The sequence below is a fragment of the Dicentrarchus labrax genome, unplaced genomic scaffold (genome assembly GCF_905237075.1).
Source record: "Dicentrarchus labrax unplaced genomic scaffold, dlabrax2021, whole genome shotgun sequence".
NCBI classification, from domain to species: domain Eukaryota; kingdom Metazoa; phylum Chordata; class Actinopteri; family Moronidae; genus Dicentrarchus; species Dicentrarchus labrax.
In genome coordinates this window covers 22,743,642-22,948,855 of record NW_026136718.1, presented here as the reverse complement: position 1 = coordinate 22,948,855, position 205,214 = coordinate 22,743,642, and the positions used below count along the sequence as shown (strand labels likewise).

General features: G+C 41.3%; 16 protein-coding genes across 39 annotated transcripts in view; 9 read left to right on the top strand and 7 right to left on the bottom strand.

Moving 5' to 3' along the window:
- Nucleotides 1–5,650: 5,650 nt before the first annotated feature.
- On the top strand, nucleotides 5,651–14,420 carry exoc1 (exocyst complex component 1). 4 transcript variants are annotated; one of them, XM_051377352.1, is made up of 20 exons: nucleotides 5,651–5,718; nucleotides 6,300–6,431; nucleotides 6,509–6,639; nucleotides 6,746–6,905; nucleotides 7,223–7,240; nucleotides 7,850–8,037; nucleotides 8,180–8,407; nucleotides 8,571–8,703; nucleotides 8,878–8,987; nucleotides 10,299–10,448; nucleotides 10,594–10,702; nucleotides 11,370–11,414; nucleotides 11,742–11,905; nucleotides 12,024–12,137; nucleotides 12,380–12,459; nucleotides 12,639–12,867; nucleotides 13,004–13,187; nucleotides 13,292–13,491; nucleotides 13,603–13,797; nucleotides 13,903–14,420. In XM_051377352.1, exons 2-20 carry the CDS (start codon nucleotides 6,308–6,310, stop codon nucleotides 14,053–14,055), a joined length of 2,715 nt encoding a protein of 904 aa, XP_051233312.1. In that variant the 5' UTR covers nucleotides 5,651–5,718; nucleotides 6,300–6,307; the 3' UTR covers nucleotides 14,056–14,420. The 4 variants fall into 4 exon arrangements, with proteins under 4 accessions (XP_051233312.1, XP_051233313.1, XP_051233314.1 ...); XM_051377353.1 differs by lacking the exon at nucleotides 7,223–7,240; XM_051377354.1 differs by lacking the exon at nucleotides 11,370–11,414.
- A 143-nt stretch (nucleotides 14,421–14,563) lies between these two features.
- On the top strand, nucleotides 14,564–23,642 carry cep135 (centrosomal protein 135). Of its 3 annotated transcripts, none has more exons than XM_051377346.1 (26): nucleotides 14,564–14,797; nucleotides 15,108–15,241; nucleotides 15,339–15,529; nucleotides 15,611–15,778; nucleotides 15,917–16,058; nucleotides 16,149–16,233; nucleotides 16,339–16,467; nucleotides 16,634–16,849; nucleotides 16,985–17,041; nucleotides 17,141–17,291; nucleotides 17,372–17,592; nucleotides 17,682–17,837; nucleotides 17,919–18,056; nucleotides 18,698–18,775; nucleotides 18,896–19,047; nucleotides 19,264–19,379; nucleotides 19,482–19,636; nucleotides 20,150–20,205; nucleotides 20,291–20,459; nucleotides 20,571–20,681; nucleotides 20,787–20,972; nucleotides 21,130–21,339; nucleotides 21,439–21,641; nucleotides 21,743–21,847; nucleotides 22,900–23,034; nucleotides 23,142–23,642. In XM_051377346.1, exons 2-26 carry the CDS (start codon nucleotides 15,129–15,131, stop codon nucleotides 23,161–23,163), a joined length of 3,465 nt encoding a protein of 1,154 aa, XP_051233306.1. In that variant the 5' UTR covers nucleotides 14,564–14,797; nucleotides 15,108–15,128; the 3' UTR covers nucleotides 23,164–23,642. The 3 variants fall into 3 exon arrangements, with proteins under 3 accessions (XP_051233306.1, XP_051233305.1, XP_051233304.1); XM_051377345.1 differs by having other exon boundaries at nucleotides 16,985–17,050; nucleotides 21,139–21,339; XM_051377344.1 differs by having other exon boundaries at nucleotides 14,565–14,797; nucleotides 16,985–17,050.
- Nucleotides 23,643–23,658: 16 nt separating this feature from the next.
- Nucleotides 23,659–26,367, bottom strand: chst14 (carbohydrate (N-acetylgalactosamine 4-0) sulfotransferase 14). The gene is made up of 2 exons (XM_051377367.1): nucleotides 25,941–26,367; nucleotides 23,659–24,995 (listed from the first exon to the last, which is right to left on the bottom strand). The coding sequence occupies exons 1-2, from the start codon at nucleotides 26,232–26,234 to the stop codon at nucleotides 24,168–24,170; spliced, it is 1,122 nt and encodes a 373-aa protein (XP_051233327.1). The 5' UTR covers nucleotides 26,235–26,367; the 3' UTR covers nucleotides 23,659–24,167.
- Nucleotides 26,368–28,762: 2,395 nt separating this feature from the next.
- cracd (capping protein inhibiting regulator of actin dynamics) lies at nucleotides 28,763–47,946 on the top strand. Of its 7 annotated transcripts, none has more exons than XM_051377340.1 (10): nucleotides 28,763–29,207; nucleotides 36,787–36,871; nucleotides 40,515–40,683; nucleotides 41,142–41,274; nucleotides 41,364–41,519; nucleotides 41,880–42,092; nucleotides 42,225–44,460; nucleotides 45,039–45,229; nucleotides 45,328–45,490; nucleotides 46,356–47,946. In XM_051377340.1, the coding sequence occupies exons 2-10, from the start codon at nucleotides 36,805–36,807 to the stop codon at nucleotides 46,514–46,516; spliced, it is 3,489 nt and encodes a 1,162-aa protein (XP_051233300.1). In that variant the 5' UTR covers nucleotides 28,763–29,207; nucleotides 36,787–36,804; the 3' UTR covers nucleotides 46,517–47,946. The 7 variants fall into 7 exon arrangements, with proteins under 7 accessions (XP_051233300.1, XP_051233297.1, XP_051233299.1 ...); XM_051377337.1 differs by having other exon boundaries at nucleotides 45,018–45,229; XM_051377339.1 differs by having other exon boundaries at nucleotides 28,764–29,207; nucleotides 41,877–42,092.
- aasdh (aminoadipate-semialdehyde dehydrogenase) lies at nucleotides 47,353–55,136 on the bottom strand. Of its 4 annotated transcripts, none has more exons than XM_051377347.1 (14): nucleotides 54,751–55,134; nucleotides 54,498–54,618; nucleotides 53,547–53,842; nucleotides 53,259–53,451; nucleotides 52,943–53,184; nucleotides 52,755–52,861; nucleotides 52,499–52,671; nucleotides 51,506–51,830; nucleotides 51,313–51,422; nucleotides 50,515–51,208; nucleotides 50,268–50,431; nucleotides 49,799–49,924; nucleotides 49,555–49,686; nucleotides 47,353–48,451 (listed from the first exon to the last, which is right to left on the bottom strand). In XM_051377347.1, the coding sequence occupies exons 1-14, from the start codon at nucleotides 54,987–54,989 to the stop codon at nucleotides 48,056–48,058; spliced, it is 3,318 nt and encodes a 1,105-aa protein (XP_051233307.1). In that variant the 5' UTR covers nucleotides 54,990–55,134; the 3' UTR covers nucleotides 47,353–48,055. The 4 variants fall into 4 exon arrangements, 2 of the variants coding, with proteins under 2 accessions (XP_051233307.1, XP_051233308.1); XM_051377348.1 differs by having other exon boundaries at nucleotides 48,224–48,396; nucleotides 54,751–55,136; XR_007880604.1 differs by having other exon boundaries at nucleotides 48,365–48,451; nucleotides 49,555–49,681; nucleotides 54,751–55,136.
- Nucleotides 55,137–55,360: 224 nt separating this feature from the next.
- Nucleotides 55,361–59,270, top strand: si:dkeyp-117h8.4 (uncharacterized protein LOC572032 homolog). 3 transcript variants are annotated; one of them, XM_051377364.1, is made up of 9 exons: nucleotides 55,361–55,778; nucleotides 55,911–55,974; nucleotides 56,447–56,502; nucleotides 56,625–56,658; nucleotides 56,751–56,776; nucleotides 56,861–56,948; nucleotides 57,077–58,606; nucleotides 58,701–58,743; nucleotides 58,832–59,270. In XM_051377364.1, the coding sequence occupies exons 1-9, from the start codon at nucleotides 55,692–55,694 to the stop codon at nucleotides 58,842–58,844; spliced, it is 1,941 nt and encodes a 646-aa protein (XP_051233324.1). In that variant the 5' UTR covers nucleotides 55,361–55,691; the 3' UTR covers nucleotides 58,845–59,270. The 3 variants fall into 3 exon arrangements, with proteins under 3 accessions (XP_051233324.1, XP_051233323.1, XP_051233325.1); XM_051377363.1 differs by having other exon boundaries at nucleotides 56,861–56,951; XM_051377365.1 differs by having other exon boundaries at nucleotides 56,379–56,502; nucleotides 56,861–56,951.
- Nucleotides 59,271–59,289: 19 nt separating this feature from the next.
- Nucleotides 59,290–68,205, bottom strand: ppat (phosphoribosyl pyrophosphate amidotransferase). Its single transcript, XM_051377366.1, has 11 exons — nucleotides 67,576–68,205; nucleotides 63,523–63,589; nucleotides 63,023–63,229; nucleotides 62,600–62,712; nucleotides 62,381–62,526; nucleotides 62,141–62,213; nucleotides 61,901–62,052; nucleotides 61,668–61,795; nucleotides 61,341–61,562; nucleotides 60,260–60,380; nucleotides 59,290–60,123 (listed from the first exon to the last, which is right to left on the bottom strand). The coding sequence occupies exons 1-11, from the start codon at nucleotides 67,701–67,703 to the stop codon at nucleotides 59,954–59,956; spliced, it is 1,527 nt and encodes a 508-aa protein (XP_051233326.1). The 5' UTR covers nucleotides 67,704–68,205; the 3' UTR covers nucleotides 59,290–59,953.
- On the top strand, nucleotides 64,027–72,238 carry paics (phosphoribosylaminoimidazole carboxylase, phosphoribosylaminoimidazole succinocarboxamide synthetase). 2 transcript variants are annotated; one of them, XM_051377350.1, is made up of 15 exons: nucleotides 64,027–64,445; nucleotides 64,683–65,168; nucleotides 65,256–65,315; nucleotides 65,394–66,008; nucleotides 66,400–66,471; nucleotides 66,744–66,889; nucleotides 68,405–68,453; nucleotides 68,560–68,757; nucleotides 69,790–69,968; nucleotides 70,073–70,252; nucleotides 70,353–70,466; nucleotides 70,556–70,639; nucleotides 71,387–71,567; nucleotides 71,667–71,825; nucleotides 71,930–72,238. In XM_051377350.1, exons 1-15 carry the CDS (start codon nucleotides 64,058–64,060, stop codon nucleotides 72,094–72,096), a joined length of 3,078 nt encoding a protein of 1,025 aa, XP_051233310.1. In that variant the 5' UTR covers nucleotides 64,027–64,057; the 3' UTR covers nucleotides 72,097–72,238. The 2 variants fall into 2 exon arrangements, with proteins under 2 accessions (XP_051233310.1, XP_051233311.1); XM_051377351.1 differs by lacking the exons at nucleotides 64,027–64,445; nucleotides 64,683–65,168; nucleotides 65,256–65,315; ... (1 more) ...; nucleotides 66,400–66,471; nucleotides 66,744–66,889 and adding an exon at nucleotides 68,278–68,296.
- Nucleotides 72,239–74,151: 1,913 nt separating this feature from the next.
- On the bottom strand, nucleotides 74,152–80,655 carry LOC127350662 (GTP-binding protein REM 2-like). Its single transcript, XM_051377481.1, has 6 exons — nucleotides 80,237–80,655; nucleotides 80,059–80,119; nucleotides 78,470–78,782; nucleotides 78,240–78,313; nucleotides 76,605–76,782; nucleotides 74,152–74,823 (listed from the first exon to the last, which is right to left on the bottom strand). Exons 2-6 carry the CDS (start codon nucleotides 80,110–80,112, stop codon nucleotides 74,531–74,533), a joined length of 912 nt encoding a protein of 303 aa, XP_051233441.1. The 5' UTR covers nucleotides 80,113–80,119; nucleotides 80,237–80,655; the 3' UTR covers nucleotides 74,152–74,530.
- Nucleotides 80,656–80,794: 139 nt separating this feature from the next.
- nrl (neural retina leucine zipper) lies at nucleotides 80,795–88,456 on the bottom strand. Its single transcript, XM_051377479.1, has 5 exons — nucleotides 88,222–88,456; nucleotides 85,156–85,977; nucleotides 84,767–85,054; nucleotides 83,437–83,652; nucleotides 80,795–83,198 (listed from the first exon to the last, which is right to left on the bottom strand). Exons 2-5 carry the CDS (start codon nucleotides 85,771–85,773, stop codon nucleotides 83,034–83,036), a joined length of 1,287 nt encoding a protein of 428 aa, XP_051233439.1. The 5' UTR covers nucleotides 85,774–85,977; nucleotides 88,222–88,456; the 3' UTR covers nucleotides 80,795–83,033.
- A 12,983-nt stretch (nucleotides 88,457–101,439) lies between these two features.
- LOC127350625 (capping protein, Arp2/3 and myosin-I linker protein 3-like) lies at nucleotides 101,440–127,933 on the bottom strand. 3 transcript variants are annotated; one of them, XM_051377437.1, is made up of 40 exons: nucleotides 127,661–127,933; nucleotides 124,690–124,784; nucleotides 121,869–121,919; nucleotides 121,704–121,763; nucleotides 120,617–120,738; nucleotides 120,363–120,457; nucleotides 119,970–120,040; nucleotides 119,772–119,845; nucleotides 119,619–119,694; nucleotides 119,450–119,538; nucleotides 118,947–119,041; nucleotides 118,613–118,699; nucleotides 117,881–117,990; nucleotides 117,704–117,781; nucleotides 117,508–117,584; nucleotides 116,911–117,015; nucleotides 116,690–116,759; nucleotides 115,535–115,616; nucleotides 115,268–115,364; nucleotides 114,937–114,991; nucleotides 114,221–114,393; nucleotides 114,039–114,107; nucleotides 113,495–113,588; nucleotides 112,390–112,488; nucleotides 112,189–112,308; nucleotides 111,989–112,102; nucleotides 111,741–111,916; nucleotides 111,502–111,589; nucleotides 111,281–111,400; nucleotides 109,053–109,119; nucleotides 108,564–108,751; nucleotides 108,028–108,107; nucleotides 105,821–105,994; nucleotides 105,081–105,279; nucleotides 104,227–104,983; nucleotides 103,992–104,098; nucleotides 103,730–103,856; nucleotides 102,695–102,766; nucleotides 102,424–102,531; nucleotides 101,440–102,105 (listed from the first exon to the last, which is right to left on the bottom strand). In XM_051377437.1, the coding sequence occupies exons 1-40, from the start codon at nucleotides 127,716–127,718 to the stop codon at nucleotides 102,065–102,067; spliced, it is 4,620 nt and encodes a 1,539-aa protein (XP_051233397.1). In that variant the 5' UTR covers nucleotides 127,719–127,933; the 3' UTR covers nucleotides 101,440–102,064. The 3 variants fall into 3 exon arrangements, with proteins under 3 accessions (XP_051233397.1, XP_051233398.1, XP_051233399.1); XM_051377438.1 differs by lacking the exon at nucleotides 102,424–102,531; XM_051377439.1 differs by lacking the exon at nucleotides 105,821–105,994.
- Nucleotides 127,934–129,294: 1,361 nt separating this feature from the next.
- LOC127350852 (uncharacterized) lies at nucleotides 129,295–134,093 on the top strand. Of its 2 annotated transcripts, XM_051377874.1 has the most exons (9): nucleotides 129,295–129,510; nucleotides 130,621–130,659; nucleotides 130,769–131,071; nucleotides 131,870–132,172; nucleotides 132,399–132,488; nucleotides 132,585–132,671; nucleotides 132,778–132,819; nucleotides 133,163–133,250; nucleotides 133,365–134,093. In XM_051377874.1, the coding sequence occupies exons 1-9, from the start codon at nucleotides 129,480–129,482 to the stop codon at nucleotides 133,525–133,527; spliced, it is 1,146 nt and encodes a 381-aa protein (XP_051233834.1). In that variant the 5' UTR covers nucleotides 129,295–129,479; the 3' UTR covers nucleotides 133,528–134,093. The 2 variants fall into 2 exon arrangements, with proteins under 2 accessions (XP_051233834.1, XP_051233833.1); XM_051377873.1 differs by having other exon boundaries at nucleotides 132,399–132,671.
- A 1,424-nt stretch (nucleotides 134,094–135,517) lies between these two features.
- On the top strand, nucleotides 135,518–154,070 carry LOC127350202 (GTPase IMAP family member 8). 4 transcript variants are annotated; one of them, XM_051376571.1, is made up of 7 exons: nucleotides 135,518–135,716; nucleotides 137,075–137,776; nucleotides 138,777–139,472; nucleotides 140,256–141,035; nucleotides 141,139–141,312; nucleotides 141,393–141,548; nucleotides 153,352–154,070. In XM_051376571.1, the coding sequence occupies exons 1-7, from the start codon at nucleotides 135,701–135,703 to the stop codon at nucleotides 153,414–153,416; spliced, it is 2,589 nt and encodes an 862-aa protein (XP_051232531.1). In that variant the 5' UTR covers nucleotides 135,518–135,700; the 3' UTR covers nucleotides 153,417–154,070. The 4 variants fall into 4 exon arrangements, with proteins under 4 accessions (XP_051232531.1, XP_051232532.1, XP_051232529.1 ...); XM_051376572.1 differs by lacking the exon at nucleotides 153,352–154,070 and having other exon boundaries at nucleotides 141,393–143,160; XM_051376569.1 differs by lacking the exons at nucleotides 137,075–137,776; nucleotides 138,777–139,472; nucleotides 140,256–141,035; nucleotides 141,139–141,312; nucleotides 141,393–141,548 and adding exons at nucleotides 148,802–149,503; nucleotides 150,312–151,010; nucleotides 152,060–152,839; nucleotides 152,942–153,115 and having other exon boundaries at nucleotides 135,520–135,716; nucleotides 153,196–154,070.
- A 5,843-nt stretch (nucleotides 154,071–159,913) lies between these two features.
- Nucleotides 159,914–166,828, top strand: rabggta (Rab geranylgeranyltransferase subunit alpha). The gene is made up of 17 exons (XM_051376840.1): nucleotides 159,914–160,019; nucleotides 160,292–160,374; nucleotides 160,527–160,637; nucleotides 161,047–161,171; nucleotides 161,291–161,478; nucleotides 161,617–161,874; nucleotides 162,058–162,141; nucleotides 162,291–162,373; nucleotides 163,115–163,210; nucleotides 164,063–164,168; nucleotides 164,256–164,307; nucleotides 164,386–164,474; nucleotides 164,593–164,681; nucleotides 164,765–164,881; nucleotides 164,998–165,111; nucleotides 165,260–165,347; nucleotides 166,101–166,828. Exons 2-17 carry the CDS (start codon nucleotides 160,372–160,374, stop codon nucleotides 166,247–166,249), a joined length of 1,752 nt encoding a protein of 583 aa, XP_051232800.1. The 5' UTR covers nucleotides 159,914–160,019; nucleotides 160,292–160,371; the 3' UTR covers nucleotides 166,250–166,828.
- A 1,764-nt stretch (nucleotides 166,829–168,592) lies between these two features.
- Nucleotides 168,593–182,107, top strand: LOC127350332 (protein-glutamine gamma-glutamyltransferase K). Its single transcript, XM_051376839.1, has 14 exons — nucleotides 168,593–168,690; nucleotides 173,310–173,602; nucleotides 173,694–173,885; nucleotides 176,842–177,093; nucleotides 177,815–177,933; nucleotides 178,032–178,139; nucleotides 178,857–179,034; nucleotides 179,146–179,284; nucleotides 179,374–179,566; nucleotides 179,837–179,990; nucleotides 180,104–180,388; nucleotides 180,930–181,090; nucleotides 181,183–181,319; nucleotides 181,410–182,107. The coding sequence occupies exons 2-14, from the start codon at nucleotides 173,311–173,313 to the stop codon at nucleotides 181,567–181,569; spliced, it is 2,370 nt and encodes a 789-aa protein (XP_051232799.1). The 5' UTR covers nucleotides 168,593–168,690; nucleotide 173,310; the 3' UTR covers nucleotides 181,570–182,107.
- A 16,003-nt stretch (nucleotides 182,108–198,110) lies between these two features.
- The window catches only part of LOC127350042 (histamine H3 receptor), an 8,069-nt gene continuing 965 nt past the window's right edge, over nucleotides 198,111–205,214 (bottom strand). Inside the window, exons 2-4 of the mRNA XM_051376215.1 lie at nucleotides 202,903–204,100; nucleotides 202,198–202,364; nucleotides 198,111–200,187 (exon numbers count right to left, since the gene is read on the bottom strand). Coding sequence (XP_051232175.1) covers nucleotides 199,330–200,187; nucleotides 202,198–202,364; nucleotides 202,903–203,179 — 1,302 coding nt within the window. The 5' untranslated portion in view covers nucleotides 203,180–204,100 and the 3' untranslated portion in view covers nucleotides 198,111–199,329. The remainder of the gene's footprint in view (nucleotides 200,188–202,197; nucleotides 202,365–202,902; nucleotides 204,101–205,214) is intronic.

The following is a 205,214-nucleotide window of genomic DNA, read 5'->3' as shown; positions in this document are numbered from 1 at the left end:
TCAGTAGTAGTAGTAAGATAAGATAAGATAGTAGTAGTAGTAGTATAGCAGTGGATTATTCATATAGCACTATGAATTTTAAATGATCACTGTGCTATAAAATATTTACCAATTCTATAGAATATATATTGTGACAATGTAGTCTACTAATTTGAACAAACCTGTACATTTAAAGTGTCCTGTACTGCATAGGACTGCAAGTTGTCCTCTTTGTAACGCACTGCAAGATATATGCAAACATATTCCCTTCATATCATATGGGGCTCATCACTCATTTACCTTCATTTTTATTAATTAACTAGTATAAAGTGGAGATAAACACAGAAAAAACTGGTAGATGCTTAAACGGGGACACTGTATATTGTAATGTTTAATATAAAAACAAATTGAGAATTGTTTGCATAGTGCAACACAGCTGCAGTTATATGATATGAGTGTTTGCTTCTGATTGCTTGGTAACCTAAGGAGCTTTGTCTTTGCAGGAGCAATTTCCTACTTCAGAGGTCCAGTTCAAGGAGAGCCAGGGGGACCTTCATCAGCTTCTGACCAGGAAGCAGAAGTTTTGAGGAGGAGAACGTAAGACTGTGATGATACAGATCCTGATCACAAAGTAGTGATGTTGTACAGTTATATATGGTTCATTTTAAACTACAACTACAATATATAACTACATAACTAGTTTTTTTATTTATTTTTTATTGATTGTGCAATAACATGGATGCTGGTCCATTATATACTTATTTATTTAAGTAAGTTTAGTTATTTATTTTTTACTGTTTTGGAATGGTGGGTTAAAGCTTTTTTATGTTATGCCATCTCAAAGTTTACATTAAACATTTTTCAAGAACATACTGTATCTGTTGCAATTTATTAATGTACTCTAGCCTGCTTTCCTCTTAAAATGTAACAGACTGCTGCATCATCACAGAATATATGAAAAAGTTAGGAATCTCTACTTCAGAGTTTGAAAAAATAGGGGCCCCCAAATAGTATCTCGCATAGGGCCCCCAAACAGCTAGAAACGGTCCTGTTTAGAAATCAGTTTACCATCAGAAAAAAAGGAGTTGTTGCTGTGTTATCAAGTTCCCCTTCCCCTCAAATCATGTTTTCTTCTTGTTCCTACAGTGTGATATTTGAATGCAGAGTTTGACACTAGAAGGATGTTTTCACATTCATCTGCTGAAAGTGGAAAGTTTCTCTGTGCTCATTGATAATCTGATTTTTAAGGCGCAGGGCCTACAAGCACGATTTGTGACATCACAAATAGTTTGAAAGCCAATTTATACAAGTGTGGTAAAGAAACTTGCAGCCTCCAGTGCACATACGTGGACTTTAGGAGAAACTTGTGTCGTACAAGAAAACTTTACAAATGAACATAATTTGCAAATTCACAATTTATTTTGTCTTCTGGTGTTAGAGCTGGGTGGAGTAGTCCTAGGAGTAAAAGTCATAAAGATTTGAACTGTACAGAAAATCTGTGCAAATGAGAAAATGCCTCAGCTATTATTCCCACTAGCACAACATATGTTGACTAACATTTCAAAAACATATGCATAAAAGCCACTGTTACGCTTTAGTCTGTTTGCACTCACAACCAAAACCTTCCAGTCCACTAATCTATCCACTGAACCTAACAAAATATGTATATTAGGACAGACTGAGAAACAGATGCAAAAGTCCCAGACAAGATAAAAACATTCTTTGATAAATATCAATTCAAAAAGAAACATTGAAAAATATTTTTAAAGTGATTAGGCTGATAAAGTAGCCATTTCCCTCATTCTGTATAATAAACCAACATTAACTCTAATTACTAACTGAATCCAGGAGCAGCAACACAAATTATACTTTCAGAAATGATTCTTCAGATCTCAGATAATTTCTTCTCACCTTCTTCTTCTTCTTCTTTGCCATCAGCATTTTGAATTCTTCATATTCCTGCACTTACACATGCTCTCTCTCTGTCTGTCTCTCCCCCTCTCTCTCTCTCTCTCTCTCTGTCTCTGTCTCCCTCTCTCTCTGTCTGTCTCTCTCTCTGCAAGCCTCACCTACCCTAAATCCACACAAACAGACAGGAGAGCACTCTTGCAAGAGCGCACACACACTTTAAATTACATGATTACTTTAAAACAAAATCGCACACATGACCGGCCCGCCTAACAAGCAAAGAGCTTTATACTGAGCATTGCTCATGTAATAGCGGCTCTTATGCTTACTTCAGTTTGGAAGACCGTTGTGTTCTTCTATATGTGTAATTTGGCAGCGAGGAGTGAAGACCTCCTCTTGGGATGGGGTTAATAAAGTGAGACGACGCTGTGCTGCCCCTACGGGGTGTTTGTATTGATGTCAGGTGTCATTATGTACTTTCATCCAGGATTTAATTCTGAAAGCCACCGAGAAAATACCTTAACAGTGGCAGAAGGACACTTGAGCCTATATATATATATGAAGAGTTTTTTTTTGTGTATTTCTGTTTAAAGTCACAAAGGCTCCAAACTGTAAAAGATATGACCTCAACAAGTAAAGTCATTCAAAGAAGTTACAGTAGTGTCTCATACGTCATCCTGTGCATATGCAGATATTCTGCATTTATTGGTGCCATGCCAACAATACAACAAATATGGATCTAAAACAACACTGATGATGCCTTCTTCAAGCGCATTAAAGGGCTGCACTAAATGCCATCCAGATACCAACTCAAATGTTTCTGATTCCAAACAGAAACAGAAAATGCTATCAGCCTTTAATCAGCAGTGTGAATGTCAAATGTAGATTACACAGATGCAATCACCTTCCCCTGACGCTGTGTGAAAAGCCCTTTTGTTTGTAAGTCACATCTGCATGTCATCCGCTGTGCATGTCACTGGTGCTCCCTTGTTGGCGTAGTGCCCTCCTGACACAACAAGTTAATTTAGTGGCAACACCTCTCACCTGCAGAGTCCGCAGAGTTTGTGTTCCTCCTCCAAACCGACTACGGGTGATTATCGTAATGTTTCCTTCACATTTCGTCAAAAGCAAAGAGGTTTTCTGCAGTTATTCCAATCTAGCATGCTTGGAGTTATTGTTTTTGTGCCAACGTCACACTGTTGTAGGAACATGAGCACTACAGACCTTTGACATTCACAAAATATATAAACAGTAAGTCCCAGAATAGCAGAAACGGTTGATGAATCATGACTACAGGAGAGCATAACATGTGGCAAAACAGAAATGTTGAAGAAAGATAATGATAGTGTGTGTGTATGTTTGTTACAATATGTGCATGCAAGGGCTTTAGATGTAGATGACACGTGTTGGGCTGAAGAACTATATGATTTTTACAGGCATAATGGCCCAAATGCAAGAAATATTAATAGTTTTTGAATGAAATAATATGAAGAAAAGATTTTTTTGGTAAAGGTGCCTTTGTGAGGCGTAGGCTCATTTAGGGGTAACGGCTTCACACAGGTGCATTTAACGGAATAAATGTCAGTCTGATTTTGTACCTGATAAAATCTGATTATTCAATGTGTTGCATGCAGCATGTGATGGGAGTTCTGAACGTTTTCAAACTGATTTTCTTGTCAAAATCTCGAAAATATGCAACGTCTTTATGTTGTAGATGGAAAATATATATTTTAAAGGTCTATAAAAAAAACAATTTTAATCTATCAGAATGCCCATTCAGAAAGACCTGTTCTGGCTGGAGTCACTGTAAACTCCTCCACCATTTTCTATGAAGGCAAAACATAATAATATAAAGCCATAACTTTCAACATCAAATAATATTGTAGGACACAGCTCAATATATATGAGCTATAATCTCAAAATGTGCATCTTTTCCCGCTGCTGGAGGAAAGACAGTAATGTCCAGGGACGTTCATGTAGACACAAACATGACAGCAGCATAAAAGACACAACAGAGACCTACAATATTACATACCATCGCACAGCCCACAGTGATGCTCTTAGCCTGAATAACACCTATTGTTAATTCTCTAAAGAGAATATAACTGTATTGTTGCTGCTGTAACCTCAATGGACAAGCCATTGTTTATGTTGCATGACAACTGATGAAAATGGAGCGATGAGCATCATATATTTTGGGCGTGTTTAACATATTTCCGCTGTAGTGCCATGTCTGGAAGCTTACGTCACAGGCAGCAATAAACCATGAATTTAACTGTTGATGACAGCGCATGCCACATTCACCAGCTGGGAAATCCAGTGTTGTCTCTGCACAATAACTTCAACACAGTGTACCTCAAGGCATTGTCTGCAGATCACTTGTTAATCTGTGACTTTCTTCTCCATCACATATCTGACTCACTGTGTTGATTCTGTTGACAGTCTCTATCGTCTCTATGTCTCTATGGGCTTATGCTACAGATGGTATGTCACTTTTATTATTACAAAAATATATATGAATACACTACAGCACTGACAATAACACAGACAAACAGATTAAATGTAAGAACACAACACACGAGCAAAGAAACAGGGTATTTACAGAAACTGTAATCATTTTGTGGATTAATAATGCCACCTGGTGTCCTAAGAAGAACATGTGACATGGCACACAACCTCAAACATGTTAGAGGCTAAACATGTAAAACGTGTTATAACACATATACAGTATAACATTGTGATCTCTGCTTACAATAATGAGACATTGCACATTTGTATCCATATTTAATGCCTCCAAAAGTCCATGTCCAAAATTATTCCTTGATCAGGTAAATAAATGCTCATATAAAAATGACTTATTGTTATTAAAACTGTTGTAGAATAACAGTCTTGTTTAAAAGGCATGTTTATCTGTAACATATTCACTAATAAATATGGTTGTCCTACTTTAAAGGTGTTCAGTATCATATGTACCCACCTGCACTTGTATAATACACTTACAACTTATGACATTACTAATAACATTGTAAAACTCTGCTGATAATTAGTTTTTATAGAGACTACATATCACTGTCACAACAAGGACAACAAAGGCAACTTACTCTCCTCCCTCTACTGTATGTATATTACATAACCCTTCTTTGTACAGCCAGTTTATACTGTATTATAGCCCTTCAATTGATGAATGAATTAGCGCTTAATAAATTGCTCATTCTGATAAATGTGTGAAAAATGTCATAATCTAAAGGCTTTAATCTGACCTGTCTTTTCTTTTCTTCCTCTGTGCTTCTTCTCACAGTCAAGCAGGACAATCAACAGTACATACAGCATCCTATATTTTGTATATTGACCCTAAAAGATTGGGCTCTTTTGAAATACTTATAGTATGAGTTTTGTAGAAAACCACAGACAGCAAGGTCTTATATTATGTAGTTTTTTCTATGCTAGAATACTACCTGACCAAACATTAGTGTGGTAATTTGATTAAACAAAAATTAATTTAGGAAAAAATAATGTAATGCTGTAATAATTAATGAAGGAACCTAAACGTTTCACACATGGACCCTTGACACAAGGTTGCTGCTCCTTGTGGTTAGGTTAAACAAAAAAATATGAATTATATATAATAATACATTTATTTTATCTGTATATATATATATATGAACGTGCTGCGTAATACAATCTAGGACTGAAGAAAGTGGATGCAGGGACACCGTCCTACCCCTGTGGGTGTGGGTGTGGATGTTGACACTGTCACATGACAGCTCCGTCTGTGAACCAGGAAGTTAGAGGGCGGTGCTTTGCAAAGGGCTGGTGGGCTGATAAAACAAGGTAGAGGCTATTTATGGTATATACCTCTGTCAGAGTACAGATAGTGTGCATGTTGATCAAATCATTCACAGCGGTTTGGCTGAGTATTTCGCCGATTGTAGTCACAATATTTGCTGTTTCTTTACGAGCAGCGTAATTGATGCTAACAGTAGCTAGCTCCCTCAAGCTAGCAGGAACGTCAGTAGCCAGCAAGCTAACAAACACAGAGGACATCAGTACATTTATTTTAGGAAGGGCCTCTGGGTGCTTTAATACTGTTAGTCCAGTGCTGCAATAACCAACACCGGTAGTTGACTTTAATAACGTGTTTTAACTCCTTCTTGTGTTGTTTTCTGGTGACTCTTGTGGAGTTCATGTCAACATCCTGTTAGCTCGTTACCGTTACAAGACACAAAAACGCGTCTTCGCGTTTAATGTACAAACCCAGAGAAACTTTTGAAAGGGCGTTGGTTTCCTGAAACTAGGGAAGAAAATGCCATTTGGGTTAAATGGCGTGTAAATCAAACTTGGCGTACGTTTATGCATGTTTAGTGTGTGTGTGTCCCTTAATGTTATGTCACCTGCTGTGTTCTGTCTGACAGCATCCACAATGACAGCCATCAAACATGCTCTCCAGAGGGACATCTTCACTCCCAACGATGAGCGTCTCCTCGGCATTGTCAATGTCTGCAAGGCAGGAAAGAAAAAGAAGAACTGCTTCTTGTGTGCCACAGGTGAGTGTGTTATAACACCAGATACAGCTGTAAATAGCAGTTAATTATAAAACAAAATAAACGTGTCTTTCTTCCAGTTACCACGGAGAGGCCTGTCCAGGTTAAAGTAGTTAAGGTGAAGAAATCTGACAAGGGGGACTTTTACAAACGACAGCAGACGTGGGAACTCCGAGATCTGACAGAAGTAGATGCCAAAGATGCAAGCAAGGTATGAGAACTACTATGTCGTTTACTCATAACCCTGTTCAGTTGTTATAAATGTCCCCTTTCCCCTCATCCAGTGCTCATTTTCTCTTTTTACTCTCATGGTTTAGGAAAATCCCGAATTTGACCTTCACTTTGAGAAGGTGTACCGATGGCTGGCCAGCAGCACAGCTGAAAAAAACTCCTTCATCTCCTGCATTTGGAAGCTGAACCAGCGATACCTGAGGAAGAAGGTGGAGTTTGTGAATGTCAGTTCTCAGCTGCTGGAAGGTGTGGAAACGCTCTATTCTTGTTGTAGCCACCCCTGTGAGCGCATGGCTCTTTTCATGATTTGATTATATTTGTTTGAAGGCTTGTGTCTCTCTCTTAAACCAATAAGTGTGTACTGGTCATGTTTGAGGTGTTCTGATTTAGCTCAGAAGTGAGAATCTCTGCTGGATTTTATTTTATTTTATTTTATTTATTAATAGCATGTTTGGAAAAAAATAAGTATTCAACCTCTTCTTTGTGTCTTGGTTTGTGGTATGGCTTTCTGTGTTAAATTCTTCTTTATTCTCACTTTTCTCTCTTAAACTTTCTCTGGCCAGAACTTCCTAAAGCGGAAGGTTGGTAGGACTTAACTTCCCCCTCCTCACTCCTCTCCATTGTTACTTCATGACCTCAAACTACCATTCTCATTAGAGCCTCACCTCGTTCAAGCTCCTTCTGTATGAATTATGTGACACTAAATACGGATGGGCATGATTCATTTTTTTTTTCATTATAACACACATTTAGCTTCTTTTTACTTCACTTTTAGCTTTTTTACTTGTCCATTCCACTTTAATTCATAGGATTATGTACTGACCTGTGTTCATTAATGTCTTTGTATCAAATTTGACCAAAACATGTTTTAATTGTTCCAGAGCAAAGTGTTGGACTTTACAGAGCTTTATCAGTCTTTTTATCAGCCAGAACAAATATAGGGAAGTACATTTAGCTGATAATAGCTATTTCAGATTGTAGGTATACTTCACTGATAGAGAATGACTAACTGGTGGTAAAAGAGTAAAATTTTACAATCTATTTAACTCTTAGGAAAATGCCATTCCTTATTACGAAATGTCTTAAACGGGTGTATAAAACCTGATGTGAAGATACCAGAGTGTGTCTTGAACTCTGTGTTTGTTGTCATGTCTTTAACACATATTTCCATCTCTTGTTTGTGGGATTAGAGTCAGTACCGAGTGGCGAGAGTCAGAGTGTTGCCGGGGGCGATGAGGATGCACTGGACGACTACCAGGAGCTGAGCACCCGTGAAGAGCAGGACATCGAGAGCATGATGGAGATGTGCGAGTATGCCGTCTCCAATGCTGAGGCTTTCGCCGAGCAGCTCTCCAGGGAGCTGCAGGTTCTAGATGGGGTGAGTGGAGCAGCTGCTAAACTAAAAACAGAATGAAAAGTATTGTTCCTAATTATGATATTATTTTGCGTTTGGAAAGAAATATTGCCTTAAAAAAACATAGAAACATATTAATGCCCTCTTCATTGTTTTCTGCTTTAAGGCCAATATCCAGTCCATTATGGCATCAGAGAAACAGGTCAACATCCTGATGCAGCTGCTGGATGAGGCGCTGGGTGAGGTGGACACCATCGAGGGGAAGCTGAGCAGCTATGAGGAGATGCTCCAGAGCGTCAAGGAGCAGATGGACCAGATCTCCCAGAGCAACCGCCTCATCCAGATCAGTAACACCAACAATGGCAAACTGCTGGATGAGATCCAGTTCTTAGTGGTTAGGAACACATTTAAATTGTTGATTACTTAATGAAGTACTATTTGCAGTTGGGCTTTTTAATTTTTTTTTTTACCCAAGATAGCAAACTTAAACTACAGCACACAAAAAGCTGGATTGTTATACTTGGATTGATGACTTTGGTGTGTCCTTCCTCATGTAGAACTACATGGACCTGTCAAAGGGACACATCAGAGCCTTGCAGGAGGGAGACCTGACCTCCCCTAAAGGTATCGAGGCCTGCATCAATGCCTCTGAGGCTCTTCTGCAGTGCATGAACGTGGCCCTCCGACCAGGTTAGTCTACACACGTACTCGTTGATCAGCTGAATCACTTTGGTTCTCACTGGCGGTGGTGAGCGACTCTCAGATGCTGTAAATGTGGAAAACTCAAACACATTTAGGAAAAAAAGAAGTAGAATATTATTTTTGGTGTGGTTACAAGCAGATCTTTTTTTTTTCCTTCACTAGGCCATGAGAAGCTGATGGCTGTGACGCAGCAACAGCTCCTGTTTGCTGAGCTGAGAGACACCTTTGCTCGCCGCCTCACCAATCACCTCAACAACGTGTTTGTTCACCAGGTAACAGGCATGCTATTATGGCAAGCAGTATTACATGTTTGAAAACATGTAGTGTAGCATTACTCTACTTTCTAAGTTTCAGGAGTTCAGTTACACTGGAATATCCTTTAAGGCTGTATTTTACTCGTTTACTGTCAGATGGTCACGTCACGTCCCTTATGTATTAGATATCTACAAAAGCGTCTATAAACAGTGGAGGAAAGTTGGGAAGAAAAATAGTATCCAACCACCAGACTAAATTACAGACTACATCTAAAGTAGTTAAAACTAGCTCCACCCAGCTACAACAGTAAACACGCTGCTGACACATTGATGCATTAGTAGTAAAATTCTATACATAACATTTTACTGCAGTATGAGTCATTTAACATTTTCCTAATAATAGTGTCGTCCCTCACACCTTGCCATTGTGAGTCTGCTGCGCCAGGGAGGGCTGCACTCTCTCTCCTCTCCTCTTTTCCAGGCTCTCTCTGTCCTCCCTCCTCACGGACTTCCTGTTTGGCCGTGCCTCTCTTCCTGGGCTTCTTTTTGTCGTTTCCTTCTAGTTGTGTCCCTCCTACTCTTGACTCTCTATGTTGCTCACTTTGAATCATCCCACTCTGCTCTCTGTCTCTGTGTCAGTTCAACCACTTCAGTCACTTCAAAATGACCATCCCTCAGTTCTATAGGTCCTCCTGTCTGTCGCTTCCAGTGAGTACCCTCACAGCAACCCCCACTTGCCCCCTGTCTGCTAATGTTTGACACCTCACTCCAACTTACATGTCATCACATCAGAGACCTCAGACCCACCATAGCCTATTATTTATTGCATGGGATATGTTTCTAACTACTTAACATCTCTCATTTGATCTCAAAGCTGAAAAGGGAACCGCTCATCTATCTCCTCCTTCACCTGTCTGCACTCAGCTAAGGGTTTTTTTTGGGGGGGGGGTTTGGGTGCTAACTTGGCTTTGTTGCAAAAAGGTCTCATGTCATAAACTCCTGTGCCTGTCTGCTCTGCGTGCATGTCTTGTATCTACAAGCAGTAGGTACTGAACAAGATAACAATGAGGGGAAGTGAGGAGAACATCTGTATGGCAGTAAGAGATGTGCTTGTCAATAAGCTGAGCTGAAGAAGTGGTGGGATTTTAAATGGAACAATGTGGTTTCCTGGTAATTTGAGGTAACATATTCTATCCACAGATATTAGAAGATAGATATTCTTAATGTGCTGTGTGTGTTTGTGTGCATACAAGGAGATGGAATGGTTTGTCTGTACTAACTCTCTTATTGAATGTGTAGCTAACTGTCTCCTCTCACTCTGTCATTAAGGGCCATGACCAGAGCTCCACCCTGTCGCAGCACACAGCTGAGCTGACCCTGCCCAAACACAACCCCCTCCACAGGGACCTGCTGCGCTACGCCAAGCTCATGGAGTGGCTGAAGAACACCCACAGGGAGAAATATGAGGGCCTATCCAGGGTCAGTGCTATTATCTGAAAAAAAAAAAAAGATTGATCTTGGCAAGAAAGCAAATAAGTATAATGTCAAAATATTGAATTATTCCTATACTAGTGATGATGTGGTGTTTTGCGTCTAAACAAATGTCATCTGCTTATTTTTTTAGACTTATGTTGACTATATGAGCAGATTATATGAACGAGAAATCAAAGACTTCTTTGAGGTGGCCAAGATAAAGATGGCGGGTACAACCAAGGAGGCCAAGGGCAAGTTTGGTAAGAGCTGTGATTTACTGGCCTGCTAGAGCATAGACACAGAGCATGTTTGTCTTCTGCAGTTCATGTTATTATGTGTGATTAGGATTTTTAGTAACATCTGTTTTTGTCTTTTTCTCCCTGTATTTATTGAATTTCACAGCATCACTAGATTATTTTGTCTAGTATTTGTTTTGTACGATCGCACAGAAATTAATGGAATATTCAAGGGAACAAGACCTTGTTCTTTTACAACCTTTTCTGCATCACATCTATAACCTAAAGCATATTTTCCCAACTAATGTGTGCTTCCAAAGTGCTGCCTCTTGTTTTACCTTTCCATTATGTCTCTTTCACTTTGTACAAGGACCTTAAGTGTTCAATTCTCTACTCTTATGAATTTTAAAATCCAAACAGGACTCTTGGTTGAGCTTTGGTTTTGGCAGAATTATAGAACTCTGCTTTCTGCATTCTGTATCAGCTTTTCGTGCTGAAAACAAAACCAAAAAACAAAAGAATTTGTTTTCCAAAGGTTTGTCCAAGCTACAAGCATACCTAAGCCACTGCAGTGCACGTCAGCATATATGTAACCTCGTACATCTAACATCTAGCCTCACCCCTCCCATGCTGCATGTTTTAAGCCTAACCTGTCTCTGTCTTTGATGCCTGCCTTTTTAACTGGCTGCAGCCACGCTTCCGCGGAAAGAGAGTGCTCTCAAACAGGAAACAGAAAGTAAGTAAGACATTTGGACAGAGCTGTTCCACTATCAATGATCCACTCTGCTTCTTACCACTGTGCCTTACATACCTGCACTAAAAGGAATCCTTTGCTCAAATTCCTTCGCTACCCTGATACATATCACTGTAAGCTCTGCCAACCATGTTCCTCGATATGGACCTGGTTGATTTGACTTCACAATACAGCTGAAAGCATCATCACATAGTCTGATTCTATGATAAATGCCTAAAAAAAGCTAACCATTGATATATGTGCTATTTTAGCTGATTTGACTAAGCAATTTTTGTGTGAAATTGAATCCTGCTGTATTTGCTGTGTTAGGCCTTCATGGCAGCTCTGGGAAGCTGACAGGCTCTACCTCGAGCCTGAACAAACTGACAGTGCAGGGCTCCAACAGCCGGCGTTCCCAGTCTTCCTCATTGCTGGACATGGGCAACATGTCCGCCTCCGATCTGGACGTGGCCGATAGGACCAAGTTTGACAAGGTGACACCGCTGTAGAGACAAACAGTCAATCACACCATTAAATGTGGAACGGAAATAAAACACGTTCACATGTTGAGAGACACATTCGAGATTAAATGAAGAGTGTTTCTTTTTGCAGATATTCGAGCAGGTCCTCAGTGAGCTGGAGCCTCTGTGTCTCGCAGAACAAGACTTTATCAGCAAGTTCTTTAAGCTGCAGCAGCACCCGACGGTTACACCCCCTCTTGCTCAGGTAAGTCTGTGGTCAGATATTTGAAATAGTTGTGATTTAAAAAAAGAATGATGTTACTTCACTTTACGTTAATAGCTGTGCTCATGTGTGGTGGCATCTGACATTGAGATGTCTTGCCTGAAAGCAAAATATAATACAGCAATAAGAGACACTGACATGTTTTCAGTTACAGCATCATTCATATATGTGTCAGCAGATGTTGTGTTGGGAGTTGTCATGTTTTATGTCTCTTTTCTCGTCAGCCCGAAACAGAGGAATTAGACGGAGGCACGCCGTCAAGAATGCCTCCCCAGGCTGAACACAGACACTCCTTGTCATCAGAGTGAGTAGCTGCACATCGTTGCTGCAAATATAACCCATCTTCACTGCCAGAAACATCATTCCTTTTTCCTATGAATCCCTCCCCTCTCCTTGTTTTGCTGTCACTGCCTTTTTTTTTCTTTTTTTTTTTTTTTAAACTCCTCAACTTTCTCTTTCGTGCACTTGTTTTTGTGACTCAAGGAAAGACATGGTGCGGCTGATGATGAATAAAATCTTCCAGAGCATCGAGACAGAGCTCAACAGTCTCATCGCTCTGGGCGACAAGATTGACAGCTTCAACTCTCTCTACATGCTGGTGAAGATGAGTCACCATGTGTGGACAGCTGAGAACGTTGACCCGGCCTCTTATCTCAGCACTACTTTGGGAAATGTGCTGGTCACTGTCAAGAGGAACTTTGACAAATGCATTGTGAGTGGAGTCCAACTGATTCTAGTCTTTGGAAAATTTAAATTTCATGCTTGCCTTTCACAGTTTTTTCTGCTGACGTTCCTAAATTATTACAGATTATGCTGTGAATTTAATACGATCTGTCTTTTTCTCACAGTCTGGTCAGATCAGACAGATGGAGGAAGTGAAGATTTCAAAGAAAAGCAAAGTTGGTATCCTGCTTTTCGTTACTGGCTTTGAGGAGTTTGCTGAGCTGGCTGAAACAATATTCCGTAATGCAGAGCGCAGAGGGGACTTGGATAAAGCTTATGTCAAACTCATCAGGGCTGTCTTCATGAATGGTGAGACCACTGGTCAACCAAAAGCACCTGCATATGGGTTATAGATGATGTGGTACTTATGTGATGCCCAGAAACAAACTTCTGATTATTGCTTGTCTTTTCAGTGGAGAAAGTAGCCAATGAAAGCCAGAAGACGCCGCGGGACGTTGTGATGATGGAGAATTTCCACCACATCTTTTCCACACTGTCACGTCTAAAGATCTCCTGTCTGGACGCAGAGAGGAGAGAGGCCAAGCACAAATACACAGACCATCTGCAGTCCTATGTGATCAACTCTCTGGGCCAGCCTCTAGAAAAACTCAATGTAAGTCGCAATATGTCTTAGAGTTATCACGAAATGTCGCCAAGTTCCTGGACATGAGCGGTGATATGCAGGATATGCATCATAGGTACAACTGTTATTTCTCTCCTGCAGCATTTCTTTGAAGGAGTTGAAGCACGTGTAGCGCAGGGTGTTCGTGAGGAGGAGGTGAGCTACCAGCTGGCCTTCAGCAAACAAGAGCTGCGTAAAGTCATCAAGGAATATCCTGGCAAAGAGGTGAAAAAGGGACTGGACAACCTTTACAAGAAGGTGGACAAACATCTGTGTGAAGAAGAAAGTCTGCTACAGGTGAGAGATTTAAAGTTTAAAGTGGTGAAACTGCTCAGCTGGTCAGTGGTATCACATTCTTCATCTCCTCTCTGAACCATTACACTTTCTGTTTTACTCCACCAGGTGGTGTGGCACTCCATGCAAGACGAGTTCATCCGCCAGTACAAGCACTTTGAAGATCTGATCGGCAGATGCTACCCCGGATCTGGAATCACCATGGAGTTTACCATCCAGGACATGTTGGAGTACTTCTCCAGCATTGCTCAGTCTCATTAGTCTAGCTGCTACGCACCGTTTCAATAGTAATTCACTACTGGCTCACACTGATACACTAGCTACTCACAAACTACTCTGTTTTGTTTCATGGACGATGAACATTTCCTGTGTGTGTCTGTGTTTTAATGAAAGGGATATGTATATTGAACAGTGGTGCCGATAGCTCTGCATTGTGTGTGTGTGTGTGTGTGTGTGTGTGTGTGTGTGTGTGTGTGTGTGTGTGCGTGCGTGCGTGTGTGTGTGTGTGCCTGTTCCTTTGATATTCAACAGCTCTGCTCTAATACTTTATTGTTTGTTATTTTTTTGTCATTTCTTTATGCCATATGTACATATTAAATTCGCGATTGCCGACCCATTCAATGCCATATCGCGTCTCTTTGTATTTATTTTATTGTTAGACACATGACATTGAATATTTCTTTCTATGCGTGGGTTAAATATCTGGGCCGAATCCGCCCTCCGACTTCTGTACGGACAACGCCGGCTCACAAAACACGCCCCCCTGATGTTCCACTGTCTCACTTCCATGGTGACGAATCCAAAGCGGAGGCCATCGGCGCTCTTTTCAAACCTCTTTACCGCGGAGACATGTTAACTCAACAGTTGTTGACTATTAAACTTTAACGGAGAACAAAAAGTAAAGCCATGAGGACTGTAATAAGGCCATAAAGAATCTGGGGCAAGCGAGACGTGTATGTCGGTGATGTAGAAGCAGTTTAGTCAGGCTCGCTGTCAGAGCAAGGTAAGTTGAGGCCAATTTGAGATTTAACGCTAGCTAGCTAAATGGTTAACAGTAGCTAAACAGCGCTAACTAGCCAGCTAATCCTACTTGTTATATTAAAAGCAGGCAACGCTAGCTCAGTAGTTAACCACACATAAGGCCCGTAAGCTAGCTTATTTTAACATTAGCCAAATCAAACATTGGACTAACTGTAGGCTAGCAAGTTAGCCATTGTACGTCACCTTCTTTAACCCAACACAGGTCTAGACGATGTACGTTTATTTCACATTACTGTGTGTAAAGTAACCGCTGCCGTGTTGTACCACGGTAGCTTCAGTGCCACATCGCAGCCATGAACAACATCGCAGAGAGGAAATTCGTCAATTTGAGGAAGCGTCTGGATCAGCTGGGCTACCGACAGCCGCTGGGCATAGAGTCACTGCCGCTGGTGGAGAAACTGTTCAGGTGAAACCTTTAACGTTAGCCCCCTCCATCCCTTACCATGAGCCAGGCAATTACAGTGGATGAGATGTATGTCTGACGTGCTTCCTCTGTGTTACAGTGACCTGGTTCACACAACAGAAAGCCTGCGTAATGCCAAACTGTCAGCAGGGAAAACTGAGAAAGAAAGTCGAAACTTTGACGCTCTTCTGGAGCCATACAGGGCCGAGAATGCTCGGGTCATCAGGGAGAACAACGAGCTGCACCAGGAGCTTCTCAAACTGAAGGAGGACAAGGACCGTGTCACCAGAGGTAAGCTGGATGCATCATCCCACACCGTTGATCTGAACGCACCAAAGACTGGACTGATATCTTAACATAATCTTGTTTCAGAGCTCAAGACCCACATCAGAAAACTGGACCATGAGACATCGGACCTGAAGTTTTTAAATAATCAGTATGTGCACAAGGTTCGCTGCTTGGAGAAGGATAGCAAGGCGAAAGCTGAGCGCATCCAACAGCTGCAGGAGAAGAACATGCAAGCTGTGGTGCAAACACCAGGTAATGCCTCGGGTCTGACGTTGAAATATTCACCTGACTTTGGTAGATTTTGGTTCATTGTTTTCACCTGAATCATAGAGAAAATAAATATAAACAAATATGAACGGGATCCTTCTTTCCTCTCTCGCACTTTGACAGGTGGAAAGAAGCGCAGCATCCCTTTCAGACGTCAAAGAATGCAGATTGATGAGCTCATACCTCCCTCCTCTACGTCAGCGTATCCTGTGTCACAGCCTAATGACCCATACATAGCTGACCTCCTGCAGCTGGCAGACGGAAGGTTTGTTTTCTTTTCTGTTGGGTGAACTGTATTATTGAGAAAGGTGGTAACTACTACGACTGGTTGATTTACTCTGATTTATATTTATAGAATCCATGAGCTACAGGAAGACATCATAAAGGTCAAATTAGACCTGGAAAATGCTGAAGAATGTATAAAACACTTAAATATACAGGTAAGAAATCTATTATGTAGAACCATATAGTACTGTGACATGTTAAATGTTATTATAGACAGATATTATATAGTGACGAGATTTTTTTTTTTTTTTTTTGTTTAGGTGGAGGAGAGGGACAAAGAGGTCGAGCGCCTGAATCGGGCTCTTCAGGGAGGACGACCTCACGATGTCATTTCCCTCGAGGCTCAGAACATAAGCAACGAGAAACTGATTGCCCATCTTAACCTTCAGGTAAACATTGCAGTCATAGGATATTTACCCTGATGTATGAATACATTCAGAGATCCTTCAACATAAAGAAGTTGAGCCCAGTTCCTCTGGAAGGAAGTCGTCTGTATGGTTGCTAGAGCCCACCCTGCTGTGTGCTGACCATTAGCCGTTGCTTTGTGTTCTACAGATTGAGTACCTGCAGGAGACCAACAGGACCCTGGAGGAGAGGGTCGAAGGACTGCAGCAAAAGAAGAAGGATGCCTCCACTGAGGTGGCCAATCTGTCTTTAAAGAACCTGGAACTGTGTGAAGAGCTGACGCACATAGACGACCTCGCCAAGCGGCTGGAGATGGACAAGGAGCGTGTGTTAGAAACTGCTGACATGGAACTGCAAGAAACTAAAGTAAGAACACAATAAAGCTAGAACAAAGACATACAATTAAAATGTTGTACATTCACAGACAGTGTATTTGGGTAATAAAGTGGGAACTAGTTCAGGGAAAACAAACTTCAAACTAGGAATCTCTTCCCTCAACAGATAGAAATTGAAAGGCAACAGAAAGTCATCGAAGAATTGGAGAATATTATCACCAAAGTAAGAAGGGTATGTACAGTAAATACTCACATAAAACCACTCTACCTTGCCAAAAATGTTGTATTAAATCCTAATCTGTTATAAACGATTTGATTTCAGGAGCAGTCTGAAGGTGACTATGAAAAAGACCGTCTCAGAGACCAACTGGTGGAGCTCAAAGAGCAGAATGAGAAAATGGAGGGACTAGTGAATTTCCTGGAGGAGGAGAAAATCAGGCTGCAGAACAAAATGGAGAAAATGATGGCAGCTGGTAGGCAGCAGTTTGGTTGAAATCCGTTCTTATAGCGGCTTTGCATTGTTGATATTCATTGCTTACCTGTTGTTTCCTAGACAAAGACCTGGTTCTGGAGTTGGAGACCATGCGGGCTAAACATGGTGTTTGTGGAAGGGAACGCTCCCCATCGAGACTGGATGCATTTGTCAAGAGTCTAGAGGAGGAGAGGGATTATTATCGCCATGAAGCCGAGCGATACAAAAGAGCCAGAGGGTCCGGTGGCCTGGATTTAAGCCCCAGTCGTAGTCCAAGCAGGGGCAGGAGTCCTTGGTCCAGAGTAATGAGACTATTACTATTTTGGTTAATAGATTTTTGGTGATCCTTTTTTGAAAACATGCAAAAAGTCTAACAGGCTCAAATTTTCAGGGAAGTGTTGCAGAGACAGAACTGCTCCGTCTAACGAAGGAAAGAGATGATCTGAGGGCTGCTCTGTTGGACTTTGAGAGACACATGGAGGACATCCAGGACAATGTGAAGGCCCTCAGCACTGAGAGAGACCATTTCAAAATGCTGTTTAAACAAGTGAGTTTGAGAAACACTATTCCTCCAGGTGGAAACTACTTATTTTACATTTCTGAGGATCAAATGTTTTTGTCCACTTAGGCTCAGGAGGACCTAAAGCTGGCCCGCAGCGCAGATACGTCAGTCGACCTCTTGAGACTGGAGGAGGAGATCAAACAGGCACAAGTCAAAATCCAGCAGATGAGCGCTGAAAGAGACACACTGATGGAGAGATTTAAGGTTAGTGCCTTTCATGGTGTACAGGATTTCTGTGCACCGTTATGGTCTTTCACAGAGACAACAGTACAATAGCATCTCTCCAGTACACATCCAAATCTGTAATATATCCTCTGTTGTTATTGATTCTATCACACACTTTTTGTCAACATGCTGACTGTAATGACGTCATGATGAGTCCCTTGCTGAGTGAATCTAGAGCTGTAACAATTACTCAAATCAAATAAATATCGATCAGTCATTTCACTCATTAGGAAACGCCCCAAATTCAGTGTTCTGCTTATTTTATTTCCTAAATATTTTGTAGACAAAACTTTGCTTTGTCCATCAAAGCACTTTGCAAACTCAGTTTTTAAAAGGTGCTATAAAAGTAACGCTATTATTATGATTATTATTATTATTATTATGATTATTATTGTTAAATGTGCATATCTGTGGGTTTTCTACTAGTAGTAAATTATTTTTTTATTTGAAATGACTAATCAATTAATTGAAAACATAATCTGCCGATTAGTTAATAATGAATCATTAGTTGCAGCTCTACTTAAATCTGTTCAGCTCAGCTCAGAAGCCACACTGACTTGATGTGAACTAGTTTTATAACTTATTATAGCCTGAAAGAGTAATATTCAAACTTTTTGCAGCTTTCCCAGACTTCAGCTCTCACAGACAGACGGGAAGAGGAGAGGAGGACTCTCGACCTGGAGAATGCCGTTAAACGTGTAAGCCTGATGGATAGTCTAATAAAAAAGGACACAGTTATTATGTAATGGTCACTACTGTCCTAAATGGGTTTGTGTTGCTGTATCTTTACCTGGCGCATTGTGTGTTTCTGTGTGTAGTTGGAGCAGGAGAGACTGGACTTGCGCTCACAGGTGTGTCTGCTGAAGGAGAACAGGGAGGCTGTGGAGGATGAGCTGAAGGTTCGGTCTGCTGCTGTGGTCCAGAATGCAGAGGAGTTCGCTCAGCAGAGGGCTGAGTGTAATGCTCTGAGGTTTGTGTTGACAAAATGTAAAATGAATCATGACTATGAAACAGTGATGTGTAATGTACATCTGCAGTATCCACGTACACTGCTGAGCCTTTCTTTAAGAATGGCCTCATTATTCCACTTCCGAAAGGTGTTAAGTTGTACATTCAGAACTGGTAAGGATCAGCTGCGTTGTCACTGTGTTAGAGGGCTGAGGAATGTTTCCCTGTCTGTCTGTAGACTGCTGCAGGAGCAGATGGAGCAGTCGCTGTCTGATACCCAACACAGGCTGTCTGTGAAGATGAATGAGCTGCATGCTGCTCATGTGCAGATTGAGAAACTGGAGGAGAGAATAGGTGGATATTTATGGACTGCTACAATTCGCGTTGTATTGTTGTGGCTTTTTTCTCTGGGGCTGCAGCTTGGCTGTTAACTTGATTTTCGTTTTTGTGTGACAGGGGAGCTGAGTCAGCAGGGCTCCAAGCACAACGAGGAAGTTGCTGTTCTTCAGAAGTCCATCTCTGCAATGGATAGAGAGAAAGATGCTCTGCAAGATGAGGTGGATCAAAAGACTGAAAAACTAGTTGTTCTCCAGGAGGAGAACTCTAAAAAGGTAGTCATGGCCAACGCCATCAAAGTTATAAGCTTTTATTAAAGGATAGGTACACATTTTAATGTCTTTCTTAAAACAATATTCAGATGCACATATATACATGGAAAAATGTATTTGCCCTTCTTTTCATACTGGCTATGAAAAGGCCCCCACCTAAAGCAACTCCAATTTAGTGATGGGGGACAAATCCGCAGTACTTTTTCTGTGCAAAAATGGATTCTTGACAAAAGTCTATAAGATTCAGCAGTTGTCAGTATTTTCCAAAGTCACAATAGTTTCAGTACCCTTTTTGTTACTGTCTATTTTGCACTAAAATGACCCTAACTGTAAAGAAACCATTAATTGATTTAAGCATCATTTTAACTTTAGATTTAGGAATATATTTTTTGCATGGAACAAAAGGATGAATTATTATGAAGACAAATAACTCCCTGAATGTACATATGGTAAATTAAGTATTGAGATAGACTTGAAAAACCTTTGAAATCCTATGATTCTTTGGTATTTACACAGGAAAAGACCCTTGAGGATGTGAGACTCACAGTCACAAACATGGACAAGTCGCTAGCGTGAGTATTGTCAAAATTAATATTAAGAAATCCTATCAATATGCGGGTGTTTTCTTGTGGTGATGTCAATATGTGACCCTTGCAGTCAGCTGCAGGGGGCGTTAAACAGCCGTGAGAGGGAGATAACCAGCCTGAGGAGACAGCTGGATGCCTGTCAGGATGAGCTGGCTGCACTCAGGAGAGACAAAGAAATCACAATCAGAGAGAACCGGAGGCTGCAAGATGACCTGGCTACAATGACCCGAGAGAACCAAGTACGGAATGAATCTTACTGTCATTAGTCAGCCGTTGTTTCTTTTGTGTCATACACCAAAGAAATGAAGAAATAACACCAACTCCTGTGTTTCAACTGTCTGTGTGTGCAGGCTGTACATGTGGAGATGGAGGAGGCTCTGCATGAGAAGGATGAGCTGAAGTTGAGGGTCCACTCTTACATTTCCGAAGTGTCCAGAATAGAGAAACTTATGGCCACAAAGGCAAAAGAGAACTTTATCCTCCTATAGATGTTTAAGTCTTCTGAGTCTTCTTATCAGCTGCCTGGTCATCCTGTAAACCCTCTCCTGTCTTGTGCCGGCCCACAGGAGCAGGAGAACAGGGACTTGCTGGATCGTTTCAGGATGGCCCACTCTGAGGTAGAGGAGCGGGAGCAGAAGTTGCAGCAGGCTGAAGGCCTCAACAACTCCATCCGCCTGGAGCTGCTCTCTTCAGACACAGAACGCAGACACCTCCGTGATACTATCAGCCATCAGGAGAGAGAAATCCAACAGGTGAGACACTGGGCTACATCCACAGTATGGGGAAACATGCATGTCCAAGTAGTATGCTGCTCTAATGTGAGATTATTCAGGACACTAAGACATTCAGAGGTCTTATTCCTTACATGAGCGTGTGATTTATGTACCTTTCACCCTGCCTTTTCCTAAGCATATGCAGGCCCTGCAGGCTTATGAGGCCCAAGTGTCCTCGCTGGTTCGTGGGATGTCCCGACTAGAGGAGGAGCTAAACAAAGCACAGGAGGACAAGGCCACTCTCCTCTCGGATCTGGCCTCTGTCAGGGAGCTCTGTGTCAAACTGGACTCTAGCAAGGAGCTCACTGCACGTCAGCTCACCTCCAGGAGCATGGATCTAGAGAGGGTGAGGCTTAAACACGCTTTCGGTTATACATGTATGTGAACAGCAGCACTTCTTCTATCTTGGGATATTTCTGCTTTCTTTCATCACATTTGCACTTAGGTCACAGGAGAACTGGAGGATGTTCGTTCAGAAGCAGAGCTTCTTAAGAAACAACTGGCCAGTGAGAGGCTGACTGTCCGCAACCTTGAGACATTACTCTCCAGCAATCGACACAAGGAGTTTCAAACCCACCTGACAGCCAGTGAGAGAGAGTCGGAGTTAAAGGTCCTTCGTGATAGGCTGACTCTGGCTGACAGCAAAACGTAAACAAATCCAATTCAATATGTTCAACTAAAGTAATAAAATGCCTTTTTCCCTCAGATAGTTGCTCATGATTTGTGTGTGTTTGTGTGAATGCACCCAGTGCAGAGCATGCCAGGGAGGTGTCCCAGCTCCGTGGCAAAGTCTCTCAACTGCAGACAGAGATGGACATCTTGAAAAGACAGTTGACCTCTGAACGATTTGAACGGTGAGCCAAAATGTTTTCTTTACTTCGAATAATACTTACTTAATACGTGATGTGACGTAACTACTATCAATATGTATTAATGTTAATAATAATAATACATTTTGTTTAAAAGCGCTTTTCTAGATACTCAAAGACACTTTACATAAAAAAAAAAACATAAAAGCAGCAAAACGCTAAACATAAAAAGCAGTTTTAAAAAGGTGAGTATTCTGTCGCTTTGTGATCACAGTAGTTGATGCAACGACTACGTTCACAAGAAACAAATAAGATAGATTACTTCCCTGTATCAGTCCCTCCAGGATTTTGCAGAATTTTTATTTTTGGGACTGTTGGGCTAAAATTTCTGATTTCACAGCAGCTTATTTAAAAAACAAAACAAAAAAACAATGCATGTTGCAATGTTTTTAGACATTTTTTGCAATTAAATTACTAGATAAAGTGCAAATTGCCAAAATAGATGATTGAACTGTGATTGTTATTTATTTATTTATTTATAATTAATTAAAAAGGCAACTTGTTCCAGTGAGAAGGAAATCACAGTTTGGATGGGATGGGATGAGGCAACGCAAGTCTGCATCTTCAAACTAGAAACAAAGAAAATAAGTTTGGTTACAAATACCTCAATGTTTTGTGCAGGAAACAATAATAATTGGTCAAATGTGTGGCACTGTTTGGACAAAACTTTGAGGTTGTGCATAATTGGTTGAATTTGCATAATTGTTGTAATCCCAATTTCCTAGAGGGCCGGATTAAGATAGTTTTTCACTTCTTAACATTTGATCTTTTAGCAGCATATTATCAGGATGTAGAGAAAATGTCCCAGTGTAACACGGACTGGAAGGTGAAGTGAAATTAGGTTTAGATGGTTACTACTCATATGTTGGAAGCTGGAAGCAGTGATTACATATCTGCATCATAAAATAACTTAAAATTGTTAAACTAATGATCTAAATACTTGCAGCTTCAACACTTACATACTTACAAGGATGTAACAACACACAGTAGAGGCACAAAAATGCAATTTGACCTTGTTTAATTGTTTCTGTCCTCAGTGAGAGGGCAGTGCAGGAGATGCGCAGGCAGGGGGTGTCGTTCTCGTCCATGCAGAGTTCGTTGCCCCTCAGCGTCTCCCCAGAACGCTCCATCCTCCGATCACTTAACCGCTCCTCTGACAAGTCAGCAGACAGGTACAATTTTTTACATCAAAATGATAATGCTGTTTTTAGGGCTAATTATTTTCTGTGCTAATTCCTCTTCCTTATTTCACCAAAAACTCTCTTATTTCTTTTTTCAGAAGTGTGAGCTTCAAGGATTAACGGCTTAATGAAGGCATTGATGAGTGAGTCAGAAACCACTAGAAGCGTGTGCTTCATGTCTTGAGTCTGGACATGAATTGTGAAAACCTGCAGAAGTCTTGGCATTAATTAGCCTGCAGCATTCATCCAGCCTGAGGCACTCAGGATGAAATCATGCCTGCGTCTTCACTAAAGCTAATGACTAACATTCGAACAACTTGTCCTTTTTATTCCTATCCAAATAGCCAACTTCTCACTGACTCCACTTACACAACTGGTTTCCTCTCTGTCAGTACGTTACACAGTCATAGATAAAATTAGGATTCAGCTTTGACAATGAGTTTCTGAAAGTAATTTGGTTCTCAACAACTATAACCTCATATATGTAGCAAGAGAAGTGTTCATTCAGCCTGTGGTTATGTGTATTATGCTTAGTATTCATGTTTTTTAATGATGTTTAAATTATTAAATTATTCATAAAATAAAGTCATACAAAATTACAGACCTTGCAGTGACTTACATCACAAAACTTGAACTTGTTTTATTACAAGGTAAATAGGCCAACGGTATTGGAACAATGGGAAGGAGAGGCTGTGACATACAGCAAAAAAACAAGCTTGATTTAAAACCAACAACTCTCAGTATATGTGTTTTAGCCTGCTAAACCACTGAAGCCTTTAACCCTTTAGCTTCTGCATTGATGAAGAAGAAGATGAAGAAGCAAGCAAAATACAAAGTTTGGTCTTGCAACCTTATTTCCATTTCAGTATACTGTAACAGTGCATGACAGGAACATGTTGAAACTGGACAACGTGATTTACATGATTTTTTTTCTAAAGCTGATTTCGAGCTTTAGTGGTTTTGAAGTCAAGTCGCCATCTCTTCCAATAATCAGCATTTTGCAATGATATTCTCAAGTAAAAATGTGTAACAGCTTTCAAAATACTGTTTGTTCCCTAGGAATAAAAAATAGTACAAATCATTCTCTATAAAAAATAATCTCAGAACTATAAAACATTACACATTTAATGCCGGCAGTGCTCAGTGGTTGTGTTGGGGAGAGGATACGTGAAGAGGGAAAAGTCTAAAATGTATTTGGGCAGGAGTTCCCTCAATAGCTTCTGTGGTAAGCGGCACAGATAATAGTGCAACGTCTCCGTGGTGACCGGCTTGTACCACGTTTGCCTCTCTGGGAAGTGAACAGAGGGAGGCGCTCCAATGCGCTGCAGCACAAACTCTGCATCACTTTCAAGGTGCTCATAGGAGCCGATGAAGTCATAGTTCATAGCACAGGGCTGGCATAGGTTGTACACTGGCATCCAGTGCTCATTCATGCGCTCCACGTCCTCATCCAGCAAGTAATGGACGAACTCTGCAAAGGTCACATCGTCTCCTGTTACAGACGCGTCCTTAGCGCGACCCTTTCTGTACCGCTTTATGATCTCCACGCCGTACTTTTTCTGGTAGGACTGAATCTCGCCAAACTTGTTCCTGTATGCAGACAGCAGGCGCTCCATGGGCTCCCGCACAAACATGAACTTGAAGTAGTGCTTGAGGCGGTAACGGATCTCCTCAGGTTTAAGAGAAGACAAAAACAGCAGGTCGCTGTGGTGGTTCATCTTGATGTTGGCATCCACGCTCTCCAGAGCTCCGCTCAGAACCTTCAGAACCCTCTTCCAGTTGGAGCAGGCCACTTTGGGGACGTAGCAGTAGAGGAAGTGGTACTGATCATTCACCAGGACGTGCTGCAGCAGCGTCTTCCTCTGCAGGGGGCTCAGGGACCAGATGCTGTGGGGCATGTTCTTCTGGCTGCACATGGTCCTGATGGTCCGGTTGCGGATCTCCTGGAGGATCTAGATGTGAACGCAAATCAGTGGCTTACTTAGAGGTGCATTCCACCAATTACACATAAACATCAGTTGTTACTAGTCAAACCCAACCCTGGCTCAAGATAGGGGTGTTTGTGTTTTTCATGTGTAACTCATTCTCCTTGAATGAATTGCAGGACCTTTTGAAAAGATGTGGGTTTTTACCAGGCAGCGAAGGTCTAATTAAAAGACTATCAAGTTGCATTATGGGAAAATGGACTTGTACTTGGGACTAAAAATATGTTTATCTCAGTTGCTTCAGTTTTGACCATTCATTTTTGGGGGGTGGGGTATATTCAGCGTGACTACAGGAAAGCTTGAGAGATGCATAGGAAAAGAGGGAGGGAGAGGATGATGCGCAGCAAAGGGTCAAAGGTCAGATTTGAACCCATGGCCACAGCAGCAAAGATTAAGCCTTGGTACATGGGGCACCAGCTCTACCGGGGCACCCCAGTTTAGACCCTTGTATCTTTAAACTGTCTTTTCAGAGTCTCGCTGCAGAGCCCCTTTAAATGAGCAGTGAGTACACAGTATACACACTTATTTTGCATTGAGAATTAGGGATTGCATGGGACCACCTAGTACAAACTTTCTAATGTTTAAGATCCCCTCATTAAAATGCACACATATGGCTTTTCCATGACAACAATAACAAAGCAGAAGTTTTGAGGAAATACGTTTTGATTGTTGGTGGTGTTTATTTCCCATTTATCACCAACTTAAAGCCAGTCTTTACCCACTACATGTATCACTAACGAAATGGCTGTGGATCCTTTATTCCTACAGTTTATGACACATCTTATATTATTGTGAAATATACATAGTCACGAGACACAAACTGTACCTATTCTCGGTAAAAAAAAAAAAAAATTAGAGAAAAAAAAAGGCACCCATAAAACTCCAGCAGAACTTCATGGTCCATTACTTTACCTGGGAATCCACGTCCACAGCAGCCGGGCTGTGCTTCCCAACCTGCCTGATGAAGTCCAGCCGCCTGCCGCTCCCCCGGGGTGGAGGCGTCTCCATGCTGTTCAGCATTCCTTTCTCTATCATGAGCAGCAGGCCTCCGGATGCGACGATCACCAGGAACGTTAGCAGCGACGGCAGCACCGCGGAGCTGCGGCGGCCAGAGCCCGAGTTCACCGTTGTCCTAAAGTTTATAAGTGACCCGCTACGCGCTCCCCCGGTCCGTTTCATCCCGTAGTCCTGCCTGCGAGGAAGCATACTTTATGTTCCGCTTTGTCTGTTCAATACCTGTTAGCTTTTTTAAAGTTCACAGCTAACTAACGTTACTACGTAAGAAGAGACCGTTGGTTACCTACCACGTACCCATAGTTAACTGCTGAAGTGCGTCAAGGCTGCTGCCGTCAATACAGCCATTTCCGTATGAACTGTCAAAATAAAACTTTTGACAAACAAATGGAAAGTTAGGACCAAATAAAATTCTTCTCATAAAATGACTTAATAAATTATTAAATATATCTGCTCCCTATAAACGTTACCTCTCACAGGATTATCGTCAACGGAGGAAACTAATGTAATCTAAAATAATAAAAACACATCCGGTTTTCAAAATAAAATCACCCCCAATGCATGCCAAGAGCTCAACACAGCATACACAACTCTTATGTATGAGTGGTATATAGTGAACGTTTTATCTCGTACTTTAAAGTGTGTGTGTGAGCTGTGTGCTTTAACAACAGGAGCGTGCAGGAGGAGGTGCTGAAGACAACAGCACCTCCTCCATGGGGAACCTGAAGTGCCCCCATGGCTGCTGGGTGATGTAGTGCAGCTTGTGTATTGTAGGTTTGGGTCTCATCGTTTGGCCATAGCTCAGGGGACCCTCAAAGATTCCTTGGTCCTTACTTTCAAAGTTTCCTTCACTGAATAGGTTTATTTTGGATGTTTTGGATCGTTCTATCTTTATCGTTATCTTTATTTATTTATATTTTAAAAAGTACTTTATTTTTGTGTGATTTTTATGCACCAATGCACCAAGACAAATTTATTGTACGTGTAAAAACTTACTTGGCAATAAACCCGATTCTGATTATACGGGTTTAGTTTACAATGATGTTCTCCAATACTCACTGAAGGGCAAACAAAGTCTTCACAGTTAAAGACAGACAGCACTTACACTGCATGAATGTTTATTAGAGTCATTTGTTAAAGGTATACAGTGAAGTAAGATCATTTTAAGATATAATCCATCCAGTTGTGTACAAGTCTTGTAATATCATTCAAAGCCACATCACCAGACTCTGTATGGAGGAGCAGAAGCTTAACTCAGTCCCATCCACCCATCAATCCAGTCAGTGATGAGCTCACATCACCTTTTCCCACAATAGGCTGATTCAAAACCTAATTAGTGTAATCGCCGTTGGTAATCACAGCTAGATCTTGCATCTTCCCACTCTGTTAAGATGCTAAGATATCCAAACCTCTGCATTTTTTTCTGTTAAGGCCTACACAATCTTATCTCTTGTCTATTACAGTACACACGACACAGGAAATACATTTTGTTTATCAGAAGTACTTGAATTACTGTGAATGGAAACAGGCCTGTAACTGTTAAAAGCCAAGTATCAATATAGATCTAGGTTGTATAAACTTCACAGCATAGCTGGTGCTAGCTAATTACACAAGCTACATTGGGGTTGTATTTAGCCTCGAGTTTGGAAAGCCTATTACTGTAAACCTGAAAGAAATGTCAGATTCTGATATTAATCCTTGGCACACTTCCTGGAATACTTTGTTCATCTACATTAGCAAGTAATCTGTTAGAACACATGCTCTAAACATTGGCATGTGTTAAAATGGTCTCTTCTGAGTTGAAAGGGCTCTTTTATGCGTTCATGTTTTGCCTGTAATGGGTTAAAACATAAATCTTACTTCATGCTTTGAAACTTAGCAGCTTTCAGGTTTGGAGACGATCCTCAATATATTGATATATTATTATGTCTTTACCTTTATTCAGGGATCTTTTAACAATGACTCTGTTTTATTTTGGATAACATTTTATTAAAAAACTGCATAAGGCTGCATCTAACGATTACATTAATTATCGAATAATCTGCTGGTTATTTTCCCAATTCAATGATTAATTGTTAAAGTGAAAATAATCAATCAAAAAATGAAATGTCTTGTGCGACCAACAGTCCAAAAACCCAAGATATATTCAGTTTATAGGGATATAAAGCAGAGTGGGGGTGGCAGAAATGTTGATTTAATCACAATCACATATATCAATATTTGGGAAATAACCCCTCCAATAAAGATACTGTAACTAAAAAATATATATATTATTGTAAAGCAATCAATATAAATATCTAAAGGTGGCATTAGAAATAAACTGACATTTTTCTAAATACAAGTTTTTTCATTGAACTTGAGTCTAAAATGTGGCCATGTCACATTAATGTGTTAATTTCCGTGTTTGAACAAGTTATTTTAATCTAAATTAATGTGTTAAATGTGACATATGACACCAAACTGGGGGTGGCCAGGCATGAAAAGCAGCACATTCTCACAAATGATAAACAGGAAATATCTTATTTACTCATACTTTATCATTTGAACAGATCTTTGGCATCAAAAATGAACTTTTAATGTGCTCTGCAAAGAAACTGGACCCAGCCCTGAGGTGGTGAGCCATGGCCTGTGTGTGAGAACATATATCCTCCTGTGCATCCATCCTGTTATTGTTCTATTATGACCCAGTGTAGCTCCTGCACATCATAAATACAGCATGGTGATGGTTATAAATAGGCTGTACATTCGGTCACTACAGTAAACCACAGACATCCCTGAAGGATTAACACCTTAACGACTGCACGGTGTTTTTCTTCCTCGGGGCGGTCACAGCGTTTCCATTCAGCTCCTCGCTTCTTTAATTACTTCCGAAAAGCACGCGCTTACGTCCCCCGGTAACGTGGTCGGCACCGTGCTCTCCCAGTGTTGGCGCTGCACCGTGCGCCACCGCCACCGCCGCCGCCGCCGCTCGGTGCTCGGTCCTCGCAGCCACACCCTCCCATCTCCAGCTCGCACGCGTGCAGCTGTGCGGGACGGACGGTGCGTGCGTCTCCCTGTCGGGCACCCGCAGCATCAGCAACACAAAAGGGGTCGGAGCAGCCGGAGCTGGGTTTACCTCAGCAGCCGATCACAAGGAGGAACCGCGTCCGGGGGGAGAAATATAAGGTGCTGGGATTTTTTTTCTCCTCTTTTCTTCCATTTGGGTTGTGTGTCTGTTGATTGTTTTCCATTTTCACGACGTTGATGACCTTGTCACTGTATCACATCTCTCATTTCTCATTGACCTGCTCAGATCTTCTGCTCCATCCTTCGCAGATGTGTGTGTGTGTGTGTGTGTGTGTGTGTGTGTGTGTGTGTGTGTGTGTGAGTGTGTGTGCGCGCGCGCGCTGTAAATGGGCTGGGACTTGCAATTTGATCGGGCTTGAAATGCGCAAACGCCGATGTCAACAGGCCAAATTGTAATCAATCGTTATTTTTTTCAAATCCAAATTGATGCTGATCAGTCTGACGCTGTTTGGATTTCATGTCTGACAATATGTGAGAGAAGCAGAGGCCACATTCTTTGTTCTCCGTGCGCCTTTTTAGTCTGCAATTAATAGACTGTAATCCCTGTGCGGCAGCATCCGCTAATCTGCCATTAACGGTTACGTATTGATCCGTGTCTTTAGGTCTATGTTGATGTAGTCTTTCACCACAGCGATCTCTCTCCAAACCGTACACAATACAGCCATCGAAATGTCAGGATGCTTGAGTCAGCTGGAAAACCACGCACAGGCCATATGCTGCGGGCCTACATGTGCGAAAATAAAACCAAATGAAACGATGTATTTCTCCACGCGCCGTTTAAAGGCTTTTAAATCAATGCTGCATTACTGTCACCGACAGTAGCCTGTGTGTGTGTGTGTGTGTGTGTGTGCTGAGACATCGAGGCACGGAGAATAGATGGCAGCGTGCCAGACATGAATTCATAGGCTTCATTGTGCTGGATTTATGGTGCTGCTTTGAAGTAACTGGTCTTGTTTTTTGGTTGGCTGCTCCAGCACCTGATTGACAGGCAAGTGTGTGTTGTCTTATGTGTGAACTGTAAATAGCAGGTATATGGACCGAATGATGACATATTAAGACACAGAGCTGTGCTGGGTGCCACTGGGGTCTGTGTTTTGCAGAAGAGCTCTCAGAGTAAAGACTTCATCTCTTATCACTGATTGAAGAGCAGTTTTCAGTTTCACATCCAACCTGAAGGATTGGATTCTCACATGCACCGAGCTGCACAGTAAACAATGATCTGACTAAGCTATCATGTCATCACCACCCAAATGGTGACCAGTGAACATCTTTTTCAGAGACATCTGTGGAGTGTCCAAGCTCTGCCAGACAGCATCCATTTTATTTGAGTCACTTATCACCCTTTGACCTCAGATAAAACTGCAACTATGGATTTGACTCACTGTAAGGCAGACAAAGATAGTCTGACTCATTGTTTTTTTTCTGCATGATTAAATGTCAGTTGATTTGCAGGCACACATTTAACAAACAGAACTGGAAACACCCATCTTGTTAGAAATAAAGGACCGGCAGTCAAAATTAGAAGCATTAGCCTATCACTGTTATGTGCTTTTGTGTAAAAAGTATAAGTGCTCATTGTGTGATGTATTAGCCTCATCAGACTGTTTATTTTGGGGCTCCTGGGTGGAGTTTGTAGGGCATCACATCTCATGACAAAACTGCATGTTTTGCATGTAAATCTATATTTTTAGAAACTAATATATATATATGTATATATATAGCTGGAGTGAAGTTAATTTAATTTGATTTAATGTGTTACATTCTTCTCATAAAAAAAGTATTTGTTAGGCATCACCCATGTACAGTGTGTATATATGCTATTCTACAGATATCAGAGTTGACCTTATCTAAAGTACAAAACTGTAATTACAGCCTGCACACATTTCTTATGAGGTCTGTCCCAGTTTTTAAGTGTGAAGCAAGTTATCATCAACTCTTCTAAAATGTGGTCCCTAGATAAGGTTATACATGCTTATGTAACACATCTCTGCTTGTAATAATAAACTACGCAATATGTATTCTATTAAGACTGCTGCTGATATCAAGGTTTATTTTAATGACATGTTTGAGGCAGTTAGGTCAGCACAGGAATTTCAGTGTAAAATCAATCAAACAGAACAACAAGGAAATGCAGCAGGCTGTAGATCAAGTGATGAAGCCACTAAGACTAGGTGGGTTTATCTATTTCATGTCACTGCAGACCATGAAATTAGTTTACTTTGTGTTTTTTGTTCCTTTCCCCCACCAGGCCATCCTAATCATCCATTAACCTTTGAAACATCATTAACATTGTTTCATCTCATCATGAAATTTAGATTTTTTAGGTATAAAGAGAGCATAAAGGTATTTATTCTACGCTTTCATTCCCTTGAAATCTCTGAATGACTGCTTTACCACATGTCAAGTGCAGCGTCTGACACAGTATCACCAAGAGTAGCTGCGGGTGGTTGATCCTGGCCTCCTTACACATAAAGTGGATCCCTGCGTGAATATCTGTGTGAGAGCGCGTTGTTATTTCTGCACAGAGTCAGTCAGAGAGCAGTCTGTCTTTGAAGTGCTATGCTGCTGTAATATAGGCGGCATCCAGGTTGGTAAAGCCCTCATCATTACCATATCCCTGTGAGACTGCAGTGTGATGCTGCCAAAGCTGGAGAGAGGGGGAGCCGGCCTTATTACACACTAACACTACATGCTGATGCACACAGCCATTATGATTCCAGATCAGACTAATATGACCGTAAAATTGGGATCTTATTGAGTCATTTGGACTACCAGAGTCTATAAACTATGCTGCTGTCCTTTAAAGATGAATGTAAACGGTGTTAGCTGTCAAAAGTAACAATGGCATAGCATCATCACTCCACCTGTGTGTGTTGCGGTCAGCTCTGAAGGCTACAAGTTACGACTTTAATATTATTAAGCAATTATGGTGCACCACATCACAAACCATTATAATCACACATGTGCATTCACGGTTACTGTTAACCCACAATGAAAGCCTTTGTGTGCATCAGCCAGTTGAAATGATGAATGCCACTCTGTTCTCCTGCACTGGCTATCTGGCGGAGGAAACAAAGTGTCACTTTGTGCCTCCTCAGCACAGCAGCACTAACAGACACAGGAGAACGCCCATCTCTCCTCACTCAGCGCTCACACTGCCCAGATCCCCGCCGACACGCCTCCTCCCCTCAGACTGTACATGTGCAGCTCTCCAACATGAATCTGCTCCCAAGAGCCCACACCAACGTGAGTTTTCAATACAGAGTATGGGACTGCGCCATAGGACAGCAATCAAATTTTCATCAATATGAGAATATCAAGGGATGTTTACTCCATCACTCTCTTGTACGCCCCCCCCCACACACACACAACTAAGCCTTCACTGCATCTGACACCTGACTCCAGGTAATGCCCTAGATCCACAGTGACAGCAGGCAGGTGGAACGGCCACACACTCACAGATACCCTCGCACACAGAGCGACTGCAGGACGGTAAGAAGGCATTCTTACACAGAAAGTTTATAAAATGTTTTGGCGAAGGTCTCACATAGTTTGTAGGATGACTTTAACTACAGTTTCAATTTATTCTTTCTGTGTATTTTCTGGCTCTTGGTATGCAAAACCGGTGTGAGCTTCTCACGTGACAGGATTTAGTGAAGTGTAAAAATATTACTGCACTTCAATTTTTGGTAAATGTCAACTGTGAATATCACAAGTCACAGTGTTTGTGTTTAAGATGCTCAGGGAGGAGAAGAAGGCCTTTCTGTTGTTGCACACTTGAGCATTGTCAGTTAACCATTGGCTAATGTGGAAAATATAACCATGGTCATGTGATACATGTTGCGTGTCACTCTGAAATCCATTGTTTCTCCACATGCACCGTGTCGATATCTGGAGAGTGGACAAATGCCAAGAACACCTTAAAGCAGGATATCGGAACAAAAACAGAACATTATGTAATTTATAAAACAGTGTTTGCTGCAGGCTGGACTGGACTGGATTGTATTTGGTCTAATGCACTGACAGCTACTACTGGTGTTTATTTAGTACCTCTAACCAGGTTTTTAGCCAGGATAGCGGCGTGGTTCTACGGGTGGTAGAGTTGGTTAGTTGGGTGTCCCACCCCGTTGTGGTGCCTAGTGGATGGATTGCCATAAAACTGTGCACAGACAGTCGTGGTCCCCAGAGGGTGAATCCTGCTGACCTTTCATGTAGCGCCACCAGCAGGTGGTCTTTGTCACTGGCATTTTGTGTTTGGTGCTAATTAGAAAGTGGTAGCATGCTAACAAGTTAAACTAAGATAATGAACCTGATAAGTATTACACCTGCTGAGCATCAGTTAGCATGCTTACATTAGCATTTAGCTCGAAGCACAGCCTCTCAGGCACAGACAGCAGTGAGAAGCTGGGGGTCATAGACAGGGAGCGGTGCAATATTTTTTATAAATGTGGATAATGGTGCACATTCAGTCTCTCCTGGGCATTCATTATGTTGCACTCGGTTGTTCACCTGAATAGTGATGGAAATAGCTGCTGAAAACAAGCAGTTCTGAAGAAGCATGCTGGCAGCTTTAATCTTCTTCCTAGGTTGGGGTCTGACATGCTGAGCTGAACTTCACTGACACATATAGGGGTCTGTTTTCATGGCGACATAAACATTAGCACAAACAGTGTCACTACATGTTGGTGCTTTGCCCATTTGTTTGCTCTCTTTGTTACCTGCACAATCTGTGGCACAAATGTGCGCGGAGCCGTGAACATGAAGATATGTTTGTTGTCAGGTTAACATCACATGGTTGATCATTTGGTGTTTCGGGAAATGTGCAGAAATTACATAATAATGCTAAATAATGTGAATAAATACTTTGTTTAGATAATTGCTAATGCAACCGTCTGATGCATGTAGGTTAATATCAAATCTCCACGATTGTCGTGACTATAGAAAGAATGCCGGTAAAGCAGTCTGTAATGAACTGTTGATTAACGGAGACTCTTAATGTCATCCACAACATCTCATAGAGTGTATGAAAACCATCGGCACCAGGCCTCTGTAAGATTTCCACACAAATGTATGTTCTTCTGCTCACATCAGACTGTTTAGTTATTAGATTTTCTCTCAATTTACAAACCATCAGAGGTGGAGACACCCTGGGGAGGCTGGTATCAAGGCCTTCTTTCCAACCTGTCTGGGAAAGCAGCATTTGTAAGTGCAGTAAGATATGTGAAATAGCAGATGTGTTTGACTGAATATGTTGTTTATATATTCAGGGAAAAAAACAATTCTGTATTATGTAAACATGATTACTGTGAGGAATTATCATTTTATGCCACCATGTCATGACTTGCTTTATTCACAGCTTTGGCAGCAGTTGTGTGGCTGGCTGAGAAGGGAGCGATTAATCACCACACACCTCTGATATATATTTTCCATATTTGTAATTACCCATCACCCTTTGCACGTAAAAAAAAAAAAACTGTGCTAAACAACAAGCACACTAGGACACTCCCTTATTGTCCTTGTGCACATAACCTGGCAACAGCTAACATCAGGAGATGGTGTTTGTGCACATGCAGGCGTGTGCAGAGTGAACTATTATCAGTCTGTTTGTAGTGATAAGGATTTGTTGTGTGACTTGATTCTGTCTTACGTCTGTCTCCTCTGGCCCCGGCTGCTGTTAACACGTTGCCATGGAAACCAGAGCCTGCTCTAACTTCGAGAATGGTTGAAAACGAGACTGTGACAAAGAGTTGGCGTTGATGAGACGCTACATTAAGTCTAGACTAAGATGACAGCAGTGGTAGTGAAGACTTACCTTTTTGCTTTATAGATTCATCCGATTTGTTGTTGTCAGCTCATACTTACTGACTGATCCTGTCCATCTGTTTAAAAGTGCTTCCTCATCGACCCCTTCCCATGCCACCCCCCATGCCATGCTCATGTTTCCCCACTGTGAGTGCACCTGATGCTAACACACCTAACAATCCCAAACCTGCTGTTTTGTCACTGTTCTGTATTTATTCCACCGTTTTCTCCCAAAGCCACAGCGGAGGGAGGCAGCAGCGACGTTCACCTGGGTAAAACAAGCTTTGTGCAAAAGGGCAGATCGATGTTCCCTAAGGTTTTACTGCAGTGGTGCGCAGCCATCTCGAGCTGTGCAGCTGAAATAGGTAAACTGTTACACGGCTCCACCGCGTTCGTCTGTCTGCTTTGTCAGCAAGCTACTTGTGCTGTAAGGTTATGGCACTTAGCCGCTACAACACTAAGCCATGGCATTGGACTTTGGTAGTTGTCTGGCCCGCTCTGGTGCAGAGCTGCTGTCACCATCAAATGATGTTGAGCTGCTGGGTCGTTCGAGAGCGCTGAGACGCAGCATCGTGTTATGCCACCGCCATACTATGATGCATCTGTATCCTCGTCAAAGGCATTTCTTTGCTTCTGTAGAGCACATGGCTGCTCCTCGTGCTTCTCTCATCCCATCTCTAGTTGCTCCCCAAGTCTGTCCTCTGCAGCAATAGGACTTCACACACCAATAAACAACAACAACAACAACACGTCACACACTTGCTTCTGAGCACACAGACAACATTAGGAATGGCAGCCAAGCCTAGTCAACACGTGTAAATAAACAGACAAAGAGAAAAAGAAAATAATCCACAATATCTCTCTTTACACCAGCAGACACAATCACATACAGTCTCTCTCCTCACCACACACACTCCCTGTCTTGTTCACACACCCCTACTACCAAACATGCTTGTTCGCTCCTTGTTCTGCGCTGGCTGGAATCAGACAGGACAAAGGGCCTTTTTGGGGCGAGACATTTCTGAGAGAGTCTGTCCGGCTCTGTCACCCTCAGGAAGGAAGCCCACGGCATGCTGATCCCACTGGAGACAGCGGGCTCCTCTCCGGCTCTCTCAGTACTGTCTCACACTCACTGTTTTTTTAAATCGCCGGCCCGGGTGCTTGTGGTTGTGCAATACACACATTTTCCGCAGTACATCCGAAAACCTCTGGCTCAGCCAACGTGCTGCAGACAGGTGCCCGAGGACGCAGTGTTCAGGAGGAAGTTTGTGTTTGTTGGTTTCTGTCAGTTTATAAGATGCTATATCATCATCAAATAAGAGGCAGTTCATGCAGTTTGTGAGATTATTTCTGCTGTGGATTTCTAATCATTAGATGAAGAAAAGGGCCAACCTGCTGAAAGTGTACATGTTTAACTCAGCTGCTATAAAAGTCTTTTTTTATTTACAATTTTGCACTATGTGCATCCCCACAACCACTTAGCTGTGTGTTGTGATTTCAGATGTACAGCTGCCTTTTTATTATCACCATTTCTACACCAACAGGCCACAACAGAGTGGCCTCAGAGGGCTCATTTTGCTTTTAAACAGCAAAGGCTTTATCGTGTGTGCCCCAGACAAGCCAATCACCGAGAGCCATTCTGCGAGAGCTAACAAAGCCGAGCTATTTGATGATAATGCTAGAGGCGATGGAGAGCAAAATAAAAAGCAAGACGTGGAAGTCTGACTGCAAATGTGCAGTACCCCTTTCCTGATCTTTCATGTGTCTCTCCTCTCTTACCCCTCGATTAAAAGCTCACACTTAACTCCTTTTACCCTCAGTAAAGCAGTACAGATAACAGCAGCCTCATGCTCACTTCCTTCTTCTCTCACCACAGCCAAGGTGTGCAGTGACCATGGCAACAGACGCCACGGAAACTAAGCATGACATGCTTTTAGAGGTAACCGAATCCAAAGGCCCAGGTAAATAGGAAAAAATGAGTGCTTTTAGAGATATCTTAAAGAGACAGTGTATTAAAGCAGCTTCAATGATCACGCCATGCAGATCAAATGACCTCTGTTAGGCTCAGTTTAAATGTTTTTTTCACTGTCTCTTTAACAACTGCATGGTGTGGTGATGGGTTTGATTTGATCTTTTACATAGTAGTGTGCTGTGTCCATGTTTCTGACTTCTCTGACTTCTTTGATCTCCCTTTTTACAGCTTTTGTTTGATCCCTTTCAAGCTGTTTCAATAAATAATCTGATCAGGAGCCATTGTGAAGCCATGTAGCAAAGATCAGATCAGTAAAGAAATGTGTCCAGGAATTGCAATAGACATATATTTATAGTAGATAAAAACCACAAAGATTCAGATTCAAACCTGGGCCGCTGCAGCAACTCCATACATGGGTCGCCAGCTCTATCGAATGAGCTAACTGTGCGCCTGAATATGATGTTTAATATCACCAACAACCTCTGTAGTCTCAGTTAGCCCAGTGTTAGCAACCACCTTGTAAAGGCTTAAAAAATTCAGGGGTAGGGGTATTTACTGACGTATTAAATGTCGAAGAGCAAAATGTGAAAACCTCTAGAGCTTGTGTTAGACCTTATTTCAGACATCTAACTAAAAAAAAAAAAACACTGACTTCAAGGCGAGGGAACCGGATGTGATAAAATGCTAAGTCAGTTCGGGGTTTAAGTACTCATGCTGCTGGCCATATCTTTATATGGAACATTCAGATATGAAAGTGGTGTTCTCCATCAGAAAGTGAATAAGCATATTTCCCAAAATGTCAAACTATTCCTTTAACAATGTTACTTTGTTGGCTCTACTGTTATCAGTATATATAATAGTGAGTGGCTGCATTGTGCTCATTTTATCTTGGGTTTTTGGAGATAGTAGAATTCTTCAGCCTCCTGCTGTGTTTTTTTCCTGCTGCCAGCAAACTAATTTGCCTCCACCAGATGGGAAGTATTTCCTGATCAGATGGCTAGAATGAAAACCCAGCAGGGGTCTGAGTCCAGGGGACTCGGGTCAAACAACACTGCACTGCAAGCACACAGGAAGCAGGAGTTAACCCCAGTGTTAGGTTGGGTGCAGCAGCTGAGTCGTCTACGCTGCAGAAAAAGTGTCCTTTCTCGTTTCACGCATGGGTGTGTGAGCATGCCCATGGCAGTGCATTATGGGTTTTTGTACCAGAGTAGGACGGCTCTGATGCTGGAAGAGGATGCTGCAGGGAAACAGAACATCAGTGTCACCACCATAATATCACTCACTGCACATAGACAGAGAAAGAGACATAGAGTATTAACATCATTTATATGCATGTACATACGTATATATACATATAAACATATAAACACTGGACTTGTTAATAATAACCAAAAACATTGGCAAAGTAAGTTAAATACATAAAAAGCAATTCCATAAAGAACTGACACAGTTATACAGTAGCTAACCCATCTTTATAAGATCTCCATCCTAAACAACAAGGGCCTAAATATTAAAAAGAAGGAGGAAAAGAGACCTAAAGACCTAGAGACCTGACGCCCCCAGTAAAACAGCAACTTATCGTGTTTACACTTTAGTTTTTGAAGGAATTAAACATATGAGATATAACGTGTTAATCAGTGAGCTTTAGAGGTGCCGGTGAGGCAGATTTTGTTACCTTTGGCCAGACTCTAGCTAGCTGCTGACACTCTAGCTTCATATCTACTGTACAAACATGAGAGTGGTATCAATATTCTCATCCAACTCTCGGCAAAGAAGAAAGAAACAGAGGGTCTGAGTAAAGAAGATTTAGGTACATTATAGCTGGAAGGTGGGCTTCATAGGTGATGAAATGGTGCCATTTAGAAAAAAAACTAATCTTAATTTGATTTCATGCAGTTGTTCTCCAAGTGTGAACTAGCTGGAAACACAACTGTGGTTACCAAATGAGTTGTGGCATCTGTCACAACTGTATTTGTCTCTTGACCCTTGTGGAGACACAGGGTTTCTGTGTGACAATATCACAGATATGCTAGTGGATACTGTAGAGTGAGGCAATTGATTTCCATTGATTGTTTGATGTGATTTACATGAGTCATGAGTGAGACATTCACTCTTAGTGGATAAAAGTATTCCCCTGTAGTTAAACCTGGGCAGTGTGTGTTTTATATACAGCAGTACAAATTCTGTCAGTCAAGGACAGAATTATAATTCCCACATTCAATACTGTTTATATACAGTATATACATATACATATACATATATACTGTATATATATATATATATATATATATATATATATATATATGTAAATACTGTACCTGTATATATAGTATATAAATACATAAACAACACCAAAAGTCTCCCATGCAAAAATGAAGACAAACACTGCAGAGTCTAAGATCTAAGTGGGGAAATTAGTTTACTGTATCATTTCCCATGATGCCTCTGGCATAGCGAGCAGCATGCAAAGTGAAATCCCACACCAGTTGCTACTTATAGCTCTGAAAGGGATACCCACAGAGCCCTGAGAACGCCTGTCTGCACAGTGGTGTAGAGTGGCTGTGTAGCTCAGTAACCCCAACCACTTAGTTCATCCAATCGACCTCCACATGGACACAGTCACACAAATAGATACATAGACAAAAACAAAGCAAAGGCACACAAAGCAGTTCTGAGGAAACACAGAGAGGTTTATTACATTTTGAAATTAAGCGACAAGATATCTGTTTACATTTCAAATGACACCATGTCAACAAGTCTCATCTGTGGGATCCTGAAGAGAGAACAGAGTGATGTTTTTCCCTTTACACATGGGAAAGTTTAGGTCATGTGAAAGAGTTTATAACTTTCTGTCATTGTAAATGATGAGGAAATAAAGCTTTCAAGCTAAAGTCCAAAGTTTTAACTTTAAACTTTGTTTCATGACTTCCTCATAAGCCAGCACTGATCTTACCAGAACCAACAGTGTTTATTACAACTGCTCTGTTTTATCACGTAGTTCAGTTGTCAATGTGTTTTTATTTTTGGCTGCACATGGCTCCTTTATTGTTCTGTCCTAATTTGATCTGGTTAAAGGTATTGCCCCAATGGCAAGTGATACGCTGTGAAATGTGTCATTAACTAACGATTACTCCCCTTAGTACACGTGTAAACCTTGGAGAGTTGATAAAGTGCAGGTCAATCTGACATGTCACCCATTTGACACTCTTGAAGTGTGGATCATGTGGATACCCATGATGTGGTTGTGGGGTTTCACTGCTTTCCTTTCTCTCAGGACCAGTCATGGATATGCGTTTGCCTGCTTTCAGTCAGTAATTCAGGGATTTGGTCACCACTTTCCTAAAGCTGCTATGGCTGTGGGTGCTTCCTTTTTATGCGTGTTGTTTATTTTTCTCACTTCCTGTAAATACTGTAAGTATGAGCCCAAGAGCCAAGGTTTTCTCCTCATTCCATCTGCTACTTTGATTTATTTTCCTTTAATTCGATCAATTGCATTTCATTATCTACACACACATAAAAAAACACGCCCATACGCACTGTCCTGCTCAATATCTAGCCCGAGGGCGAGATATAAAGATTGATGATCTGATTGCATGTGGCTGTGGTTATTATCTATTTTCTTTTGCCAACAGAGAGAAGGCGACAGGGCAAATTCCAGCCCTTCAGACGACTCTTTGGGAGGAAGAAGAAGAGGGAGGCGAAAGGGGGCTTGGATGGAGCAGAGCTACAGGCGAGTTTTTCTACTGGGGAAGTGTGCAATGGAGTTGTATCTGACGATGAGGAGTCCAACCAAAATCTGAGGTAACTACACAGATAAAGTTTCATTTTTACTCATATTTGTTTTGAGTTACACATTATGAAACCGAGCGTGTGATGTTGTCATTTTATTATTGCTGATAACAACAGCAAACACAAGTAAAGGGTATTTACAGGAATGGACCACCTTTATCCAGACAGCGAAGATAGACAGAGTTTATTCAAGAAACAACTTTACTTGCTTTTTTTTCCCATCATAAATACTGCCACTTGTGGTTACACAATCTGTAGAGCAAAGGGTGAGGCTCTGCTCAAATTCAGCTTATAAGAGTCTCAACACAATTTGAGTCTTTAATTGATGTGCTGGAATTGCTGGAGTGTAAAGAGGTCATTCATTTGTTTGTGTAAAATGATTTACGGAGTAACGCTGCAGCCCGCCCATGGTGAATGAATGACTGAAAGTAATGGCACCCTGCAATACTGAAGACACTCTCATTCTGCAGGGAGTTGAATCCCATCGGATCTCGAGCTCTCTCACACGACAGCATCTTTATACCAGAGGAGCCGGTGACTGAGCCTGGTCTAGATCACAGCATGTCCCAGGAAAACGTCTCGGATAAAGTGAGGAATCTGCAGGTGGGCCATGTAACAATGTGCATTCAGTTGCTGAACAGCTATCTTCTGTCTACATATGTAATGTGTTATCTTTTTTGTTGATCAAACAGAAGCAGATAGCACAAGGTATAAAGTTTGGCCAGAGGCCTCCTTCTCTGAGGAAAAGTGAAGGAGCTGAGGGAAGTTCAGATGAAGAAGAGGTTCCCCAGAGTCCTCTGAGGGTTTTGGCCCAGGTAGAAGCCGAGCCAGCAAACACAGAGCCAAAGGTAACAACTCATTAACTTATTCCGATGTCAACTTTGGTTACAAAGCTTTTTCTAAAGCCTTCTGTGTCTGACTTCAAGTGATATTACTTACCTTTGTAACCTGTAAAGAAGTGCAGTGCTGAATTGGTGGAGTACTCTTTTAAGGTATCAGTTTCTTAAGAGAAGTTTTTGAAGATTTATATTATTAGATAGGAGCTGAAATTTGACAGGAAAGGGGGAGGGGATGACACGCAGCAAAGGGCCACAGGTCAGATTCAAACCCGTGGCTGCTGCAGTAAGGACTCAACCTTGGTACATGGAGCACCAGCTGTACTAGGTGAGGGCGCCCCTCAGTTTCAGTTTATTATGTGACAAAAGCAGGTCCAGAGGGCCCAACAAGCTGAACCACCCAGCACCCCAGTGAAGTCCCCGAGGTCCAAACGAGTTCTTCCACCCACCGGTACCATCGAGTCCATCAATCTGGATGCTGTTCCACAGTCTGTTCCTCGCTTGGACAACACAGCAGCCAAGCATAAACTGTCCGTTAAACCCAAAAACCAGAGGATTTCCCGCAAGCACCGGCGGTTTACACAGGTGAGCAGGAGCTAAAGTCAAGCAATGAGTTGCCTTGAATTAGTCTTGGCCTGTTGTTGATTTATTTTGTGACATTTTCCACTCTTGTGTTGGTTAAGAAAATAGGAACTCATTATATTTTCACATTCTCAGGACCTTCAAGAGGTATCTATTCCTGGTGTGCTGCAAGAAGACCTCGAGGCAGCAGGCATCTCCACAGACAACCAGCGCAGGACATCTGTTGAAGAGTCCCTAGAAAGCTTCAAGAAACAGAGACTCCATGAGGAGGACAGACAGGAGACGAGGAGGAAGAGGGAGCTGGAAGAACAGAGGTTCAGACAGGAGGAAGAGGAGAAGAGGAAGAGAGCAGCAGAGGAGCTGAGGCTGCGTGAACTAGAGGAGGAAAGGTGTCGTAAACAGCAGGAGGAGGAAGAACAAAGGCTTAGAGAGGAGGCAGAGAGAAGGAAGAGGGAGGAAGAGGAGAGAAGGATCAAAGAGGAAGAAGAAAGGAGGCAGCGAGAGGAGGAAGAGCGGATGCGTAGGGAGGAGGAGCGCCGACAGCGGGAGGAGGAGGAGGAGAGGAGACGACTGGAGGAGCAGAGGAGGAAAGAGGAGGAGGAAAGAAGGAAGCAAGAGGAGGAGGAGAAAGAAGCAAGGAGGCAGCAGGAGCTGGAGGCTGAGAAGAAGAGGAAGCTAGAAGAGGAAGCGGAGAAGCTGAGGTTGCACGAGATTGAAGAAAAGAAAAAAATGGAAGCAGAGGAGAGGACTAGAAAGGAGGAGGAGGAGCAGAGGAGGGCGGAGGAGCTTCGCTGGAGGGAGATGGAGGAGAGACAGAGGCCTTTCTCTTTCAAAGTTTCCTCTGGAGAAAAACAGATTTTGTTCCAGAAGGTTAACCTGACGCCTGTTACACTGGCCTCCAGCCACCAGAGCGGTGCTGTAGCTGAACAAAGGGAGAGTGCTAAGGCTTCTTCTTCTGAAGGACCAGACTCTCCCAACCTGCCAACATCTCCATATGTCCCCCACACAGCCATCTTAGTGACAGGAGCCCAGCTCTGTGGGACAGCTGTCAACTTAGACCAGATCAAAGACACCGCCTGCAAATCTCTGCTCGGTTTGGGAGAGGATAGGAAGGCCCAGGGAACACCTCCAACCAAGAGCAAGACTTCGCCGGACCGTAAGTCTGGCAAAACCAAATCACTCAATGAGTCCGCACTCTCTCCAGATCAGTCCGGTGCAGCAGTCCTGGCAGAATGGGCTAGCATCAGATCAAAGATATTCAAGGGGGTAGAGGAGGGGAAATATGACGAGTACCCAGAGCCGAGCAGGAACCAGCCTCAGCCCAGCAGTGAAGAGCAGCCTGCGTTCCCGCACTCGAACCTCAGGAAGACCATGTCTGCCAGCGCCAAGTTCTCCATCACCCCTGCGAAGAAGAAGTTTGGCGATTCAAACAGGAACTCTGAGGTGTTCGGTGCAGATGATAAGGAAGCAGGAGAGGAAGCAACTCCGTCTGATAGCCCCACTGCAGCCTCCCCAGCTCCAACCAGTAAACCTCAGAACAGGACCAGCAAAACGGTCCGCATTGTAGAAAGAGGGTCAGAGGAATGTATGTTTGCCAAAGACCTCCCCTCTTTCCTGGTTCCCAGCCCTGGAGCCAAATCTGAGGGGCTGGAGTTGAAGAGTAGGGCTCAGAGTGAGACAGAGGTGTGTGAAAGTAGAGAAGAGGGAGAGGACCGAGCCCAGGACGGAGAGGACAAGCCCTCACCTTTTGGCATTAAGCTGAGGAGGACCAACTACTCCCTCCGCTTTCACAGTGAACAGTCCACTGAGAAAAGGAAGAAACGATACAGTGCTGGGGACAGCTTTGACGGCGTCCCTTCACCTCTCACCCCAATCGAGCCAGACTCTGACACTTCCTCTGTCTTTTCCGACAAGTCAAGTCCCACATCGCCTCAGAGAGAAGGCGCGGTCGGCAAGTACTTACATGCATCTGCCTCCCCCGCTGGCCCTCGGGCTAAACCTGGCAAGTCAGCCAGCCCCACTGCACACAGCGAAGGTGAGAAAGTGCTTTCAAAGCCACCACTCTACCGCAGACCAACCACGTCACCCAAACCTGCTGGAGCCACCCCCACACCTCCCCCTTCACCGCTACCTAAAGTGGCTCATGGACCTTCCAGTGATGCCGTGATTCAGAGAACGGGGGCTGCAGAGTCATCCGCTCAGGAGCACACGAACAGGAACGAGGAACCTTCAGCGGTGGCCCAGTTGCACCGGAGCAGCCATGGCCAGGTCCAAGTGGAAGAGGAGCCGAAGGAGAAAAGATCCTTCTTCCCCTCCATTAACATCCCCTGGAGAGAGAAGGTGGACAGAAAGACGGAGCTCATCAGGAGAGGTTAGTCTTACTTTGATGCAGCCCTGTGCTGTTCAGTGCAAATCAGGAATTTCAAGTCCTCTAACATATTGTGCCTCTGCATAGCTTAAAGGATTAGTTCAACATTTTGGGCAATAAGATTCAAGAGTTTGATGAGACGATCACTCTTCTAATAGGTGTAATCTGTTGGGGTGGGTATCGAACCTCAATACTTTACTTGGTACCAACAAAAATGTGAAGTATTGAAAATGTGTTGAAATATTGTCAAGTGACAAAAACTGGCATCAATGTCTGATCAGATTTGTAATCTTATTAAAGTTATCCTTTGATCTTCAAATCATAATGGTGCCAATTTTAGACCGTATTTTACTTAAAGTACTTGTACAACTGCTGTCACCTAGACATTGTTTCATATTTGAGAACTTTGCCTTATGTTTGATGAAAAATTTAGGTTTTTAGAAAAACATGCTTATAGTTAAAAAAATGTATAATTTTAGCATTGGTACCAAAAGAAAGGTATCGTATTGGTACTAGAATCAAAACATTTAAAACTATATCTTGCCCTAATAATATGCCAGTGTTCACATGTTACCCAGCAGAAAAACCATCACTACAGAGCCGGCACTCACTGGACAGTTCGAGGGTCCAGGAGAAGGAGGCTGGGCCCTTATGGATCACACTGGCTCTACAGAAGCAGAAGGGCTTCAGGGAGCAGCAGCAGAATCGAGATGAGCGTCGTAGCCAAAGAGAGGCCAAACTGGCTGAAAAACAAGCCAGAGATAGAGACAGTGTATGCACCACCTCTTTAAACAATTTCTAATATTTCTTTTGACATTCGTATCATTTTTAAGTGTTCTTCCTCTTCCTCATCACAAATCTCTTTTGCAGGTTACACTGGTGAGCCCCACAGAGAGCAGAGGAAGCGGAAGCACCAGTCCCTGTTCTAAACCTCAAACACCAGAGGAGCCCAAGAGACCCGACAGCCTCCTGGGACGATTTGACCGCAGAGAACATCTGAAAAAAGCCAACACTTTACCCAGCTCTGTCACCGGTAAGAACCTGCACGCTGAGGATTTCGGTCTAAGAATCATAAAGCCATTTTTTGCTGAGAGTGACTAATGCTTAAAATTGCTGCTTCCAGCTTCTGAAATGTGAGGATGAGCTTCTTTTTGTTTTGTCAGGACAAAATAAACAATTTGAATTTCCCAAATGAGTTCTGTGAAAATGTGACAGACATTTTTCACTACTTGATGATATTAAATAGACGGAATATGTACAGTATGTTCAAACTCTTAAAGGACCACTGTGGTAGGATTTAGTGGCGTTTTGCAGTGTAGTTGCAGATCACAACACCCTCACTTCAGCTTCCTGTTACAAGTGTGTAGGAGAAACTGGTGGCCAGTGTGTGGTTTGTACATTCTGGGCTACTGTAGCAATAGTGTAGCAATCATTCTAAGGTAACTAATGATGACTAATGAAAACATACCTATGAATATTTTATTCCATTTCTTCCAATAGATCCTCCTAAATGTTACACACTGGACCTTTAAATGTTTCAATAATTTGTCATTGGTTCATGTTAGGATAGAGCTGCAACAATTAGCTGATTAATCATTTGGTTGATTGACAATTAATTGTTAAGTCATATTCAACCAGTTATTACAAATATTTGGTGCCATATAATGGCCTCTCTAATGTGAGAAATTACTGCTTGAACTTGTTTTACATTATAGTAAATTGATTATTTAGGGGTGTCAAAGTCATATGATGACTTCACTTTGGGCTTGTTGTGAAGGGCATTTTTCATGTATTCTAATAATAATAATAATAAAAATAATCTAACTAACTGATAATGAAAATTATCTGCAGCTAAATTAGTTTCGTTAAACATAATTTTTGTCCTTGATTTATTTCAGTTGAGATTGCTGACTCTACACCATCGCCACCTGCTGTCAAGGAGGTGTCAAAGCGCTTCCCCTCCACTGACTCTCCGCAGGTGTCCACAGAGCCGGCCTGGCTGGCCCTGGCCAAGCGAAAGGCCAAAGCCTGGAGCGACTGTCCTCAGATCATCAAATAACACCCCACCCCAGCTTCACACTGGGCTCTGGCCTGCATTGAGACTGCACACTGCCCATGGACTCCGAAGCACCTCGAGAGTCACCATCACCTGCCCTTCCCTCCGAAAACTCACCATGAAAAACCCTCCTGACTGTGAAACAAGTAAAGCCCTCCTTCACCTTGTAACCCCACACACTGGCTGGTACTATTATGATGTTAAAGTGCGCTTCACATTCAAATATTCCAATACAGTCACACAAATATATGTAAACAATTGTTGCGCGCATGCACATACTGTATACAAACACACAATTATATGTCCCAAAAAGACACACAGAGAAGGAACATGTCGCAGTCCGGAGAGTCCTTAGCAGCCAATCACAACCATGGCTGGCCATTGCAATAGCCAACCCCAGTTTTTTATTTTTATTTTCTAGCCAACTGTGTCACCATGGTTGTAAATAAATCATTCGCTCAACAAAATGAAAGGTGAAACACTTCTGTATTAGACAGTTGAAGCTCTGACATATGACAGTGTTTATTCAACAGAGGGTAACTGTCTGAATCGTGTTTTAAGGGCTACCAGTAACAATAACTCGACCTGTTGAATCTGCTTCCGGACGTCTGATCGAAGTGTTACAGGCCTCTTATCTGCCCTCGTTGGTATTATTTATGTAAAGCAGCGGATTTATCTATGTTGAACGATACTGTATCTCCTCTCTGAGCCTTGTTTGTCATGTACAAAAGAAGCCTTTTTTCTGTTTTTTTTACTCATACTCTTAGCATAACAATTCTCACTGTGTCCGTGATGACTGTGATAGCTGTCAAGGAGGCTATTGTACAATTTCGCCATTATAAAGTAACCAGAATCTGTCATAATCACATGGTGGGTGCACCTAAACACAGCACTGAAGACCACAAGTGTTACTGGGCATTTACAGTGAACTGCACACTATCCTTATCCACAGCTGTGTGATGACGTAATTTGGACTTTTTGCTTTGCTAATGGAGACAGACACAACACCTGCTTGCTGTAACATACAATTTTTGTAGCTGTCCTCCTGTAACACACTTGTGTTTGTAGGCTTACGCCATCACTTCCTCGTAAATGTGATATGATCTTACATAATGTAAGCATTTCCTCTATGAAAAAAAAATCTCTCCAGCATTCTCATTTCCTGCCACTGACTTAATGATCTGTATGTATGTAAGTATGTACTGTATGGGAGTCAAAGGCGTTACCAGAGCTTCGATCAGAAAGGGTCACTTTGTCATTTTGTTTCTAACGTCAGTCGTGCACAATAGTGTAGTGTACGCAGTGTTGTATGTAACAAGAAAAATGTTTGGTATTATTTGCACTTTTTTGTCCCACTTAGAGATATTCATGAGAAAATTCTTAAAGAGATACAAAATGTTATGAATAATGTAAATTAAATACTCATGTCTGAACTGAAAGACTGTAGCCTCATTATTTCCATTAACTCTAATTAAAGTTTTATTTCCCATAGCTCCACTCTGACACAGATATAAAATCAGTGCAGGAATACATTTTATCCTTCTATGTTTCTTCTTTGACAGTCAGTTTTAAACAGTACACATAGTCATTGCGGCACCCGACTACAAGAGACTGTTCCCACACCACTGGAGATGAAAACAGCTCCCCAGGTAGAGTGAATGAGGCCAGCATTTCTCCAACCTTTCCATCCAGAATCCACACTGTGCCGTCTGTAGAGGCCAGCGCCACCAGAATCCCCCTCCTGCCCACAAGAGAGCCGTCAAACACACACGGACTGGAGAACACCTTCCCTGTAGTCTGGAAAGTCCACACTAAAGAGCCGTCGGCACAATTCAAACAGTATAAGCAGCCGTCATGTGATCCACATAGAACCCTCTGCTGGTCTGGTGTGACACATGGAGAGGAGAAGACGGGTCCTTTAGTTAAAAACTGCCAAATCTGCAGAAAAACATAAGAGTCACAGTATTTTGAAATAACTTTGGCTAGAGATTCATTTTGAAAAAGTTGTAATCATTCAGATTTCAATGGCAACACCCATGGTTACCGTGGTAACAGCAGGTGCAATTTGATGCTTCAAGTCCCATAATTGTGGGAGCAACTATGTTGTCAGAAATACGACAGAAGAGTGGTAGGAAATCTTCAGTTAGCATTAGCAGTAACTAAATAAGCTCTGATACACACAGAGCAGTAAAGTGAAGCTGATGTCAGTGACATTAAGTCAGAATTACAATAACGCTGGACAACACGCTGCATCGTTTTCCTGTGAATCCCTCTTGTGTGTGAATCCAGCCTGGAAATGGCGGACTCCGCTACTAACAATGAAAACTAGTATACATAGATGTAATTACAGAATGTAAATACATTGAAAGGATGTTACTGAACAAAATGCTGACCCTAAATAGTATCAGAAACCATTTCATGAAAATCTTAAGGATTATAACACAAAATTCTACACTGCTATACTTTGCCTTAAAGTCTCACATAGCACACAAACTATCAGTATCAAATTATGAGGGCATGGTAACAATTTGTTTTTCACAGAAATTTTTATTGTTGCATTTTCAAATAAAGTGATCATCTAATAATGCTTTATACTTCTCATCATATCAGAGAATATCAACATTATTTCCTCAAGATTATACTGATTATACTAAAAAAAAAATGTTATGCAGAAGTCAATATTTTAAATCATGTATAGTTAGAATGACCTTTGAAAACTTTCTCCAATATTCTGTATTACTCCAAATATGCAGTAGATAATGATTTTAACTGCACTTCACTGCATCAGTTTATTGTTTCTGTTATGATCTGCAACAAAATAATAAACCTTAGATGTTTTCATAAGTTTAATTATCTGAAATATATAAATATAATACAATATAATATAATATAATATAATATTAAACCACACTTTGTATGTAAGGATAGCATCCGTTTGGCTCTTGGCTGGTTACGGAACTATTGGGTGAACTGAGCCAAAGCATTAGTAAAACACAAGGTACATAGTGGAGGTATACAGCAGCTTAAGTTGTGCATCTCACCAGTTTCCCTGTGTTGCTGAAGCAGCAGATGTTTCCATCCACCGAGCCGATCACCACATAACCAGAGGAGCCGTTTGGTGATGAGAAGAATGGGATGTCTCTATGGTACGACCACAGGACCTCTCCACTGTCCTGAGACAAGAGAAACACTTATCAGACAGCAAAGGGCACCATATGACAAAATGTCCCTCTGTGAACAAAATGGCAAAACTGTTCACTGAAGTTTGGTATTTTCTTTACTCACAGGGTTGAGACAGAGTAGGTAACCTCCCAGTGAAGCCACGTACAGCTGTCTGAGTGCAGTGTGGAGGTAGGGGGAGGAAAACACAGCTCCACCCCCACAGTGACGCCTCCAAACACACTGTTGAACCTAAAAACATAGAAAACATACATATTACACCTGGATTTATCTTTACCACATTTACTAGTTTAGATACATCACCCAACACATACTGACACATGTTGCAGGTTATTTCATATATTCAATCATTTGATAAATAAAAGGCTGATTGATGGACCTGAAAACAGGACCAATAAAACAGATAATAAATATGAAATAAAACCTTACACAGGATGTCAAAAACACAACACACAACAAACAAATGCCAAATTCAAGTTTCATAGAGGTGACAGTAATCACACAGTCATTTAGAAATCTGTGAGTTTTCTGAGTCATTAGAGCCTCAGCATCTCTTCCTGTTAAACACACTCACCTTTGGGTTCAGGGCGTACACATGTCCATCGTGTGAGCCCACTATCACCAGACCAGTGATGGGATCCACAGCAGGACAGCTCTTCACAGCGTCGCCCGTCTTAAACATCCACTGCGTCTTTCCAGATGCAGCGCACAAGAAATACACATGGCCGTCGTAGCAACCTGCGAAAATCCAAAATTAAATCAGAAGGCCAGTAACACACAGTAAAATATTTTCACACCGTATCCTGAGAGCTGATACTGACCTATAACCACGAGGCTCCCACAGTGAGACACTGCAGCCGAGGCCTCGATTCTGTCCCCGAGGACTCGCTCCCACAGAAGGCTCCCGGTGATCAGGTCTAAAGCCTGGATCCTGTGAGAGTGGGAGCCGATGAACACTGATTTATTACCCTCTTCTGACCTCTGATCTCTTCTGTCTTGCACTAGAAGCACCGGCGAGGCATCCACACATCTGCCTGTGTCTGAGGACCAGCTCAGACCGAGGACCAGACCATCATCTTTATGTTTCTTACTAGAGTCCTTTTCTCCGAGTGCATTAGCCTGGAAGTTATCTATCTGTGGATTTCTGGTTTTCAGTTTTATCACCTCACCTGCTCGTCTAATAACTTTAACAGCCCATTTCTCCTCTGCTGCTGTGGACTCTTTACGTTCTCTCTTTGCTGGCACTGCAGAGGGAGCATCAGCGTGACGTGTCCTGGCCTCAGGCAGTGATGACAGGCTGTTTTGAAGCGGTGGCGTCAGTGTTACTCTTGCAACATGGCGCAGTATGTCAGAGAAGGTCCCGTCAAGTATGACCTCCAAAAGCTCCGGTGAGGACACTGCCATGGCAGTGAGGATGTCTTCACAGAGGTGTAGCGCCTTCAGAGAATCTCCTCCGCTCAACAAGAAGTTGGATTCCTCGTCAATGATCGCTTCTTCGGGAAGACCTAGAGTTTCCTGTCAAAAGGTAGTCGAGTAAAAACATAATCAGCCAACAAATGAAACGAGAAGTATTTAAATATGAGTCAAGTTGTGAAAAGTCGTGGAACACTGCCCCATACCTGCCACAAGGACTGAAGAGTTTGCTTTAGAGCGGTGACGTCTCCCTGTGACTCTAAACACTGTCTCTGTCTCCGGTATATTTTCATAAGTGCCGGCATGTCTACTTTGCCTGCCATAAAACAAACATAAGAATAACTGAACCAGTGAATGAATAAGTCGCCCATCAGGGGTGACTGTGTGTCTGATGCTCACCATGAGGAGTCAAGCATAAGGCCGGGACCAGCACCAGCGCGTCAGGAACGCTGTAAGACGGCAGCAGCAGAGACAACTGGTTCCGGATGAGTCTGCTCAGGTCTCCATCTGCACCGCCCGCCTCCCCCTGGTGCTGCTTTCCAGAAGAGAGGAGGTCTTCCCGGTGCTCAGCCGAGGCCGTTCGCTCCACATGCTTCTGAACAGATGTGAGAGGAGAGGCTGCCTTCTGGTCTCCAGATGTGGATGCCACGACAAAGGCGAGCAGTCGAATGCCTTCATGCAAACCCACGGCACAGGCCTCCACCTGAGGCAGACTCAATATGAGCTGGGGGAGCAGAGATACAATATTAATGCTTCGCCTTCTCTTCGCCCGGAAAACTGTCAGCTCTCATTAGTGTTGTTTCCAGAAGCAGGCAGCTGTTTTCAGTGAGAGTCTCTGATAAGCCGACTGTAGACTCTAGACTCTTCTCAACCCAAACGACAGATTATCAGAAAGTTAAACAGAAAGCTAAAAGTAGAGTAAATGTTAGACTTACACTTGTCCAAACTCCAAATGAATGCTTATCTTGTTTTATGTCTGCTAGCTGTGTATATTGGCAAATTTTGGCTAACGTGTTTGCCACAAGAACTTTGTAAGGTGATAATATATCAGTGTTGCGTTTACAGTGTGTTTTGCTGCCCCCAAGTGGTGATAAAATAAATGATTACTGCTTCGACTTCACTCAAGGATTGCACAACTTCTCTAGACTGAGAAACATCTACTAGCATCAAAACCTTAGAGATAAAGTTTTCACCAAACAACAGCGATACCTACAGTTGATGCCACATTAGCCCCACCAATACCTTTTTACAGCCTTTGTCAAGTGACAATTATGTTGAATTTATTCAATTTCTTCTCTCAAACGTGAACTAAACATGAATTACAGTTCTATCTAACATTTATATGTGGCATATTTTTATATTTTGGTATAATATACATGAAAAACATCTTACTTGCTGCAAGCTGTCCAAGTTAACCCGTTTGCCGTGGCGTTTAATCAGCCGGTCTCTCCGTCCAAGGTAGCAAAGCTGTGTGTCTTTAACATTCACCCAGTCTCCAGTAGCTCTCATCGTCCCGGAGATCACAGTCTCCTCATCATCCAGGAGACACACTCTGTCCTCTCCACCTGCAGAAGGGATCATATGGAGTTATGTGGAAGAATATGCATGTGATTTGCAAGTATGTGTGTGTCAATGAGATCTTTCTCACCTATGAACACCTGTCCTTCACCCTCTGTAACAATGCGGTCATGTTCGTCTCTTACTTCCACCACAGTGTCCATCAGAGGAGTCCCAAGGGGCACAAAGGACACCGCGCTGAAAAGCATTAATGGTAAATAAAGCTGTATGGACTGCAGCTTGTTTAACATGTAGATTTAATAAACAGGGTACACTCACAGGTCGCTGGACTGCAGCAGAGACTCTGGTATTTTGTACAAGCAGGCCCAGCAGGACACCTCAGTAATACCGTAGATATTGTAGATGTGGGTTTTATTGTCCTCGTGCTTCCAGCTCCTCAGCAGAGCCGGCGAGGGGCAGGCCTCTCCGCCCAGAGCCAACACCCGCAGTGACGAGTCTGACGACAGCACTTCCTGTTTGAGGATGCGGTGCCCGAAGCGGACGAGCAGTGTAGGTGTGACCTGCAGAAAACAAGAAAATAGTACCTAATAGTGTACGAGAAGTCTTCCAAGAGAAACACTTTCTTGACACGTGCCTGCAGGACAGTTGTCTTGTGATCCTTGAACAGCAGTTGAGCCAGTCGACTGGGCATTTTCTTGATCACAGTGGGGATAATGAGGAGCTGAGCCCCGCACGACAAGGCCAGGAAAATATCCACCACAGAGGGGTCAAAGGTTAAGGGCGAGGCGAGGAAAACCACATCATCTGAACTCATCTGAAACAAAGATCTGAGCCAATAGAGGTGCAGCTGTTATGAATATGTACCAAAATAACAATTTTGAGACCAATTAAGACAAAAAAAAAAAAAGGTACAAACGCTCACCTCAGATGCAGTATATTGGGGAGTATACACTTGTGTGGCACCCTCACAATCTTTGGAAGGCCAGTTGTGCCAGATGTGTGTAGAACATATGCCAAGTCGGTGTGTCCAGCCTCCTTTAACCCTGCAGCTGTATCACAGAGACCAGCACCATCTGCTGTCTGAGCTCCGGTTTGTTCTGGTGCTCGTTTGTGCTCAGCGACCGGCAGCAGCTTGATTTCTGTCAGGGTTAGTTTGAACTTGGGAAGCTCCACACAGACTGCCACAGACGTGTGTTTGACGAGAGCTGCCTGGAATCGCTTGATGAGGAAAGAAAATTAATGTAAATATTCATACAAAGACAGAAGAATTGCTTTAGTGGATACATAAATACAAAAAAGGATAAATAAAGTACACACTGCAGAAAAAATATTCTCTCTGCCAAAAACTCTGGGTTTAAGTAAATTGATTCATTTCATTTTTGTGAGGGAACCTGCACCATTAAAGTACACTAACTAGTACTTCTATAGTGAGCCTTGTATTGTGAACTTATTTTGTGGCCCTGTCTTCTTATTTTTAGTTTATATTGCACTCACATTGTTCATATTCCTAAATGAAGTTGTGTTTAGTCATATAACCCCAAACATATACTCCGGCAGAGAAGTGGTTGGGTTCTGGGTCTGTGCCCTGTAATAAAGCCGTTCAGTCTGCTGAGTGCTCTGCACATAATGGGAACTTGGAAGCAACAGGGTCTACACAATGCACACAGAGCATGAGGTGGTTCATGTTCGATGCCCATATGGGCTTAAAAGATGTGTTTTGTCCACTACTCTAACAGGTAAACCCGGCCTTCATTTTGTCTGATGTTTTGCTGGGTTTCACACTCAGATCCTAAGAGAATCATTTCATTTAGCTGTGTTTTTAAATTTGAACTTGAACCTGAGCATTAAATGTATATAATAGTAAATATTCAACCTGCAGCATGTCAGTCTTCACAGCACAGTACTGGAGGCCGCACTGGTTCATGACCCTGGCAGAGAGGAGTCCTGGAGCTTCTGGGTCCAGGGGGACATAAGCAGCAGGTGACTGCAGGATCCTGGCACACAACACATTCATATTACACAGCTCCCACTCACCAAAGACATTACTCATTTGATATGGCACGGGAATCCACGCTTGTTTGGACCTCACTCGCGTGTACAAAGTTCAGTGACAACAGTAAACTCACCCCAGAATCCAGACAGGGAGGAACAAATCATCAGAACAATACAGTCCAATCACGCCGTTGTTAGCAGAGCAGCTCTGTCGCAGAGTACGAGCCAGTTCATCTGCCAGTTCAACCAGTTCTCTGTACAGCAGGGACCCCGGGCTCCCTGACACCGCCCCGCCGTCGTAAGTCACAGCGGGTCTGTGGGGGTGCAGAGAGGCTGCGGAGGCCACCAGCTGCTGCAGTGTCCGCGCAGACATACCGATGAGCCGTTCACGGACCAGCCGCTCATCCACTGCGGGTGCTGATGCCGGACAAAAAATAACAATTCATATTTTTAAATTTTATACTGCTCAAATCAGACGGAGGAGGTTTTGTTTACATCCGAAAGCAACACGGAGACTCACGTTGGACATACTATTTGTCGCATGGAAATGACGTTGCAGAAACACAATTACGCCCCACTAATGGCCATTTCAACTGCTTCTGTAATGCTCGGTCACTCTCGTTGATAGTCATAACAACAATATACAAACCGAAAACATTGGCTTTTGGGGGCTATTTTGTTTAGTAACTTATCGAAACAGATCGACGGGAAGACGTGTGATGTTTCCGGCGTGTGTTCAATGTTTTATCTGTCAACTTAATGCTGTCAACTGAATGTTTTTGCATATCACCATGTTGATCTCCACAATATTACTGATACAAATTTGTAGCTCTGCCATGAAAAGTTAAAACCTTGGTGTTTTATAAATAGGCTAAGTTCTGACTTTCAATTGAAATATTCAAGTGCGATATCTGAGAAACACGATTTCCTTGGCGCCGTGAAAGCACCACGTACACCCTGTCCAATCACGTGTCTCTATTTTATGGCGAGAAGGATTTTGAACCTCACAGCGCCGTTTGTTTGAGACCAGTTATCCTGCTACTTTCAACTATCAACTATCGAGAAAACCGATTTAATGTGCACTATGGACCTGAATTTTGACAAGCAAATGCGAGACAATAGTCTCATCTACAAAATGTCGCTGGATCGAATAATAGAAAAGGTGTGTTAATGAGGCTATCGGGTCCCGTTACCGTTAGCATGAAAGTAAAGTAGCAAACGTCAGCTTAAACTAACTTTAAAGATAAACTATGAAGATGTGACTAACCAACTTTCTGCCATTTGTTTTCAACAGTATTCAAAGCTTCAGTACCAAGACGGGGCGATAGAGGTGGACCTCGACAACACAAATACCCGAAGTAAGTTAACTACAGGGCTGTTATAACATTGTTTGTGTTAAAGGTTCAGTACAAGAGACAGTAATGAGAACAACGTTAACAGATGTGACAGTACAGTGTACAGTACAGTGCAATGAGCAATGTGAAAAAGTAATGTGTTGTCTTTTTTTAGTGCTGAAACAATTTGATTAATCGATTATCATAACATGAGTCAGGTTTGAATGTTTTTCTGAGTTTATATCCCTGCAGTTGACATAAAAATAGGTTTTCGTAGAATGACATTGTGGGCAATTTCACCAGTTTCTGAATTCTTTTAGACTAAATTAGTAATTACTATATTAAAAAATAATAAGTTGTAGCTGTATGTTGTATTTTTTTTTGCATTCACTAACTAACCAGTCAGCGATTTGTTTCCATCTCTGCAGTTCAGTGGTTGTCATGTGGTCTGGTGTCATTGTGTGTCTTTTCTGTCTTGACTCCCTGTATGATGAAGCAATTGAGAACTACATGAAACTGTCAAAAACAGAGCTGAACAAGCTGGAGTCAAAGGTTTGGGCCGCTATGAATTAATATATTTCGTAGACACAAAATTATAGTGGGGTTCCTCCTCAGTAAATTCAGATATGAAATATATGCACAGGTATATAATCAAACACTTGTCCTCTCCTCAGAGCCTGACAGATTTAAGAGACGAGTCACTGAGATGTAAGTATCCAAAACCTTCAACAAGAGTACAAATCTACAGATTTTTTCAAATGTTCCTAATCTGATTACTTTCATGTTTTATTCCACTGCAGCCCAGGACATTACAGGACACTATCAGGTAAATATACCATATTTATTTCAACAGTTCTTTGTTGAATATGTAGTATATCTTAAATTAATTATTGTGGATTTCATGCTTCAGGATGGTGGAGCTGATGAGACGTGTGTTTCTAGTATTTCCTCTTCCCACATCTCCATGCATGATGATGATGATGATGATGATGATGATGGTGGTAAGAACAAGAAAGCAATAGGCAACAACACAACACAACATGGCTGGACAAGCTATTGCAGGAACTGAAATAAAAAATTGTCTAATTTCAGGTGACGTTTTTTTTCCCCCTTTTGCGCCCTACAGGGTTGGCTACAAGTGACACAACTCAACTGACTGTGAGCTCACTGGATGAAAGCCAGAGAAACCTTTCTGCGACGGAGCTCCAGCCCGAAGACCAAGATGAGGAACTGGAAATGTCGCTGGGTAGTCGCAGCGGCTCTTGGGTGGAGCTCTACCCCAGCATGATCAGTCGAATAGAGAGGGCCTGGCACCGGCAGCATGTCTCGGAGGCTGCTGACTCTGTGCTGAGGAGGTACCGTCGATGGCGACAGCACCCAAATAGAAGCTATCTCAACAACACCTTCACTGTCACGTTGAGACACGGCAATCCAAAAAAGATGTTGAGCGAGACGCTGCTCAGGGAGACTTCTAACAGTCCTGTGAAAATGCAGTTCATGAGGACTGAAGCAACCCCCCGGTCTCCTTTGCAGATGGTGACCATGAATCCGCAGGATTGGCAAGCACAGCAGCAGTCTCCTGGGAGGGGGAGAGGCTCGCTGAGGAGAGAGCAGCACCAGCCTGTCCTCGCCATGGACCTCTCTGGTTGCTCTGAGACCACTAAACCAAAAGAGATCTCTTTGAATGAGACCTTCAATGTGTCCCAGCTGGGAGAACAGCCCTCCACTTACACTGTCAGTCCTTCACGGCCTTTCTATCCCACTGCAAAAGCACCTCTGGATGTGTCTCTCAGGTGTAAAAGACTCTCTCTCGCCGCACACTCACCGCAGACTGATGGGTCCAAAGAGAGACCAGACGTCAACGGCTCACCAGTCAGGCAGAGTCCTTTAAAAGCAAGGATGATTAGCGGCCTCTGTAGGTCACCTCATGTCTTTTCCAGAAGCCCCAAAGCACATTCTGTAGAAAACCTCTCCAGAGAGTTTAGGAGGCCCAGATCAATGTCCACTTCCCTTTCCTCCCCTCCCCAAAGGCCAACTGTGCCACTGAGGATGCTTGACCCTCATGACTTCCATCATTCCTTCCAGTCACAGCCGCATTCACCTCAGTCGGCCACAGCAGCAGAGGGTCGTCACAGGCTGCGCCGGCACCTTTCCTTCGACTCTTCCCTGCCGTCATTCCATGTCTCCTACTCGCCAAAGAAGCTTGATGAGGACTTCATAAAACTCTACCACAAGTTCGTCTGCCAGAACAAATCATCGTTCTTTAATGGGGCTCCCTGCCGTTACTGTGCTAGAAGCTCCGAGGCCAGCAGAGGCCACTCTTCCACAGCTCTGGCCGCCCTCGCCTTATCGCCTCACCGCTCCCTCCTGAGGAAGCGCCATAGGGAGCTAGGCTGGGACAGCCACCCCCAGTCCAAACGCTCCAGGGACGAGTACTGCACATCCCGCCCAGGCTCCATTAGCCATGGGAACGAGATGCTGAGGCGACGTCTCTGTCAGTCTGAATATGAGCAGTCTCATGGTGGCCTCTCCTACAGCCCCAGTAAATACAGCATGCTTCAAAGATTCAGCACCGAGCAGCGCTCTACAGATGCGCATCAGGAAACCTGGATGAGTCAGGGCCGCCGTCTATCTGCAACTGAGTTTTCCGGCCTGGGTGAGCCTCTTCTATGAAGTCCTGCTGTTAAATTAAGCATTTTGTGTAAGTCTTTTATCACTGATTCTTTTATTCTTTTTGTTTCATCCAACAGGAGGTTCATTTGAGAGAAAAATGACCGACGGCTTCTCCCCCAGGTAATTATAATGAATTATGAAGTATGTGCAGGTTTTGTTTTCTGGCCTCCCAGCTGTTCTCGTTCTCACCCTCTCTTCTTCCTGACAGAAAGTGGTGTTGAACAAGGATTACACCAGCCCATCCACAGAAGTTCTCTAACAAGTATCATTGTACATTACTGTCATGTAACAAATATCAATGTGAAAGTGTAGCAGCATGAGGGCATTTCTTTCTTTCAGCTGGTAAAGTGTGAGCTCAGGAAACTGTATTACTCAACTGCAATTGTTGACATGTTAAAGCTGTAAGTGGTTGTTGTTCGTCCATTTGCTTTCCATTCTAGTTCCTGCTTGGAGATTTTATTTTTTACAAGTACTGTTAAAACCATCCCTTTGATTGATTATAGTTTACACTCATGTATGTAGTTCTCTTGCTAAATCTTTTACTTTTTGTGCTATGGTGAATCATTACTTCAGTGAATACAGCTTCATGTTTGTTTCTTGTAATATTTGTATATTATTAAAATAAAATTGTGTCTGTGTGAAATTAACTTTCTGGAGGAAAAGAAATCACTTGTCATTGCAGTCACTTCGTTTATTACATTTTTCCATATATTCATGTAACATTTAAAGTTGAGGAGACAAAGTATCTGACACTCAAACAAAAAAAAGTAGAATGATTAATTTTAGTTAGGTAGGAAATAACATTTATAAGGAAAATAAAGACAAATTTGCTTTTTGGTCACTAGCCCTGTGCGCTTTCCTGACATGGTAAACTCTAATGCTCCTGTTTTGTTAAGGCTGGGAATGTGAAAACAAAACTAGTTTTGGAGCTTTTCTCAATACATTTACATGGTAACCTTCAAAAAACCAAAAGCATTAGTGTTGTGTGGTGAGACGTGCAGCTGTAGTCACTAGTGATATCAGGATGTGGTAAAAACAGACTTTTACGTCACTGCAGCAAGATAAGACTGCAACCACTGGAGGTCATCAAAAGCAACATATTCAAGTTAAGTGAGAAATCTGAGCAGGAAAAACAACCCTCTGTAGAGAAAGCGCATGCTGTTTGTGTATTTAATACATCTCAATGTCCCAGATATCAGCGTTGATGCCCAACAGTTCTTTTCCAGTCTACAGAGAACACTTTATTCATATGTATCAGCTTGTGGGAGCTTGCAGTAAATCCACACTGCTGCTGCTGTAACTACTGTTGGTCATGGCGTTGGTTCACCAGTCACCACTCGAGCTCCACTGGATACTTCCCAGTCAGGCAGGCAGTGCAGTGGCCCACTCTCTTGCTGGACTTGTTGGAGCTGATCATTTCGTCCTTCTGGAGGGAGGAGATTCCCTCCTGGATAGCTGATACCAGGCCCTCCACAGTCAGATACTGGACACTGTCAGCACCTGTATGACAGTTCAAGTGTTAACTGAGATGCACTAAACTCACTATGAAGCCACAATAAGGTAGTGAAGATTAAGTGAGAAGATGGCACACTTAATGAACACTGTCAGTGAGATGTACCACTGTATTAGTACTCACCGATGTATCCAGCAATGTCCTGGAACTCTGGCCTGTTGGCGATAAGCTCCTCCTTGGTTGGAATATTGATGCCCATGTAGCAAGGGAACTTGATCGGTGGAGAGGCAACCCTGATGTGGACCTGTCAAGGAGAAAATACCAAGTTTGTTAGTTAAGAACTTTATTGTCCACATTGTGGAAAATAGCCTTTGGCTTCACCACGTAATGTTAATAATACAGGACAACAATGAGAACAAACAGCATACTAATATATACTAATAATCTGCTCAAAATTCATCCAAATCACTTGTTTTACATAAACTTCTTGCAGTCATTGTTTTCACTGTTTTGGTCCATGTTACAGTTTTGAATATAATATGAACTCTCCATAAAATATGCCACTTAGTCAGGGGTTTATTAAACAATAGAAAGGGGTCCTTTAAAGGAAAAAGGTTGGGAACCACTGTCTCCACTGATCAGACTTTAAATACAGATATGTTTTACAGCACAGGAAAACATTAATAACCTAGATTTTCTTGTCTTTGTATTGAAACTAGATTGGGCCGTTTGTGTTTATTTTTCCTGTAATGTTCACATTTCAAGGGGTTTGTATCCCCCCCCTCCGCAATGTGCTGCTCTTATTTAATATGATCAATCAATCGCCTGCTGAGCTAAATCAGCCTGATCTGGTTTGAACAGTTGGCTCACAGCATTGCTCCTATTCACTGATGGGTATTAATCCTTATATTTCAGAAAAGTGTAATAATTTCTTCTGACTTCAGTGGAGTTAATTACAGGCGAGGTGGTGTGCATCTACTATAAAACGCTGCAGGAAGATTTATTTTGAATCACTTTTAGGAGCCCTAAAGACATCAAATTATCCAGTTATTCACAAGACAAAAGCAAGATTACAGAAATGTAATACATAAATGTAATTTTGTTTAGTGCTGATCTTTTGCTTTTTATTATCTCCCCTCAAAATTATCCTCAAACCTTTCTTTCTTTCTTTCCCCAGGTTAGGGACCATTATTAAAGCATTGTATTATTTCATTATATACACACAAGCGTATATAGGAGTATGTAACATCCTGAGCCAACCCACCTCAGTTGCACCAGCTTCCTTCAGTAGTTTTATAATGGGGGAGATGGTGTTGCCTCTGACAATAGAGTCATCAACTAGCACCACTCTTTTCCCAGCAAAGTTGTCTGTCAAAGCCCCAAACTTCTTGGCAACTCCCAGCTGCCTCAAGCGGGTATTCGGTTGGATAAACGTTCTCCCAACATAGCGGTTCTTACACAGAACCTCAATATATGGCAGCCCAGACTGTGAGAAGGGAAGGAGAAGAAGAAAGCTTGTGAGGACAAAGGTCCATTGGGTGGTGAGTGTATTACAGCATTGGTTTACAGTGCAGACAGCTTGCAGACCGACCTGCTGAGCATATCCCAGTGCAGCAGGAGTTGCAGACTCTGGCACAGTGCTGACCACGTCTGCGTCTGTTGGAGCCTCTATGGCTAACTGCCGCCCACAGCGCTGCCTTACAGTATAGACCATCTGCCCTGCAGTACAGTGGTATAAGATACTGAACATTTCACTTAGACAAGCTATTCTACAAGAAAGCCCAACAGTTATAGACAGTGAGAGGTATACATAAGTGTTCAAACCTTCAAAAATAGAGTCTGGTCTGGCAAAGTAAACATATTCAAATATGCAGAAGGCAGGGAGGTCTCCCTCAGGCCGAGGGACAACACTCAGAGACTTGATGCCGTGCTTGGATATCTGGACTATCTCTCCTGGTAAGACCTCTCTGTAATACCTGAGAATCAGGAAGGACATGAAAATGGTCATTAACCAATTATATCCATTAATATGCAGGAAACATTACACTGATGGCAAAAACTGACCTGGCACCGATGGACTGGAAGCTACAGGACTCTGATGACACAACCCACCCCTCAGTGTCCTCCTCTCCAGCACCTGACCAAAGGGACAAAGAATGACGTTAATCATCCACCAGCATACACATCTGACCTCTGACCAAACCAAAGGCTGGCCTGGCTTGAGCGCTGATAAGCTCTCGTGAGGCCTCGTCTTTATCAGCAGAAGAAGTTTTTAACTTTTAAGGACAAACATGTTAAAAATACCTGAACTGTGCAGTTTAGAGATGGGAACAATTCGTCCAATGCAGAGGGGTCGATTTCCATAAGGGTCACGCACCGCATAGATAACATCTTTGAACATCACCAACAGCGAGTACGACGTAGGGGTCTCAGTCATCAGGTTTTTAATTCTACAATACCAAAAAAATGGTATTTAAATAGTGCAGTGAAAAAAGATTTCTGCAGCTTAGTCATAACACTGACCTGGCAACCCAGTCTGGTGCATCCAGCTCCTCCATAGGTGGAGTCAGCGCCAGCAGCTGGGTGATGAGCTCGCTGTCTGAGCTGGTGGAGAGGCCTACACCATGGCGCATTACCTGCACGGCATATTTACAATGAATGACTCAGCATATATACAGAAATATATACAGAAGTGTTATTTTATGCAGGTTAATATCCATTAGCTTGCATGTGTTTGTGTCTCAGAGAAGAAAATGATTACACACACAAGCATTACACTGACTGATTATACAGATGTAAGGCATACTGTATATAGAGGCCTAGTTTGTCCTTTAATTAGGATTAAGATCCAACAGACCCAGCAACCAAGTACCAGTACCCAGTAAGAGCCATTGATATGCACCAGGTTCAGCGAGAACAACTTGGGAGGCGGGGGGGCATTCTCACCTTTTTCCGCAGAGCATGAGCATTAACCAGCTCTCCATTGTGTGCCACAGCAATCTTGCCATGCAGTGTATCCACAACAAAGGGCTGGCAGTTCTGCAGCTCTGAGATCCCAGTAGTTGAATAGCGTGTGTGACAAATACCAAGGTTTCCATAGCGCAGCTTCTGAAGAGCCTCGGGTGGGAAAGCAGTGCTCACTAATCCCATTCCCTGAAAAAAAAAAAGGCAAGAGGAATCGGTGAGAGATGTTCTCAGTGACAAATAAGAAGAAAGTAAATAGTAATATGTGGCCTTGGTGTTGTAGAGTGGAAAAACAGTCCACAATCTGAGTGGGATAAAGCTTTAGAACAAATTCCATTTAACTGTGTCAAACTGTGTGTGAATGTAAATGAAAAACATTTATTTATAGTGCACATTGAATGAAAAGCAGCTGAAATATTTCTTGTATAATGTCTGATGTCTTCAGTCTAATTATACAAGGGGCTAGTCGTGATCAGTGTTACCTTGTGGGTTGTGTATGTGGGTGGACTGGCTCCATTACATGTGACAATCCCGGCACTTTCCTGACCCCTGAGTAGACACAGACAATCACATGTAAATTGCAACGCTGTAAATATATCAGTCAGAAGGGAGTTTTATAAAAGGAACAATCTCTCTGTCTCTTTTCTGCAAGACTAAACATGACAAACTTATTCAGGGCTAAATGCTTGATATGAGCCTTAAGGCAAACCAAACTGGTTTGCATTGGAAAAACAAAGCAGGAAAGAAGGCGGAAATAAAAACCCAGAAATGTGTGTTTCTCTAGTGTGGAGCTGCCATATATGGAGAGTCGTCTTGCTGCAGTTTCAGCCTATTTACCAAGCTGCTTCTCGGATTACACTTCGTCCCGCCCCCTCAGCACACAGCTTAAGCCAGTGGTGAGGCTGCTTTTCTGCATGGAGGCGTTGCTTTCAGGCTTAACCGCCTGGTTGCCAAGGGAACCGGGCAGCAGAGGCAGACGGATTGGGGAAAAGAAAGCGTTTCCAGGTCAGCTCAAACATGGAGAGAGGAGCAGAGAGACAAAGAGGAGGTGATAGCGAGGTGGTAGAGGACAAAGGCTCGGTGGAGAGGCAGTGGGGGGAAGCAGAGGTGATGGCTCTTATGTCAGTGTGGGACGAGCTGGGAGCTCAGCACGTATCAGAGAGCAGAACTACATTTGAGTTGATCTCAGAGCGTCTGAGGAGGCTCAGTGTTGTGCGCAGCTGGTGGGAGTGTCAGGCCAAGTGCAGGAGCCTGGGACTTCAGAGCAGGAAGCCTGATGCAACAGCAGCAAACTACAGCCCAGGAGTGGATGGCAGGCCAGAGGAGGGCTGGGAGGAAGAAGTGGAAGATGTGGATAATCAAAGAGGAATCTACCCTTCCTCAGTCACTATCCCAATACAGGAAGGTAAATCTAGGTTCAACCCCAACTGTAGCGAAACGCTCAACACATTTTAATATTTAATGGATCAGAAGATAAACAGGCATGTCAGTCGAACTAATATAGCGTCAAACTTAAGTAGAAAAGTTATTCCAGTTATATATTCCAAGCGAGATCAAATTAAAACATTTTGATACAAGCTCCATCTTTTCATTTAAATTTAAACTGAGCCAAAGACAACACAGTGTGTGCATGTGTGTACAGGTACCAGGACTCGAATCCAACGGGCTCTTCCTTACACCCCGAGCGTGGCTGAAGAAGGGGGCCGCCATTGGACAGACGATGAGGTCAGAGCGCTGTTGTGCGTCTGGGCTGACCGACATATTCGAGAGCGCCTGAAGTGCACGCTACGCAACAAATCCATCTTCCAAGAGATGGCCCGCCTGATGCAAAGAAACTTTGGGGTGGTACGCAACTGGAAACAATGTCGAACGAAATACAAGAACCTGAAATACGACTACAAGACTGCTAAAAGCGCTCATGCTGCTGGGGGCAGCAGCGCAGGAGGCCCAGGGAAGTACATGAAGTTCTTCGACGAGGTGGAAGCCATTCTGCTGGACCGGGGACTGGAAAACGGGACCATGGAGATGCAGAAAAAGTTGTATGATGGAGAACTGGGAGCAGGGAGGCAACAAACACCAGCACAGACAATAGCCTCGGAAAGTGAGGTTGTCATTGAAATAGATGATGGTATGTATTCGGCCTCCAGTGAATATAGTAAGTTTGTATTCGAGACTAAAAGAACAATCACATTTTATATTACTTTTTTATTTTCAGATGACAACAGTGACGATTACGACATGGATGGAGACATGGAAACAAAATGGAGAGGAACAGGTATGCCACACCAACAACCAGTGCAGTTTACGGTATATGTAATCTTCTCTTTACTTAATCTAGTTTTATTTGCTCCAGATGCCCATCTAACTGTCGCAGACCCATCCAGCTCTGAACAGTTCCACGTGGTCACGGTGTCGGACACAGGTCGGAACTGGAGCGACCAGGAGGTGCGAGCGCTGATACAAGTCTGGTCCGACCAGCACGTGTGCAGGCAGTTGGAGAGCTCGACCAGAAAGAGAGACATCTTCGTCCAGATCTCCAACAGGTTAATGCAGCAGGGCATTGAACGCGACTGGAAGCAGTGCCACACCAAGTACAAAAACCTCAAGTACCTTTACCGCTCCCTCCAAAGAGGGAAGACTGATGAAGCTGACCCAAGACGCCTTATGAGGTTCTACGATGAGGTGGACGCCATTATGAATCGCACAACTAATGGCTCACCGCATGACACGGGAGCTGCAGACAACCAAGACCCAGGCAGACTCACGATGTTGGAGGACTGTGAGGATCACGTAGATGTCTATTTGACAAAGATGAACACAGTGACTGCAAAGGCCGCGGCAATGGAGGAAAGATCTTCTAGTTCTGGTTCTGTCTCGTCTATAAGCCTTGATGTTGCACAAAACAATGAAGACCCAAGGCCGCATACAGTCCAGGAGCTTCGCTTTGATCAACAGCACAGATTAAAGAGTGAGCCCAGTATAATTATTTATTCTAATTAGTCTAGCTACTATCATTTCTACTGTCAATTACCAAAATCCATTCATGAAAAATATCTGCATGACCAGATACCTCTCGAGATAAATGAGGAAATGTGATTTTAATGGTTGAAAAACTGAACCTTTAAATCTTAATGTTAGATAACCCTTGAAATAAATGGGAAATAAACAACCTTTTCCTAAAGCTAGAATAAAAACACTGAAAAACAAAATACATTCCCATTCAGTGAAGTAATGGTGTAGAAACACTGAGTTAAAGTCTGTCAGCCCAACTTAATTTAAATATATGCAAACGTTTTTGTTCTTCTGTTAAAGAATGGCCGGTCGTCTTGTGACTGTTTTATGTTGCATTTTGCTTGCAGGTTCTACCGAAACAGAAAAAGAGGATACATATTTAGCAAACAGAGGAAAGAAGAGGAAAGCTGTGGATCAAGGTTTGAAATGTGCCTCCCTCAGTAATCATTTTGTATGTCACATGAATTGACTGAAGCCTTTGTCATTTCGGACTCGGTCCCATGATTTGCTGTGGAGTAATGAAATTATGGATAAGGGTACAGTTGTAACTGCTGACAAAAGGTACATCTCATGACGAAATCCACTGCCAGGCCAAGTGAAAAAGAAACATTGCTTGTCCATGAAGATCTGAAATGGTTCATTAGAAGTACTTTTTACAAATAACTGCCTTTTGTTCCCTTTTCACTTTCAGAGCCAACGCTCCAGACACCAGCAAAAAAACTGGGCACTGGCTCTGACTTTGCAAATAAGGCCCGCTGCAAAGAGGAGCAGGATCACATCCCGATAATAAAGATCAATTCAGTCTGTTCAATGGCCTCCGCAGCCCCAGAAAGAGAGGTAATATCTACTAATCCCATGTGATAAAGAGTACAAAGGGTTACGCAACCAAAGGTAAACTCTAGAAATTATTTAATTAATCTTTAAGAGCTGTAAAGACTAATCAATTCATTGACAGATACTTTTCTAACTAATAGTTTGTCATTTATAAGAAAACATGCCAAATACCTCAAATGTAAGAAATACTTTTATTATGACCACTGATCGCATTAAACAAGCAATCTGAATAGAACTCATTGAGCTGTGGGAAATAAGAGGCATATTCCCTGTTTTCTGATTAATTCAATGACCATCAGATTAATCAAAATAACTGTTATTTTCACCTCTACATCTTGTAATATTTCAGTGAATCTGTTACTAAATATTGACTTTATGGTGACATGTATCACACTTAATTTGGGGGAACTGTAAAGCACTACTGATTTTCGATATTAGTTTAGTTTTCCTTGCTCATATTTACAACTTTGTAGCAGTAGAATAACTTTTAAAGTCACGTTTTCTAGAAACACAACTTCTGTTACATTAAATTAAACAGCAACACAAAACTTTGTCTTCAACTTTGAAGCTATGTCAGCCATACTTTTTAGGTCCACACCTGGTCCTGCACATTAATGACTTATAAAGTGACTTCTAATGTTTGTCCGTTGTTTTGACCAAAACACCCACGTGACCTTTCCGTTACTTACCTGTGCTGTAACGCCACGAGTCCCAGAGTTAGGACCTGAGCCACCTCCAGCTGTGTGGGCCACTCTCCGGAGGCCACACACCCGAAAACCCCGCACTCCTCCCCGATACCGGACTCCTCAAACTCCATCCCGCCGCTGTCAGTCCTCCGTTCACCCGACGGACGGTCTCGTGCCTGCTCGCCTCCAGGCAGCAATCAGCGCGTGCGTGCCTGAACGCGCTCTGATAGCAGTGACCGAACACGTGCCGTAAGAGTTGACCAAACGACACAACGTGGCTCGTTAAAACAACGTAAACTCTGCTGACATTGTCGAAGCGGCCGTGAATTCACGACAGAGGAAACTTTATGACTCTAAAACAAACAGTTTACAGAGTGCAGCTTTAACGACAGGAACTGGCCACCATCATTGTTATCACATACGTTTATCAAACACCTTCAATTTGCGAGACACACGTGGTATTTTGCGATAAGGAGGACAACAAATACTCTATATCAGACTCATCGATTCGGTCAAGCTGCCCATTGTTTCTTCTTGATGAAATTTTGATAAATCAATCTTCTTGTTAGAGAGAAAATGGGGCTTGTTTAATGGATAAACTCCAAAAAGTTCTTCGCCTTGCAAATATTTAGTGCTGGAACATCTTCCTCCCACGTGGCGACGAATGCGGGGCTGTGATTGGTTGTCTGAATGAGCTGAGGGCTGTGATTGGTTATCAGAGCACGTAAGAGAGACTCCGCTTCCCTCTTCTGCTGCCTGCACGCCTCCTGCCTCTTCATCTTGAAACTTTGCAAAGTTGACAGTTCGGCCCATTTTGTGTTTTGTTTTCCAGGACTGCAGGCTGATAAACACCAACAGCACCAAGATGGCCTCCGCACCAGGTACAGTACAACCATCAGTGCGTGTTGTGTGAGCATACACTAAATACACAGCGTTTAATGTGGAGCGTTTATTCTTTTGTGCGTACGTGTTTCTTTTACTAATTAGAGTTGAAGATCGGCCAGAAGCTAAATGAGGGAAAGACGAAGCAGATTTTTGAGCTTGTGGACCAGCCCGGACTGGTTCTGGTCCAGTCCAAAGACCAGATCACCGCTGGGAATGCCGTGAGGAAAGACCAGATGGAGGGAAAGGCTGCCATTGCCAATAAAACGACGAGCTGCGTGTTCAAGCTCCTCCAGGAATCTGGTGAGGATCTTTTGAATGGATCAACCGACTGTAATAACTTCTCTGCCAGAGTGTGTCACACTCCCCCTGAGGCCTCTGTCCCACATGTTGAGTAACATTGCTGCTGAGAGGTGTAAAGCCAGAAGGGTGTAATTATTTTAGAAGTTGTTTTATAAGGACTTCCTCACACGCATAATGAATGAATGAATGAATGAATGAATGCCACTAGATCTTCTTGTGGGCTCCCAGTTGGACCCTAGTGAGATAAGAGGTCAGTGAGGTGACTGTATGCAGACAGAAAGACAACCTTTGGCCTATTTACCAGCTGCGTGAGCTGTTGGGAAACAAAAATCCACCAGTTTCACCATTTTAAAAACCCTCCAGTAGCCATAGTTACTGTTATTTACATTATTGATTGATAGTAAAACATGTAATTCATGATTCTTTAAAGCTGTAGTTGACATATTCAGATAGCTTGTTTTGTCTGACAGTCAAAAACCCAAACACATATTTAGTTTAATATAATATTTTTTTAATTGTTTATTTTATAAAGATTTTTTTTCAGCTCTTTTTGGAACACATGATGTCCCCACCTCTTCCCTTCATGACAATTCAATAACTACTCCACTCATGCATGTCCCGAACTGGTCCAATAGTTGACATGTGTATGGTCATGGTGCATGCATGTTTGACATTTAGGTCTATTAAAGAGAGCCCAGATTCCAAAATGACTCTCAACCTTGCTTTAATTTAAAAGTAATTGGGTAACTGTAACCCACATGCCACTCATGAGTGTGGTGTGTGTGTCAGCCAAGCCACAGTAATGGCTGTCTTGTGACTTAAAAGTTTGACGGGTGTAATTAACCAGAACGTGACCAGCCACATCCCCCTAACTTAACCTTCAAATCTTTAAATTAGAGGTGTTTTTCAACTTTTATCTGGAATCCAAATGAACACTGAATGATAAAATGATGAGTGTGAGATGTTACTCTGGACTAAATGAAGAGGTTTTGGGCCTAAGGGGGGCTTATTTTAATATTTCTTTTCTTCCAGGCATTAAGACTGCCTTTGTGAAGCAGCACTCAGACACAGCATTCATCGCCACCCATTGTGAGATGATCCCCATTGAGTGGGTATGTCGCAGAGTGGCAACTGGATCATTCCTCAAGAGGAACCCAGGAGTCAAGGAAGGCTACCGCTTCACCCCACTGAAGATGGAGATGTTCTTTAAAGTGAGTCTGAAACCTCCCCTCAGCTGTTCAGTTTCCAGTAACTTGACTTGGCCAAAATGTCAAATTGCATCCATCTTTATGTAATCTGTTTCTTTTTGGTTTAGGATGATGCCAACAATGATCCCCAGTGGTCCGAGGAGCAGCTGCTGGAGTCCAAATTCTGTCTGGCTGGGCTCACCATCAGCCAGTGTGAGGTGGACATCATGAATCGCAGCACTGTGGCCATCTTTGAGATTCTGGAGAAGGCCTGGGCCACTCAGAACTGCACGCTGGTGGATATGAAGGTATAAAGTGCAGCGCTGCCCTCTGCTGGTTAAACTAGTATCCTAGTCTTTCCTACCAAACTCTTGTAGCTGCTTCACAATTCATCCTCCCTGCTTCTAGATTGAGTTTGGTGTGAATGTGAAGACTCAAGAGATCGTCCTTGCTGATGTGATCGACAACGATTCATGGAGGCTGTGGCCAGCAGGAGATCGAAGCCAGCAGAAAGATAAGCAGGTCAGGACTTCTCTTCGTCTTGTTATTTAATTTTGAAGCTTTTTAATTCAGATTAAAGGTGAAATAACCTGTTTCCCTTCTGTTATTAGGTGTACCGAGACCTTAAAGAAGTCACCCCAGAGGCAATGCAGATGGTGAAAAGGAACTTTGAGTGGGTCTCTGAGAGAGTCAAGGTACACTGAACCCATTATCTATCTACGCTGTGTCAGGACAGGCTTCAGCTGTTTGTTTGCTTTTTAATCAATGTGTTATAACAGACACGCATAGTTCATTATAAACTAGCTATCTGAGCTTTGTTGCCCTCTAGTTCAATCATTTTTGTTGATCTTAATTCTTAAACTCTAATTCAAGATTTGTGTTTTAAAAGTGGTTAGTTGTCCCTCCTTATAAATGCTGGATTTCTTTTTTTTGTCTTTACATTCAAACTTTCCTTAAAGTGACTTTGTTCATTTTGAAAGAAGGAATGACACATTCTTTTTATTTTTTTTAAATGAAGAGTTGAATTCATGAGCAATTCACATACTCTCTCAATTCAGTACACTTGGGCTTTTTTTTAAAGCCTTATTTGGTCTGGTATTACCAGTAGCTTATGGAGGCTGATGTTTAAGCAAACTCTAGCTTGATATTGCTCAGCTTAAATGCTCTGCAAGTAGTTTATAATCATCTCTATTTAATACTAATGGTTACATAGGACATCAGCAATAAAATTGGGTACTATATAGTTATTCTTGATCCCACCTTTTGGATTCCCCTTGAAATCAATGAAATGAGGCGGTAGAAACACTACTGCTTTTGTCCACAGGGGTCGCCAGATTCAAGACAAATGGAAGTTCCTTGTATGGGCTTTAAGTTGCATAGTCTGGCTTTCAGTGGACATACAGACGTGTGTGGAGCTAATGAGTGCCGTGTTTTGGCTCTAGCTGCTTCTGGAGCCCCAAGCCAGTGGCAGGGTGGTCGTTTTGATGGGCTCCACCTCGGACATGGCTCACTGTGAAAAAATCAGGAAGGCCTGTACCTCCTACGGGATTATGTGCATCCTGAGAGTCACCTCGGCACACAAAGGTCCAGATGAGACACTCCGCATCAAAGCAGAATATGAAGGTTTGTATTCATTTGACATAGGAGGAATTATTTTCTCTCCTCCCTTTCTAAAGAAGATAGGATTGATGTATCATGTCATATGTATGTACTTCCCCTCAGGTGACGGTGTACCAACTGTGTTTGTGGCTGTTGCCGGCAGAAGCAACGGCCTCGGTCCGGTGATGTCTGGAAACACGGCATATCCCGTGATCAACTGCCCACCTCTCACTCCAGACTGGGGTGCACAAGATGTCTGGTCATCCCTCCGTATGCCAAGCGGTAAGCGTAGCACTGCCTGTATTATGTCTTTAAATTGTTAGTAACATGTGAGTTTATTCATCATGGTAACTAAGCCTGCTTTGGTTCCTCCCTCTCTCCCGCAGGTCTTGGTTGCTCCACAGTCCTCTCCCCTGATGCCGCCGCTCAATTTGCCGCGCAGATCTTCGGGTTGACCGATCACCTGGTGTGGTGCAAACTGAGAGCCTCCATGCTCAACACATGGGTCTCTCTGAAGCTGGCTGACAAGAAGTTACAGGCCTGCAGCCTCTGAAGTGGCTCCCTTTTGAGCCTTGTGTGCTCTTTTAGGGCTCTACTGTCTGTCAATGTTATGTCTTTGTTTACCATAAGAACCCACTAACAGTGTACTTTGTCACACATATAAATCATTCCATTAAAAGCTTCTTAATTAATAATGCCTGGTTGTTTAATCCCATTATAGACCTTCTTCACAGGAGACATTTTGACGTGTCGTAACAGGAAAAGCACGGATGTCATTGAGGACATTTAAAAACAAAGGGTCCTGATATTGTGCAAGATGGCTCACTGGGACACTTAAATGTCCAGTGTGTAACATTTAGGGTTGATCTATTATCTAATATACTATATGTAGGTATGTTTTTATTGGCGTATAATCACCTGAAAATAACTGTTTTCGTTGTATTCAAATTGCTGCAATTTGCAACTTTGCCACTAGATTCCACTGAATCCTACACACTGGACCTTTAGTGGAACTGAGCCAACGTTAACATTTTTTAATGTTTTATGATCCAAATAAATGAATTTAGTAATTCAAAGTTTAAGTAAAATATGGAGGGCTTTAAAATATAGGTCGTAATGTAGTTCATCGTGAAATAATGCAAAGCAATATAAGGGAACAGTTTCAGATGTAGACAAATGGCCAAGTCAAATAGCCCTTTTTCTTGTGAGGGGTCAGCCTGTGATTTTATCATTGTGAATGGGATATGAGCTGATGGTATTCTATTGACACGTTTAGTTGAGTTCATTTTGCAGTCAGTCACTCCAAGAAACACAGAACAAGTTAAAATTCAGCTAAATGTTGGCCAAGGTTTGAAATGAATAGACTGCTAGTGGCTCAGGTGCACATTGTATGTGTATTGCATACAGAGCGGATGCACCCATTTTTATAGCTGAAATGTTTTTCATAGCATCCTATTTCAATGAATTTTACATGCATACTTGAACTGCAGTTTTTAGAAATTCAGATGACAATCGAAACTCTTTCCAGTGATGTTTAAGCCCTTGAAACACCCCCTGGCCCCTGCTAGTATGCATGCAAATTCTGTCTACTCCTATTTCTATTATGACAATCCAAAGGACTTCAGCATGACTCTGTCTCACAATCTTTCCCTCATCAAGTGTGAGACAGGTGCACTTCTTCTGACTGAATTGGGTGCTGTGTTAAAATGACAGCTAACTTATGAACTAGGAGAGCTTCATAAATATTTCCCTTATATTTTCCATTTCAGCCATATTCATGTTCCTTCTGCTCAGTCGTGGCGACTCAACTCATCCACAAGAGGGAGCCTGTGTCCCACGTCAGTGATCCAAAATCTTAACCTTTCAATTTGTTCCAGTAGTTTGCAGCCAAGGGAATGAGTCAGAATATCATGCCACCATTTTATTTTTTACTTCTATTATAGCACAGCTCTTCCTTTGATAACAAATGATGGGTATAACGACCTATGATGTACTAAATCTTTTTGTTCACGTGTGGGTGGAAGTGGGAGGATGGAAGTGCTGAGGGTAGCGAGTGATACAGATGAGTGCCGAGAAGCTGATATCTGACAAAATCCTCTGCATTTTAATTTGGAGTTGAATTTTATGTTTGAAAAAAATGCAGTTTACTGCATGGGAATCAGCCTTCCCATCTCTGCATCTATATGCAGTACACACAGTAGAGGTATAGTTGCAGAGCTGAAATGGACATATAGGTCTCAGTGATTCTGGGTCTCCTTGACAACTGTAACATGGCAACAATCACTCTATTTACAATAATCTGGCTTTCCTTCTCTGCTCCTTCTCTTATTGCCACGCTGAGCTCTGTACGTCTGGTTTTTATCTCTTTAATTCCCTTTCTCTCCTTGTTGGCATTTCACTATTTTACTGCTTACCATCCCCATGGATACCACAATAGCTGAGAGTAAATGAACACAACATGAATCATCAGCAAAGTCTAACCCACTAATGAGTTTTGGATGTGTGTGATCATGACTTTATCCTGGGCTTGAACAGTTGTTAAACGTGATTACTGTTTTCCTCTTTGCATGTGACAACTCATTCAATAACAAAGCAAACATGCAGCAACTTCAACCTCAATAGAAGCAATTTATTTCACTCTCAATGCTGTGAGGGTGGCAGTTATGTATCACTACGACAGTTTATTTACATGTGTTCTACAACAGTATTTTATCTTCTTCTGTTTTTAGTTTTGTGTACAAAATTTCTATATCATCCTATGGATAAACATCATCACTAACATTGTAGTCATTCTCCCTGTTTTCCTCTGCTGGATGCACACGATGATCATTCACAACATTGTCCTGCCGTCACTCTGGCACCTTCACACCTCCTCTGTTGCTCACATCTTTGTACTGTATCCCTCTTCTTCTCTCTGTTGGTATACTACATCACTTCCAGCTACCTCTGTTAACAATCTGACCATTAAACTCCCTGCGACGGCACCATCACAGCGCCCCCAGGTCGTGGCACGAGCGGGACTTCTGCCTCATGAACTTGCCCGCCTCTCGCTCTCGCGGGTACCGGGGCACCAGGCTGGACAGGAAACGTTTGGCACGGGAGGTGATGCTCTCCCGTTGGCCTCCCCCACTCATGTCCTCCGCACTGGTTCCTGGGGGCCAGGGGGACTCGCCCCTGGCTAGCCGCACGGCGCACTCTAGGAGCTCTGGAGTACGGTGGTCCAGCGATGCAGAGATCTCCAGATAGAGACAGTTGAAGAGGGCGGCGCTGGACATGGCCTCTGAAGGAAGAGATTGGGAGGAGGATGGACAAGATGAATACGGGCAGCTGTCAAAGCTTTTAAGGTTATATTTAGGGTGACAATGACCAGAGGACCAGAGATGCTGCAGGAACATGATATGCTGCTTAAACAGGGCTAGTGCACCCTAGAGCAACCACATTTAACCCCCAGCCACACCCTCACAGTCAGTCAGCATGCCATGAACATCACAGTGGAATAAATAAAATGACATGTACACACAACTGGATCATGGTACAAGTTATATGATAAGCAAATATTTAAATAAATAAAATGAAAATACTTCAGTTAGTCTCCAGTCCACTATTTTTAAGTTCAGGGTAACAGATTGCAACTAACTGAATACCACTCGTCTTCTAAGTGTGTAGGATAAACTATGGTGGTTACGAAACTTGAGAAAAAGGCGAGAATCAGAAAAAGGCCAGTGGTTTGTCCTATCTAGGCTACTGTAGAAACATGGCGGATCAACATTACAGACTCCGTAGAAGAGGACCTGCTTCCTCTGTAGATAAAACGTCCCATTCTAAGGTAACAAAAACACAACTATTCTTATTTTTAGGTGATTATACACGAATGAAAACATACCAATGAAAATAATATTCTATTACTGACAATAGATCCTCCTAAATGAACAGGGAAGCTTTTGAAGTTGACTGAATGTGATTTATCTAGGGAAAATAAACAAACTAGAGTTTGCTGATGTTAGTGTGCTGACCTTTATTTCTCTGAAATTCAAATTGGGTCCTCTTTTATTAGTTGCTTACCCTATCATTGTTAACGACAGATAAACATTGTAGAATGGGGGGGGGGCATGAGAACCACTGCTCGAGACAAAGACAGTAAACTGTACACATTGTAAACTACTTAAAAGGTCATGAAAATATATTTAGCTTCTTGCTACGAGTGATGGGGTCCTACAACAACACACTGCTGTCTGCCACAGTTGGAACATTTAGGTTATTTTACACGAGAGATCTCTGGATGTCTTTGTTTTTCTCACAGGGTGGAAGTGGGTGGGGTTCACAAAAATGCTCACATACTTCCATGCACCAATCAGAATTTAGCAATACGAATGTCAGGATTGTTGTTGTTATTGGGGCCGCTGGGTCCATCATTTAGTCACGGCAGACGGTTCCAAATACTACAATACCCATGAGCCTCGATCGCTGTTGCTATAGAGAAGAAGCCAGTCACAGCTGTAGGAAATTCAGCATGGTTCATCATTGAGAACAAAATGTGCCACCCTAAACGGATCCAGAAATCAAAACTGAACTGACTTCAGAGGCATATTATGTTTTCAGTTATCTCAACACTGTATGGATAACAGAATGTCTTGCCAAAATGCACCATGGGAGTCGTATGCACACAGGCTTGTACCTTTTGCCTTTTCAGTCACTTTGCAACTCTACACTCTTAATAAAGAATAACTATGGATGTTTACTTTAACTTTGTTGTGTATTTAGACATAAATATTTAATATTGTAGAGAAATACCAAAGTTTTGGGAGGTACACCATCTACAGGCTGTGTAATAGTACACAGCGCACTCACAGTGAATGCTCTCCTGCCTTTACTGTAATTACGACTTCCTTCATACTCCCACACTGCGATGGAGCTGATACACTGACATTTACATATTCACAGATTTCACTCTACGTTAGTGTTTACCAACAGAGATGAAGAGCTGAAAATGTCAACACCAACCGTGACGATAAAAGCCAAAATGGAAGAAAATAATGCCAATATGGTAAAGGTTCAACTTACCTTGAGAGGTGACCTCACGTGTGCGAACAAGGTCACTCTTATTACCGACAAGGATGATGGGAGTTTGGGGCTGAGTCTCCCTCAGGAGAAGTCGGAGTTGAGCAGTGCGGTGGAAACTACGCCTGTCAGTCACCGAAAACACCAGGACACACACCTCACACAGCAGAGCCGACAGGTCCTGAGGGACAGACAGAGGCAGACACACATGTTACAATACTGTAGTTGCCATTTAGACATACAGCGAGATGTCAGGACAGGGACCGAACATTTGACTTTCCATTGCTGTCATAAATGTTGTCGTCAAAGCCTTATGTGAATAAGAGTGGAAGTGGGACACCAGACCTTTGAGTGCTCTAGCGAAAACCCCCTGTGGTTTACTGAGAAATGCAGTACACCTCAAAATCTTGCACACACACGCACACACACGCACACACACACACACACACACAAATCTCTAAAAATAAAATATCCCTGAGTGAATCCTTCCCACTGTAGAACAACTGACAAAACCTCAGCCTGTCATTAGCTGCCATGGTCTATTGACTCATTCATTTAATTTTGATTAGGTCCAGAATTGAGCGTAGACCAAAGGCACAGACGTTATACTACAATTATATAAGAAAACTCTTTATAGGGTGCCCACTGCAGTGTCTCTCACAACAAATATCACTCATTATTCAAAGAGTAACACATAAAAATCCCTACATCACAAAAAGACAGACTGTTTTCGCAAGTGTGTGAATTCTGTTTTCTTTTTTTCACACATCCACCTAAATCAGAAATATTAATGTAGTCATTTGGCACATCTGCTCTCTCTCACTCTCTCTCTCTCTCTCTCTCACACGTCCACACACAGATGCCTCTGAACTGCACTCAAGGGAAAAGAGGAAAAAGTGTGCAAAACAACCTGATAATGAGCTTTCCTCAGTCTACCGGATGCAGATGCAGCAGATTTATTGTCCTTTTTTTGGCCACAGCATTTCTCTGAGCTTGGCATCCTTTTTTTGTTATAGCGCTGTCAAGTATAATAAACAATGCACCCTATTCCAGATATACAATATGAACACATCTAAAAATATGCTACATATGCAGTAAGCATCTGTTCATCTGTTTTCACTGTTGGTGTTTTAACAATATATTTTCCCTGAATTTAATTTCCTACGCTATATGCTGTAGTTGTACTACTAACCTGTCCAAGGTGTACCCTACCTTTTGCACAGTGCATGCTGGGATATGCCCAATGTATGTGTGAGTGGACTGATGCACGGATGCTGTTGGTTCTCTATGAACGCAGAAGAAATCCAGGAATTATTTCCCGAGCTTACCTCCTTACTTATGAAGCACATTATTATCACGTGCAGCACACAAAGAGCTTCAACGAAAATACAATATAGAATAAGTAAATTAAGATTCCGAACTGAAAAGCAACACATTAAACTCCTTTTTAAAACAATCCAAGGATGCAGCAGCCCTCAGGCACTCTGACAAGACCATATATATATATATATATATGCACCAGAGTGAAATGCCAAAAGCAGGCGAGCCCACTGTATACAGCTGCAGAGAGGCCTCGGTCGACTAATGAGGGAGCAGGGAGCAGGGAACGTGGGAACGGGGAAGTGTTGTTTGGCTCACCTGTCTCCAGTTGTCATAGATAATGATGGTGCTCTCTTCGTCATCCACGGTGACTGTACGCACATAACCTTCCCCTAAGGACAGGGAGAGCAGCAGTTAGGTCTCAGGTGGGAGATGGGTGCTGTGATTTATTTACCTGCTGCTCACTGTACAATCAATGCCACTGCGGGCCACCTCTCCACTGCATTATACTGCTCTGTATTAGTCCTGTCAAACACACAGCTTTGTACCTTCAGAATCCACAGACGCTGTTCTGTCCATGTCTCCAGCGAGGGCGATGGCCAGAGAAGACTTCCCCACGCCATTCTGCCCCAGCAGTGCGATTCTTAAAGGCCCATCAGGTCTGCCGCCCTCCACAGACACAGTCAGAGTGTCATCCAAGGCTGGGCTGAAGCTGATTGGTGAAGCAGAAGGTCCAGCTGCACCTGATGCCCAATCGCAGTCATCATGGACAGCTTCTTCTCGTCTGAGCTGGTGCTTAATTGGCAGAGGAGTGCTTCCTCTGCGAACAGCCGGGGTGCTGGACAGAGTCATACTGTCACACTGCAGGAGAGAGGAACACGGAGGGATACTCTCTTCATTTGATAACATTTAAAGCTAGTCTCTATTCAAATATGGTGTTTCTTAAATAATACTAAAAAAATCAAGTGCCCAAAGGCTGCTTTGCATGATGGTGTGATACTCCAACTATTTAGTATTGCTATTGCACCTCCATAAAGTCAGAGAAATCTAGGCCAAGTCTTCCTGCCTTTCAGTCCCTTGTTTGAATCAAGCTTAAAAACACTACAACTACAACTCCCTACAACTCAATAACGTCTTTCTGTAGACTTGCCTTGCCTCCAAATACCCCCATTTTTCAAACTTCACGCCCACAGTTTAGGCTATAACACAGCTTTTGTGTCTCAAACCAAGACCAAATGAACTCTGATGACATCATCAGGGTCATTTTCAAATTAAAATGTCAAAGCTCCTCCACAGACAGAGTGAGTGAGCTGACCTTTAAGTGTAATATCGGTGGCGTGCCCCTATGAACCAACAATAAACGATTCTGGCAGCGGGAACCAGCTGTAAACACAACACTAACATATTTTTACCTTTAAAGCTCAGTGGCAAGTGGTTGGCTTCATACACAGATACAGCTACAGAGCAACATCCGCATTCATATGGAGTAGAGTTTGTGTCCTCCAGATGAAGATAAGTCCAATATTCACTCTTTTTGGTCTCCACCAACTCCTGATGGCAATATCTGGCTCCATAGATGATAAATGATCCGCTCTGTTCACCAGCAAATGCTAATCACTAACTTTGTCTGCCATTACTGGTTAGCTAGGATACAGGTTTGTTTTTTTTATTGAAGAACATTTTGTATTATTTATTCACATGTCCAAATCAACATTATAAAGTGGTTAATAAATTAGAAACAGTTCAGCTAGCATACAGTTGGCTTTCAGAGCTTTTCCACCCTCCTGGTGAGAGCGAACCAAAACAGAAAAGCTTTGCAGAGACAACCCAGAATAATTATTTTAAAAGGCAGGCTCAGGTGGATTTGTTTGGCCAAAATAACCCCCTAATTACCAAAAGTTGGATTTAATTTGAACTAGTGAGTAAAATTAGAAAGCAATTTGAATGCAGGACGCCCTCTCCCTGCACCACCACCCACCTGAAACACACACACACACACACACACACACACACACTGGCAGCTCAGCAAACCCCCTCCAGAACGAGGCTATTAACCATCACATCCCACCACTTTGCCCCAAACCTGATTGGTTAATTAAATGCTGGAGATTGGAGCAGTCTGCCCCGTGCATCCTACCTTGGTCGCTTTCTCCTCGTTGTTGAGCCTGTCTTCGGGCACATCTGTCGGCATCTGCAAACTGAAATGAAGCGACCGGGAATGAGGACTCCAAAAAGACACAGAACAAACCCCCCACCTCCTCGCCACACTCACTTCGTGAAGCCCATTCCCAAAACAGCACAGTATGATCTCTCACCTGTCACGCGCGGCTCTCGGCAACTACAAAGTAAGCACGGTCTCTCTCTCTCTCTCTCTCTCTTTCCCTTCCTCGCGGGCTCTCTCTCTCTACCTCTACCTCTCTACCTCTCTCTCTCTCCTGCACTCTCGCCCTCAGTGTATGGCTCTTCCCGTCTCTCTCTACTATCACTCCTCAGGTTAGGGCCCAGGTCCGGTTCTGCAGTCAGCACCGTCATTCATCACCGCTCTCCAAACCACTGACTGTGACTCACTGACTTGACACGTAGATATGTGGACTTCCTGCAGGGGAGAGGTGGAACTGGCAACCCCCGGAGGACTCACGCACTGGCACTGTTTGCTGTGCAGGTGCGAGCAGCTCAGCACTACTACAGAGCGGTGATGCAGGGAGGGAGGCGGGGAGCAGCACTGTGGAAAGATGCTCAGTGTCACGAAGCTCTCGTTGACCTCTGGAAGATGGAGGCGATATGGTAAACGGCCGCTAGGGGGCAGCATAAGACAAGACTTCTCCCCACTAATTGGCTTTGTAAGTGTGTGTGTGTGTGTGTGTGTGTGTGTGTGTGTGTGTGTGTGTGTGTGTGTGTGTGTCCTTGCGGGATATATTATGTTTAAAATGTGTCATCTGGGTATTCCTTTGGTAGCAAGACGCATATGGCAACATACCTACCTGTCTATCAGCTCTATCAGTCTGTCTCTCTCTTCTTCTCCCTTGTGTCCTTATTGAAGACACACATGACTCATTTGTGTTTTATTAAATCAAGTCAACTCTTGTCCCTGATCCAAGGAGTGTATATTTGGACATGTTTTCTGTCAAAATGTGAGTGTGGCCATGAGCGGTGGTGCGTCCCTCCCACACAAAGCCACAATAGACTCCGGCAGTGAGCAGCCAGGGCGCTATTATAGCCCTAATCCTGCTCCTATTATACAGGCCAGAGAGAGAGCGAGAGACACAGAGAGGGAGGTAGAGCTGAAGATGAGGTCATCCCAAACAGTGCACACCCAGGGTCACTGCCTCACTATAGAGGGACAGAGATAAAGAGAGGGATGGAGCAGGGCATGGGGGCTGCAGGGCGAGCTGCAGAGAAAAGGCCTGTGGAAGACTGACGTGGGAGATGCTCAGATAGGTGAAAGGAAAAGGGATGGGGTTAGAACCTGAGCACAAGTGCACAAAAACAAACCACAGCATGACAGGGATGGTAAAGTACTTTGTTTATTTCATATGCATATGAAACCACACTACAACAGGAGCAGGAAACCATGATTATGGCCATCGTTTTTGTAGTAATGTTAATTCTAACCACAATTGGATAAAATAATAAACTGTAGGAAAGTAAAAATACACGCTAATGGAATAAAACCAGTAAAATAATTAGAATCAGTACATAAATAAACAATAAATACTGAATAAATAAGTGAATAAATAAAAGAACAATGTATTTAACCTACACCCAAACAAAATAAATAGCTCTAATGCATGAACCCTGGCAATGATTTCATGGGACAGTTAAGAAGGTGTCTCCATGAAGAGATTTTTTGCATTTTTTTTATTATCCCTGCACCGTTAATTTTCTGTTGCATCTGTAGCCCACAGTACCAGAGCCCACAGTGACCAGCTCTGTGGTGCCGCATTTTGCATAAATTGGTGTTCGTTGCTGTTACAGAGGTGTTCATTCTGCCCAGAAATAGCTTCTTCTAGTCTGGAGAACTGGACACAACCACACAAATCATGCCACACTCTTTTTTCGCCTGCTGCGATGGGTTTCTTTCTCTCCTTTACCATATGCAGTCACTTTAGATAAGCACACTGTCGGCTCCACTTCTCTGTATGTAAAAACCCATTTTTGAGAGCAAACAGCAAGTGTCGCTGTTATTTGGCTGAAAGTCGCCATTTATTGACTAGCAAAAGGTAGATTTCTTTGCTAAAACACAAGAGCAATATCCCCACTATTTCATTTAGCACAATCACTGGAAGATCCCCATGAAAGGTATCCTTGTACATTCTTTAATCTATGATTATTCATCTTACAAAGAATAACAAGTCTTGGTGAGCTTAAACACTTTGGTAGGCAACTGTGAAATATTAGCTGGCAAATACAACTGCATGCCGTGGATACTTTATCCAAGCCCATACCACTCCACATCCAGCACCACTGCACTACTCAGACCTCTGCAGCTTTAGCAGCTTATTATAAAAAAAACACAACTACAGTTTGAGCCTCAACCACTCATTTGGAGAGTACATTGCAGCTATTTAATGCATAGATAATACGCTAAGCAGTGTAAGGGACTATTGATGAGTTTTAATGCTAGATAAAGCTTTTTTTTCATCAGTTTTCATAGTCTTGTCTGTCCACTGCTGCACTGATATCACAAGCCAAAGATCTCAAAGAGCTCTCAGCTGTTTTTTGTGCAACTCTCATTCACAGTGAAGTTAAAATGAAGTCCATGCAGCAGCCTAGGGCCGAGTCTAACCCTATGAATTAACAGTCAATTCCCCTTTAATCATTCAAGGGTGGATTTCACAGTTGTATAGCCCTCAGAACTGCCTGCCAATGTCTCTCTTTCACTTTCTCTCGCACACACAAACACATGCACACACACACACACACACACACACACACACACACACACACACACACACACACACACACACACACACACACACACACACATACACATCCTTGTTTTCTTCCCCAAGTCTGATTACTCATCATTGATTGCTCCATGTTGGCTGGTCTTGTTACTCATTCCTCTAGTTCTTTTCTTTCCTTTCTTCTTCCTCTCCCTGTGGGTTCAACTCAGAGGAAGTAGTCAGGGGGCGGGGAAGGTGGGTTGCTGGTGCGGGTCGGTGGGGCGTCGCCACCACCGATGCTGTGATTTGTGCTGATGAGCTTCTCGTAACGAGCCTTGTAGGCGTCTCTCTCTCGCAGCACTCGAGTCAGCTCACACTGTAGCTGTTCCAACTGAGGAGGAAAAGAAAAAAGTTCAAATTTATTTGTGCTTTGCTGAGCCACAATGCTGGTATTAAATATATTATTAAGTTTGGGGTCAGATAAGGTGTGGATGCACACAGACAGGGGTGTAGGACTGGGGGGAAAGGGGCCTGTGCACAAGGTCCAGAATTTAGTGCTTCTACCCTGGACTGAAAGAGGAAATATGAAGATTATCAGTGGAGCCATAAATATAAGCATGTGTGTGTACCTGTTGTGTGAGCACATGTTTCTCTGACTCCAGAGCGTGGCGGTGCTGTAAGCGCTTGTAGCGGCAGGACTGCGCATAGCCACGGTTCTTTAACGTGCGGCGTTTCTGCTTCAAGCGCACCACCTCATCCTTACTCACTCCACGCAGGTGTCGGTTCAGCTCCCGCACCGACAGGCTCACCAGCTGCTCATCAGAGAAGCGTTCGTTCATCCCGCACTGCCGAGCAGATGGAGAAAACACAGAGAGAATATGTTGTTGCTCAGTGTTAATTTGGCAACGAGACACATGCTGGAGTGTGTACCAATCAGATGAGTGTGAAGTATGTTTATCCAAGGACTTGAATATATACAACTGCCATATGAGTGGTGGACATGTGATGTGTTGTACTGGGTGTTTGTCTGTCAGGGGGCACATTTCGGCACCACATGTCCATAATCTGTCATGTAATCTGACTAAGTGTTGGTGACAGTTATCAGGATTACGCACAGCAATAATAGCAGATATTATCATAAGCTCACACTGTGCTCCATATAGAGATCCACCCAGACATCTTGATCAACCAGATTACCAAAGTTTATTCACCAATTAAAATTACATTCAAACAGCATTCAAGACTGAGTTTTACTCAAGTAGCAATTGATTTCTCCTCCAAGCAAATCTGGTCATTTAAAGTGTCACAAATATCATTTATAAGTGGTATATAAACATTTAATACTTGGTGTATAACACACTACAACATAGCTGTAAGCAGATATAAGTGTTTATCAATGTATTTTTCAGCACCTGTAATTGGCACCAAGCTGGTGTATGAACAGATAATGAATGACAACATGCTAAAACACAGTTGTAACAATATAGACTAAAATATATGTATATAGTTGCTGACAAATGCATGTACATTATAATAAATGTACACTGATATGCACTTATGTTATAAAGTGTTATTAAGCATGTGTATGTAGTGCTTATAAATGCTAAATGGGTGGGGGTGTCTCAAACATGTTTTTCCTTGAGAAACTAAGACTTTGCACCCTCAAAGACGAAGCTTGAGCTTCACTTATTGTTGCCATGTAAAGAGCGATCCTTACAGTGATACTTCAGATAGGCACAGACATTAATAACCATGTTCTAATGTCCTAATCCTAATCCTTCACTGCACGATCCCTCTCTCCTTCCGCTCAGCCCTCTAATGCCTCTAGTGTCTCTGTGGGACTGTCACATCAATTCTTCCAAAAATCTCCAATTTTTTGTTGATGAGCACTTCCTGTCGAGCATTATCAACCTGTCCCACCCAATCTGGACTGATATGTGAGAGTGAAGCTCTGTGTACCTGACTCATTTGTGGGTGGTGATGATGATGATGGCTGCCATGCATGGGGTGGTGCGGATGGTGCTGATGATGGTGATGCTGGTGGTGATGAAGGCGGCCCTGGGGGCTGAGGGGTTGCGGGTAGGGAGCCGAGGCAGGGGTGGCATTGGGAAGCGAAGGCTGGGCCGAGGAGAGGAAGACAAGCGGGCGATGGCACATGTCTGTCCCTTTAGCGCAGGAGATGTCTCCTCCACTGTCGCTGCTCGAGTCTCCCAGGTTGCTGCTTGAACTCTGAGAAAGACCTGGGAACTGATGATGAAGAAGATGAAGAGGAGGCTGTAGACTCAAGTCAACTCTTTTATGACAACATTCTGTATAAGAGAGAAGAATCAGAAATGACAGATTGGTACCTGCGAGCTGACAGCTGCAGCAGCTGAGTTCAGTAACGCCTCCACAGCATCCTCACAGCCTAGAAAGCCATTGACCGGCCCCCTCTCTCTGTCCCCTCGCTCTGGCACTCCTCCCAAGGCTCCCAGCAAAGTGGCGGGCCCTGTCACCTCACCTCCAAACTGTTGCTGCAGTGCCGCCAGCCAGATCAGGTCCTCAAGGGAGGCTGGGGTGGGACCCTGAGGCCCACCGTGGGCCGGGCTGCCTTCCACGTTCCCCTGAGAGCCGGAGCTGATGCCGGATGTGAAGCTGTTGGAGATGGAGAGGGGGAAGGAGATGGACGAGGACGATGAAGAGAGGGAGGAAGAGCCCGAAGGTGGCGGGTGGGTGTCGCTGAGAGTTGGCGAGGGTGGCAGCGAGTTGTAAGGGCTGGAGCTCAAACTAGAGTCCTGCGGAGGGTGGCTGGTGTACGGAGAGCTGGAGGGGTCATGAGGAAGGCCAGATTTGGGATACGAACATGGAGGAGGGAGCGGAGGAGTGTCAGGTTTTACCTCAAACTTGAGGAGGTCAAAGTCGTTTAGGTATTCCATGGCCAGAGGGCTGGGGGGGAGAGAAGGCATGGGGAGGGAAGGAGAGGACATGGTGTTTGCTGCTGCTGCTGCTGCTGCTGCTGGTGGAGCTTCAACAGGGTTTTTCCGTGTGTCAGGATTGTTGGAAGGTCCACTCCTCTGCCTCAGTGCAGCTCATAGACAGCAGCAGTGGTGATGTCAGGAAGTAGACTGGTCGGTGAGTTTCCTCTGTGAGAAACTGTTTGTCCCAGTGTCCTTGTCTCTGTATCTCTTGTCCTGAAGAAAGGTTTGAGTTGAATGAGAGGGTTTGGGGTACAGGGACAAGAGAAGGGAACAGTGTTACACGTTTTTCAGGAATAAATCTTTCAATAATTTTTTGGAACCACTTTATAATAAGGTACTCCATTCGGTACTCTAGCAATGACTGTTGATGGACAGTTTAACAAAGAATCAAAATCAAATTAGCAGAACCAAAGATATCCTTTTTTTTATTTCACACATAATTCTGCTTTGTCTTAAACTGTGCTTGCATTACCCACAATGCAACTCAACTGCTAGATTCGTTGCAGCAAATGTAACCTCGAGCAAAGACAAGGAGCAGCCAAAGAGATCTGGTAAACTCACTTCTTTCTAACTCCACACCCCCAGATTTTATTCACATTCAATCTTGTAGTCTTTGGTCCCAACCAACGCTGACTCAAGCGACATCACTCAAGGCACTTTATCTGTTTTCACGTGGCTCCCTCTGGAGCCCAAAAAGCTTTTTAGCAACTAGTTTGGTATTACTACTGACTGCTTGTAAACTGACTTGATGTGTAAAATTTTACCTTCAATCACTCACTGCTTCATAGATCAGTTATCAGCCAATAATAAGAACAACTTGCAGGTTGCCAGGTTGTGAAAGAATCCTCCCAACATATTAACATGAACTTCCTACAATTAATGTATGTATTAAGTTCATTAAACTAATTTAATTGTATGGATTATAAACATCAAAAACAGTTCAACACCAGTTTGTAAATGTCTGCATTGGTTCAGGCTGTAGTGTTTGAAACTCCTCAATTAATTTAAAGATGATTTTACCATAAATACCTTGACAAAAAGGTCATTCTGACTGTGTTCAACAGGAAGTTGGACTGTGTGAGTCTGCGTGTCAGGCCTGTTCATGTGTTATATTAAGTCTCTAATCTGCCGCACAACCCCCCTGCCCAACATCTTATACACACATGTACACGACTATCAACGCATGCACACTCATACACGTGCATGTAAACTGGCATGTGCAAAGGTTTGTGACGTGTACAGATGAACCAGGTCTTCTTGAGTCTAAGCTTTTACAATGTACTTGAAACTTTAAATTTGTGCATGTTCAACTATTTCTGCCATTTAATTTCTATAAACAGTTACAAACAATGATCGTCACATTGGCTCTTTCCAGCCAGTAATGCCAAATCTCATCTATGAAAGGGAGAATTCTGCATGTGAAGCAAATATGTTGGAAACATTTGTTCATCTAAAATGACTCATCTTCTGTCTGCTAAGTATTGTATTCTTTTCTGTATAGAAATGATTGCAGGTTATTGCCCCAGTGTAATGACAGACGCACACAATAGATATAACATGTAATATTTCTAGAAGGATCTGCCTACTGAACACATAACCGACTGAAGCGCAAGAATTCAGAGGGCTTAATCATTTTTGACAGAAAGATCCAGTCTCAGTGACCAAATCCAATTATCAACAGGTTCAGACTTTAATCCAGAGCCCAAGACTTTCTAAAATGAATCGAAACACATTTTTATTTGGCCACAGGGGTGAAAAAAGGTATGTTGACCTTAAATGTTATGCATTAAAATGTGAGAACTCTTTTTCTGTCAAGTCTAGTCAGATTCAAGATCAACAACCTTTGTTTCATATGGAAATTAAACCTTATATGAAAAAAGAGTGTATAATAACTCATAGGATATTCTGTTTTCAGGGTGACAAATAAGTTAAACAATCATCTAACAATTCAGAACATTCACACACGGTTGATCAAACTGAAAAGACTGAGAATCTCCTCAGAATATCAATAAAAAGTTCAGTAGTTTCAACATTATACAGTAAGGATATCAAAGAAAGCTGTAGAAGAACAAAGCTATTCCCTTAGACATCAGTAATTACAGGCCTTCAAATGTAATAGTATTAGTGTTATGTAATGAACATCTAATTAAAAATCCACCTTTGACTAGTACCTCTGCTGCACAGCTCATTAGTTTTGCCCCCTGTGCGTCAAAATGGATTGTAAAAGAAAGCAAACAGTGACAGGGCTCCATGGAGGCCTCAAACTGGCTGTGGACCAGAGTCACGGCAAAAAGCCAGCCAAAAAAAGAGCAACACACACACACACACACACACACACACACACACACACACACACACACACACACACACACAAGAGAAAAAAGTAGAATGAAAGTTGGGAAAGATGAAGGCCTGACGTGAGAGACATGACAGTCAAAGTGAATGAAATGATCTTACCGTCGGTCATAGAGATGAAGGATGGTATCGAGTTCTTTTCAACATCCCCCCACCACACACACACACACAAAAATAATCAACTGACTGGTTGACTGACACGTTTGGAGAGAGACACAGAGGAAACAGAGAGTGTGTGAGTGTGCGCATGTGAGTGTGTATAGCACTCTGTCACTGAGTGCCACTGCCCCCTTTCTTTCTTTCCCCTCTGCTGCAAATCCCTGTTTGCAACAATCCCCTCCTCTCTCTGTCTCTCTGTCTCTCTCTCTGTCTCTCTCTCTCTGTCTCTCTCTCTATGTTTCTCTCTCTCTGTCTCTCTCTCTCTCTGTCTCTCCCCACATATCCCTCTCTCATGGTTCACAGGCATGTTCACACTCTCTGGCAATCTCTCTCTCTGTTTTTATCTCTCGCTATGTCTGTCTCTATTCCTGTTTCTCTATTCTCATTTAATCTACATTTCTGTTTTATCTGTTTCCTTGTGTATCTCTATTTGTATCTCTCTCTCACTCTCTCTCACACACACACACACCTACAATCCCCCTCTCTCTCTCCCTCTGATATTATATATTCATAAAAGGTCAAACTATTTCACACATGTTGGGACGATTTTTACACACGTACGCACGCGCGCACACACACACACACACACACACACACACACACACACACACACACACACAGACACACAGGCACATGCACATCCGGCATTTCATCACATGCTAAATCATATAATCTGTAATACACGTGCAGTTTTCACACACTCCTCTGCACAACAACCCGTCATGGTGTCAGCTCAGATTCAGTTTGTCATCAGAAAGTAAAGTTTAGTCATTCGTCACAGAGTTAAACAAAGTCTTGACAGTTGAGTTGGCACAAGTTGGACTCTGTACTGCCTCACAGTGGACATGCACAGCTACTGAACTGAGCCAGGTAACAAATATGTCCATAAACACACCGGCAGGGACAGAAGAATGTGTGTCACATGATGCACAGTACGTGTGGAGTTTCATAGTAAACTCTTTAGTGTCTTGGATTATTGAACATTTCATTGTAATAAGGTAAAATCACTGGTGTAAAATCACAGTGGTGGAAATTAACTAAGTACATTTACTCAACTGCTGTACTTACATACAACTTTGAGGTCCTTTACTTGAGCATATTCATTCTTTGCTACTTTACTCTTCTACTCCACTATATTTCAGAGAGAATGTACTTTTTACTACACATTTATATAATAGCTCATGTTACTTTATTTTAAAATATGATGCAGTGCTTTACTATTAAAATTGGCAAACTACAACATTAAGTAATAATAACCAGTAATACAGTGTGTTATTAATGGTATGGCACTGTGAAAGTTGAGTTTCTGCATAATGACTATTTTCATTTTCATTTTGCTTTATACTTAATACTTTTGGAAGGACTTTTACCTTGTAATGGAATGTTTTCAAACTAATATATTCCTACTTTTACTACTTATTTACAGAGCATCACAGTTTAGGTGTGAACAGGTGCAGAACCCACAAGAGTCTCTGAAGTGAGATTTAGTGAGTCATTTTAAAAATTGTTATTCGATTTTTATTATTCCTTTAATACAAACAACAATATCATATAATAATAATGAGGCTTAATTATATTGCCAAGAGCTGCAGAAACCCCCTATTAGCTCTGTGCCTGAATACACCTGGTCCCAGGTTTGTTGTTTTGTAATGTGAATAATGTGTGCAGCTTGTGGGAGTGATGCCAACTAAAATAATAAAACTGGATCTTGTCAGAAGGCTCCTTAGATGGCCCAAGATTCAATAATAATACAGGGTCCACCTTAATTTACAATTCACTGACATTTGCTGATAAACCAGCTCATATACAGTGAAGCCTTTACTGTCCTTCAGAATTAACATGCATGCCAATCTTCTGAAAAAGGATGGTATTTCTGTCCTTAATTACCCAAAGTTTTTAATTTGTCTGGGATTTGGCATCTCGATTAAACTAAATGTAATTTTTAAGATGAATGTTGAAAGAACAACTGAAAATACATCAGTTCACAATTGGCAATTGTCTGCAGTGAAACTTTTTCGGTTGCAAAATTGTGGGCCAACAAATTAGTGCTGCTGTCTTCAAGATTTCAATATTTCCACAAAGGGGTTTGTTTTTCTTCTCACAAATTAGCACCCCCTGTGTCTCCACACTGCCCTGCCTCTTGCAGTTTGCCTCAAAATCTGTGAATTAATTCTGTTTTTTTTTTCCTGACCCATTTAAATCTGCTGAGCAGAGAAATGCACAACAAGCGTTTCTCGATGCTCCTTAAAAGCTAAACTTGTTAATCCGGAGTCTCTCTGTGTCTTAATAGTGTCTCGTTAAGGAATCAGTGAGTTAATAGTGCCTTCGTAAATCTGGTTTGGACAGTAAACAAAACATTTAAAGCAATCAGACACGCTGACTCATGGAAATAGCACAAGACTCACAAATAGGATAGATTTTACTGCAGTTCAACAGAAATTCGGATTTTGTGATGAGCAAACATATTGAGCAACAAGCTAAAAATGACAACTATTAAGGAGATAATACCACATTAGAAAAAACCATATAACAGTTTCTACTCTCTTCATTCAGTTTCTCATCCTCTCTTTCTCTATTTTAACCTCACTATCTGTCCATCATTTGTGTTTCCGGGGAAAGCTTAGCAGCTAAACCAACAGGGCCTCCCATGAGGGTGAGGGACAAAGAGAGGGAGAGACACAGAGGAACTTACCTCATACTTCATACCAAACACACCACCACCGCTCCTGCATCTACAGCCCTGCACACATTTGTCCTGCAGCCGCTGAAAGATGTAGCTCACATTCAGGTGGGACTTGATCTACAGCCTGAGACTGTGCACTGTTCTTCTGCAGCCTTATTTGCAGAGGTATATTTAAGCAATTAGCTCTTCAGGATCCCACACTGTGATTATCATAATGGTTAGAGGTAGAAGTAGTGAGTGTTTGGTGCTGTATTCTGATTGCAGGTTGTATGTATACTGTGTGCTGGATTACCATACTTAATTTAATTTTACAACCTTTCAGACAAATTACCTGACTTTCTCTCACTTGAAACAATGACAAACATTTTAGCCATAGGGCAGGACATGTTGCCAGGACATTTTTGTGGAATATGTGCATTTGCTTTCTTGCTTCTTGGTGTCCTGCCAAACAGCAGAAAGTCCAGGAAGTTACAGTGCAAAGAAATTGTGCCCCCCCCCCCCAGTGTTGACTCAGGTCTTGCTTTGACAAAGGGCCTTAAGCCAGTGATCATAACCTGGGTTTTAGAAGAATAGTTTGACGTTTTGGTAACTATACGTAGTCCTGCTCACAGGCAACCAGTAGAGACTCCAGCAAGTTACTGTGACCGTACAAGAAATAGTTCGTCTATAACCACAATATGACGTTTTCTGGGGAATTTGATTCCCTTTAATTGATAATGACAACTGAGGAGTGGCAGGAAATGGGAGAGAGAGAGAGAGAGAGAGAGAGGAGATGACACGCAGGAAAGGGCCACAGGTCGGAGTTGAACTCATGGCCACTGCAGCAAGGACTCAGCCCTGGTACATGGGGCACCAATTCTACAGGTGAGCTACCTGCGTGGCCCCACTTTGGTTTTCATACAGATTAAACAGATAAGATATAATGATTTAGGCATTTTTTGTTACCTTTGTACAGAGCTGAACTAGCTATCCCCTCTGCTTCCTGTCTTTATGCTAAGCTAAACACACCTGCTGGCTGTAACTTAATATTTATCGTACAAACATGAGAGTGGAAACAATCGAATATATATGTATATATATTTATATATACATATATATATGTATATTATAACTATCTGCAAGACTAAGTCTAAATACATTCCCTAAAATGTTGAACATTTACTTTAAAGTGGCAGTTCCTCTGTTTAGAGTTCAGTGTGAACAGTTTTATTGGGAATATTCAAAACCTCAACTAATAAAACATCAACTATCTGCATGTAAAAAAAAAAGTATGTACATGTTTTGTGTAAATATGTTTTGGTGATTTGTGTGAACTGACCCTTTAAGCTTGAGTCTCTCCCCTCTTTGCCCCAAATTTCCTCAAAGGGAAGTTAACCTCTCCGTCACCCCGTAAACCCGGTTTCACGTCCTCCCGCTTTTATCCTCTGAGAGCCTCTCAAGGGGCCAAGTGGGGTCATGAAATGGGAGCCACCGAACTGGGAGACAATTGGAACAAAGTTGTTTTTTTTTTGTGGAAAAGTTGACAAGAAATAGCACCCAAGAAGAAGTATAAGTGAGTGAGAGAGTACTGGCAGACAGGACAGAGGGAATGAGAGAGTGACAGAGTTGAGGACAGGTCGTGGCTGTTTGGACAGATGGTGTGAGGTGGAGGCCTGTAGGGTCCCACTAACTCAGCCTTATCCCACAGATACATGTCCTAATCCAGACTAACCCTGCTACCAGCAGCAGGTTTACACGTCTCACCTCAAGAGAAGCCCCCTCCTTACCTCCCTCCCTCCCTCCCTCCCTCTGGGGGTTCTGTCTCCTTCACTCTCTACATACACACAAATGTACACACACAGGCTGTTAAATGACACAGAGTGAGAAAAGATACACGAAGGCACCTCATAATCAGGCTTAGGCCAAAAAAAAAATGTTTTAATGGTTTGATTTAACCTGTGTAATCCTGGATCAGTGCGATTAGTCACAATGACAAAACATTCATGAAACTGCCAAAAAGGTTTGAGTTAAGCGGGGGAGAAAAAATAAAGAAAAGGTAGTTTAAAGTGTCAGTTCACCCAGATTACAAAAAAAAACCCACTTATTTTGTCCAGGTTTTGAGATATCTGTCTTTGTGATGCCTGCCTCCAATAGAGACACTTTGTTTGGAGTTGCTCACACCATTAAAAACTATCATAAAAGAAACCTTTGAATCTTTGGACAGACCACAAAACACATTATTCACATTTTTCATAGGGGCAGTGTGAGAATAAACAGTCAGTAATTTGGTTGAACTTGGTGCCCCTTTAAACACCATTGTAAGCACAGCTACATAGAGGGGCCAGCATGCACAATATCAGGACCCTAAAACTGAAGCAGCTAAATGGGATTCAGCCATCGTTCATTTTATTACACCTCTGCTTTTGTGACATATTAAAATGTCTTCAGTGAAAAGGTCATCAGCCTCCTGTATGCTGTTTGTACATACTATACCTGTCTGTGATCTGTATATGACAATTAGCATTCATAAATGTTTCTGTTTGTTGTTGTGTTCCTGTTTCCATGGAAACTCATATCAAATTGCTGTTTGAAAAGCAAGGTTTGAGTTGAGCCAGGAGGTTTTTTCATTTTCTTCCATCTCAGTTAAGTACATTGTACTGAGGGTCCAAAATACTCAATTCTCTGTCTTTACACTTTTTGAATTTGTCGTCACAGCAGTATGAAGTTTGTTTTTATTTTGTCTTATTAAAGTCCTATCATATGAGTATATATGCTTTTAGTCTGTTAATAATAGTGATATACTTGCATGTGTTATAAATGTGTGGTCTTCTCATTCTTGATCTGCTACATTACTGACATTATTTTTTTTGTAATATGCTGCCTTTCAAGCCCCTGGAGAGCTTTTAGACAATTCTCCTTCACACCCGTAAATAAACGAAGATAAAGGAAAACATGCCTACCTACCTATACCTCTTTTATAGCTACTGAAAAAAAATGCTGCTGACTGATATTCAACCTATTGTGACTCATTTTAAAGTTAATAATTTTGATAACTTGTTATCAAAGTTAAAGGCATAGTTTGTTTTCTCTTCTCTGTTTTGTCGAGAGTTAAATAAGAAGATTGATACGTGATTCCCAAAATGTTAAACTCTTCCTTTAAAGTCTCTTGACTTGTACCCACTATGACTACCCACTATGACATGACACATTACTGTAATATCAGCAGGATACCTCTTGGCTCTATGATTTCCTTCCGTTCTGATTGAATTCAAATATAATTTAAACAGAAAACAAATGTAGCATGCTGTGAAGTGTTCATTTTGATCAGACGACACATGCTGTTATGTTGTAAAAGATAATATTCTCCATATATTCCCTCTGCCTCGAGGAGCATTGTTTATCATTTATTGACGTCCTTGCTGACTCAATAAGTTCTCTGGCTGCCACTAATCTCAGTGTTTTTGTAACAGGCTTCTAATCCATCACTTCAACTGTTAATCTTTAAATTGGCAATTTGAGTCTGACTTTGAGCTTGTGTAGCTACAAGATTAGCCATTTCATACCTCTTAAGCTATGTACTGTCTTTTATTGATTTTCATTCCAGACCATCTTACTTGTGACAGTGTTGTTTGTGTTTGTGTCTGTGCGTGTGTTTACTCATGCCGTCCACACGTGGGGTCTCATTGTGAGTGGACTTATCAGGCTAGTCATAGGATTAGTGTTGATTCTCCCCCTGAAACTAGTGTCAGATTATCAGATACCCATGCGTTCATAAACCATCTGTAATGTAGACATAAGCTGTTACCTCACCCAGCAGCCCCAACGGTCTATCCCCACCTCAGATCAATGGACACACTTAATCATGATCATATCACTTCCATTTATGCAGTGGTGTTTAATTGGGAATCCATAATGTGATATGTATCATTACTGCAGTTCTTACTGATGTTGATGCACATATTGCTTCACTGCATGGGAATTAATTTGCCATCACGATGATGGAAATTTTACTTACAGCATGTTTCTGGTCATTTGCCTTCATAAATAACTAAATGCTGCTAATAAAGCATCACCACCTGCAGCCATCTTTTTCTATAGTTCACGTACAGCAACAAAAAATATTGATGCTCTTGCTAGAAGGCTCACAGGTGGCTGAAAACAAACAAACATGAAGTATTAGACGACTTTAATCTTAAAAAACACAGATGAACAGAGATGGAAATCAGGGGGTGGCAGCAGACAGAGAGACAGAGACAGAGGTTAGGGAGGATGAGGAAGAGAGGGATGAACGGATTAAGGGGGTCGATACTTTGGTTCCTCTCCCAGACTGAGAGATGACACTAAAGCTGTTAATTCACTCCCTCTCTCCACCCCTCCTTCCCTCCTCACATAGTTGCTCTGATTCTTATCGACTCCATCATCCTCTTTGCAGGATTATGATATTTTACCGTAATTTCTACAGCCACAAACACTTCATGTCTAATTCAAACGTTATATTATGACAGTCAAATTTAATGTTGCCTCACATTTAAAATTGAAACACACAAAAAATGTTCTCTGAAAGTACTTCAGGAGAAAAGAACCAAGAAGAAACACATTTGAATCCATATATTTACTGTTATCATGAACTTTAGAGTTTAGTTAGAGGAGGTGTTAACTTGAGGCTTCAGCTCCTCCGCAGTGGAGCTGTAACATTATTATGCACACAGACGACTAACGGTGCAGCATTTTACATTTATAGATCCCCTCTAGACACGCATAAAGACATATATAGAAATAGCTTGAAACAATAATGTGTGTCTGATATGTTTTTTATGCAAAAAAAACACCAAACAACATCATTTCCACATTAAAATCCTTAAAAAGTCCATTCTCAGTGTTTGTGCGCTGGTGGCTTCAAGTGTCTTTATCACACTTCAGATCAAAATCAGATGTTCAGTGAACACAGAGAAACTTAACACTTTCAGCAGATGCATATGAAAACATCCTTCTAGTATTAAACTCTGCACATCATTCTGCACAGCGATCAAACATCACACTGTGGGAACAAGAAGAAAGATTTTTGAGGTGAGAGCGACTTTAATGAAACTGTAGTATGTAAACGTCTCTTTAAACAATTCGATTTTGGGGTTTTTATATTAGATTGTATGACTATAATTAGTTAATAAGTATAATTAATTACCGTTTCTGCATTTTAATAAAATTTACTTAAGAGGGGGCACCACCTGGGGAAAACCTAAATTATATTATGACCCTCTCATGAATTGTGAAATTTCTGGTTATTTTGCTGCTATAACATGTCTTATTTAAAGGGGAACTTGGCAACTCTAGCCATTTCTTCGTTGGTTTTCACTTTTGTCGTCACGTTCTCTCAACGAGCTCCCCCTACAGCTCTGGGACGTATATTTCAAAACACTGTCGTAAAAAAACTCACTTGCGGCACCCTCCTCCCCCTTTCTACCGCTGCTGATGTGCATTTGTTGCCGGGCAACTTTTTCGTGTGGAGCAATGTCTACCGAGGTGGGTAATACATTATACACAGTATCATAGAACATTGCGTTTATGTGGAATTGCCGTAAAGCAGTTCGTGTTTCTCGCTCGTTCTCGCTTCTCACGATACTTCCTATTTCCAACTTAACGGGACGGTAGTCCCAAAGTTGCAAGGTTGGTTTTCTGCCTGGGGAGGCTAGGGGGAGTGGGGAAAGTCACCATTAATACCAGAACAGGCCATTTAACCATCCAAGTGATTTCTAAACGGGTTTATTAAGTTGAAATAGTTGCCAAATTCCCCTTTAACACTGAAATCAGGAAAATGTCCAAAGGGCACAGAAATATGTTATTTTTATTATATTTTACTATATGAATACTATGCAACACAAATCCTACCAATATTAATTAAATGTAACTCTTTTGAGTGATGTATTTCACAATATTTGGCCTAACAATGAAATAATGTGTGAAATGTGCCCGTTTTCTTCTGAGTAAACATATTAATATATGTTGATTTGTTTTGCAGCAGAAACTATTGATGACAAAAGAATGGGTGCCCTGAAGCCAGACAGGAACATTCAAGGGATACTTTCTCAGAATGACATTGTAGTGACAATCGAACAACAAACAAGGCATCTCCCACATGTAGTGGTGCAAAAAATGAGGTCTGCCATGGAATATGTGTTCAACACTTTATTTGAATGCAGATTAAATAACGCCTCATAACTGCACTGAATGATACATATAGAAACAAGCTTGTAAATGTGAAAGTAAACAAAAAAACACTACAGGACAAAGCACATACGCACACATATTGTTGAAAACCTGTGCACCTTCCCTTTCTTAATTCTCTCCAGCTGTTTACCTGTGACTCCTCTATGTAAGTTGCATGTGCCCTCGGGTTCACAAGAGACGTAGCAACAGCAAAACTTACCTCACACTTCAAGATTGGCTACAACTGACATTTTGCTTAAACTCAAACCAGCCAACAGCCTCAGATGACCACTGGTTAGATATTGATCACAATAAAGCAAGAAAAAAGTTCTGCCTCATTAGGCTTAAAATGGTTTCTACTGATATGCAAAAACATATTTAATGAGATATTACCTAATTTGCATAATCCAATGACACAAAAATGTGAACCTTGTAATACAAAAAAAGTCTTGTATTTGGGTTTTTATTAATAAGGAAAAGTTTCATCCTGATATAATAAAAGGATCTCTCCCTCCTGTATTCGTGGTGCATGGCCTTAAATTTGAACATTTAATGAGTTGTTCTTGTTTTCTGTTGATTTCCTCCCACAGCTGTAATGCCAAGACAATTCATAAGTCATGTCCACTGTATTTATATCTCAGCCACTGTACAGACTCCACTGACATTTCAAAATGCTCATTATTATATTCATTAACTTTACATTGGCTCATTTTGATACATATATAGTTTATTATGATTATATATTGCATGGAGGCTTATTCAGTCCCTATGTGTTTATAACTCAACACCTTTATGACTTAAATTCAGCACACTGATTGACTGAGAATAAGATCATCATAATGGGATGTACATTGCCCAAGTGTTTTAAAGCTCCCATTGATGATCCGCTGACTTTACATCTAGCGCCATCATCAGGTCAAAATTTCAATTTGTCCAGTAAATTGATTTGTGAACAAATACGTGCAAAACTAATGACATTCACATCAGCCTCAAATGTACTTTGTGTTTCGTACTATTTAGTGTTGTGATGTGAGCATGTTAGCATTACAGAGCTGCTAGCGTTACTTTAGACTATTGTTTAAAATCCTCATGGAAGCTCTTTTGGATTACTTATTTTACAGTTCACACATAAAATCCAATGTTGTAATTAATTAATTAATTTATTTATTTATTTATTTATTGTCTCTTTTGTTAATGCTGTCGTTGGTCTTCCTTTGCACATTTTCTGACTTGTGATGGTGCACGTTTTTTTAGAGGAAAAAGCAAAAATCTTGGTAACTGGTAAACTGGTAAAATTTGTCTATAATCAAATACTTGATTAATCAAACTTTTTTTGATGATCAGCTGTAGCTAGTGGTTGTGCTGGTTGCGTGTACATATTGATTAACTGCCACTCATCTGTGACTGATGCAGTTTGAGCCGCTCTGTCTAACAAACAGGCTGCCGGGCCATAAGGTGACTTCAGAGGCAGCAGTCCCTGTCACCGATTAGGGAGACGGTTCCCATGACGACCTAGCTGAACAGCTCACTTATGACCTTTTGTAGACATGGTTGTAATTACATTAAATTACACTGCATCTTATCATTGTCTGCTTTCATGAGTCATTTCCCATGTAACTGCTGTGGCACGGATATCATCCAGCAGGCCTGCTGCGAGGAGCCACAAGCAAATAGACTCTCACAGTTAGTGCGTGCTCCAACAGCATGGAGGAAGACGTTGAACAGCCTCATTCAGGATTTAATGGTTATGACAAGCAGTTTTATTAGATTTACTATATGTAGAAGTAAACAGTTTTCAAGTTTTACGCAGTGTTTTTCCAACATTAACTGAAGTCATTAAGGCCTTTTCTCATACGCAGCGGATCCTCCTTCAACCCGGAAGGAAGAGAAGAGGATTTGAATTTTAGGGGGGATATTGTGTGAGCACAATTGTGCACATTGCTTTGGACTGCCTGCATCCTTTTATTTTCACGCATCTTTCTCCTCTACCCACACATGTTCTCTCTCTGGCTCCTCTCTTCCCTCGGCCTTTATGTGATCATGTTGCTTGGTAACTGCAGAAGAATGATGAGAAGTGTAGGATGTGTTCGGGTGCCTCCTGTGTGATGTGATGTGTCTTCACATCAGTTGTATAGAATACGGCGCAGTATGTACCTCAGCCGAATGACGCTGACTGTAACGTATTTCAGCTCAGATTTCAGGTGTGAGGATGCAGAAGGAATTCTCCTGTGGGGAATAATCTCATCTTTTGTGCCACTTTGTGGTTTGTGTCATTAGGGACAGAAAATGTGTGGTTTTGTTAAAAATATTGAAAGAAAATAAAAAAAATTTGGTAGTAATGATTTTTCCTTTTTTAAGAACATTTGTTGAGGTGCTGTTAAGTGAGGCACTTAATCCTGAGTTGAGCAGCAAACAGACACTGGTTGCATTGGGGCACACCATCATCTGAATGTAACAGTATAATGTGAATTAAAAATAAATAAACAGTAAAAAATCTGAGCAGAAATGTAACTAAATTATCTTAGCAAAATCTGTGTATTTAAAGTCTTTGAGCTCCCACTTGTTTTTCATCAATAATAGTGGGCACATTAATTTGGGGATATTATTACAGGCGAGGAGTTACCAGTGTGGATTCCACATTACAGTCGAGGTGGAGTGGGAGTAAAAGTTCAAACTAACACTGGGGTTATATTTCACTGTGCTGTTATAAAGTCAGTGTTGCATAGACTGCCAATACACTGCCTGTAATCTCACCATAAATCAAAATTTGAGATGTTAAACCGCTTCAAGAGACACGCTCATTGCTCACACAGAGTGGATGTGGGACGGGATATTAAATCATCTTTTATGTGGAAAACTGCAGTGATTAATTAACAAGGATATGGCACGATGATTAAATAGATCAGTTAAAGTTCACACATGCAGTATCGCCCTCATCCAAGCAGCCATAACACCTGGAGAAAAGAGGAAACGGTTTTGAGGTCTGTGGCGGAGGCAAAATATACATGTGTAACATTTATTGAGTGCAGCAATTAGTCTCAGTCATCTCAAAAACCTCTTTAGCATTTCCCCAGAGGCTGTTTACTCGTTAAAAATCACTGACTTGGTGGAAAAACAGCCGATTTATCTCCATTTCAACAAACTGCAAAGATTTTCTCACTCGCTGGCAGTATTCTAAGTCGCATCTGACTCATTACAACATCTTTAGAAAAAAGGTCACGGCACGGTTGCTAATGACAACCTACCAGACTGCTGCTCTACTCAAATCATTTTGTGTGTGTGTGTGTGTGTGTGTGTGTGTGTGTGTGTGTGTACTTCCCAGTGGCTGCCTCATTTGTAGGGATCAGTCGCCCCCTGCTGTTTTCTCACATTCTTTGACTTCTGTGAATATGTGAGGTTGCTATGCCAACCAGAGAGGGGCATTTTTGAAGTCAGGAAGTAAATTTAGCATCCACCTGTGATCATAGAAATCCAACCAGTTGGATGCTTGTTAATGTAAAACCATGTGGGTTCGTCTTGACAGCTCGAGTTATTGGCTGCTATTTTACTTTGTGGAGAGTGAACTAATTAGACAGTGTCATTAATTAGCAATAATTATAGACGTGGAATGTGCATTTTAACATGTACAAGTTTATAGTGTAATTGACCTGTTTGGCCACTTGGGGGCAGCAAAAACAAGCCCAAAACATGACATTGACATATTCACTCCTTTAAAGATGATATGGTGAACTTTTGAGCAAACTAGCTGCCTACATTAGCATGTTAGCATTAATCAGTGTTGTGTTTCTGTCCACCTGATGATTATAAGTCTATTATTCACCAGGAAAAACCTGGCTGTTAAGTTGCTAAATGCTCCATACAAAATCAGTGACTAGCTAGTTGCTAACTTAGTCTGCTGTCTGATGCTGGAAAGTTAGCCTACAGTGTTTTTTGTATAGCTTTTCCACTTTAAACAGCTTATTATAAAATAAATAACCACACTATGAGAGCAGTGAGTGAACCAGAACAGTTGCGGCTGTAAAATCTGAAGCTATAGAACTCCATAAAGCTGAGAGGAGTTGGGCAGTCGACATGATAGCTCTTTATTGGTTTATTTTATTTATTCAGTTCAATCATGATCATTGTTGAGAATAAAATATCATAGTTACTAAATTATAGTATATTAAAATAAGTATATTTTAGCTGAAACAATACATTAACTGTGATATGATTTTGCTACTTGCAAAGATAAGAAACCAACCTGGTTTTATTTTAGTTATTTATAAAAAATAATGTACCCACAGCAAGAGTCATAGTGGTTTTCCATTAGTGTTTTTATTCATACAGTGAGGGTGCTCATACATAATATTTATTTTTTTCTATAAAATATATTACCTTTCAGTTCCTGAAAGCAAAACTAGATATAAATAATCAAGTTTCATCTGATAAGAAGCAACTCATTTTCAAGTGTCAACCAAGGCAATCAACTGTATCAGCAGTCAAAAATGCATTGCAGATTTAAGAAATCACATTCTAATAAAGACATTTTTATTTTTTTTCTGTCTAGCAAAAGCCACAATGCTCGAACACTCTGCCCACCGTCCACCAACACAAAAGACAATGATCATTTGGGTTTTCTAAAGTAGCAAATACTGTTAAAATACTGTAGCCACAAAAAGAGTTGAGCGGGCTTTCATGTGAGAGAAAGCAAAGACAGAAACACAGTCAGGGTGAGGAGGGAGGAAAGTGAAGAGTAAGGAAAGTGAGTGTTTGAACAGAAGCAACTGATGGATGCTTTATGATGTCTGTCATGTTGCGCTGTTAGACATTTTCTCTCTGGCTCTCCCCTCCTCATATATTTTTCTTTGTTTCCCTGTTGGATGAAATGCTCGACAGCTGTCATGACAACGCGTCGGCAGGACAGCGGCGGGTTCTCGGGCATCACAACAGCTCGCTGTGACCAGGGGCTGAGTTGAAGCTGTCTATAACGTAGAACAAGACAGGAGCCCGATCAATGGCAGGGAAATAATTAAAATATCACTGTGGCTGATCAATACTAGTATCTATTCAGCTGTGAGCTCACAACATGTATAAATGTAGAGTAACGTATCCACTCAATTATTGTTGTATTGCTTTTATTCAACCTTTTATAAATAGCAATTTAATGATCATGTTCCACACTACATGCTGTGGTGTTTGATTGACACTTGACTCACACTCTGTAACATCTACTCACACACACACACACACACACACACACACACACACACACACATAAATAAAAACAGAGAGACATGTACCAGACAAGTCCAGTGACTTATTTCTGTTTTGGGGTAGTCTAGGTTTTTTCACAGGGGGTTTGCGATTTGGGGGCTTCTCAACGTTATTAGGGCTTTCCCTGTCAGTGCCTGAGTTCAGTGAGGACAAAAAAACACCAATTAACAGTTAGATAGAGACGCTTTACACACAGATTAACATATATACACAAATTCCCAACATAAATATATATCGCGTAACAACCTGTTAGGTAAATAATAACAATATCTGCGATGGAGAAAAGACAAACTGTACCTGCGTCACAAGACATAGCCTTTCTGTTTCTCTGTGGTTTCACTGGTGCCTGAGGTCTCAATCCTTCTTCACCTGAACAACGTGAGAGAAAACTTAGAAAAAAAACTTTGTTTACATGCAATGAGTAACATAGATATTATCTTTCATATATATATATATATATATGTATGTGTGTGCGGGTGTTTGAACCCTATGTAAAGTTGAATTTAGCCAGAAGATACATTATCATTACCCATAGAAATGAGTTGGTTTAAAAGGCTTTGTTTTGTTTTGATTTAGGTGAGACTGAAGATGATTATTTAAGGGTTATACTTTTTTGTAAACTGTCCTCCATCTCTGCTGACTTCCTCTGGTTTTATAATCATAAAAGACCTAAGTTGTGTTCTAGGAAGATAGATTTTATTTGTAGAGCTTTGGAGAGGAGACAAACCTCTCTGTTTGCAGTTTAATGTTGTATGGAAGAAGTTACATTCTGTTATGACAAATGCTGTTTTAGCACTTCTACTCTTACTATTGGCTATATTTTACTGTCTATATTAAATAGTTAAATATGCTCATTTGAGTTAGATGATGAGCTCAGTACCACTTTCATGTCTGTTCTGTCTGTAGCTTCATAAGTAACAGACAAATATGAGAGTGGTACTAGGAAATATTAATAAATCAAGATGGAAAGAAATAATGGTCCAGTATGCAACTTATACAAATGTGATGTAAAAACATTAATTTAATTTAATTTAATTTAATTTAGGAACCACTAGTGCACATACACTGAGAATGGACTTTACAGTAAAGTAGGAGACATCTTGTGTACAGCAGGAAAACTTTAGAATTAATCAAAATTATCTATCATATTCATAGATAGATAGGTAATGAGGTAGAATGAGAAGATGTCTTTTGAAGGATTTTAATGTAGAAATTACACTTTTTTTTTTGTGCAAAAAACCCATATCAAACACACATTACTGTTCCAAGCAGAATATTCGTATATGTCGTAATAAATGTCTGGAGGGGATCTTTAAGTTATACATGCGTCACCTTGACTGGCAGCTCTGTCTGGTAATCCATGCACAGGCTTGTTAACAGGAGGTGGCACAGGAGGAGGAGGTAAGTTCCTCTCAGTGGCCGATTCTTTTGGAAAAGACACATACGAGGACGTCTTTGGCTGTTTGTAAGGACAGAAAACAGGAACAAATCAAAAGAGCACTAAATTTACAGTAACAACAGATGTACTCTTGAATAGATCTCATTTTTACAGAAATGGACTGAACAAACCATGCGTTGAAAATAAATTGCACACCTTTTCTGGAATTGGAGGAGGTTGACCCTCCGAGTCTCTTCTTTTTTCTCTCTCTTTCTTCTCCATCTTTACAGGATCTTTCTCTGTATCTCCTTCCTCCTCTGTACCTACGTATTAAAAAGAGTCGACTGTCACTGAGGTTTTGTTGAGGCAACAAGTGCACTCTAAACCTCTTTACAACCTACAATCTCCTTTCAAACCTGCAGCACATAAATGTGGATGACAGTGAACGTACCTGGTAGAGCCTCTGAGCTCTCGAGCCGATGTCTCTGCCTCAGTTTGGACAGGTTTGGTTTACTGCTTTGTGGCGGGGGATCGGGTTTAGATGCACAGGGAGCAGCTCGACCTCCTCCTCCTCCTCCTCCTCCTCCTGCTCCTCCGCTGCTCCTCCATCCCTCTGTAAACCCTCCACCAGCTTCGGGGCACATTGGTCTGTCTCCCTGCGTGTCCTGCTGATGCCAGTCTACTGCTTCTGTGCTTTTCAAAGGATCTGTTTCCTGTTTTGGCGAAGGCGTCCTGTCCAACGGGTACGGTGGCAGCGGCCTTTGAGCCAAATGAAGCGCCTGCACTTGTCTCTCTGTCTTCCTGCTCAGATGTCTGCTCTCAGTCCACTGATTGTCCACCTGTATGTCCGTTGGCCTGTTCTCCGACCACGACCTGTCTATCTGTCTGCCGCCCATCCACTGTCTTTCTATCTTTCTGTCAATCTGCCGCTGGGTGTGTCTGTCAACAGTCCACTGTCTGTCCATGTGTCTGTCTGGGTGTCTGCTCTCAGTCCAGTACCTGTCTGTTTGTCTGTCGGCTGACCTCGGTTCTCCAAAAGTTCTTTCTTGCAGCCTGTTATCAAACCGTTTCTCAGCATGTTGATCACTCTGCCTCGCTTCTATCCATGGCTTTTCTGCTTGTAGCACCTCTGTTGGCCTCTGTTTGTCGTCCACCCAGTACTTGTCTGTCTCTAACGGCTGCTCAAACACAGCATCCATTTCGGGTTTCTGGGAAAAAAACAATAAGAAGAGACAAAGGAAACCATCACACCCGAGGCAAACTTACAGCAAAATGAATATTTGTAGAAGGTCACACTGACGGTACCTCTCTGGGGGAATAAAAAGGGTGTTTGCTGCCTCCCCCGCCCGGGTGAGGGATGCCTGGCACTGGTGGTGGACTCAAAACAAGAGCATTTTTCCCCTGGTGATCGTTTATTTTCCCATCAGCTCCTTCGCCGGGAGACCCAGCTCTGGCAGCCGACCTCGGAGGCTGAAGGAGTGTGTATACATTCTCTGTGGCTGTCCTACAAGTGGGAAGACACCGAAGATGTTAGCCTGCTGGTGTCTCCACAGATTCAAATTACAAAATTAAGACTAAAATGTAACAAGCTTTGACAAAATGCAATTAGGAAGTATCACTTCTCTGGCAGAAACCAGCTATCCTGCTATCCTAATCTGTATTTGACATGCAGCGTGTTAATTTCTAATCACTTGGCTGAGAATCTGAGCCACCGGCTGTCATCTACATCTGTGCACACACGCTGGTATCAGCCTGCCTGCACTTTGGCAGCTATCAGCCATTTCTTGAATCAACAAAGAAATGAGGGAGATTTAGAGTGATATTTGTCAGAGTATTTATGGAGTTCAGTGCTGCCGATTGTCCTCATAGGAACCAAGAAGAGATAACCAGCAGAAAACGTGAAGCTGTAGAGCAGAATGTGGAAGAAAGACGCCTTTGTGACATGGTGTATTGTTGTCTGGTGCATCACATTGGCATTGTGTTGTCTATTCAAGGTTATCTTTTTAAATGGAGTCTGTGTGTGTTGTGCTTGTGCATACACGAACCCTGTGGGTGCTGTAGCAACAGTGTGACACCCATCTCCATAAACCTCTGCTTCAGACTCTGGCCCCTGATTGGACAAAGTTTGGTTGCGGTTCTTACGGAAACCGAAGATGGCTAGCATGTTTCTCCTCTTCTTCCTCCTCAGCGAGTGAGCTTTGTGCAGAGAGGAGAGCTGACTGAAAGAGGTGAGAGAAATTGAATGTCACACACACACACACACAAACTCCAGTCCAGTACAATCATCTTGTCTGTCCATTCCAGTCATCTCCGCTAGGATCGCAGCTTTGCTTCTGGTGTATAGTCAGTTTGAGTGTTGCTAGGCTACACCTCTTGCTACACAATGATTTAAAGTGCACTTTTTTATATCATAAATGTAATCATATAAAAAGCACTGACTTAACCTGATGGTCTGCAGTGTGGAGGGAGGCAACATTATTCTGATAAGCTGTGGCCGCTGTTCCTGAATTCAGATCTGCCAAAATAAAGGCTTACCCAAAATATAAACATCTAAATTAAAGGGTCACACTGTTCTTAATGCTTTCTCTTTCATTTGCATGATGGCTGTAGGACCAAACATTCATTTCCAAAGCCGACTGATTTAACAAATTTAACAAACTCACCAGCGGTCAATGACTCCCATCACCACGGCCACATTCAATCAACTAATATACTAAACATACAGAATCCTTTGACCAACAAAATGCAGTCACCAACTAACCAATCACGTCTTGTTACCGAAACCCTAATGCTCCAAACAACCAGCTCCACTGATCATCAAAGACTGACAAATTAATGTTTCACTTGAGCAAAGATGATGGACAGCAGTATAATTTGCCTCTGAATGTACAAGCAGCCAGCGGGATGCATCTCGCCATGAGATTACTTCAAACACACAGCACACTGGTCAGAGAAACAAAATCTTCTTGAATTATGAAAAATAATAACCTAAACATGAGCCAGTTAAAATAAAGCCTCAGGAAAGACACACACAGAAGAGAGAGAATCATTGATTTATATGGTCTGAGTTACAATATTATTTCTTTATCTCTTTTGTGTTTGATTGTGTGGCTCACAAGTATCATTGAACTAAAATGTCATTGAATTAAGATTTAATTTGGAAATTGCAGAAATGTCTTTAATGTTTAATGTCATGTTTTTTTGCTTCTTGTGAAAATATCACACTTCAAGGCCCAGTGTGTAACATTTAGGATGCTCTGATATCAGAAATGGAATATAATATTCATAGGTATCCAGGTTTCCATAAGTGTATAATCACCTGAATATAGGAATTGTTGTGTTTTCGTTACCTTAGAATGAACCGTCTTTTTTCTAAAGTTGTGGATCATCTTTAAAGGAATATGTAATTACTTCATGAGAGACATCTTGTTTTATACAACTTTAAACCGTTATGTTGTTGGTATGCCACTGAAGGCATCAACTGAGTTTATATTGCTGCTGTGCTGCTTCCACTGAAGCCACATTTTTCACAGTCACTTGCTTTTGTAATCTGTCTGTAATAGTGTAATTTGTCTATTCATATCATGTCTTTTGTTGTGTGTCTGTCTTGGTTTGCTATTATAATACACTCACATAGCAATTCTCATAGCGATGGAGGGAAAATCCTTTTATTGGAGTTACCGAATATACAAATTTTCTGATATTCCCCTGAGCTACCATTGTAAAAATTTCTTTTTAATCCACTGCTTACTTTTCCCAATGCACACCGTACACTCTACAATGATTTCCTAACATTAATTACAGTGATTTCAACCACAAACTGAGTGAATATTTAAGTGACTGTGTAGGAAACTTCTCTCCTGCTGGTGCATTCAATGACACTCTTTCAACTGAGATTTAAGTCTTTTTTGCAAAAAGACATTTTATTCACAAGCTATACAATTGGAAAATCAAACCCAGAAGATGAGTCTGTAAAAGGGTGATGAAATGTGATGGATAACTTATCTCAAGCAAGTTTGAAGACTCCGTAAATTGATCAATGCGCAATAAAATAAATGGAAAATAATGACTGCTTGAAAAGTAGGAACTCAATCTAAAAGCTTATGCTTATGTGGTATGCTATGGGAAACTGCAGTAACTCAAAGTAAATGTTAAAACATGTAAATCAAGCGGATGATCTCTAAGAAAAGATACACACAGATACAGTTTTACTAACTGAAGACTGACGGGAAACAGTAAAAGAAACTCCTACCTGTCAGGGAGAACTCTTTTAGTGTAGAAATCTGGGAGTCCATCATCAAGAGGGCTTATTCCTCCATTTTCACTGCAATGCTGTAGACACACACACACACACACACACACACACGCGCGCACACACACACACACACACACACACACACACACACACACACACACACACACACACACACACACACACACACACACACACACACACACACACAAAGTCAATTTAGAGAGGTTAGTTTACTTGAGCTGGGTTTCATTTGTAAATGTTCTGTATGCAATAAAACAAATGGATTACACTGGCTTCCGTGAGATGACATAATCCAATTGCAGCCATCCACTTTGTATAGATTACCGCTGACAAAGACAGGACTCACTGCCAGTAGGCATGAACATTAGGAAGTGGGAGAATTATGCAGAGAAAGAAAGAGGCAGACAGATAGATAGATAGATAGATAGATAGATAGATAGATAGATAGATAGATAGATAGATGTAGACATGTCACTATGTGTCAAAAGGTGCCAAGATCAAACCAGCCTTACCGTCTCAGAGGGGATGTGCCCTCCTTTGTGCCTCCGCGGAGGCCTTGGCCGAACCCGCGTCACATGATGAAGAGGCAGACCCTGTGTAGGCAGCTCTGACAGGCCCTCCCAGGATGCCGAGCGGGATAGCGGCGAGGAGTACGATGGCACGGAGGGGGGTGGAGAAGAGCTGGAGTCGTCGCACAGACCTGTGGAGAGCGATGAAAGGATTATAGAGGATGTGTGGACAAGAAACCGAGAAGGTACAGTCAAGATGTGGGAATCAACGTCGACTTTAAAACAATCGGCGACCGCTTTGAGATATACTGGTGCAAATCTGGTCAGATTAAAACAGCCATTAACAGACAGTCAGATGGAGAGACGGGAAAGGCGAAAAAAGAGAGTCAACAGAAAACACACTAATGGAGCCCTGAAAGAGACAGGATGGGGTCAGAGCTCGATAGGAAAGAGCGGAGAGAGGAGGATAAGAGGATGTAAAGCAGTACTCACTCAGCCTGGTGGAGACAGGTCGTATTCGTCTTGTTCTCGAGCTGCGCTTCTTAATGGCTATTGTGTCCTGGGAGAAAAAAAGAAAAAATGATACTGAGATGCTGAGAGACAGTATTAGAGTACAAGTACGAACAAGTAAACATGTCAAGTTGCACAAATGATACAACTACTATTTCAGTGCTTATTTCAGTGGAAAGTGCTGTACAGGTTTCAAGCTAAGGCTTACAAATTGAACATGTAAAAAAAGACAATACAAATTAACAAACACACACTGGGACATAAAGTCAGTATGAAAGATTGCACTGATTGTTGGCAGCAGGATCAACAGTGGCAGATAGCTGTTTGAGTTTAGACATGCCAGTGGCATGACTCTAAGGATGGCAATGTCAGTCTGTTGGTTGGTCCACCACTTCGGCCCAATATCTCCACTACTGGATTTTTCAGAACTGTTTAAATTCCCTGAAACCATAATAAGACTGATCAAAAATATTGAGACTTGATGGAAATGATTTACAACTTAAGGGAAGGTTTTATGAAGAGCTGTTGCACTGCTGTTTATTTGAAAACAGGGTGTACATAACCTGTGGTGAGAAAGCTGTCACAACAATTTCCAGAATCTGTCTGAGGTAATACTGGGGGACATTATATCCGAACAGTAAGCTGTTGGTTTCTTAAGACACTGTTTCCAAAAAACAGTAGAGTGAAATAGGCATAAAACCACATTAGCAGTAAAAGCCAGAGTAATATAGTGCAATAGATGCAATTATATTTTAAGTTTTACAAAAGAAAATAAATTCCTGGCAGGTTTTAACTGAGACATCAAGGCCAGAGGCGTATGAAGGGGTAACGACTGAAATAATGGCGATGAAAAGGGCCCGGGGCTTATGGCAGATTCTTGAGATAATGTCAGAGAAACATTTTATTCCTGCAGTTGTACCTGCTGTCTTGTAAATATTGAGCTGCTCTTTTAGTGTGTCAACATAGATTTACAATTCATTCTTTTTCAGGTTTGCCTAGTTTTCTTACATTCCAGTCATAGTGGTATCATTCAGCAAGGATTTAGTAAGAAACAAGGTTTTTTTTACATAATAAATGAAAGGAAGGCTGTAATTTGATGAGAAATAGGTCAGGAATAAAGGAAAGAGGGAGAATGTGTAAAACCAGTGTAAATACAGGGAAGGGAAGGGATTGGGAATTCAGATCATTTGACAGTAATCAAAAACATAACTATTTTGTCAACTTATAAAAATAGAGAGAAGTTTAGAAAACTTTGGTAGTCAATATAGTACTGTATGAGGGTACATAGTACAGGCCTAACCAAATCAATTTACATCAACTTCATTAACACTGTCCCTTTTAGGCCTTGGGTACCATGTATTACTTGATTTGCCTGTCAGGCTTATGGTGTAAGAATTATAGGCCTGAAATTTAGACTTTAATCAAGCCAATGAGTGAAAAGCTTCTAAAGGCCAAAACACAATTGAACTGACAGTACATCATAAATCCAAATATTGTTGAAAAGCCTCCAGGGGAGGAATTAGGGCTTTTTCATATTCTGACCTTTAGTGTTCCTGTCAAGGAAGTCAGTACAGTGTTTCAAATGCCAGACCCCAGAGGAAAATCCATCAATTCCTCCAAGATTTGCCAAAACTGAACCAGTGTTTTCTGGTTAGTAACAGAGCTCAAGCTGATTTATATGGTAAACAAGCAGAGGACAGTGACCCTTGTTTAGTCATATAAGATTAAAAACTAAATCTAATATCACAATTATACAATAGACCCCAAAACTACTCGACTGAAAAATGGGATATAGAATGAGGCCTGGAGATAACTAAGGTGGACTGGAATAATATATGTGAAAGTCACACTGATACTATATTAGGGTTCTGGAGAGAGTTCAAAAAACATAATACAATATTTTATGACTCTAAATTGACAATTAATACAGAAGGTTCTCAATGACAAAGCAAATGCTGGAGGTGGAAGCAGTGTATTTTTTTGGGCTTGTTCCTTATTTGTTTTATATTAGCAAGAAATATAGCGAATTATACAATATTACACTTGGGCAAAATCCTTTTAAATCTCTTTAAAATAATTTTGGATGCAAGCAAGAAAACCACCACACAGAGATTGCTGCAGGCAAAACTGCAACAAGAGACAACTGGAGTGTAACTGTCCATGACTTCAACTGTATGGGAAAATGGACACGTCACTATAGGCACACTCACTATGCTGGTGCTGAGCTCCTCGTCAGTGATGTCCAGAGAGTCTCTGTGTCTGTTGAACCTCCAGCCCGTCCCATCTTCACATGTCCCTTCCCAGCGTTTAAGATGAGACACCTGCCGGGTCTGAGACAGACAGCGTTCTTCAGCGCCTTCGACACCCACTCAATCGCTTTATCGTTGTCTTAGACGCATAATATCTTTTACAACAAGTGCTTTGTATTTACCAGGGTCTTATGGGTGGCGTAGAGCTCCTGCAGTATTTGGTCCACGATGGAGTTGGTGAGATAGGAAACCACTGACAGCTTCACTTCTCTGCAGGAGATTGGGTTAGAGGGGAGAGACAGACGGGAAGAGGTTTGGTAAAAGTGAGAGGAAATCAATAACCAGCTTATCAAATTCAGACTTATTGCTGCAGGGCTTTACTGCTGCTCTCCCCTTCCCCTTTCCTACATCTCTCTCTTACTCTAAGGCTCGGTGAATGTCCTGCGCCGCTCTTTCCATCAGAGCCGTCCGGATGGCTGAACGAGGGATGGACACGCGCTCGGAGACGGACGAGAGCGTAGGACTCAACCTCTCTGCCGCAGCAGAGGACAAAGGGCAGAGCTCGCGACACAGGGACACCATTGAGTCGACGATTACCTGCAGAGGACGCCAGCGATCAGTAACTCATCTGTGGCGGATCATGGCTTAAAAAGAGGCTGTTAGATCTACCTGAAGCTCCTTGTCCGCAGCTTTGGCGAGTTCACCAGCCAGAGAGTCCAGTCTCTGCCGCACCGGCCCGTCCACGGACAGCACATGAGCCAGCTCACACAGTGAAGGGTACAGCTGGGAGGGAAAAAAATGCAATTCACATTTCTGTGTGACAACAATATAAATACTACGCTCATACATTTCTAATACACATCACTCACAGCACGGGAGTTCCTGGCCTCTTTTAGCACTTGTTTAGCAGCTTGAATCTCCTCCATTTCTCCGACGCCTCGTAACACACACACCTGCTGCTGGACACGCACACAGAGGCGCTCCATCACCTTGGAAACAGACAGGCGGGGGAGTGTTACCAGCACCGAACACACATAAAACACTTATAAACACACGCAGATAAGTGCTACCTGTTCGGCAGTGCTTGTGACAAGGCCTTGGTGCAGCCGCAGGGCCTGTCTCTGAGAGAAGCGCTGGGTCTGGTTGTTCCTCACCAGAGCGCGTTGGATCTGTGCGGCAGAGAGGAAGAAGAGGAGAGTCATGGACATAAACTGGCCTTAAAAACACAAGGAGAACAGGCACAAAAGATGATGCAACAGGCAGATTGTTGCAGAGGGAAGTGCAATGAAGCAGAGTAAAAGGATGCAGAGGAGAGTTTACATTTCTGTTTCCTAAAAGCACTTTCAGGCTGAGGTAGAATCCATCTTACAAACCTTTTTAAGACCTTAGAAATGCACAAAGATTAACAGCTGCAGTAAGCCTAAGAGCAACACCTTTCTTTTATATATTTATAGTTTTTGTTTATTTACTTTTGTCCTAAGCACTGATGAAATAAAATGTAAGTAAAACACATCAAACAAAAGAAACAAATGAATTGATCAATTATTGATTTGGACCACACTGGCCATATGTTGGGTATCCACTGAGTGATTTACATCTGCCAACCTCTTCTCACTATGTAAGGCTGCCACCATCCATCCAGCCAGTAATAATTACAGTAATGACTGTAGCACTTTGATGGAGAAAGGTGTGGGTGCTGGGTTTTTTTTATTTTTTATTTTTTTGCATCAGCCTTTAAGTACAGCATCTTTACCTAAAGCCTAAATTAATATATTAATCTCCTCTGGTAGAAATACTGCTTTGCTGATGTTTCCCTTCCAACTTTTATATATGGTGCTCATGTTATTTCAGGTTAAACTTGTACTTAACAGTAACATCAGCCTCCAGCAGCAGCTAAACTGATCAAAGTTAACTTTCTGGAACTTACTTTCACTTTCACTGACATACAACTCACAGAGCCTCATATTTGCTCTGTCTTTTATGTTTTTGAATACAGTTTTTCTGTCTGAAACCTAAAATGCTAATTTCTGATGCAAGAAACTTGATACATATATGGTTCAAGTGCAAATTACAGCAGTAAAACAACACGATAAAAATGGTCTGTTGCAAACCAGATTCAAGTAATCTAATCCCACTTAAATTTTGATTTCTGACAATGACTTTGTCAATGCCAACCTTGGTCAGTGCCTGCTCTGTCCTCTCAGGGGCGCTGCGGTACGCCTGGCTGATGTCACTTAGGGGAAGAGGCATGTACTGCAAGGTGAAATTACTGAGAGAGGAAAGAGCAGAAGAGGAAGGAAGACCAGAGGAGGGGTCGAGTTATTGAAGGAGACAGTGACGGACTAAAGAGAGAAAATAAAGTGGGTTACAGATTCAAAGGTTAGTTAAGGTTAATATCCCCAATGGACAGAGCTCATCCCAAAATATCCCTCCTATGCCATGCAACGAGTGAGTAATACTTTGATCTTTGCAACCATGTCATCCATAGCCTAAAGGTAACTCTGGACCATTTAAGATAGCGAAGTGGAAAGCAATAATTTGCTCGGTTCACGTTGCAAATTTCAGTGTGTTTAAATGCTCTAAAATAGAAGGTACATTTATCAGTCTCTTAAAATCAATACGGTTCTTGCAGCAGATGTATAGAGTCTCCTCTCATTTATTGACTAAATTCTAGCGTGCATTTAAAGACTACATGCTGATGATGTTTTAATGCTCTTACTGTTCCAGGGCTCGAGCCACATCTAGAAATCCTGCTGCGGAGGTGTTGTTGCGATCCCATGTCACACTCCTGCAGGGCAAAGTCGTGAGTTACACTGAATACAAACCTCCATATACAGTAGTGCACAGGTTATACTGCAGAAAAAGGAGATATATCCCCTCTCTACATTCTTGTCCCTTCACCTGAGCGTGGTGTTGATCTGCAGGGCTTTGCTCAGCATCTTGGCTCCGATGTCGTCCATGTTGTTCCCGCTCAGGTCCACTTTTCTCAGGCAGGTGTTGCTGCCCAGGGCGTTGACCAGCACGGTGCCCCGAGAGCGCAGGCGTGACTCTGTCAGGGACAAAGACTGCAGGGCCTGGTAAGGCAGAGGGGAAACAGAGGTGGAAAGAGTGTTAGAGTGAGTGTGTGTGTGTGTGTGTGTGTGTGTGTGTGTGTGTGTGTGTGTGTGTGTGTGTGTGTGTGTGTGTGTGTGTTGGGGAGGAAGAAATAAAGTTGAGAAACAAGTAAGAGGAAAGAGAAGAGGGGACAGGGGAACTGTGAGGATAAAGTGCAGTGGTGAAATTTATCGCAGAGTGATGTGACTGCTCGCCAATATGACTTTACATGCCGTATATATGAATTATTTACAGTATGTGTGTGTAGTACTATAGACACTGTGCCTGCAAGGGTAACAGAGAAACAGTAATAATTAATGAAACAGTGACACATCCACAGTGAAACATCATGCAAAAATAATGTGTCCATGAATATAGCAGGATATACATGTCAGATGAGACTTTCATTGAAATGAATGTAAAAAAATGTTCCTTAAGTCAAACAAGTGTATTATATCCCCCTTTTCCAAACTGTTAAATTAGCATTTTCTATGAGTGTGGACATTTGCTGTGTTCTCACTCACACATTCCTCCTCCTGTATGAGCTGAACCAGCTTCTGCAGGACTTCATCCAGAACCCTGCAGACACAAACACAGAGACGAGGCTGGATGAGCTGGCACGAGTCATTTCCTGCTGCCAGCGAGCTGTCGACCCGGGGAGCGGCAGTCGCTTATGAAAACGGAAGTTAAATCACAGACACGTATATTCAAGCTGGCATGTGTAGTGCATGCGCCCTTGTATTTACACACACACACACACACACACACACACACACACACACACACACACACACACACACACACACACACACGTGCACATACACATAACTGCAGTAGCATGGAGCATGGCAGCACCTGTTTTTGATGTTGAAATTCTTGCCCAGATGAAGGTGTTTGAGGGAGGGGTGTCTGGAGAGGGCTGGCAGTACCGTGAGCAAGTCTGCATCGAGACCTGTCAAGACACACACACACACACACACACACACACACACACACACACACACACACACATATATATAGAGCTCAACACGGCTGGATTCATTAACAGCCCACTCAAACATCGCCTGCCTGAGGACAGAAAGTCAAGGTCACAGCGGGAGGTGTTGAAGCATGCCACCGTACCGTTGTCTGAGATATCCAGAGTGGCGATAGAGGAGACTCTGGGGAAGAGTTCCTGGATTACAGCAGCTCCCGCAGACCTCAGCTGGAGACAGAGAGTGAGAGAGAGAGAGAGTGAGAGGGAAGGGAAAACTAACATATGCACGGGTATGAATCTGAGTCATTTTAGGTTTAGTCTTTGGGGAATTGTTCTATTTTTCCACAGTGAGGCAGATTTATGGATGCTTTTTTATGTCTCTGCAAGCAGTCTGAAGGTTTGTTGAATGATGAGCTCTGCTTTGCTTGTGATCTGCAGCAGCTTTGCTCAGTGGTGGGGGAAAACAACTTCTCTGCTACCTGTTAGCTTAGCATTTTTTTGCTTAAACAAGTAAATATATAAGTATCCTATTAACCTGAGAGCTGTTTCCATCATCAAAGCTATATATCAGCTCATAAAATATGATCTCAGTGCTGCTTACATAATAATACACCAGTAAAATTAATCCATTATTATATAGTATAACAAAATTTTGCTGATTATAGTTCAGTATTTTTACTTCTACATTTTTAATACAATAACTCTATTTAACATTGGGGTATTGCTACTTTAATAAATGATTAGAATACTTCCACCACTGCTAATGAGTTAGGCTAGGACAATTATATAATACATTTCTGTGTGTAGTTGTGAATCACACTTTGTAAACCTGTTTTTCTGAATGGATGAGAAGGGCTAAAAGAATTAGTCGAAACTGTGATTGTTTTTGGCACTGACTTCAGCTGCAAAATGAGTACTTGTGACTTATATGTGTCTGTTTACGTGTGACTTCAGTGTCACGCAAAGTGTGGGAACTTTGAGTTTCAGACATAGTATTCCGCTTTGAATCCGTACTCAGATATTCACAGTCTACATTTTAGACATTTTATTTTAACTATAAAAAATACTTTGCACGCATTCACACATTTATTTATTTCCCACAGGTTTAACAATAGCTGACGTACCATAAGCTTTGAAACTATTTGTGAACATCATTCCACAAGCTCACAACCCTATTGATCCTTATTTGAGTCCATAGAGTCAGGATTCAGAATACCGTTAAACTGCATAGGGAGAAAATGCCGAACTATTCCTTTAACTTAAGCTCAGACTCCACTGCAGATGTAGCGATGAACTCTTACCTCACAGCCACTGATGTCCAGATGAAGGTCGTTGATATGAGGATTGGAGGTTAACCCTGTTAGGAGAGCCCTATGGAGACAGGAACTATAGGAGTGAGTGAGAAAGGACAAGGACAGGAAGCTGTGTATATCCATATGCTTCAAATCTGCCTTTATCACAGAGGAGTTTGGATAAAAGGAAGCAGATTTGAACGGAGAATGAGAAGAGACGTGGCGAGTACCTCAGAACATCAGGGGGCAGTTTCATAGAGGCCAGGCTGACATAAGTGAGACTGAAGGCAGAGCTGAAGAACTGGCGGAACAGCGGCAGCGTGTCCTTCACTTTCCTATTGGATAAAAAAAGGGATGAAAAAGAGGAGATGTAGAGGTGAGGAGATATAGAGAGCGGGCCACACAGAAAGAGATGAAGTCACACTGTTGACATGCTGGGTAAATATGAGTGCAGAGCACTGACACAGAATGAGAAACAGAGTGAATATTGCTTTGGTGTAAGAGGAGGGAGCGAGCTGGGTCAAATGATAGATAGCTCCGCTTAAATATGCATGAGTCTTATCTATGCAGACAGCGCTGAGAGTTCTGGTTTTAAACGGCAGTAGACACACCCACTGAGAGGAAACAGAATGTTCCAGTGATTCCAACAAAGCTCATTTCTGATTTCCCATTAAGCAAAAGATGATGATGACAAAAAAGAAGTGAGAGTGAACGGATGACGAGAGAGGGAGGATGGAGGCTTTTAAGGTGACATAAGGGTGATATATTTCCAGATTTGGCTTTGCTGCTGCCTGTATTGTTTAGGTAATCTTAAAGATGTAACTAACCTGTGGGAGAAGGAATTTTTGGAAAGATTCAGAAAGGAAAGATCAGCGCAACACCCCCTCAGAAGAGCCCCAAATAGCTGCATGAGACACAGGGTGGAGAGGGTTAATCTGGGCTGAGCATTGCACAGAGAGAAATGCATTTCTTTTTAAATGCTACACATAAACATTTGATCGTCCTCAGCCATTAAATACTCACAGAGTCCACAGAGCAATCTGTGCCTGACAGATCCAAATGGACCAGGCAGTTGGGCTGTGACAAAAAGAGATACAAGTTCTGGAAACAGAAGGAGAAAGATGTCATATTAAGCTAGAAAAGTGGTGTATAAATGGAGCAGCATGTGTTTTTGTTTCCAGATGGGTTGCGCTTTCTGACCGAGGCATCCTCTCCCGAGAGGACCCCGGGGTTTTTGCTCAGGTCCAGGTGCAGTAGAGAGTTGGAGTACTCATCGCTGGAGCACAGGGCCTGAGAGAGAGACACCACTCCTGGGGGGGGGGAGAGAGAGAGAGAGAGAGAGAGAGAGAGAGAGAGAGAGAGAGAGAGAGAGAGAGAGAGAGATGGATAAAAGGAAAAAGAGAAAGAGGGTGTGTGTGTGTGGGGGGGGCTGTACAAGATTAAAAGACAGAGAACACTCTCAAAACATTTTGCGTCCTTACATTATTCATAGACATCTGCAGCGGCAGGTATCAGTGAATGTAATGGGAAGCAGTGCATCGTATCTGCCTGCTTCACTGTAGTATTTAAATTCTCCACTGGGTACAAGGTAAGATGAGACAGTAACAGGAGGCACGCTGCCTGCAGGGCTGCACAAGGCAATATACACTAAGTCAATATGGAGTCGTAGCAGGGGCCAAAACATGAAACAAAGCTCTTCTGGAGAGAGAATTATCTGGGGCTTTGGAGGTTTTATATTTCTTATATCATCTAACCCAAACTCAGCTGCAGCTTTATACAAACTATTGGTTTTATTTCACTATTTTCCACTTCTTTTTAGTGAGTTCCTGTCTTGCATTGTGGAAAACACTCCAAACTCTGGTCACACTTTATTGACATTATTGAATTAGACTAGACAAAGGAAGAGAAGGAAGGAAATCGAGAGGGACAAACCTTTGGATGTGAGTGAGGTCTTGGAGAGGTTGAGGAGACGAAGTCCCTTGCTGAGGCGACACACCTGCTGGATAAGGTTTGACACACCTGCAGCGTGCATATAAGAAGTATAAAAAAAAAAATTTTGCTTGACCAAGTCTTAATGGGCCAGTCTGCCCCGCCCCCCAACCCAAATCTTTTTTAATCTTTTCTTCTTTTAGGTGTGTATGTTCTTTTTGCTTCACTGTTATTTTACTTTCCTGGTGATTTCATCAAATAGGAAAACTGTAACTAAAATACATAATTGAAATTCAGACTTCAGCTGCAGAGACACAAAGTTGACGTTTCATTGTACCTTGGTTGTCCAGAGAGTTGTGGGCCAAGTTGAGTGAGTGGATGACAGAAGCAGGGTTCTCTGAAAGAGCAGCTGACATCTTCTGTGGAAAGTCTCTGTAAAGTGGGTCCATAGTTTCATATAGAAAAACACAGGTTGTAAATACAGACAAGCATTTGAAGGGGCACTGTAGCGATTCAGCATTACACTGTTGTTATGATTCACAAGAGATAGTTTAAAAAGAAGAATGGTCAAATTGTGTGCAGCAGAGTCTGATATATCCTGGCTTTTAGTCTGTAGTATGGGGTGAGCTCTAAAAACACTAGATCCTATACTTCTCATCATCAGGATGATGTTTCAGACAGTAGAAAGCTCCCTTCAGAGCCACAGACAGCATTAAGTGACCCCTGGCCCTCCTTGTGACAAGTAAACTGATCTTCATGTGCCCTTTTGAGCAAACAGAGTTGATAGAAGACTGAATGGATGAAAAGTCGAAGAGAGTTGCCAGATGGATCAAAACTCACGATTTTAACCCAGCGTTCTCCAGAGTAATCTCTTCCAGGCTGGAGGATTTGCTGACCGTGTGCAGGACCTGCTCGGTGACCTCTGACCCCTCAAGGCAAAAAGAAACATTTCAACTAACCTTTTGACCTGTGTGTGCAGCAATGTAAAACCAGAGACATTTGTACTTACTATGCGCAGGTCTTTGCAGTACAGTTTAGTGAACCAGGTGTTGTACGCCATCGATGCGACGATCACTGCCAAATCCCTGGAAAAGATAAATCCGAGGTAAATGAGGTAGCATATTTCGGAGGTAATAGTGTTTGACCGCTCTCCGTCCCTCACCTGCTCTCCAGGTGGCTGAAGTCCAGCAGGTTAAACTCTCGGTTGTCCTGGGAGTGATAGATGGTGTCCACATCCTAGGAGCAACATTACCCATGAGCCTGTTTGCTGCAGTATATGACCCCCTCATTTTGCGCACAGTGCTGTACGTAACACTCAAAAGCACTCACAGCGACACAGGCCCAGTCCCACAGCTCTTACCCACTGCACTTCCTCCTTGCAGCTGATGCCATTATAGTCGCACAGAGCGGAGTACGTCTCCGAGAAGCCTCCTGAGAGAGGCAGGCGGGGGAGAAAAACAAGGGAGAAAAAAAAAAGAGATGAATGAGTTGATGTGAACAGCTGCTTCCTTCGGTGATAACAGGAGAGAAAATGGAGGAAAATGCGCACAGAAACATTTGTCCAAATTATCAATCTTTTATTTGTGTGACAAAGCACTTTAAAAAGAACATCTGGGAAACCATTTGTGGAGCATGTGAGACAACTTCCTCTTGAGTCTGCCAATTTGTGCGCAGTTTGTATGCCCCTATCTGAGTGTGAGACTGCGTGTGTACGCATGTGCAAATTCCCATGTTTGATGATAATGTCTCTTACCACAGGCCCTCTGGGTTTCCACTGAAGTCTCTGAGCTGGGCGAATACTTCCTGCTGCCCTCAGAAAGGTCACTGTCTGAATGACAAATGGAAGGGCTGCAAAGATAAAAGAAACACAGATACTGTAAGGAATCATTTATCTTTTGATTATTGGATAAATAAAGGTCATTCTTCTTTAAACTTTCTGATTATCTACCACTGCACAGACATGTGATTTATTCTGATCTTTCTTTCCTGTGAGAAAGAAACACTTACGCAAAGATGGAGTTGTTGAATATTCGAGACAGAGCGAAATTAATATGGTTGACCACATGATTGAGGTGTTCGCGTGACTCAAACCTCAGGGAGTAGCTGGACTTGTCAGTGTCGATAATGACCTGTACAGAAAATGGAACTGTATGAAAACGATTGGGGTGGGGAGGAGGGTTCAATCTTAAGTTTCACTTTTTTTTTTAAAACAACACCCTCACCAGCATTAAAAAACTGCACCTTCTTCCCCCTAATATCTCAAAATATAGTACTGAGTTTGTTGTTTACCATTAATAACTACTAGACATAAGACAGAACGCAATTTAAACCTACACACATAAATGGAATATTAAACATAGAATAAAGATATACACATTAAAAGGCAAAACTTAAATTGGTAAGAGTTTACTTAGATCCCTATTTAGAATTTATAAAAAGTATATAAAAATATAGCACATTATAATGTAGTTATAAGCAGAGACATTTTAAGTATTTATTCACGTCCAGTATTTTCAATAATTATAACTTCTCCCATGAAGATATATTATTTTGTCATTAATTATCTGTTTATATAACAGTTTCCAGATATGGACGCTTCAGTAAACATTTAAAAAGACCAGACAAAAATGTCGTCCTCTGCAAATGGCAAAGTGCACTTTTATAATCTGTGGCGCACACTAAAGCCATCATTTCTCATTTGTGAGCAGTTGATTTAATTTTCTGTAATTAATACTGCAAGCAAATATATATTTTTAAAAAGAATATTATATAATAATCAAAAGACTTTTTCATGTTCTCCCAAAACGTTCAGACTACCTGCCCTTGAGCACAAAGCAAACACAAAATCCTCCTTTTCTGACCTTCCTTCCCACCCTAATGATAATGTTTGTACAGTTTCTCTCATTGCCAGAATAGTTAATAAGACAGCCTTGACTCTCACTGTTGCTGTTTTGATAAATGCTTTAAATGTGGTTTGTCATTCTTTAAAGGCCAAAGTGATGTAATCACTACGTTATTCAACTTGCAGACAATCAATTAGCTGTAACGCTGGAGCGAAGAGCATTCAGAGTTCAATATTAACGTTAGAATTCACCTGGTGCTCAGGATGGGAATTCAAAGCTCGAATCTCCAAGAAGTTGAATGTGGTTTCTACCTGTTGTCACAGATACAGTCGACAAAGTAAAGATTTCATCAGGCAATGTGAAAGAAACAGCTTCATACTGTACGGTAACTGGAGACAGAGAGCGGTAAGAAGTACCTTAGCGGGAATCTTTGGCGCCAAGAAATAGAGACGCCATGTTGTGAGGACCTAAAAAAAGGGAGTAGAGCAAATTGAATCAAGATTACGGAAAAGTTCACTGCACAGTCACAGTCCCCATGGGGAGAAAATAGTCCCAGGAGTTTCCATGGTAATGACAAGAGGGAAATGGAGGGGAGTCCTCTCTATATTCATGTATTGATCTAGCTAAAAGCCCACTGTGTCAGAGGCACGTTGTCTAACATTAATAGATTAACATACTACGATACGAGTTGAGAAATGATGACATGCTGCAATGTTTTAGTCACATTGTCACAAATACGAGATGTAATTTCATTAGCGTTACATTACGTCTGCTGTGGGCAAACGTGAAAGTGGCTCCTATATTTAATTTGAAACATATAGTGTGGCTCTGGGCTCAACAGGCAATCATTTCTGGTCATTCAGCATCTCCCTAGATCTTTAATAGTAAAACTTAAAGGGAAGAACCGCCCAGTTTCAGTAGTAAATGTTGTTTTTCTGCACATTTCAAGTCATTGGATCTGTTCCAGAACCAGAAATGCCGGTCATGGTGGGTCAGCATGCCAAATTAGCATTTTTGCTACACTACCTCTGCTAATTTGCTGTCTGCAGTCTGAAGTGTGTGGAATAATTTTTAGTGGAATGGAAAGTTGATGGGAGTTTGGACGTGACTGGCAATTTGAAAGCAAACAGAGAGCTTATTTGTGCATCTCTATCTGAGCAAGCACACACAGCATTCCTGCGCCTGCACCCACTTATTCTGGGCATGGAAACATTTGTGTCATGCAGCTGTTGGATAAATCTGATTCTGCCCCGATTCTTGTTCAAGAGCGGCAAGTCTTTTTTTTTTTTTTTTTGCAAACACACCCTAAAAAAGTCAGTCCCCCTCTCCATCAAGGCAAACAAAGAGTAGTGATTCTTTGGCATTTGGCTGCTCTCCACCAGCCCCTGAGTACTGCCCTCTGCTCTTTTTCTTCTCCTCTTCTGCTCCGTCGCTCTCAATCATTTACTCCATTCTCTCTGATGGCCCTGCTAAAACACTCCCTCAGGACACAGCTCCCCCCCCCCTCCATGTGTCTCTCCCCAATGAAAAACAGTAATTAAATTACAGCTCTCCCACTCCACTGTATGTGTTTTTTGAGAGAGGAGCTTGACACAGGCCTGTCAGAACCCCACACTGACAGCCTCTTACACCCACACAGCTAGCGAGGTGTCTGAAATGTGGTCACTCACAATGTGCATGATGGAAAGAGAGAGAGGGAAGGTTGAGAGAGAGGTGATGTGCGTGTCTGAAGGAGTTGATTAAAAAGACCAGATTGTATTACATTACGGTGATGAGTCGGGGTTACGGGTGGTAGTTGAGAGAGAGCGAGTGAGTAAACAGGAGTAAATCATGCTGATGCAGCAGGAAAGAGAGAGAGACTCATCCAAGTATGTCACATCAAAGAGCGACCATACACACATCACGCTTATTGTGGCGTATAATTATGCAGGAGAGCTGCTACAGGACAGATATTCTAATCTTCTCTTGTTTGACACTTTGGGTGAGGAAGACATCAAGCTGAAGATAAATTCATGTGACCTGCAGTGACAGAGCAAAACCACCAATCACAACCTTAAAGTAGCTTCGACTCATCCAACTCCTCACTTCCAACCTTAACGCATTTAAGCTCCCCCAAAAATGTGCTAACCCAGTGCATTTGATCAAACTCCAATCGATGTCTCCGTCTTCTGTGTGCACGCAGCAGGAGTGAAAACTCTTGCTTTCCAGTTCAGCTTTTAAGAGGAAGCAGTAAATGAGACGTGGATTGGAAAGAGATTATTGGAAAGATGTTTCTGGCAGATAGACATATCAAAGTGCCTGAATATCAAAGGATGTACATGCAGAAACTCTCCTAACCGCCCATCCTCGCCACACGACGAATCATTAAAGCATCCATTGAGCGGAAGCGTCGCTCTGCCAGGCTGAAGCTTGCTCGGCTGGGGATGAAAGCTCATTGGCTCATCGGGGGATTTCAGGAGGGGCAACGGGAGTAACTTTAGTCTTTTAAACAGTATAAAAACCACACTGGCTTCACTGCAGTTGGGAATGGTATAAGACCTTGCTTATACAGACATGTGGTTTCATTGCTGCACTTCACTGCACTCAATCAATAAAACCTGCTTTGTAGTGTATGTGTATATATATATATATATAATGTATGTTACCCCTCCCTGTGCATGAGGTGTGTGCCTTTGTGCACCTATATAAGTCCAACCATGTGCATTGTGCAAACACATACATTTTTCCAGGGACCAGTCTAAGTTCTGGTCCATAGTGTTAGAAGTGATTGCCCCAGATTTTATCCAGATAGCTGGCTGAGCTTCACTCACTCTAATAGAGATTTCATATCTCTGCCCCATATTCTTTGATGAAAGCACCCAGAATCAAAGGCTGTGAGCGGCCCAGCCCCCTGCTGCTACTGCCTACTAGGAGTCCACAGCCGCTCGCACAGATACTGTCTATCCAATATTCATCCTCCAACAGCAGTCACAGAAGAGGGGCAGCAGTTATAGAGCAGTTAGCATGTGACCTCAGAAGCAAGCCGCTTCCCTGGTAAATCATGGAGAGTCTCTACCTCCGTTGTCATGGATCCATTAACACTGCAGTGGAAGTTAACATCAAAGATACTGTACATACATGATGCATGCAACACACTGCTTAGGCTGCAGGATTGTGGCATTCTTCTACATGAGCAACCCAGTGTTACTGTAGCGCAGAGGCTCATTAAAATAACAGCCCAGCCCACAGTTAACTTACCAATATTCTGTCCTCTGTTTTGCCATTTTTGGTGTCAAGTTTTATGCCATGAATGAACTTGATAGATGATTTATCAACAATCTTCCTGATGCTTTCTGTGGATAAAAGCCACAACACATAGACAAATAATGTTAGAAATGTAGGCACACACAGGGAACTCTCTGTTTCAGTCTTTTCAAGGACCAAACCAGCATTTTTGCATATTTCAATAAAAAAACACATTACTGCTGAGCACTTTTAAAAGCATGCTGTACTCTCTTAGATTTGTTTGTGTTACATTCCAGATAGACGCAGGTAAATTATCACGGGGAAAATGATGTCTGCATTTATGTTTGTCACAGTCACATTAATGTTGTGTGAGCAGTGAGTGCGGGGATGTGATGTTAACTGTAGATTATTTGTCTCCGCAAGTTGATTTTTCATTTTGTAGCATAACTGCCTTCGAGGTAGAGAAAAAGTACATTCAAATATCAATTTGGAAGATAATTGGTGATAATAAGCACACATATTTCATAGTAAATGGTTTAAAATAGGAGCACCCCAATGTTCTAGGGAGGCACGGCAGTGTATCTGGTTTGAAACCAGCCAGGCACCAAAACCCCAGTATCACGACACATATCAAATACATCCAAATCAAACTAACCCACCCTGACCTTTGGGTGGACAGGCCTGTATTCATTATATGTCAGGCTTTTATTTTGAACAGACTTGTTGTGACATTTCAGATGATAGAATAATCCAGCCAACTCTGAGTCTGAATATATCCCTAATAATTATAAGTTGATACAATATGCATGCAACACTGAAGCAAAAAGACTAACAGGGTATTATGTGCTTCAAAACACAATATGGCCCGTAGTTGTCTGGATTAATCATGGCTGGAAATATAACAGTTAGTCTCCTTCTGTATTGCTCAATGAGTTCAGGACCATGTTATCACCGAGCCACTGTATCTCGTGGTATCATTAAAATGGTTCACAATATGCTTCAGTGTTATCTCCTTCAACATGACACATGCAAGCATCAGTGTCTATGATTCACTGAGAACTGTTCCTGTCAAGCAGCATCACCGTCAGTGCTGTGACCTTCGACATGTATACAGCACATAACCTGCCTGCCGCGCCAGAAGTGTCTTACTCACGGAGTGGGAACACACAGCACCGACACACCATCTCAGAAACATACAGTCGCTGGCCGGAATGACAAGATTTAGCCTCTCCATTACTGTGGCTGCACAGCATCCCGACTGACGACTTTATGAGCAAATCGATTCTGAAGCCAGGACGGTGGGATTTGGCAGGGGGAGTTGATACAGTCGCAGCACATAGTAAAGCAAGTTTTACTCTTTATGGAGCAGTGCTACTTCGTACTTCCACAGAGGAATTTTAACTCCTCCACATTTGTCTGTCAGCAGTAGTTACATTTCAGTAGATTTTACAGACAAACCATAGAATCAGTTAATGAAATAGGATGAATAATAGAATCAACTCACAGTATATAAAGTAGATAAAGGTGGCATCATTAACCTGCTACAACATTAACATACACTTGAATGCATCGCTGATTATCCAATGATATAGTATTATGACACTAAAAGGGTACAGTGTGCTACAAAATTAGCACTTTTTGATGCTTTTTGTGCATTTTGCTGATAACACTTTTGTACATTTACTTTAGGTTTTTAACTTTTACTTGTGTACTAGAGTATTTTTACAATTTCGAATGTACACAGCAGCAGTATCTGAGTGTTGGGCCTCCTTTCCAAACCTCCAAAATATACATAAATGCTCTTCTGAAAACGAACTGGTGCCAGTTGGCACCTCCAGTCAGTGAGAGTAGTGAGAGCCAGAGATGGATTGATAACATTGATATAACACTGGACAACAGTCTTAGTCCATCCAGCGAGGAGATCAGGACTAAGGTCTCATTCAGGTGACCTTGTGCAGGCCTGCAGACCACCATGGCCCGGTGGCCCCGGTGCTCCACCTGTCAGTCAGAGCAGGCAGGGCGCCGCAGGTGACTGAATGGAGAGGCAGGGATTCCACTGGATTAATCATCACAGTGCGCCTAATAGAGCCATTAGGAGTAATTAACACAGCAGCAGAGTCCCGGATACCCTGAGCATGTGTGCAGTGTGTGTTTCTGTGGTGGTGCGCGTGCGTTGCGCTCGTGCACGACATTAAATCCGAGGCAGTGCCGTGACTTTGACATGTGTAAGCTGTTGCTGTTTGAGGGGAAAAAAATGATCAATATTTGCGCGTTCTGTCGCGCTGTTGGGTTTGCGTGGCTCATGCATTCTTGCTGGCAAGATACGGTGAACATCTGCCTCTGTCAGCCCCCCCATCGCTTCACTTTCGCACGCACGCGCACGCAGCACGCACGCGCGCAATCACTATAGCAGGATAGGCTGCAGGAAAACAAAGATAAAATACACAAGGGTTGAGGTTCAGAGAGGGGAGGAATCACACTCTGACATAGTGTGTGTTGGTAAAAACGTGCAGGGAACAAAACGCTATCAGACCCACGAGTACAAACCATTATGTCCACAACGCCCCTTTTTCCTCTCTGGCCTAAGGCTGGGGGTTTTTATTACCTGATCCGCCCCGAGGGGCAGATTTCAAACAAGGTATATTTCCCCTGCACTGTAAATAATTCATCTGCACATTAACTAATTCACATGCACTGAGAAAAAAAAAGAAGAAGAACAAGAAGAAGAAGAAGAAGAAGAAGAAGAAGAAGAAGAAGAAGGGAGGGGGAAGAAAGCCGCCCCGGAAAGGTTCAGGGTAAAATGAAAGGTGTAGCTTATGACTATCATCCAATGCGTCTGTTCGGTCGCAGCCTCCGCCAGACGCGCGGAGGAAAAGCATCCCGAGCATGAACGCAGACACGCCGGGGGTGACCGCGGTTATAACCCGCAACAACAACACGCACACACACGGAGCAAAATAACCAAGCGGCGGTCTCTACCCACCTGTCATATCCTTGCTCACACTCACGAAACCAGAGGCAGTGATCTCCTTAGAAGCCATGTCTGTTCCTCTCTCCTATCGCCACCCCTCCTCCTCTTCCTCTCCTCCACCTCCTCCCCACTGGCTCTCCTCTCTCTCTCTCTCTCTCTCTCTCTCTCCCTCTCTCTCTCACAAATGGACAAGAAGGATGGTCTCTCTCCCAGGCATTCCAGCAGAGCATCCGACTTCCTGGAAGAAACCCTGTGGATGTTGGGAGGCTGGCTGTGGGAGCGATGGGAGGTGGAGGGAGGGGCAGAGAGGTGGAGGGAGGGATGATGAGGAGGAAGGCGGGGATCAGTCGGGGATAATGAGGCGGCTGTAGTTACCTGTGCAAGCACAGAGCGTGCAGTCAGGAGGAGTTCATAGGAGATGCACTGTAGTTTGGCTGCAGGAAGTTAGAGGTGCAACAAAAACCAAAGAAAGATTCTACCACAGAAGATTATAATGAGAAAAAGAATTGCCTTTCAGCTGTAATTAAAACTAATCCACACATGCTAACATGCTGATGATGCTAAAGTTAAACTGGAATCACATGTAGTGATCCCTCTTTGTTGTAAAACAAACATACAATGGATATAATGTTATTTAAATGTTTTGTGTTTTTTTGAGTTAAAAGGAAGTAAAATGATATTTGGGAAAATATCAGAAATGCTTCTTTTGCTCTGAGGCAGCTGGAGGAGGCTGTGTCAGTGTCTGTGGTTGACAGACAGCAGCTGGCAGTAAACAAAGGCCCCGTTTACACATGGCATTAATATTTCCCTTGGTTGATCCGATCATACGTGGAAAGCTCAAAGTATGAATGCACCCAAGACGCACTTAGATCTGATCTCTCTAGCTGCATCCGAAGGCGGTCTGGGCTGCAGGTGATTCTTTCAACAATGTAAAGCAATGTGTCTTGAGCCACATTGAAGGACCACACTGTCTAATTTCCATTTGGTTCACTGCAATGCAAACTGCAGTTGGGCTCTCTTACCTGCCAAGATAAGCAGATGAGGAACACACTGTCTATGTCAGCCTATTTCACCATTGAACTAGTAACTATAATAATATATTTAATTTTAATTTACCAAAACTTTATCTGATGGATTGGATTAATCTGGATAAAATTAAATACTCCCCAAAGAGAAAACAAGACATAAGGGTCAGCAAGTACTGGAAAGAAAAGTAGGATATAAATAGAGCAAAGAAGAGATAACAAAACAACCAACAACCTGAATAAGAAGATATCTATAAATAAAACAGTGACAATCAGAAACTGGTGTCAGCATTAGCAGGTTGTACATCAGCAGCACAATCTGGGACAGAACTAATTGAGAAAAACATGAAGAAATATGTTCTGTCACATTTCATACAGCAGGTTTGGCAGGTCACATAGGGTGATGTGACTACACTGACATCTGAGATTCTTACAGAGAATCTGTAAAACAGCTTGCTAATAGTAAATTGGTTGTTTTGTGGTTTGGGATCTTTACCTCCATGCCTTTCTGTCTGTCCCTGGACTGCTGCTGTCTGATGGCTCCGCCTGTTAACTGGTTGACAGAGGAAGGAAATGTCTCCACCAAGATGACCATCTCTGTCTGTGGTTTGCTGTGATAGGCAGTTGAAACTCTCCCTGAGAGATACAATTATTCTCTGTCTCATAGCATCTGAAATAAAAAGGCTGTGGAAACCTGTATACACAATTGTAAGCATAGGGAGTCTTAAAATCGAAATTATTTCCACTTTCTCTCCTTATAAAGTATCACAGGGAAGCTGCACATCTAATTTTAGACATTGGACGGAATGGACATCATCCTTATCTCCTCACTGCTGGGTGAGTATATCACAGATAAAACCTGACTGACTGACACACACCTGCCTTTTTTTTAACTTGACTGCATTCAGACTGTGTGGCCTCTGCTGGGAAGGTTTGCAAGAAATATGTGTTTTTATTAAAAAGGTTCTTCTACTGGTGGACAAAACATAGTGCAAGTGCTTTAGGAAGCGTTTGCGTTCAGCTGTCAGAGCAGTGCTGACCTAGACCCAAAGCTGTACGCTCTTATTTGATGCGGATATCAGTATATCAGTATTGTATGCAGGGTAATAAATTTTACTGGGCTGTTTGCCTGCAGCTGGGAGTTTCAGACAGTGCTAAATTAAAATGATATGCACCAGCCAGAATCTAAATAGGGCTAATGGAAATGATTTAGACAAGGCAGCCAGACTGTCATGTTGGCTATTCCATCCCTGACAGCCTTGAGTTATGTGCAAAACTGTTTGACTATAGTAGTAGTAGTATGTTACACTACTTTATGTGTGTGTGTGTGTGTGTGTATGTGTGTGGTGTCTAGCGGGAAAACACAGCAAATGTGCGTGCATTCCTTCTGTTCCCATGGGGATGATAATCGTCTAAACAGTCTCATTAAGGAACAGGAAGCTCTGTCTCTACACTGTGTGGCAGTACTGTGACACTGTGTTTGTGTGTGTTGGTGTGTTATGGAAAGAATGAGGCTTGGGCAGTTTGTGTACGTCTCAGCAGAATTAGAGATTGTTGTTGTGTCTTACAGACAGTTTATTGGTGTTAGATGTATTAAATCTGTCTGTAGAGATTAACTTTTTCTGAAAGTCTTGGTTATATAAACCAAAATCAGCAGTGGACCATAAATGACTATCTGGCGTGCCACCATGTGGGAAAAAAGCTGTCTGTGGTGGTCATGTTAACGCACTTTACTCCTGATTGGCAGAGTAGACTAAACATACTCTACCCATAATGCCACTGATGTGACAGGAACAAGCTGTGGTTTTTACGAGAACATGAGGAGATGTGTGTGTGTGTGTGTGTGTGTGTGTGTGTGTGTGTGTGTGTGTGTGTGTGTGTGTGTGTGTGTGTGTGTGTGTGTGTGTGTGTGTGTGTGTGTTGGTGTGTAATTTCTCTGTGTTTCAGGTGTAGCCGCATTTGTTGTCCAAGCTGCTCCATCTAAAGGTAAACACAATAAATACATACAGAAAGAGCACCTTTTCTCATACACACACACAACTACAGTATGTTTGGTACAAGCACGAACCATAATGGAGCTTCTGTCTTTGTGCAGAGACTCTGAAGGTCAGTGTGTCTGTGTGGCCTCCGGGGTCAAACTTGTACCTCGGTGAGTGTGTGTTGCTGCAGTGCACAGTGCAGTCAAACTCCAGTTTTGTGTGGAGCTACCAGTGGTTCAGGCAAAAGCCACACACTGCTCCGACCCCAAACCCCAGGCACCTGGTCTCCGGTGACAGCTACTCCATCACCGCGGTAACAAGGGAGGACGCGGGAAGCTTCTGGTGCCAAGCTGAGCGGTGGGAGGGCAACACCACCTCTGTGTTGCTCCTCAGCCAGCCGGCTACACTCAGTGTGTCAGGTGAGCAGCAGCAGCTACAACCTCTGCAGCGAGGCATTGGGTTTCTCCTGTATGCACCTGACAGCACATAAGGCAGTGCAGGACTGACTTCTAATACAGTGACATGTATACATATACAGCCACAGAAGACATAATGTCAATCTATCCTACATGTTTTATATTGTCAGACAACTGCCAGAAGTCCTGTTCTTTTCAATTATGTTTATATAAATTTTAATGTTATTTTTAGGCTTTTATGACCTGGGTGTTTAAGTACTCTAAGAATATTATTCATTCATTACTCAGTAGATTCAATATTGCAATTTATTATCATTATTGCATTAATTCCTGTGGTCATTTTGATCATGTTGGCTAAGTATTGGATCCTAAAATGGAAATAGCACCTACAGTATTACAGCGACCTAATTAATCCTCAAAACCTCTCTTACAAACTTTAGATGGTTGTATGGACACACCCAAAAATATGTTTTATGTCAGTCCACTAACTGCCTCTAATAGACTCAGATCTGTTTTTTTTTTCATGACAGTGTGAACATCTCAAATCACATGGAATCTGATCTTGTCAATTCTGACTCAGGCCACTTTACTATGTGGTCCAAGTCTTAATTTTTGCAATGTGACCTCAGTGTGAACAGTCATATCAGAATTCATGTGACTTTTCCGTCACTCTACGTTGCCCTTCTAGTGCCTTTTCATAGTAATCAAGATGGAAGTATTTGTCTGCTGCTATTGTATGAAACAACTGCATCTTGATTGATTGTGTTCTTCTCACTTTCTCTGTCCATCTCTGTCCTCCAGAGCTATCTCCTCCCTCACTGATTCTGACTCCCAGCACCAGACAGATCTTCGGAGGAGAGAATTTTACTGTTCAGTGCCCCGTGTCTCAGACTAACTCTTCAGGCTGGATGCTTAGGCAATTCTCTCCGGGCCGCAGAGTGAGGAAAAGAGTCCTCCACATAGACCATTGTTCACCACTAGGGGGTGCTGTCAGTACAGACAAGTCTGACAGGTGTGCGTTCACTGCTGTCAGCGGAAATAGTGGACTGTACTGGTGTGAGGGCGCTGAGGGCCGCAGCAACGCAGTCAACATCACAGTAAGCTGTGAGTCTTGTGTAACAGTGATGACACTGGACAAACTGGGGGAAAAAAACACAAAAGAAAGCAAAATATGGTCCTAACAGACAGTATGTTGCTCCAAAGTGTATCAGCAATCACACATTGTGGGTTCAAATGTGTTGTGTGAGTGACAGGATTTAGAACAAATGTAATAATAATAGTGAGTGAAGCAATTTGTCTGTTAACCATGTCTGCTATTTTTGTCCCACAGACGGTGCCATCATCTTGAAGACTCCTGCCTTCCCTGTATTTAAGGGCAGTAAAGTGGTCTTGTATTGTCAGTACTCGACAGGCAATCACAGTAAAACAACCTTCTTTAAAAATGGAGCAGAAATCTTCCCTTACACTTCTTCCGGTTCAGACAGAGTAATAAATATGACTATTCTGAATGTGACAGAGGAAGACGAAGGCTTCTATAAGTGTGCGTCTCAGGACAGAAGGTTGGAGAGTCCAGAGAGCTGGTTATCAGTGAGACTTGACCGAGGTCAGCGTGTGGCTTTGTTGCATTTAATGATAATACTCATCATTCTGTTTAGTGTAATATCAGTCAGAGTGGATCAATGAATGATGTCAATTGTTATGTCTTACAGGCAACTTCACGTCAACAGATGGGACCGCAACCTCCACGAGTGGTAAAATTATTTCATATTACTATTGCATGCACTGAGTAGGTTTGGAAGGAATAGGCAATGATAACAATAATTACAGGGTAAAGCAAAGAGTACCACTTTCTAACAAGTCATTATTTAACAATGGTTTAATTCTCATCCCACCAACATGAGTTCAACATACAAGAACTATGGCCTCTACTATAAGACACAACCATCATAGCAAAATGTGAAATTATTTAAATTAATTAATATCATCTGAAGAAACAAAACAGATTATTATTTTAGGAAAGTTACAGTTGACTTGCATATTGTATAAAACTGAAAAAAACGAAAATCTTAAAATCTTATTTGTTGTCTTCATCAGGCTCCTGGAAATGGATTGTTTCAGTCATTGTTTCATGTGGACTTTTGTGCCTCATTCCTCTAACTGTTGGGCTGATTCGTCACTACAGGTTGGCCACAGAATCTATAAAATCTTCCACTTCTCTTCTCAGATATCCTGGCATAAATCACAAGTCAGACAGACTGCTGAGCAAATGCTTCACTCTTATTTTATTTGTGCCAAGGTACCAGACGTTTTGCACCCGCAGCTGTTGGCCAGTTTCCAAAGAGGATCTACCAGCAGTGGAGCTTCCTGCGACCAAGCAGGACGCAACAGAAGTGCAGTGGGACCTGTCCTGGATGGAGATGTCCAATCTGCTGGATAAGCAGTTATATCCGGGCACTTAAAGGATCACCCTCACATAAAGAATAAAGAAAATACTAAATGGAGTTCAGTCAGTGCTGCTTCTGACATACATACATAAAAAATAAATATTAACAAGAAATAAATAGTCAGCATAGATATTTATAAATAATATTCAAATCATGCAAGTCTGGAGTCTTTTTGGATGAAAATCTTACTTGAAAATACAAACGTTTGTTCACTGATCTACTTTACTTTAACTTTCTATTACTGTTTAAGTTATCCCTATATTACCAGATGTAAAGTTTTTAGGGTGTTACTAACTCATCCTACCTTGACAAGAAACTTTAAATTCTAAAAAATGAAAATGGTAAAAGCAGCTATGACTCTCCTGTCTCACTGTTAAGAATATTGAATATTTATAATGTTAATATTTAAAAAATGTTTTTATGCATTTGATTGTACCTCCTGATATTTTACTAAATGTATTTAATATGTAATGTAATGTTAAAATGACAAATGATATATTGCATTAAATATAGACGTCCCTCTCTCATCATCTACTTCATTACAGAACATGTCTTCAAGACATCTAACTTACATTGCCAAATGTTTCTCTTGTTTTTGACTGTAAGCTCCTTCTTTTATTCTCCTTTTAATTGTGCTTTGTCTTGTTTGTCTGATATTTATGATTATAATTGTTTTTTTATTATGATTTTTTGGGGGGACTTTTTATGCCTTTATTTTGGATAGAGACAGACAGAGAAACTAGGGTGAGAGAGAAATGGGATGACATAGACCAAAGGGCAGCGGGTTGGAATCGAACCAAGGCCGCACAAGCAGCCTTAACACACAGGGCGCAAGCTTTACATGGTGAGCTTTATGGGGGACCACATTTCTAATTATACTTGATTGAATTGTTCTGTAGATGTTTTAGAGACAAAGAACAACTACAAATTAAACTAAAGATAAACAAGTTGTTTGTACTGTAATTTCACAATCCACTGGATGCTAATTTTGGCTCTGGATTTAAATTACTCCATTTCTTATAGAGACCCATAACCATTATGTATCTGTCAGCGTAATTATGATGGCATGAGGCACTGCATGACTCATCTTTGAATAAATTATGTCTTTGTAATTTAAATGAAGTGCATTACTGTAAAGTAAATACATCTGCATACAACATGCAATAACATCTTTGGTTTAGATTTCATTTCATCCAAAGTGATGCTTAGCATTTTATTTGCAGCTTTTCTAGTTTTTATTTCTTTGGGGGCTGAAAAGGAAAATTATTTTTCTATCCACTTTTGTTTCATCATGGCAAGCTGCACATTTGAGGTAAAAACACATTTCTTATAATGGCTTACATTTTGTAGTGTCAGTGAGTGTTTATGAGGACTCCACTGGAGAGACTATTATCCTTAGCAGTATAAGTCAGTGTGCAGAGACAGGTACAGGCAACAAAGAACTAACACATGATCATCCAGTGACATCTAAATGATGTCAGTCTACCAAAAAAAAAAATAGAAAAAGGAGAATTTTTGGTCCCAGCTCCCCAGGAAGATATGCTGCAGCACAGAGAGGTGACACAGCTCTGGTTAGGACAGAGACTGAAATGTGTACAGCTGTGCTTCAGTATAACAAGGTAAGCTGATGGAAAATCTGCCACCATCTGCAGAAACATCAGCAAGAGACCCAGTCAGAGTTCAGTCTCATAAAACATTGACTTGCTTAAGAAATGGTGTGTAGTGTTGATATGTGAGCTTGAACGAAATACAGGAGCAAAGGTTACTTCCACTGAAATTATTTTTGGCTCAGCACTTTGTTCATTAATGCAAATATGACTTCCTCTTAGTCCTCATCATACAAAGTCAAAAATAGACTGGCAACAAAGACTTTGAAAGCATGTTCATATATTCATTTTAATTGATATGTTGAGTTCATGTTCATAAGCTCTCTGCTGTTACACAACATGATTAAAACCAGTTAGGCAGGTTGCCTTATGAGACTGCCTGAGAGAAACTTTGACGCAGTTTGCTTTGTTGTGTCACTGCAGACAGTCAGTGCTGTGCGGACTGGCTGTAAAATCTGCCTGAATACCTGTTTTCTTAAAACATTTTCAGGATATATTTCATCCACTGACTTCTGCAGAGCCCTCGGGGTTGTTCAATTGTTCACTGATAACTTGGCTATGAAAAGAGAAGACCAGCAAAAATGGAAAATGAGCTTGGTGAGTTAATCAAACAGTTCTTTTAATAATTTTCAGAAATGGTGGTCTGTTTATTTGAACCTGCTTTGAGATGCAATACGTTAAAGCTTAACTACTTCATTATGAGAACCTGATATGTTGTATAAATTAAATCCACTCTCAATATAATCTTCTTTATATTAATATTATGTATTGCTTTATTGCCCAGTGCAACATGCAGATCTGTTTTGAGGTGAAATCAGCTTGTTCCAGCAACAGTCATTATTACCATATAAACAATTAATATGGTAAAACAATACGAACAGTCTTCATATGCATATACAAGAAAACAACACTTAAACACAATGAAACCTGTAAAACTAGTTAGATCGGTTCATTGTCAGCAAGGACACAAAACACATTTGATTCCATCTTAGTTATCAGAACCAGTATCTTCCTTACAGGTCAAACTTCTCCCCAACGGTTTCATGTAAACACTGAGTCATAAGCAGAAATAGAAACACCAATGCAAATGTTCTGCAAAAATACCAGTTTTGTGTAATTTAGCGTTTTTACTTTTTTATGCTGTGATTCAGCTCTAAGCTCTGAGGCTGTAGTTAGTGTAGATTAATTGGGCGCTTATACACACACACACACACACACACACACACACACACACACACACACACACACACACACACACACACACACACACACACACACACACACACACACAAACACAAACACACATTTGATTATAACTATAACACCACTATAAAGTACAGTCTCTCAACATAGAAGTGAATCATCTTTAGAAAAGCAAGATAGTAGACCCCCCCAAAAAAACATTTGGAGAAATGAAACATTTGGTTATTGTGTTGCACTGCACTACATCATACAAGTATTTTGATTTTCTATTTTTTGTTGATCTTTTTGTCTAAGTAGCTTCTTTTAACGTCGAAATGATTTGTTTTGGTTCAGGGTCATTCTAAAAATGATTCCATTATTTGGTCATGTCTCACCTTACTGTTATTTTTCAAACTGTCTCTCAAATAAAAGGGATTAATAAAGTCAAAAATAACTCTGCCATAAAATCCCAGAGGAACAACAGAAGCAAAGGTTTACCGGAGCATCCACCTTCTGTCAGTCATCTGAAGCAGAAGAAACCGGGTCATTGTAGTTTTGGTCGTTTTCTCACCTTAATTGACTGTGTTCTCCTCAGTATGAAATCTGATTACTTCCTTTTACTGAAGTTTCTCCGCCAGTTTGATAACAAAATGCATTATCATCAAGCCAAAGAAGCCGTTTCACAATGCTTTTGAAAACATCTTGGTGAAACTGTCTATTTCTTCACTTCTGGTCCATAAAGTGACACTATCAAGTTTTCCTTTGTCTTCCAGGGGAGAAAGAGATCAGACTCATCCTGATTGGTGGGAGATGGGCTGGCAAGAGCTCTTCTGGCAACACCATACTGAGAGAGGAAAGGTTTGAGTGTGGCAGAACAAGAACAATCCAGTCTGAGGTAAGACATGGAGACGTTGATGGCAGGAAGCTCATCGTGGTGGATGCTCCAGGATGGAACAGCTCCCTCTCCCTCACTGAGATCCCAGAGAGAGACAAGCAAACATTTAAGCTCAATGCGTCCAAGTGTCCACCTGGACCAAATGTCTTCCTCCTTGTTATTCCCATAGACTGCGCTTTCACTGCGGAGCAGAAAAGGATTGTGGAGGAGCACATGAAGCTCCTGGAAAAGCGTGTTTGGAAATATACCATGGTACTGTTCACCTGTGGAGATTTCCTCGGGAAGAGGACAATAGAGCAACACATTGAGAGTGAGGGAGATGCACTGAAGTGGTTAATAGAAAGATGCAGGAACAGGTACCACGTGTTCAATAACAAGGAGAACTATAACTCAACTCAGGTGACACAGCTGCTGGAGAAGATAGAGGAGATGGTGGGGCACAACAAGAGCAGCTATTACGAGGTAGAAGAACAGATATTTAACATCATTAGAGAGAAGCAACGAGAAGTGGCTGAAAGGGCGGAAAAGAGACGGAGAAGGGCCGAGGAACAAAGACAAGAAATGAAGATACTCATTCAAGGTGAATGTGACAGTGGCAACGCGTCCTGTAGCTCATTCAATACACTGTATGATGGTTTAAAGCTTTAAAGCTTTAAATTACTTTCAGAATATAATACCACTCTCTGTATGGTAAACATGAAATTACTTCCAACATATGGTTAGCTTAGCTTAGCATAAAGACTGAAACCAGGTGGAAACTAGTTCGGAAGATAACAAATCCACCTACCAGCATTGCATAGTTACAAACGGATATGTTCAGTTTACTGCTCATCACAAAAATGGGAACATCCAATGAACACACTCTTTTAGTTCTAGATAAACATCCCAATGAGGGCAAACAAATCCAACAGGGAGCTGGCAAAATCCAAAGTGCTGTACATTAGTCAGGTCCAAGAAAGAAGGGACAAGTGGTCTGGGAGCTAGCAACTACAGGGGTCACCAGCCAGCCAGTTACACTCAGACCCCACTGAGAGCCTGCTTCAGCTCTTTCAAGAGACCGGTCTTGTAGACAAGAGGCTTCAATTCCCTGTTGTCCATTACAAAATGAACAGGTACATGTGGTTATCCGAATTGTTTTCCTGTGGGGTGTTATGGAGTCTCTCTCACCAAGACAACGAGACTAGTAGTCTCCCACAATTCCAGAAAACCAAAGACGAGATTTAACTTAACAATTTCTTTCTTCTTTCATGGACTCAACAAACAAAAACATGTTAATTAGTGAGCTTTAGCTGATGGAAGACGAGTTTATGCATTCTTTATGCTAAGCTAAACTAACTGCCTGTTTGCCCCAGCCATATATTTAGTGTACAGACAAAAGAGTATGTTTTTCACAGTGTTGAACTAGCCTTTAAACATTTTGTGAAGAGAACCTGGTAAGTGTTATTTATTTTATCCATTCATTTATTTTACTATGGTCAATGTACTAATGTATTTTCATTCTTTCATTAGCTAAGTTTAATAATGTATTGTATAAATTGCTGTAAGCTCCTTGACTAATAAAGCTTTGTTTTGTCTAACAGAAGAGAGAAAAACCATCCCAAAACTCCAGATAATTCTCTTGGGAAGCCGAAGTGTTGGGAAAACGTCAGTAGGGAACACTATCCTGGGAATCATGGAACAAGAAGATGGAAGAAGAACGGCGCAGTCAGTGGCACGGCATGGTTTTGTGGGTAAAACTGAAATAACTCTGGTTGACACACCAGGTTGGTGGAAAAGCCTCCGAGCGTTCGACACTCTTGAGGCAATCAAAGAGGAAGTGATGCGCAGCATGTTCCTGTGCCCCCCTGGGCCTCACGTCTTCCTGCTGGTGATAGACGCAGATGCATCCTTCAAGGCCAAACACTTAGATGCAGTGACAACACACATGGAGCTTCTCGGAGAAGGAGTGTGGAGACACACTGTTGTAGTTTTCACCAGGGGAGACTGGCTGGGACCAAATACCATAGAGCAGTACATCGAAGGGGAGGGAGAGGCCATTCAGTCTCTAGTTGAACAATGTGGAAACAGATATCATGTCATTGATAACAAGAAAGCAGATGAAACTCAAATCACAGAGCTACTGGAGAAAATTACTTGGACTGTGGCTGGAAATGGTTGGAGCCATTTTTTTCCAGATGAGAAGATATTTCTAACTATTGAAGAGAAAACACGAAGAGTAGAAGAAGGAGCGCGATTGAGGCAAAGTCAAGTCAAGGCCAAAAGAAAATCCCTGAGAGGTACGGTTCAGTCATCGAGCATTAATGTCACAAGTAAATAAGTGTGGCATTGTGAGAGCTGTTTCCACATTATGAGTGTAAACAGACACAAGAGGAAAGACAATTACAGAAGTACAAGAAGAGTGCTGCAGTTAATACTAATCTTATGAAGCAAGGCTGGTCAGTTTAACACTTTTGTTCAGACTGAAATATTTCAGTCAAAGCACTTTTGTTTATGATCAAATACCTGAAAAACTATTAGCATTCCAATCAGCCACAGCTATTGTGTTCAGATCTAATTAGCAAATGTAAGCACATTAACCCCTTATCCGCAGAGCATGTGTGAGCAGTGCTTGAAGTTTGTCTCACAACAGCTCCGGCTAGCATCCCTGCAGCATCCACACAAAGAGTGTTTTTATTGCGCTGCTGCCAGCCCTATCTTTCTACGTCAAGTGTCCCTTTGATAAATAGAGTACATTAAAAGCCTTGTTAACAGAAATGCTAAAAGATCCAGGATATACGAATGGAAACTGCTGTCAGTCTGTCTCGGTCAGTGGCCGTTTGTTAACTGTAGTCACAGCCCTGTTGCTCATGTTCCGTACTCAGTCTGTAGGCACAAGCAAGCATCAGCATTGGCCATATACTAGACTGAAAAAAAATAACAGTCATATTTAGAATAACGCTATTATCTGCAGTGTTCCTGTATTTTAATCAGGCTGGATGTTTCTCTTTGGGCCACCAATTGAAAAACCTGGTAACCTTCAAAACTCAATAAAAATGCAATGACAGCTGTTTTCTTTTCAGGTTCCAAAGATGAATTGCGGGAACTGAGGATTGTGATGCTTGGTCAGAAGACATCTGGAAAGAGTGCAACAAGAAACAACCTCCTGCGTAAGGATGTGTTTGCCACCTGTGCGAATACGCACTGTCAGGTGGAGGAAGGGGAAGTTGCTGGCAGAAGGATCACAGTGATCGACTCCCTGGGCTGGTATGAGGAGTCCTCCCTCTGCACTAAAGAAATGGACAAAGAAATTGTTCGAGGTCTGTCGATGAGCCCGTTAGGCGTTCATGCTGTTCTGCTGGTTGTCCCCTTGGACCTGGCGTTCAGAGAAGCTCAACAGGTCGCTCTGGAGGAACACATGAACCTCTTGGATGCCAGTGTCTGGAAACACACAATGGTTCTGTTCACATATGGAGACAAACTAGCAGATAAATCCGTAGAGGAACACATTGAAAGGGAGCATCGAGCTCTACGCTGGTTGGTTGACAAGTGTGAGAACAAATACCATGTTGTGAACAATATGAAGAGAGCTGATCTGAATCAGGTTACCGAGCTGTTTGAGAAGATAGAGGAAATGGTGGCAGGGAACAGCGGCCGGCTCTTCTGCCCTGACATGAACAACATCGACCTGAATATTGAAGAGAAGTTCAGGAGAAGGCAGCTCAAACATGTGCTGAAGCAGCGGCTGGAGGAGGAGTACAGGCGGAGGGAGCTGGAGATGATGATGGGCTTCAGGGAAAAACTCCTCGAGCTGCAAGCTGATATCAGGGGGAGTGTGACAAGCACTAAATCCAAGTCCCTGAGTGAGTATTACACTGGGATGGGGATGATTAATGAGTTAGTTTTTTCCATCATAATATAAATATCCTGTTGCGCTAATCATTTGTTTTAATGATCAATTGTTAGTTGGTGACATGGCCAAACTCAAAGCCAAGGGTGTTGGTCAGAAAAAGAAAGATGGAAAGGAGAAGAAGGAAATCATAGGAGAAAAAATCAGCCAGGAAATTGAAAAGCTGGATAAGGACATAATGAGAGCCACAGATTGTCTTCGGAAAAGCAAGGATCTTCTGTTCGAGGACTGTAAGTAAAAATGGTTTAATATCTAGCATTCACACTGAGCACAGTGTTACAGTCAAATATGTGTTTTGTTTAATTTACAGTCAAAGGAGACAGTCTAGCACCATCTATTGCTCAGTCTTCTCCAGAGAGGAGAATATCAACCAGCCACTTTGAAAATATTCTACAATGGCTGTCCACACTTCAGATCAGCACAAATGTTGAGAACCAGCTGACCCTCAACTTCTCTCAGACATCAGGTTATGGATCTGAGCTACCACAGGACGACGTGGTCTCTGACACAGAAGCTGATATTTCTGAATGAATCATCTCAATAGGCTAAAAACATCCTGTTACTGAAGTTTCACTATTCATTGTGTCACAAGTGTCTGTCAGTCTGTGGTAATTTGGCCGGCTGTAGTCAGAAGTATTCTTGGTTTTGGTAGACACTTTACAAACATTCCAATCATTAAACTGTATAACTATATTTCCCATTATTTTTAGGTAATGTATTATATCCCCGTCTTCTACAATACACTAATTACTCAATACATTGTCTCCATTATGTACCAAACATTATTATTTGATGTGATAGCCAGTTGTAATGGGCACATCTAACCTGTATAGAGACTGTTTTTTATTTATTTTATTTGCCCAAGAAAGTAATCCAAGGTGAAGGGAAGGCAATCTGGAAACCTTACTGGATTTGTATTCATGTGGAAGCTGCAGCGAGATGATAAAATTCAGCACATAATGTACATTTTCTCTCTATTTTGAAAAGGAAAGACCATATCTTTGCAATTTACTGTCAGAGTGTACTGTGGAAATTCCACTAATTTAATTAAAACAAATAAGTAGTACCAGAAGTATAATGTGTACAGTATTTAGTTACATTTTGAAACTAAAATATCAGCTGATTTTGTCATGCATAGTATATTATAACTAACTATAAAGCATGTTTTATTGTTATGTTGGGGGATTTTTATTATTTTATTGTTATGAATGAAAATGGAAAGGAAAATGCATTTTCCTCATGGTTATCTGACATCTGTCAGAGGAAGGTATGCCCTAAAGTTAAGGATATCGATTTGCCAACATGTCAACAGAATACAGATGTTTGTTGTGCCACTGAAAGCATCTGTTCATGTCATCAATTTCTTCCTCTGCACAAATCAATACATAAGTCATCTGTTTCAGTTTAGACCAAGACACTCTTCTTCCCCTCATTAAAAAGTGTAAGTTGGTACAATTTCAAAGAGAAAGTTAACTCCCACTCGCAATAAAGCTTTTTTCCCACGCACTGAGTGTGATAATACAATGTGGCCTATTATATGTATTATGTATGTAATAAACAGTATGAACAGGGATGTATTGTTGAGGTGGGAAATAGACATCTTTTGGTGGAGCCCAATCGACACCAGATTTTTGTGCCAATATGGATGTACATATTCTAAATTATATTTTTGGCATTTTGCTTTATTTGACATAACAGTAGAGAGCGACAGGAAAGGCAGGGGAGAGAGGAGATGACAGGCATTGAACCCAGGCCGCTGCAGTATGGGCTCAACTGAAATATATAATGCCAACAATCTGTGATAAGCCAATATCGGCCAACATATTGACACATTTATCAGTCTAGCTCTAGCATGAGCTCATAAACACATAAAGCTCTACTGTATTGGAGTAAAGCCAATATTTGCCAACTTTGTATGATAATCTTAAGAAAACTACCACAGATTTTCTAGTCATCATAAAAATACTTGATAGATAATATTAAAATATTTGAGCAGAATGTGTGTGTGTTGTCAAATTTGTTGTCAAAATGTAGGCCTAATTCAGAAACTGGAATTAAAGTCTGTCCTTTTACTCTTACCAATGTGTTTTTTAGTGGATGCATCTCATTTTCATATTCGTTAAGTTTTGGAGTTTTGTGGGATTTAACACCACCACAAACGACTATTTCTGTACAAGATATGTATCTTCAGATACAGCTGGTCAGTTAAGTTTATCTGTGCTGCAAAACAACGCGGTTTGTGTCTTCATCAGCACCTCGGTCCAGCTACAACCTCTGCATGTATATGCATACAATACACAGAGAACTCCAAGACTGACTTCTAATGCACCGACGCTACTTTTATATTAGTCTCACTATAAAATGTATAAACACTCAAGTCATAAATCTATGCGTGGTTAATACTAATTAGAAATTGTCAGAAGTCCTGTTTATTTATTTATTTATGACCTATTTTCTGTTTTGGGTCAGATTCAGTTACTGAATACAAATTTCATGGCAATTTTTGTAATTAGTCGGCTAACAAAATCCACTGGATTACAAAAAAAGCAGTCTAATTGGAATCATTTTGGATTACTTTAAAATCAAAGATTGAAAAATGGACAAAGCCACAAATATATTTGTTTCTCTTTAAACATCTCGAAACATTTTCAGTGCAAATACATTTGCATTTGCGCACAGACTGATTGTCTTTAAAAACTATTCATGAAAAGATGTAATACATTTACATTTAAATTGTACTATTAAAACAACAATGAATAAGAAATAAATAATGACAAAGTTATTACATTTTTTTAATGGATTTGCAAAATCCATTTTAACAGGCTTTAAAGTTTTACTTTGATTGCATTTCTGTTTCAGTTTTTACAGCATCTGTTGATTACTTTAATTTAAAGAACTGTGTCTCACACTTGAAATCAAACAAGATGGAAACCCACAAAGCAGTAACAGGAGCACTGAATGGTACACAGCCAGGAAAATGTTTGGACTTTAGCCTTTTGTTACCTGGGAAGTGTGTTTCTTCTGTTTGCGTCAGTGACAGCATTTGTTTTAGTGGCAGTGACGGAGGAGAATAGAGGAGGTGAAATGGGCTAGGATGACAAAAATAATAAACTGGAACAATTACACATTGCAGGGTAGCATAGATTTGTTTTGTCTGCCCTCTTCTGGCGACTTAATGAACCAACACTGTCTATGGCTCGCTCTCTCTCTCTCTCTCTCTCTCTCTCTCTCTCTCTCTCTCTCTCTCACACACACACACACACACACACACACACACACACACACACACACACACACACACACACAGTATGGTTTAGTCTCAGCACCTTTATCAAACTCTGCATTTTCATTGAGGAAGTTCTGATAAACCCACCGTACGCCAGCTGCTCACTACCAAACAGCAAACACACAGTTCTTATTATTTTAAGCAGTCTTTAGTAAATGGCTGCACTTATATAAACTTTGTGTAGTTGTGTGCAAAAATAACTAAAGCTGTCTCATAAATGTTGTGGAGAATTAAGCAGCATAAAATGGAAATATACTCAAGTACAAGTATCTCTGAATAGAAGTACAGTACTTGAGTAAATGTACTTAGTTACATTCCATCATTGCTGAATTGCCATTTGGTTTTGAATGAATTTGTTATTAATTTAATTTTATTATAAATAAACTATTGTTATGTTTTTTACTGACTTATGACTGAATTCTTACAATAGTTATTCCTGTTAGTGCAATAGCCTGTTTCCTACTTCCTTCCCCTCTACTTGGTCACTCCCCAGTCTCTGCTGTGAGTCAGTAAGTCAAAGATCAAATATCATCACTGTCCATATTCTAATGCACTGTTTGAACTGTTATTTCACAATCCACCAGATGCTAATTTAGGGTCTGGATTTAAATTATGCCATTTCTTATAGAGACCCATAACCATAATGTATCTGTCAGGATAATTATGACAGCGTGATGCATGACTCATCTTTGAATATATTATACATTTGATTTAAATGAAATATACACATACATACATACATACATACATACATGCATACATACATATTCATATTCATATTCATATTCATATTCATATACATATACATATTTTTGGTTTTGATTTAATAAATTCCAAAGTGCTATTTGGCATTTCATTTACAGTTTTTGTAGTTTGTATTGCCTGGAGGGAACAACGTACTGTAAGTCAGTGCGCAGAGACACAGAGAAGTACATCAAAATTACACATGCAGACACAGTCTGCCAAAACCATGTAGGAAAAGGAGAATTTTTAGTCTCTGTTTCCAAAGATATGCTGTGGCACAGAGAGGTTACAGAGTTCTGGTTAGGACGGAGACTGAAATGTGTACAGCTGTGCTTCAGTATAACAAGGTAAGCTGATGGAAAATCTGCCACCATCTGCAAAAACATCACAAAAGTCTGAGTTCAGTCTCATAAAAAATTGACTTGAAATGTTTTTTTATCTGAGCTTGAACTCTGCAACAACGAAATACAGGAGCACTGACATTATTTTCAGCTCAGCACTTTGTTCATTAATATATGCAAATATGCCACAGCCACACAGGGTAACAGCACCCCAGCTCACGCTCACCTCACCTCATTAGTTGTTATCTAACACAGGTTAATCTCATTTGCAGTCAACCTCACCCAAACAATTAACATTACACACTTTGTTTGATTTGAAATCTGTTGGTTTATTTGCTTATTAACCTTACATTGTTTTATGTGCACACATTTTAACACTGGATGGTTACACAAGAGGTTTCCTGTTATATGAATAATTTGTTTCTTTGTCTTTTGAGCACTTTGAAACACTTCCCTCTGCCCATCAGGACCAAAACCTCACGTCGGAAAACAGTTTCTTTCCATCTGCAGCTGGTCTCATTATTCCTGTACAGTTTAGATCTTTCTAATTTTATCTTTATTTATTATATTTTAACTTTTGTGTGATTTTTATGCACCAACGCACCAAGGGAATTCCTTGTACTTGTAAAAACTTACTTGGCAATAAACCCAATTCTGATTCTGATTCTGATTTTACCTTGGTTGTTGGGGGCGGTTCCTTCCTAGTGAAGCAAAAGGCGTGGCTGAGGGTGCAGCTTATTGGGCCAAAACACATGCTAATATGTCAATCAATTAACACTTTAGTGGCTGTTTGAGTTAGTTATATTTTGTTGACCTCTTTATAGGCCTAGTTATTAAATTCTTGGTTCATATTTGTTTGGCATTTTTTGGGTTAATAATAACCCAGTTTGTTTTAAAAAAAACATTTTCTCATTGCTTCACTGCTTGGTTTATTACACTCATTGGCATACACAGTCAAACATAGACTCCCCAAATAGTCAGACAACAAAGACTTTGAAAGCATGTTTACATATTCTGCAGACGTTTGTTATTCATTTTAATTGATATGTTGAGTTCATGTTCATAAGCTCTCTGCTGTTACACAACATGAGTAAAACCAGTTAGGCAGGTTGCCTTATGAGACTGCCTGAGAGAAACTTTGACGCAGTTTGCTTTGTTGTGTCACTGCAGACAGTCAGTGCTGTGCGGACTGGCTGTAAAAACTGCCTGAATACCTGTTTTCTTAAAACATTTTCAGGATATATTTCATCCACTGACTTCTGCAGAGCCCTCGGTGTTGTTCAATTGTTCACTGATAACTTGGCTATGAAAAGAGAAGACCAGCAAAAATGGAAAATGAGCTTGGTGAGTTAATCAAACTGTTCTTTTAAGCATAAATGGATTTCTGTATATTTGAACCTGCTTTGAGATACAATACGTTAAAGCTTAACTACTTCATTATGAGGACCTGATATGTTGTATAAATAAATAAATCCACTCTCAATGTAATCTTCTTTATATTAATATTATGTATTGCTTTATTGCCCAGTGCAACATGCAGATCTGTTTTAAGGTGAAATCAGCTTGTTCCAGCAACAGTCATTATTAACATATTAATAATTAATAAGGTAAAATAATAAAAGTCTTTGTATGCATTTACAAGAAACAAGACTGAAACCTGTAAAACCAGTTAGATCGGTTCATTGCCAGTAAGGATACAAAACACATTTGATTCCATCTTCCTTACAGGTCAAACTCCACCCCAACGGTTTCATGTAAACACTGAGTCATAAGCAGAAATAGTAACACAACTAGATAAGGAATGTTGAACTGTTGTTGAAGCTAGCTGTATTTGTAGTGTATTTTGTGTGTGTATATATAATATAGTATAGTATATATAATAATAAGTAGCTTAAGTAACTAAAACAGTAGTGTTGTTGATAGATTCAGGTCCAAATCTGGACATTTTATTGCAAAGTATTTGACTCTACATATTTTGCTATAAAAAAGTCTTTGTATGCATTTACAAGAAAACAAGACTGAAACCTGTAAAACCAGTTAGATTGGTTCATTGCCAGTAAGGATACAAAACACATTATGTCTCCACTCTGCAGACTGACACAGCAGAGTTAGCCTTTCTGAGCTTCTTAGCTTAGTTCATGTTACACAGGTAGCCCTCGAAAAGTTTACAAACTGCCATAAATGTGCTTATAGTGACTGTGAAAGTTCCAGCAGACTCTCTGAGTTCCCAGCGTGAACACAGAGTCTGACAAGAGCTGCTCATGGCTGCCACTACTGGTAGCTGTACTCTGTCACTCTGGCCGGTGTTGCTGCCCCTATTTGATTCTCTCTGCTGCATTTTTTAAATTTGCTGGGAGGGAGGGAGCTAGCAGGATTTAGATCTGGTTACTCTTTAAAGGTTTGTAACAATTAGGATGATCTATTGGCAGACATGGAATAAGATATTCATAGGTATGTTTTCATTAGTGTATAATCACCAGAAAATAAGAATCAGTGTGTTTTTGTTACCTTAGAATAAGAAGTATTTTTCAGAGGACTCTTCCACAGAGTCCGCCATGTTGAACCGTCATGTTTCTACAGTAGCTAGAACAGACAAACCAAACACACTGTTTGTAAGTATGGCCTTTTGTGGCCCCTGTAGTTTCTCCATATATCCACATAAATAGAAAGCTAAGCTGTACTCAAATGATCTTTAACATGCTTGCCACTAAAACCAACACACCCGTCCATTAAAAGAAGTAAGGACAAAAACAAATTTAAGAAATTAAGAATGTGATTATTGCGTTGCAATAAATTAGATAAGTATTTTGTTTAGTCACTCACTGTATTGCATATTCTTCATCACAGCACACAGCGCAAGTGACAATGGGAGGCTGTGAGTCATTCTCAGCTGATTTTGTTGATCTTTTTTTCTATGTAGCTTCTTTTAACGTGCTCAAAATGATTTGTTTTGGTTCAGGATCATTCTAAAAATGTCTGACTTTTGTCTCACCTTACTATTCTTCATACTCTGTCTCTCAAATGAAAGTCAAAAATAACTTCCACAAACCTCAGAAGATCAACACAAGCAGTCAAGTACAAGTTTACTCGAGCATCCCCCTTCTGTCAGTCATCTAAAGCAGCAGAAACCCAGTGTGATAACCCACTCATTCTAGTTTTGGTGATTTTCTCATCTTATCTTCTTTGTATTAAAGTTTCTCTGCCAATTTGATAACAAAATGCATTCTCATCAAGCCAAAGAAGCAGTTTCACAATGTTATTGAAAACCTAACATCTTGGTAAAACTGTCTCTATTTCTTCACTTCTGGTCCATAAAGTGACACTATCAAGTTTTCATTTGTCTTCCAGGGGAGAAAGAGATCAGACTCATCCTGATTGGTGGGAGATGGGCTGGCAAGAGCTCTTCTGGCAACACCATACTGGGAGAGGAAAGGTTTGAGTGTGGCCGAACCAGAACAATCCAGTCTGAGGTAAGACATGGAGACGTCGATGGCAGGAAGCTCATCGTGGTGGATGCTCCAGGATGGAACAGCTCCCTCTCCCTCACTGAGATCCCAGAGAGAGACAAGCAAACATTTAAGCTCAATGCGTCCAAGTGTCCACCTGGACCAAATGTCTTCCTCCTTGTTATTCCCATAGACTGTGCTTTCACTGCGGAGCAGAAAAGGATTGTGGAGGAGCACATGAAGCTCCTGGAAAAGCGTGTTTGGAAATATACCATGGTACTGTTCACCTGTGGAGATTTCCTCGGGAAGAGGATGATAGAGCAACACATTGAGAGTGAGGGAGATGCACTGAAGTGGTTAATAGAAAGATGCAGTAACAGGTACCACGTGTTCAATAACAAGGAGAGATATAACTCAACTCAGGTGACACAGCTGCTGGAGAAGATAGAGGAGATGGTGGAGCACAACAATGGCAGCTATTACGAGGTAGAAGAACAGATATTTAACATCATTAGAGAGAAGCAACGAGAAGTGGCTGAAAGGGCGGAAAAGAGACGGAAAAGGGCAGAGGAACAAAGACAAGAAATGAAGATACTCATTCAAGGTGAATGTGACAGAATAACCCTGTATCGATGCCAAAGTAATACAACAATAAATATGTAATGTCTGGTTACACTTTCAAAATAAAGGTCACAGATAGAGGTCGCAGTTTGGCTACAAACTACAAACTACTTGGTTAGGTTTAGCAAAAGATTGTAAGTTAGGTTATGTACCTGACGTAAGCTATGTTACACAAGTAAAGTTACATATATTAAGTCGACACTGACTTCTGATTTCAAACGGGACACAACCTATGAAAATTAATGATTTTATTTTAAAAGTATTTCCCAAGTGCTATTAAACAGAACAAAGAATTTTTAACACAGCTTTTTTAAACATCCTAGTTTTATTTTGGATGCTTACATTATTTTACTTTGCACACAGAAACGAAATTATTTCACAAAAACCAAAACCTATCAAGGTCAAAATTATTAGCCCCCTTAAGAATTGACCTTTTTATTGAGCCATAGCACAAACCACTGTTGTGCAATGATGCTTTAACTTTGTAATGCTGAAAGCTTGTAAAATCAATTTAAAACCAAAGGTTATCTCCCAATTTTCACACAGTATAAAAACTTCAGTAAGGGTTTGAGCTGTCACTTGAGAAAGCATCATGCCAAAAACAACAAATATGGTCAGTGTATTGATGGATTTTATTAATACATCTTGTCATTGTCCAGTTAAATATGAATTAATTAGTTGCTTTTTAACCATTTATCAGGCTGCTAGGCTGTTAATAGTTTGGTAAATTCAATAACTTGTATAAATTGCTGTAAGCTCCTTGGCTAATAAAGCTTTGTTTTGTCTAACAGAAGAGAGAAAAACCATCCCAAAACTCCAGATGATTCTCTTGGGGAGCCGAAGTGCTGGGAAAACCTTAGTAGTAAACGCCATCCTGGGAATCATGGAACAAGAAGATGGAAGAAGAACGGCGCAGTCGGTGGCACGGCATGGTTTTGTGGGTAAAACTGAAATAACTCTGGTTGACACACCAGGTTGGTGGAAAGGCTTCCCAGCGTCTGACACTCCTGAAGCAATCAAAGAGGAAGTGATGCGCAGCATGTTCCTGTGCCCCCCTGGGCCTCACGTCTTCCTGCTGGTGATAGACGCAGATGCATCCTTCAATGCCAAACACTTAGATGCAGTGACAACACACATGGAGCTTCTCGGAGAAGGAGTGTGGAGACACACTGTTGTAGTTTTCACCAGGGGAGACTGGCTGGGAAAAAATACCATAGAGCAGTACATCGAAGGGGAGGGAGAGGCCATTCGGTCTCTAGTTGAACAATGTGGAAACAGATATCATGTCATTGATAACAAGAATGCAGATGATGGTACTCAAATCACAGAGCTACTGGAGAAAATCACTTGGACTGTGGCTGGAAATGGTTGGAGCCATTTTTCCCCAGATGAGAAGATATTTCTAACCATTGAAGAGAAAACACGAAGAGTAGAAGAAGGAGCGCGACTGAGGCAAAGTCAAGTCAAGGCCAAAAGAAAAACCCTGAGCGGTACGGTTCAGTCATCGAGCATTAATGTCACAAGTAAATAAGTGTGGCATTGTGAGAGCTGTTTCCACATTATGAGTGTAAACAGACACAAGAGGAAAGGGGGGAAAAAATTCAATTTGTCCAACACTTTGTGACCAAATACCTGAAAAGAATGATATTTCCATCAGCCTCAGCTATACTTTGTGTTTACTGCTAACATACTAAAATAAAATAAAAAACATTATATCAGCTAAACGTCAGCAGGCTAGCATTTTCCATTTATACATATTAGCATGCTGACATTAACATTTATCTCAATGGACTGTTGTTAATAAGTAGGCTGCACCGAACAACTAGCATGGCTGTAGACAGTTAGCCTAAAGCTAACTAAAGCTCAAATATTGATAACAATATCTGTATCGGTATAGGTCTGATGCTAGTTGTAGTCCTTCTCATTACATCAGTGTAGTTCTACTACCATCTATATGGCTAACTATCTATCTTACTAACTAAACTCATGTGCTGTGTTACTGGTGGGGTCCACCTTCCCGGCTCAAGATGTGTTGGCTGCCCATGCACAAGGAATTAAAGGACAATTCCGGCGCAAAATGAACCTGGGGTTAATGACACATGTGTAACGAGTTGGTCCGTTCTCCGGGATATGTTTTCATGCTAATCGACCGTGACCGGTTTTAGCACAAACCGCTAATTAGCTTATAACACTAGTCAACGGGGCACCGAGTAAAGTGAAAAGAAATCGCTTTTTATACCACTAACAAGGTCCTTTAAGTTCAGTATTATCATGTTAGATGACTTTTTTCTATGTCTTCTTTCCTAAAACAATATGTTAAGATGAATTTTCTAAGTCACTGTCGAGGAGTACAGAAGTAAGCTGCTTTATTACCTTGAAAACGCTCTAAACGTTTAAATATACAGTTGTTGTAACATATATTTAAATTGTAGGCTTATTAAAAAAATTAGTATGAAACTATAATAGTATAAAAATACCCCCACGATACTACTGTGGGTTCAAGGTTTTCACCCAGCAATGACAGCTGTTTTCTTCTCAGGTTCCAAAGATGAATTGCGGGAACTGAGGATTGTGATGCTTGGTCAGAAGACATCTGGAAAGAGTGCAACAGGAAACAACCTCCTGCGTAAGGATGTGTTTGCCACCTGTGCGAATACGCACTGTCAGGTGGAGGACGGGGAAGTTGCTGGCAGAAGGATCACAGTGATCGACTCCCCGGGCTGGTATGAGGAGTCCTCCCTCTGCACTAAAGAAATGGACAGAGAAATTGTTCGAGGTCTGTCGGTGAGCCTGTTAGGCGTTCATGCTGTTCTGCTGGTTGTCCCCTTGGACCTGGCGTTCAGAGAAGCTCAACAGGTCGCTCTGGAGGAACACATGAACCTCTTGGATGCCAGTGTCTGGAAACACACAATGGTTCTGTTCACATATGGAGACAAACTAGCAGATAAATCCGTAGAGGAACACATTGAAAGGGAGCATCGAGCTCTACGCTGGTTGGTTGACAAGTGTGAGAACAAATACCATGTTGTGAACAATATGAAGAGAGCTGATCTGAATCAGGTTACCGAGCTGTTTGAGAAGATAGAGGAAATGGTGGCAGGAAACAGCGGCCGGCTCTTCTGCCCTGACATGAACGACATCGACCTGAAAATTGAAGAGAAGTTCAGGAGAAGGCAGCTCAAACATGTGCTGAAGCAGCGGCTGGAGGAGGAGTACAGGCGGAGGGAGCTGGAGATGATGATGGGCTTCAGGGAAAAACTCCTCGAGCTGCAAGCTGATATCAGGGGGAGTGTGACAAGCACTAAATCCAAGTCCCTGGGTGAGTATTACACTGGGATGGGGATGATTAATGAGTTAGTTTTTCCATCGTAATATAAATATCCTGTTGCGCTAATCATTTGTTTTAATGATCAATTGTTAGTTGGTGACATGGCCAAACTCAAAGCCAAGGGTGTTGGTCAGAAAAAGAAAGATGGAAAGGAGAAGAAGGAAATCATAGGAGAAAAAATCAGCCAGGAAATTGAAAAGCTGGATAAGGACATAATGAGAGCCACAGATCGTCTTCGGAACAGCAAGGATTTTCTGTTCGAGGACTGTAAGTAAAAATGGTTTAATATCTAGCATTCACACTGAGCACAATATTACAGTCAAATATGTGTTTTGTTTAATTTACAGTCAAAGGAGACAGTCTAGCACAGTCTGTTGCTCAGTCTTCTCCAGAGAGGAGAATATCAACCAGCCACTTTGAAAATATTCTACAATGGCTGTCCACACTTCAGATCAGCACAAATGTTGAGAACCAGCTGACCCTCAACTTCTCTCAGACGTCAGGTTATGGATCTGTGCTACAACAGGACGACGTGTTCTTTCACACAGAAGCTGATATTTCTGAATGAATTGTTTCGATACACTGAAAACAATGATATAACATACTAAAACAACAATATAATGGAAACTGATCCTTTTATTCTAGCTTAATTCCCCTGTGCCACAAAGGTTGATTTAGTTCTGTGATAATTTGATGGGCTGTAGGTGTTCTTGTTTTGGGGGACAACAGGGTGTGCCTTACAATAAAATATTCCAGTCATTAAACTGATAAATGTATCTATGTTTTCCATATAGATGTCAATACATATTGATGACACATCAACTCCTGTTATTTAAACATCTTAAATAAATTACATTTTTGTTATTCTTCACCCATACAGATATACACAGTGTGTATATAGACATGAAAATAGGCAGTACCAGTATATTTATAATATAATAATATATCAGCAGTGGGCCTATTACTTCTACTACAGTGTACATTTTGAACATCCGTCGGGTGGGCACATACACTAAATGAAACCATGATAATGTTGCCATTTGTAAATTTGATCTCAATAATAATGATGTAGGTCAGTTTTATGTATGTACTATCAAACATTATACTGTCATGTCTGTAAATAATAGTATAGACTATAGTAGACCTGCTCTTTATGAAAAGTGCCCTGAGAGGTAACTTGCTTCGATTTAGTGTTGTATAAATAAAACTGATTTGATATTGACTTCAGTGTTTTCTCCTCACCACCTTTATGGTTTTGTTTAGTACAAGCAACTAAAATTGCTTGGTCAGTCAGTTACAACCGTCAGGAAATTTCCAACCAAATGTTATTTATAGATACCAACCTGAATGTTTATGTTTACCATAAATAATTAATTTCATTAATGACAAAATTCAAGGTATTTCTAGATTTACAGTTATTTTATTATATTTATTTAGTGTTTTTAATTCTAGAAGCATAGAAGCCAGTCAGGGAGTCAAACATGACCACTTGAAGCCAGGCTAAGAACTAACCTAACCCAGCTTGGACCTAAGAGAGGGCGCACGAGAGATGCCTCATCTGCCTCATTGACAGTACATATAATGTACAGAACTTCTGGGTATAAAAAGTAAAGCCAATGCGGAAGTGCCTTAAAATCTGCATTGGAGCTCCATTGGCTGCAATAACACATCAATACCATATACTCTAATGGAGAATGAGGCGACTTCTCACTTCATTTATGAGTTCAGTAAACAGTTCCACATCTTCTTCCATACATTATGATGTTCAATTAGTAAATTATGGTCCAATTTAGAGTAAAATAGATGTTAAATGGGCTGGCTACCTTTTGATTGACAGGTCGTTCTCAGCGAGTCTGTCCAGCGTAGTGTATAAAACTCAGATCAAACTGTCAAGGTAGGCAGTGCTGATCAAATAGGGAGCAAGATTGTGTTACTGCGTTGCCTGTTTCTCACCTAATATCGTCTCAGAAACATATTTTAGTGTACTGTTTAGCGGTAACACAAGATCATTAAAGCAAACCATATTAACTTTTTACGAACTTTTTTTGTTGTAAGTATGTTTTCCATGTAGTGATTTGATAACATGGAATTTACATTATGGCTAATTATTGTAAGGGATAGGCTTACATTCAGTGGTCAACTTGAAGCAGACAACCAAGGGTTAAATTAGGCTGGTACATAGTTTGATGGGCCGAGGCTCTCTGGAGCTCAGCCCGGACAACCCTATGACAGAATACTCTCATCAACGTCAGAAAAAGAAACACAGGGATTGGACTAAGTGCAGTGGACTCTGAGACGATCACTAACCACGCCATTTTATGCCCAGTTAGACAAGCACCACGACAAGCAAGCATGCAGTTACCACAGGCTGAGAGGCTCTCTTCCCTGTCTTCCTGGGGCGGTTGCAGGTTCCCGTGGGCAGTGATCATCTCAAGGTCCACTGCACCTAATCCAATACCTGCGCTGTTGAAGAGTGTATTTCTGCTGTAGGGTGCCTTGGCTGTCCGAGCTGAGCCCCAGAGAGCCCCTGCCCAGGTTAACCCCTGGCTGTCTGCTTTAGGTTGACCACTGTATGTAAGCCTATCCCTTACAATAATTAAACTATAATGTTTATTCCTGAATTAGACTGAAAATAAAATAAAATCTAGACTTTAGAAAAAAACCTAGCTAACAACAACAACAACAATAATAATAATAATAATAATAATAATAATAGGATTAATATAAATAAAATAAACTACAATTACAATACAATTGAACAGTTTGCTTCAGGGGGCTTTACAGTCTGTACTGCATGTGACATGCTCTGTCCTTAGACCCTCAATCCCTCTAACCCTAACCCTAACTCCCAGGACGGACAGTCATGCAATAGATGTCACGTGTACAGAACAGACCATTATATACAAATTACAATTAGAGGTTAGATGATTAAATAAATGTGTAGAATGTAGATCCAGGAGGACACTGAGTAAGCAGAAAAGCAGGTTTGAACCCAGCACATTCTTGCTGTGCAGTGACAGCACCGCCATGTTGCCCATGATGTGTCTTCACTTAACAGGATCTTCTCTACAACAAAGTACAGAATTGAAGAAATTGCACATCCTCTTGCACAACTTCTTCCGGGTTTTGACTTCGACAAAGCCTGTTGTTCCTTCCTCACAGCTAGTGTCGATCCCATCTGATTCAGGATTAAGAGGAACAGGTGAAACCGCCTCATTTTTACTACTTGGTGGTGTCTTATCAGTCCCAGCAGTGGTAGTGTCATCCAAGGCAGCTTTGGCTTGTGGTCCATTATCAGTGTTGGCAGAAGATTTTACATCAGCTAAAAGCAGCTCATCCGGTTTAGTAACAGATGCTCCATTGCAGCTTATCACTTCACTGGATGTTACAAAGTGCTTGAACTTGACAGATGACTGCTCCAGCTGACAGTTCTTAATGGTCAAACGGGCTGATTTCACATATTTGTTTGTGCAATCCTTGAAGTGTTTTGTTGTAATAAAACGGTGCCCTAAAGCTTCACTGGGAGTGATTCTTTTTTCAGGATCCGCATGCAGCATACGTTTGACGAGGCTTAAAAAGGCCTGTGTGTCCTCATATTGCATGATATTCTTTTTTCCTGAGCGGGTCTTTGCTATGTCATCGAGACTGTTAAAAAGGCTCTGTCCTAGTACGCTTTCATTCAGCTTCCATGTAGCGTTGGAGGAGTTTTGGTCCTTGCTGAAATATTTCTTGGTACGAATCCCAGCGTTCAGTAGGTGATCGTCAGGCTGACCCTGCATGTGCACGATGACTCTCATGACCTCAGATTCACACTGTGTTGGAAACAGGTGCCTGTCCAGATACATGTAAGCCAAAAGGCAGCCGAGCGACCACATATCGACAGCCTCATTCAATGGGAGGCCCAAAATGACCTCTGGGGCCCGGTAATTAACAACTTGAATGATGCTGCCAGAACGCATTGAGGAAACCGGAGTGGCCAAACCAAAATCAATCAGTTTCAGTTTGAAGGGACGCAACTGATGATTTGCCAGCATTACATTGTCTGGCTTTATGTCTGCATGTGCCAGACCTACACTCTTGAGGGCGTTCAGAGCCACCAGCATCTGTTGTGAGATTACTCTAATCTCAGACAAACACAGTGGCTGAAAAGACCTCACCTTCATTAGGTCATAAAGACTTATGTCTTTTCAACATTTCAAATGCCAGACAAACATGTCCTTTATGGATAAAATGCTCAATATACCTGACCAAGTTATTCTTGTTTTTGTCAAGATGTTTGAGTTTATCATGCACAGACACCTCCTTTAAACCGGGCCAAGTTCTCTGCACAATTTTTATGGCAATATACTCCTTAGTGCTTAATTTTACGCACTTGGCCACTTTCCCATAACTCCCCTCCCTGAGGAACTCCTTTATCTGGTATTTGTTGGACAGACCAGTTAGAATATCTTTTATCTGAAAACCCATTTCTAAATCTATCTGTTCTCTTCTCCGACACCTGTTTGATAACACCAGTACCGACTGATTCAGCTAATACTAGTACTAAGATTACAATTACTCTCTTCCAAGTATATAGACTAAAGGTGGGAAGCGATGTCATTTAGAACGTTCAGCGTCACTGTTTGGCTTTGAAGTGAAATGACGACAGATTTAAAATAAGAAAAAAAAAAACTTAAAACAAAGCATAAAATCCTGACGTCACATTTGGAATTTCACGCCTCACTAATTTGAAACAAAACCTAAATAAAAAATGTCCTGCATTTTGGTGCAAACAGGTGCGAAGCGCTGTAAATATGTGTTAATTTGTGGGAGCAAAGTGAATTTTGGAGTTATAAACTCAAGTTTTCTAACTGATGAGAGGATTTTCCGGTGGGCAACACACCTGTTGTGCTCAGGTGCCGCAGGGACAACGATGCTCCAGGACTCTTCTCAAAGCGCTGCAAGTGGAAGGATTGGGTGATCATGCAGAATAAAAGCTGAATAACAAAAAAACAAATGAATCACAAGCTTCGCTTCACATTTTTGAATGACAATAGAGAATAGCACTTCTTATGTTCTCCTGCTCGAATCCCACTTTCAGGTTGTAGCCTCGGTTTTGAACATTGTAGTTGATTGTGTTTCTGTTTGTTTAGCCTGTTAAAGGTGATCGCACGTCTCAGTGGAAATAAATGCTACTCAAAAAGGTTGAAAAACTGGGGAAATGAGCCGGGATGTAGGCTATTTATTTATTGCTGGCTTTGTTTGTTGGTTCCCATTGCCCACAAAAGGGCTATTATTAGTGATATTATAATTGGGTAAGCCATATTATTGGTCCTAACTGGCGCGGAAAATGAAGTGATCCTCCGATATAATGCTTTGAACATTGTTATTGTTGTTGCTATTTTATTTATGCAAGAATCAGGTTACCTTTATATATGTGTCACATGTTTTAGTCCATGTTCATATCCTATATATAAAACACAAAATGCAGGGATTGAAAAATAAGATCACAAAAAGGATGCAGGTAGCATGCAGAAGAGCACATATCTAGGCTACTATATTTGCTAAAGGTCTTGTGGTTACAAAAACTAACCCTCTTCCAATACTGCAGGCCTATGTTTTAGGTTTAATGTTAAGCATGCACCCACTAACGCGTCCGTACATTCAAGCCTTTGAGAAGACACAGACCTCTAAGCTCAGATGATATTCTATTTACTTTGGATTGTAATAACTTTTAAACTGTCAATAATGCTACAAATATATACTGAAGTAATGTTTAACTAATGTGTGACTCATGTTGATTTAATGCATGAATTACTGTCACTTGATCAAATAATGATCATTATGATTTTATGTGATTAGTTCATAGTTAATAAATCATCAGTTACGGAATTCACACTTACTTGATGCATTAATTGAACTAAATAAATGTTATACACACCACATCTCTCACCCTTTGAGTCCTTTAAGTCCCTTTTCTTTATCCTGTTTATCTCTACTTAATTACTTAACCAATACTTTTACTAAACTGTTACAGCCATTACTATTGTAGTTTATATATAGAAATCTGAGCCCAGGTGCAGGCTGAATAAAACAGATCAAACTAAGAATGGTCTTATTGAAACATTAAAATAATTAAAATTTAAAAATGATTGTTTTTGCTAATTTCAGACATTTAATCATAATATTTTAAGCTTGACACTGAATTAAACTGAATGAAAGACTACCAAGCATTAGCTGGTTACTTATGGGTTTGAACTAGCTCAGTGAGCTTGTTAGGTATGTTACTAAACAAGTTTGACTCTTGTGGAGCAGCTTGACTGCATTCAGCAGGTAGTCCGGGTTTACTGGAATGTGGTTTCATGACATGCAGTGTCCTGCTATTTGTTTTGGTGAAAACTAGTGATTTTCACTATTCACACATGCTGCTTCATTCAGGAACATTTCAGTTTTTTCTCACATGGCAATGCAAGGGACCATCCAGCACACAAGTCTTTTGCCTCATGATGCCTCACTTTCACAGAGAGTGTGACTGACAGTGAAAAGTGGCTGGCTGCTATGCAATTGTTATTTTATTTCACATAATCTATTGTGAAAAATATACATTATTGACTTAAATGAATAGGACCTAATGTACAATATCAGATAGAAGCATATTATGCATACAGTATAGGCCTACTCAATACACAGAACAATGTTATGCATTGCAGTGGGGAGCCACAGGGGGTGGGGTTGCTGGCCTCCTCTTAGTGGAGCCCCTGTGGGTCTCTGCAATAATATTGCTTTCATTTACACAACACAGCCATAAAGGCATTTTGTTTGGACTGAATATTGATGCTTATCCTAATTCACACAGAAATGTTTAATTTCAGGGATAGACTGCGCGTGTGGAAAACTACGGTTACATGGATAGTTCACACAATAAGAATAAATATAACTTAAGAATGAAACCAAGAGTCTAAACTCTTCAGAAACCTGTAACATTTAAGACAAACTAACAATCAAGTACCGCATCATGCGCTGCTGTTCGCTGTTTTCTCCACTAGGGGGCAGCAAAACGTCACCGTCAGGAAAATACACGTCATTTTCACGAGACGGAAGTGAAAAATTGTAGTCGTTAGAAATCCTGATAGTGACATGACAAATCAAACTGCATTCTGAAAAACACAAAACAAGCCAACAACAAAAAGAGGTGGGTGCTTTATGGGCTGAGCAGTGCGGCGTTCAGGGTCAACCCGTAATGAAAGTGTCTTTTGTGTCGCAGGTTGTTGATGTGAATGTTGTTCAGTGACATCGGAGCTAATTAGCAAGCTAGCTTCAGACTTTAGGCTGTTTGTGTTTTAACCTTACTGAGGGCTGAATACAGACACAGCCAGTGTCAGCTAGCGGCTCAGATCAAAATATTGACGTGTCATAACCTGTCTGTCTGTCTGTCTGTCTGTCTGTCTGTAAACGTTGTTTCAGGCCTCACCCTAAAGATCAGCCCTCCTTTCACATTATAAACAGATTTGTTTTTGGGGGAGTCTCCATCACAGACAGAAAAGATGGTAAGAGATTGATCATTGACTCGTTTCCTTTTGAAATGTGGGCAGATTCACTGCTTTGATCAGCTGTTCATATTGTGTGTGTGTGGGGTAATCAATTACTGATTATCAATTCAAATAGAGTGAGCTGCACTCACTGTTCTGTTTTTCGACAGCATGGCCGAGTGAAGATTAAATCCACAGCCCAGCAGGAAGAGGAGAAGAGAAAGGAGCGCGAGAAGAAACTTAAGATATACGTGGCTGCACGAGATGCCTGCTTTTCTAAGGTTCTTTAGAAATAAACACTTCACTGTACATGTTAAGGTTTTATTCTGTATATTCCACGTATTACCATCTTACCTACAGTATTTGCTTGATAGTGTAATGTCCAGATGTTTTATTACTGAGCCTTTTTTAAAATTCAAGCTATATACTTTTTTACCTGTTTTTAAAGAATTGTATCTTCAGTAGGACCGAATGGGCTTGGGTTTCAGTTTAAGTCTGTATAGACTGATTTCAGAATAACAGCAGCTATATCCTTTATGTAGCAGTATTAGTGCTTATTGGAAAGTTACACTGAATAAGCTGTGCCTATTCATCTATCTATTTCTGTTTTATTTTGTTCTTATACTCATTTTTCATATGTCCCTTTCTTGTGTCTGTCTGTCGCTCTGTGTATTTCTCTGACTGTGACAGAGGAAGGAGGGTATTTGGGATGATGAGGCTCTCCAGCTGACCCAGCAGCTACTATCATCCAATCCTGACTTTGCAACCCTCTGGAACTACAGAAGAGAGATCCTAATGCACCTGGAGACTGTGAAGTTAGATCATTACCAGTTCTTTTGTCACCTACAGATTCTCAGTATAACATTTATTGAACGGTAAATCTCATGAGATTTGGCAGGAGAATGATGTTTTCCTCTCTTGATATCCGCTCCAGGGACGAGGATGAAGTGCAAAAGATTTATGAGGCAGAGCTGTCATTCCTGGAGTCTTGCCTTAAGGTGAATCCAAAGTCCTACGGCAGCTGGCATCACCGAGGTTGGGTCTCAGCCCGCCTGCCTCGACCAGACTGGGCCAGAGAGCTGAGCCTGTGTGATCGCTGCCTCAGCCTGGACGACCGCAACTGTGAGTAATGGAAAAAGGAAATAGGAGAATCGTAAAGATTTGGATAATTCTGAATTTGCATGTCATTTTATCTCAATCTACAATGTCACTGAGCTATTTCCATCCATGTCTCACACCATATTCTGTCATCTTGACCAGTCCATTGCTGGGATTATCGCCGGATGGTTGTGAAGATGTCTGGTGTGCCCGTGGATCAGGAGCTGGGTTTTACTGATCGTCTTATTGGTTCCAACTTCTCCAACTACTCCAGCTGGCACTACCGCAGCACCTTATTGCCGCTGCTCCATCCCGAGTCTCCTGAGCCCCCGTCACCATGCCGCGAACCTCCCCATTCCTCCCCTCCACCTTCTCCCCAAACCCACTCCCATCGAGTCTGTGAGGAGCAACTCCTCAAAGGTGAACTGCACAAAAACTGAAATGGCAAATGAATGGCCAAGTTGTGCATTCAGCAATACTTAAAAGTGACAGCAGGGGGCAGTCTGAGGCTTTACAATGACTTTAAATAGTAGAACTATGCAAATGATGTCTGATGTGTAACTTCACACATTTAGCATCTAACTACCCTTTTTTCTTTTTCAGAATATGAGCTTGTTCAAAATGCTTTCTTCACTGACCCCAACGATCAGAGTGCTTGGTTCTACTACCGCTGGTTGCTAGGCAGAGGTATGTCCATCTGTAATTGTCTAAATGTACAAATATGTATGAAAATACCAGTTTTTCTGTATATTATTGTATAACTGTAAATATTTTCTGTATTTAGTCATTTATGAAACACAAGCTGCACAAACCTAAGTTCTGTGTCTTTTTAACAGCGGAACGTGAGGAGATGATAAGCTGTGTGTACGTCAGTCGGGATGAGGAGAGAGTGGCCGTTGCCTTCTCTAGGCCCGTTAATGTGAGCATCTTCATTTATTTTCATGAAATGAAGCTTTCTCGTTCTTACAATTGGTTAGACACATTTCTCTTTACTCAGTTCACTATCATCATATAAACTCTACTCTCTTTACCAACATGCGGCTCAGGACAACAGTTAATCTCCTGTCCAAAATGCACTTTCTACACATCGCAAGATTGACTCTTGTACCGGAACAGTGACAACATATGTCTCCTAACAAATACCTCATAACACCTCTCTACTGAATGGGTTGTCCTACCTACAGTATATGTCACAGAAATCAGCAGCTTCAGTCCTCAATGTCTGTCTCCACAAGATGCGTTCAGGCACAGTAATGAGTGTAGGTCACCCATGTTTTGGCAGCACCCAGAGCCCAACACACAGGGAAATGTAAGAAAATAGATTTGAAGCCTAAAAATACGTGCCGACCCTTATCTGTCCGGTGGGATCTATATATATATATATATATATATATATACACATGTGATAGATACAGATATAGAAATATAACAGTGCTCATCAATCCCGTCTTCTCATCCACATCAGAACTGAAGTCCTCTCTTGACCCCTTTCCTCCCCTGTCTTTCATATGGCCCAGTTAGCAGGTTATGTATGTTTGTGGGGACTTTTGAAAAAAAGTGAACTCAGTATTGATTAATTCTTGTAACTAACTGTAATGTAGTGTCCATATGGTACCCTGCGTTGACTCAGCGACCTCTCTCCCTGCCTCCGTTCTGTTAGGCGCAGTCTGTCGGCCTGCTGCTGGTCCTCGACGGTCAGCCTCAGAGAGTGGAGTGGAGGAGTGTCCACCCGCGCTTTAAACACAGTCCTGTTTGGGTATCCTTTTCCATTGGCAGGTCATTGCTGTTATTATTGACTGTCACTGTGTGCTGCTGATAGGACAAGATACAAGTTTAACATTCTGTTCTCGTTGTTTTTTTACATACCACATGCTGATAAGATGCTGTGGTATGTGCATGTATAGAGTTCCGGCTCTGCACGGATTGGTGCACTAGAATGTTATTGTTACCGCTACCACAGATAGATGCAGTGGGACTTCCTGTCATTGAAATCTTGCCTAACTTGTCAGGGCACAGATGACACCAAGGTTAGTCAGAAGGACAGCTGACGTACATGCACTTGTCTGTATCTGACTGTGAGGCTGAGCTTCCTATTTAGGGAATTTATTTATTTATTTATAATTCAATGTAATATTATTTTTTCCATGCACTTATGGCCAGACACCACTTATGTTTTGGTCACTCAATCAGAGAGCTGCAATGATTACATTAATTGATTAATTGTGCTTGGGCTTTGGGAAAATGATCAACTTTTTTTCCTGACATTTTATGGACCAAACAACTTATCGATTAATTGAGAAAATAGTTTTGTCTTGAAATTTGTGTCATAATTCTGTTTTGTGTAAAACAAAATTATGCACATTAAGGCGTAACACTCACTGACAGAATGTTTACTGGTCTGTGCAAATCTAAATACATTTTTTAGATAGTCATATTTCCCAGTGCTGTCAGTCTGCTGTATTGGCATAGAAATGAGCCATGGACTTACTATGCACACTCACGCCATGGGCCTGGGTGGATTTCATTCAAAGGTGGATAATTTATGTTGTAATCAGACTCTTCCATTTCACTTTTTTTTTTTTTTTTTTAAACCTTAACACCGGCTCAGATTTGTGATCTTCCTCCTGGAACGATAAGCGACATCACAAATGAACACAATCTGACTGTGCACTGGACTGAGAAACACACTCACAGAGACTGTGCCCTGTACACAGGTAATGCATATAGCGCATATTTACATTTGATGTTTACCACTATGTTTTCTCAGGCTTCCTTACTCTGTGATCTTTTAACTTCCAAAGGTCGGACTGAGAGTTGGTGTCGGGACTCTGCTACGGATCAGGAGCTTTTCAGGTATGGTCTTTCAAACAATGGCAGCACATTGTTGAGTTTTTTTAAGGAGTAAAAACTGAGTGTGCTCTTTCTCTGTAGGAGTGAACTCTCAGTAGAGAAGACCTCAGTGTTACAGTCAGAGCTACAATCATGCAACCAGCTACAAGAATTGGAGCCGCTTAATAAGTGTAAGTGCATTTAAAGGCCAAATCACCGTCTTTACATAAATACATCATACTGAAGTTTGCTGCTGCTGATCATGATGTCTTCATGTAGCGATTGAAACACTCTGCTTGCCTTTGGCAGGGTGCTTACTGACCATTATCCTCCTGATGAGGGCGCTAGACCCTCTGGGATATGAAAAGGAGACACTTGCTCATTTCCAAACACTAAAAGTGAGTACCAGCCATGTGCAGTGTATGACACTGAGCAGAAAAGAGATGTTTTTAGATCACTGACTGAAGGCTTTCTTCCTCAGGAAGTGGATTCAATGCGCTCTGCGTATTACGGTGACCTGTGCAGCAAGTTTATGATTGAAAACACCATCCTGAAAATGGAGTATGCTGAAGTGCGCGTCTTCAGTATTTCTGACAAGGTTGATTCAGAAATATAAAAAGAAATTCTATTTGCTCATCATGAGATGATTGTTTACGTGTCTGCCACATACGAATGCTCTTAGAAGTCATTTCTCCTGTTGTTCTTTTCTAACAGAACCTGACCACCTTATGCCACCTGGATCAGCTGTTATTGGTTACCCATATTAATCTGTCCTCTAATCAGCTGCAGCAGCTGCCTCCTCAGTTCGCCATGTTGCAGTGCCTGGAGGTGATTCAAATCCAATCATCTGTCCTAAATGGACAATGTTTCTTTACCTATTTTGTTTGTCATACTATTTGTAGATTACAGTAGGAAATATAATGATTACTACTTCCTCTGCAACATGATTAAAATGACATCTTCATGCTTCCTGTAGGTCTTGGAGGCTGATAACAACTCCATAGAAAACCTAGAAGGAGTGTATCACCTCCCCAAACTGGAGGAGGTCCTCTTGAAGAATAACAGTATCCTTTAATCAGTCATTCATATTCATTAGTTTGTTGGCTGTAGAACGTTCTGTGCTGGATCTGTGTTAATCCTGTAGCATCAGTGTCGCTGAGATCAATGTAGATTATATTTGTACGCTCCTCTCACGGTGTACCAGTGACTCAAGAAATGTGTGAATCAGCTCTGAGTGCGCAAGGCTCAACGCTGAAAAACAACCCAGCTAAAGAGTGCGATCAGCTGATGGTGTGTCAAGTGCTTGATGTAAAAGACGCACTGCACACGAGAATGGTGTTTACAGAGTTTAGAAAATTGCCGCAGTAACAAGACCCTTCAGCTCAATGCATGGCTAATTTGTTTTCACCTGAAACTTTGAGTAAATAAAATCAGCGCTGCAATTTCACAGAGCAAACAGCATCATTAAGAAGGGAAGAGACACATAACAACACATCCTCGCCGCAGCCTCCATCCCCTTCATGCTTCACTTCCCCTAAGAGAAATGAGTGTGGTTTGCAGGTCGTGACACTGACGATACATTCAAGTTTTGTTTTGTAGTTGAATTACAGTTTCAGTGCATACCTTCCTAATGTAAATTTAGGCTTCCAAGTTTTATATTTAGAAAAATGAATTAATATCGCAGTGTCATATTTGACATGTAGATCTTACTTTTGCACCAGTGTTGGGGAATACGTGCTTCTTATCTCCGGTTCATTGCCACTAATGTTACTTGCTACAGTACACAGAAAAGCTTCTTCATTAACCCAAATCCACAGAAATCTCTACATTGGCAGATCTTCAACCGCTGGCCTCCTGCCCCAAGCTGAAGCGCCTTGATCTCCGTGGCAACCCCGTCACTCAGACGGCCAACATCGAGTCGGAGTTAGCCGAGCTGCTGCCCTCAGTCACAGACCTCCTGCTCTGATCAGGAATCACTGCCACCATTGTCCCATCGTTTGATTGTCCTTCCCATTGTCGTGCGTGTTTGTTTGTGAAAGAGCAAGTGGGTGTTTTTCAAGCGTCTTGTGACTGTGTCTGTTCCACTTGTTAGGGAGAACGTCAACCACCTCATCCCCCTGAGCGTCTGAAATCCTGTTGCTTCGGAAAACCTCTCTAACACCTTCAGCAAAACGTCTAGATGTGTGTGTGTGAGTGTGAGTGTGAGTGTGCGTGTGTGCGTAATAACCCATGTTGCATTTATTTAATTGTGCGTGCGGATGTCCTTAATACAACAAACCCAAATGCATGCAGAAACGCTGATAAAAGAGTAAACTGACTGTAGATGGATTGGCATGCAGACGTGCTGGCTTATTGCTTTTATGAGCTTTAAAACGGTTGACTTGGAAGAAAAGCTTATAACTCATGTTCAGAGCATCGCATAGGTCTCATTCACATTTTTTTAAAAGGTTGTGTAAAGCATTTAATATATGACATTATACTGTTGCACAGTAAGTCACAGACCCTGAAATAAAACAGCACACATTGTGTCACTGCCTTCCAAAAACGCTTCTAGTGTTTTGTTTTCTGTTGTCAAAGAGAAATGAACATCAGATGTACAGACTAACCTTCATCCCTAACTCCTTCATGAGGCGCTTTAAAAGGTGTTCCAGGAGTGTGTTATCGGATTTAGCCTTTTCTTACATTACTGTCTTTGTTCATTTGTTTGCCTTCTTCATGTGATAAATCTGACTTTGCGACATATCAAGTTGATTGTTTACTTTGACATCATGCCATTTTCTTGGGGGAAATGTCGTTTGGGAGTGTCTAAGCAAAACAGTGATGAAATTAAGTTAGAAAAACACCACACCTTTCAGCTTCAAAAATTGGGAAGTTCAAAGTCGTCATCTGTAGAGACAAAACTGGTCTACAGTCACGCTAGCAGCTCTGTGTGTTTCACAGGTAATATTAACTTTGTTACTGAGTTTAGCAATTAATATTTGCTAATTAGCCCTAAAAACAAAGTGCAGCTGAGGCAGCTGGGAATGCCATTACTTTGCAGGTGTTTAGTCACAAATTTTGATGAATTGACATTCCTGTTTTTGTTGGTTTTCCGTTTCCCATGGTATCACAAACATATTTATGTCACATTGGAACTTGATACTTCCCTCTAAATCAGTGGCCCACAAACATTTCTGGTATGACCCACAGCTGAAAAACGCCCAACATCCCACAATTAAGGGAACCAAAACTAAAGGATCCAAATGGAGTTTTAGTGAATTAAAGGTCAAAAGCATCAGCAAGCTCTTGTTGATTTATTTCTCTACATTAATCGTATTTATTCACCTTAGTTCAACTCCATATTTTTCCCCAGCATTTCCATGCCCCTGCAGTGGCTCCCTGCACCACCAGTGAGGCACACCCCACAGTCTGAAAACCACTGACATAAATTATGCAATAGAATTAAATCTGCTTTTGTTAATCCATCATACAGTTGAGAAACTCCATGAAAACCAACTCAACCAGTCGGTGTGGATAACTCGACATTATTATCCAAGCCCATGTCACATCTATTACACTTTACACAAAAGCACACGAACACCCGCTCCCTCGAGTAGGTGTGAGCAAGGTGTGGACCCTCCCGCTCAATGTGTGAGTAACCGGTCATTGTGATGGACAAACAGAAGACATTTTGATGTGTCACAGCAGGAAGAGCACAGGTGTAAATACTGAAATGATTAACGGTTGAGTTCCATTTAGCTGCTTCAGTGTCAGGGTCCTGTAGTGTGCATGCTGATTCAATGTCTCACATGCATACTGGGACACTTGGAATTCAGTGGCGACATCATTTCTGTTATTAGTAACTGCTGACTGTTGCTAGTATGAGTGCAGAGAAAAAGTCCTATTGGTTGATTTATTTAATATTTATATTTATTTATAGCGCTCCCCTTCTTGTACTGTAAATGAACCTGGTTGTATTTTTTAACTATGAGTGGTTTGTATTAACTTTCTCAGATCTACTGCAGTTTAATGAATGAATGAATGAATGAGTGAATGAATGAGTGAACAAAATGAAGGATGGGACACAAGCCTAAACGGGGTTCGACTTCAATACTACTCCTCATAATAATAATAATAATAATAATAATAATAATAATAATAATATAGATAATAATGGAGCAACAGAAATATATGTTGCTCAATATGGAATAAATGTAAGGGGTTGTTTGGCTCCCTACCAAAATCATTTCAGCTGTTATAAGTCTGGTTTGACTGCTGTCAGCAGGAAGGCGTGTCCTCGCTGTCTTAGCCCAAAAGTATTTAAAGGAGGTCTTAACTTGTAGCTCATCTGTGAAACACAAAGACAGAGTGAACAGAAGACTTCTTCCTGCAGCCTCCATTGTCACATTTCTTCTTCCACTGAACTGAGTGAGTTTGAGCTGTTTCACATGTAGATTTGACTACAGCCTAGGTTAGTCAGGCCTTTGATTTATTACTTTATGTTGTTTATAACACCTAGTTAACTAACATCCATTTACAGTCAAACTTTCCTTTTGATCGAGGTTCTCTTGCATAAGTAATTCTAAAAGAAAAGGATTGCTGTGTTTCTGTCATGCCAGAATTATGCTAATAATAGAGTTCACTGAATGCCGATTAACTCTGTTAGACTTTGTTTTTAATGTGAATCTGTTTCCTGAATGCATTTACAGCCGTCTGTCACTACTGCATGATGCAGCTATTAAATGTTTACATTTGACTGGAAGAGACACCAAAGAAAAACAGTAATACATTATGTCACATATGACTCCCAGCAACACACAGAAGTCCAACAGCAGCCACATCTCCGTAGTTAGTGACGTAATTGAGTGTAACAAACCAATACAATAACAGATATATAGACAGATAGATGGGGACCCAAACATATCCATTGCCTGACTCAGGGTCAAATATTAAGTCAGAGTTTGTGTTTTAAATTGAACACTGAATGCTTTAATTCTGACAGACATCAGTGAAAGTCCCTTTGTTTGCCTTTTGTGGTTCAAACTGCGTGACCCCAAGGCAACAAGTCATGGGTGTAGCTGAGGGATGCTTACTGGGTCATCACCCTCCTAGAGGAAAATATCCAGCTTCTGGTGAATAGCACATTGTATCTGCTGCTGACGTTGTGGGAGTGAACTTAGACCCACTTCATTTGACATTTGACCAAATTTTCTAGACCTGTGTGTGATACAGTTGCATATATATATGGGGCTCATACTGCATGTTGCGATGCAGGCACTCATACATGTTCTATGTGAGAGCCAGAGAAACTCTGCTTTGAGTAGTTAGGATGTAACACAGTAGATGATGAAGCGACGAGATCTCAGATAATAACAGGTTCAGCTGTCGACGTCTTATCGCCCTCGACATGTCACACAGTCTCGCTCTCACTGCTGTGCATCTTGGTATTAACAAATAAATACCTTAAACGATTGATTGATTATAAAATAGTTACTGATTAATTTTCTGTAAATTGACTATGGTTAGGATGGATTAATCAACTAATTCTTGCAGCTCTAATTACCAAAGCATAATAAAATTGAAGTAATGCACTTTGCACTGTTCACTTTCCTTTAAGAAAATAAATTATAATGTAGTTATCATCTAATGCAGTAGTTAACATGTTTATGAGGTTGTTGAAGCTGTTTTTAGCCTTGTCTGCCGGGCAGTAAATATGACGCACAATCTTGAGCTGGGAGGAGGCGTTCTCTCACCTACTACTGTCTGATTTATTGTCCTCACAGTCTCAGCTTCATTGGCATATGAATGAGGAGAGAACTCATTGTCAGTCTTGCTATTGCCTCATGAGCCTGTTTGGTCACTACATAACAGTCACTGTTGCAGAGGAATGTAAAGTGTGTGTCAGTGTGTGTGGAGAATGGCATTCACTGGCTTCATAGCATTTCTTGAAAAGTGGAATTGCTACAGGGAAGATGCAAGTCAAATCAGGGTGTGTTGAGCAAATGAGAGGCAACCGAGCAGAGGAAGGAAATGAGAGAAACAGGGTGGATTCGAAGCATTTTGCCCTGCTTGAGTTTTGCTGAATTCGTGTACATTTGTCTTTGATTCTAAGACAGTTCACCCGAGAAACATGAGTCTAATCTTTGGTGGTGAAGCGTAGTGTTTGGATCTTTATACACAAAAAAGTTAAATGTGTTTCATAGCACAGTTGTGATTCACAGCACGCATTCACCTCCCCAGAAAACCTCCTGGATGGTTTCACTGACTTATAAATCAGACTGTAATTCAGCATCCGTGAATCACCTCCAGATGTATCCTGATGGAGAGAGACAGACAGAGAGTCAAGCAGCTTTCCTGTTCTCTGGGTGTATAGTACTACAATGAATAATTCAAGATAGTAGTATGACTTTTCTCAGTCTCAGTCACTCTTTGCAGCAGTGTTAGTGGATCAAATTCAAGGCAGCACAATTAATTGAAATAATATTGAAATCACAATATGGCCAAGTGCAATATCCAAATCGCAGAAGCTGCTACTTAGTTTTATAAAGGATGCTGTAGAGGTGCCCTCGGTTATAAATCTTGTTCTCCAGACTCATAAAAAACTCTCTTACTGTTGAAGCATCACATACATATTTAAATGCAATGATTCTCTCACATCTTCTCTATTGCATGACAAGTTGGTCTCAGGCATGTAAAACAGCCTTAAAACCACTTGAATCATTATATAAAAGTGCCCTTAAGATTCACAACAAAAAAACACGTCAGTATCATCACTGTCATATACTCACCAAATATAGTGAGTTAAATACTGTTTAAAATCATTCATAATGCTACTGCTCCTCCTTTGAAAAAAATGGTTACACTCTGCTCAGAAAAAACAGCAAAAAAACGCAGGACTTCATTTGGTAAATCGTCTTTTTCTTTTGTTGCCATAAATCAATGGAACACACTTCCAACAGAGCTGATTACATGTGCGGATTTTAAAACATTTTCATGTCACACAAAACGTTGGATGCTGTCACAGCAAATTTGTAGACATTTGTGATGTGTGTGTGTGTGTGTGTGTGTGTGTGTGTGTGTATTTGATGGGGGGGCATATTTATTTATCAAAGTTGGCAGGAGGGGGGTAAATTGTTTTAAATTGTTTTAATGATGTGGGAATGTGTGTATCCATAACTTTGTAATTCAAATTTTGCACAACAGTGAATTTAGTATCTGTTCTTAATTTATTGTATGTTCCATCTACCTGCCCAGGGACTACGGGTGGAAAATAGCAACTTGCTAAAACCCGGTGCAATGCATCTCTCCTTGTTATATACAGGGTTAATGTTTTATTGTGCACTGTCCCTGTTCAAATAAAAGAAAATAATAATAATGTAAGAAAACATATTTGTGTGGTAGAGACCCATCATTTCCCTCTAATCGTGAATCACATTGCAATCATCTGTCAAAATAATCACAAAATGATTGTTTTTACCATATTGTGCAGCCCTAATCAAATTATTTAGAAGATTGTGTTATTCTTTCATTTCAGTTAATGCATTCGGCAATACCTCTAAATGAAGAGATGAGAGGAGGGATAATATGACACTATACAGTGCATACAGTTATAAGCTTTTCTGCGTCTCTTCATTTAAATCACTGATTCCCAGCCAGAGATTTATATGAAACCATGCAGTTGCGGTTGGGTACCTGGAACGATTGCAGACAACTATATGGAAAAAATGAAATTGAGATCTGATTAGCAAAAATATATCCATATATTGAGTCACCTGTAATACCTGAACCCTACACAGAGAGAAAACTAGTAATGAGGACCAGCAAGGTCTTAACAGTTATTAAAGGAGTTAATAAAGTAATGGATAAATGATTTAAATAGATAAGTTAACACTTAAAAAGTAATGTCAATTGGTAATTAGCTAAGTACAAGTCGTACAGTTCAAATGGATAAAAGGTAAAGTATACACACACAGCTGATATAGTTAGCTTAAAATAGGCTAATGGATAAAGGGTTAAAATAGCTACAGGTAAATAGTTTAAAAATAGCTTAACATAATTGATAAGTGGTTGAAATAATGCTAAATCAGTACTTCACTACTATTAACTATTACACTTTTGTCTGTCGTATACTGTAGCATACATCTATCTCTATATATTCTATTATAATGTACATACTTCAGACTTATTTTTTATTTTTACATGCATATACGTACCTATATACATTATATGTTATGTTAGATATTTTAATATAATATATAATTGTAGCGTTCTATATTATTATTATTTCTATTTCTATTTGTTAAAGTAATTTGAACTATTATGAAAAACTTTCCCTGGAGATCAATAAAGTATTTCTGATTCTGATTTCTGAAAAAAAATCAAAAATAAACAGCTGAAATCACAACTGGATAAATAATTAAAATGGATAACTGAAAGTTTGAAATGTCCAGTTTCTCTGCGAGTGACATATGAATGCAAACTTGACTACACAGACTTAAACAACTGTATTAAAACATTATTGTAACAATACAAGTTTTACATAGTAACAAACCAAATCTACATGGAGTGCTACTCAGGTGTGAAAAAATAAGTTTTACATAATTAACACTGTTAAATATCATCAGGTTTGGGATCAATTCAAATGGACACATTGGAACATGATGGTGATTGATTTGTGAACACACTAAGAACTCAAATCAGAAATGTCTCACTCTCAATCTCAGACTAATTTAAACATGTTGTTGTGTAGGATCCATCAGTAATGGGGCTGTCAGCTCGTATCACCTCCGGTGTTGATAAGAAGGATTAAATGTGATTCTAAACTCAGCTGTAGCATGTTCGAAAAGAGCTTATTACTTCCTTTTCCAAAGTAATTGGACAATAGATTAACTTTAAGATAATATGACAGCGTTTGAGCCATCAACAGTCTTAAGTGAGACTGGGGTTAGCACTCTGGAGCAGCATGTATAACAATGGTGTGGTGTTTAAAGAAACCAATGCATAATCAGTGGAAAAGCCCTTACTTATTATGTTTGCCTTTATCTCAGGATGCCTGTAGAGACGCGTTCAATTAGAGACAGATCTGCAGTGGGTCGGTTTCCATCTGTCACTCTCGGATTTGGGGAAGACACAGAGGAAGAGAAGGAAGAGCCGGAGCCAGAGTACAATGCTGAGAAAGACAATGCATGTCGCTGGTGGCTGCGTAAGGTCTGCCCGTGCTGCTGCCCCAAGTCAAACGACGATGACATCACAGACACTGTGGTCACAGCCATTGATGACCTAGATAAGGGAGAAGAGACAAATGGCGAGAAGCCTGTGACTGGTGACGGCGAGCTTGATGGTAACCGGCATTTCAGAGAGCTCATGACTGTGTTATTTATCAAAGCCACGTGATAGACTTCACTCTCATGTATTTGCTTTTATTTTTGCAGAACTCCTCCTGAAGGTGCAATCAATAGACCTGATGAAGAGCAAATCAGGGCAGAACCGCACAGAGCACCACACAAATCTCTACCAAAGTGATGATTTTGTTATTCGCAGAGGACAGACTTTCCAGATGTGGATTACCCTGTCTCGACCTTTTAACCCTGACACTGACAAACTTCACCTTGAACTTAAAACAGGTTAGTCAGAGTCCAGAAACAGAAACTGTGCAGTGCTTGCTGAACACGTCCCTACAAGCCTCTGCAAGTGCTGTGTTGTCGTGTTTTATAGCTCTAAATAGACATCAGAATAACACCATAAAGACAGACAAAAAGAACACAGACTACAGTTACACAGAGAACAGACATGCTTATGAATAATAATCCCATTTATATGAATTTCCCACATGACCTCTAATCTTAAAAGGCCGATTGCGAAACTGGATGGATGCAGCCCAGCCTGACCACACTCACATGCTTTCCTGACCCCCTATGAAACCCTGTGCATAGCTGCACATGATAATTAAGAGTTCTCTCTTTCTTGGCAGACACGGGAAAGAGAGGAAGGTGATAGGTTAAGAGCTGTGGGAGGAAACAAAACGTTAACAGCGAGCAGTTTTGCTCTCATGCTCGTGTCTTATGCTGTTAATTCAGCTACTCGGGTGCGGAGTATATCGATTCTGTTGAATGTGCGTGTGATATAGTTGGATTTATGGATGGATAGGGAGGTAGAGAGGGAAAGAGAGAGGGAAGAAAAAAGAGATTTTTGGTTACAATTGCTATGGTAACAACAGTTCTGGTTGCTATGCTCCGGGGAGAGCGTTTTACAGATGCCGAGCCCTCAGTCCGGCTCTAACTAAAAATCCAGTACTGACAATTCACCACGAATGCTGCCACTACCAACTGTCTGAGCCTCAGCCCGCCACCTGTTTACCCACTGTTCATTTCTGTCTCTGCTCTCATTGTGTTAAGTGCTGTAAGGGAGAGAGGACACAGACCAATATAGATCATACAATTACAGCTGTGTGTGATAACAATTGAAGCTTAACAAGAATAATTACAATGTCTCTTTTACAGAACGGTTGTGCATCCATATTAGGAATGTGTCCATTGCTTAATGCTAACATGCATGGTTTAATGAATGGTTGCTAATGTGACCAATATAATGGCAGTTTTTAAAACCAATATAGTTTCCTTGAGAAAAAACCATCCACACAGTCCACATTGTGATGTATATAACAAAAACAACGCTGATCATGAATAATAATTTCCATCCATATGTCATACCAGCAATAACAGCTGCAGATAATGCCTTTTTTTGTCTTTTGTCTTAAAAGGGTTTGTATTTCATTTACAAAGTGTTTAACAGTAAAGTGCCATGTTTCTGCTCATATCTCAGTTTTCAACCGTGCCGACAGTACACTGTCCAAACACTGCACTCTGAGCCGTGAGCCCCGCGCTGTGAAGCTGATTACAGCCCAGTCTAAAACAACACAGACTTGTTTTTAAAATTCAAGTGAATGTCAACGACAGTAGAAGTCTCTGACACTGTGGTTTGCTGTGCGTTTCAGTCTGAAGCCCCGCTAAGGGCTCAGAGGCTGCAATTTTCATAACATCTCACAGAATGAAAGTGAGCAGCAGATTGAGCTGCACACTGACAATTTTGCTATTCTTAGAGTCTTACCTGTTGCAGGGCTGAAATTTTTTCCTGAGGCACTGGAAGATGAAAGGCCCTGATGTCAGTGGGAAAAAAAAGATTTATCCCCCCTGGGAGCATGAATGTATTCAGAAAATTTCATGCCAATCTGCCTCTTGGATTATGATATGTTGTGTGCAAAGGTGACATTTTGTCTACGGGGTGGTGTAAGAGTAAAGCGCAGTGAGAGTCCAAAATGTTAAATTTGACATTTTGGGAAATTGACTTATTCGCTTTCTTGCAAAGAGTTAGATGAGAATATCAGTACTACTCTCACATCTTTTTGGTAAATATACAGCTATACTCCGCAGTCGCTTATGGCATGAAGACTGTATAGACAAAGAGCTAGCCCAGTCAGAAGGTGACAAAATCCACGTATGAACACCTCTGAAGCTCGCTAATTCACACATTATAACTCATCTAAAGTGTAAAAATGTCAACTTCTGATTTTACAGGGGTTATTTGCCTGACCATTTCTTTGCCAGGAGCAGTAACTTCCTGGCCATAGCCGTATATTTGCTGGACAGATATGAGAGTAGTCGAAATTGTCAAATAACTCTCTGCAAGAGAGAGAAAAAAAGCTTATTATATATTGGTCTAATGGTTCAAGGAATGTGCTCAAGAAATCTCACAGATATATGGCCACTATTTTGATATTGCTCATGTCCATGTTTAATTTTAGCCTTATTCAGACACAATAGGGAAGGACAGGAAATCACCAGAAAAAAGTAGTCTGCAGTTTCTTGGTTTAATGCAGCGGCTCAATTTCATTTCATTCATTTTTGTGGAGGCAGGTTCGGGTTCCTGTTATCGAACATTTATCTAAATACATATCTCCAGGTGAAATTGCTGCATACTGACTTCTGTTAAGGCATTTGTAAACACAACAAACAAAGACAAGGTCAGACCCACTGAGGGTAGATGATACAATCCAGGGAGGGTTGTACTTTTCCACATTCACTTTAGGGGAGCGCTCTTTAAATTGACTACAAGTGGAGTGTTTCCCAACAGCTGGATGTAATGTGGGAAATCATTTTTGTTAGTTCTCATTAAAACATTTTTGTATCTCTTTTTATACACAGGAAACAGAAGCCCTACAGTTACCTTAGACACCTATAATAACAGACTGCGGTGGCTGCTGCCAAAGAAAATATTCCTTTTATAGTACAGCTACACTGAGATCTAATGCTGTCTTGACATGCTGTGTGTGTGCGTGTGCAGGTGTGTGTGTGTGTGTGTGTGTGGAAAGTACATTCTGAATTGTTTCTATTTGGTTTCTGTTTATTCAAACATACACCACAAGCCAGGAATGCAGGTGTGGCTTAAGTTGAGGGAAGTGAATTGTGGTGAAATAGTTGATTGAACTGTGCTCTTATTCAGTTTGAGCATGGTGTGAACAAGCAATAGTTTCACTATATTCCTTTACACATAGATGACGTGTGTCTCATCTCACCCTCTCAGGGCCACTGCCAACAGTGGCAAAGGGAACCCATGTCATCATCCCTTTGGTGGAGGACTTGGAGGACGATCGTTGGGAGGCTGCTGTTGTGAAACAGGATGACAAAAGGATAAAGCTGTCGGTTAATTCTCTACCCACGGCAGCCATCGGCCGATATCAGCTCATAGTGGAAACAAATTGCGCCAGCGGCAAGGCCGTTTCCACGCATAACCCCGCCAATGACATCTACATGTTGTTCAACCCTTGGTGTGAAGGTAATTGTCTTTCTGGCAGAGAGTTAAATGAGAAGATCAATTCCACTCATGTCTGACTTAGTGGCATCTAGTTGTAAAGTTAAAGATTGCAACTCCCTCACTTCACCCTCCCCTTCCAAACGTGAAGGAGAAATTACATTGCTGTGAAATGGGCAAAAAAAAGCAAATGGCCCTATCTAGAGCCAGTGTTTAGTTGGTCTGTTCTGGGCTACTGTAGAAACATGGCGAATCAACATGGTGGCTTCAACTAGGAGGGGGGAAACAGCTAGCACTTCTAAAGCCTTTTAATTGTTAAAAAGTCAAATCTTGTTTGAACTGTACAGAAGAGCTGGGACTTCCTGTGTGTCCACTGGTAACCTGAGAACGGCTCAGAACTAAGAAATTGTCAGGGCACACCCTGATATACAGCAATTTGCCATTTTACACAGTTTTTGAACAAATTAAAGAAACAAGAAACAACATGTTTATCAGTGAGCTTTAGAGGTGGATTTCGTTACTGTTGGAAAGAGGCAGACTACCTATTGCTAAGCTAAGGTATTAATCATCTTACGCATTATTGTGAAGTGTCTTGTTTTTCCTGTACTGGTTATAACATAGTAAATCTAGGGACAAACTAATTGTGATTGACAAAAAAAAAACCCAGATCAAATTGTGGTAAAAAATGTGAATAATTAAAGGTTGTTATATCACATATAAAGATGTCCTACTTGTTCTCTGTCAGATGACACAGTGTTTATGGATTCTGATGACGAGAGGCAGGAGTATGTCCTGAATAGTGTTGGACGGATCTATTACGGCACACAGAATCAAATTGGAGTGCGGACATGGAACTATGGGCAGGTGAGTGGATTGTGTGGTCTGCCAGTGTTTGGTGTTTTGTTGTAACGAGGCACTCACAGGCTCTCTCCACCCTCCCTCCGTTTTCTCTCTGGTTTCAGTTTCATGACGGGATTCTTGCTGCCTGCCTCTATGTCCTGGAGAAGAGTGGAACGCCTCCGTCTGGTTGGGGAGACCCGGTTAATGTGGTGCGAGTTATCTCAGCCATGGTGAGACTACATTAGCTGTTTTTCTGCAACTGATCTACCGACCTTCATATTTCTCTTCATAATGTGCTAGTACACAGAAAGCAGATAGAGCAATAAAAACCCTCTCTCAGTACCATATTAAATCACCTTTGGCCATGATAACAGTTTCCACACATCACGGCAGTGGTCAAGCGGGATACCTGTGGCATCCTGTGGTCTAGACTGATGGAGCACTAATGAAAAATGGTACATTTAGACAGAAAGGTCTTTGCAATGCTTAAATATGCTGTACTGCCAAAATCTACACAACTATTGGATGGTTTGCTCTGATATTCTGTGCAGACATTGATGGTCCCCAGAGCATAAAACACACTAACTGCTGATCCCCTTACTTTTCCCTAGCGCCACCTTGAGGTTGACATTTCTGATTTTTAGTGACATGCCTTGACAACTATTACATTTGATTGGATTGCATGAAATTTGGTACAGCCTGTGAAATATCTCAACGTCTACTGGATAGATTGACAAAGAATTTGGTATATAAACTCAAGTGATATTTTGACACCCCCTCTCCATATAGAGGCACAAAGTATCCATTAGCATCAGTTTACAAATGGAAAAAGAGGGCTTCAGCAGGGGCAGGGTTTATATTTCTAGGAAACTGAGTTTATGGCTTCAAACTATATACAAAGTATATAAAAAACACAAAACAAAAAAGCATTTTCTTCATTTATCCAGATCAACTCCCCAGATGACCTCGGTGTCGTGGAGGGAAACTGGTCCGGAGACTATTCGCTGGGAACTAGTCCAACATTTTGGAGTGGAAGTGTGGAAATCCTGAACGAATACTATAAAAACAGCGGCACTCCCGTTAAGTATGGCCAGTGCTGGATCTTTGCTGGAGTAGTCACCACAGGTTAGCTTTTTATTTTAATCACTTTTACATGACGTGCTCTTGTATAGGTGTGTGACATGTAAATTTAACACAGATATTGACTGTTAATGCCTTATCACTTCTTCTTTTCAGTTTTAAGGTGTTTAGGCATTCCCAGTCGAACTGTGACCAACTTTAGCTCAGCTCACGACACAGACGTCTCCTTGACGACAGACGTATACCTGGACGAGAACCTGGACCCTATAGCTTACCTCAATACTGACTCTATCTGGTATGTCCTGTTGCCATCATTGTGATGCTGCCTTATCATGATATCACTCTCTGGTTAATTAAGCCTGACCTTCAAGTCTTTTCCTGAAGGAACTTCCATGTGTGGAACGACTCCTGGATGGCTCGTCCAGACTTGCCCCCAGGCAATGGAGGCTGGCAAGCTGTCGATGCCACACCTCAGGAGACCAGCCAAGGCACCTTCCGCTGTGGCCCCGCTTCTCTTGCTGCTGTCCGCAACGGTCACGTCTACCTCAAACACGACTCTCCGTTTGTGTTCGCTGAGGTTTGTGGATTCCAGCAATTCTGCATTGCACTTCCATAAAGTCGTAGAAATTGCAAAGAAACAAAAAACCCTCTATAATTCAGTTTTCCTCACATACCTGACCTGCAAGGGTGAACAATTAACCCATAGTTGCTTGTCTTGTGTTGACAGATCATGCGTGTACTGTGTACTAATAATGAGCCATATGGCATACATCAAAAGATGGATGACGTCTCCCATCTGTTCAGGGCTTTATTTTAACTCCCCTCTCTCTTGCTCCCCCTCCCCTAGGTTAACAGCGATAAAATCTACTGGCAGAGGAACGTAGACGGGACCTTTACTCAAATCTACAGTGAGAAAAAGACTGTGGGACATTTCATCAGCACAAAGGCTGTTGGCTCCGATGAACGCAATGATATCACACACCTTTACAAACACCCTGAAGGTAACAGCAAACACAGACTTAACAGAGATCACAAGCACTTAGAGTATTAGATACAAACCAAAGCATTTTCACTGTATTTTTTATTGAATTAACTAATTTCTGGTCGTTCTCAGGCTCAGAGGAGGAACGCATTGCTGTGGAAACAGCATGTAGATATGGCACCAAAGCACAGACCTTTTCCTCTCCCACAGCAGAGGATGTCTCTGTAGAAGTGACCATGGAGGGTGAAGGTCCTAAAATGGGAGGAGATGCAGAGCTGAGCCTCATCTTGCGAAACAGCAGCTCAGAGCAACGCAAGGTCTTCCTGCACAGCCAGGTGGCAGTCATGTACTACACCGGTGTCCACAAAGCCACAGTCAGAAAGGACAGGACAGACGTGGACTTACTGCCCAATGAGGGTGAGTGGCGCTTTTGACACACAGGGTTCTTTTTTTTTCATGACACCTACAGGAGTCGACATTTCTTTATGAGAGTGAAGAAAACTTTCCTCACAATTAAGTAGAATTGCAAAAAAGTGCATCTGTGATTGTATTTCCTTAGAAGAAAGTTAAGCTTGCAGAAACTGCAGAAAACTGTAACATGGAATAACGCCTTTTAACCCTAAGAGTTTGACATTTAAACCAAACTTTCTTACAAAGAGTAAGCCTAGCACTTTAGAGCTCCCAGCTAAGAAATATTATAGCACATAACCCCCTTGTACACTTCGAAGTAACCTACCTTAGAGATGCAGGTAAGCTGATTTTGTTAACTTTGGACAGAGCCAGGCATTAGTCTTTGTGCCAAAATGTCAAACAACTGCTTCAACAATTTTACTCGATATTCTATAATGAATATATATAAAGAAGTAGGGGAACTTTTGTAATTGTAGGGTGCCACAAGGCAGGTGACGAAGATGAAAATACATTTTTAACATTCTTTGCCTTCATCTTCTGTCTACAGAAAAAGTGTTGGAGTGGACACTGGAGTACAAAGACTACAAGGACCAACTGATAGACCAGGCCGCCCTGATGATGACACTGACAGGCAGAGTCAAAGAAACACAGCAGGTCCTGGCCACTCAGTTCAGTTTCCGGCTCAGGACCCCAGACCTCATCCTGAAGGTAAACCAAACAATTCATCAGGAAGATATTACTGTGAGATTACATTTAAAAAAAAAGATTTAGTTTTTTTACTTTGTTCTTCTCTCACGTAGCCAATCGGGAAGCCCGTGGTCGGGGAGAAGATGGCAGTAGAGATTTCATTCACTAACCCACTACCACAAGTGCTGAAAGCAGTGATATTCCACGTGGAAGGACTGGGCCTTCTAACTGCTCAAAAGATTAATTATGGGTAAGGAGGGAAAATATACCTTTTATTGTGTTTTTTTAAACTACCCTGTCTATCTGTGATTGCCACTGTCATTTCCTGTCCTACCCTCAGAGATATTGGCAGCCGTGCTACTGTGTCTCTGACTGAGCACTTCGTCCCCACCCTGCCTGGACCGAGGAAATTACTGGCTTCACTGGACTGCAGGCAGCTCACACAGGTTCATGGCGTGACCAACATCACTGTGGAGGATAAAAGCAACGCCACTCTATAACAATTTGAAAACAGAAGCACTTTGACAATGAATATTGACATTGTCGTTTCCTCCTAATACTGTAGCCTCTGACTCTATTTTCCCACATAATCTATATGGAATGCTAGTATTTAAATGTATAAATGTATGATGGCACTACAGTGCAGCTTTATTTACATTAGAATTTCAAAGTAACCGATGACCACAGAGAATCAATCATAAACCATCAAAGAAAATTGGGGTGTCTGTGGGATTTCATCATTTAATTGACAGAACATTTTATATTCCATGAAAACCAGTATAAGGTTACACCTTGTGACAACGGTCTACAATATACAGGTGTGTAAAAAGTGATTTCTATTCCTTAGTCCCAGTGTGTGGCAGCTTAAATAAAAGAAGTGTACTTTTGTAAGGACAGGCTCTCCATTGAGATCATGCTTTATTTATACATATTTATTTAGTTTATTTTGCCATGTGTTGACAATGAGAATTATTTTATTTAAATATCCAAATACTGCTGTAAATGCTGTTGTATTATTAAAACAAGAATAAATTAAAAGATGTCCTGGTGATTTATTGATGTAACATTACAAACCTTATGTTGGTATCCTGTGTTAACGGAATGTTCAGTTGCAATGGCTTCACGGGGGTTGGCGATAGATGTGGGGTCGTACCACCATGTTTGAGGACTAACAGCAAAACATAGGAGGGTACTTCTGTGCTGTAGTGGAGTGCTCGAACTGATAGGAGAGGAGATAAAAAGTCATTTTATAGGATACCAAGCGAGCCATCAAGGCGAGAAGAACCATCTGCTGCAGAGTGGGTACAAGCGCTCCGGGGGTAGAACCTCAGCTAAAGGAAAACAAACACCACTACAGATATGAAACTTAATTAACGCTACCATATCTGCTCCGATCATTTCATCAAGGGTGAGTGAAGTGCTGAATATTAAAGATCCCCTCCAGACGTGTATTAAAAAAATATTTACGAAATAGCCTGTTTGGAACAATAATGTGTGTCTGATGTGTTTTTTTCCCAAAAAAAAAAAAATAATTTCCACATTAATATCCTTAAAAAGTTATCTACTCCTTCTACCTCATTAAAAAGTCCTTAATCAATGAATATGCAAATGTTGTTTATTTCTAAAGACAAGAAGATTTCTCCTACTTCTCTGTAAAGTCCATTCTCCAGGGTATGTGCACTGGAGACTTCAAGTAACTACATCACTTTCAAATTGGACCAGGGTTGAAACTATTTGTAATGTCATAAACTCTTCTCATAGGCCCCACCCCTTAAAATCAACTTTTCAATGAGCACAGAGAAACTTTCCACTTTCAGCAGATGAATGTGAAAACATCCTTCTAGTGTCAAACTCTGCACAGACAGCATTCAAACAGCACACTGTAGGGACAAGAACAAGATTCAACAAGAAGTTAGTTTAGTATTCGTTACCTTAGAATGAATGTTTTTATCTACAGGCACCGCAGATGTAGTGTTATGCCAAACATGGCATGTTGAACTGCCATGTTTCTACAGTTTTTCGAGCGTTATGCAGCTAGTGTAGTTTCTCTCTTGAAAGGGAGGGTGAAGGCAGTGAGTTAAAATTTGCACCTACCCTGCTGACTTCCACTAAATCCTACACACTGTCCTTTAAGTCCTTTAAGATACGACTTTCCCTAATTGGTATTACAGAAGCAAATCCTAACTTAAGTTAGGATAGTTACATTGAGTTAGGAATTGTTCTGGCTTTTTTCTTAACTCTAATTACCACGGTTACCAAACAGTTAAGATAGGATCTGCTGTAACTATTCACCTGCTCCACTCATGTAAACAGGGGAGTTGGCCTTCTTTTTCCTAAAATCAACAATCAGCTCCTTGGTTTTGCTGACTTTTGAGCAGTAGGTTGTTTTCTGGGCACCAAATTGTTGATTTCCTCCCAATATGAAATCTCATCATTGTCTGAAATCTGGCCGATGATGGTGGTTTCATCTGCGAACTCCACAGAGAGTTGTTTCCATGTCGGGGGATGCAGTCATGGGTGTGCAGCGTGAACAGGAGGGGGACTGAACACACAGCCCTGAGGACCTCCGGTGTTAAGCACTAGAGTGGAGGAGGTGTGACCGCCAATCCGAACCGTCTGCGGTGTGGTATGTCTGTGTGAAGAAGTCCAATATCCAGTGTGGTACTCAAGCCCAGAGTGCTAAGTGTGCCAATCAGTTTCATGGGGGAGACTGAATGTGTTGAATGCTGAGCTGAAATCAACAAACAGCATTCTGATGTAGGTGTTGTTATTTTCAGGGTGTGTGAAAACTGAGTGGAAGGCAGTGGAGATGGCATTATCAGTGGATGATAAAAATATTGTTGTATTTATTATCAAATTGTTTTGGCTCTATGCTATCCTTTTAAGGTCCTGTCAGAAAGTACATGTTGTAAACTTAATGTTCATGATAGTTTCGATGGTATTTACAAATAAGCAACATAACTGGCAGACACAGAAGGAATCTCATGCTGCATTTATGAAGATGAATCTGGGAGTGTTATGATCAGTGAATGAGGGACACAGCACAGAGTTGTGTTGCCAAGGAAAGAGTTTTTTTGTAAAAGTGGATTGGGATGAGGGCACTGATGGCAGGGAAAGTTCATTACCCTCTACTGCCACCAGATTCTCTCATCATTACTAATGATGGTAATGGAGGATTGTGGCTGGTGTGAGTGGGAGTGAATGAGGGGAAGCATGGCTGGCAGGAGATTGCTGGCAGGCGGACAGACGAACAGGAAGACTGGCAGGCGGGTGATGATCCTGAGGCACAAACAAAAGCAAATTAGTTCACAGAAAAGCAAAGTTTAAGTTGGCCTCAAGTGTAACTACAACTTTAACAGAGATTGCAATTTTGAAAAATTAAGTCCGGAAAGGCACCAGGTCCTGATGGATTCCCAGTCGAATTTTTAAAAGAAAATGTGCTCCAAAATTACTGCCACTATTGTCAAAGGAATTTAAAGAGGTTCTGGCTAAACTCCCCTCTCCCCCAACTCTGACACAGGCCATTATCTTAATATTACTCAAAAGGAATAAAGATCCATTGATGTGTGAGCCTTGTCGCCCGGTTAACCTACTGTGCTGTGACTATAAAATCCTAATTCTAAGGATTACTTTACTTACTTGGGTCTGTCTTTACCCAACTATTTGTATTACTATTGGGCGGACAATATCTTTTTAAGGACAGGCACTTTATGTCATTTGAACAGTTAAAGAAGGACTTTAATATTCCAGGTTTCTTTAGATATTTGCAGGTACGTAGCAACGTCAAAACATATTTCTCTCTAACAACCCCACAGAGTACCTGGATAGATGAATGATTCTTTTTTTTTTTACTATGTTTGGGTTTTGTTTAATATACAGTAGTTTTTAATACAATTTACAAAATAAAAGCACTTAACCATTCAAATATTAATTAATTCTGTTTTTAGACAGAAAAGGGCACTCTTGCCATCATTCAATGGGACGAAGGTGTCGCGCCTCAAGCTAGACATGGGTATGTTTTCTGTCATGCAATGTTTGCTGCAACTGACAGTTGATTGACAGGTCAAAATATATCTACGAAGCATACAGCTTCCTCTGCAGTTTTTTTTAATTGTATTTACCTACTTTCTTCCTACGCACAGTGCCGAGTAGTGTTCAGTTTGTTTATACAAATGTGTGGTCACATCCTCTACAGCCACTTGAAGTTTTGTTTTGTGCTGGCAAGTGTCTGCAGTGGGGTGTTAACATAGAGAGTACAGTAGATTTCTATGATGTTGGTGGTAAGCAGCATGTGCCCCCTTTCCGAGCTAGCCTCCAGTCCTCATAGTATTTTCACAGTAGGTTACTTTCATCATTCGTTCTTAATAGGTTGCTGTGCTAAGATAAATGGGAATCCATGTGGGTAAATAAGACTTGGACAGCACACCTACATGTATGGTGAAAAAAGAAAAATAGACCCTGCTCAGTGTGGATATTCACATGGTGGAAAAAACACAGTGCAATCAATAATGTTAGTGATTAAGGCATTTAGGTGTAACGGTGTGTGTGTGTGTGTGTGTGTGTGTGTGTGTGTGTGTGTGTGTGTGTGTGTGTGAGAGAGAGAGAGAGCCAACATGCACAAAACCAGTGACCTGAACTGAAGAGCGTAAATGGAATACAGCCATTATTAATGGTATTAGTTACATCTGTGTTTCACTAACCAAAATCTCCACTGTGAGCTGTGCAGAAACACCTGTGCCATGTGATTCAATGCTCTACACATATTCTGTTTTTGTTGAAACTACCTTTGGTGTGTTAACCCTTTAATGTCCTCACCAAGAAAAAAAGAAATGGAAAATAATTTCCTTTACATTGTTTACTTCTTTAAGGCAAAAATTACAACAATCAATGTTTTATTTCTTTCTTTTCTTTTTTTAACGGACCCTCTTTTATCTTATAAAAATTGTAAATGTATTATCTTAGCATCCCTACCTTTATCACTAAAGGACAATTCAACCATTTGGTCGAGCATGTCTTCTTTACACATTTTTTAAAAAAATCATTATGTAATTATTTTATCATATTGGAATAACATTAAATGTATCATATGAACGGAAGTGAATGAGTTCTTTATTTTGTAGCAAATAGTCATTTTAATTACATTAGCATGGTTTGCTACCTTCACCATAAATCAAGCATGTTTTTAGAAAATAACTTAACCCTTGTTAGACTTTTTGTTGTTGTATCACATTACATAATTCTGTTAACCTCTGAACTTATAATATTTATATCCTCATGTCTGGAGTGACCTTTTTGTTTTTAACTTCCTGTAAGGAGGAAAACTGAACAGGGCCTCCTACTTAGAGATACAGCGACATCTAGTGGATTTAGTTTTAGCATAACAGACCTAAACCCAGTGGCTCAATCAGAATTAAACTCAACACATTTTTCAGTAAGATAAAGTGATTTAAGATTTGCTCTATACCAAACAGTTGAGCAGGACATTAAAATGCAACTACTAAAATTGTTTTGAGATTATACTGTATTATATTAAATAAATAAAGAGTTCACAGAGGTATTATTTATTGCAGGACTGTTTTTGTATTACACTGTACATCTGTTTCTATCTAGTTTCTATTCTGTCCACCCAGTATGCATCTTAATACTGAAATGTGTATATGGGCCTATACAATATATAGAGAAATTCACTAAAGCTGGTTTTTAGCCATATTATTAGACTCTTTGTAAAATCTTCTCTGGATTAGAAAGTGTGGAAGACCTGGTTTTCAGAGAGTACCCAGAGACCTTTACTACAAATTTGTGAGCACTTGTGAGGAAAACACTGCAATTGTGTATTACATTTTTCAGGTGTTCCGTCACATTATATGATGTTTCAAATCCTGGTTGGATACCGTCTGTCAATATATGGCTCCCCTATATTTCCCTTCTTATGGTCAGGCAGTATGTGGGCAGGATGTGAGAGAAGAAGCAAGAAACTGGAGCACAGAAGCTTCAAAGGTAAAAGCAAATGTGCTGAATATCATTAAGTTCAAAAAGCACTCAGAGAATGAATGGCTTCAACAAGGCTACAGAATCCTGTAATTTCTTTATTTAAATCAAGAGAATGTTAAGATCTGTATCAAATATACATAAAGATAGACAATACACCGCTGTTTTTCTAAAATACCTTCATCCTGTATTTGTATGGGTATGAATAGTTTTAATTTTAGACTCATGACCACTGAGTTACAGCCATTGAAGATCATTAGTGAAGTGCCACCTTTTGTTTGAACATCATTACATTATAGTTTCTTTGTACACATGGACTTAATTTGGTTACTTAATACACATAATTTGTACAACACATTTAATAATTTTGGCATTGCATGAATTTGGCAGTTACAGGAAAACAAAATATTAATATTGAATAAGAGATGGAACTTCTACACAAATTGAATGGTTATGAGCAAAAATGTAAAGTACTTTATAACTGGCCAGATGGTGGCGCTATCCACACCAAAAACAAATAAGTTCTATTTTGGACCATAGCAGGAAATGTCATTGAAATCCATTGAGTAGTTTCTGAGGCTGACACCTCTCCTGAGCAGAGGTAATTAACCTCTCATGTCTGACACGCATAGTTGTGCTGTTGTGTCAGACTTGCTGATTAATATGAGTGGTTTCCCCTGTGGAGACGTACATTAGAATTTTATGTTTTACATAATGAATTTCACTTTTGAATTGTTGTTTCTGAAACTTAAAGCAGCCTATTTTTCCATTTGTGCATGATACACTAAGCTGACAATAAATGGTTTCTTTAATACTGTATGCTGTGAAGATATAGCAGTGAGCAGCCTTGTTTGAGAAGAATATGATGACCCGTGTTTGGATCTCTCTAGATTGGTTTCATAGGTGACTGAATTATTACATATAATTCATATATTTTATTAATAAGAACTGTATATCTCTTGTAACCTTCTGCGTTTCGCAGCTTCTCAGTCAGCTGTAATCTGATTGGCCGAGCAGTGAAAGACCAGTGACAAACAGGGCTGAAGTTGAACTAGTTCAGGTCCATACATTCAAAACATTCAGCATCACTGTTCACTCCACAGGAAGACAATGATTTAAGCTGACACAATGTGCCTCTGGCACTGATCACGTGTAGGCAGCCTAGGAAATCTTCAGTGACCCCACCTGAATATGAAGTGACCCCACGTGGCGCTTTGCTCTTTTACATAAGCTTTTATGAGTGTAAAAAGTTAAATTAAATGCATTTGTATAAGGTTTGTTCACTTTATTTAAGGTCCAGTGTGTAGGATTCAGAGGTATCTAGCAGTGTAGTTGCAGCTTGCAACTTCCTCGCCTTACCTTTCCCTTCCAAGTGTGAAGGAGATACTACGGTGAAAAAAAAACAACCTAAAACCCTATTGCCAGTATTCTGGGCTACTGTAGAAACATGGTGGTTCAACATGGTGGACTCCATGAAAGGCGTCATGTGGTGTTGGTAAATAAATTCATTCTAAGGTAACAAAAACAAAACGATTCCAATATTCAGGTGATTATACACTAATGAAAACATATCTATGAATATTAAAGTCCATATCTGCCAATTTAGCCTCCTTAATGTTACACACTGCACCTTTTAAGTCTGCCTTCTGTGCCTCCTCTGTCACAATGGAAGATAAATGAATGCTCTCTGCCTACAGGAAAACACCACCTGTGGTCTCTGTGGGCTGATCTAAACACTGCTGCTGTAATGGTAGGCAACATTTATATCATATATCTAACTGCATCCGCTGTTCACATAGGACTGGAGGTTTTAAGACAGTGTGGTTCACTCCTACAAGATAACATTTCTCTGGTTTGTGGGGTAGATTGTGCGCAGATCTCCAGTGACTGGACGCCACAGACTGCAGGAGGATAGAAAAGGCAGATTGCTTGCACTTTGATCAGGTCTGATTTTTTTTTTTTATGTCTGATGTTTCTCCTGAGTAATACACCAATTTAGTCATGACATTTGTGTGTAACAGTAGCACTTTGTTCAGCAAATTCACTTAAACCTGTCTTTTATATGTTTGGGGCATTTTGATTGGATATTAGACAGACAGCCTATAAACCTCAGTGCTGTCTAATATCTTTCCCTCACCACGCAGGGGGATTGCAAGTGAAGGTGGAGACAGAGCAATTTGTGATGAAAGACAGCCACTAAGCATTTGCAGAAATAGTGTGTCACTGTTAGAGAGGAGCCTGATGTCCCTCCCTGTGGCAGCACATCCAAACTCACAAAACAGGTTAGTTGATCAGATGGTTCGTGATCAGATAAAATGATAGGATTTATCAGTTTTTCCTCAAACTAAAATGTATTTTGGTCTAGTGAAATAAACATTCGTTTTTATACAACCGTTCACATCCACAGGCATCACATTTGCTAAATAAGATTGAAAGATTTGTGTGTCCGACTCTTCAGAGCCTTTGAGATCTTTGAAAATAGTGTAAAGAGTAATGGTACATTTCAACAGCTTATTAGTTGCGATTCAACAACCATTTTCTCATCTGTGGTTTTTGATTAGATTTAAGCATTGGGGTATGTTCATAATTTAAATAATCTGTTAAACTTCTACAGAACAAGCAAAACAAATACTCCATCCAAATAAAGTGTTACCACAGAAAGCTGATTATGGAAGGATTTACTTTTACTGAAATGAAACTAGCTCATGCACAAAGCTCATTTAACACTTTGATTGTATTTCCAGTCTTTTATATATAAGCCTAATTTGCATGTGTTATATGTTTTACAGCTCCTGGAGATATCCCCGCTGATTACCATCGATGCCCCAGGCTAGGACTTGTGAATGGAGATACAAACCTTCCAAACCAGAATGTGAAAAATCAGCTTCCCTGTGAGCTGGAAGATTATGACATTATCACAACAGAATATTCTGAAAATAGAAAAGGTCAAACTGATATTGTAATAGGACATGAAGACTGATTTAATACACATTTAAGCCAACATAAATCTTTGAAACCGGAGACATAAAGTCATTTCACATCCATGGTCTGATGTTTGTGCCAGAATGTAGGGGATAAACACCCATCAATATTGCAATATGCTCTTTACTGATAAAATGTTTGCACACGTAGCCGAAAACCAAGATTTATTCCTTGACTGGCTCTGGAATCAATACAGCTTGAGGGATCGTGGTTTTCTTCTTCACGCTATTATAAGTGGCTGTTTTTGAGATTTGAGACTCCCAGATTCCAGCTCCTGAGAGATACTGTATCAGTGAGAAGCATCCGCTCGCGCAGCTGGTTCCCTCATTTCAATTACAACACACATCTCGGAGCAGAGAGAGCTTACTGTATGTCTACAGGTCTCACTGTGTGTTAAGCATGCTGTGCTTGCTGTGTCACCTCATACTAAGAGACAAGTAACAAAAAACTGAACTCACAGTGGGTCATGTTTTTGGAAAAGCAGGACTTAGGGAGTGTTTGTATGTAAGATATTTTGTGTTGTGTTGCTCTCAGGTGTACAAGACTAAAGGCTGTGGAGCACATATTTCAAGGCTGCCAGTGAACACTGCAGGAACACAAAGCAGCCACAAGCCACTGTTAGTTATGTGATACATTATTGAATTCCACCTGATATGAAGTCGATGATGTGTGAAATGTCGGGATTCAGCAGCTGATGTGTAAAAGGTAGCTGTGTGTCTCTGCAAAATCATATATCTAACCAGAGTAGTTCATAGAGGAGAAGAGTTGAAAACATACCGTATGTGTCTGTCACATGTCCTAGAAACTCAGTATAACTTTATTTGGAACGATCTAAATATTGTCAATATGGGTGATGATGTGCAGTAAAATACTGCAGCCTCATTATGCCCAAAGTAGCACCAATGAAAAGGTTATATTTGTTAGTGGTAGACAGTCGATAAAGTCTAAGCTCAGTCCTCAGTTTTTAATGATTCAAAACGAGCTGTAAAGTAGCATTTCAGGCTAAGAGTCTCTCAGCCGACTGAAAGACAACAAATATGGAGGGCGTGTCTATTTTTTGGTACTGTGATATTATATTAACCTTCCCCCTTATAACGTTCATTCATAGAATAATTACGTGAAGTGGCTATAATCAATTTTTTAAAACTGTATCAAATGACAATGCTTGATGTGAGAGTTGCCGCTCCCCTCAGCTGTTACGGAGCTTTATAGTGAGTTTCAGCTCAATGTTTCGCTCTTCAGCCCCCAACTTTAGTGTTTTGGTTCACTCTCACTGCTCTCATAGTGTCATTCAGCCACAGCAGGCAGCTGTTTTAGTGACTATCTGGTGATGGTGGAGCATTTAGCAGCTAAAGAGACAGATATTTCCCTCAGGAGTTGGAAGATGCCAAAAACAGTATTAAAAAAATAATATTGGAATGACATTCAGATGACAAGAAAATAGCCTCCAAATGAATGATAATGTTGCTCCATGAATGCAGGAGGTGTAAATAAGCAACTTGCTAGTAAGTTTGCTGATTTTCTTTTTGGCTACTTTGGGGCAGCGGAACCAAGCTGTAAACACAACACTGACATTTTAAGTTCATAAGGTGAACGTGTGAGCAAACAGTTGGCTATTGACACATTCAGCAGTTACGGAGCAACATTAACATTTATCTAGAGTCGTGTTTGTGTCCACTTAAAGAATGTTAGTCTAATATTCACTTTCCTTTAAGCTCTGTCCTGGTCTCCACCAACTGCTAAAAGAGATATCTTGCTCTTTAGGTGCTTAATGCTCCACTGTCTTCATCAGTTAGTCACCAACTTTGTCTTTCTTTTGGTGCTGGGTAGACGATGCTGGGAGTAAAAGTGAACGAAGACTGTAAAATTGTGTGTCTGAAAACGAGAACAATGAGTTGAAACATGCTGCAAAGCTCTCTGAAGTGAGTGTTGGGTCATGATCCTCTGTGGGGTTATCACTAAGAGTAAACCCTTTCACATACAAGCGGTCATGTGATCAGTTGTTAATACGAAAATATTGATAATAGTCACTTGATTGAACAAAAAAGCCCCACATTGTGCTTTTCATTGTCATTTGTGTATCTTTCCGTGTTAGTTTTTGCTGAACTAAATGATAATTATGAAAATGATGCCCTTTATTTTAAACTAATGGGTTGTATTGATGTCAGTATTGTAGTCAGTCAACTTAATTTGCTGATTTACAAACACATGGGAGATAAATGTCAAGATAATAAATCATACAACAAAAATACACCTTATTATGCAAATGTGTGTTTAGTGTTCAGATGAGTGTTAAATCTCAAAGCTGACAGTCAGAAGACTTCAGTGGTCCTGATGAGTGTGATCACATTGCGCTCCACAGTCAGAGCAGGTGACCTCCGCGTCGGTGTTCTCAGATGCCAAGCAGAGAGGAAATAGATGCATCATCACTGTAAATGGCATCTGCATATTCATGCCAGGCAAATTACTTTTCTGTATTCTCTTCTGGATGAGCTGTTTGTTTGTTTTCTTCTGGCTGCTCACCACTGTTGGCTGAATTAACATACAAAACGAGGTCAAAAGTAATCAGGCTACAAATGGAAAATGGGCTTGTGACAGCTTGAGTGAGTGACAAGTGACAGGTGATTGACACAAGTGACGAGCTAATATAGGCCACACAGTTTCATTCCTGTACAACTGGCACAGGCAGTAAAAACAGGATTTTACTGGATCCAGTCAGTGGCATGTCAATTTATTCATCATATTCTTATAATTTAATTAGTTCCTTACATTTGTGATTGATGATCTCAAGCTCTTACCATTATTGTTTTAAAATAGATTGTTTTGACTGAAATTAATCACACTCAATTTTTATGAGCTACAGCTACAGCTGCAGCCAGGTTTGATTTGTTGCACAGGGTGTGCTGATCGTAGAGCCAGCAGTACAAATGTTGCTTCTGATAAACATTCACAACACACTCAACTAATTTATTATAACACCAATACAAAACACTGGCTGTTAAATGTATAATGCTTGCCAAAGCTTCAGGTTGAGCTTTACTTTTCAGGTGACTTTTGACTTTAATTAGTCATGACTGTCATAATAATAATACAATTTATGTTGCAAATATTTACAGTCAAAATACAGAGTAGGAAAAGGTTAGCAGAAACAACATGATGGAAACGAACACAAAATAATTAAATACATGAATACAATAAACAGCCAAACAATGTAATATAAGAAAATCTCTTTAAATAAACTAAAAAAATCAATGTTGCTCGCGATTATTTTAAATTAGTTGGTGTCTGTGTATTTGCATAATCTACCCAGTGTAAGCAGATCAGCAGACATATAGCTCAGAGAGTAATCAAGAGGAGCAGGATGTTGTCCGTCTATCTGTACTGTTAGACAAATAACCAGCTGTCATATAAAGATGTCAAACCTCCGTGTTGTTTTTTTTTTTGTTGTTGAATAAACACGACTTACAGCAAATCAATAGCACCGAAAAACACTGTGTACTTCAGTTTTCCTCTCTACACTGTTATCTTTGGTCTTGAATGGGCAAACTGGAAGAAAATGCAGTATTAATGCCACAGACATCAGCAGCAATATTACAGTGTCAGGCTTTGTTTGTCAAATAGACTGCTTAGCAACCTGATCATACTCATTCTTTTATTATTCATGTATCTGTGGCCCTGGATGGTTCAGTCTAAATTTGGGAATAGGATCTTTCTGGAATGGAGAAAAGGGAGCATTAGGAGCATTACATTAGAGGATCGGCTTGCTCTCAAATCAAAATTACCCATCGAACCTTATCCCTCGTAAATTGTCTCCTGACTGGAAAAAAGCCTTTGAATGAAGTGCAAAATCCCAGGTGTTGTAAACTCTGATGGAGATAACAGAGGTGGAAAAACTCATTTATTTGGGACCTAATAATGATACATGGAGATGGTATTGGTATTGGTATTGATATTGGTGAATTGGGGTACGGCTTAATAATGTCAAACTTAGTTGCTTTGCCCTTTAAAAAAAAAAAAGGTATGATAGGTGATGTTGTAGTTGAAGTAGTCAGAGAAAGAAACTCTGTTGTGTTTCTTGAGCAAGGTACTCCGCCACCAAACTGAATGAAACTGTGTAATTTGGCTGCTGCCGAAAGTGAATATGACATTTTGAGAAAAATAAAAGAGTTTAAAAAAGCACTCCAGGTATTCGTGGTTATTTCAGCTCTACCTTTAATTCCTTTGTGATGCATAGTTCAGTGCCTCCCCTCATCCTTCATTTGGAACAGTAGTTGGCACAAAAAACAAGAAACGCCGATTCATTAAAGTGATTTTGTGGCGGGGACATCTAGTACTCCTCTCTCCTGTCTAAAGGTTGTACACTGAAAGCCTCGATGCAATAAGTATCAAAGCCAAAATATGACTTTTCTACTGAGATGGACAGCTCTTTCTCCTTCTATAGACACAACTTCTCCAGTGCAACACATTTTATTCAATCACCAGGAAAGGTCATCTTATTGGAAATATTTAAGTGATATATAAGCAACAATCAATCAGCATCAGCTGTCATAACTGAAGGTCAGAAAATGCCTATGCTCTGTCATACAGATACAGCAGCTCTTTATTCCTTTTTTATTATTTTAGCCATGCTAGTAAGGCTACAACCGAGAATGATTTTCATTATTGAATAATCTGTCAATCATTTGCTTAATTAATTGATTAATTGTTTGGTCCAAAAAATTTAAGAAAAAATTATTTGTTTCCCAAATGGGACGTCCTCAAATGTCTTGTTTTGTCCACAAGCCAAAGATATTCACTTTACTATCGTAGGGGGCAAAAACCCCCCAGAATATTTTCACATTTGAGAAGCTAAAATCTGAAGATTTGGACACTTTCCCAAAAAATTACAGTACGTTGACAATTAGTCTAATCATTGACAATCAATTGAGTAATTGACTAATCATTGCTCTACAGGCAAGCAGCCTGGCTCTAGGTTGGTTTACCACTTTGGTCAAGCAAAAAAGACCCCAGCAACTACTCGATGGAGGGGTATAAAATGTTGTATTTGGACATTCATGGTGCCCAGAGGATAAATCCTACTGAATTTGGGAATCCCCTGACTTTTCCTCTAACGCCACCATGAGGCTCACATTTGTTGACACATTTGGTAAACGTGTTGATGTCCCCCTAAGTACAACCTCACAGAGCATGGCTGTAGACTGTTTTAAAATAATGAAACCAGGAAAAGGGTACATGAATCATTATTTGTTGTCAGTGGTCATAAAGAGACAACTGAGGTTCATGACTATTAACAAATAGTTCCAAGGAACTGCCTGGCAGCGACATAAAGGAAAGACAAGTGGGTTGTTTCCTGTTTGTGTGTCTTCACTGGACGCAACTCAGCCTGACACCGTGGAGACAGTCGTGTAGCTGAGTATGTGTGAGATTTTACATTTTCATAAGCCCTGACATACAATTTTAATTTAATAAGTTAAATTTGTTGTTGGCAGCAATTGATAAGTTAAACAGATACATACAATGCTGAAATGACTGAAAAGGTCATGTTTGATTTAGTATTTCTCTTCAGGCAATTAGCATGTTCAGGGCATGATGGTTAATTAAGAAGTCTGGCAAAGCAATCTTGATGTTTTTTTACATTGACCTCAGTGAGCGTGAGCTACAGGATGCTGTTTCCTACAGGCAGTTCTTCTCAGGATGTAGAAACTACACCTACATAAAAAACATTTTTCCACGCCGTGTGAATCCTGCTAAAGGGTTGATAACAGCATCAGTGGCTGCCAGGAAGTGTCTTTTTCATAACCCCCGCAGGCTCTGGTGTGGTATTGTATACAGGAGGAAATAAGTGTTAAATCAACTCTGCATCCTGACTGGAATGATTTCTTGGAGAAAACCTTTCATATTTCATCAGTAATACACCTTCAAAAGCAGCTCATTATTTTTTTACAGTGAATATTGTACCTGGGAAGTTTAGCCCCGAAATGAAGAAAGCAAGCAGTGGGACAGGCTGCTTTCAAAAGCTTCCCTATTGAATTATTCTCAGGGACTGCATTTCTTTTGTTTTCTCCAGATGACTTGTGTCTGTACGTAGCTTATCATCTTCCAAACACATGTTGTCTTTTGTGGTGAGCAGCATTTTGCGCTCCCTGTATGTGAATCTCTGTCAAACAATCATCTGCTCAAGAAAAAGCCAGAGGTCTGTGTGTTCACTCTCCAGTCCTGGAGGATTTCATTTGGTTTTGTGTCCACCAGATATCTGGTTCAATAACAATTATATTACTGTCACCATATTTGTGTCCCAGAGCAATCCAAACCTGAACCAGAAGGATGTGAACTGCTTCCAATTTTCTTTTTGAAAGGCTGTGAATGCTGGTTCTTAGGTCTCCCACAGCGCTCAGAAACAATGCCAATACTCGCGCTGAGCAATTTGTTTTCTATTTGCAAGTCCACCTGCGTCTCTGCACAGGTCACCTAAACCACAGTCTATTCATCTCATCCTTGGCTGACCTTTTAAGAAATGCCTCCAAATTGACTTTGTCACCCGATTTGGGAGGGAGAAAGGGGACAGCCACTTGTACTCCTCCACTCAGATGTCTATTTCCATTCTAACAGATGGATTTTGAGGAGCAAGTATGACAGTCGTGTCCGCGTTTTTTGGATCTGTTTAGGGAAAGCACTTTCACTTTTCAGCTGCTTTTACGGCCACAAACTGTGTATCCTCACCTACAGCAACCGTTTAAACCACTATGATTAAATGGGGTCAATGGGAGAATAACGCTACCGCATAGACTGAAACGCCTATTTATCTTCAAGAGATCTCGCCACCGCAGATGACAAAAACTGTTTTTCTGGATGGTGTTTTAAGAGTAAAAACTTTCTTAAAACAAAAGCCACTTAATGTGGTGTGTTGTATTCACAGTCTGAAGTGGAGATGGAAAATGTGATGATGGGAGCTGCTCCAGAGTTTAACTGCTTCAAAAGATACTGACCTTCTGCATCTGTTTCTCTGTTAAAAATGGCACACTCCTGAACCTATGAACTTGCCATCTAAACAATTTACACACACTGCATGCTTTTTATTGCTGTTACTGTATGCAGATATATTACTGTACTCAACTCTCAAGACATAATGTTGAAGTATGTTGACAGGAAGAAGGCAAAATAACAGCTATTATCATCTAGTTGGTATGACTTTTCTCTAAACACCATGGGTTGGCTGCTACAGTGTGTCTCCCATGGTTCAACAGTCTCCTCAACAAGACTCTGTTTTTTCTCTCAAGTACAATGTCCCACATAATTCCCACAGGGCAGAGCGATACTGTTGTTTCTTGGCGGTCTTAAATCCCTAAGGATGCTTTTCCGGACGTATTTTGTTTCTGTTCATCTATGCTGGAAATATGTAGCAAAGGTCAATGCCCTGCAGTTCTGTCACGCCTTACACTTATCTTGTACTTGTTATCAGATAATAAAAGCTTGACAGCATTCTCCAAAATAACTCCTTATTTTCCTGCAGTGTAAAGTCTTTCGTGAAGAGCCCAGCCTTCTAGGAACTTTCTTTTAAAGCAGCATTTATATTCCTTTATATTTGATGTGATTTTAACAGTAATTTGCCATCTGTGTATCATACACATCCATTCACAACCATTCAAGCACAGCACAACAAAATTCCTATCCACCCACTCATGCCTGAACCAGCTCATCTCAGTCTTACTGTATCTTATCATAGGTACTAGAAAAAATGTCAAACAGTCGTTCAGCATTTCGGGACTTGACCTCTGGACTGGACAAACAGCCAGTTTAGACGTTAGCTTACAAAATAGCCGTGTGTGTGGAAATGTGCCTGTGTGTTTATGTTTCTCCGCCTCTGACTGAACTCACCAGAAACGTGGTTATTTCCCTCCAGTCTCTCTCCTTTTTCCTATATGTTTATGGAATAGTTGGAAGAGAACCAGTTGCTTGCTGCAGTGTGTGGTATCAATCTCCTCATCTAACTCTTGGCAAGAAGGTTAATAGGTGGTATTTCCCAAAATGTCCTATACTATTCCTTCTACAACATGTACACTTACAAAGCCTATAGGCAGTTTTCCTTTTATTCTTTCTTTGGCTACTGACACCGACACACACTCATAGCCAAGATACAAAGTAGTCAAGTAGTTGGGTCAAGTCAAGTCTTTAAATAAATACTGCACTTAAAGAACACAACCATCTAGCTTGGCATAGATATTATTGTACAAAAGTTTTAATGCTGCTCTCATTTTATAGTGCTGTACATTTGTAACATCAACAAGAACACCTTTTTCAACTGAAGTGCTGATTGAGTGCTGATTCTCCCTGCCCATAGCCCACTTTTCAGATAAAATGAAATAAAACATCACTGGAATAAAGGTTCACTCAGTAGTCCATAAACAAATACAGGTCATTCTTCTTCGTTTTTCAGGTGATTTGAACTTTGAGGACTCCACATTTATCATCCTATTACTGCACAATGAAAAGCTTTGTAAAGTATCTTTATGAAAACAAATGGACTTCTGTTTCAAATTAACAGCGGTGTGTTTAAAACTCCAGAGTGAAAAGGTTTTGTGTGCAGAGAGATTATGAAACTTTATGAAACCATAAAAGACCATAAAATCCTTCCCTCACGTCAATTTGATCTAAATAGGAGTTGAAAGGTTTTCTTGTCACAGCAGCCCTGTGACAAAACTGGATGTTCTTTAAAGCCGTTTCCTCCATCCTCTGGCTTTCATCCAGACAGACCATAATTTAACAACGTGGTGGGCTGTAGTTCTCATATAATATCTTAGACTAAATTATGGTCATCAAATTCTATCTGAATGCATAAGTAATCATTTCGGAGCCTTCAGTGCATAAAGAACTGAGTGGCGAGAAAGCCTAAACCACGTCACTCCTTCCTGTCCTACTTACCGAGATTGTCTATGAAGGTTAGCATACATTCTGAAATGAAGATGTACACCGTTTAAAAAATCTGACATCGGCTCTTTGGAGCGCTTTAATCAAGGGCAATTATGTCTTTTAAAGGTGCCATACAAGTCCCCATGCTTTACCCTGTCATTAAAGATATTATAACTGCAAGTTTTATTCATGATCACTGTATGGTGAATTGTTGTATTGCTGTCAGATATGCTGTGACAATCCTCGCGCAACTCACTTTAATGCTTATTTTTGAAAACTGAATTTCTGTGATGGAAGAACAGTATATGGATTTTAGTTTTTTACAGTGTTTGACCAACAATAGTTACTGCATTCATAAAACATGAAAGTGCAATTGAGTTCATCTAACAAGACTGAGCCTCAATCTGAGGCTGGACTGAATGTCTTTTGGGACACAGTATCTTTGAGAAAGCCCTTCGAAAGCTGCTGTGGCACAGAGGGTACAAGAACGGGTTGATGGCAGAGTTCAGCCACAGAAGCCAGAATGTAATCTCGTACCAGTAGTCCGCCACACAAGCACCACTACAGGCGGCACGAATAATCATAAGTAGAGTGTAAGGAGCCCAGCAAATCCCAAAAATGCACACAATAATGGCCAAAGATTTTGCTATCTTTTTGTCTCGTGAAAGACGCGATCCCTGTGTTCTGCGGCCAGGCGCCATGCAGGAGGCCGTGTGCTGAAACAGCCTGGAGTTTCTTCTGTTAGGAGAGAACTTCTCCCTCTGCATGAATATCTGACTGGTATTAGGTTCCCCGCTGGAAGAAGGGGACAGGACATCGTCGTCCTCGATAACTGCAGAGATAGCGGTAGGCTCACTGGACGACACCTTCCGAGTCTTCACAAAAAACACAGACCAGCCTCCTCCGTCTCTGTGCTTCTTACTGATCCTCTGCGTCTTGGCGTCGTCCTCGGCACAGGCGCTTCCGCTCTTGTTCCTGCGATGGATGTTCAGGTAAATGCTGAGGTTGAGGAAAGCCACAGACACAAACGGGGTGAAGAACTCAAAGGTAGAAGCGCTGAGCAGGAAGTACCAGGTGAAATAAAACTCGGCATAGCACTCGTGAGCAGGGACGACACTCTGGCCGACGACTGTCTCCCAGAAGATAATGGCGGGGCCGTAGAGGAGGAAGGCCAGCACCCACACCGCCACCATCTTGAACACAGCCTGGCGGGTCATGTTTCTCTGTGCTCTGTATTTAACCTGCGTCAAAAGAGAGGCACAACTGTGACTGACAGTGACACACAATAACACTTTGTTGGTTACATTTCAAACCTCCACAGCTGCTCACATACAAACAGGCAGACAAACGCTCTTGCTTCTGCTCTCAGTGTCTTGTTCAAATGAAGCCCTGTTTGTATTGTGATGCCTCAGAGCAGCAGAGAGATGCTGTAAATAAAACCCACTCATGAGGCCCTTATTCCTCGGTGTGTCACTGAAGCCAAAGAGAGAAGGGGAATGTCGGGCTGAGAACCACATTCAATGATGCAACATAAGAGCGTGAAAGAGACATCTGGTTTCTCCCGATCCACTCTTCCCTCGTCGTTGCCCATTCTCTTCGCACTCGCTCCATTTTCACTTCACCTCCTCCTCGCTACAAGTCTGAACCCTATAACTGAGCAAGGCTCCACTATGTAACGTTCTCTCTTTTATTATTGGTGTTGTATTTTATCTTTTCTTTGCCATAAACCGTCAAATGTCTCTCTGCGGCTGCAACAGCTGGGTATGTCACTGTGACACAATGATGTTGCTAATGTGACCGTGGTTAAAAAGCAACTTAAATAAATCCACTTCTCTGAGTCAATAAATAATGAAATAGAGCCACTTCATGATGCTAATAAGTGGCTCTGGCCCCAGTCTTGAGTGGTCATTACAAAAGCAAAATACTCCCCATTTCCATTGTAAATGAGAGAAATCCTCCTCTCTACAGATTGAAAATTAATGAATAAATAAATAAGACTTCATACTAGGCTACTGATATCAAACAATAGACCACAAGCAAAGAGATGTACTTTTCTTAAAATGTGGCATCAAACACATTTAGTAAATTAAAAGTGACACAGGCACTGACCATACAAATGATCCACTTGGAGACATTTCAGTTTTAGGCCAATCAAGCACAAATGAACGTGTTGTCTTGATAACCAATACTGGCCATATGTGGGGCAAATTATCAACTAATTATATCAGCCTCCTTTAAAAAGGCACACTCCACCTACTCAGTATGTGTATCTGTGTATTTGGGGGACTCTCAAGAGACAGATCAAATAGAAGAATGGACAAAGGTGAATTAGCATTGAGCGAGATATGCTGAATTTTACTTGAGTCAAGCTCCAAAAAGCCTAGATCCTACATTTCCTATAATGCAACTCTGAGGCGTGTTTCATTACACCTGCTACTTCCTGCCTCCTACATAGGGCTGCATGATATGGTAAAAAAAAAAAATCCTATTGCTGCATATTGATTAGTGGGATTAATCATTTTTGCATCACACTTCTTATTTTCATTGAAAAAAACGATAACAATTTAATCTAAATCAACTAAAATCATGATGATGTGACATTTGTTGGGGTCTGGAGGTGGAGGACATTTTACCTTTATCAAAAAATTGCAGCTCCTGCAATTTATATGTTGCACTTATTGGCCATATTGTGTTTTGGATAATAGTTTGATGAATTGTGCAGCCTTACTCCTAAATTCCCATTCTTCCAAACCCCACACCACTTAAAAGTAAGTAAATCCCAGAATGACTTTACCCTGGTGATATCATTAGGGTTATTTTTCAAACTCTGAAAGCTCCTCCAGAGCAAAAAGACATATACTTTATAGAAGGGGTAGTACTCCTCGTGATGTGTGTAAAGTCGGTGAAGTGCCCCTTCATCTAAATTATACCCATCCCTACAGACTGCTGAGTCGCCTGCTAATGTTTGCGTTTAAAATATTTACCTATCAAATTAACCAGGCAGTCCACGCTCTGTGTTCAGATTGACTGGACAAAATAATAGATTAAAGCCAGACACCCTTTTAAAGGAATAAAACTGTGAATGTCAATGACTTCTCACTGCAGAGCGAACTGCCCTGGAGAATGACACATTGTAGAATTGCCTGTGGTAGTATGTCAGTTACGTGTGTGTGTGTGTGTGTGTGTGTGTGTGTGTGTGTGTGTGTGTGTGTGTGTGTGTGGTAATGAGCACCTGCGCAGCCTGTACTTACTGCTCTTGTGACTGACAGGAAGCGGTCATAACTAATGAGGACAATGTTGAAGACTGAGGCGGTGCAGAGCAGGTAGTCCATGACAAGCCACACCTTGCAGAGACCCTTACCCAGCATCCACCGGCCTGTCAGGTTGTACGGGATGTACACCGGGATGCAGAAGGCACCTGGAAGAGGCACACACACACATACATACACACTGCATCATGATTCAACCAATACTTAACATTCACACCTCTCCAGACCTCCTGACAGTCTGGATGTGAGACCCATTACATTGTGAGAAATAAATGACTGGTTGCTGCTGGTCACAAACACAGACCCCTGCAGAGATTATTCCATTAAAGAGAGGCGTGTAATGTATCTATTGCTACAGATAAGGGGAGCACAATGAGGGCGGTGTGAATGACTTACACACATAAAATTGAGGGATGCTACAAACATACATAATACTCCATGGTAATGTGATGGATGAATGAAGCAGAAAGGACGGTAAGGTCACTATTAACTCGCCAATGAACTGTAGTGACACGCTGTAATTATATTGTAGGGAAATTACAATGTGTTTGGGGCGTGGGCAGATAGCCTTTTAGTGGGGTTTCATTCATAGGGAGGAACAAAAGACTTGAAAGAGACACATTTGAGCGAACTGACAGAGATGATGAAGAAGAAGAAGAAGAAGAAGAAGAAGAGACACCAACTCACCCACGAGAAAATCAGATATAGCAAGGTTCAGGAAGAAGTAGTTGCTTTGATTTCTCAGGGTTTTATCCACAATAAAAGCCATGATGACCAGCGCGTTTCCAGCCACCACAACGACAACCAGAGTCACCATGAGGACCGATAAGATCACCGCCAGGTAGCCGGGGAGGACGGTCCCAGCCTCGGACACCGCGGGAGTCAAGTTGCCGCTGGAGTTGGACTCCAGGATGTGCGCACCCATAGTTAATTCAAAGCCAAAATCATTGCAGACCTTTTTCATTTCACTCACGGGAACAACGAACAAGTCCGATTACGCGCCCAAACGTTCCGCTCCACTTTACCAAGGAGTCAAACATGACTGAAGACCTGACATTAAATGGAAATACTTTCCCCAAATCTTCCATTTTCCCCAGAGGAGTTCTGTGACTGGGAGAGACACAAGTTTAAATGAAAGCTTAATTTTTTAATAGCAATAATAATAATAGTAGTAGTAGTAGTAGTAGTAGTAGTAATACTAATTGTAGATCCTCTGGGTGCTCTCTCCTCTCTCTACTCAGTTGCTTTATTAACAGTGCAGGATCATGTGCGGGAGCCTCGGAGCGCACAGATGCTTTTGTTACCGACGTCAAGACTACCAGAGTAGAAAATAACTACCATATCCGGTAATATTTTCAAAATAAACGCATTTCTGCAACGTTTTTTTTAGAACAAAGAAGGCTGTCAGCATTTGAAAATGTTTTTTTAACGTGTTAAATTACACTGACTGTTTTCTCAACATATGCCCTCAGAGAACATGGTATTCAAAGCCAACATGTAGCCTAAAGGGCAGCCAAATTGAACTGACAGTTCAAATGTCTGCAAGCCTGTGTAAATACATCTTAGACTATAACAATATCCCAGTTTTTTTACCAGATCAAAACCAATGCAAAATACAGTAAAGATTCCCCGCATGTGAGTGTTGTGTGAGAAACAAAGAGGCGTCAAATGCTTACGCTTTTATTTTGGAGGCAAGACAAATTCCGGTCTAACTCGGGTGATTTCTGTGGACTTTACGTTTTGCTTCTTTGTCCGCCCAGCAACTGATCAAAGGCTGAAGTCTACAATCAAAAGGTGAAGTGGTCCAGACGCATGAAGCAGACCGACATGAAATGATCTGAGCTGCAGCCAGAAGGATGTCTGCAAGCGAGGAGCCAGTCATCATCTGCAGATACATATTTATACCAAGCATCAAGTCATTCAGAGGTCATTGTTCCCAGAAGTCCACTTGACAAAGCTCATAGCTCAACATAAACAATCAACACATAGCTACTCGAAATTTCTGGAAATATATATGTATATATAATATTAAATATAATAATAATAATAATAATAAACAATAATTAAGACATTAAATAAATAGGCGATTGTGAATAATTAAGCGAAAAAAGTTTCAATTATTTGAGATTATTAAAACTAAACTTATAATCATTAAATTATATTTCATCACTTATTTTCTTATTTTTCTTTTTCTATTTTTCTACAAAACTATGTTTAATTTCATAATTGCCTTTTCCCCAGAGACACGTTTTATTTCATAAATGACAGTGGAGATGTTATAAATCTCTCACATGCTAACTGCTAACTAGCTAAGGCACCATCAAGTGGGTGCCGGGGGGGCCATGGCACACCCTGACAAAATTGCTGGCCCCGCCAGTTCCCCCACCCCCCGGCGAGTCGCAAATAACAAACGCAGCCAGTCACCTTCACTGTCACACTCAGACCCCCTCCCCTGTGTTAACCTTTCCTGTTCTGTTTTGACCGAAGTCAGACACACAGGAGAGACTGGATGTTATATTTCTCCAGGGCTGAAACCGTCTGCAGCTTCGGGGTTAACTCCCTTTCCTTCTGTCTGCAGGTGGAGAGCAAATAAACAGGGATTTGACTTTGGTCCGAGGATTTATTTACTGACACAAAGACTGTGCACACGATATAAATTGGTCACTACTACACATCTTCTCTCTTCCATACACATCTCAGTTCTAGCACGCACACGCGCCGTCAAGTGGTTTTGGTGTGCCACCCCAGGATTTCCAGTGGCCCCATCTGGCCACCCCTATGAATAATTTCCGGGGGCGCCCCTGGAAGTAACTCTGAATTACCCAGTTAGCTGTCGCCGTTAACTTGTGGTAGGCAGCATGTGCAGCCCTTTTTAATTATATAGACTAAATTGCAGCCTTGTTAGGCTAAATAAAAGCGATATTAGAGTACTGAGTTTATTCACAGAAGCAGCTAGTTGGTCGGCCAGAATTACTTCGACATTGTTGTTACTTGAACTT

Bases quoted from the DNA above. Each gene is read 5' to 3' on its own strand.
- LOC127350625 (XM_051377437.1), bottom strand. From the start codon at position 127,718: ATGGCTTCTAAGGAGATCACTGCCTCTGGTTTCGTGAGTGTGAGCAAG. The intron at 119,846-119,969 runs GTAAGAGCTGTG...TGTTGCTCCTAG, and splicing joins GCAAGGAGGAAGTGCAGTGG to GATGTGGACACCATCTATCA. The intron at 117,585-117,703 runs GTGAGTATTTAA...TGTCTCATGCAG, and splicing joins CAGATTGCTCTGTGGACTCT to CTATTTGGGGCTCTTCTGAG.
- nrl (XM_051377479.1), bottom strand. From the start codon at position 85,773: ATGTCCTCTCCTTCCCTCCCCATGCCTTCTCTCCCCCCCAGCCCTCTG. The intron at 85,055-85,155 runs GTACCAATCTGT...CTTCATCATCAG, and splicing joins CTGCAGCTGTCAGCTCGCAG to TTCCCAGGTCTTTCTCAGAG. The intron at 83,653-84,766 runs GTACACAGAGCT...TCTGCTCGGCAG, and splicing joins ACCACCCACAAATGAGTCAG to TGCGGGATGAACGAACGCTT.
- paics (XM_051377350.1), top strand. From the start codon at position 64,058: ATGGAGAGAGGAGCAGAGAGACAAAGAGGAGGTGATAGCGAGGTGGTA. The intron at 66,472-66,743 runs GTTTGAAATGTG...TTTCACTTTCAG, and splicing joins GAGGAAAGCTGTGGATCAAG to AGCCAACGCTCCAGACACCA. The intron at 66,890-68,404 runs GTAATATCTACT...TTTGTTTTCCAG, and splicing joins CCGCAGCCCCAGAAAGAGAG to GACTGCAGGCTGATAAACAC.
- LOC127350202 (XM_051376569.1), top strand. The intron at 151,011-152,059 runs GTACGGTTCAGT...TTTTCTTCTCAG, and splicing joins CAAAAGAAAAACCCTGAGCG to GTTCCAAAGATGAATTGCGG. The intron at 152,840-152,941 runs GTGAGTATTACA...ATCAATTGTTAG, and splicing joins CACTAAATCCAAGTCCCTGG to TTGGTGACATGGCCAAACTC.
- exoc1 (XM_051377352.1), top strand. From the start codon at position 6,308: ATGACAGCCATCAAACATGCTCTCCAGAGGGACATCTTCACTCCCAAC. The intron at 8,038-8,179 runs GTGAGTGGAGCA...TTCTGCTTTAAG, and splicing joins AGCTGCAGGTTCTAGATGGG to GCCAATATCCAGTCCATTAT. The intron at 10,449-10,593 runs GTCAGTGCTATT...TTATTTTTTTAG, and splicing joins AATATGAGGGCCTATCCAGG to ACTTATGTTGACTATATGAG.
- cracd (XM_051377336.1), top strand. From the start codon at position 36,805: ATGGCAACAGACGCCACGGAAACTAAGCATGACATGCTTTTAGAGGTA. The intron at 40,684-41,141 runs GTAACTACACAG...CTCATTCTGCAG, and splicing joins GAGTCCAACCAAAATCTGAG to GGAGTTGAATCCCATCGGAT. The intron at 45,491-46,355 runs GTAAGAACCTGC...GATTTATTTCAG, and splicing joins TTTACCCAGCTCTGTCACCG to TTGAGATTGCTGACTCTACA.
- LOC127350662 (XM_051377481.1), bottom strand. From the start codon at position 80,112: ATGCCGACAGATGTGCCCGAAGACAGGCTCAACAACGAGGAGAAAGCG. The intron at 78,314-78,469 runs GTACAAAGCTGT...CCCTGTCCTTAG, and splicing joins AGCGTCTGTGGATTCTGAAG to GGGAAGGTTATGTGCGTACA. The intron at 74,824-76,604 runs GTAAGTTGAACC...CTCTTCCTTCAG, and splicing joins ACGTGAGGTCACCTCTCAAG to AGGCCATGTCCAGCGCCGCC.
- si:dkeyp-117h8.4 (XM_051377363.1), top strand. From the start codon at position 55,692: ATGTGCACTATGGACCTGAATTTTGACAAGCAAATGCGAGACAATAGT. The intron at 56,659-56,750 runs GTAAGTATCCAA...ATTCCACTGCAG, and splicing joins AAGAGACGAGTCACTGAGAT to CCCAGGACATTACAGGACAC. The intron at 58,607-58,700 runs GTGAGCCTCTTC...TTCATCCAACAG, and splicing joins AACTGAGTTTTCCGGCCTGG to GAGGTTCATTTGAGAGAAAA.
- rabggta (XM_051376840.1), top strand. The intron at 160,638-161,046 runs GTTCTTTAGAAA...TGACTGTGACAG, and splicing joins GAGATGCCTGCTTTTCTAAG to AGGAAGGAGGGTATTTGGGA. The intron at 164,308-164,385 runs GTATGGTCTTTC...CTTTCTCTGTAG, and splicing joins ACGGATCAGGAGCTTTTCAG to GAGTGAACTCTCAGTAGAGA.
- ppat (XM_051377366.1), bottom strand. From the start codon at position 67,703: ATGGAGTTTGAGGAGTCCGGTATCGGGGAGGAGTGCGGGGTTTTCGGG. The intron at 63,590-67,575 runs GTAAGTAACGGA...GTGTCTACTCAG, and splicing joins CTCGTGGCGTTACAGCACAG to GGGTCAGGAAAGTGCCGGGA. The intron at 62,053-62,140 runs GTCAGTTTTTGC...CCTGATTCTCAG, and splicing joins TTCCAGTCCATCGGTGCCAG to GTATTACAGAGAGGTCTTAC.
- LOC127350332 (XM_051376839.1), top strand. From the start codon at position 173,311: ATGCCTGTAGAGACGCGTTCAATTAGAGACAGATCTGCAGTGGGTCGG. The intron at 178,140-178,856 runs GTGAGACTACAT...TCATTTATCCAG, and splicing joins TGCGAGTTATCTCAGCCATG to ATCAACTCCCCAGATGACCT. The intron at 181,091-181,182 runs GTAAACCAAACA...TCTCTCACGTAG, and splicing joins CCCCAGACCTCATCCTGAAG to CCAATCGGGAAGCCCGTGGT.
- cep135 (XM_051377344.1), top strand. From the start codon at position 15,129: ATGAACAACATCGCAGAGAGGAAATTCGTCAATTTGAGGAAGCGTCTG. The intron at 16,850-16,984 runs GTAAGAACACAA...TTCCCTCAACAG, and splicing joins TGGAACTGCAAGAAACTAAA to ATAGAAATTGAAAGGCAACA. The intron at 19,637-20,149 runs GTAGTCATGGCC...GTATTTACACAG, and splicing joins AGGAGGAGAACTCTAAAAAG to GAAAAGACCCTTGAGGATGT.
- aasdh (XM_051377347.1), bottom strand. From the start codon at position 54,989: ATGTCTGCGCGGACACTGCAGCAGCTGGTGGCCTCCGCAGCCTCTCTG. The intron at 54,619-54,750 runs GTGAGTTTACTG...GTTGTGTGCCAG, and splicing joins CTCCCTGTCTGGATTCTGGG to GATCCTGCAGTCACCTGCTG. The intron at 53,452-53,546 runs GTGAGCGTTTGT...CTATTGGCTCAG, and splicing joins CCCAATATACTGCATCTGAG to ATCTTTGTTTCAGATGAGTT.
- chst14 (XM_051377367.1), bottom strand. From the start codon at position 26,234: ATGCTTCCTCGCAGGCAGGACTACGGGATGAAACGGACCGGGGGAGCG. The intron at 24,996-25,940 runs GTAAAGTAATGG...GTTCACATCTAG, and splicing joins CTGTGGACGTGGATTCCCAG to ATCCTCCAGGAGATCCGCAA.
- LOC127350852 (XM_051377873.1), top strand. From the start codon at position 129,480: ATGGACATCATCCTTATCTCCTCACTGCTGG. The intron at 130,660-130,768 runs GTAAACACAATA...GTCTTTGTGCAG, and splicing joins CCAAGCTGCTCCATCTAAAG to AGACTCTGAAGGTCAGTGTG. The intron at 132,672-132,777 runs GTCAGCGTGTGG...TATGTCTTACAG, and splicing joins ATCAGTGAGACTTGACCGAG to GCAACTTCACGTCAACAGAT.